The sequence below is a fragment of the Poeciliopsis prolifica genome, unplaced genomic scaffold (assembly GCF_027474105.1).
Source record: "Poeciliopsis prolifica strain line A6 unplaced genomic scaffold, Auburn_PproV2 SCAFFOLD012, whole genome shotgun sequence".
Taxonomy (NCBI): domain Eukaryota; kingdom Metazoa; phylum Chordata; class Actinopteri; order Cyprinodontiformes; family Poeciliidae; genus Poeciliopsis; species Poeciliopsis prolifica.
This window is the reverse complement of record NW_026562387.1, coordinates 12,268,676-12,557,033: the sequence shown is the minus strand read 5'-3', so window position 1 is coordinate 12,557,033 and position 288,358 is coordinate 12,268,676. Positions and strand designations below refer to the sequence as shown.

At 37.7% G+C, this 288,358-nt stretch overlaps 11 protein-coding genes across 31 annotated transcripts in view; 6 read left to right on the top strand and 5 right to left on the bottom strand.

The window, feature by feature from the left end:
* si:ch211-285f17.1 (sickle tail protein homolog) overlaps positions 1–80,694 on the top strand; it is a 113,784-nt gene extending 33,090 nt beyond the window's left edge. For 2 of the 17 annotated variants that reach the window (XM_055037657.1, XM_055037649.1), the window contains exons 2-22: positions 27,625–27,911; positions 45,413–45,493; positions 46,168–46,363; positions 51,818–52,016; positions 53,544–53,637; positions 58,322–59,139; positions 60,871–60,975; positions 61,419–61,468; positions 63,350–63,492; positions 63,644–63,819; positions 68,027–68,157; positions 68,397–68,544; positions 68,919–69,414; positions 70,593–70,791; positions 70,885–71,153; positions 71,467–71,622; positions 71,901–72,023; positions 74,742–74,822; positions 74,928–76,580; positions 77,093–77,224; positions 79,059–80,694. In XM_055037657.1, the coding sequence (XP_054893632.1) occupies positions 27,625–27,911; positions 45,413–45,493; positions 46,168–46,363; positions 51,818–52,016; positions 53,544–53,637; positions 58,322–59,139; positions 60,871–60,975; positions 61,419–61,468; positions 63,350–63,492; positions 63,644–63,819; positions 68,027–68,157; positions 68,397–68,544; positions 68,919–69,414; positions 70,593–70,791; positions 70,885–71,153; positions 71,467–71,622; positions 71,901–72,023; positions 74,742–74,822; positions 74,928–76,580; positions 77,093–77,224; positions 79,059–79,568 (6,047 nt within the window). In that variant the 3' untranslated portion in view covers positions 79,569–80,694. Of the gene's footprint in view, positions 1–8,782; positions 8,908–26,316; positions 26,410–27,624; positions 27,912–30,235; positions 30,750–39,662; positions 40,764–45,412; positions 45,494–46,167; positions 46,364–51,817; positions 52,017–53,543; positions 53,638–58,321; positions 59,140–60,870; positions 60,976–61,418; positions 61,469–63,349; positions 63,493–63,643; positions 63,820–68,026; positions 68,158–68,396; positions 68,545–68,918; positions 69,415–70,592; positions 70,792–70,884; positions 71,154–71,466; positions 71,623–71,900; positions 72,024–74,741; positions 74,823–74,927; positions 76,581–77,092; positions 77,225–79,058 lie in introns of those variants that run through there. The other 15 variants (XM_055037655.1, XM_055037662.1, XM_055037658.1 and 12 more) reach the window with 15 other exon arrangements.
* Positions 80,695–80,786: 92 nt separating this feature from the next.
* si:dkey-96n2.3 (uracil nucleotide/cysteinyl leukotriene receptor) lies at positions 80,787–84,318 on the top strand. Its single transcript, XM_055037675.1, has 2 exons — positions 80,787–80,935; positions 82,157–84,318. Exon 2 carries the CDS (start codon positions 82,170–82,172, stop codon positions 83,079–83,081), a length of 912 nt encoding a protein of 303 aa, XP_054893650.1. The 5' UTR covers positions 80,787–80,935; positions 82,157–82,169; the 3' UTR covers positions 83,082–84,318.
* A 7,700-nt stretch (positions 84,319–92,018) lies between these two features.
* LOC129364501 (nephrocystin-3-like) lies at positions 92,019–133,374 on the top strand. 2 transcript variants are annotated; one of them, XM_055037148.1, is made up of 46 exons: positions 92,019–92,781; positions 93,216–93,341; positions 93,426–93,576; positions 93,670–93,822; positions 94,153–94,286; positions 94,909–95,069; positions 95,350–95,506; positions 95,742–95,816; positions 95,946–96,116; positions 96,227–96,330; positions 96,717–96,831; positions 96,916–97,059; positions 97,152–97,249; positions 97,563–97,665; positions 97,742–97,824; positions 98,217–98,355; positions 98,484–98,648; positions 99,696–99,790; positions 99,885–100,007; positions 100,095–100,284; positions 100,378–100,619; positions 100,753–100,828; positions 101,755–101,882; positions 102,029–102,269; positions 102,376–102,501; positions 102,889–103,004; positions 103,099–103,263; positions 108,976–109,075; positions 109,833–109,958; positions 110,240–110,401; positions 110,496–110,660; positions 110,742–110,883; positions 111,078–111,202; positions 112,200–112,306; positions 112,701–112,812; positions 113,187–113,264; positions 113,401–113,539; positions 114,971–115,078; positions 117,209–117,307; positions 131,032–131,101; positions 131,707–131,792; positions 131,874–131,945; positions 132,099–132,253; positions 132,334–132,450; positions 132,677–132,786; positions 132,991–133,374. In XM_055037148.1, exons 1-46 carry the CDS (start codon positions 92,458–92,460, stop codon positions 133,103–133,105), a joined length of 6,093 nt encoding a protein of 2,030 aa, XP_054893123.1. In that variant the 5' UTR covers positions 92,019–92,457; the 3' UTR covers positions 133,106–133,374. The 2 variants fall into 2 exon arrangements, with proteins under 2 accessions (XP_054893123.1, XP_054893122.1); XM_055037147.1 differs by lacking the exons at positions 92,019–92,781; positions 93,216–93,341; positions 93,426–93,576; ... (22 more) ...; positions 102,889–103,004; positions 103,099–103,263 and adding an exon at positions 108,558–108,889.
* Positions 104,673–108,104, bottom strand: uba5 (ubiquitin-like modifier activating enzyme 5). Its single transcript, XM_055037149.1, has 12 exons — positions 107,664–108,104; positions 107,458–107,503; positions 107,078–107,167; positions 106,869–106,978; positions 106,697–106,783; positions 106,538–106,622; positions 106,353–106,457; positions 106,138–106,265; positions 105,897–106,032; positions 105,421–105,499; positions 105,227–105,333; positions 104,673–105,088 (listed from the first exon to the last, which is right to left on the bottom strand). Exons 1-12 carry the CDS (start codon positions 107,813–107,815, stop codon positions 105,011–105,013), a joined length of 1,203 nt encoding a protein of 400 aa, XP_054893124.1. The 5' UTR covers positions 107,816–108,104; the 3' UTR covers positions 104,673–105,010.
* ackr4b (atypical chemokine receptor 4b) lies at positions 122,971–127,931 on the bottom strand. Its single transcript, XM_055037150.1, has 2 exons — positions 127,806–127,931; positions 122,971–125,189 (listed from the first exon to the last, which is right to left on the bottom strand). The coding sequence occupies exon 2, from the start codon at positions 125,182–125,184 to the stop codon at positions 124,069–124,071; it is 1,116 nt and encodes a 371-aa protein (XP_054893125.1). The 5' UTR covers positions 125,185–125,189; positions 127,806–127,931; the 3' UTR covers positions 122,971–124,068.
* A 32-nt stretch (positions 133,375–133,406) lies between the features above and the next one.
* On the bottom strand, positions 133,407–145,065 carry u2surp (U2 snRNP-associated SURP domain containing). Of its 3 annotated transcripts, XM_055037143.1 has the most exons (26): positions 144,994–145,065; positions 144,193–144,295; positions 143,965–144,075; positions 143,238–143,362; positions 143,080–143,150; positions 142,887–142,975; positions 142,705–142,740; positions 142,514–142,596; positions 142,135–142,300; positions 141,829–142,040; positions 141,444–141,487; positions 138,807–138,911; positions 138,638–138,704; positions 138,371–138,534; positions 137,261–137,423; positions 137,105–137,184; positions 136,937–137,024; positions 136,702–136,836; positions 136,431–136,620; positions 136,232–136,306; positions 136,102–136,153; positions 135,864–136,011; positions 134,635–134,745; positions 134,423–134,550; positions 134,147–134,332; positions 133,407–133,927 (listed from the first exon to the last, which is right to left on the bottom strand). In XM_055037143.1, the coding sequence occupies exons 1-26, from the start codon at positions 145,033–145,035 to the stop codon at positions 133,789–133,791; spliced, it is 2,913 nt and encodes a 970-aa protein (XP_054893118.1). In that variant the 5' UTR covers positions 145,036–145,065; the 3' UTR covers positions 133,407–133,788. The 3 variants fall into 3 exon arrangements, with proteins under 3 accessions (XP_054893118.1, XP_054893119.1, XP_054893120.1); XM_055037144.1 differs by lacking the exon at positions 142,705–142,740; XM_055037145.1 differs by lacking the exons at positions 141,444–141,487; positions 142,135–142,300; positions 142,514–142,596; ... (5 more) ...; positions 144,193–144,295; positions 144,994–145,065 and having other exon boundaries at positions 141,829–141,930.
* Positions 145,066–146,201: 1,136 nt separating this feature from the next.
* pcolce2b (procollagen C-endopeptidase enhancer 2b) lies at positions 146,202–154,425 on the top strand. Of its 2 annotated transcripts, none has more exons than XM_055037528.1 (9): positions 146,202–146,378; positions 146,613–146,733; positions 147,809–148,064; positions 149,262–149,386; positions 149,507–149,643; positions 149,751–149,914; positions 150,891–150,974; positions 152,829–152,996; positions 154,342–154,425. In XM_055037528.1, exons 1-9 carry the CDS (start codon positions 146,254–146,256, stop codon positions 154,383–154,385), a joined length of 1,224 nt encoding a protein of 407 aa, XP_054893503.1. In that variant the 5' UTR covers positions 146,202–146,253; the 3' UTR covers positions 154,386–154,425. The 2 variants fall into 2 exon arrangements, with proteins under 2 accessions (XP_054893503.1, XP_054893502.1); XM_055037527.1 differs by lacking the exon at positions 154,342–154,425 and adding an exon at positions 153,344–154,320.
* A 138-nt stretch (positions 154,426–154,563) lies between these two features.
* On the bottom strand, positions 154,564–169,697 carry trpc1 (transient receptor potential cation channel, subfamily C, member 1). Its single transcript, XM_055037526.1, has 13 exons — positions 169,145–169,697; positions 168,521–168,675; positions 167,972–168,073; positions 167,650–167,852; positions 165,970–166,101; positions 165,474–165,669; positions 164,304–164,640; positions 162,142–162,281; positions 160,246–160,395; positions 156,765–156,958; positions 156,149–156,350; positions 155,677–155,871; positions 154,564–155,058 (listed from the first exon to the last, which is right to left on the bottom strand). The coding sequence occupies exons 1-13, from the start codon at positions 169,308–169,310 to the stop codon at positions 154,831–154,833; spliced, it is 2,400 nt and encodes a 799-aa protein (XP_054893501.1). The 5' UTR covers positions 169,311–169,697; the 3' UTR covers positions 154,564–154,830.
* Positions 169,698–173,615: 3,918 nt separating this feature from the next.
* chst2b (carbohydrate (N-acetylglucosamine-6-O) sulfotransferase 2b) lies at positions 173,616–176,401 on the top strand. The gene has a single exon (XM_055037897.1). It carries the CDS (start codon positions 174,131–174,133, stop codon positions 175,526–175,528), a length of 1,398 nt encoding a protein of 465 aa, XP_054893872.1. The 5' UTR covers positions 173,616–174,130; the 3' UTR covers positions 175,529–176,401.
* Positions 176,402–178,192: 1,791 nt separating this feature from the next.
* On the bottom strand, positions 178,193–248,257 carry LOC129364523 (sodium/hydrogen exchanger 9-like). Its single transcript, XM_055037191.1, has 16 exons — positions 248,107–248,257; positions 247,036–247,235; positions 242,990–243,067; positions 242,767–242,843; positions 237,497–237,612; positions 230,622–230,727; positions 226,404–226,542; positions 224,853–224,958; positions 221,358–221,446; positions 219,191–219,304; positions 215,701–215,812; positions 214,667–214,820; positions 194,161–194,206; positions 193,022–193,077; positions 181,625–181,730; positions 178,193–181,532 (listed from the first exon to the last, which is right to left on the bottom strand). Exons 1-16 carry the CDS (start codon positions 248,255–248,257, stop codon positions 181,353–181,355), a joined length of 1,830 nt encoding a protein of 609 aa, XP_054893166.1. The 3' UTR covers positions 178,193–181,352.
* Positions 248,258–249,943: 1,686 nt separating this feature from the next.
* Positions 249,944–286,839, top strand: dipk2ab (divergent protein kinase domain 2Ab). The gene is made up of 4 exons (XM_055037698.1): positions 249,944–250,454; positions 260,759–261,622; positions 277,314–277,617; positions 283,590–286,839. Exons 2-4 carry the CDS (start codon positions 260,969–260,971, stop codon positions 283,934–283,936), a joined length of 1,305 nt encoding a protein of 434 aa, XP_054893673.1. The 5' UTR covers positions 249,944–250,454; positions 260,759–260,968; the 3' UTR covers positions 283,937–286,839.
* Positions 286,840–288,358: the final 1,519 nt, after the last annotated feature.

Sequence of the window (288,358 nt, the reverse complement as noted above, 5' to 3'; positions counted from 1 at the left end):
GTATGTGGGTAATAAATAATAACTAATGAGCTACGGGCTGTTTTAGCAAATGTCTGTTTTAGGTTTGCAAGAAGAGACATAATTTGTATTCCCTATAAATTCCTGTTTCTGTAAAGTAATGCTAACATTCTTCTCCTGTTTCTGTCTCATGTAAATTGATTTTTAATTCAGATGTTCCTCAGTATATTTCAATTTTTTTTTTTTTTACTAATGTAGTGCTTTTCTGAAAGTACCAGATTCCCATTTACTTTTAGAGGGGGAGTCTCGCATCTCAGTTTAAATGTTTATCAACTATGCTGCTTTTGGGCTTTGATCATATTCCTAATTAAGACTTTATTCAAATATTATGGGACAAAAATATGTAATGAGATGTTTGAATTGCTAGAACGTAAAGTTCCGGCTAAAAATAACATTGATCACATATTAATTGGAGAGATAAAGAGTTGTCCTGCTTTTCTCAGAGCTTCACTTCAGTCAGAGTATGTTTGGTTGTTTCCCATCTGTGCTGTAGTACTAATAAGACACAAATAATTTCAGAGGCAAGCATTTGGTTCTGCGGTCAGAGCCTGACCTTGCGTTTAGAGTTAATTGACTCTTTTTTAAATTGAACACATTTGGCTGCAAAGCAACAGACACTTTGCTGTAACTAACATGCCTTATGTAAAGTTTTAACTTCCGCGCCTTGCTTTGAAACCATAACAATTGCTATGCCGAAATTTCTAAGTTATGCACCCTTTATTGGGTTGCAATTTAGAAAAAACTATCAAGCTAATTCACATGACTCTCTTAGTTGTTCTCACATATGTGTCTTATTTATCTTATTTTTTATTTTTCCCTAAGTCAGAATTATATTCCCCTGATCCCTTTGACAAGAGCCATTGGTTGGTTTTTGATTTAAAAGTGAATTCCTTCAAACATTATTTCTGTGATTTAAGCACTTTTTTATGAACCATGGCCGTATGTTTTTTTTTTTCATCACATTTTATGTAGTGTAGGGCAGTGCCCCTCTTTCTCCCTGTCGTTACTTCAAACTGTCAGTCAGCTGTTGATGATATCCTTTTGAAGAAAAACACTCTGAAATTTTAATCTCCTTGAAACTACAAAACTTTTGCAGTAGCAAATGACACCAAAAACACAAATTATTGTCTGAATACAAGAGTAATGTCATCCATCACTCTTTTCAGACAAATTTTGTGTTTGTAGGATGTCATCTGGTCTGCTGGTAAAATAAAAAGTACAATCCAAGTTATTTACCGGAGCAGAAAAGATGGCTAACTAGCAAGCTAACATCAATGTGCCAGGCTTCTCATGTCACATTCAACCTTATGGGGGACCCAATAATAAACTCACAATGATCTTGTCAATTTTTAATGTAAACAGATACAAATGCATATGAAGTGACTCTTTATGTGGTGTTGTTGCTTAAGAAAGACATGCGAGTTACCTTGAATATTGTTTTGATTCATTATTATTTCATGTTAATACTTATTATGCTTTCAAGTAGGAATAACATGTCTGTTAACAAACAGTTGTAAAAAATTTTACATTAAAAAAAAGATAGATTTCTCTCCAAACCAGATCGATGAGTACAAAATCTCCTGGCATGTGCAGTAGCGCCCCCAGGTGTACGGCTTCTTAGATTTCAAGTTTGGGCTGCAGTTCCCCTCTCGCTCTCGTTTTGATAGAGTTTAATATGACCCTATTCGCTTTATCCCCGCTAGCACAGCTCGTTCAGTTAGGATGTGACTAAAACTTCACTTTTGCCAAGTTTCTCTCTCTCTCCTTTTCACCCCATTAACAGTGAAGCTGAGCCGACAGCTGCCCTGTGCCTCTGAGCGTCCCTGATACATTCTTACAGTATCAAATACTAAGAAACATGGAAGCAGGGATCAAACATATTCTGCCCCCACACTCACTCTGAAATCTGGGGATTTTTCTTCTCTCAAAAGGGGGCATAAAAGGGTTTGGCTGTGAGATGACGTCACTGGTGAGACTCACATGCTTTTCAGCTCCTCGGCGAAAGCTTGTGATGAGACTGACACAGCACTTTTGTGCAAGATTATGAAGACTGAAGAAGGGGATTTCTGCTTAACTGTAATCACCAGCTGGAAATTTGTATACTTTTTCAGAAAATGTGACGCAGAAGAAAAGTTTCCACCTTTTTTTTTGTTTCATTTCTTTTTCCCACCCCTCTCACTTTAAATCATTCAAAATCATATATAAAAAAAAGAATATATAATCGGATTTTGTGCTTTTGGTGAATACTTAACAGACAAAGCAGCAGCAAAACAATAATTCAAATAATTATACTTTGACAGTTGTTCTGCAAGAAATGAATGTTTACTATTATAATTAAATTTTTTGGATTAATATGCGACCAATATCTGAGTTTTTTACGGCATTCCAATTCCGATCTTCACATACAAAAGCAAAATCCGAATTATGTCACTTCCATATGTGGTACTAAATCAAATACAGATCCAATTGTTTCTGCTTTGTGAACGTGCCATTACATTTCTTGTTATATAGTCAATTAATTGAATGACAACAGTGTAGGGTGAAAAGCAAAGCTTCACCAATAGTACATATATTAGAATAAAAAACAACAAAGTACATGAGAATTAACTTTGTCATTTCATTTAAAAAAATAAAACTTTCTTTTTCTCTTTGAATGCAAAATGTGGTAAATTTCCCACCTTGCTATCACAAGTCTATAAAAAGAGTAAGAAGGTAATAGTGCAGCTGTTTTGAGGTGCTGTTGCATGTTAAGTTCATCGGGTGATGGTAGTAACACTGTGTGGATGGTTCCACATGTGGCCTGTCCCTCGAGGCTTGTTGTTTTCACAGAACAGATGCTGAGTTTTGACACTATGGTGACAGCCCTGACCTGCAAAGCTTCCTCCAGACCGTGAACCTCTCTCAAAAATCACCCAACTTAACAACAAGAAAAATCTCAAAGGAGATTTGGCGTTTCCAACACTTGATAAATCTACATGTATGTCTCAAGAAATTGAGGACACAAAAACTGCATGCTAAGAAAAAAAAAATACATAAACCTGTCTCTTCAGTTTTCTAAAAAGTTACCAAACAAGCCCATTGTCGCCCCCTATCTGAGGCTTTAGTTAAAAAAAATATCTGACTCAAAGACTAAGCTTCAACTCCCCTCAGTGCAATCCAAGCTGCATGCATTCCTGAACACTTATAAATATGTGGAGACCTTTAAGTGTTTGCTATAGATCAATGTTATGACATTGTTCTGACATTTTACTGTTCTTTCAGCTGGACACAAACCACTGTAGAGTTTCCTTAAAGTCCTCTTTCTAACCCTTTCATCCGCCACAAAGATCAGCCTGAAAAATGCCACAAATGCAACCAGACGGCAGTCAAAGCGATGTTCCCTTTAATTCTCCCTTCTTTAGTAGATTGAATGTTAACTGTTTTCGGGACCAAATGCTTCTCTGTGCTGCAAATATCACAATGCATTTGTTTGTTGTATGATCCCCTGAAATTAGGTTTTACAGGCATACTATGCAAGTTCTCACAGCGATGAGACGTCGACAGATGTATGCCAAGTTGCTGACTTAGGCCAACAGCTCACAAGGCGACATCTATCACTTAATGTGAAGCTCCAAATTATCAATTATTCACAGCTAAAACACTTTTAAAAGTAACAATAAATTGAGCATTTATAGATAAGCAAATCACTTTATATCCAATGTCCTTGCAGACATGTTTCACATAACAAAACTTTCTTCAGCTTGCTGTAAATCCCATGCTCATTGTGAAAGCAATGTTTCTGTTGACATCATAGGGCACAACTGATAAATATTTCATACTTGTTACTGTTTTCCATGCTAAATGGATTTTATTAAGCCCAATCATGCTTGTCTTGCACCAGAAGGCACAAAAGTGCACTCATGGGCCAAACACAATTAGACTAAATGCCTTTTATTACTCTATAAACATTATTAGATCTACATTTCTATGACAACAAAATACATATTTACAACTATGGTTTACTGCACTTGCAATGATTTACATGTGTGCCTTGAATTTTGGTTTCCTTATTTGTTCATTTAAGCATTTCTACTGCTTTCTCCTATCCATTATTACTTTAGGGTGATAATGCCTTGCGAAAATATTCCCACCTGCAGAACTTCTCTACATCTAATTATGTAGCAGAAGCTATGCAATTTTGATGTATTTTGTATTTCTTGGGCGATAAGCAACACAAAATAGGTTCGTAATTGGTGAACCATTCATGTCAACCATTCCATTTTTGCCAGTGACTTAGTTTGATTGAGCAGAAAATGCCCTGCTCTTTGGACCTTACAGCTTGGACAAGATCCCTGTTGAGTTCTCTCCTACGAGAACCTGCCCAGTGTGATCGCCATATAAATATGGCAAGGAGTTTTAACATTTAGTTTAAAACGTATTTGTCTTCTTTCCATTTTAAATATACATATCTAAAAAGGAGTTTCTTCTATTAATGAATTCAATTTCAGCCAGTATGTTAACTTAAAAAAAGCAGGCATATACATTTATTTAGGCATAAAATTTTGACTGTAGATGTAGCGTTGTCCATCATTTTGACGTCTGCTTCATCCTGCACATGGACTGTGGAACTAACAGAAGTTAAAACATTTGGAATGACGGCGAAACTAAGTCACTACACTGGCTAAAATTCAAAGTTGCATGCAGCTGCCTAACTTCTGCAAATAGAATTATCCCTCTGTTTGGAAAAAGCCCACAGTAAAAGGATAGCTGTTTAAAAATACCACAGGGTTTTTTTTGCCTGTTAGCTGGCCAACAAAGGAGTATAGTCTTCAAACATGGGGGCATCACAGAGGGCATATCTGTATTAATATCAAATTAATGATGCAAAGGTTTGAAAAACCACAAAATGCCAACAAACTAGAAACCAGGAAGATGTAAATGTATTAAAATTTGTCAATTCCCCTTTTGCTCCCAAAAGAGTTTTAATACATAGAAATCCCCTTGTGTTGAATGTATAATGTTTTTGCAAATTACAAGTATAAAATGATGGGTATAAACTTTCAAACCTAATATTCTTTTGCTTGTGTTTTAGGATGAGATGTTTTAGTGCTTGGAGATGTTAAATCACTGTAACCCTCTGCTGGTGGTCTGGGATACACTTAGCGCTCATACACAAAAGTTTGGAGAGGTGACGTTTAGATTTGATCAAAGTATTATCAAGTCCTTCCTTTCTTCCTTCTTCCATCTTGGAATCTGAGATAACAAAATGATTTTGTATTGCCTGCTTTATAAAAGGGTGTCAGTTTAACAATTTTGATGTTACTTGGAAATAAACAGGTGTGAAAAAACAAGTTACAAAAGTGTGTAATTGTTTGTTTTTTTTTTTTCTCCAATTGCTTTGGATGATTTTTTAAATAAAAAAAATCATCATATCAATGTCACTGCAATCAGTTGACGTTTTATTTTTACATTTTACAACAGTGTTTGTAATTTCTTGTTCTTCTATAGGGCTAAGAACTATTGAGCTAGGATTATTGAATTGATTTACCCTTTGATCAGATTTTGAAGCACCAATATTTTCAGACAACTCCAACTTTAACTCCAGTCTCTGCCAATTTTTTCACCTTTATTTGTTTATGTTTACATAACTAAAAAAAAGGAGACGGAAACAAAGTCATAAGGCTCATCTGACCTCCTGTGTGGTGTTTACTGGGCGAGCTCTGTCTCATTGTTCTTTTGTGTCACTGTAGCAGCAGGCTACGGGACTGTCAGATGGCCTCATAGTGCCACATTCATTTCTACAGATTGGCTCTGATGTCACACCTCTCACTTCACATTCTCATTACTTCAATGTGTTATTAATTTATTTAATCAAAGTCTGTTTAGGTCCTGCTCCCAAGAAACTCAAAATGGCAGCAGATTTAACAGTCTGCTTTATATGCGTGTTTCCAGCATTCGAGGATGGATTGCACTCAAAGCACAAGTGTCCACTTCCTCAAAACCTCAGTGTTTAATGACATTATAGAAAAAGACTACTCAGTGGGCCTGTATATTTGTATCGAGGACATTTGGTCCACACATCTGACTTGTTGTTGGCGGTAGTGCTCCATTAAGTTGTTTGCCAACCGCCATTAAAACAGAAGTAGAAGAAGAAGAGGAACCAATTGCAGTACAGACAGCATCACATCTAGCAACAGGGTCTACCTCACCTGCTCACTAAGATGGGAATTTCTTTCATCTCTTCGCTCAGTAGAGAATGAATCACTCTGAAGCGACGACTCCTTGACAGAGTTTTAGGGCTAATGCTTAGTAAATAGTTTTGGCTTTAACACAAGCCCATATTTTATGCCACACGAAATGTTTGAACATTCAGAATTAAACACAGACATCAACACAAGTGGTTGCCTGTTAGTTATTTCTTTGCATGTTAGCTGATAACATAAAAAATATATTCTGTCATATTTTCTCTCAGCCTTATCTAGGCTCATGTTTTCTTCCATCTTTGAAATGTTGAGATCAGTTTTACTATTTATTCATAGTAGAGATCATAAAGCTCTTCGGTCTCGTTTTCTGCATCCTGTTTGTATCACCAGAAGGCAAACCGCACACCATTTTACCCTCTTTACTCAAGTTCAATAATACAAGCGCCGTCTAGTTCTTCCAAGACTCACAGGTGGCTCATTCACTGTGGTGCCTGACTGAAGGATCGACTTCTCAGAAGCAGATTGGCAAAGGCTGAGACACTGAGCTGAAAAGCCTGAGGTAAAATCCTCACCTGCTCTTTTAACTGTTCAATCCCCGACTGTTTTGATTTATTTTGTCTCCTTTTGGCATTTGTTTGGGTCTCCTTACAGCAATGGAAGGATTTAACGCTCAGGGATTAGTCAAAGTGAGATCCATTTGCAGTTTTGATGAAAAAAAAAAAAAAAAAATCAGGATTGGAACTTTAGTGTCGCACCGGCACAAAACCAATGTGAACAAAGTCACACACCTACAAAACACACATTTGCTACTCCATAAATATTTCTCACTCAGAGTCAACATGTCTTTCTCACCCATTATTACATGATTAAATAAATGCTGATGCATAAGGCCATCATGCCTCCATCTCTGAACCACAGGTAGAGTGACTGCACATTTCATCTTTGCACATTCTGCTTTTCGTTCATTATTAGCCGCTGCTTGAAAGTGTTTTTGTTTTGTGTGACTGTTCATATCACCTCTGTCACTGTGTGTTTTTTTTTAATTCTGTGCCAAAGGAAAAAAAAGGGGGTTTGGTGAAGGAGGGAGGTCTCGCTGCTCCAACACATGGTGCCCAGACTAAACAACAAGACGAACGTTTCCTGAATCCAACTTGGCACAGAAGCACCCAAATCTGCCCATGTGTCTTGGCTGAATGGCTGAAAGGCTTGAATTCAAAATAGGATGAAAGGAGAGGTTAGAGGAGGAATGGGGTAAAATTAGTACAGTTTAACTGAAGGAAAGAAGATACAGGGGCTCAGTTTGGTCATTTTAATCTCCCATGTAAAAGTATTCAGATCTCTTGAATATTTTTACATTTTGTCACAACTGCAAATCTCAATGCATTTATTAGGATTTTATTTGCTGGACCAACAATTTTTTTTTACATAATTATGAAGTGGATAAAAATTACAAAAATAAATGAAATCTGAAATGAGATGTTCAGCTTCTTTGAAGTTAATATTTTTGTTGTATTGGGATACAACTTACCAACATTTGCAGATCTAGACCCAGAATATTTTCGCCCATTCTTCTTTGCAAAGTTGATCAAGCTAAAATGGATGAAACAAGTTTCTGTGAACTGAAATGTAAAAGTTTTGTCTATACTTTTAAATTAGATTTTGGTTTTGACCATTCTCACAATTAATTTTCTGCAATCTAATTCACTCTATTTGTAGCTTTGGCCACAATAGAGATCACTGCTTCAGGTTGAAGTAAATTTTCTTCCAGGAATGAAAGAACGTGAAAGAATTTGAGGCTTGTGGAAAAAAAAAAGTTTTTTTTCTTGATAGCTTCTTGCATTTTTGTGCAACCTCCAGCTTAATTTTAAACAAGTCACTGATCCTTGTTCATTCAGTAATATCCACCACACCAAGGAGAGTTGGTATTAGCTTGACCTTGTTGCTGTTTGTGTTGTCCACTCCTCTGCCCTTACTGATCTGTACTTGCATTTAACACCTTCGCTCTCCTTTTGCCTAAAATGGACATTGGCTAGCTTGCTGGGGAAATAATAATTGAAAGTTTTTAAAGAAGGGGTTGGGGCAGTATGGAGAAAATTCTTGGCAGACTGTGCAAGAGGCTGAGGCTCTGTAGGGGCTATGAAGGGTTGAGTCGGTTGTGGTTTTTAACAACAAGCTGTTGGATTTGGAGAGAAAGTTCCAGACACACCCCCAGCCCTAACTGAACACTGCACCTCCTTTTCCCATATGCCTTAAAAATGTATCTGTCTCACTAAGACAATTTAGCAGCAAACCCGTCCTCCACCTTCACCCTTTCTCTCTTGGTCTTGTGACGGAGGAGAATCAGATTCCCAAATTCTGGCAAGAGGTTAAAACACCTTTAAAAGTTCGGAGGGAACACACAAACGAATGAACGCCTGCATGTGACAAGCCTCTGACAAACAACTTTTTAGAGAGAGAGAGAGAGAAGGGAAGGGGCGAGCAGTAGTTTCTTGGATGGCCTGATTGGAGCATAAACAACAACCCAGGAAGTGCTGAAGTAAGAGTGAGAGAGAGGTTGGGAGGGGAAATCAGGAGATCTGCCGGCAGAGAGCAAAAAGTTTTAGGGCTGTGGGGAGCAGAGTGTTCGTTTGTGTCGCTGTGGTTGTTTCCAGTGGGAAAAGAAAAAGAAATCTTATCAGGACATACTGTGTTACAGAAAGAGTTCAGGGTGAGTAGCTGCATCTCATACAATAACATACTCTCTCACAGAGAGCTGATAGAAGCACCGATGTTTCATCTTCAAACATAACTCCTTTTTTTTCTATTTGTCTTTTCCTGCTGTGGATTCCTGCAGATGGAAATAAAGTTGTTTTACTAACTATCTCTACTCTTGCATTCGCTTGCATACTGCCAAACCTGGGGACTTGGAGGATTTTCACTCAGCTCACTGTTCTTAAAAGGTTGCTACTTTTTGATGCTGACCCTGGCTCTGAAAGCTGCTTGTTTTGCATCGTTGTTTTTATTTTTTGGGAGGTGAGGGGGCCTGAAATTCAGCCAACCATTCAGTACAGGGCTGAAAAAAAAAACCCCAGAAAGAAAGCAGAGAAAAAAGGGAGCCACTAATGTGTGTGTGGCTTTGTCTAATTAAGCTGATGGGGAGAGAGGAGAGTGTTGAGGGTCAGATCATGAGAGGGTGAACTGGAAAAAAAAAACGCTTTTACAAGACACAGTACTCACACTATCTGTCATTTTAATTGTCTGGGATCTGTAAAGTCCAAGCAACCTGAACTTTCTCAACCTTTGAACCTTTTTCGTCTTTTTAGATTACAGAGAGATGATATCTGTAGCATCAAAGTAGCTTCTTGTGCTTCAATTTACCGCAGATTTTGTCTGGTTCGGATCTAATGGATTGCAGTGTTTTCCTACTAGAAAGACTGCATTCCTCCACTCAAATTAAACGTTAGTGTCAGAGGAATCTTGGACTTAGCTGCTGTAAACTATGTAAGGGAGTCCTAATTAGTGACTATCTCTATCTTATCTTCACAATTTACTCTGGATCTTTTCTGTTACTCTGAAGACCATTTGCTTTTTTCCTTGCCTCTAGAAACTTTAAACATAGTGTCAAACTTGGCATATGTTTAATTTATCAAGTCATAACCAAAATTTTACATATTTATTTTTACTACAGTTGATTTCAAAGAGTGAGAATATAAAAGACAAATTTCTGTTATTTATTTAAGAAAGTGAATGCCATTGTGGCCTACAGAAAAAGAAAAATCAAGATACAGTTCCACTGAAAAATAATAATATATTAGATAAGACCAATAATGTTTTTGTCAAGTTAAAATTGCTGGCACAAAAATTGTCCAATTTTGGACACCCGGCACAAATTGCTTAAGCCACAGAAGTTTACAGGTGTAGATGTTTTACACAAGACCATATTCAAACCTGTTCTTTGAAAGTTTAGTGGAAGAAAAAAATATCACAAAATTGCACAAGCAACATCAACAAGGTAAAAAAGGATCTTTCCTATGCTGGGTGAATCTTGATTGTCCTTTTTAGTTGTAAGAACATTTTATATTTCATTTGTAAAACAAGATACCAGTGTAAAGAAGAAGCACAAAGTCAAAGTTGATTAAGGTGTACTCTGAAGTTTCCATAGTGAGTCATGTCATTTGTAGGTGTTGGTTTTAGAACTCTTCACGCTTCTTTCTTCAAGCATAAAGAGGATGTGGATTTTCATTTTCCTGCAAGACTTGGCATCTACTCACGCTGCCGTATGTGTCAACACATGCTTAAAAGGTCCTTGGCCAGAAAACTGAGCTGATCGTTCATTCATTATATATTTAGAATCGTTTATTTTTAAGAGGAAAAATCAGAGACACCAGATACATCAATACAATGTGATTTGTTGTGTCTGTTTGAGCTGCGAGTACATCAACCTCCGTCTTCCTGCTGGGAAACATGATGAAAAGACAGAAGATGAGTTTTCCTCTCAAAAAGACAAACGAGCTTTCACTCTTACACCCATTTGAGAGCCCCGAAAATTCATCATTCATCACCAGTTTTGGCATGTTGGCTGAGCGTAACTGTCTCGCAGGTTTTATGTGTGCTTTGCTGATATAGCAAGTTGTCTTTTTTTTTTTTACAAGACCACAGGAAACTCTTATTAAGTGTAAGGCAATGCTTTGGCTGCCAGTGTAATATAACCGTGCTGTTTTTCTAAGTGCTAGCATATGAGGCGCAGCGATTTTGGCAGTGCTTTTATAAGCAGAGGTACTCTGTAGCTTTGGATCATATGCTTCAAGTTGTCTAACATTATCAGACAATTAAGTATTGAATTTGAATGCTTTAATACCACTCTGAACTAATACATCATATCAGTCAAAGCATTTTCCATTTGTGACATAGATCAAGCACCAGAGCCAGCTATCTTAGTTGATCTACAATAGTGTGTGATGGCTGTCACTGAACATAAAGATTTGTGATTACTTACTTGGACCAATGGCATCGGGTGAGTGAAGCAGAAGACTTCGTTGGGATACAAATTTGGATTTATTATGGAATTGTGTGAGAGATCTGACCAGAAGTTTCTCCTTTAAGCTGGCTGACTGTCATCTTTCTGTGTGGCCCGAGTCAGCTGTTCACACATGGACTTCTTGAACTTGATCAAGCCTTCTGCAATAACATGCATTATCAGTCCTAGGCATGGTTAGAGATGGATGCGACTAAACATCCCCACATAATGGAAATCTCAAAGGCTTTGGTAGGCTTCTGTTCACATAAACAGAGTCTAATAATAAGGCAGACACACCCTTTTTTAAAACAGACTGTTAATGTAAGTCAATATTACTCTAAAGTTTTCCCAATATTTATGTTTGGCCAGCAGTTAGCTCCCATATTTTACTAAATACGGTTTAGCTAATGAGTGGTTTACTGTGTTTGCTATTTGCACTTATTCAGAAAACTATTTACTGATAAACTCAATATTAAACCACACAAGATGGGAAACAAGTACTGACAGTTGTTAGAAAAGAAATACACATAAATAATGTGTATTTGTATAAATAAATACATAAGATATATACTCAGTAGAAAGATACTCAACAGAATCTTTTCTGTTGAGTATTGTTAGAGTCAGGGATGTGGGATTTGTTCAAATGAGGATTATACAATGAAAATAGTGTATATTTTCATTGTATTATGAAAATATACACTAATAATGAATAATGAAGAATTTGACTGGATAAAATAAAAATTGTCTCTTTGCTTTTTGTGTCAGAGGAGAATTATAATCAGTTCAGATAAGTTTCCCTATATCTCCCGATTAGCAGTAACTGCACAGCATGGTGCCGTCACCACCAGGTTCCACTATGGTGATGGTATGTTCTTGTTGACGTGAAGATGATCGATTTTATGAAATGTTCGAATTTTGAACTATTCCTTATTTGTTGCTGCTTAAAACTTCTTCACAACTTTGTCCCTCGCCTGTCAGCTGTGTTCCTTGTTCTTCATGATGTGGTGTTTTTATTAGTGTTCTCAAACAAAACTCTGATGCAAGATTTATATCTTCATAAAATTATACAGGGGTTGTTGGTTGCACTAGATTTAATTTAGGTGTGTCATAGTAAAAAGGGGCTGAATACAAATACACATCTCATATTACTGGTAACTCTTTGCAAAGAGAAATTAAAATCCATGTATTAATTTTCTTCCACTTTACAGTAATGTAGTACTGCAGTAATTCAGTACTGTAAAGTTCTGCATTACTATGCTGCTCTGCCACATAAAATCTGAATAAAATGCAATATAGTTTATTACTGCACAGTTGCAAAATTTGGATGAGGTTAAAGTAACATGATGTTAATCTTTTGTGGGGTTTTTTATTTCAAGATAAATACCCCTGTGTCTCCCATTTATCAAGTCTCTGAGGCTTTTGACCAGACATGTTTTACATAGAGGCTACCAGGATCTGCTTGTGCCAATGATGGACAACAAATGAACAGAAGCTTTATGACTGAGCGAGTGCTATAATGAACCGTTAGGAAAATAAAAGAGAATTATGTTTGAGAGGGTTAAAATGTGATAAAGATTTGATTTAGCCTCTATCAACAACTTACAAATATGCCCACATTCCACAGTGTTTCTGAAAGTATACATCACCGAAGGTTTTTTATCCTCATAGGGCATTAATTATGAAATGGCTGAATTTGAGAATTAAGGCCGACTAATCCCAATAAATATGGATGAGACTTGCAGCCTTGTTAAAAACCTGCAGTCGCTTGCCCTTGTCCTTCAGATTTACACTTTTTAAAATGCTTTCTATGGATTGAATTGACTTTCCACTAATAAGTAATTATTAACACATGATTGTATAATTACTCCTCAAGGCTCCTAAACTCTTACTTAAGCATGACTGAGATTACAAAACTTCAATCTCTGAAATAGGCCCAGTAAGTCTGTGACAAATGCAGGATGTGTTTTTTTTTTAAAGCCGGGATATTCTAGGAACGGTGGCTAATCGGGTTCTGGAGTTTGGACATTTTGAGGAAACCTGTCCTCTGTCTGTTTGTGGTCTGTTTGGAAAACTGCTTCCTGCCTTGGCTGATAAATAGACATGACCATGTAAATACTGGAAGGATGCCCGGCAGAGCAGTTTAATACTTGGTATCTAATAAAACCGTTATATGCTAAACGTAATGACAGGTATGTATTCAGAGAGTTGCTACTTTTGCACAGAATGAACTCCATAATCTTTGAGGACTTTATTTGAATTGGATTATACAAGTGTGACAGCTTTAAGTCCAACTGCAGTTGAGGATAGTTTTGGTGAAACATGTTGAATCCAGTGCATTGTGAATAAACATGTTTCCTAGGAATGTTTAGCCAAGCATAAGTTTAGCTCGCTCCCCTGACAATAGCTTTCTCATAAAGTTAGCCATGACTGACATTTTTTAATAAACCACAATGCAGAGATTCTTCCTGTTCAGAGTCTGACATGGAGACTTCTAGTTTCTAATGTTTTCTTAAAGCAAAGCTATAAAATGTGTGTTTCTGAAACTAAATATCTACATTTAGCACTGAATTCAGTTGGTAGTCCTAACAAATATCTATTTGTTTTCCCTAGTTTTATCCTTTAGGAAACATTAATGTTTTACAAGAAGATTTAAATAAAATTTCTGGGTAACATGAACCTGGCACACACATGTATTTGTATTTGACACTGATTTTCTGAATCATTCACTTTAATCACTCCTCTAACAGTACGGCTACCTGTATATTTCTATTTATGTCAAGGTTTTCATTTTGCTCATAGTTTCTTTAATATGAGGTAGTTATTTATTTTACCTTTAAATCTGCAGAACACTTTAAAAGGAATTGTGTTTACCTGTTTTTAGAAACAGAAATTGTGAAAACATCCACTTCACACACCATTTTATGCACTCACATTGTTGCCTCCGCAACGCTCCTCGCCACTTTTTCTTAGCGCTTTATTTCAACATTTCCTTCCTGTAAGGTTTTCCTTTCACAGGAGAGTGTATCCTTCCCAGCAGTGCGACAACAATGCCCCACTTCATTCAACTTTCCAAGATGTCAGACCCCTGGAGCCAATGGTCTGGTGGGCACATGCTAAAACCATCAACTCGTCAATAACTGTGGTTAGCCACACAGACATCACAAAACTATCTCACTGGGTGCAAAACGAAGCAGAAAAAGGAGTAGGGTGTTGTTTCAACTTTCTCCTAGTGGATCTGCATCTGTGTTTAAATGTGGCGTGCATGCTGTCCAACCAGCGCATTGCCAGCTTTTTAAACTTTCCTGTGAGTTGGCAGAAAGAGGAAAATACCACCGTATGACTTGCTTGCATACTATAATATCAGTTTGACTTTGAAAATTACCCGATGTTCTCTTGTTTTCCACTGTCTTTCATAGAAGCAAGCCGCGTTGAGGGTTTTTATTATTAGCCACAACTCATTTGGCCTCTAAAAGCTCAGCTCAGACATTTTGATGGAGGACTTTCTGTACAACTGGAGAATTACTTAATTACAGTCACTATCTTCAACTGAATTAACAGAGTGGGCATCTATTATGCATGACTTGATGTTGATGCAGTTCTCCTTAGAGCTGAGTAATACCCATGATGTAGTTACAAAGTTAAGGTTCTTTAAATTACTTTTATCTGCATAGGGAAGAAGAATTGCAGCAGGCATAATTTATTTATTTTGCCACTTGTTTTTAGCTTTAATTAGGTGAACGATCATAAAAGATTTAATGTGGTGGGATTTTTTCCCGCCATTCTGGCAAAGTACAACAGTAAAATTGTGTACTTGTTTTTGATGTTTGTCCAAAAACTATCTGTTTGAATAGGGAACATTTGTATTTTGACTACAAGCCTGTAAATTATGTGAAACATGTTTTTATTGTACTTAGAAGAGTAACCATTGAGAGGTCAATACTCATTACTAAATTGAAAATCTCTCTTTAGGCTCCTTGGTGTTGCTATCTGCTTCAGTCAGTGGTTGTAGTTTATAGTGGCAGCCATTTGGGAGTGCCTGGTTTCTCATACAAAGTGCTGCCTAGTTAACCAAAGCTTATCCTAAGATACCAACAGTTTTCAATGGTAAAAAAAAAATAAAAACGTGAAGACATGAGGGTATAAATGCGATGTGCTATAATTAGCTGTCACACTGCATAAAGTGTGTATCCAAGCAGTTCAACTCAACTCATCAACTCATTTGATGATGCTAAAAGATGGTTTAAAACAACCAACAATAGTTTATAAGAGTTTAGCAGTTGTTCTTATAGCTGGTCTAGTTTGGGGGTTCAGTATGCTTCTAAAGAGGGCGATAATTCTGTTAACATGTTGTCTTTTGACCAAACACATTACTGATATTATGTTGCTGAGAGGCTGATGTTGACTTGTGAGAAAGAGGGTCTGATACGTCTCCATTAACAGTTTGAGTTTCTATGGAGCAGCTGACAGCTGCACGCTTTGCACTTGATGGCAGCACTTTGAATGTCTCTGCCCCAACTTCTATCTTTCTCTATGTCCCTCTCTGACTGGGGTTCCTTAAATTGTAAGAAAAACCCACTAATGCTTCCAACTGTTGCTGCTCAAGAGTGATTCTTCATTAAAGTTGGCGAACTCTCTGCCTTTGGCCTGCATGCTTTTGCCTCTGCGTGGGTTATTTGTTGCACAGTTTGTCCCAGTAAGCTGGATTCTGCGGCGCTTTGATCAGGGCAGAGTACCCTCTCTAATCCGCTTGAGCTCTGGATGTTTGCCGAGGACACATATACACACACACATCAACAAACTGTGATGAAAAAAACATATGCATAGGTCTTGCCAAAAAAGGGATGAAATAGTCTGAATAAATTATAAAGGAACATGCTGACATAAATCTCAGATTACATTTTTACATCTGCTTCAAGTGTCACTTTTGATAACTTTGAGGTTGAATTTGTAATAAAAGTTGGGGTATTACACCAAGAAATCAAAATAGTTTGATTTCTCGCTTAACACTTACAAAATATATGTAAGTGTTAAGACTAATATTTAGCACTTTATCCGGAGCAGTTTAGATAGATAGATAGCATTTATTGTCATTGAACAGGATTCAACAAAATTTCTATTGCAACTCCCATTCAAAAAGTCAAATATATACAAAAAATAAAATAAACACACAATAATAATAAGAATATACACAATAATAATAATAACAATATGTACAACTAAAATTAACTAAAGCAACCACACCAAGGACGAAGCAGTAGGTCCAATTATGGCAAAGTGCAGATGATATGACAGCGCAAAGTGCAGAGCAATATGCACTGCAAACTGAGGTGGGCAAACTCAAGTGCCCACCTCAGTTTGCACCTCAGTGGAGAAAGAAGGCACAATGTCAAATGTATATTTTAATGAGAGCCAAAGGACATTGACATTCATTAAAAACTGCAAATTGTCATGTCTTGATGATTGTTTCAGAAGCTTCTCACTTGCTCTTGGCCTATTGCATTTGAGTGCTATTAAACAGACAGTGAAATATTTGATCTGAATCCAGCTGATAAGATGAGAGGGTACAGCAAAAAGATAGAGGAATTATGTGAAGAAATGAGAGTTAGGTTGTGGAAAAGAAAAAGAAGAGGAGGGTGCAACTTGAGCGCTTATGACGACCCTCCTGCATTACATCACTGAGATGTTTCGGCACTGATTACATCGTCGGGCTGGAAAGGAGGCTTGGATCTGGAGGATGATGTCATCAATAGCCAATCAGAAAACCTGAAGGTTGTCACAGTCTGGGCAGCTGCGGAGATGAAACATTTGCTTTTCTTTGAAAGTGAGTTTTCTTCCTGCAGCCTTTTTCCCGTTTACTTGTTTTTACATTCACATGATTAAACCGATTTTATCACATTCTGCTACTGCCACTATCATTAGGCAAAATGCATCAGCAGCTGACTTGAAAGTTTGAGCAGGATATCTAAATATAACTACAAAGGAAAATGTGTTTAACTAATTCACTCACTCATAAAGAAACAGCTTTCCACCTGTCCCTGTTAAAAGAACACAAACTATTCTAAAAACGCCAGTAATGCCTTTTAGAACTGTACAAAGTTAACATATCATACTAAATGGGAAGCAGGTGTGGGCCTTTACTGGAACATAATGGTCATTTTAGAAAAGTCTCAGCATTCATCTCTGTGGCTTTGTTGTGGGCAAAATGTTTAGTAAAGCAGCCATCTTGGCCAGTGCCTCTCTACTTCTTCGTCCTGAAGGGAAAAAGGGCTTACCTTTGATCAGCTGAAGGAACTCTGTCGTTGCTCAATATATATTTATCTATGCAGTTTCCACAAAATATTAGCCAAAAAGATGAGCTTAATTTGGTGCTGTGCTCCGAGATTAACTAATATGCATCCCAGGGTTGTCGGAGGGATACAGGAACTCATCCAGCACTTCTAAGAAGTTGGGCAAGCATTACACAGCATTTTCAAAGATCATTCCTGTGAGGAACAGTGTTCCAGGTCATGTTTGTATTTCAGTGTGACATAAGCCACAGTTAGAATGTGGTCAGTTTCCCTCTTTAAGAAATGTCTCTTCTTTGCCATCTTTAATTCATCCATACATCAATTTTGTGGGAAAGACCACAGATGAGCTATTAATAAAATAGGGGTGTGCTATTTAAATATTTTTTCCAGTGGCTAGACACTTAGCTCAGCAAGTTCATACACTTGTTTCATAAATCACAAGTGGAACAGGTCCTACAATGACTTCTGTGTCCATTTTTGATGAAGAGATAAGGAGATCTAACACATATTGTCTAATGTATAATTTTTTTCATTCCATTTTTTATCTGAATTTTACAGCTATTTTCTTATTAAAGCAGCTTAAAAAAGAAATAATTAGATTTATCGCTGTAATAATTAACTTAGTCTGTTGCTACTAAGACCTACATTGTACCCTGCGATTGAGTTAGCTGTGTAATTTAATTTGGCGTCAAATTAGGTTAAAAGTACAAGTTTCTGATCAGAGCTCAAAACTTTCTATTGAGTTTTGGTCAAAAAAAATAACAACAATCTGTCATATTGTGCATTTCTCCCCTGATTCATTTTCCCATGACCCGATTATAGCTTTTTTATTGTGGCCCCAACATGGTATAACTATTAACATTTGCAGAAAGTCACTCCTTGTCAGCCTCTGTCATGGGAAAGCTGTAACATTTTTTGCTTTTCACATCTGCACAACAGTAAAGCTTCTGTTTCTTTCCTAATATCCCCTTAGAAATAATCACCTGCATTCTTATGATCTCATTAGAAAGGCCATGCTTCCAGCTCCTTTATGGGAAACATAAACCCTGCTACATTGCAGTTCATCCAAATTTCCACTGTTCTTCAGAGCAGATCCAACCAAATTGGTCCACATTCAAAAACCTCCCAGTCGAACCCCCTATCTACTCCTTGGACTTATACGCTTGGACAAAATCCATCCAGCTCATTGAATGGCACGCATATACATTGATGTGGGAATACACAGTCAGAAGCACACAGAGGATTTCATAGATAAAGACTGGGACAGAGGCACCAGTGTTCTCAGGAGTGGGTCCCCCCTTCACGGGGGCCCTATTTCATCTCCCACCACCTGCAAAACTTATCAGCTCAGGCAGCACTCGCCTCCCTCAAGCAGGGTCTCGTGCAGCCACTCAGCTTCATCTGCTACCCTCGAACGCACAGAACTGGACTTGATTTATCTCGTCATTGAATATAAAGAAGCTCAGACCTGACGGGGACAGTACAGTTTAAAACAAAATGCCACAATGTGAATCTTCTGGTTGAACAAATGCTGAATTGTGGTTTTGCATACTTGAATTGTCAGTTGGTAATAACCGCTACAGCTGATTACTCCTGGCTTGCATGCAGGGTAGAACGAAGCGGGCGAGATATGAGGTGCAGCAAGAAATGTGAGCGACACATGATTGACTGGCTGCAAAGTCTGGGTCTTAAGCTGCTTATCAGTAGGAGGGAGAGAGTCAATTGCAACGCCATCACTTTTTAACAAACTTGTGAGAACACCAGCATATTAAAAGAGATATTTAAATGGAGGGGTTGTGCAGGATGAATACGTAGTTAACTTCCTGCAAATGAAAACATTTTAGTCATTTACATAGGAACACATCTTTTGTCCTAAAGTCTCCCCGGCTGCATCTAGATTTCAAATGAGTGATTTATTCCAAAACCTTAAATCACTTCAGTTCTAAGCAAGAAGCGTCATGTATTTTTTGTGGTTGTGTTGGCTACGTTGACTAAGCCAACTGACTTCTAAAAAAAACTTATCTTTAAGCTTCATATCACCTGAAAACCATCTGTATCTGGGCACCATCCAAATCTTTTCTGTATGCTTTGTGTTTTCTTGTGTTTGCATGTCCATCGTGTCAGTTGACATAGAAACTTGCAAAAACAGATCTTAGATATGTAATCAACTCATACACATTCACACAAGCTGAAATCCTAGAATTTTACCTTTTTGTCATCTCAGTTCATACAATTGCATTTCTTAGTAAGAAAGAGGCAGACCGTTACTCCATAGGCACATATAGTGTCATACTATCAGTCGAGAGTTTCAAATATCTGGTTGTTCTCAAAATAAACAAACCTCAATGTTCTCGTTTTGTTAGAAATGTCAGTATCTGTGAAACAATCTTTCATAGTCATAGGGTTTATACTGATAAAAATGAGTGCCATCTGATAAAAAATATGCTATATGCAATGTTGTATTTACTTTAACCATATAGTATAATGCAAAAGTTTTCATGCCCCTAATCATTGTACACATTATGTAAAGGTAACATCAAACTTCAGTGCATATTACTGGGGTTTTGTGTGAATTACTAACACAAAGCAGTGCTTATTGCGTAGCGGTTTTCCACATTTGTTTCACAAATGAAAATCAGAAAACCATGCATTTGTATTCTTCTGCCATTTTTCAGTACTTACCTTTTAAAAGAATTACACTTTTTTAGGTTATGTTTCTGTTACATCTGGACATTTGTGTGCATTTATTTTTCCAAAATTGCTCAGGAAATGTCTTGTTGTCGATTCTCAGTTCGATTTTGCAATTTTGATCTAAACTTTTCCAGCTCTGAGTAGGGTTGATTTATCAAACCTGATATTGTCTTCATAATATTAAACAATAAAAAGTCATTGGATGTTAACCAAAAAGATAAATTATTTTCTCATTTGTTCAGATGTAAACTATTTATTAAAATGTGAAACAGCTTAAGACAGCTCTACAGTGTTTGTTTTCATACCATTTGTTTACTTTTTTTTTTTTCCAAATGACCAAAGAACCACTAGTTGATATGCAGCCTTGCTCCACACTTGGTTGAATGTTAAACTGATTATCCACACTGGGTATATGTTATGATTAAATTAGCTGTACCCAGAGCACTTCCTATCTTTTATCCAGCAAGAGGCCAAATTCCCTTTGGTGATTAAAGCGGTCAAGCCAGAATGAGTCTGATTCTGCAGTTAGTTTTTAGAGACACAGAAGGAGAGGGAGAAAATTCCTCCCCCCCCGGCTCCTCGGTTGATGTCCTCTCAGTCACAGCTGTCCGTAGCGTCGCTTTACCCCTCCCTCAGAACTCCTCTGTTGCCCCAGCAAATGTTGTCAAGGGAAACTAGCCGACATCTGAGCCGACGGCTGGATTGGCTTACACCTACTCTGGCCTATGAGTTAATGAAGTGCACACACTGCTGGAGATTACTGGCTAACGCAAAAAGCACAGCAACAGACATACCAGTCCGGTAAGAAGCACTTGGTGTTTTAATTAATAAATATTAACAAATTGTTTATGGCCTGATGTTTGCAACAGTTGCTTTGTTTAATACACGCACATATTTTGAGAACAAAACATTGTTGATTTCAACAGCACCCCCTGGTGGGGAGGGAAGAGGCAGATCTTTCTAAACAGCTACTTTTTTGGTAGAGATAGCTCAACAGATAAAACAATATTGTGGATTTATTAGATTACAAATAGCTTTTATTGATCATTTTTTGCTGATGGATGGAGATCTGGTTGCCCTCTGAATGTCTAAAGCAAAAGTTGCACAGCTCATCTCTTTCCTCCTCTCTGCTTTTTTACTTTGCTGGCTGAACAATGCGGGAGGAAGACTGAGTGGGAGGACAGTAAATGATTTCCAAAAGCACAACTTGCGACGTTACACTTGTCTAATGTATTATTGACTTCTACAAGGAATATGGAACATCTCTTGATGACAGACTGCACATATAGAGTTTTAATAACATTGTCTGTTCAGTAAGGACGTAAACTTTGCACTACATTGAAAGATTTACACCTGTCAACTTCTCAGGTGGAGCTTCACTAGGAGGCAGTAATCAGAAAAAAAAATCAATTACTGCTGCCAATAGCCTCATTTAACACTTGGTATTTCTTCTGCACCCATTTTTTTTTTTTTTTGTCTTTAAGTAGCCCACATCCTCCTTTGGAGCTGCTTTGGTATACTAGTCACTCATTACTCCCATATGCTGATGCTCAAGTAAACACACACCATGTGTCTGTGGCTCATCTTTTGGCCCTGTGCCTTCCTGTTAATGCGGGTATGTCAGGGCAGAAAGTCTGGAAAGTCTTGTGTATGTGATTACACACTCACACTGATAAAGCACACACAGTATCTTAACTTGAATAATAGCTGCACTGACAGTATGTCCCACAGAGATTTGTTTGTAAGTTTTAGATTTGGATGTTTTTGTGATCTTAGTTGAAGGGATGGTTCAGAATTTCTGAAGTGAAATTACAATAAATGGTTATAACAGGTAGTAGTCTATTTGCAGTAGGTCATTCTATCTGTGCTTTCATGTTGTATGAATCCAGATTACTTGGGTTTGAAGACTCAAGTCTAAAGCAGACTTCCACCATCTTTAACAACCCCAACCTCAAAAAGTTCATAGTATCTCTAAACCATTGCAATATTTGCATTCGGTGCTTATTTACAGAGAAGCCAATGATCATTTACACATCAGATTGACATTGAAGGCAGTATGCCACAGGATCATCCTGTGTCAAATATGTTTTGAAGTGGTGAGTAAATAAAGCAATTCTGGTCAAAGAAACGTAACACAGTATATTAAAAAAACAAAAACAAAGTTATAATAGAAGTTTGAAAGAGTGCTAATTTACCAACATGTTTTTCCTGCAGACAATGACGTAATGACATTATAATCTTAGTGTGTGTTTCACAAAAGAAGGTTATCAATAGCACAACGTCATCCTAGAAATAATCATCTACTTCTCTGTAAATAACCACCCAGTGCAAAAAGCACAATGGCAGAAGTCTGCTTTGATCTTGGCCTCTCTCTGTCCAGCGAGCGCTTCAACCCCAGGCTCGACCACACATCAGATTTTACCTGCTTATAACTTTTTTACATAATCTCATTTCAAAAATTCTAATCTATCCTTTTAAAATAGTTTTGAACAGGGAGATATTTATGGCAGCATATAGATGTTTAACTAATTTGTGACTCAGCAGATCACCTAAGCATAGACAAAATAAATTAAGACATAATCATAAAACAATATTTCCGAATTATGTGAGTTCCATAAAGAAAAATTACCTGAAAGATATCACTAAACACAAAAAGGCCATTTCCAGACTTGTTGACTTAAAACTGATGTCATATATATGAATCTGGGCATCATTTATTTATTTGAAAGATGATTTCTAATCAAAAACTTGTTGGATTGTTTTGTTGCTATAGGGATTTAAGGAGTGTAATAGTAGGAAAAATCTTCTTAATTGTTATATAAAATATGTATTTTCCCCTTTAAACAAGCAGATGTATACAAAGGTCAAAACTCAATGTGTGAAATGTGTATATGTCTGAGAATATTTGTTTCATACCTTGTGCTTTAAAAAGGAAAGCCGATATCTTGATCAGAAGAAAGATACTTCCATCAGTAGATTTTTAAGGTATGAAGGTGTTGAGTGACTTTGAAATATGCGACAGAGCAGCATTGCCTTATGAAGCTGCATCTTTGGAAATATGTTGGTCATGTATGTAATGCAAGCTCATTTATTCTCACAGGCTACTTCTACCATTAAGTGCTCTTTCTGGTAGCTTCAATGTGCAGACAGTTTGGTCAGAGGAAAGTGCATGTAAACAAATGAAGATCATAGAATAAGATCTCATAAGAAGAGGACTAAAAGAGAATATTCATAAAAGTTGGAAAATCTATTCAAAGTTGTATACAACTATACATTGAGGATTAAATTATTAATCTAACTTAACGTTGTTTTTACATTTGTTTTGCAACTCTTTCCATGTAAAATTTTATGTGAAATTTCTTGAAACTCTATAATTGTAAGTAGAGTTCCACAAAACACTGGCTTGACTGAATGATCAAATAATTCAATAGTTCACATTAAATCTAACAACCCAACTAACTCAGCATGTCAAAATGTGACTGATAACACCCAATACATGTATCAGCATTAGCAATGAATTCATTCAGGTCTTGAAGGAACCTGAATCTTGCTTCGTGTTCCCTCATTTTGGGATTCATATGGCCAAAATGAATGGTCAGGCAATGCCAAAATGTGGAGACATTTCTCTCTTTTATGCTTTTTTAAAATCTTGGTTCCATCCAACTGCTGTGGAAGAATAAACAAGATCTGGACCACAGTAAAGTGGTGTGCTTTTTCTCCAAATCTAGTTTTCTGGTGCTTGGAAATCGATGTGTTTTGTGTGTTTGGAAACTATAAATCCCTCCATACCTTAGTGATTTACACAAGAAAAAAAATATAAGGCAGAAAAAAAACAATAAGTGAAGCAAACCAAAAAGAATATAATAATGATAAGATTCATTATTTTTATATGTTAATATTGATTATTGCAATTCCTTACTTTGTGTTTGTGATACAGCTCCTTGTGAGGTTATCCCATCTCTGATTACTTACACATAATAAATGCTGTAATTATAGCAGAGAACCATTATTGGTTTCATGGCTTCAGGATATTGCCATGTGAGCCCTGCTTTTTTTGCACACAACAGATCTTTGTATCCAACTGCATAGTTATGGGACAGTAATAGCAGGGGAGAGTGGGTGTGTGCACACTGAAGCATTCCTCCATAAATAAGTGACAGACAGAAAGTCACTGCAAACAGAAGGACTGCCCTGCTGTTCATTGAGCAAGTACCCCATGTTGTATTTCAATTGAGAGGGCCATCATTTACTCAAGGGTGGCAGCTGGGCAGAAGAGAATCACATTCTTGAGCCACTACAGTTTGACATAATTCACTTTCAGGACTCTTGTGACACCCTAAAAGGAGGATGTCTTTTCATCCCTTTGTGGTCTGGAATGCTGACAGCGAAAAGTGCAGCCACGCAGGTAGCCGGGACATAAGGTTATAATTGTTGGTTTGGGGGAACTGCTTTGATTATAGGTTTGGTTTTGGAAAGACTGACCTGTTGGTTTGGGATGAAGTATTTGTCATTGTCATGTCTGAGGAATTTTGACACATAGACATGAGCACTGCTTTCAAATCATAGAATTTTTTCGAGAATAACTTAACTGTAAGATGTAACTCCAAAATAACTCTTTCATTGTAATAACATTCATTTTTCAAATCCTCGGATCACAAATGAGACCATACACAATTCTGAAATACATTTCTGTCAGTGCTGTCATTAGAAATACCTCATGTACTTATTTGAAAACATGCTAATTTAATTCAGCCATTGTCAATCATAACATTTTTAGGAAAACTGCCTGTCAGCAAAAATTAACAACATATACACTGGTTATTTAGACGCTAAAAGCAACCAATTTTTTTCAGACAAACCCTGTATTGGGAGGGAGTCTACATTGTGAAGTCTGGATGTTGCATTTATTTTCGCAACACCCAGATGACCAGATATTGCATTTTTATACAATTAGTTTGCCGGGGCTCCATTTATCTGATTTACAGACTGTGAAATGTATTTTAGGTCAGTTTTATGCAAATCACGAAGGCCATAATATACTCCCTACAACCAGAGCAAGATTTAGATGAATAAGGTTTTGTAAGCACTGTGTTAAAGCTTATAGCCGGGAACATAGTTTCATATTATCCCATCTCCAAGAGTCATAGTGGGGGAGAAATTTGTCATAAGTTTTTCTACAGATAATGAATGCTAGAGAGTACATTGAACCTCATCAGCATTGCATCTGCTCTGCAGTACGACCAAATGACACTACCCCCCTGTGGCCTGCTAATTCTCAGCCAGTTGTGAGCAAGTGCCCAAGCATGTGGGTGGATGAAAGAGGCAAGCTCGTCCTCATGTGGTTGACATTACAGGTCAGCTGCTGCATTGAGTTCTTTTCACTCATTCACCCCAGAAGTTTTTATTACACAAGCCACAAACAGGCTCATTGATCCTGTCACGTTTTGTTGATAAAACTACATTACTTTGTTCCTTCTACTGGTACATTCAGAGTGGGTCACCTTACATCAGCAGCTGCAGGGAAACCAATTTGCAAACAGATGCAGACCTTTTCTGTTAAGACAAATAAAATGTAGATAACAGTTTATTTCAAATGAAGACAGTATTGCTTACTGAACTGGCATGTGTCTTTTTCTGCCCCATACATCAAATGAGTTGATTAAATAATAACCGATTGCATATGCTGAGGGCAGTTTGCGATGTGTTCAAAAGTAGGTTGTGACACTTTCAGATGTGTTCTAGCATCTGGTGGGCCCCCCACAATATAGACAGAAAACTTAATGAGATACAGCTTGAAGACAGAATCCTGATCAAGAACAGATTGCAAGCAAACACGTGAGAGTTTATGTGTGTCAGTCAATCTGACACCTGTTAGGCTCTCGTACATGATAGTTTCTGCTCTGTATCTATTGTTTCTTTTTTTTCCATTTTGCATTCAGTCTATGATCAGCAGTAAGCAGCAGTAGAGCCTTTAGCCGGAGGGGTGAGGGTCTGGTCGCTCTGTGTCCTGGAATGCAGTTGACTTTCTAAATCCCCACTAGTCTATCCTGGGGCAGAGGGGCAGGGCCTATCTCAGGCCCCCTGTTTCCACGTGAGTTGCATTTGGAATCTGTATGCCTGCCGAGAGTTGGTCCTCCCAGCGTGGACTACTTCTTTTTTTTTTTCAAAGGTTGATTTTGTAGAGCAATGGAGAAAGGAATTGCTGATGAACCTAAAGATTGCTCACTTAGGGAAGGTAATGAACTTTTTGATATGCCTCCCACAAACTATTTCACATCTTTCACAGTATTAGAGTGTTTTCTTTCTACTGAGTGTAATTTTGTTAGCAGTGGGGAAACTGTTTTGGGAGTTAAAAATAGTATTGGCGTACATAAGACATGCTGTGACATGAGTAGGGTGGAGGTTTGGGTGGATGACGCAAGACTGCTTACTTTTTTTCCTTTTTTTTTTCTTTCAAAATTATACCTGCTTTTGTGAAAAAAATAAATAAATATTAGAGGTGAAAACAAAGCAAAGAGTACAAACAAAAATATGAAAGCTGCGGTCCTCTGGATAGAGTCTGAGTCTGCCAGTGCTTAGATAAGTCCTCTGGATTTTATTTGTGTGTCGTGAGAATATGTCACATCTCATCTCAAAGGCTTCTTCAGTTCTAGCGTACTTCAGTTATTAGTAGGTGTGTAGATCCTGCAGCTGTTAAACCAATAGCAAGGTTATCTCAGTCTCAGTCTCAAAGTTTCTGAGAGGGTAAGATTAGAAAAGAATAAAGTCTTTCCCAGAGTTGTGGTACACTGTGTGCTTTTAAGCTTTTACAGGAAAAAAGTGTGGCAACTCTCTGGAAATTATTCATTCAACTGTTCATGGGCTGAACTCTGCAAGAGGTGCTTTATTTTACCCTCTAAAAGGTACAGATTGTGCCTGCCTATAAAACAAGAACGCAGATAATTTCAAAGTACTGCATTTCTACCTTCTCAAACATTTTCCAAGGCACTGTGACATCTTTCCAGTTCCATATCGATTCTAATATGTGAAAATAAACTTACATTTTTTGACAAATTAGTCTGGTAGTTTGAAGACTTGATTTTATTCCAGCTTCCTTTACACAACTTGTTAAAGTATCCTCAAGCAAGATACCAAACTCCTGATCTGCAATTAAGTGCATCTCTCTGTGAACGTGTCTTTTTTGTGGAGGAGCAATTGAACAAGTCTACATAAACACAGTTCACTAACTATTTCAGCCAGAACCAGATCCTATGAAATATTACCTTGGCTACAGCGATGTGCACTACCTGTTTTAAAATTCTACAAAACCGTTGTTTATCCTGGATTTCTGGGTTCAAACTTTGACAGGAGACATTACAAATTAGGATTCTACCTGCAGGTGGGATTGATTAAAATCGTAATTGTTCAGAGTTTTGAGTCCTTGTCCCTCTGTCTCCCTTTGCTGTCTCAGAACAAACCAAAAGCAACCTGAAGGTGACCTCCCCAGAGGACAGTGAACATGTAAGCCGCAGGCAAGCATCTCCAAATGGGACAGCTTCTACAAGGGGGGATGCCAAAGGCAACCGCACTGTCCCTCGAAGGCACACATTAGGTGGGGCCCGCAGCTCCAAAGAGATCCTGGCCATGCAGCCATCAGATATGGACAAGAAGAGGGAGGCCTTCCTCGAGCACCTGAAGCAGAAATACCCCCATCATGCCTCAGCAATCATGGGTCACCAGGAGAGGCTGAGAGAGCAGGTCAGTGGGTTTAAAAAGGTTTATATTAACTCCAGCAGAAACAGGAGTTAATTTATGTAACGTATATAATTTAAGTAAACAATGCTTTGGAATTTTCTTTAAGCAGAAACAGGTATTTGCACTGACTGGCAAAAGTAGGCACACTTCCTGAACATTTTCATATTTTGTCATGTGACAACAGTCCATTTTAATCTACTTTATTCAGATTCTATGCATAATTAAGAAGAAGGAAAATGATACACTAGCTTTGGACAAATAAATGCTAAAACTTTTGCTAGTTCTTCAATGTTAAAAGCCTTGAATTCTTTAAAGATCACTTGACTCTGGCTATATGTTTGTCTCCTATCCTCCTCTAAGGTTAAATATAAATATAGCTTGGAGTTTGAAGATAAGACCATATGAATGCATTTATGAGACACAGTAAGATTTAACAATGGGGTAACTGTGTCTCTTTGAAAATACAAAGTAACTCAGAAGTTGTTTGCAATATGTGGAAGATTGTAACTGTTTCTTAGTTATTTTTTGCATGTATTAGTCAGTGCACAGCTGTTTAAGACAATGGTGAAGTCGACATCTGAAGTTGCTAAATTGTGTGATACATTAAGCTTTGAGTAGGGTTAGTGGCCATTAGAGCCTCTTACAGGTTTGGTGCCCATATGTGCCTTAGCTGTGGTTACGTTAAGCCCTATCTTTTGTTGGCAAATAGATCTGGAACAGCTGCAGTGAAACCAGACATTAGCCATAATGCCTGATGTGACCTAAGCTAAAGAAAACCCCACTTGATCGTTTTGTTCCCACCAACCTTTAAAAATAGGGGAAGCATGGAAGAAATTATTTACATCCTGAAATGCAAAACATACAATAACCTAATATTTGCAATAAAAATGAAAAACAAGCAAACAAAAAAAAAAACATTCAGATGGAGAAATGGACCACAGGTTTAGCTGAATCTTTTAGATAAAACTGTATTTTATTTTTAATACAGTTATGTCTGAGGGAGAAGATGAATTTTGAATCCACAATCCACCATACATGTTGTTAAAATGCCATTATATTTTAAAGACTTTCATGGACTCTATCAAGTTTCCTCTTTGGAAGAGAAATTCTTCCAGTCCCTCACTGGACATTTGCTATGACATGTTTTCTCATCATGCTTCATGGTTAACCTATCTGTGATGTTTGTTGTCAAAAAAGTTCGTATTTAGCCTGCTCTGATCACAGGAGATGCTATTCTACATTTTTGTGATGGTAGGACTCATGGGGTTCTATTTTGGCATGTCTACTAAGCAAAGGATTGACATATTAATGGCATCTAATGGTCTTTATGGAGACTTGTAGCCTTAAGATGCCACTGTATGCTGTTGCTCTCCCAGTGGAGTTTGAAGATTTTTATACCTTCTTCTTGGTCTTCACGCAGACTGATGACAAGCTGAGTTCCTCATTTCTTTTCAGTGTCGTCACATTTATGCATCAGGGAAACTGAGAGAAGTAAATGTTTCCAAATGTTCTAAATGCTTAATTTGTGTTTAGTTTTAAATGGTTTGTTATGAATGCTATTTTGCTTCTGGTGATTTTATTAAAAATAAAGAAACATATATGTTTTTTTTGTTGTTGTTTTGTTTTGTTTTTCCTACTACTAAATAAATGCATTGAAATTTTTGTGGCATTATTATGTTACAGCCAAGAAAGTTGCATTTATTTTAAAGGTGTTTACTCATCTTTTCTGGGACATTTAAGAAACATGTCCATGTCTGAATTTGTGAAAATAACAGCTGTGTTCAAGGCTTTTGTTTAGTTTTAAATCATGCTGATTTATTTTCTTTGTAGACTGGAATGAATCTCAAAACTATTTCCTTCCTCCTTTTTGCTGCAGGTAATATTCGAGGTGCATCCAATAAATCTGCCTGTCATGGTTCCCTCCCACATCTGTAGTGAAAGAGTGTTATGAAGTATAGCAGAAAACATGCAAATGACAACAGTTCAAAATGGCCTTACATGCCCCTTCTTTAATCACCATATTTGACTTCTCTTCAGCTTCAGGCACAGTGATAGAGAATATATATTTCTCAGTGTTGTTTCTGAGTTTTTAGAGGTTATAAAGTTGTGCAGTGTCTTTCAACACTCTAATGCGTCTGGGCTATAATCAAGGTGAACATTTCACCTCACCTGGTTATTCTCTGTTTGCTTTTGGTCAGGGGACACCAAAAGGATGAGCAAACAGAAGGTTTGTAGCCAAAACAATTCAGGTAATGGTAAGATAGGCACTGAGTCATGGAGTAGCTCCAGGCAAGGGTGCAAAGCATTGTAAAAGAGGGGTTTTGTCAGGCAGCCTTCACATGCACAGTGAAACTTTCTTCCACATCAACATCATAGACTCAGGCATATGCAAATCTACAGCCAGTGAAGATAATAGGACATCAACAGCCCATTTGTCTACATCTATCTGAATCTAGTCAGAGTTTTTCCCTCATCCAAATATAGATAAATATACAAATCGTGTGGTTTAGTGAATTAAAAATAAAGGGAGGAAAACACTCCGAGTCGGAAGGAGTCAGACAGGTAGGATCAGCTCCGGACCGGGGTGGAGTCAGGGTTGCCATAGGGACTCGTGATGTCACAGCTGAAGGGCTCAGTTTTCGTGTAGGTGCTTGTAGGAGAGAACTGGCTCAGTGCGAGAGGAGCAGGAGAGCTCTGCTTGAACGGGCTATGGACCTAAAGGTGGTTTGGAGGGATATGGTTCTCTGCACGTGAAGTCCGGCTCGGATTAAACTGGAAAGGAACTTTCGGAAATCATTTGAGCCAGCAGGAGTACATGCGCGCGGATCAGACGCAGTAAAGGTAGAGTACATCGAGATTTGCGATGTCTTTCCAGTCAGCAAGTGCAGCTGAAGTCGTTTAAGTTGCTACTGTGTTGAAACTTTGAGCTGGAAGAGATCACACCGACTCGTGTTTTTGTCGGGGTTTTCTAACACACTTGTTTGTTTTTTCCTCCAAGCGCACCATGCTGTCACAGTTTGCGCATAAGTTTTACTTGCGGAAAAAAAAAATTCCAACTGCTGTTTGACTTAATTAATAATTTGTTTGACAGACCCATTGAGGTCGAAAATGATCAGAACGATGCTTCCACCTGGAACTTTGTGGTATAATTGCAAAATAAGTCACATTATGATTGCGCGTTTTGGGGGCTACAATGAGGCTACGTGTTGCATCTTGCATGAAAATAATTGGGATGACATAGTAATGACGGGTAGTTGCTTGAAATATTGACTGATGTGTACTTGTTTGTTTATATACATATAGCCTACACACACATCAGGGGCGCTCCCAGAAAGTTTTCAAATGGGTTACCTGTTGAGGGCCCCAAACAGTCTTTGAATGGCAAAACAAATAAACCCCAATGCCATGCATTATTAAAAATGGGATATTCTATAAAAATAAATAAATGGGAAATGACCTGTACTTGTGTAGCCCTTTATCAAGTCCAGAGCAACCCCAAAGCGCTTCACAGTACATTCAAGCAAATGGTGGCAAGTTGCACAGTGAAACAGTTTGGTTCAGACCCAAACTGCAGATGTATCACCAATCTGCACCAATTCCATGGTCCTGTTCACAAATGAGGGAAAAATAAAGCAGGAGATTGATAGGCTGGTGGTTTTGTGTATGGTAATAATTAACACCCCCAAAATTTTCTTTTTTGTTGTGTATTAGCTGTTGCTGCTCAACTTGTTTGCCTTTGTAATTTTGGCATTTTTAGACATTGCATTGAATCAAGTGTGAGACATTTTTATAGATGAAGACTGATGCTAGATGGGTTGTCTGTAACATGTTCAGAATTGTTTAATTTGTTGTGGCTCTCATGGTCTATCATTATCTCAATTTTACAAGACCAGATGCTTGCTGCCTGCTTACAGGAAGCCCCAAGCTCCTTTCTTTTATTTTGTATCTAAATATTCTTCGGGTCATTCCAAGTACATGGATCATTGAGGATGTAGCCCAGTATCTTCAGAAGTGGTCATTTCTGTAATATTACTTTAAGTTAAAATAGTGTAGAAAATATATATATTTTTTTTGTTGCTTTTAAAGTTCATCAACACAGAGATTAGAGGCACAGCTAAAACTGATTGCAAGTTTGTTATTCAGATTGGTGAGATGGAGCTTGCTGGTGATTACTTTGAATTTATTACAGGATATTGCCATAAGGCAGACAAATACAAGTATTAATATTTGACAAGTGAATTCAGGGTTCATGAATAGAGGAAACCATGATTGTAAATTGTGCTTGGCATAATCTTATTGGCACTTTCAAGAGGAACGCAATCAGTAACTGCTAACAGATGCAGGAGAAAATGAAAACAAAGTACTAACAAAGAGTTTATTACAGCATTTGTCATCTTGCATCCTGGGGAGGTGTTATTCAGCTTCAAGACAAAACAAGCAGAAAACAAGCCTCACAGTAGCACTGCTGTGTGAGCAATAGAGTGGAGGATTTGTTGCCTTTCCCACACAAGTGCAAAGATGCCGGCCATACAGGAAAAGCTGCATTGGTGGCAGTGCACGCTTCAGAGGTGAGAATGAAATGTCTGCTTGGTTTTGAGTTACATAGGTGGAAGTTTTATCAAGGTCAGCCGGAGGTTGGAAAGATAATATCATGGGAGCCAGAAAAGTTGATGACCCTTGTATTTTCTGAATGGCTGCCCTAACACTGACTCAAATGAAGAGACTGATGAGATACTATTTTTCTACTTCTGTGATCCTTAAAGCCACAACAAAAGCAAATAGTTTAATCTCTTCCACTCCTCATATCCCCCCTCCTCCTCCAAACACCTGGAAACCTCCCAATGGGAGATGAGATAACTTACCACTGGCCCAGACTGCCTCACATCCTCTTCAGCTTTCTGCCTCTGCCCAGGGGCAATGACTGCGACCAAATGAGCTGCTTGACCGATCACAAATACACACACAGACACAAAATCCAAATTCCTTCCTGTGGCTGTGTCAGTTTCTGTGTGTGTGATGAGCTGTGAACAGGTTTTTGAACAGAATGGAGCAGATATTTTGGAGCATCTAAGTGCCTTTGTGTTCAACAGGCAGAAACTGACCAAAGGTAAATTAAATTCACCTTTAAGCATAATTAGCAGTCTCCTTTAATCATTCTGAAGAATGCAGACCATTACTCATACCAATTTTGAATTTTGGAACTTCACTAAAATGTCCACAGGATAGGTGTGATTTGAAGTCCTATGGCAGATGACTGAAAGATACCTGAAAAGGCACCATGAAAATCAGTCAATTTTGTCCAGCGGTTGGATTTTCTGTGCATCTTTGATACAAAAAGCCACAAACAATATTGTTTTTGTAGATACCGCTATTCCACCAGTTGCTGCATTTCTCTTCACAGTGAATTTTAAAGGAATTGTTTTTTGTTTATCTTTGCATGATGGCGAGATAAAAAAAATTTTGAATCAATTTTCCAGGTTTTTCATAATTGCACAAACTATGTAAGCTTAAGTAAGAAAATATTTTTCTGACTTATAAAACCCTCATTTGCCTGACTTGATAGTTATGTCTCTGTATCTTTCCAATTTTTTGTTTCACATTGTATTAATGCCCCAGAAAAACAGGAAGTTAAACTTACTCAAAAATCCTTGACACTCTTAACATATCAAAAGTGAAGTTTACTTAAAGCATACTCTTTAATTAAACTGGTTTTATAGAAATTGTTGGGGGCACAAATTACAATAGTAGGCCTTTTGATAATTTCAGTTACTGTAGTCATTTATTTTTAAGGTGAAAATCACTCCAATTAAAGTGATTTTCCAAATTGCTGCATTAAGATTTTTTATTTCTTGTGCAAAGAGAGGTTGACTGATTTAAGGTCTTTTCACATATTTGCTAGTGGTACCAAGAGTGCGGAAGGCTTTCTTCAATATTTCTTGTTTTCGAGTTCACAAAGCTTCATGGTTCTATCCAAACATTTGCTAGATTGTTTATGTTAGAAGATGAAAGCATTAAATCTGAATTATGTCACTTTAGAGATCAATAAATCAATGTCACTGGAATATCACTTGAAATATATTTTTTTTATTTTTCTGTTGTTCATTTGAATTAAGATGAACATAAAAACTGCATTCAGTGTTATAAATTAAAATTTTTATTTTTGCTGACAAGGGCATTTCCACAGTTTTTTTATGTTAACTTTTCCTCCAATGTTAGATCTGCAGTGTTACATAATATTTTTTCAGTCTGCTTTGCTGAATGAACACTTTGAAACTGATAAAGATCTGACTGATGGTCAAAAGCAGCTGCCTTTTCTTATAATGTTGCTTTATATAACATATTGTAATAATTTTGCTGTTGTTTTATTGAGATCAGAGCTGTTGTATTTCAAGGAAACTTTTGCTTACTTACCACCTTGTGTGCTTTGTCTTCTGCATGTGCATTTTTCTGAAGATGTTTAATGTGTCATAATCTGTGGTTCAAGTGGATTTCTTCCACATAGTTTGCCTAAGACTGGGTTGAAGCAATACTCCAGACCATTTTGGGGTAGCTTTCCTTTTTCTATACCTTCAGATTAAACGTTTAATAAATGTCCAGGCCCATTTGGAACATGGTGTCAAGTTCTTTTAAATGCCGCAGTTATGCTTTGGTTTAGGTTTAGAAGGTGAAACTTAGACACCTTTATAGGTAAGTTGAGTACATTTTATGTGGAATAACAGCTAGATTTAGTGTAGTAGCCAGTAAAAAAATACTTGCTGGTCTTTTTGTCATTTTATTGTCTTGAACCACTGTAGTCTTGGACATGTGCTGTGGGAAAATAGATTACAACAAAGCAACATTTCTTGACCTTTTTTCACCTAAAAATTTGTAGTGATTTTCCTTAAAATAATCTATTAATAGTTAAATAATGTAGAACAGATTTTGATTCATTAGCTATTAATCTATGAAGCAGGAAAATATAAAGCCTTTAATGGGTACGTAAATGGTAAACAGTTCCCTTAAAGTGCCTATGCTTGTAGAGACTATAGACAATCTGCATCTCCTGAGATGCAGATAGAGTATATCTCCATCTGAAAAGAGGATCATAAATTCAATGCACCACTGAAAAAAAGACCTCACCTTACCACATTTTTTTAGCAGCTTAATCCATGTTTAAATATAATAAAAACGTTGAAAATGGGAGTTTTGAAAGTAAAGACAGTGTTTAAAGCCTCCACCTGAGTCTTTTTTAAGCAACATTTGGCCAGCCTCCCGCATTCTTTTCTCTGTGGGTTCCTGGCTCTGCTACACTCTTGCCTCACAGATTCAAGGTCAACAAGATAATGCTGACTCAAAGTGCAGCGTCCTGCAAGAGATTGGAACATGATTAAAGAAAAGTTGAACTGAACTGGGATTAGTCTTAGGATGGAATCACTTCTGGTTTTAAATGAATACTAAACCCAAGATAACTGGATAATACTAATATCCAGTGCTGCTTCAGTATCCCTGAAGCAGCAGAATAGCTCATTTTTAATATAAAAAGCGGAACTTTTAAAATCCTAGAAATGGTTTTATGTTATTCTGTTGCTTGTTACATTGTGCCTTGAATGCAGTAAGTTGATTAAAGATAACTTTAAATAGATTTTATTTTTAGTTTATTTATTTATTATTTTTACAATACATTCCTAAAATGTTTGGATTGCATTTTGATGTCAAACCTCTGAGTCCTAAATCTTTTTTAGGGTGTGCTGCTTGGTTTACAAATGTCATGTAAAGTACAATGACACATGTTTGGAACCAAACATCACATTTCAAATCAGCAGGGGCTTTTCTTGCTGCTGCTTTTACGTAAAATGACAATCCGACAGAAACAGGACGCAGAAAAATGGAGATGTCCATTTGATGACTGGATCATTAACCAGGCTGTTTTGTTGGGGAATAGGGTTTGTTTTTAGGGGTGCGGCACCCCAACTGAGAGGACAAGTGGCGCCGAAACTGGGTTTAATCCCAGTGCCGTTGGAGGGGTGGGGAGTTTTAAGCTGCTCTGACAGAAGGCCCTGATGGACCTGCCACTGACCAATGCTGATAATGAAGCAAGCCAGACAGAATTTTACACGCTGTCTCAAATGCAACGCCAGTGCACTAATCAGACCAGCTAATCAGGTCTGAGCTCTTCTCTGTGCCCAGTTCTGCAGCAAAAACAGAGTTGTATTTCCACTGGCTTAAGTTAACAACAGCAGTCTGACTTAGTGCTGCTCTACCCCTAAAAGGCATGCAAAGGTGATGAGGATCCTAACAAGTCTGGATCATCTTGACAGGCAAAGGCAGTGACATTTTTAACCTTGTGCCCTTATGCTCTTTTGGAGCACCATGATTGCCATTTGTCAACATAGGAGCCTTACTGGCTGGTTATTTAACATATTTCTTCAGCTTGATTGCCCCCTTTTACAAAACCTACTGTTTAAACTACGCCAACGCAAAGAAGGCAAAGAGGCAATTACATTACTTAGCAAAATGTTGTTTTAATTTATGATGATTCTCACTAATGCTTTTTGAATTGAAGAGTATTAATGGAATCACTCTGGAGTAAAGATGGCTTGCATTAATTATTTTTGAATTATGGTTATGGTTCTGGCCATGTTATTAAATAAATTTTCCTCATTCTGTTCAGGTTAATCTTTTACATCTACTCTGTGATATATCCCAAAGATCTTTCCTCCCCTGAACATCCCAATTTCCCATACAGTTCAATTATCATCTGTGTGTTATATGCATTTTGGCTAGCTGCTTAAGTAATGTTCATCTGTAGATGTTATAAAGCACTAAAGCAAAAATAAACTTGCCAAAAATGTTTTAGTATGTTTAAGAAGCGCAAAAACAATAAAATAAATGACTCTTTCAGTGCTGTGACATAATCTCTCATAAACATTTTAGAAAAACAATCATTAATCTCAGTATATTAAATCCAATGTGAAGACATAAAGTAACTGTTTTGAAGTCACAATTCTTGCTACTCCAACCAATTTATACAACACTTTTTAAGGAAACCATTTTTGTGATTTATTTTTAACACTAAGTTAAAAGCAAAATGTAGGGATTTTTAAGAATGTACCAAAAACTCATGCTTCCCTAGAGTATAAACACAATGTGACATGAGACCTACTTCTATTGGTCTTATGTCTCAATCGAAACACAAAATGTTTCCCATTTTATGTTTCCCTTCAGAATGGAAAACACAAAAGAATATGCCATTCACACAAGGCAGATATTCATAGGCCAGAAATTAGGTACTCCCCTGAAGCTTCCCATATCTGTTGATGGAGCAATAATTAACAACCTCTAAAACAACTGGAACTGTGACAAACAAGGCTGGATGACAACCAAGCAGTAAAAATTAGAGAAAATCTCCTAAGTTCAAGACAACTGCAGCAACAGACTAGCTTCTAGTAAGCTTTACCAACTTACTTTTAAAGCGTAAAAGTAAGTTGGTAACTCTTCTTGCCAACTCTTCTTGGTGGCAAGAAGAGTTGTGGGCACTGTATTTGAATATATAGGTTGGATTTTCCCCCTTTACCTCTAATCTATACCTTTGGCATGCAAGTCTATTCTACATCTGGACCCATTCCTTTGTGTCAAAGGAATGAGCCTCACTTCAAAAGACGATTCGGAGATGAAGGAGTACCGGGATGATTTCACAGCTCTGAGCATCTGGCTCAAACCTATTTTGATCCTCTGTATTTTATATCCCGCTGGCTCACTCTTGGTGAAGATAAAGGGATGGGTTGGCAGCACAGCAGCTGAATTATTTAAAGTCAAATAAGCTGCATTCATGAGATATTTGAAATACATTTTCCAACTAATACAATGAGTGCACAGATTTGTCTTGCACTAAGCAAGATGACATGGATAATAGGAAGCACCTGTAATTTGTAGCAGCAAAGTTTTTCTTGGCATTTGGAGCTAATTGGTTTGATAGATGTGGAGTGTGTGGCACAGTTCTCTTAAGGTTTTTGCCTCAACTGGGGTTTCATGCTTTACATAAGCAAGCTTGTCACATTTTCTACTAATTGATCATGTATTTTGTTTAGACTGCAATTTAAAAAGTGCAATGTTGCTAACACATTAAAGCATAAGTCCAGAGTTTTAATGGCTTCTACTGTTAATTGACTGGAACAAAGGTGGATGATTGGGAATACATTTTTGGACGAGTCAGCAAAAATATGAGAAAAATGCAGTAATATTGAGTGCTAGGTGCTTGTCTGTGATTCTTTTTAAAACCCTTGGCTAATTATTAAGTATCTGCTCATGCAAGCAGAAAGGAGACATAATAAATATGTGGCACAAAGACAGTCTTCAGGAAGTTGCTAATTGCTTTCAAGAATTCCTGACATGTAGATAACAGGTTTCCCATAGAAAATAATAAAAAAAAAAACGAAAACATTGTTTGTATCAGTTATTTAAAAACACCCATGTGTCACTTTATCAGGTGCACATTGTTAGTACTAAGATGGACACCTATTTGGTGGCATAGATTCAACAATGTTTCTGAAACATTCCTTAGTAATTTTGGTCCAAATCAACCTTGATAATATCACACAGTTCCTGTAGATTTGTCTGCTTAATGTCCAGGAGGTGAATTCACCTTTCCACCACCTCTCAAAGGGTGCTCTTAAGAGATTGAGATCCAATGACCGTGGAGGACGTTGAAATACAGCAAACTCATCCTTTTCTTCCTGGATAAAACCCATCAGAGGATGGGTACACTGCTGACATTAAGAGATAGACAGGATCAGAAGTAATACTAAAATAAATTGGAGCTCATTGATCCAATGTGCAGAAAGAAAATATTCCCCGCATTGTTACACTACCGGCACCAGTCTGACGCGCCTGAATCCCTGAATGTTGTTGACACCAAATTCTCATGCAACACTACAGTTTTTGTATTGAACTCACCCAGTGTCGGCTTCTGCTGGCATAGCCACTTACAACTGTAAAACAGTGGAAACCCTGACTTCTTTTAAATCGCAATTAAAAACACACCTGTTTAGAACTGTTTTTGAAATGTAATATGTAACAATGTATTGTCTATTATATGTTGCATGATTTTGTGTTCTTGTGTTTATGATGTAAAGCACTTTGAAATCCCTTGCTGAAATGTGCTATACAAATAAAATTTGATTGATTGATTGATTGATTACTTCAAGGTTCAATTTGATGTACAGTCTGATGTGGCGCTCCTCATAACATGGCAGTAACAAAGGATTATTTCATCAATGTTTCCGTCCCTGCTGTCTTGAACCAGTCTTCATTAGATAGTTCACTGCACTGAATTGGCATTTGCATTAACAAGCATTTAAAAAGTTGTACCTAAAGTAGCTAGCATATGTTTCACTTCTTTTACGAACTTTAAGTTTTCTTTACAGCATGAATAATTTTCATTTTACAGGAGAAAAATAAGCTCTGTTTCTCTTTGTAAAAACAGCCATAACTCGTGCAAAGACCGGTTTTCTGACTAGTGGTGGCAAATGTGTCCACTTTTTTTTTTTTTTTATCCATGAAGGATTTATTTCCACATGTGAGCAAATTGAGGATATATTGCGCAGTTCTGGGCTGTCCTCAGTGTTCAGTCTCACGGTCGACATCAAGGAGCAAGTTGGGACAAATCAAGCCGTAAGCAAATAGTTTGCATGTGTTTGTTTGGCAAGAAGGATAGTAGGTAGGTGAGAAGAGGACTGAATATGTGCAAATTACTACATGCAGTAAGGGATCTTTCAGTCTTGGTGTAAGTCTGGACCTGTTATCTTTTATAACTGCCTGTCTTTAGTGCAAGGCTTAAGAAACTTTTTGAAAAGCAAATAATTTTGATAATGACTTAGTAGAATTTACTCAAAAACAAGATGAGCCTTTCAAGAAAAGAATATAGCTTACTCAATTTTTTGTTGCCTGGTTAGTTATCAAACATTGGCCACAAAAACTTAAAAACTTTTCTGGAAAAAGTAGAAATACCATTTGTTACATGGGGGGAAAAAACTAAGGTCAGAGAGATAAAAGTTTCCTGCTAAACAATCTCAACGTGATCATGTGACTATGTCTGCCATCAAAATCCTGGTTTATGACTATTTAGTTGAAATGCTGGCAACGTATGATTTCCAGCTGTGCCAGGAATGGCACAACTGGCAGAAGTCTAACTGCACCTGAAGCTGCTGTTCCACCATTAAGTTGCTTCCCCAACTGCAGGACTTGTGTTAGATAGTCACCCCTGTCGTTTTGTCAACCATGTCAACCCACTCGTTTACCAAATATCAAACAGACCATCTGTTTGTCATTTTAGCCCCATGAGTTTGAAGCCAAGATTAGCTTCAGATTTACATCAACACTAAAACCCATGTTGTAGCGTTAGAGCAGTTTGGTTTTTATTAAATACAAGTGTCTGTTTCAAAGTGTCTTATTCGTGAAGTTTAGGTTTGCTTCAGGTGTCCAGAATTTAACCCCTGAACCTTCTAGAAAGCAAGAAATATTCAAACATATTCAATAAGTCCCTACCGCTCCATAACTTGGGCTGAATAGTCATAGTGGAATTTTAAAGGCTCACATAAAAACAATGGCTTTTCCCCTGCTGTCTTCCTACTGTGGATTGTGTGTTTGCTTGCAATGTGCTTCTGGATTGTTAGGGACGTGGTAGATGGTTGTAGCCGTGGGGGGCGGTGTCTGCATCCGTTATGGAGTGGAGTAGAGAGGAAAGGGAGCAGGACAGGGGCCAGTTGTGGAGAGCAAATGCTGCGACGATAACACAGGAAGAGACTGTTTCTCTCTCAGAGCGGGGAGTTTAATCTCACATGGAACTCACTGGTGGACTGTTGAAACTTGGCAAAAATGGTAAATAGTACATTTTTTAGCTCTGTACTGGGTTTTGTGCTTCATTTATTATTCAAGATTGAATATTATGTTGACTATTTATTAATAGGCACAGATCAAATAATAACAGAACTAGTGTGCAATGCATTTGTTGCTTTACATGTTTTTTTTCTCACTGCTCATTTTACAAGGTGTCTAAAAATATTTGTCATGCTTCCTTTATCTTATCATCTCATGTAATGTCCTGTGCTGTAGCTACGATCCTAATTTGCATGAGATTATTTTGCTATCCTACTACTCAATTTGATATTTAATTAATGCATAGTTGTTATTACTGTTTTGCATATTTAATTTTGAGAGGGTCTCTTAATATTTACTGGGTTTTCAGCCACTGTTCTTCCTCTCCATTGTAAACTTTGATTGTTACTACTATAACACACCAATTAACAAACAAGCCCATCTGTGAAAGGTCATGAGAGGTTTGTAGCAAAAGGATTAGAGGAGGAATGCATCAGTGGAGGGAGCGGATAGAGGCTGGTGTTTGCAGTGAATGGGAATGGATGACTGAGGCAGTTTGATATAATGTCTTTTAGAGTATAGAAAACAAAGGCTGATCATCAGCCCACAGACAGAGTACAGACCAGTTGTGTAGAGCTTTCTGTAGACTTATGCGCTTGATTTTCAATTAACTCCCGCTTTGCTAAACACTGTCTCTGCGGCACACATAAACACATTTATCCTAAGGACATGAGGGCAGATTGGCTTGAACTTTTTCTCTTTTCACATCAATTTTCCAGGCTTTGCTCTTTCATTGAAATAATGTGTTGTAATAAAAAAAAAAAGTAAAGGTACAGTATTTCTAAAGCCACATTGTTCTGTCTGTGAGTTTGCTGTTGAGCTCACACATCTTCTCCCCAGAGCTCCAGCCAAATTAGCATCTTAAGTGAAAAGTCGTGCTCCCAACATCAGTGTTTGCATTTTTAAAGCCATAACAACCTCCTTGTCTATCCTCTGTTGGCTTTCTTTCCCCCATGTAGAATGAGTGAATAAAACATGTTTCTCTGGTTACCTTGTGTGTATTTGCTCTGGTTGTGCACATAGTAGATGTTGTGTGAATACATTCTATTGTATTCAGATAAACACCTCCACGGGTGACCTTTGTTTGGCTGATTTAGTAGTACCATAAAAAAGTATTTGTACCCCTTGAAACTTCTTTTTGTTTTGTCACATGCCAACATCACTTTTCTGTTTGAAGTAGTATGTAATAAACGAGTAAAAACAAGACTTAGAATTTTAAGGTGAGCAGAAAATTGTGCATTGTTTATAAAACTTTTGCAAGCAAAACCTTAAAATTGCTGTATGCATTTTCTATTGACACCTTTTAACTATGATAATCTTTGGCAAGTTCCTAAATGTCTAATTTATTCTTAGCATAAAAACTCTAAGGAGTTTCCTGGAAAGGACATGAGACGTTTACCTGAGAACATTTGTTAAGTTATGAAACAATATCCCAAGCTTTGAACATTTTTAGGGTATTTTACTAGGCATTAAATCTAGTAGGAGGCCCTACTAGGGCCCTACTAGGTTTACTCTGGAGGAGTGTCAGAGATCAGAGATTCACAGCTCAGGTGTTGTGAAAATGCCAGTTTCTAGAAGCTTGGACATTCCCTTCAAATATTCTACTTATAAAAAACTCATTTACAATGTCCTTCCATTTGACAATAATGTAGAAATCTTATTTGTCTAAAACAAAGTCTATAAAAAATGCTTTGTTTTTGTCGTTAAATGTGACAACAACAAAAAAAACCTGTGGTGTTACATTTACTAGAGATATGTTGCAGCTAACAGGTCAAAAAGGGTTTATGCAAAAATGTTAGGCAAATGTCCACTCCTTACAGTATGTCCACGCCATACATAAACCCCATAAAAAAGGGGTTTATGTAAGAGAAAGTCATTTTAACTTGAGATATATACTGTAGATTATATAAGAACGTAGGGACCAATCAGCTGGCATTATGTGGACTGGCTGCAGGAGGTGTGCATAACGGCAACCTTTGAGGCCATGTCTATACTTAAATCTCCATGAGTGACACAGCAGGCTCCTGCTGGGATCCGCTATTATTCTCAACAATCATAATTTACTTTAATCTTTCCAGCTCTGCTCTGCGTGGCAGCCTGTCCATTAGGAGCCAAGACGACGCTGGGATGACATAATTTAATCTACATCGCTTTAAGAAATCATAAAACATAGCCACTTTGCTTTTAAAGAGCTCTTTAAAGACTCACAACAGGTGATAAGTTGCAGTAAAAAAAAGCTTTTATAGATGAGTTGAAAATCTGGAAATGACAGCTCCGACCTGCTCTGTTTGAACAGTACCTCAACACACAGACCCGAGCTTTCTTCATGATGACAGCAGACTGTTGCATAAATCTCTGCAGGATGTCCCGGGTTCAGGTCAGATTTTCTGGAACAATGGCCCGAGTCACTCATGCACGCACCCAGTCCTTCTTTACATCCCTCTTACTCTTTCATGGGCGTACAAGCAGACTCACACAAAGAGACAGTCCAACCAAACTACTTCCAGCCTTCTCTGCTTTTTACCCACAACCATGGCTGTTTGCCTAATCACTGCTTGCCCACACTGCATTAGTCTTGACATCCATGTCATATAAAGCTCCCTTCATGCATGGCATTCAGGCAAATTTAGGAGCATAGGCTTGATAACTTGAGGAAAAGGTTGGCTGCAACTGCAGCCACACGACTGAGACTTCTGATTAAGCACTGAGTTATTTCTAGACCTTCTCTAACATTTTCTAATCACAGTGACTTGGACATGGGCCTTTTATAACAGCCTACTGACACTGGCTACAGCTCACCACATAACATGCCATTTTCAGATTTATTTATTTTTTTTTGACATATTCAGGTGTTAATTTTCAGACATTGCCTCCTAGCAGCCTTGTTTCATGACTTTGTACTTTTCACATTTCAGTATTGAAGCTATTGCCAATGTCTCTGTTTCACATTCATCATAGCTGTCAAAGCCAATGCGGTGTAAAACAGGGACTTGCAGGCTGCACAATTTTGACTGGAGTGTAGGATGGAATGCAGTGTAGGTCCAAAAAGGCTGTAAGGTTTTGCAGTCGTGGCTTTCACATCTGAAAGCTGTTGGCTGGGACAGCTGTGTTTTTATTACATTCGAACTGATAATATTCTGGTAAGCTCAAAATTATTCATATTCCTGGTATATTTAAACTTGAAGAGCCATGAAGTTTACTGACAGATTTTAGCGTTATTTAAAAATAAAATCCACTTTTATATCATCAATTTGCTTTGATAGTGGTAATGCCCAAAACTTTTAAACACATTAAACTGTGATGGCACCATGAAATGAACAATTTCAGTTGCATTACCTAACGCATCAAAGCAACATTAGCAAATGTTGCTTAATAATGTTGTATTAGTGTAATGATGCCTGTCTGTGGATGTGTTCACACTTTTTGTGAAAAAGATGTAGTATAGAATAATAGAATAAAAATAATTGTTTTTATTTTGTTAATTTAAAGCCTAAATGTCTAACCAATATAAACATTTGAAAACCTGAAACTAAAAGGTATTTTTCATATTGCTCTCTCCGTTCTTCTGAATCCAGGCCTGGTTTGCAGCCTTTACAAACCAAATACCAATTTCTGCCTTCGGTTGAGTAAAATAAAACGTGTTTAGTCACAAATACGTTACCTCTTAAAAAGGATAACGTATAATATTTACAATAGAAAACTTGCAACTGTTTTCAAATTACTGTAGTGTTATTTTTATTTTAAAGGTATAGTGTTTTTTGTTTGTTTTTTTTAAATAAAGAAAAACACTAAACTTTTACACGTAGAGGATACATTTTCTTTTGTGGAATGTTTCCATTTGTGGACAACAATGTGAAAAAAATGGATTGTTACAATAGTTGCTAATATATCTAAAAATATATTAATGATACTTTCAGTGCCATTTGTTTAATTATTCCATTAAAAAAGAGGGAAAAACATCCAAAACCTGTCCGATATCTGTCTTAAAAAAACATAAGTTGGTTACATTTTTAAACTTCTTAAAGATTTTTTTAGTTTGTATTGTTCTTCTCCACCTTTGGAGTTTCAGATTATATAAGTTTGCACAGACATACCGCGCTGACAAAATTAGTACCTCAAGTTAGTGCAGACCACTACTTCTCCCAGTGGAGCATGTGAGAAGCTTGAGCAGCGATGTAGGAGGGCTGTTTGCATCCACCATCACTGAATGAGCTTTTAAATCATTCAGTGCTCAGATTAAATTCCCAACACTTGTCTGGTTTCAGGTTACATGTTAACTCCATGTGACCTCATTCTTTTGAAAGGTCACCATAACACAATACATTGCAAACACATGAGCGCACTTTCGTGCTGTTACATAGAGCATCATTTTAATCTCTGATTTATAAAACATATTGGTGTGAACGGTTCACATGTGTTGCATCTAGGATTCTCATGCTGCTTTTTTCTTCTTTTCTTTAGCCTGTTAAAGAGATTGATATGTTACCAGGGCTCTTTTCTTTGATGAACATCTCCTTTTCCATTTCAAGTTCCCACTGGCAGTTTTTAGCCATGTTGTTTTTGTTTTTCCTCCTTTTCTTTCCTGCCATCAGTCTTTACAGGCCATGATTGCTTCTCTTCACTCTGAGCTTGACATTCAGAGGTATTTGATGAAAATCCAATCACCCTACCAAGTTAGTTTGCCTTTCATCTTATCTGCATTATGCTGGGTTTGTGTGTCGTTAGGTGTGTGTGGCTGTGTTCTCACCCCTACTGGCATCCGCTGTGTGACCGTGTTCCCAACCTTTGTGCTTCTCGCCTTCGCTGCCAGGATGAACTAGTCTAGCCAATGAAGCTTCTAAAATATCAACTAATAAACAAAACTTGGGTTGTGAACATTTTCAACAAATGACTACAAATGTTCAGCAGCATGTTCATGAAGTGTATTAGGTAATCCAAAAGGCCTGGTCTGTAATATTTCAGCTCTGTGCATTTTGTCAGAGATGAATGTTCTGACAAAACATTTGTTGTTTGAGGAAGCCACATCATATAGATTAGATTGAGGTCTATCATAAATGGAGCCCCAAAGTCCTCTAAATTGGTTTCAAGAAACGTTTTGAGATTAATGCTTCCCTGCACATTTGCATGGCTGCTGTTTTAGCTTGTTTTGTTACTGTGCATGAATCAAGTAGGGCAATCTGTTGGACTTAAAAAAAAAAGACCAAAATCCAAATTCCGAGCAGCTCAAATCGAACAATTTCAAATTTGAATTTTTATCTTTCATACCAGGATTGCAAACTTTAAGTGCAGTTTCATCATAAGAATTCATGGTTTCACTCCTGTTTCCATTTGTTTCTTCCCACTCCAGAGCAGAAGTCCAAAGCACGGCCCCAGCCCACAACCCGGCATTGGGGATCAGGTTGACCACCTATCCTTGGCCTCACTAGAGTCGTTGGACGCCATGTCTGAAACAGACGCACCCACAGCCTTCACCCGCGGCAGCCGAGTCCGCGCCAGCCTGCCAGTGGTGCGATCGACCAACCAGACAAAGGACCGCTCATTAGGTATGCATTTTGTCACGTTATAGCTGCTGCTATCAGACACACTTTCCCTTGACATACTGTAATGTCATTTAGTGTCAGAACATATGTATTATTTACAGTGCTATGTTGTGGAAACCTGAAAACACCATTTGCACAAATGGTGGTGGCAGCATCATGAGGCGGGTTTACTCGAAACTTGATTAAAGGGGATGGGAGATGGAGCTAAAGGGGTTTAAAGGGACATGAATACTTTTACAAGGGATTGATTCTGCATTGATATCTGCATTGAATAATGCATCAGGACTGAAGTGGTGTTGCATCCTGACTGTTAGATCAGAAAGATACAGTTGCAAAACTTGTGTGTTGTGTTTTATTTTGCTTGAAGCAAATACAGGAGTCTTTAAAGAAGGCTGATGGCTGTGTAGGAGAAGCATTTATAAAGCTTATGTTATTATCGGAAAGGACAACTATATAAAGTGTTCTCAGGAAGTACTTTATCACAAAGTTCATGAGCCTTCAGTACATGGTGATATCTTTCTGCAACGTGGCACTGAAACCAGGCCTGTACCTAAAGAAATTCTAATAAATTAATAAATTTGTTTTTGCCAAATAAAACTTTTAAAGTCAAGTACAAAATAAGATAAAAGACTTTGCAATTTCACATCCTTTGTTGCCAACAGTGCCTCTAATTCTCAGTTTACTTTGCAAAACTATGTTTTCCACTAGTCCTAAGAACTCAACATAAACAAAGTAATGATCAGGGATGTCCTCCCCCTAACTGCATTGCATTCCTATTTTTCATCAGAGAGCGTGAAAACCTTCCCTGTCAAACTGAACAGTGCAGTGCAGAGCAGAGTAGAGTAGAGTAGAGTAGTCTTAGCCCAGGGCAGGAAGTTAGTGGGACTAGGGAGTCAGTGAATCAGGATGGGTCTCTGGAGCAAATGACCCTAACGGCTGCAAACTCAGCCTTGTGGTGGGCCCACCATCACCTCACTATGCCATAGGCCTACATCACAAAATGAAAGAGAAAATACATCAGAAGAATACATTTCCTAGTTGAACTACTTTTATTTTGTTTTTCATGTCTCCCCCAGATGGCTGAACAGCCTCAGTCTACAAATTTACACTGAAAATGTTTTCTCTTTAAATTGATAAACTTCTATATTCATTCTTTCAATAAGAGTAAAAACACGCATCGCTATCCATATGTTGCAATAAAGGTTTGTAGACAGATACAAAAAAAAAAAAACAGATACAAAAAAAAAAAAACAGTTGATGTTGGTTCTATCATCTTCTGAAGATCAAAGTGCGAAAAAAAAAAAGTTTGTTCCTTTTTTTTCTATGAGAAAGCTTCTTCATACTTCTCATTTTATTATTTGCTGTCGTGCCCTAAAAACTGTCAGGATTGACATCTCTAAGGTGTTACAAAGAACTTACAAGTAGATGATTTTGTTTATTTAGGGCTAAATTGGCTGTTGCACAGTGTTGAAATCCCAATGTTTGGCTAAGGGAATTAGGTTTTAAAACCTGAACTGACACCAGGAGCAAGATGAACATTCATCATAAAAACAGCCAAATATCAACTTCACCGCTGAGAAAATTTAATAAATCAACATATTTGACCTTTTTGAAATAGTGACAAAAAGAAAACCATTTTTGAAAGAAAGTTAATAAATTCTATTTGCAGTTTACCATAAGCTGTGTAGGGGACACAGTAATAAATGTAGCCTCATCTGGTCAGATTATACTAAACCTGGGTGTCAGACGACTGAACAACAAATGTCTCTACAAACCAGCTCGACATTGAAATAAGGTGGTGGCAAGATCATGCTGCAGATTTTTTTTTTCTTCAGCATGGACATGGAAGCTGTTAAAGGATAGCTGTTAATGGGTGGTTGTGAAATTGGAATTAGCCCAAAACCTGTTTGTAGGCTGAAAATGACTTGAAATTGCAGTAGAGATTACTTTCCAGCAGAACAACCTTAAACATACATCCAAAGTTCAATTCAAAGAATACACACTGGTCAAGTCAAGTTGCAAGTGTATTTGCCGTGGAAAGTAGTTTTACATTTTGAAAAAGGGTGGGATTGAACTGAAATGCACAACAGTATTATCAGATTTTCTTTTTTCTTCACCTAAACTGTTTTGAACTCATTTATGTTGGTTTGTCACATGATACCGCAATAACAGCATGCTGTTAAGAAAATCTCATGGAGAATTTGAGACACTCTTGTTAAACCCGTTGGTGTTTCTGACTGGTTGTAAGTTAATCTTTGTTTTAAAAAGTTTTCCACTGTTTCTTAAAAAGGTGTTCAACTGTCCCTTATGGGTAATAATGGATTTTAATCACTTATTCAGTTAGTTCTGACATCAGCAAACTGTTATGCAATTGAACGCAAAAATCATTATGTTTGTATTCTGCAAGAATTCACTGACAAAAAAATGAAAATCTGATAAATGATAAAAAAAACCTCTTAATGTTCAACAAATCAACACCTAATTGGTTTGCCTTAAGATGTAAGTTTCCTATTGCTTTAATATCCATTTTTGTACGTATGTATGTTTTTGCTTTCATCATTACATCACACAATTGCAAACCATTTTTGCCTTCGATCTAATAAATTGGAAACATTTCTTTAATTCACTTTACCAATCAGTACAAAAATAGTTGTCTAATTTATTTTTTACATCATGTTCTATCTATCTCTTATATTTCTCCTTTCACCTTATTTCCTCCACCCCTCTTAGTTTTGTCTTAGTTAGTATCCATTTTTTCTTGTGTTGAAATCTTAGCGAATCCTCCTGTGGAATTTCTAACTGAATCAAAAAAACGGTTTTGTATAACTTGTGTGCAGATGCAGAAAATGTAAAAATTTAGCAAAATGGTGGCTGTATTATTTCAAGGACCTTTCACACTTTTCAAACAATAATGTTTGAAGTTTTTTAGATGATTTTTTCAGTTCACTTCTTAGCAATCCCCATAGTTATGTATAAAGAGAGAGTTGCGTATTTTGTTGGAAAGAATCAAGCTGTGGGATGTCGTTTTTCACAGATTTTGATTTGTTCAGTGCAATGACTCTACTGAGGAAAGGCAAACCCCATCAGAAACACACACATATGTACATGCATGAACAAACTCACACATACGTGTACTCCATTACGCTCCTTCTCCCCATCGAAAACATCGGGACAAAGCGAGGGGACGGTGGGGGGTTATGGTGTGATGAAGGGGTGGAGAGAAAACAGGGGGCACCACTTTACAACTGTGTCCCTCCCACAGATTCTCAGGCACAAACGTGTGTACACACAGAGGCAGCAGCACACGCTCCACTTTGTCCCAACGGACATTTGGGGATTTCGTTTACCCTTGTCTCGCTGCACGAGCTGCTGCATGGTCTTTTTCTTTACAACATAAGGCTGAGCAAGGAAACTGGAAATCCTCCAGACCTCTTCAGTGAGTATCACATTCAACAGTGTAGCATCAGTTGGACTCTATTTAATGGCTTTAACTTGTGGCTGAAATGTAGTATTTTGCTGCTGTTTAGTTGTGGTTCAAGTGAAATGGGGGGTTTCACTGCTGTGCTTAGTTTGTACATCTGTTTCTCAGTGAAGATGTGTTAAACTCAAAAAGTTTCCAGTCTATGCCCATTTGGTTACAAAACCAGCTAGCCATTTGTTGCAAGCTTTCTGCAAGGTCAGGCACCCTGGATTGTAACTTGATTCTTTTTTCTGACCTACTTATAATACTTTAAATGCAGAAGAAATCCTCATAATAGTTGTGTTTCTTTCCAAGTGGTCAACATCTGCATAAAAAATATCACATTATTCTAACCTATCTCACAGAAAAAGATGCAAATTTTCAGTGGGAAGTTGTGACTACACAGAAACACAGACAAACCAAGGAGTGCAGTGCAGAGACTCAGCAGTTTTATTTCCTGGATTTGCCTTCCCCCTGTCTCATGGAGCATGCAGTGTCTTGTATAATATTTCACTAACATCTGGTAGCTTTTACAGATCTGGTTTTTATTGGGTTTACCAAGTAAAATCATGCCTCCTTTCTGTTTTCATTGGAAAAATCATAAACATACTATTAAACTTCCTTTACATGTAAGGATATTTGACTTTTGGGCTAATTTTTGCGACAAAATGGTTGAACTTTTGCAATACAGTGTCAACCATTGAATCAGACAGAAAATAGAATTTGTTTTCTTCCCCCTGGCACTGTTTATACAAGTGCAGTGTGGGCGTGTTCATAAATGTTGTGGGAGAGCCATCTGTTTTTTTTTAAAACACAGCACAGAAGCCACACCCAGAGTTCAGAGGTTCAGACTTTGGTCTTTTTCATACATAACATTTACTGTTCCTCCCAGAGCGCACAGCTTTGCCTCTGCCCCAACTAACATGTTATTATCAAGTAATTTTCTTGACTAAAAATACTTTCTAATTTCCAGCACAGATAGAAAATGGGTGAAAGATTTATATAAATATTCTGCCTATAGAACACTTGGCAGTATTTAGGGATTCACTTTGATTTCTTTTGTTCCACAGCCCTGGGTACAAATCATTCAGCATAGAAAGAAAGGATTTTCAGTTCAGCTAGGACTTTTACTAAGGTCACTATGCATCATCAACTTAATGGGAAATCTCTAGAGGTACAACAACTTGGGCTGATATCAATATCCAATATTAATTAATACCAGTGTTTAGACTGATATTTACTGATATTATGTGTAACTTTTATGTGTTTCCCTGCACTTATGAGTCTGTGAAAGCAACCACACAACCTGCATTGCTTCTCTGCTTCAAGCATCCTAACAATCCTGCACCGCGTCAATATCTCTGTCATATGGCCAAACTAATACCACATGTTGAACCCATTCCATTCCACCTTCTGAAACACTCACAAACAGCCCGGTTTTACTTTTTAGATTGATACCAATATGTTAGAAAAATTACTAACATACACCAATGACATTGTTGGTTCCAATATATTGTGCATCTCCAGAAGTTTCTTTGTTTTTTTTTCTGCCTATGTTTTTGTACTGTAGTCCAAAACATGTCATATCAACTCTCACATTTGGCAGGTCTTGTAGAGCGGATATATTAAACTTATATCGTTGTTAATCTCGTGCAAACATACTCTACCGATCTCTCTATTCCGTCCCTTAGCTTTTACTGGATTACACGTTAAGCTTCACATTAGAACTTAAGTTAAAGACAGAGCTATTGTATCACAGCTCTTCAGTCTTGGTGTGCAGTCATTAAGTTATCACCATCAGAAAAGACATTCTACTGCTTTCTAACTGGACATTTTTTTATAGTTTTGTAGCTTCATAAACGTATCACTTCCACAAACCAAACCAAATTAAAAGTTGTGGGTTTCCAGTTATAAGAATAAATCCAATCATTCTTGGAAACCACATCTGCTTTTGAGATCTTAATTTCATTCTAATTTCATTGCTCTTCTGTCCCTAGGTGTACTCTACCTGCAGTACGGCGATGAGACCAAACAGATCCGCATGCCGAATGAGATCACCAGCATCGATACAATCAGAGCTCTGTTTGTCAGTGCCTTCCCGCAGCAGCTGAACATGAAAATGTTGGAGTCACCCAGTGTTGCTGTCTACGTCAAAGATGACATGAGGAACATGTACTACGAACTCGCTGATGTCAGGTAAGGAGTTATGTTTGCATGTGAAATCAAGGAAAAAATACTAATGTGTTAAATGAAAATATCCATTTTCAATTAGTGATATGCTGTCAGTTTTTGCAAGATGTGTCACATAAAAAGCTAGTGTTAGCATTTCAGCACAGCTAGCTGCTGCAGGAGGTTAGAACATTAGTAATTTAAAACTCAGAAGCTACACTGTTTCAAAATTTGTGACTTTTTGCCCTCTGGAAATCATTTAATGGGATTATTTCTGTTGCTATTCTGTTAATAAATCAATAGTTTGCTATTTTACTCATTGCTGTGGAATCAGTGACAAATAATAAAATCAGAGTCTCTAGTAGTATGCTCAGTCAAGCTGTCAAATGGCAAACATATATATCAGAGTATTTTTTATATCCGCTCGAAAACTATTTAAGCCATACTAATGTTCTAGCTCGTGATTTGTGAGTTAGAACATTACAGTTGAATTTACTGACAGCTACATTTGGAAAAGTTAGGTTCTCACTTGTTGCATTAAACATCTGCAAATATCCAATCTCTGATATTCGAATACAGTAATTTTTTGACAAGTCAGAGATAAAAAATACATAAATAAATTTAAAAAAAAAACAAGAAGGATCAGCATAAATTAACATTTTTATTGGTCCATTGAAAGCTCTGTCTCATTAGGAAATTCACTCAGAACCACCTTAAGGAAATCTATCGCTCCAGTGACAAATCTTCCAGCCAAACTAGTCTGATATTTGGCCCTTTTGTTCCTGGCTTCCTTTGAACAGGAAATGTCTCAGGGCAGGAAAGCTTGCATCCTTTTCCCAGCCATGTTAAAAAGAAAGTTATTTTGAAAGGGGAGCTGTGTGGCAACATGTCTTGAACAAACAGAGGAAGACTTTTTGGAAATGTTTTTGTCTTTGTCCTCTCTTATGCAAAAGTTTTGCAAAACTTTCAGTTTGTTTATGCTTGGGGAAAAAACTTCAAAAGTATGATGTCGTGTGGTATTCCATTTATGTGCACAGCAATACAGATAGTATCAAAGAACATGTATTTCTTCTTGTGGATCCTTGGTATTAACTAGAAAAGTACATTGAAATGCTGGAGCTGGAGATTCTCTGTGCAGAGATAAAAAGCAGAAACCAAATGCTCTGAGACATAATAAACTTTGCCCTCTTCCTCTGCAGAGATCTCGCTCAAGTGAAATGTGTACTTTGTGACTAATCCTTTATCAAGGTTGTAAAAAATTGTCTTGTGGTGCCTTAAGGTTGGTACAAGGTGCAACATACTTCGAATGAGATCAGCACAAAGGAAATAACAGCTCTGCTTGACGTTTATGTAGATCAGCCGCGTTTCAGAAAAGTATTAGTGGATATTTTTGTTAGAGAAAATGTCAGTTGACGAAGGACTGTCAGACCCTCTGTCGGGGTATGTGCCTCTGGCTGAGCAGATAAAGAGATCTAGTTTGAGGCAAGACCGCCCGCGCTCTGATGGGGATATCTGGGCCACCTTCCTACCAACCAACACCTCGTTCCCTTACAGGAACATCACAGATCACTCTTGCCTCAAAGTGTACCACAAGGATCCAGCTCAGGCTTTCAGCCATGGACCTCGGCCTGCCAACGGTGATGCCAGGGTGAGTACGTCTCTTTTGTCCCTGCAGCTGAGGGGAGATGAATAGATCTGGTGCAATAAAAAACCAGGCTTTCCTTCTAGTTCTTAAACTCACATCCTGTTTGCAGTTGAGGAAAGGAATGTCCCCCTGGCTCTTGTTAATCTATCTACAGGGGGGGGTTCTTTTTGTTCTCCCAGAGACCTTGCCTTATTTGCTCCACTCTAGTGAAACTTTTTAGGGGACAATCCAACTCCATTCCTCTGACTATTTCCCTTACTCATTTCTTATCCCAATGTAAGCCTTAATCTCTTTCTCGGTTTCTAATTCTACTGTTTATTTCCTGCTGGTTTACCAAAACCTAAGCCCAAAAAGCTATTTCCTCAAATGTTCCTCCTCATTTTGTCTCTCTGTAATCCGCATGGCGCTTTATCTGACAGTCTTGTTATTTCCTGCCTTCAACAGATTTACTGTTGTTTCACTGGCAATATTTCTTTAACATTATCCATAGATTTGTTGCTACAAACCAGGCCTTATGTATCACACTGTTTTACAGAAATCTGTGGGGGAAAAAAAAAAAAAGATTGCTAGCAAACTATGTATGGCACAATGTTGGTTTTGTAGGCCTGAGCTCAGTTGGTAGTATAAGTTTTAAGTGAAAATATAAAAAATATTAAATGTATAAGTTAATAAATACAAGTTGACAATTTTTTTCATCAGTACCTATAAGATAGTAAAACACACCACAGAAAATACTTACTAAATGCAGAAATTAAAAATAAGAAAAATAAATCCTAAATTTGCTAATGAATTCAATTCTGTCAAACCATTGTGCAGTTTCGAGCACGGAGTTAGCAATGCAGAAGAGTGTTGTCCTCAATAGTTCTGTCATTGTTTAACAAACTATGACAGAACATAAACTTTGAGGGTTGCGTCAGGCTGTGGGATACTATAGATTAAGTATAACCAAAGGAATTACTTTGTTGACATTTTATCCATTAATCCAAACCAATGTTGCTCTTTCTCAATAACGTTGTTGCAAGTTTGAAAACTAAAACAAAACCACAGAAAAAATGTATTATGGGACCTATAAAGGTTTCTGTTAAGATTTGAAATGACAATTTATGTGAAAATGCTACAGAAAATGATGAAATCATCAGTCCTTGGATTGGCACCATTCATAATATTACAGGCACAAATCCAATTCTTATGAAGATTATGAGTAGATCAAGTCTTTGTAAATATACTGTTGCACTGCCCTGTGCAGCTCTGCTTATTGACCATTGAAAGATTATTGAAAGATCATGGTTGGGGCTTTAGTACAAACCTAATACCATCAGATCTGTCTACCAAATTACTTCTGCAACCACAACAACTTGTGTTGTTACTTAATGTCAATTTAACTTTAGCCTGTGAAGCACTTACAGAGCAATTTTTGGGCATCAACTTTATTTTGTTGCTGGTGAAATAGCAATATAATGCTTCATAATCACTGATGCAAATTGCCTAGCAATAGGGAAAATATAGTAATTATATTTGAAGACAAATAACCAAATATTTTAAAATGGTAATATTTATTTAGATCACCTTCCACAAAGAAGTTTGCAAAACAAACAGGATTCTGTTGTCACCAGTAGTCTATGTCAGAGAGTTTTGTTTTGTACACTGAAAAAATATGTTTTGTAAACAGAACATTAATTATTGCCCAACTTTTGTTCTGCTTTTCCATTTTCAATAATACTATTTTAATAATAAATGTCTCACTTTACGCAACATCATTATTTCCAAACTCTAATAACTTTCTAACATCATTACAGTTATTTACACATTTCCACACAGTGCATCCATCCAGTGAAGCTTCTCTAAATGTTTACACTCTACTGCTTCACCACCACAGATCAGCTCTTTATCTGTTTAGCTTGGCGTCCTGTGACTCTCTGCAGTTTGTGAATCAGTGTAGAAACCTTATCCAATGCTGACACGGCAAGAGACTGAAGCAGCTCTGTGTACACAAACCAAAGAGGCAACCCGCGCTACCGGAGGCTTAAGACCACAGTGGAAAAATAAGCCTGGGTGTTGGAGTTAACTGTTTTCAACAAGTCCCCTCGCATCAGTCTAATCTGGTTGCCTGTCTGCTTATTTTTCAAGCCGCTGCCTTGTCTTTTTTTTTTTTTATCTCAAAGCAGAAACTCATCTTTATTTTACAACGAAATATGTGTATTTTAGGGCTATTTTGAGATGTTTTGTTTGGTTGTTTAGGGCTCTAGCATCTATTTGAGATTGACTGAGAATGGCTTAATCCTTTCTGAATATGGCTCTGTTAGAATAGGAATTAATTTTTGCATCTATGCACCAAATTTTTGAGAAAGTCAAGATTTTTTTTTTTGTCGATGTGTAAACTTTTAGTTTAAAAGATCATTTATGCTCTGCAAATCACCCTCATGATACTTTATGCAGGCTGTGTGAACTTTCTCTGTAAATATGTTTCTCTTTTCATTTGTTGTCACAGCCAAGCATGAACTCTTTGTCACAGTACACTTTCAGGAGTTGTTTTCCTCCAGTTCACGAAGCACACTCACGTGTGCACACACAAGAGTCACACCCATGTCATTGTTTTCTTCCCTACGATGATCTGTCTCCGTGTGCTTGAATAAAACAGACAAAAACAACACTGCACAAAAAAGTGCTCAAAGAAAAAATGTCCCTGAAGTGCTTAAGAAGTTCAACCAGGGCTTTTGACACGTCTTGGCTTCTAGGTGTAACCTCTGAGTCATACCATGATGAAACAATAACTTGTTTGTTTGACAGGAAGGGAAAATGGAGTGAATCCAGATCTGCATGTGACTACTTCCTTCACAGTGTTATCACACAAAGCATATCACAAATCTTGAGGTTTTATTACTGTTTGTGCACTTGATATTAGTCTTGCTAGTTAATTTGTTCCTGTCAAAACAAATTGTCGTGAGCTTGTAATACAGAGAGGGTTGTTTGGGATGTATCTAAACTATGGTATGTACAGTATTTGTAGCTACAGGTTTGGATGTGAGCTAACGCTTTAACTTTTCAACTTTTCCTGATAGAAACAAAATTTGCACACCAGACCTCACGTAAACAAATTCTCATAGTAGAGAATATATTTATTCATATTAGTGGAAGTAATCCACAAATTGTGCCCAGCTAAACAAAGGGATATTGTGTTCAGTCTGTTCTTTAGATTGTTGATTAAATCACATCATGTGGTTCACTACAATACCTAGAATCTTGATTCCAATTCTTAGTTTTGCGAACCAAATCTCAAAGGTAATTTTCTCAAACGTCATTATAGGAAGCTGGTGTCATTTTTCCTACATAAGCCATTAATGTTTCTTTAAGGTAGTTGGCCTAATGATAAATGACAATGATTAGCTGACTGGTTAAACAGACATTGTTTGACAGATCTTGTTGCAAATTAACCAACTGCAGACTAGCCCGGGGGGAACATTTTTAAGAAAACCACAATTTTATCTCTAGTAAAGTGAGTTTTCTTAAAGCTGAAAAAATAATTTGACAAGCCATCTAAAACTTTAAACCAAAAGTGGAATCTTGTATTTATGAGTGATGATGATGTTTTGGAATTTCCTGTGAGCTTAATATTGAGGAAATACAATGCTTTTAGCCTTGTAAATAGATCGGAAAAGGTGTGTTTTGAAAATAGCTTAATATGCCTTGAAATGAGCACATGCTTGGTCCTCATTTTTAGGATCAAGCATGTCCTAACGAAACACTATAGTTTAGGATATAGTGCATAATTAACGGTTTCTGAAGACTTCTTTGGTAGCTATGTTCACAGACACAACAAACAAAAAACACATTGAAATACTCAGAATCTTTGTATTTACACACAAATTAAATTTAAATACCAGTACCTATATGCATAAAAAGTAATGAACACATAAACTTTAGCTGTAAAAATGTCAGAAGACACTCAGAAAATGCTCGAACGGCTGAGAGACTAACATCTACACTTGGGTAGTAGTCAAGGACAAAGGCCCACACTTGGCTAGGCTAAGCGAGCAGCCAAAGATGAAAAGATGAAGACAAAAGTCTAGGCTAAGATAGACATAATTGCCTTTTCAAATATTCAAATAAGGAAATACAAAAAAAAGCAACTCTGTATAGACCTTTAGCAGCTTGGCTTAATGTTTACTAAACCATAGATTTTGCACCTTTCCAGCAGGTAGACATTAAGTGTTTTCCATGAAATTATGTGCATTTTTACAACTGCAATTATCACACAAAGCTTAATCTTTTCTTTTCCTGGTTCAATTTCTTCACCTCTAGGCTTTCAGAAAAAGTGCATAGAAAAAATTGTAAACAAGGCAATTCCATTAAGTGTGTCTAATTAGAGCGCTGTTAAAGCAGCAAGGTACACAAGAAATAATTTTTTTTAAATAAAAAAAGACTTTTTCTACATTAATTAAGTGCACAATTAAAAACTAATATTTGCATTTAAGAGAAAAGCCTGGAATGAGCCTCTAGCTGAAGGCAAATGCAAAATCCTATGCTAGACTAGGAGAGGCTTATGACTTATGACTTTGGCAACAATGTGTTTCACTTAATTGGTAGCCAAAAGACAAACAATCTAGATTTGTGTCATAATTTCCATTCTACAAATACAAGGATAAAAATTTATTTTTTTTTAAATCTTAATGTTTTGGGATTTTTCCAGATGCACAGCGAGATGGCACATGTCACCCGTGATGGTCAGCACCCTCTAAGACATCCACCTATGGGTCCTCCATCACACCATCCTCTGCAGGGAGCACTCCCACCTACTCCCCACTCCATGCCACCATCCCCCTCCCGAATCCCATTTGGCCCACGTCAGAACTCTGTCCCTGGAAGCGCCACTATCCCAAGGGACCGGCTGTCTAATGTCAATCCTTCAACCCGGTCCATCTCTCCTTGTCCCAGCGCTATACTGGAAAGACGGGACGTGAAGCCAGATCAAGACTTGGGTGGGAAAAGTCACACTCTAACGAGAGGGAATGAGGGGTTGTATGCAGATCCATATCTGCCCCAAGAGGGACGAATCACCATGGCTGCAGGTCATGTGCAGCATGGCAGCCCTGGACTTGATGGTCCAGAACACTGCATGGGGGGATTTCACCGTGCCTCCATCCGCTCTACAAGCTCTTATGGTGGGCCCAGTCCTACAGACTCTGTGGATCACTCTCCTTTGTATAGGCAGAAGTCTCGAAACAGTCAGTTGCCTACTTTGGGTTCCAAGACACCTCCTCCGTCCCCTCACAGAATGACTGAGGTACGGATGATTGATATCCATGGCATGCCCCCTCATGGTGTTCCACCTCATGCTGTCCCACCTCATGGTGTTTCCCTGGAGAGAGGCTCACCAGTGCGTCAGTCCTTCAGGAAGGAAGAAGTTGCAGGGGCCAAGCCCAGGAACACCATGGGATCTCCTGTGGTCCCAGACCATCAGGGTCACTCTCAAGGGCCTACGGCAACTCCAAATGACCAGGAGACAAGGTAAGCAACTGAATCCTGGATATTGCAGTCATTTGGCATGGGATTGTTTGTATTAGGATTAAAGCATAGCATGAGAGCATGTACTAATTCTGCATCACAGTTTTACTTTCTCCATAAGTTGCTGAGCTCCTGTGACTGGCCATGTCTCTAATTCATCATCCACAACTAAAGCCAAATATAACCTGCGTTCTCACTGTTCTTTAAGGTTTTAAAATTACGTTATGCAGACTAATTCATTTGTGCATACAAAAATCAGTTCAAAACTTTACAATTTTTTTACTATCAACCCCAATTCTGGAGTTAATATGCCCAATGCGAACACTGAAACAAGATAGTTCCTCAAATTACAAATATATCCCTTGTGAACATACTCTCATCAACAATCATTCAGCTAGGTCTACAAAGTTATCTTAGTACCTGGGTTGGATTTTTATTGCTGTATGTGAGAGTAAATAAACACAGATGAAAGTTCTAGAGGCTTCTCTTTCATGCTGTCTGCAAGAACTTTATGCATATGGAAAATCCAGAAAATATTGACCTGGCTTTACTCACTGTCAGTCAAACAAGATAAGAGATAGCCACCTGCGAGACTTAAAAGCTTTCATGAGGAATGCTCTTGCATATTTAAAATGAGCAGAGGAATTCGGTTGGAAAGAACTAAAGTTAGCCTTTAAAACAAACTTTATTGAGCTGCCTTCGTATTTATTCCTGTGCGATATTCTGTGTGAGACTCTAATTAGGACTTGACTGTGTGTCCATCTATTGTCCAAAGTAGCCACAACCACAGTCCACTCTGTGTCCTTAACTTGCCTCACATTCTTCTTAAGATAAACATTCTGAGCAGAAGACAAAAGTTGCTCACTTTCCCAAGCACAATCTCATTGTATACTTTTGTATTCCTTCTTCTGGTGTTATTTTCAGTTTTCATTTTTATTGTACTCTACAGTAACTGAAAAGTAATGTTCTTACTTATTGAGTTGATTTTTATTTATTATACTTATTAAAAGCAAAATGTTTGTGTATAAATATTGCATATTTAGTTTTTATAGAAAAATATACACCATCAGTGAAAGCAAGATTGTAAAACAAAATCAGGAATATTTAATCAAATCATATCAGCTACAAGCTACAATTAGATGTTTTAATCAAATATCTGTGATTTAGCAAGTGATTTTTTTTAAGTGTATTAAGAATTAAAGATTGCTTTCCCATATTAAATTATTGTAAGTCTATTATTATTTAATACCTAATGGTGATGTATTTGCCACCAAATAAAAAAAACTATAATTGTGTATATTCATACAAAATCCATCCATTTATCTTTTATTTACCTGTTAAGGGTCATAAGTGAGTTTTGGAGCCTATCCCAGCAGTTGCTTTGTGAGAGGTGTGAGTTCACCCTGGGGAGTGTGCCAGCAAGTCATAGGGCAACACAAAGACACAAAGTCTACTTGAGTCTAAAATAATAAAGAAAAAATTTCCACTGTGTTGCTAGTTTTTCCCTTTTTTAATTTTTTTTTTTAATTTTACTGAGTCACCAGAAACAGAAGACATAAGCAGTAATATTTACTCTGAGATATTCGCAAGTAAATTTTTAAAACAATCAATGTGAGAGAACATATTCAGTAAGCAATAAAGCAAAACAAACTATTGTGTTTAGAGCGTTCGTAATTAGCTGCTATATGTTAGTGCAAGATTTAACATCCGTAGCATTTTTTAATGTTTCTGCAGAGTGCGAATGAAGGTTATGGAGCAACAGATTACCAGCTTGACTGGTCTTGTTCATCATGTACTTTTAAAGGCTCCAAACTCTAGTGGCAACAAGGAGCCTCAAAGGTAAGCAAGTCCATTATAGAAGAGAGTGAGATCCCAGAGAAAGTAAAAAAAAAAAAAAAAAAGATTAGTGATTCAATAAAGGAAAGGAAGGATCAATGATCTGAAGAAATAACCAAAAGTCAACTGACTTTAAAGTTGGTCTCAATGTATTGACTTTGTTTATGGTTTTGGTTGCATTTAGACTCTTTGCATTATGACTCTGTTTTAATTTGTACTGGAAAATTACAGTACAGTCTATGTGAATGCAGTGATTTTATATGTTTCTATGAATGTCATTAAGCTTAACAACATTAACACCACCTTAACTCTCTGGTTTAACTTCTCATACTTTGTTAATGTATTCATCATTACTAATATTACCCTGTAAACTTTTTTTCTATATTTTTTTTTATGTGTCAAAGTCCTGCTCTAATTGTTTTTCTTTTTTTTTTCTCTGCCTGTAGCGAGAGAACACCAAGTACTTCATCTCCAGCTCACAGCACACCTAGTTCAGGTTAGTATTACTGTAATTCCCCTTAACCTTCTTTTTTTTCCGAATAATGCCAAAATATCTTGTGCAGACATGACCACACGCTGTCATCTGTCAACAGGCTGCATTGAGCAGACTGTGGGGGAAGTGAAAAAACACAAAGTCGGGCTTCTTTTGCTTGTCATCAGCTTATATTTCCTCACAATACATCCAGTTTAATTTGAAGTAAGAGGCAGGAGACAACAGGGTTCACTCCAACCCCTCAAAGCACTTCTTAAAACAAAATGCTGTTAGTTTCTAAGCCTGCCAAGATGATTTAGTGATCCAATCTATGCTCTCCAGTCCCCTGCCACCTGATCTGTGTTGAAGGAAAGATTCACAAATGCCACCGCCAGTGGCAGAGCAATACATAGCACTGTTTGTGTGCTTGAAAAGTTTATCAGAAAACAAAAACTTTCCTGTAACTGTTTGTTATTTTTTAAATATCTAAATCAGTTTCAGTTTGTTTTTTGAATAAACATAACATGCTAAGAATAAAACACAGTAATGTCTGTGTCCTTTTTAGATGCAAGTTACTTCTTGAAGCCAAACAAAAGCAGCAGTTTGAATTGTAACTCGTATTTCAGGTCAGGGCATCTATCAGGTGGACACGTGAAAAATTTTAAGGATTACGCAGATTACTGTTTCTTTTTTTACAGCCTCACGGTTTGATTATCCTGTTGACAGACTTCTGAAGTTAATGGATTGCATATGCAAAGAAGCTTTTCTTTTACTTTGATATAAAGGTTTTCAAGTGATGATTATTCTGTTTTCTATTAAATGACTAATTTCCATTCGCAATGCAAGCAAATTTGGAAGGATGATTCAACACATACATGGTTGTTCAGTCTTGAGTCACTTGAGTCTTAATAGGTCATTTGCATTTCTTCTAAGCACCTTACCCCTAATAAAATGATAGACAAAAGAATAATAAAGTGACATGCATAGCACATTTGTGCATTTTGATGCAATTCCATATTTAGATTAACAATCTGATTTATTCAGGAGACACTTGACAGCAAATAGCACAACATATTAAATTGTTTTATATATACTTATCACTAAATGCAGTTTGCAAATATTCTAAATTACCATCTAAAATTTCCTGTTCAACAAAAGTAACAGAAGAATTTTACCAAACCCTGCTGGGACATAAATTGGAACCATGTGCTTGGGGCAGATAAGACAAAGCTTTTCAGCAACAAATACTCCAGGAGTGACTAGTGTGAAACAAAGAATGAGATGTAGAAAACTCCTTAAGCAGGGGAGAATCTATCATGTTGCAGGCCTGCTTCTCTTCCAAAAGCCTTACAAATATTCTTTGAATGAATATTCGAGAGTCTTCTAGTAAATTGAAAGTTGGTCCTCACTGGGTCTTTCAACAAGATGATGGTCCATGAAAATTGTCCAAATTACCCAGAAATGGTTCACCACCAGACATTTAATAACTGTTCTTCAACAACTATTAAAGTCTTCATGCATACATCTAATGGAAAACCTGTAGAGTTGAGCTAAGAAAAAAAAAGCATAAGAAAGTATACAGGATTCTATGTGATCTTTATGGTCCAAGCTGTGTGTAATGCCCAGGTTTCCTTTCTGGGTAATGGGGGTTGCACAAAATGTCCACAGCAAGGGTGCTAGTACCTGCAGTACATATGGTTTCACATCAAACAATATATATACAATCTTCATACAAGCTAAACGATTTAAATGGTTTCAGCTTTCCCTTTTATTTCGGAGAAAATATTAAGGAAAAGTTCATATATTGTCGACTGTGGTTTATTGGTGCATTTGTGCTCATTTTATAGGCCAAAAGCTTTCCTGGAAACTATGAGAATGATTATAACATATTTGTTTTTGCCCCAGCAGGTGGATCTACTATCTTGGCTCCTAAAACCAATTCAGCCCCACCAGACAAGAACTTATCTCCACTCAAAGTGAATCTCATGCAGTTCAGGAAGAATGTTTCTGACCTCAGGATACAACTTCATCAGATGAGACAGCTGCAGGCAAGAAGGCCATCTCTTTTTACCTGATCTGTTCTGTTCTAGTTGAATTTCAGACTTGAACATGTTTGCACACATCTGAGCATGCACACATCTTAAAGGCTCCATGCTGGAGTCCTCTGATATCTTGTTTTACTGTGTACATCCCCTCCAGGTCCAGAACCAGGAGGTTTTATGGGTGCAGCTGAAGCGGGCAGAGCAGGAAATTAGTATTAAACTCACAGAGGCAATGCGGCGGGTGGAAGACCCTGTACAGAGGCAGAGAGCTCTGGTCGAGGAGGACAGGCACAAGTACTTGGGTCTGGAGGAGCGTGTTCTTGTACAGCTCAGGTGAGATAATAAAATGAAATTAAAGACAATTCACATTTTAATTTCTGATAAGGTTTACATATTATTTATGCTGTATTAGGTTAATCAAATAAAATATTTGCAATTTTTTTGTTTACTTATTTTTTTGACTATATAAGAATGTGTTAAGCTTTGAAAAGACTACTTTATGTCATGAAAATATTACGTGTTTAATATTGCAATATTTTGCTCCTATAAGTAAGAAAAGGGACCTAAGTACTTTTAACTTGTCGCTTTTGACCCACTGTGAAAAACATTGGAACACAACTACTTTATGTGTCAGAATGACCCAAATCTAAATCTACTTAAGAATCTGTGGCAAGAATATAGATGTTTTACTTTCTATATTTGCAGCAAGAGATGGTTACAAAGTGTACAATGCTTTTCAGATTTTATTTTTTAATTTGAATCTTGTGTATCATTTTCCTTTCTCTTCATAGTTCTTCCTGCTTTATGTTGGTCATCATAAAATCCCATTTAAATTCATTGAAGTTTTTAGTTGTAATGTGGTAAAATGTGCCCAGTAGGTTTGCATCACACTATCTTACTGACATGCTGCACTTCCATAAACCAGTCAGGATGCTTCGCTCAGCAAATCAGCTACTTCTAGAAATCCCACAGAGTAGGTTAAAAACCAGAGGTGACTGAGCCTTTGGGAAAACACCCTCAAGGTATTAGAACAACCTGCCATGGCACATTAGATCTGCTGTATTTTGCTATTTTTTAAATCTTCTCTAGAAATCTTTGAGTCATTGAGCTTTAAACATGATTAAAAGCTCAACTATGGACAATGCCATTTTCAAATTGAGAAAATGTTCTCATTTTGTGATGCATACTATCACTTTTAAACCTGTTTTGCACAATAATGTTGTCATTTTTCAATAAAACATTAGTTGTGTACTTCCTCATTATCTATTAAGTCATTTGGTCAGCCTTTTGTTTAAATGTGCTTGTAAAGCTGAGTTTAGTCCAGTTCAAAAGACACTTTAACTTGCAACCTGCATGTTCAACTGGCCATGAACTGATTTCAGTAAATTAGGAACCATAAACTGGGAATGTTTGAGAAATGTTATCAACATTCTAATTTAGTGAAATGAAAATAAAATCACACTCGAGAAAAATCACCATGATTTAAGGTATAAAGATAAAATCATGTGCTACACCATCAAAACATGAACAAGATCTAGAGATACTTCTGCCTTTTTATTTTTTTTCTTTTGCAAAACTTATCTAATTTAAATTCCTTTATGGAAATCTTTTAAGAGCACATCCTCAGAGCTAAAGCTGAATCATTCTTGGATGGTACAGAAGTGCTTTAGCTTACTAGGCAAGGTAATACTACCTTCCAGACAGTATCTTTTTCAAGGAACACATGGATATTTCAGCAAGATAATCTCAAACCAATCCCTGAAAATCTGAAAAAGCACAACGCTATGATAGAATGTCAAGGTGTCGAAGTAGCTGAGCTGCTGTCCTGCCAGCCGTTCAAATGTATTAACCAAATTTTGCCTTCAGCTCCTAAAACATGTTTATAAAAAAAAATAAAAATAAAAAAAAGACTGATGGAACACAATGAGATCCCTACCACATTTAAAACTTTTAGAAGTGCCTTGGTAAATAGCAGTTCAAAATAAGCCCAAATTAAATACACACAAGTTCCATTATGTCTGCATCAAAGGCTTTTACAAGTCTTCAAGCAGAGAGCAGACACACCCATGCAGCTCCAATCAGTGCTGCTCCATTTGTAGGAAATCCCCCAGAAGGTTTCATCTTCCTCAGCTCACCTGAGCCATTCAGACGTGTACTCTTAAACAATCCACACCCTCAAAACCCTCTTCAGCTCAGGTTTTTACAGGCAAGCTGTGCCTGCGCTTCTGATGCTGCAAAGAACAATAAGATAATTACTGACTACCCTGCTCTTATTTTAATTCACTTGCCTCGTCATGCCAACAGGGATCCCTAATTAAATCCTTTTTATTTGGATGTGTTTGCAATGCAAGGACAAAAAGTTCTGTATTTAATCAGCACAGAGCCTTTAAAACTTATACATAGCTCTTGAGCGTTTTCACATTTTACCATGTTACATCTACAAATCATAATGCAATGTATTGGAAATGCAATGTATTGGAAATTTTTTTGTCACATAATCTTAATGCAGCAGAAAATTTGTGTTTTGATTTTTTTAAATAAATATTCAATGCAACCAACTACCTTGTAGTAAGAAGTCTACTTGTGACATGGTGATCCACCTAAATTGACAGATGAGGCAAGCAGAGCAATAATCAGAATAGCAGCCAAAAGGCCTGTGGGAACCCTTGAGGGGCTTTTTAAATTGGGGCAAAACCAGTAAGCAGTGGAGAATTCAGCCCTTATTTATAGAAATATAATTTAAAAATGACACTTCATTGTTTGGAAAAACAGTTGATAAGATAACATATATAAAAAAATCTATTATTTTGACTGCCATAGTCTGGTCAATTTAAACCAAAATTAGACTTTTTTCCTACATGCAAAAAAGTGTGACGCAAAAAATTAAAACTGCAAACCAACCTGAACACAAAACATCTATTGTGGCACTAGCTGTAAGGAGGCTATTCTTCAGCAGGGACAGGGTAGCTGGTTAAATGGGAAGTTGGATGGAATTAAATACACAAAAAAACCTGTTAGAGGCTGTTAAAGCCTTGTGATAAGGGTTTTCCTTTGACCAGGACAAAGACCCTAAATAAACAATGAAACAGTTCAAATCAAAGCCCAACCATGAGTTGGAATTGCCCAGTAAATCCAATTGAGAAACAGTGGCAGGGCTAAAATATGCTGTTTATATATTCTCTCCATCCAGTATGAGTGGGCTTAAGCTATTATTGCAAAAAAAATGGACATAGATTTTGTCTTTTTGTAGAAGATGGTTTTACAAAGTGTTGACTTAGAGTTTTAAACACATTTGCACATTGTACTTTTCTGATTTCCGTGTACAATTTAACTTTAACTTCAAATTATGCAGTACTTTATTTTGATGTGTCAGAAAAATAAATAAATAAAATCCTTCAAGTGTTTGATTGCCAGTTGAAAAATTGGGAAAAAGTTGTGTAGGTATATATTTATCTCATATATTTTGTTTATTTCCTACACTTTCTGTCAATGGACTTACAGTGCCTTGAGAAAGTATTTTGAAAGGCAATGTAAGTCCAATGATTGCAGTTTATAGCTTCTTAAAAAAGAACCTGGCAGAAAGACCGGATGGGGTGTCACGCCAATTGTAGGTTAGCAAAACATGACAACTGTCACTCTAAATAAGGTGTGGTAATTAGGACTATTTTACTTCAGGGTGAGTCGGAAACTGCAGTTTGAAATGCTTACAATCTCACTTTTTACTTATTCCTCTCTTAAAAGGTTTTAAAAATAAAAAATGGGTCCTGTAAAAAATAACTCAAAATGTTGCCAGTGTAATAATTACAGTTTATGTGAGAAGGGTTAAAGCAAGAAGAAAGAGAAACCTTTTAGGCATGTTATGGCAAAACCTTGATGCAAAAGAGAAATCTGTTTTCCCAGCTACAATTTTCATGACTTCTCTCACCATCTGGCCTAGTCCATTGGGGAGCTCCATAAAAGGGTGTATCTCAAGGGTACCTGACCACAATGAAACACCATTCTAGCAGTTCTCATGCAAAGCAACTTGTCACACAATGTTATCATTCAGCACATTTCCCCTTGGATTTAGTGCCTTTCTTTAAGAGTTTTCTGAAATGGCTTGGTGAAACATTTTCAATGTGAGGAGTTGCCGTCTCACAAATAAGCCTTAGTCAGTGAGTAAACATTTGCGGTATTGGAATTGGACTTGGTTAAGTCGGGTCTAAACAATAATTATAGTGTGGAAGTTGCTTTTAATGGTGATGATTATTGTCAATATTCTAAACATGTTATAGACTCAATTTACTATTTCCTTTTCTAAGAACCATGTAATTACACTGTCCTCTATTCCCCTACTCTAGTGTGAGATAAAGCACTGCTCTGTGCCCCCTGGTGTTAAGTGTATATACTACACAACTATTTTTTTTTTTTTCTGAATTGTACAGCAGAAACCCACAGCGCAAAAAGTGAATATATTCATGAACTATTTGGTTGAAAGAAAAAATAATATTTTAGCTTTTATCATTTAATGAATTATTTATCTTTCTTGCTGTTTCTGCAGTGAGCTGGAGCAATATGTAGCATCTCTGCAACAGGATTCAGCAGCAACCACCAGGGTGGTAACCTTAAAGGATGTAGAAGAGGGAGCAGTAACTCTGAGGAAGGTGGGAGAGTCTCTAGCCGGCCTTAAAGGTAAGATGATAAAAAAACAAAAAAACAAAAAGCAGTTCCTTTTAGTCACATTCTAGCCAAATTATTAATCAACAGATGAGTTTACCAGCAATTGTAGGACTAAAACATTCAAGGCAGTAGCCTTGAATGATGACTGCTAACTTGTAACATTGATACTTTTCTGTGTGTATATAGTAATATTCCTCCATTTAAAAAAATAAACAAAAATCTTTAAATTTTTCTCATATGTGTTTCGTCAGGAGAGTTCCCAGCCCTGCAAACCAGAATGCGAGCTGTGCTCAGAGTGGAAGTGGAGGCTGTTAAATTTCTGAAGGAAGAGCCTCACAAACTCGACAGCATGCTAAAACGGGTCAAGAGCCTGACCGATACTCTCAGCAGCCTGAGAAGGTAGGAGGGAAACGCAGTTGAAGTAGGAATGAGGTGAACAGGTACTCCTGGAGTATACCGTGAGTGTGTGAGGGGGCTATTCAAGATTAAATCAAATAGACCACCACAGAGCTCCTAGCAGAAGTCTGATGCGTGGAGATTGTGCTGTTTGATTATACTGCCTCCGTGCCATCAAAGAGGTCACTCTGTGTGAATCCAGGATTCAGCTAGATTTTCTTTCATCGCCTTCACTGAACCGATAAGCGAATTAACTTGGTGGACATTGTAGCACCTCATTTCCATTTTAATACGTCACATATACCGAGCTCAGCCTTGGCTTCTTCACAATTTATTTTTTCATAGTGTTTTTAACATACTATTTCCTTCCTCTGCAGACATGCAACCGAAGGGTCTCAGAAAGGAGTAGATATTTCCACCAATGCCTCAGTTGGTGTCAACCACACAACAGTTGTAGAAACTGCTGTAGAAACTCCACCAACATCAGTCCAGCTCACCTCTTCCTCAGCTCCACCAGAGGCACAGAGTTCCACCGTAAGATCGGAGGTGATGCCCTCCTCCCCAGTGGTCATCCATCATGTCCAGAGTTCTCCAGTTCACATACAGCAGTCCCAGCAATCTGCAGCCCTCATAGCTCAGCCCAGTCCTCCCCTCACCCCTAGCCCTACTCAGATTCCCAGTCCTATCCTGAGTAAGCCTCAAGACCGAGAATCTCCAAAAGGGTCAGTCTCAGATCCACCAAGTCCTGCCTGCCTCAAGAAGATTCATGGGAATCTGGTGAATAATGGCAACAGCACTCCTCAGCAGAATCTTGTAATAGAGGAGCTCCAGAACACCAAGAAGAAAAACAAAAACAGAGTTATGTCCATTGAGGTATTTTTAGCTGTTTTTCATATTTTACAGTTTTCAACCCTTGAACCTTTTCGCATTTTGCCACATAATAGTCCCAGACTCAATAGTATTTTATAGTGATTTTATTTGTCTGACCAATATCAAGTAGTGCATACTTGTAAAACAGAAGAAAAAGAGTATATGATTTTCAATTTTGACTTGTTTTGTCTTGATTTCTATCACTCAAAAACTCCTAGATTTAGTGCAACCAAATGTCCATCTGTGTGCATCTATTTTCATCACGAATACAGCTGTTCTTTGAACACCTTAAATGTTTCTGAGAGAACATTGATAAGTAAACAGCATCAGGAAAACCAAGGAACACAACAGACAAGTCAGTAATAATGTTGTGGATATTTTAAATTAGGGTAAGCAGGGCCTCTGGTATATAAGCCTGGTAGGCAACTAAGCTTTACTTGTGCCCCCACTAGGCTTGATAAAAAGTATTTGGACACGTTAGTTAGGATGAAACCACTAACATTTAATTTGATTGTATTTTTTTTATGTTTGATCTTTTTTATATGTGTCCATCTTCATAGATGGTGTTTAGGTAATGTTTAGTCATATTTTTTAATTTCCTCTGAACTTTCCACACGTTTTACTCCACTTTGAACACCTCACGAAAAACAGCCAAGAATGGTAACTGTCAGCTGAAGAACTACAAATCTGTCATTTTGTCTTTAAGGAAGAGTGATAAAATGAAAATCAGTGTTGAAGAAAAGCCAGAGGAACTCCAATTTCTATTGAGCAACAGCAAATTTGTGGGAGAAGCAGCTCTAGTGATATGGTATTACAACTGATAATGGTTCAGTAGGAAAATAAATGCTGAAACAAAGTCTATGCCTTGTCCATTTATCACTTTTTTCCCACTTTACAATTATGCACTAATTTGTCTCGGTCAGTTGCATTAAAAAATTGTACATTGAAGTTTGTCCTTGTAAAATGACAAAAGGTACATAAATGCTTAAGAGGTTGTAATACCTTTGCAGATCGCTTTATATATCTGGCTATTGACTAGCTGTCTTATTTTCTATGTCTAGCCATCTACATGTAGATGGCTAGACACCTAGCCAGCTAACCAGTTAGATAACTAGAAGTCTGCACTTTATGCAGTCTCTAAAAGGTTTAGAGACCTTTTATCTTCTATATTTTTCTTTTAGGCAGCTGAGAAGGAATGGGAAGAAAAAAGGCAGAATATGGGTCATTATGATGGCAAAGAGTTTGAGAAGATCCTTCAAGAGGCTCAGGCCAATATGATGAAGGGAATACCAAGCTTAGAGGTGGAGGAAAGCCAAATACTGCCCTCTGCTGGCATAGTAGAACATAGAGACATTCCCAGCCCTTTTGAGTCACCATCAGGTACAAATAAAACATACATTTAACTTCATTGAGTCATTTTATGCATGGTAACACTTTACTTAGCACGCTGTGTTTGAATAATGTGTTTTGCAGAGGAGTCTCGAGCAGACAAAACTTCCAAAAAGGGGTCTGATAAACTACCGAAGCCTTTATTGGAGAAATCTATCAAGCCAGCATCTTCAAAAACTGCCATTAAGTCAGCTGTCACTGACAATTTGACCAGACAGGGGTCTGACAAATCAAACAAGTCCCCACCACCGCCACCTCCTAGAAAAACCTTCTCCAGCTCAAACTCAGGCATGACTACGACACGTTCTGGAGAGGTGGTCCATACAACTCGGAAGGAAAGCATCTCAGCACAGGTCAGTCACATTAGTGTCATATCATTTTTCTTTTTTACATTTTGAAATTACTTAGCGATAGATTTGTAGGTTTCCTGTCTATACAAATTGCTCATATATCCACTTTAAGTGATAAACTTTAAACTCTGTAATTGATTCATTTAAAAGTACATAACCTGCCATCTTCAATTTTTCATCATTGTAATACATCATGTTTCTTTGTATGATTAGCATATTGACACTTAGCGAAAACTTGCTGCATGACAATCCATCCATTGTCTATATCAATTATGCTGGATATTAATAAGTAGTTTAATTCATTGATTTTTCACAGGAGTTTGAGGAAGATGCTCCTCCTCCATCCCCTCAGTTCAAGCCCACAAAGGTTGCTCCGGAGACCAAGCCGAAGCCCATCACCCCCCCTCCTGTCACTGCTTCTGTTAACAGAGAAGAGGAGGATGAAGGGGACAAGATTATGGCGGAGCTTCAGGTTAGATGCATGTGAATACTCATATACGTCCTGGCAAACTTATGGGCAGGGTTAATTGATTTCTGCTTACTGGGGGCCTTTTGCTTATCGCTTCTTCCTGTGGTCGTTGATTTTATTGGAAGAGGCAACGGCTGGGTGCTAACGGATGCCAAAACAAAGGCTCCTTCTTGTCACCTGACAACAGTTGGTACAGCTGTGGCTGTGGTGCCTTAAGTCTGTATCCCACCCTAAAAATCATTATCACCCCCATATCCCTTTGACTTGTCTCCAACCTTCAGGTTTTCCAGAAGTGCACAGTTAAGGATCTAGGGATAAAAAATTTGGTTGAGCCCACCAATCGAATTGAACCCCAAATCAAAGAACTAAGACCAGGGAATTTGTTGCCCCACAAAGAGAAAAAGGTAACACATGTACCGCCGTGCAGCTGCCCAACTAACCGCCTGCCTCCACCAGCTGTGTGATGCACTAATTGCCTGTTGTTTCCGAACACTTCTTCAACCCTTGTGCTCCTGCTTTGGCTCGAGAGAAACCCATAGCAACTGTCTCCACCAAACTCCTTTCCTTGCTGGCTTGGTTCCTTCCCTTGTTTGATTCTGCTGGATTCCACAGCTTTGGTTTCTTTCAGGATTAAGTCTGCATAAAATTGAGCTGGTGTGTCTTTTGTATGACCTGTTTCAAGACTGATTTAACTATCACTTGTCTTTTCTTCCAAATGAATAAAGACCTGTAATGTACTTTGTATGTTATGGGCAATTCAATTGTCTTGTGTCTTTCTTTTACTGGCATTTTTTTTCCACATAAAAATTAAGTAAAAAAAGGAACTTAAAGTTTGACGCTTAAGAAAACTTATATGTATAGACACAATAATGTTTTTGCAGACTTGGTTCACCAGAGGTCAATCTGGCCACTTTGCATGCTCCTGTCCCCCACTTATTTTCTGAGATATTCCTTCCCAATCTCTCTGTCTTTGCACTTCACCTCAATTTGCCTTTTCAAGTTTCACACATTTATCCAATTCAACTATAACTATATTGTTTATTATTCTGACAAAACTTGTTCTGAAGAATATGGATATGTTCAAACATATATTTAAAGCGTTAAATGTGTGAAGTTATTTGTTTATCTTTAGCAGAAAAACATCATATCACCATTAGCTTTTTGCAAATGAAATAAGTCCTAAGAGTGCTGGAACGCTAACAAGCAAGTCAGACAGAGAACAAATAATCAGTGAAACCAGGGCAACATATACAGGAGTATAGAAAAAACAAGTTGTACGTCATCATTAAAGGCAGACAAAGTGGATTTAAAATTAGAAATTTAATTGATAGAGTAGACCCACACCAGATGCAAAATATGATTACTTGATTACTTCTGCTACCTAACATTGCATTTATTAATGTAAAGAATTTGGTGTTGTCAGTGAAGCCCTCAACCAGTTTGGCAAGAATTGTGTGAGTGGCCAATGCAAAGGAAAACACAGCCATTAAGACCAGCAAGGTATTTTGCCCCTATTTTATAGTAACTATTGATAAGCACAACAAGCTACAAACTTTCTGAGCAATAGCATTTGAAAATCTGTAATTTGTCCAAAAGCGACACTAAGCCTAAATTCAACATGTCTACATTTAACAGATGTCTCTAAAAGTACTATAGATAGATTTGGGCCTAGATATAGCCCAACACTGGCCTGATGAGGCCTGAAAATATTGTAAACCTCTGTTCTTTTGTTAAATGTTACAAAAAGAGTCGAAGATTAGACCAATATACAATGAGCACGCGCAGGCATGTTGTAGTTTTAAATTACACAAGTCCTCCCATGTCATTCAATGACAAACAGACCATCTTCATCTTGATAGTTCATCTGTTTGCTCTTCCAGATTGGTGATAAGGACTGATAAATGATCGGATCATCATCTGATGAGGCAGATTGACATACTGCTCTTTGGATTAGTTTATTGGCTTCCTACTCATAGGATGAATTTACTTTTCCAAATAGCTACTGGTAATATGTTATCTTTGCATCACAAGAAAGGTAACTGTGACCAATAATAACTTTATAGAATTATACTTTAAACAAATCTGATTTTACTCTTTAAGTGATTTTTGTAAAACACTAATGTTAATAGGATAAGTGTAAGCATGTGTTTGTGAAATTTGAACAACCTTTGGTAATGTTTCTGAAATTACATCAAAACATTTGATAAAACATTAGTTACAATCTTTAACTAAGTGCCATTGGTACATTTGGACAGTAAAATAATTTTTGTTTATGTCACAAAGTAAAAACATTCCTAAAATAAAAAAATTTATTATTTATCTATCACATTACAAGACGTTACATACCCAACCAGTTTTCAAATGAACAGTCTCTATTTTTAGTTGTTTTATTTCAATTTGGAGAATATTGTTAACAACTAAATCTTAGGAGCAACAGACTACACAAAAGTTAAAAATTGGTTTGTATTACATTGAGCACAGCTCACAGAATCACAATTATTTTGCTTTGACATTGGCAAAATGATTGCAAAGAATTAGAAAGAAAGAAAAAAACATTACTGACTGATAATCAACTTACATTTATTTGAAACAGACAAAAAACAAATAAATAAATTACCAATTGTAACCATCCCCCCCAAGAGTGGAATTTACTAAACGGCCAGACTTGCTGTGTTATCCCTGATATTTGTTGACTTCTCTGTAGTGTTCTCTAAGTCAGAAAAAATGTTGGAATGATAGACCTCCACTTATATTTGAGGACCAAAACTTACTGACTTGGTAATTGGGGAAAGATAGTTCTTCAGTCAATTAAGTAAAAATCAAATTTTTATATAATTCTTCTAGAGTTAGGAATAACATTATTTCTTTCTTCTTTACAATAAAACTGTAATAAAAAAAGAGACTGTTCATCATGTAGATGATTTGGTTGTCATGTACATGATGACAACAAAATCAAATTAACACTTCTCCCTCTGTATAAAAGAAGCAAATTCAGAAAGACAATGTAATTTCTTGTCACTGACCCATGGAAGATAAATAATGTTGTTTTTATATAGAGGTGATCTGTTGCAACCTGGTACACCAGTTGCACAGTAATATTATTCCCTCACACATTGTCCTAGCAGAGCTCAGAACCAAGTCGAGAGGATAAAGATCCAGACACAGATGAAAATGGAAACACAACTACAAGACAAAGTCCTGGGGTACGTACAACTTGTTGTACCTTACACTCTGTCAATTCATTCAATATTCATTCTAGAGTTTAAGGATTTGAGAGTAATGCCACATTCTTAATATCCCATTGGCAGGTCATATATTATGTGACTGGCCAGATTCCCAAAGATCAACCATCCCCATCAGGACTGGAAGACACCCCAGAACACAAGGAGTCCTCACAGCCTCTAACACAGGTGTCAAATGTCAATGCTAATGACAATTCTCCAAGCCAGCAACAGCAGATGCTGCAGATGCAGATGTCTCCACAACCAAAATCACCTCCACCAATTACACCCCCACCGATATCACCTAAACCCATTGGACTCAATGGATTCAAACTGCCACAAAAGCAAGTTAAGCGTGCTGAATCCTTGAAGACTAGTGCAGAAGTACAGAAGGAGAAGAAGCTCAACAAAACAAACACTGAAAAGAAAACCAAACAGGCCTCAGAGAATATTTCCTCATTTAAAAATATAAAGCCTCAACAAATATTACCCACAACCAGCAATCCTGCGAAAGAGGTACTTAAAGTTCAACGACTCGGAAAGTCTTCAAGTAATAAACGTGATTTGACTGCAGTTAATTTTGATGTTAGTGATGATGGAGCTGGTCTTAGCCCTGACTTACCTGGAGAGGAAGCTCCGCCCCCACCAGACATTGCATTTATGATCACTAACAAAAAGGTTCAGCCACTTTCTTGTGGCGAGTACCAAGAACTGGTCAGTGCCAAGAAGGGTAGTGTCCAGACAGTTACAGTTGGCAGTGCATCAAGCAAAGCCAACACCACAGTCGATCCCAATATGCCACCAGATAATGGGTTCAACAAGAAGCCTGTCATCATCATTTTTGATGAGCCAATGGATATCCGCTCAGCTTACAAGCGACTGTCCACCATATTTGAATGTGAAGAAGAACTGGAGAGAATGCTTACAGAAGAGCGAATAGATGAAGAAAGTGAGGAGTCAGACACTGAAAGAAGCACTGGGTACCAAGTAAGAGCTGGCGGTGCTGAAATGGTTGATGGTGAAAAGATCATCTCCACACAGAATACTGCAGAGCACACAGGGTCATCATCCTCATCTTCATCTTCAATATCTGAACTCATGAACAGTGGAATGTACACAGAGACAAATGGAGATGCTAAACAAGATGGAAAAAAGAAGTTTAAATTTAAGTTCCCAAAGAAACAGCTAGCAGCACTGACACAAGCAATTCGCACAGGCACCAAGTCTGGAAAGAAGACCTTACAAGTGGTGGTGTATGAAGACGAGGAAGAATCTGATGGTACAGTTCGGCAGCACAGGGAAGCAAAGAGATTTGAAATCACCCGCTCAAAATCCTTTGCAGAGGGCACCAAGGGATCAGTGTCTAACACACAAACAGACCAGAACTCAGACGCCCTTTGCAGAACCAATGAGATTCGGAAGAATGCCTACAAGACTCTGGACAGTCTTGAACAAACCATCAAACAGCTGGAAACAACTATTAATGAAATGGGACCATGCTCCCCAGAGGAGCCAGTCAGCACTGAAGACACCAAGGCAAGAACTGGGAAAGAATCTGATGTGGTTGGGTTGAAGAGGTCTTCCTCTCTCCCTACCTCTAGAGCGCATGGATCTAAAGTATCCAGTAAAGGTTTGCTGCAGAAGAAGACAAAACCTCAGCTCCTTCCTCGCCCTGTTGTGGCCCCTTCTTCCACCAGCACCTCCACCACTGTCCTCAGTGTACCCACCAGCATACAACAGGTCTCTCTTTAGCTATTGTTGCTCCAGGAGAGTTTGGGTCCTTCTATTTCACTTTTCAACCTACCTTCACTCCAACCCTAACCACTGAAATTACAAAGTCATTAATCCACTCCACAGGGGCTCAGAAATGTTGAAAGCAACCCTGGTGGCTCTCTGCCACTGTGAAATCATGGTGACATGATGGGGGTGACATTTTGTTGGGTGCCTGACTAGCATCTTTCTCCTGCAGTTAATTGCTAAAACTCTGAGGTTTTCAGCAAGTGGTGCACTGATCATCAGAGACTTTGTCGCGATGGTCGTTACTTCCTTATTCTCAACTGCATGCACTATGCATACTGCCTTTGAGGTTTATGGTCCTTCTGGATGCATGGTCTTTTACTGGTGTTGATTTTTTTGAGTTGTTGAACTTTTTTCCGTGTTTTGACTTCTCATACTTCCTGTTTTGGTCTATGTTTTTTTTTCTACCTTTTGTTTTATTTCTTGTTTTGTTTTTCGTTTGGATCCCATTGCAGAACACCAGTGCCGCTTCCCCTACTAGTCGGATGCCGGTCCCTTTGTCTGCGAAGTCCAGACAGTCGCCGGCTACATCTGACAAAGCTGGAAAACAGCAAAAACTGCAGGACGCTCAGAGGCAGTTTCGACAGGTAGTTTTACTGTAGAGTTTTACAGGAGGCTAGCAGAATTAAGGTCATGCCTTACTGAAAGCATGGAGCATATATAAGAGGACTACCAAAGTCGTGAGATCTCACAAGTGAAAAAAAAAAAAATGAAAGCCACAATGGTGGCAACTGTTCTTGTTTCTCTCGAATCTGCAAACACGCAAAGGCATGTTTGACTGTTGACTGTTACCCCATAACATCACTGTACTGTATGCTTCTGCATGTCCACACTGCTCATGGTTTTCACTGTGTTGGTGGCTATACAAAAAACAAAATGGAGAAAGGCAAAGAAAAGTGGATTCCTGTATTATCATCATCTGAGTTGTCATCACATCTCCAGTTTTCCATCACAGCTGAGTTCCTTAACAGTGTCGCCAAGTCCTAATATCCTTCTGGCAATGTTCAACCACAGGTTTAACTTTTTTTGTTGTTGTTTGGCTCCTCCCTTCTTTTATTCCAACTCTGCTCAAACCCTACATCACTGCTCAGCTTTCTTAACCCCATGGTGATGCATTTTCTTGCCGTCAGGACCTTGGCATAACCTACTGACATTGCACCATCGGTTTAGTGGAGTACGAAATCACATTTGTCCTCTCTGCTGCCACCCCTTTAACTTCTAACACCTTTTCCCTATTCATTCCAGCTCCTTGAGTGCATTTTTGCCTTCTCAATTTTATTCAGCCTCTCACAATACCTAACAATCCCTCTAACACAGAGACACTGCTGTCTGCCATCATGCTGTCTAACTTTTGCAGTGTTTTCTTTTTCGGTAAAGTATCTCTCACTTTTATAATAATAAAAAGATCAACTGTACAGCATGCAAAATAAGTATTAAGCACTTCATAAATTTTTCTCAGTTAAGTTATTTCTTAAACACTGTTGACATTAAAACTAAAACAGATGTCTGTCGTAACCCAAATAACCCACACATACAGGAAATTGAAGCAAGTTACTGTATAGTTAACCCATTGTTAGGATTTCAATCTCAATTTAAAAATGCTTTTTAATCCCGACAGGAAATTCAATATTTTATTGACTGTGTCCAAACTACCAAAGTTTCTTTAAAGGAACAATTGTGTGTGATTATTGTTGTAAACAGGAGGGATCTCTCTCCTATTGTCATCTGTATTACAGTGAATGTGAAGAAGCCTCAAAGGCTTTTTACTAGTATCGCACCTCATCAAGTCCAGAGGCCCCCAAAGCAATTCCACTGCAGTCATTCATCCATTCACGCAGGCACACAACTGAAGACACTAAGTTGTGTCCTGTCTTGTAAAGTCATTTGAAAATCTATTAAAAGAATTTGTAATCAAAATGCAGACAAGAACTTGTAACCTCGTCCATCTTATTTCTCGGTGCAAAAGACACCTTGAAGTTCTCAGTATCAGCAGTCCTTTATAAGTATTTAATTAATTTAAGTTAGTATGTTTAATAGTTCTATATTGTGTAATTCTCTTTTATATATATAAAAAAAAACATTATTTATGGATTTGCTTTTTTTTATTTTTTTGCATATGTTGATTGTCTGGTTTGTTCCTGACAACTGGTATACATTTCAAGTCGACAGGCTCAACAGACATATATTGACTGAGAAAAAGGTTGTGTGTTCAATTCTTACTTTCTTTGCTGTATGTTTTCGGTATCTTTTAGTTTGCCTTATTGATGTTATTGTTTGTGCAGCCATATTGTTTGTCCATGTGAATAACTTTTAGTTTGTTTTTTTTTTTGTTTTTTTTAACGTCGCCGTGCCTTTTACATGTGTTGTGTGACCAGTCTTCTTTTTTTGACAACCAGTATCTGTTTTGGCATCTGTTTGCAGGCTAATGGAAGTGCTAAAAGAGTGGGAGGGGATCATAAAACTGCTTCCCCTACTATACCCGTCTCTAAAATCCCTGCTTTTTATCCTAGCTCTGCTAAAGGCAGCTGCCAGTCTGCGCTAAACTCAGATGCTACTAATCCCATTAACCCGTCTTCTGCTCCTCCTTCTGCGACAAAGTCCCCTCACACCCCCCGTTCCGGTTCCCTACCCTCATCCCATATCCCCTCACTGTCTAACGGATCCCTCAAACTCCCTGCTCCTTCACAATACACAGGTAAAGCTCTCTCATTCTCCTCACAGACTCAGAATGGTCGAGTGCACTCCTCCTCCTCTTCATTCTCCTCCTCCTCCTCCTTCTCCCCCTCCCCTCTGTCTCCCACACCATTGGGGCCAGGTGGAAAGAGCATCCGCACCATACACACCCCCAGCTTCACCAGCTACAGATCGCACAACGGCAGCAGCAGCAAATCCTCCATCCCAACAACTACAGCAGCTAAGGACACAACTTAGCCACATTATCATCAAGCGTGCTTTACAGCACAGCAGGTAGACCTGAATATGTTCCATGTAATACCTTTTGTTGCTTTTTCTGTTATTTGAACATTTTTTTTTTTTTTTTATCATTTGAAAGTATTATTAAAATAATGCACTCACCCTGTTTATATTTTGACACTGGCATTTGCGCACTGTTTATTTCTTTTCTGTTCCTTTCCTTTTCTTTCAGTTCCCTTTTAGATTTAAACAACACTTGTATGGATTCATATTCTGCATCAGAGGCAATCTCTGTGACCTATGTTGTAAATTTTATTTTAATGGTTCTTTCACATAATTGTAGATTGATTTTGTAGTTGAATTGAAAGTTTTTAATTGTGGTGAAAATCTATTTTTTGCAGTAGTTATGAATAGGGAATATATAGTTAATTTGCAAACAACATATCTTATAAATTCTTTCAATTTTGGGAAAAAGAGAAATGTATTAATTAGTATATTTAATCCTCTATATTTCTTACGTTCAAGACAAAATGTAAAAGCCTTTAATGAATTTATACAGAATTTATGATGAAATTCATAATTAACTTAGTTTTCCAAGAGTATTTTCTTATTTTTCACTGTCATAAACTGCCAACTTCTTTAACAGATAGCAGCTGTTCTCATCATTAATGCAAGTTTTTGTTTTATTGTGCCTATTTGCCAAAGTGGTTGTATACTGACATACTTCATGCCTAACTATAATCATCTACTTTTGGAAAATTTCCTTGGCTCTTCTTGGTGTGACGGCTGACATCAGTGGACAAAAGTTGTGCTAACATGTATTGTTGCTGTTCATGTGATCTGTACTGAAAACAAAGTCAACAAAATGTACATACCAGTAAATGCTTCTACTAAGAAATTAAGTAGGTTTTTTTTAACATACCAAAGTTTATTTGCATGCATGCCTTTGAAATATTTTAGAAGAGTAATGTAAAAGAGACAAAAATATGTTTGCACAAATAGATTTTGTAAATATGTTGGTTTTCTTTCACTTTTTTGTAAAGCTTTAAGACATTACATAAATGAACAATGTGTTTAAAGGCAAAAGTTTGGTGGAGTAGCAAACGCAAATAAAGACCTGCATGCTTCTAGTGCACTGAATTAGTTTTTGTTTGTTTGTTTGTTTTTTTTTTTTATAAATCTTCTGTCTTGCTTCCTGCATATCATGGAAATGTGTGCACATGTGGGTAAACCTGCGTGCGTGTATGTTAACATAAAGTTCAACACACCACAAACTATTTCCATAAATTTCTCACTTCTGCTTGACTATCAGTTATTCAGTCACACACTGAAGTCTTCCGCTCTTAGTGAGCATAGTTTAGAACGGGGTCCAACGACAACAACAGGTAAGATTATTAGAGGCTTTAAATGTAATCTAAAGAATATTTGCTACTTTTTCTGTACTTATGAAGAGGAAACCACTAAGTTCCTTCTTTCTCGACAAGTAACCTTTCGATAGTTGTCATTATCTTCATACGTTTCATTGCCAAAATGTTTAGATGCTTGATTTTATACATATGTAAACCTTAAAGTTGCAGTCTGTAACTTTTGTAAAATATATACAGTATGCTATGAGGTAGATAATCTGTAAAAATACAGAGTTCATCTGCTTTCTCCCAATGCTCCCAGTGCTATCTAGAAACAACCAATCAGAGCCATAAGAAGGGTCTTACTGTGGATTATGTCTCAATTTTATTAAACCATAATCCTCCCTCCACCAAATTTACACGTAGCATACATAGCGCAATCCAGTAAACCTCACTGTCCTGGCAACCAGACTCTGTTTTTCTCATTGCTTGCAACACAGAGAAGTGACTCCTCATTTCAGAGAACCAGTCTCCGCTTCTTGCTAGTCCATTGATGCTGTGTTATAAACCAAGCTTTTCAGTCAACATTTGTGTAGCACTCGCTGATGTAAGATTTGGAAGCAGCTGTTCTACACTGTTCCTGAGCTGAGATGAAGGTTGCATGAAGTATGGAGGTTTGTGACTTGAATCTGCAGACAGCTTATGACTTCCCAGCAATGCTCAGTGGTTAATGTGACCAAGTTCCGTTAATAACTGCTTCCTGTTTGCTAACAGTTGTCAATGGATTAACTGTGTAGATGGCATGTCAAGTACCATGATGGAGTTTATTAAGCTCCCGAAAGTGACCTTTTTTTTTCACAAATACTTGTAGAGATAACCATAGAAATAACACCAGGACTCAATAACTTTGAGGGGCATCTCAATACTTTTGTCAACTTTTGTCTTCTCACTTTTAAAGTGCAGAAAATCCAGCATCCAGCAAGTATGGATGGAGTAAGAACCTAATACCCAGGCTGTTGAGCATATTAAAATCGCAAAGCAGGTGTTATTGTCGTAAAAGTTTTTTTTGTTTGTTTGTTTGTTTTTTGTCTGATTCAGTGTTCTAATTTTCTCAGAAACTGTTTTTTTTTTTCATTATTTGTAGCAATGATCACAAAAAACAACAAAAATAAACACCTAATATGCTTCAATTTTAAGACAAACCTTTTTGTACTATGAGTGAAAATCACTGAATACACATTATGCTTTACCCTGCATTAGACGGGTCCTTGCCATGACACATGCAAATACTTCCACGGAGAATGAGACCAACAGATTACCTCCGTGGGATATTGTCCTCGCCGTGTTTTACATGTTGATCTTCATCATTGCTGTTCCTGGGAACTCCTTGGCGTTGTGGGCATTCTGTCATCAGAAGAGCACTTCACCCTCCAAGGTCTTCCTGAGAAATCTTGCTGTTGCAGACATCTGCTATGTCCTTATTTTACCTATGCGCATAGTTTACCACCTGTCTGGCAGCCACTGGCCCTTTGGAGACATCTTATGTCAGCTGTCAGGCTTTTTATTTTACCTGAACATGTATTGTAGCCTCTACCTCATGAGTTTCATCAGCCTGGACAGATTGATAGCTGTGACTTTACCTCTAATGTCCCAGGTGGTAAGGAAGCCTTTGTATGCACATATAGGTGTGACCATACTGTGGGTGATAGTCATTGTCTCTATGATTCCAACACTTTTCTCACAAAAAACCCAAAACAACTCACCTAACAACTGCAGCATGCTGTACCTTGAAAAAACATCACCCAAAGCTTTGATCTCCACCATCGTTGCTTTTTCTATTCCCTTCACCACCATAGTTATCACCTCCCTGGTGATTCTCTTAAAACTGAGGAACCTGAAACAACACGAAGAGCGTCCAGTGAAAGACAAAGCTATGAAAATGATCGTACTCGTAGTGCTAAACTTCATGTTTGCATTTGTTCCCTATCACATTTGCAGGGTGATATACACTCAAAGACCAGCTGGAAGGTTGGAGTCATTGTCATTAAAAAGAGCCAATCAGATCACATCTGCACTGAGCTGCATCAGTGGTGTACTGGACCCTGTTATGTATTTCTTCTTGAACCGAGTTTACAGGAATACGTTTCTTCGTCTGTTCTTTAAAACTCAGAATACTTCTCTGTAAGCATCAAAGTAAAATTCTTGCTAAACGACTGCCTTATTGTTGGACATTTTAACGATTCGAAGGTCTTGTAACTATGATTTAACACATCAAAGACAACTTTGGAGAAATATTTTTATCTTTCAAATCTGTAAAGCATTTACTAGAATGTAAAGAGTTTGATCTGCTTTTTTCTGGTACTTTTGACTGATGTTAAATGAAATAGATAAATCTCATTACATGTTCTTTTACATTTTTGACTAATCTCAGAGTCAAAAATGTAAAAGAACATGAAACTGACATAGTATAACACATTTTCGAGGAACTGAAAGCTCTGCCTTCTCTGTTAGCTTTAGATTGCATCCAAAAGGTTTTATCCCTTTCAAATGTTCTGTATTCTGTCTTATAACAACCACCAATTTATTTATTTTTTTATTAAGTTGGGGGATATATATTTTCTAGAAAAAGGTACTTTCTGTTCTTCTTTATTATGAACAAAGATTGGATTAAAATGCTTTTTTTTTGTGCAAATACGCTCTCTTGTGGGTTTCTGACAGGTTTGACCAGTACTTCTTTTAGAAAATCAATATTTCCAAATAAAATAGTAAGTTTCTATGTATATGTTGTTCAATATGTTTGTACTGCTATCAAGACCTTTTGTTATGAGATTAGGCATAAAACCATTCTGTTAAAATACCATAATGAATGTCCTTAATATCACTTAAACTATGAACATGTCACAATTTCCAAGCAGGGCTTTGTCCATCAGAGAAAAATGAAAATTAAACCACATACTAGGTCGATTTTGAAGAGAAATATCAAGTTTTCTGCAACAAGTAAAGGGGTATACAGTCACACCCAATAAATTATTTTGGAAATCTAAGACCCAAACAGATTTGACAGTTGTGGCTGAACTTACAGGCTCTTATCAAGTTCTGAGACTAAAAAAATATAGAACATGACCTATGTACTTTTTTTTTGTTTTGTTTTATTTTTTTAACATTTGACTTGAATCTGTTTCATAATTTCTGGATTGACATCTGTAAATACAGTATTCAGTTTAAGTTTAAATTGATCAATGTTCCAATTTGTATGCAACCAATGGAGCAAACAGCTGCATTATGAAGTTGTGCCAGAGTCTTAAAAAAGGTAATGTGTCCAGATTTAAAAACAAACCTTTTGAAATTCTTCTCAAGCCCAATCAGAGACACTCCATGTTCTTCTTGTATGATACCTTTGGAATCCATTATTTTGTAACAAAATAAATCTTTACATCCGATGATTTCCAAATCTATTGTCTCTTGAAAATATGGCTTAAGCCCAGTTCACACTACATGATTTTAGAAAAGTCGGCCGATTCTGAAAACGTGAGAGACCACACACAAGCCTTTTTAAAATCGTAGGTGTAACGGGTTCGATCGTAGAGTGAGGTTTCACTCGAAGACATTCCAATTCCAGATACGAAATCCCTTCAAATTAAAATTCTGCGCTGCCACACCTGAATTTAGAGTAAACAAACAAACATTTTTTTTTTTTTATTATGCGAACAGTATACAAAGACTTGTTGAGGTACAAAGAACATTACAACATAGGTAAATAAGAAACAAAGAAACAAGGGGCTGAAAATACAGACAGAAAAAACAAACAGTAAGGCAAATGACTAAAAAAACTAAGCAAGATTCAAAACAAAAGAAAAGTAGAGATACTGTCAGTCACTTTTTTTGCATACCTAGTTTTCAAAAGTTTCAGGGAAGCATAAAACAGCTTAAACTGATTAATAAAAAAATCAAAACAAGGAGTAGAACCTCTCCATTTACAGCAATGTATATGATATTTAACAAGTAAGAAAACAATATTTACCATATCAGATATTTGATAATCAAGGTTATCAACATAATACAAAATGTGGGTGATATTTATCTCAGGGATGTCTTTAAGTTTGAGACATAAGTTTTTAACATCTTTCCAAAGTTGAAAAGAAAAAGGACAGAAAAAAAGAGATGACTTATGGATTCCTCTGCACATTCGCAAAAGGCACAACATGTTAAATCAAATTTAAATCGTTTGTGCAAAAATTCAGCCACGGGATAAATATTGTGAGAGATTTTGAAATGAGTCTCTTTCACCTTAGGTGAAACCGGCCATTTAACATACAGAAAACGCTTTCTCAATAAAAGACAAATTAGTTGTTACCAAAAAATTATTATTGTAATCATTAAATAATTTAGATTTGAAAGCAGTCACAAGCATACCATTATTACACTTTTGTCAGTCACAATATATTCTCCAATTTTCAATGTAGGTAAGGATGAAGTAACACTTGAAAATCTTAAGGTGTTTTGGATGAGATGGAGCAGAGCTACAGGAATAGCTTTGCATACTTTTACATATTCATTATAAGAACAATTCAGATTAAATTTGTGGGTAAAATCTTTATGATTTAACAAAACACCATTACTATCCATCAAGTCAGTTACAAATAGAATACCTTTCTCATACCAGTCAGTTTTAAAAATAGATTTTCTATTCAGTAATATTGATCTGTTATTCCACACTAGGGATCCATGTGGGGTAAAATTGTGGGTAAATATCATTTTCCAAAAGTGTAAAACTTGTTTATGAAAGTTAGACAATGAAATAGGAATCTTGGTTAATTCAAAATCACATTTAAGCAAGAAATCTAAACCACCTAATTTTTTAAATATTGATTTGGGGATATGAAACCACATCGAGTAGGTCTTTAGCCAATTTATTCTAAAGGAACCAATCAGAGCCTCAAAATCTAAAGCTCTAATTCCTCCTTTATCATAATCTTTAATAAGATGAGAACGTTGTAATTTCACAACTTGAGATATTATGAATTAAATTATGTGGGATTAACCAGTAATCTAGCCTAGAGCATTGGCCATTTCCAGAAGGATTGAACCAGGAGTATTGTCTGATATCAGGATTTCTAAATCTCCAGCAGTCTAACACATTTGTATTAGAGATCAAATTTACAAAAATATCACTATAAATGTGGTGCTGTCCCGAGAGGGGAGACGATCAATCGATCCATCAGGAGGTATATTAAAATCTCCTCCTAAGATAACTTGATCCGTGGAATATTTTATTTTCCAAGATTTTATCATTTCTTCAAGGTCAGCAAAAAAATTACTATTCATCACTTTATTATTATATCCATAAACGCACACCAAAATGATCTTGGTTCCACCAATCTCTACTATTACAGTTACCCAGTGGCCATGTGTATCACTGATATGATCCAACAACAAACCAGGGAATTTATGAAACATTATCATAACCCCAGCTGAATGTGACGAACCTTGACTAAAAAAAATTTGATCACCCCATTGAAGTTTCCAGAATTTAGCCTCCTCACTTGAGGAATGAGTTTCCTGCAGAAAAAAACAATTTGCCTTTTGCTCCTTGCAATAAAGAAAAGTAGCCTTACGTTTAACAATATTTTTTAAATCCCTAGAATTAAGTGAAAGTAAAGACAACATGAAATAAACACAGTAGTTATACAAAAACTGCCAGGAACGATGAGCAGGAATGAGATAACAGCCAATAACAGCTCTAAGGAATAGTGCAATAGCCCTTTAAACAAATACAAACATAACACACCATACCAGTGGCGTAAGGAACATGGCGGTGGAATTAGTCAGGGTCCACTCTTCGATTATCGATCAGGGCGAAGCCTTCCTTCAGGTATGCGCGTTTGCCCCTGCTCCTAGCTTCCTGAACCAGGGGCCACAGTTTAGCCCGGGCGATCCTGTCCTCCTTAGAAAAGTCCTCCTTGAAGCTGATCTGCATTTCTTTACAAACTTTAGCATCTTTGGATTTCCTCCAGACCTCATCCCGCATGGTTCGCATCCCGAACTGAATGATAACAGCTCCGGGACGGTTGTTGGCCGAAGCGGGACCGGCTTTTTTCCCCAATCTGTGAAAGGTGTCGACAGTATCCCGCAGCCGATCCACGGAAACAGGAATGACCCGAGTGAGGATCCCGATGATGGATTCCCGGAGGTTCTCCTCGTCTTTCTCGGGCAGGCCGGTGTTATGCCGAGAAATGCATGCCTGCCGAGAATTGCATCCCCTGTCGCGGGAGCGCGCATCGCTCTAAACTCTCGCATATTGATGAGTAAACGGGCTGAAATCCGACCGAAGAGGAAACTTTTAAAGATATTCGTAACATTATCACGTTTATTAATCATGTAAGCGCTAAAATTGTGGGTTTTATTTCGCAAATTAATTGAAATAAACACTGATTTTTTTCACGTTTACTGAGCCATATTTGTCGAACGTTCTTCAGTGTCTGATGAACAAGTTCTCCGCAGCTGCTTTGAAATTCCAAGATTTTTCTTTTAACACCATAATAGCTTAAAACTTTACAAAACCGAGGCCCAATCCCAATTACGTAGAACATTTTATATTACGCTTAGCTGTCTAGTGTATTAATGTAGGGGAGATGCATTTTAATTTCTGAGCCTGCTAATATTTGCATCCCCTGTCTATTGTCCTGTTCATATGAAACTTATAGTGGTAACTCAGGGAACAAGTGTCATTATGTAGAAAAAATGTAATTTCCAAGTTAGCAGGGGATGCAATTTTTGGCAATATGGATTTCTAGCTTGCCAAAATTTGCATCCCCCCTGTTTTCATCAATATGATCCAATTGAGGTGAAACTCATACCAGCAGTTCTTACAACTACTCTGGTCATGTAGGACAAGTTATTTCACTCTTAACTCTTTATTTCTCAGAGTTAGCAGGGGGTGCAACTTTTGGCAATATGGATTTCTAGCTTGCCAAAATTTGCATCCCCCCCCTGTTTTCATGAAATATTTTCGAAATGATATTAAATTAATTCCAGTAGTTCATAGAACTACTCTGGTCATGTAGAAAAGGTTATTTCACTCTTAACTCGTTATTTATCCAAGTTAGCAGGGGATGCAATTTTTGGCAATATGGATTTCAGCTTGCCAAAATTGCATCCCCCCTGTTTTCATCAAATATTTTCGAAATGATATTAAACTAATACCAGTAGTTCAAAGAACTACATTGGTCATGTAGAAAAACGTATTTCACTCTTAACTCTTTATTTCTCCAAATTAGCAGGGGATGCAATTTTTGGCAATATGGATTTTCAGCTTGCCAAAAATTGCATCCCCCCTGTTTTCATCAAATATGATCCAATTGAGATGAAACTCATACCAGCAGTTCTTAGAGCTACTCTGGTGATGTAGAAAAAGTTATTTCACTCTCAACTTTGTGTTTCTCCAAGTTAGCAGGGGGATGCATTTTCCGGCAATATGGATTTTGCTCCTGCCAAAATTTGCATGTCCTCTCTATTTTTCTCAAATGTTATGCTAATAACATGGAACTCATAGCAGAAGCTCATACAACTATTCTTCTTATGCAGAAGATGTTATTCCACTCTTAATTTTTATTTGTACACGTTAGCAGGGGGATGCGTTTTATGGCACAGCCTATTATCAACCTGCCAAAATATGCTTTCCCTCTCTTTTTTCCTCAAATGTTATCCTATTGATATGAAACTCATACCAGCAATTGAGGGAACAAATGTGATTATATAGAAAAAGCTATTTCACTCATAACTGTTTGTTTTTTAAGCTTGGGGGGATGCATTTTTTGGCATAGCAAATTATGAGCTGCCGATATTTGCATGCCCTTTTTTTCAGCTCAAAAGTGTCGTACAGATTTGAAAGTCACTCTAGTAGCTCAGAGCATACGTGTCATTGTCTAGAACATTTCATATAACACATTACTATCCTAATTCTCCAAATTGCAGGACATGCATTTTCTGACAATTTTCATTTTGAGCACATTCTCAGATGCATTCAATAATATTTGATGACAATAGCGGGGATGCAGATTTTGGCAACCTGAAATTCCACATTGCCGGAAAATGCATCCCCCTGTTAACTTGGAGAAACATAGAGTTGAGAGTGAAATAACTTTTTCTACATCACCAGAGTAGCTCTAAGAACTGCTGGTATGAGTTTCATCTCAATTGGATCATATTTGATGAAAACAGGGGGGGGATGCAAATTTTGGCAAGCTAGAAATCCATATTGCCAAAAATTGCATCCCCTGCTAACTCTGAGAAATAAAGAGTTAAGAGTGAAACAACTTTTCTACATAACCAGAGTAGTTCTATGAACTACTGGTATCAGTTTCACCTCAATTGGATCATTTTGATAAAAATAGAGGGGATGCAATTTTTGGCAAGCTAAAAATCCATATTGCCAAAAATTGCATCCCCTGCTAATTTGGAGAAATAAAGAGTTAAGAGTGAAATACGTTTTTCTACATGACCAGAGTAGTTCCATGAACTACTGGTATTAGTTTAATATCATTTCAAAAATATTTGATGAAAACAGGGGGATGCAATTTTTGGCAAGCTGAAAATCCATATTGCCAAAAATTGCATCCCCTGCTAATTTGGAGAAATAAAGAGTTAAGAGTGAAATACGTTTTTCTACATGACCAGAGTAGTTCTTTGAACTACAGGTATTAGTTTAAATATTCAAAAATATTTGATGAAAACAGGGGGGATGCAATTTTTGGCAAGCTGAAAATCCATATTGCCAAAAATTGCATCCCCTGCTAATTTGGAGAAATAAAGAGTTAAGAGTGAAATACGTTTTTCTACATGACCAATGTAGTTCTTTGAACTACTGGTATTAGTTTAATATCATTTCGAAAATATTTCATGAAAACAGGGGGGATGCAAATTTTGGCAAGCTGAAAATCCATATTGCCAAAAATTGCATCCCTGCTAATTTGGAGAAATAAAGAGTTAAGAGTGAAAATACGTTTTTCTACATGACCAGAGTAGTTCTTTGAACTACAGGTATTAGTTTAATATCATTTCAAAAATATTTGATGAAAACAGGGGGGATGCAATTTTTGGCAAGCTGAAAATCCATATTGCCAAAAATTGCATCCCCTGCTAACTTGGAAATAACGAGTTAAGAGTGAAATAACCTTTTCTACATGACCAGAGTAGTTCTATGAACTACTGGAATTAATTTAATATCATTTCGAAAATATTTCATGAAAACAGGGGGGATGCAAATTTTACCAAGCTACTGCGGACCATGATTATATTGTACATCCACCCGCAGGTAAAAGATAGTACATTGTATATATTTTCCATGTAAGATAATTTAAGTAAAATATAACTGTTGCTATATTATTATTATTATTATTATTATTATTATTATTATTATTATTATTATTATTATCACATAATAATGAAATTATGTGGTTATGCATTTTGTGGAGAGATTGAGTCAATTGCTGTATACATACATGCTCCGACTCAACATGTATTTTGAAAACAATTATTTGAATGAGGCAAATACGTTTGCAAATTCTGCATGAAACACAAGGAAGCCCAGCAGAAAACCAACACATTGGTGCTTTCTCTCATGAATCTTGCATCTTTTTAGAACATCTGGAAAATAACTTGTCCTGACAAGGAAAGGTGAGTACAGTGAATTACCAATAGATACAAATTGTTAAGTGATGCATGTGTGCCGTTGCTTCATATGCATGGAAATAATGTTCATTCACTATTTCTAATCCCATAAAACACTCAAATGAATACAGAAATGTGCAAATACAATTTTTTTCTCCTAAAAGAGGAAATCCTGAAACTCAGGGGATTCCAGCTCTTAATGCAAAAGCCTGTGGTTATTTAAAAAGTCGGAAAGAATGAGGCACTTGACATCCGTCAGACAAGAATGGGTCACTAGACTAGAAGGTTATGCAGTGACTGGCAAGTTATGCAGAAGAGAGTTCACTGTGTAAACAGTGACAATGCATATTGCTGGGCAAAATCATTACTTTACTGCAAAGGCTAGAAAATAGTTATCTTTTTTATTCGTCAGTCTGCTGTACAAATATGTTTTTCAAATGAAATTCTCCAAAATAAAAAAGTAACCTTAACAAATTTTAATGACCACTTCCACAGTGAGGAATGAGATATAGACTTGAAAAAACTTTACATATAATTTATGTGCAGAACATGTATATTTTAGAGCAACTATAAAAGAAAGGGGAAATTGTGAAAGTGTAACACCAATAACATCCTTTTTTGGGGGCAGGTGTTAAATATCTAAACTATTTTTAATCACGAGAGCTCAAATGGAAAAAGGCAGAGTTCTACTTCAGATAAATTTCTTGGAACAAATTAAATATAAACCACAGAGGAACTGAATGTTTTCTAAAACTTCCTGTTTCTTATTGATAAATATGTGAGCATGCATGAGCTTTACAAACATACAAATGTAGTTCTGGCCTGTTTAAAAATAATACTGTGTAATTATGCTCCTAAAACTTTTCACGTTTTATGTTATAGCCACAAACTTTGATCTGTTCTAATTAGGGCCTTTTGTGTTGGTCATTTATGACCAAATAAATAAACAAATAAACAAAGCAGTGCATAGTTTAATGATACATTATCAATACTTTTTTAGAAATAAAAATGTGAAAGGTTTGGGGGGTGTATTTTTTTCAACAACTTTTACTTTGATAGACCAAAGTATAATTCAGTCCAACTCTCTTAGCCCACCAAGTATGGGATAAGAGAGTGAAATGTAGTATAAATATTGCTAGTCCCAAAGGTTGTTTTGAATACCAGAATAATTAGAAAAGTGGAAAAACAGTATATTTTTCCTTCCATTTCACATGTAGGCTAAGCACTACATTTAAGCTTGTAACATCACAAAATGCAAAAACCTTTCAATGTTTTTATACGATGTTTCCAAAGCACTGTAATGCATGATAATTAAGTCGTTGGGTTGATTGGAATAAATTAAACAACCTAGCAGTGGAGTAAACTCCTTCAAAACAACGAAAAGTAAAATTTGACCTTATTTGACTTTCCACGGCTTCCGTACTCTGCGTTTGTTACCAAGGCAGCCAGGAGGAAGCTGCGAAAAAGGGAGCGGACCGTTTTGTGCCTGATTTTTTTTTTATCCTAGCTTCACAAGTTTTCTTTTCGACCCGAACTAGCAATGTCTAATGTTTCGAGACAAAAATGTTTACCGAAATGGGTTTATTGCAGTTTTTGCATTTTTAGCGTGTGACAACATCAAATAGTTTGTTAAACGGCTACGTTGCGTTATTTAAGTGTTTTTTTTTTCGTATTTTAGTCGTATAGAACTACTTTAATATAGTTCTGGTTGGTGGTGTTTTGTCACTTTTTGCTGCTTGTCTCTACTATGTACACACGTTTAGTTTTGTAACTGTAGTGTTGTGGCAATGTAGTGGAGATAACCTCATTCTTGTTTCAGTCTCGGTGTTTTTCACGGCTCCGAAGCAGCTATGTTGATCAGAAAAAAGCTAATATCTTAGATCGTCGACATTATGGGCACCGCATCCTCTTTGGTCAGTCCAGGAGAGGTGATCGAGGATGGATATGGCGGTGAGGGAGGGGAAGCCTGTGAGATACCCGTTGAAGTTAAGCCCAAAGCCCGACTCCTTCGCAGCTCCTTCCGCCGTGGACCTCGAGTCATCGGGGCCAGTTTCAAATCCACGGGCTCCGTGGACCTGGAGTATGCTGCAGAGTACGAGAGACTTCGGAAGGAGTATGAAATCTTTCGCGTCAGCAAAAATAACGAGATCACGTCCATGCAGAAGAAGGAGGCCAAATTGGACGAGGAGAACAAGAGGTTAAGAGCCGAGCTGCAGGTTAGTAAAGAGCTGCATATTGAACTCACTCAGTAACATGCAGTTCTGTCAAAATGTATCTCCCTCCTTACGTATTTGTTTTCTTTGTGCTTCTTAATGTTTTAAGTCATCAGACACAACTTGCGTAAATTATATATAAAAATATATATATTAAGTATTAAACACTTAATATATGTAGAAGTATTTACCCCCTTCACATAGGTCCAGGGTGAATTAAAAACAACAAAAGAAATGATTTATTTTATTAAATAAAAAGTGCATTGTGTGTTTAGGCAAGTCTTTGTTCCATATCAACTTAGTTTTTTTATGCTTTGTGATATTTTATAGTGACAAAAAGCAAAAGAAGAGGAAATCTCTGTTGTAGCAAATAAATGTTCATATAACTGTATTTATAAGAGGGTGGGTGTTTAAACTGTTCTGCTGGGGTTTGACAGGCTCTTCAGAAAACCTACCAGAAGATTCTCAGAGAGAAAGAGGCTGCTCTTGAGACAAAGTACCAAGCTATGGAGAGGGCTGCCACATTTGAGCATGACAGGGACAAAGTAAAACGGCAGTTTAAGGTAAGTATTATTTTTGTACATTTTGTGGCAGCAGTTTTCAAAATTGGTACCAGTAATTTAAACTGGGTATTTACTTAAATTTAGATTTTCCGAGAGACAAAAGAGAAAGAGATACAAGATTTGTTGCGTGCAAAAAGGGATCTGGAGGCCAAATTGCAACAGTTGCTGCCTCAGGGTATCCACATTTTTAACCTGAATGACTCTGACTCAGATGATAATCAAACCACTGTGACTGGTAAGATGCATATATCTACACACACCAGGTCCAGTTTTCTTCTTTTTCTTTCTAGTTGTGTTTAAGTCCACATACTCTTCTTGTATTCTACAGCTGTAGGAACTCAGTGTGAATACTGGTCTGGTGGGGTGCTGGGAAGTGAACCTTCTATGGGTAGCATGATGCAGCTTCAACAGACATTCAGAGGACCGGAGTTTGCACACAGTTTAATAGATGTGGAAGGACCCTTTGCAAATGTCAGCAGAGGTAAGAAAATTATTCCAAAGGCATCATGTAGCAATAGTTAAATTAGTCACTATGGATGGGTGGACTTCCTGTGTAAAGGCTCACCTCTTAGTTTTAAAACTAGACTGGTTCTTTATCTCAATGCGTCATCTGTTTCTAACCTGTTTTCCCAAAACTATCAAATAAAAACAGAATAAATAATAATGTTAGTATATTCCACAATAGTTGCAACTAAATTATGAGTTTGCTATTTCTTTTAACACCATTGATATATCACAGAGAGTTTGTTTAAAAATTGATTAGTTTCTAACATGTAGACTGCATTATTGCCTCGTGTTTCTCTTCCTTCAGATGACTGGGATGCTGCAGTAGCCAGTCTACTTCAAGTGTCACCTCATGTACCCCAGGCCTTGTGGAGTAACACTGTGCGCTGCTACCTAATCTCCACACAAGATACCAAAGCAGAGATGGACATTTTTGTCAAGGTCAGTTTAATTGAAATTTAAAGTCAGTAACTATAATTGTTGTTTTTAGGGGATAGTTTGAGATTTATATCACTTGTATAAAGCACCTTCATAGACATAGCTGTTTGAAAGACATGCATCTGACTTGGTATTTAATGACTGGAGCAGATTTAAAGTACATTTAACTATACTAATGTTCATAACCTGATCACTCTCGTGTCTATCTGAATGAATGAATAGCTTGCTTTCTAAACTAATATCTAATCAAGTTAGTCACAAATCAAACAATATTGCTTCAATGCTGATTAACTAAATCATAACAATAAGTATAAAATGAAAATGATGCTGGCAAACAGAACCCACATACATAATTAAACAGAACGATTGATCACTCCAACCCTCTGGTCTGGATAGGCACATCTTACTGGTTTGGACAATCTATAAAAATGAATTAATTTTGGATTTTCAAATGATAATTTATTTATTTATTTTTTACATAAGAAGAAATGTTAGTAACACATTTTAAACATAACCAAAAAAGGTTATGCACGCCTGATGTTTTGGAGATATTGATCTTGTTATTTGAACTGGTAAGTGCTTTCAATAATAATTTTCTTTTAAATGTCATTTGTTTTATTGACAGAAACACTCTGCAGTGTTACGGAGAATGTGCGAGGGTCTGGGCCATTTCTACCTAAACGTTTACTTTCCAGAGGAGAATGCTGCTTCATACGCTGTGGTGCGGAGGCAGGAGATTGAGCGGAGTTCAATATGTGTGCTTCTTCTCAAATCCACCGTTACAAGGTATTGACTGCACATCCTGTGTGATTAAAAACTTTTCTGTCGTGTGAAAAACATATTTTTTTTAAGGAGAACAGCTGAGTTTGAGTTTTGTGACAGACAATATCTTCAAAATAAAGACATGGAAACGCTCTCAGTACGTTGACATTTATCAAACAGAAATAATTTTTGTATTAATAACTTGCCTAAACAGGAAGTGCTTTGTCTGATTTAAGGTCAGACATGCAGAAAGGGTAAGCTTTTGTTTTCAGAAATAATGGATCTTTATAATTCATTTTTGCAGCTCTGTGGTAGAAGATTGTGAGGAGGCTTTTGTTAAAAACCCAGATGGACATCCACTGGTGCTGTACCTCAGGACTGAAGAGGACAGGGGTTTGAGCGGACCCATTAGGCAGCTGTTGGAAAGGATTAATGCTGCAGACAAGGCTGCCAAAGTCAAGGTGTGGAGATTATACATTAAGAGAATAGAAGGAAAAAAATTATTAATACTATGTCAGATCTGTAGTATCTGATATAGTATTACATAATAAAATTTTTTGCTTTGACCTTACTGTTGTTCGCCAAGAGTTGTTGATAATATTACAACATGTTTATCATTCAGTGTTTATCATCTATCTATTACTAAATATAAAACAAAATTAAGATTCATAGTCTTTCATTTTAAATATTCCCCAGGTGGTGGATCAAAGCAGCTCTGCAGAAGAAGGGGCTAGCTTGATTTATGCTCAGCTAGAGAAAGTCATCAAACAGGTGTACTATTATTCATATGCATTGGTTTGTTTTGTGTCATCACCTTAAGGGTGGTGTATACAGACATAATTTTTGACTGGCTGTCCTCTCTATTATTTTTAAGCACTATATTATATCTTCCTCGTATAGGAATTGTTGGGTTTTGAAGGAGGAGATGATGACTCTAAGGATGTTGCCATAGAGGAGGGCCGTGAGGAAGACCTGGGAGATGTGCTTTGGGATCTGCATGACGAACAGGAGCAGATCGAGTCTTACCAACAGGCTTGCAGCAGCACCACCTCTCAATTAGGTTTCCAAAAGGTACAACATGCATGCATATTCTGTTCTAATCTCTATCATTACCTTCAAAATGCCTTACTTTCTATTCATTAATATCTGTCGCTCTGTGCTGCATGCGCTGCCCTTCTCAGTATATAGATCGTTTAAACGACATGATAGCTGCCCCACCCCCCACCCCTCCTCTGCTGGTATCTGGGGGTCCAGGCTCAGGAAAGTCTCTCTTGCTTTCCAAATGGTGAGATCATTTTTACACAAAAAATACATTTATCAGTTATATTGGCTAAGATCTTTTTAAACCAACTTAAAGATCCATTCTTTCAGTTTGGCTCATTTTTGGTAATTATTTGTGTTCTATTACTTAAGAATTTTAACAAACATTGTCTTTTTTATTATTGTATTGTGTCTTAGTTAGTTTAATTGTCAGTGTGTTTCTGTCTATCTTTTTTAATGCTACCGTTAACACTGCTTTATATAAAAAGTGCTCTTCAAATAAAGTTTGATTGACTGTTTGATTAAGAATTTGATGCAGGATATAATCAATGTGATGGATTATTATGAAGGACATTCTTTTTAGCTTTGTGTGGTTTTCCTGTTAGTCGTGAATTGCTTTTTTTTCTGCAGGATTGAGCTGCAGCAGAAGCAATCCCCCAACACTTTGTTCCTTTATCATTTTGTCGGCCGCCCACTTTCCATAAGCTCTGAGCCAGTTCTCATTATCAAACGCCTCACAGTGAAGGTAAAGAGTGACATGCTTCAACCAAAAACATGTTTTACTTGACAAATCGGAGAATTTGTTTACTGTTAATATCTTGTCACTTAGTTGCTGCAGCACTTTTGGTCCATTTCTGGTTTATCCATGGATCCCAGTAAGATTTTGGAAGAGTTTCCTCGCTGGCTGGAGAGACTATCTGCACGGCACCAAGGAAACATCATCATTATCATTGACTCAGTCGACCAAATAAAGGTATAGCCCTTCTCTAATTTAAACCCAACATATTTTATCTCAGCCTGTATGGTTTAATTCCACATTTCAGGAATCTTTTTTGTCCATTTCAGCAAGCAGAAAGACACATGAAGTGGCTGATCGACCCTCTTCCTGTAAATGTCAGAGTGGTTGTGTCTGTCAATGTAGAGACGTGTCCTCAGGCATGGAGGTAATGACTCTGACTGCAACACTTTGAATTTATTAGTGTGATCCATATAGGTTTAAAACTGAACTCACAGGCCCAGATGTATACGTACACTCTCAAAATATATTTGGGTAAATATCCCTGATTGAGTTGCAGAGAAACTGCATGTTTCTTCTGTAGCCATCAGCAAGGTTCTAGCATCATTCAGGCTGGATAATTGACCACTCTTCTTTTAAGAAATAAGAAATAATGTTTAAATTGGTGAGCATTTGCTAGCATTTCTAAATCTGCACTTTTTGGTTGCATCTGTAAAAGAAAAACTACTTTTTCTCTTTAGATTGTGGCCCACACTTCACTTGGACCCACTTAGTGCCAGAGAAGTTAAGAGTGTAGTCAGTGCAGAGTGTCAAACCACGGATTTCAGGCTCACCAAGGATCAGGTCAGACTGCTTGTTTGAAGTATTTGAGATAGAAAACAAATGCTTGTTTTTGTAAAACCTAGACATTTTGTTGTAGGAGAAAAAGCTGGAAAGGCACTGCCGCTCTGCATCGACATGCAACGCATTATATGTCACACTGTTGGCAAGGATCATCACCAGGTCTGTTGTGTCTTTTTGGTTCGTTATGTGCAGAAAAAAAGGAAAATGAAGAAACTTGTAGATGTTTGATTTTAGATTGATTAGATCTGGATTGACCTTAGGTTCTTTGATCCTATTGGGGTTATATTTTGACAGTTACAGACAATTTCCTTCAAATTCTACTTAATTTTTTTAAAACCGATTGAGAACCGGACAGTAATTCTTAAAACATATCACAATTTTAAATTACCTACTCTTAGTATTTGCGTATAAGTGTATTTCGATGCATTTAGTGTATTTTGTAATGTTTTCTGGGAAACATTTTTAACATTTTCGTATACTATGTTTTTGTCTGACAATTTGTTGTTACATAAAATTTTCTAAGGATAATTCTGTATATTTTGGATTCATAGTTTTCAATCTGGCTGGTCCTTGGAGAAGAGCTTGGAGCAGTGTCTGCAGTGTCAGGACACCTTGTCTCTGTACCGCCTGGCACTTAAATTGATGTTAAAGTTCCTCAACACAGACAGAGAGAGACACATAATGAAAGAGGTGAAATAAAGTCATTTCTGGACTTTGCTGTTATTGCATCAGTAGATAAACAAATACTCACATTAGACTGCATACTTTTTGACGCACTGCAGAAAGATTTGCATATTGTATTTTTTTTTCTCTCCTAGATGCTGTGCCTTGTATTTTCCAGCCACAACGGAGTAAGCGAGTCAGAGGCTTTAGATCTTTTCCCAGAGCTGGAGTGGGCTGCTCTGTCTTCTCTGCTCTACCACCTGAACAGACTCTGCATTGTGACCCTTCGCTGTGGACTCATCAGGTTTCAGCACCTGCAGGTAGGCTCACTGTTAAGAACACACAGAGAAAGAAAATGCAAAATATATACAAGTGCAATATTTTCAAGTGCTGTGATTAAAGAGCAGCTAAATGATAATGTTCTTCTTTGCCAGCCATTTTCTGTCTGGAACCTCAGCATAATTTGGATTCATCCAGTTTACGGCCAGTTCCTTCTCTTTGTAGTGACACCATCTATTTCTGCTTAAAATAATTATTACACTCGCATAGAGGCCAGATTTCTCTATAAGCATTACCTCTGAAACCAAATATTTCCATGCAGAGGGAGGTGGATCATATTTGATTCACTTCATCATCATGTTAGCGCAGAATCGCAGTGAAATAGACATGCTGACACCTGCTGACTCATTGTGGTACTGATTTTTTTAGATAAACTTTTAGATAATCCCAGGATTCCAGGATTTGTTTGTACATTTCCACAAACAATTAACAAATACATCCCAATGAAATAGAATGCCATGAAAAAGTTAATTTATTGTAGAGGTATAGTTTAAAAACTCAAATGCCACACTGTAGCATATTTCCAGAGCTTATTTCTGTCAATTTAATTAAAAATCGAATATTCTGTTTTTCAGGTAGTTTGAATAGTATACAACACCAGACGGAAATGTTATATTATGAACATGTTATCAGAGGACAATTTACAAAGGACAGTATTTAAGCATATTAATGGAAAGTTAAATGGAAGAAAACTCACGATCCCAGTCGGGACAAGGGTGAACAGATAATGGATGGATGGATAAATGGAAGAACAAAAACTGTCCAAACTAATTTTTATTAACTGTATATCAACAGTTTAATGGCAGTCTAATTTCTAATGTGCTTTTATACCTTGTTGTCCAAAACCACTCTGTGATGTTGACTGTTTAACTTTTAAAATTTCAGTCAATCTATATATGTAAGGTCCAGCATTACTATGTTAAAAGACTTAATGTCATTTGTATATTTCTAAAATAGATGTCATTCTAATATTTGTGAGTGAAAGAGTTGTGTTTTTTTATTATTATGATTATCTGTCTGCCTTTCAGGCTTGTGAGGCTGTGAAGCTGGAGTTCCTAGGTGGAGGAAGTGGTTGTGCTTCTTACAGAGAGAAACTAATCCATTACTTCAACCAGCAGCTCAGGTTGTGCAGAATATCCGTCCATCCCTCCAACATTTGCGTCACGTATTGTATGCTTCATTTGGTGAAACTCAAATCACTGTTTGTAAATTTGTAGCCAGGACTGCGTCACATGGCGAGTTGCAGATGAGCTTCCCTGGCTGTTCCAACAGCAGGAGGACAAAACCAAACTTCAGCTCAGTCTTTTGAACCTCTTTGTCTCCCAAAACCTTTACAAGAGGTAAATATTTGTGTTGACTGAAAATGTGTCTAGTTAGGAGACAGTATTCCTCATTCTAAGGTATTGCCTCTTGCTTTTCTTCCCCAGGGGTCATTTCTCTGAGTTGCTGGCTTATTGGCAGTATGTGGGCAAAGACAAAAGCTCCATGGCAACTGAGTACTTTGACTCCCTAAAACGTTACGAGAAGAGCTGTGAAAGCGAGGACAGTATGACAAAGCTTGCAAACCTTTACGAAACTTTAGGTCGGTTTCTCAAAGACCTGGGCCTGCCAAGTCAGGTAGATCTTGTTTGTTTGTTTTGGTCATACTTAGAAATCTATTAACACTTCTGCCTGGCTGATGATGTTTTCTTTTGTTGTTGTTTTTTGTAGGCTGTTGCTCCTTTGCAAAGGTCTCTTGAGATCAGAGAGACAGCCCTGGACCCCGACCATCCCAGTGTTGCACGCTCTCTGCACCAGCTGGCTGGAGTTTATGTCCAGTGGAAGAAGTATGGGAATGCTGAACAGCTGTACAAGCAAGCACTTGAGATAAGCGAGAATGCCTACGGCACTGAGCATGTTGCTGTTGCACAGGAGCTGGAGTCACTCGCCATGCTCTACCAGAAGCAAAACAAGTAAATGTGACTTTTGTGTACTCTCAAACTAAGATGATCATTTAGGATTATTTTTATGAAGACCATTCAGCTTTTCATTACATAATGTAAATTTACATTCAAGACTGGTTATTTCTTGCACTTTAACCATCAGGTATGAACAAGCTGAGAAACTCAGGAAGAGGTCAGTAAGGATTCGGCAAAAGACAGCGCGACAAAAAGGTCAGATGGTGAGGGAATTCTACAGATACTAACATTTGAGAAATTGCAAAAGCACTCGTGTTCCCTCAACTTTAAAATATTTTATTGGGCTTTTGTGTGACAGACCTACAAGTAATGAAGAATTGTGAAGTGGAAGAAAACTGATAACCTGTTTTTAAAAATGTTTTCCACATAGGTCAAAAAGTCTGACTTGTATTTAAATATAGATCCGTTTACTCTAATACACTGAAATAAAATCCACAATAGTCATTAAAACTAATTTAATTAGCAAGTTATTCATAATTGTTAAGTGGAAGAAAAAACTTCAATTGGTTTTCTAAGTGTGGCACAAATAAAAATGATTCTGATGTGGAATGGTATTCAACCCTTCACTGTAATCCCCCTAAATGAGCCTAGTTGTGCTTATTACTTTCAGAAGTCACATAATTAGTTAACAGAGACCACCTGGGTGTATTTTAATATCAGTAAATCTATGTGTTGTGTTAATGCGTCAGAGGTTTATTCGAAAACATTAGAAAGAGAACAGAATCATGAAGGAGTGCAGCAAAGAGGTCTGGGGTAAAGTTGTATTGGTTTCAGAAAATATTCCAACTTTGAACATCTCCCAGTGCATTGATTTTAAAAGCTTGTGTTGCCTCTATCTAACAGTAACTTGATAGGAAAGAAGGAAGACATACAACAGATGTTCCAAGATGGGTGAACTCAATGCAGCCTCAGGGACGACTGTAGCCCTACCAAATCACTTTCCTTAAACGTCACAATTTTACACTACTTTAAGTAGGGCTATCGCACACAATTCCAATGTAACACTTTGATATCTATTGTTATTAAAAAATTATCACTTATGTAGTCCACTACTCAAGTAAATAAGTATCTTACTGACTTAACTGAACGTCTTAAGCCTACTGTATTCATTTTATTAATCCTGTGTCAGTATGGATTCACTTTGTTGAGACGCAGAGCCCTCCAGCTGGAAGAGCTGACCCTGGGGAAAGACTCTGCAGACTGTGCCAAGACGCTCAATGAGCTGGGTGTCCTCTACTACCTCCAAAACAACCTGGAGTAAGACCCACATCAGTTCACCTTCAGCACTGCATAATAAATATCTAGCATGAAGTTCTAACTTGAAGCAGCAACATTTGCCAGTATTCTTTTTTTTTTTTGTTTACCTTTATCCATAAAATTCTTCTTCATTTACCTCTCACCAGTGCTGCCAAGGTGTTCCTGACTCGCTCTCTGGAGATGCGCCAACGTGTGCTCGGTCCAGATCACCCAGACTGCGCGCAGTCTCTCAACAACCTGGCCGCGCTGCACACAGAACGGAGGGAGTACGAAACGGCCGAGGACATGTACGAGAGGGCGCTGGAGATCCGCAGGAAGGCCCTGTCACCGGACCACCCCTCTCTGGCGTACACCGTCAAGCACCTTGCCATGCTCTATAAACGCAGAGTGAGACATAATCAAAACCAAATGTCTAGATACTTTTCTTGTGAACCTCACAATGTTTTATTTCGGTTTTTGGTATTTAATACTTGGATTGATGTTTCCTACAAAGGGCAAGCTGGAGAAGGCTGTTCCACTCTATGAGCTTTCTCTGGAAATCAGGGAAAAAAGTTTTGGTCCCAAACACCCAAGTGTGGCCACAGCACTGGTGAACCTCGCCGTCCTCTACTGCCAACTGGTGAGACTCATCATCAAATACTCTTCCTTGATTTACTGGGCATTTAATGAAAATGTTCATACACAATACAATACAATACACAAACATCAGTGTAGTTTAACTTTTGATTAAACAGACTATTTCAGTTTAATTGCTGTTTGCAATAAAATGCTAATTTTTTTTAAGTCTCACTTCCATTTCTTTTTGCACTTTAAAGTTGTTTTTAGAACCTTCTTAAGATTCAACAGTGCAAAACAGAAATTCTTGTAATTTTTCAACTAAGCTTAAAATTTTGATCAGGAGTATGTGTTGACAGTTGTGTGCATTTGTTATTTTTGTAGTTTCAATTGTTATTATTTTTAGGTTTTATGGCACAGAGCAACCTGCAGGTTTCATTTATTTACACAGAAGAAGCACAATGAAGCCTTGCCACTTTATGAGCGAGCGCTGAAAGTCTATGAAGATAGTTTGGGCCGCTCACATCCACGGGTCGGAGAAACCCTGAAGAACCTGGCTGTTCTAAGGTACCAAAAATACGATTGTTTATCCTTTTTCTTTCCTTTGCATTACTTACATTCTTTCTTACTTCTCTTGTTTTTAACTTGTCTTCTAATGTAGTTATGAGGAAGGTGACTTTGAGAAGGCTGCAGAACTTTACAAGCGTGCGATGGAGATTAAAGAAGCAGAGCCGTCGTTGGTGTGTGGCAACGCTCCGTCACATCATTCCTCCAGCGGAGACACTTTCAGTCTGAAGACGCCTGCTCCTCAACCACATGCTGCGAGGTGACTCTGTTCACTGCTATCACTGCAGGATGGTTTGCTATAGAACAGCTACAACTGAAAATCCCAGTCTTTATCAAAAAGGGAATCATTCATTGTGATATATACTTTATGAAGGCACAAGCAGAAAGCTTTGTGGAGGAAGAAGCATAGCACAGAACAATATGTTCAAAAACGGTACGCTGAAGAATCTTTTTTCCAAATGAACTTCTGAAAAATTCAGGATAAAGGAAAAGGCAGTTTACTGTTTGGCTTTTTCACATTTGCTTTGTGCACATTTAATCCAAAGCAGAATGAGCAACTATGAACAGCTGTGAATGGCCTAAATGTCCAGTATTCCAGGAGACTGTTGGTGTATTTCAGATAATCTTTCTCTGCTCTAACTGTACACCTTTATTCACTTTTAATCTGGGCAAGTTTTCTCTGAATATTTTGTGTCACAACAACACTAAAATAAAGAAAAACTGTTCTCATTTGTGTCGTAATGTCTGTGAAACCCTCAGAAACTTTAAGTATTTTCAAAAATGTTGTATTTAAAGCTAACCTCAGCAGACTTCACTATTTTTGCCTTTAAGTACCCTGAAAATGTGCCAGTTAATACTCTTCTGGATTTCCATTGATAATTTTCATGCACTTGCAGTTTTTACTATAGTAAGGCATGAATAACACCAACATCCAAGTAAAACAGGATTTTATTCTCATGTTTAAACTCACCTCCCTCTAATAAACTGAATCATGAGATCTCAAGCTCTTACATTGTAATGTTTACATATTTCAAAGCTGTCAATTTTTTTTAACCAAACTAAATTTTTTAGTGACAATTGTTTAAATATTGTAATTTATGTTACAGCACTTGTAATGTCTACCTAACCCTGGAACAAGCAAGCACAGTTCAAAACAAGATTTTAGTATGTGTAAGAAATGTTCTCATGCCAACATCATGATTTTTATGCAAAAATAAAACAGATAAACTGTTAGCTTTAATGACAATAAAAAGACATACTTAAAAAAAAAACGTTTGTGCCTCTTACATTTCTCTCTCAAAATGATGTGCAGTCAAAGGTTTGTCTTATATAAAATGTACAATGTTATTTTTTATTTCATATTTTCATGTTAAGTGGATCTCAAAAGTGTTCATACCCAAGTTTGGCATATGTGACAAAAAAGGGGGACCATCATCATTTTAATGCTTCTACATTCAAGAAGATAATTTTATGATCACACGAGTTGTTTTGGACATGTTACACTAAACATGGAAGTTTTCAAATCATTTATCAAGTTTTTGTTCTTTACATCAAAAATGTCTGACAATTTAACTTGGGTCTGTGCAGCTTCTATATCCACTCTAGTCATGTCATAATATAGAAATCTACTGAAAAATAAATGAATCAACCAACATTTTAGAGATTAAATTGAATTTAATAAATACTTTATTGAGACAGTGTTCAGTAAGTAGCAGAAAGACATGATTGAAACGTTTTAAGGATTCAGAGTAAAATTGTAATGAACAGATTAAAGAGCAACTGCTTTTTAATTTGGGGTGTTAGTCATTTTTGTGAGAATCTGATGTCATTCCAAGTGATACTATGTGTGCATGCAACCAGTATCATGCACTATATATCTTTCACTTTCAGTTTATTTTTTTACATTTGGACTTTGGGATGAGAATGTTAAAAAAAAGAGTACAGACTAAAAAAAAAAAGAAAGAAAAACTTAAATGTTCTGCAGAAAAGAGTCTTCAGATCACTGTCTACAACTTTCTCATCTGAGCCATTAAATCTTCTAAGCTCACTTCAGTCTCCTCCACGGTGTCTCCACTGACCTTTTCCTGGTACAAACACAACAGGACATGATTGTCAAAATTATTTACAGGTAAATGCAAAGACGTACAGAAATTGTCTTTATTTTCCACCATTATTGAATTTAACCAGCTCCTACAGTTGTTGGAAAGTTAAAGGTAACTCACCCCAGCTGGAATGGTGTATGCCACAGTAATGCCATCTGGCAGGTCAGGCACAGCCCCTGAAGCAGCCTGTAACTCAGCATCGGTCACTTCAGACACCAGTTCGATACCTGCACAACCAAGATGGGTGTGTTTATTGTAGCTTAGAAAGAGCAAGCACAGCAATTAGAACGAGAAGAACCAGAGCTTCTGCTGACCCCATTCGTTGTCTTCATGTATGATCTCTTCCTCTTCCTGCTCCACAGCTTCCACCTTGGGCCGCTCTGCTTCTTTCTTCTGAAGACAAAACACCACACAGGTAGAAAACTGTAAACTTTCTGATTGGTAAAGCAACTAGCAGAAGAATTCATATCCTCACATTTTCTTCAGATGCAATCGTAGAATTTAAAGTAGTTTATCAGGATTTTAGACGATAGGACAACACAATATAGTGTATAAGTGTGAGGAAGAAGAGTTGATGCTTTTCAAACAAAAAATCATCACCACAGCACAATGCAACAACTATGTACCATTTTATGTTGGTTTAGAACATCTCCCCCCCCAAATTTTTTTTATTTAATTTGCTGCAAAATGAGAAAATGCAGAAATGTTTAGGCAGTGTGAATATCATTATAAGGCATCAGTAAAAGCGCGAAGCAGAAGTTCTTGAGAATCTTGAGTCAAGTGTGCTAACCTTGAATTCCTCTTGTTGCCGTCTGCAGTGACGGTCATTGCACTGTGGGTTGGCTTTCATGGCCATGGTCGGAAAAAAGTCCTGCATGGCGTTGTATCCGAGGTAATAGCTGACCGTACCAAACTTTAGGAGATATCTGAAGAACAAAACATCAAATTTCCGTTAATCCTTAAAGTCTGCAAGGTTCTGTATTTGTAAAACCACTATGTGTTTCATGCCAGGCAGAAAGTTGACCACGTACTTGAGGACATTTTGCACCAGGAGGCCTGCAACCACACCCATAGTCGTTGGCAAGCTGGCGGCACACACACCCTCCCGCTTTAGGGTTTTCTCATCGATGTTAGCAGCTACTACCAATGGAGGGGCACACTAAGCGGATAAAATCCACATAGTCTTGATGAAAAGAACAATATTAATGACATACAGAAGCATTTGCTCCTGCCCCTGCCTACGTACAGCAAAGCAAGCCGTCTCTCCAGGAATTATGAGCTGGATGTGTCCTGACACAGCGTTTTCACTCACGCCGGACTCCATCCAGATCTGACCCAGTTCGTTACAGGCCTGAAATAAAAACACAGAGATATTACAATGTGAAAGGATCACCCTGTTGACCCTCTTTCTTCTCACAATGAGGTGCTTACTGTATTGATGGCCATCCTGGCCTCAAAATTATCCACACAGCTCAGAACCAAATCCACTGGTTTTCCTTCTTCTAACCCTCCCTGACTAAAAAAGACAAAAAGATTTATATTTACAAACAAGCCTTCATACGTACTAATCTGTCAAGTAGGGAAACCAACCTGATGCGATCCATGAAATGTGTGAAATTGTCCAGTGTTGTGATGTTGTAATTATGGGTTTCAAATCCCACATCTGGATTAATATTTCTGTTGCGGGAGAAATAATGAAGGCTGATAAAGGTAGGAGAAACAGGGAATGGGGGACGGTGTCCCTCTGCTGACAAGATGTTACCTGAGTGTGTGTTCTGCTGCCTCCACCTTACTCAGCCCTGCTTGGTGAGGCTGGAAGAATAGTCTGTTCATGTTGGCCAGCTCTACTTTGTCATAGTCAAAGAGCAGCAGCTGCAAGGCCAATAATGAAACAGCATGAAGGCTTTGAACACGTGGCAAGAAAATGGAGAGGTATCCAACACAAAGGTAAAAATGAGAAGGTTTTATTACCTTACCGATGCCACATCTAGTGAGCATTTCAGCTGTCACGCTGCCGACGCCTCCGACACCAACTACAGCTACTGAAAATGTCCGGATTTTCTGTCAACAGAATCCCAAACAGCTGTTCAACAACCCAACTGGCAGAATGTAAAGTAAACAAAATCCAGTCCAGTTCAGTCACAATAAGCAAGCATATTACATATTGTGATTGTAGTATGCTTGATGTATCATTAATGATAATCCTACAGATATGTAAAGCTAAGCATGTGAGGACATATGAACATCAGTTCTGTTCCTTTGTTTTCTTCATGTTTATCTTCAGCAAAAACACATATGAAAGGGAAGAGGAGCAGCCAACTATAGAGAACGTTTTCTATGAAATGTCCTACCTCATAATCATCCACGATGCCCATTCTTTTTAGAGCCATAAGGCGGCTGAAGCAGAAACACAGCAGAGATTAGTTTGTGGTCCATGGGAATCCATTCAAGGAGGCGGTGAGTCACAAGGCGTCGCCTCTTGTTACTTTTTACTCTTTCACAAATATAAATAAAACTATGAAGAAAAAAAACGGTCAAACTTAAATGGAGAAGTCACCTGTACGGGTTGGAGTCCACTACCTCGGCGCTCATCTTGTCAATTTTGGGTCTATTGTGAGCATCCTCCGCGGCACACTGCCTTTGCTTACACTTTATCAGTTCATTTTCCAGCTCTCTCACCCGCAGCTTCAGCTCCTCCACCGTCGCCATTGATCCTGCTCAAGAACGGCGCTACGCTGTGGGTTTATGAGCCAAAGCAGAGGGAACGAAAACACGCTTAAAACCAAACCAGAGCAGAGAGAAGTCCACGTCTTCTTTTCTTGAATCAGCTGTCAGGATGTGTGCGTCCTTGAACAGCGTCCGTGTGGAAAGTGACGACACGGACCTTCAACTGTTCCGGCATCCGTGGAGATTTTCGACGAATTGTCCTAAGTATTATCAAAATATTGCTTGCACAAGTCAGTATATTAGTTACATTATTATAAGCCATTTTGTGAAAATTAGGTCGAGTAGATTTTTTCTCAGGTAAAAAAAAAAAAATGCCATCACTGAAGTTGGCGTGTGATTGATAGCTTCCGCCCTCCCCCTCTCTATTTTTTTTTTTTTTTTTTTTTTTTTTTTTGTATTTTGAACATGCAGTCCAAGTTTTACATTCGTAAAACTTGGACTGCAGTTTTCTGTAATGAAAACATCTATGATGAAGGAAAACAAGACATATTGCTCTGAAACCATTTTCAAGAGGGTCCCTGCTCTATAATATTACTGAACGACTTTCTGCAATACAGGAATATAAAAAGAATGTAAACATATAATTTGTAAAAAAAAAAATCTAATTGAAAACACTAAAGAAATGTTCAGTGCTATGGTTGCAGCTACTTTAGATAGGTTTGAACATAAAAAAATTGCCACAATAAGAAGAAAAACTTGAAAGAAATATTCTTCACTACTTAGATCTTCATGTAAGACTTGAAGGCGCTAAAATTGCCTTCATTTTTCATAAACAAAGTTAATTCTTCACAAATCCCAAACAATGTGGCGCACAACCTTTGCAGTAGACTCAACGCCGAAAAAGAAACCAACTTCAGCCCTGTGAAAGGTATGTGCAGTCCGCTCGGCTCAACAGTGTCAGGCAATAATTAACTCGGAAGACCTGACCTGAGACATGGAAGACCAACCGACATCTGTGCGAGAACAACATAAGTTCAATGTTGGCCACCTTCAAAGATACCTGTATGAGAAGTCACTGGTGTCTAAGAACGACACTCTGACCGTGAGGCAGTACAGGTAAAAAAAACTCAATCTCAGCGGTCTGCTTTCTCTTTCCCATTCACTAATGATAAGAATGCTAACGCAATGGCTTATCTTTGCAGCGCTGGCCAGTCTAACCCAACCTTCTTGATTGAGACACCTTCAGCTAATTATGTTCTCAGGAAGAAGCCCCCCGGCGCGCTGCTGCCGGGGGCGCACAAGGTCAGCTTTACTTATGGGCTGTCAATCACTTGCGCAACAATGTTCCAAGACTTTTAATCATAATATTGCACGTTAATTTGCTAACTTTCTAGATGCAGTTGTGTCTCTTTACAGCAGAGGGCAGCAATACATCCCTAATTCAATTTGTAGATTATTACTGGAACAATGAGGAAAATCTTTTATTGCTTCGATTTAACGTTATAATGTTATATAATATGCGTTAATGACAATGCCTCATGCAATATGTGTACAGTTGGTTAATTTTTTTAACGTGAAATAATAGTTTTTCTACTTTTGTGCACAGATGTATTCTCTCTCTCTCTATCTATATATCTCTATCTATATATATATATATATATATATATATATATATATATATATATATATATATATATATATATATATATATATATATATATATATATTTTTTATATAGAAATGTGTATTTTCACAATATTTAGAAGTGACAGTGCTTACATAGAACAGCATTGCAAAAATTACATTTAATTGTTTTTGTCTTGGTATATCTCATGGAGTTAGCAATGATGATATATAATGGATGATATTCAGCTGTTTGATAGCCATCAGCTTATTGGTGAAGAGTGTAATAATAATTACACTTGTTAAAATCTTTATCTGGTGCGTCAACACCCAAAATTCACCTTTATTGTTTGAACAACCCAAATTTGGCCTTGGCGCTCAGAGAGTATCCCATGTTGCATTCAGTGGTGCTCACCTGTGTCTGGACATCCTACAGGTGGACAGAGAGTACCGGGTGCAGGCGGCTCTCTACTCTGCTGGTTTTCCCGTTCCTCAGCCGCTTTTGTTCTGCAATGATGCTGAAGTAATGGGAACAGAGTTCTATTTGATGGAACATGTAAAGGTAAGCATTGTACAACAACATATGCATTTATTTGATCTGTTTTACACCCTTTCATACGTTTTTTTCTTCTATTTTATAACTATGCACAGTTTTGTGTTGGAGACTTTAATTCACTAAAATACATGAAAATTTATGGTTGTAACATGATGGAAAGGTTCACAAAGTTCAAGGAGTGTGAATACTTTTGCTGCAATGTACGCTACATATTACACAATAACATACCCATTCAATTTGTGTTTAATCTGTTGTTGTTGTTTTTTTGTATGTTTTATCATGAGCAGGGCCGCATTTTCAGGGATTTTCAGCTCCCTGGAATGAGCCCAGCTCAAAGAACGTCCATATATACAGCTGCAATGGAAAACCTGGCAAAGCTGCATTCACTGGATTTACCATCACTAAAGCTTGAAGGGTTCGGGAGAGGCCCGGGATACTGCAAGAGACAAGTTAGCTAAACACTTTGCACTTAGTAAGCTTCCTTAAATCTGTATATATGTAATCAGATTTGTAATGTAAAAAATTGTTGCTTAATTTTTCAAGGTGTCTACATGGACGAAGCAGTACACTGCATCCGCCCATAGAGACATTCCTGCTATGAATGAGCTCTGTGACTGGTTGATGAGAAACGTACCAGATAAAGATGATGAGGTCACACTCGTCCATGGAGACTACCGACTTGACAACTTGATATTCCACCCAACTGAGGCAAGACTTTCTAGAAGGTCGTTATGACCACGGAATGCATTTTTCACCAATTACCTCATGGGTTGTCCTTTTTATGATCAGACTAAGGTGATGGCTTTGTTAGACTGGGAGCTGTCCACTACTGGGAACCCTATAGCTGACCTGGCCTTTTTTATCGTGCCTCTCTACTGCCCCACTGATCTGAACATTAAACGCTTTATATTCAACTACGAAGAAGTAGAAGGTAATGCAAAATTAAATGTTGGTCGTGATTATAATAATTTGCACATTGTTAAAAAAAAAAGTGTGTGTGTGATTATATATATATATATATATATATATATATATATATATATATATATATATATATATATATATATATATATATATATATATATATATATATATATATATATATATACACTTTTCTCTGTGCAGGTATCCCATCGGCTAGTGACCTGATCTCCATTTACTGCCGGTGTCGGGGAATCCCATCTTCTTCCTTGCCTACGCTGAACTTCTACTTGGCTCTGTCTCTGTTTAAAGCGGCTGCAATTTCTCAGGTTTTCCATCACATCCAGCTGTGCAAACACACTTGCCCTTGTGATATGACTAAACCATATCAGTGTATGTTATATGGCCACAAATTTCAATGTGTGTTATTAGTGTAAGAAAAATAAAGAATGAGAAAGGATGAATGACTTTTCAAATTCTCAGAAAACAAAATCTTAAAAGCATGTTTTTCTTTTTTATTCTGCTTTGCTGAATCAATACTACGTGGTACCACTTCACTCTAGATAAAGTTGCAAGGTCTTTTGGGATCTTAGTAGAAACTGAAACTTGTTGCCCATTCTTCTTTGCAAAATAGCTTATTGCCAAACATGAGTGAAACGTTGCCTATGCTCTTGATATGGTGTCTGGTGACACGTATTCAGTTACTTTTCAACAAACTCCCAGAAAATTGTCGACTTTGACATGGAAGTCTGCTGGCACAGAGGTAGATGTGTTGTATTAAGCGTTAAAATAACACCATAAAAGCCCACATGCGAAATAATTTATATTTATGTCCTTGGCAACTACCAGGGCATGGAGAAGTAAATGCACGGTTTACAAGCCTCAACAGGTGTAGCAGTTTCAAAAGGTAGAACGTTTTAAGACGGTTGTCCAGACACATAATGGTAGGAAAATCTGATGAGGTAGCACAGATCGTCACTACACTGTCGATCTTTATCATTTATCCCCCTTTTTGCAGCTTTGCAACGCATTGCATTTGTTTATCATATGGCTATAAACTGCAATGGCAGTATAGGTTAATATTAACCTACTTTTTTTCTTTTCTTTCATCAATCTTACATAATATTCTCTCGACAACAAGCATTAGCTTCTACCCAAATGGCCAAATATATTACACATATGCATCACCTGGTTATGTGACACTTGAAATATAAAATCATACCACATATTGCATCCACGCCAGTCCTTGAGTTACACCCACTTAAATTGTAATGACAGTTGTGAGTCTTTCACTTCAAATGATTATTTTTTTCTGTTTTATTGCAGGGGGTCTATGCTCGTTACCTGCTGGGTAACGCCAGCGCACCCGATGCAGTTCAATTCGGCCAGCATGTCGAGCCTTTGGCTAAAGTCGCATTGCAGTTAGCCAAAAGGTTAGTTCCACCAATGAAATGAAAAATGCACAGAAATCCACTTATTTTAAAAGTTATAATTTAATGTGAGCCCTGCGACGGACTGGCGACATGTTCAAGGTGACCCCACCTCTCGCTCGTTGTCTGCTGGAGATAAACACCAGCACCGCTTGCAATCCAACTTGCAATAAGCGTCCAAGATAATGAATGCATGGATGACTTTAATGTGAACACACCAGTATAATTACAGCCCACCATGGCTGACATCAAAAGGCACATTACCAGAATTTGTTGTTTTTGTAGGTAAGAATACTAATTGAATCCACGAGCTGACTGATCTTAAGCAAGCAGGAATTGGAGCTTGCCAAGTGCATCCTGCCAACCTTTCACATATTTCCGATGTGTTTCCTGCCAGTCCACTTGCAGGTCCAACAAAAGACAGGCTGTTCCCTCAGACTGCCAGAGGCCAGGCTGTTCTCCAGCAGGTTAAAGACTTCATGCAGCAGTATGTGCTTCCTGCTCAGCAGGTCAGTGCCAAGCGCTTCAACTAGGACAGGGGGCATTTTATTTGTTCAGACAGACGCTTAATTTGACGTGGGAAGATTTGACAGACGAATTCATCCATGCCACATGGATTAGTTAATTAAATGGAGAAAACCATAAGTCTGTTGATAGTTTGCTTTTTAATTGCACACAGAGCCCTTGTTGTTCACTGAACATCAAAGAATTTCTACTTACTTGGCTTTCTCGTAAAAGAACTGGGAACCCCAAAACCAACAAATTACAGTTTAAGACTTGAGCAAGTTAACCTTTTGTATTGCATGAGAAGGCTTTTCACTGATGAGGAAAAAATCAGGATGGGATTATTTTTTTCTCATAATGCAATTGTTTATTTCCTCAGGAAGTTGCAGAATACTACACAAAACATTCCCAGTCTCCTCTGAGGTGGCAAGCTCCAAAAATAATAGAGGATCTAAAGGTAGGCTGGAATAATGTACCAACTTTGATTAATTTTGAATTTCAGTCCTTTTTCACCAGGACTTTGTCATGGACTCAGCCTTGGGTCATTCTTTCCATTTAACAGATTTGTAATAAATGTTGTTCTGTGAGTTCAGGAGAAAGCCAAGCAGGCCGGGCTGTGGAACCTGTTCCTGCCGGCGGTCAGTGGACTCACTCAGTTGGATTATGCCTACATTGCAGAAGAAACGGGCCGCTGCCTCTTCGCTCCCGAAGTGTTCAACTGCCAAGCTCCCGGTAAAAAAAAAACAAAGCAGCTAAATAATGTCATAGCATGAGGTGTTTTTGAGATATGGGGCTCATAAATATCACAATCAATTCGCAATTAATTAATTAATTTTTTTCTGAGGTAATGAGTAGTGAGTAGTACAAGAATAAGAGACTTCATAAAATTCACATACACTTTGTATGTGAACATGAACAAATAGTAAAAAGTGCTGTGCATTTATGGTGACTATGTGCTGTGTGAAGTATTTGTGTAGTCTAAGTGCAGCAGTGGTGCAAGAATTCATAGTTGGGCTGTGAGCTACATTCCTGAATTGACAGGAATGTGGGTTGTGAAAGAGGGGGGAGACATGTGGCAAAGGTCAACCGGCCTGGACTCGAACCATGACCATGACGGCCGTGTCCAGGACAGCAGCCTCCACAAACAGGAGGCAAACAGGAGTGCCTATGCACTATGCATAGGCATAGTGCCTATACACTATGCATGTGCCACTGCCACAGGCGTAGGCCAACAGACATGTGGCAAAGATCAACAGGCCTGGACTCGAACCATGACCATGACGGCCGTGTCCAGGACAGCAGCCTCCACAAACGGCTCTCACACTCTATGCACTGTGCCCACAGACATGTTATTCACTTACACCCTTTGTGGCCTCTTTGTCAGAAAGTCCATAATCCACAGAACTAAGCTGTTTTTTAGATTAATTGAAGGGAGCTTTTCTGCCAAGATGTGAGGCTGCCTAGTATTGAATCGAGGGAAACAAAATCAGCAAGACGAAACCTGGCTGTTGTGTTGGGAGTTCTCAAATATTTTTGTGTCATCAACTCCTCTTTAAGCCTGATATGTGAGCTGGGAACTGGGAGTTTTTCTCATCCTCTCCAGAGCAAAGATGGAAGTTTTTCTCATCCTCTCCAGAGCCTGTATATTAACACAACCACAGCACCTGTCTTTGGCATCCCATTACTTCTCCCACAACAGGGATAAAATCCACCATAATTTGCATAACATAGATCATTTTGTTTTGTAGGGCAAAACATCCATTTTGGTCTTACCTAATCCTGAGCACCTGCTTCCATGTGTTTCCTCTCCATGGCTTATAGTAAACTACAAATGGAACTTTCTTCTTCCTGCCACAAGGCCAGATTTGTGAACTGCAACACTAATATTTACAGAATCCCCCACCAGACCTGTGGATCTCCTCCAGACTCCATGGGTCTCTTGGCTGCTTCTCTCATGAATGTTACTCTTTGACTGACTTGTTTTTGTGGAGAGCCATGTTTTGGTAGGTTTCCAGTTATGCTAACCTACCAAGACATAGGAATAATTTTATTTCAGTCTCTTGGCTTAGTTTATTAAGAAATATTCCTGATTAAAGAACTCCAACAGAATGGGTGTGTAGAACAAGCTTGTATAGAAATTCCACTAATGATGTTTTTCCACAGACACAGGAAACATGGAGGTGCTCCATATGTTTGGCACCGAGGAGCAGAAGAAGAAATGGCTGGAGCCTCTACTGAGCGGAGAAATCCGCTCCTGCTTCTGTATGACAGGTATCGACATGATCAAGTATTTATCGACAACCATGCTGAAACAAAAAAGAAATAGCCTTGAAATATATATTTTTTTCTTTTATTGCAAAATTTAACCTAATAAAAATGTAGAAAACTTTTAAATTTAGTTCATTTATGCAGTGGGGAAAAATCTGAGGTTAAGAAATAATTTATTCTAATTTGAACTCACTTTATTAACACTTTATTAATGATATGCTTTTAAAGTGAAGTAAAATGAAAAGCTACAATTTAAACATACAGTCTAAGTTATTCAGTATTGAGTTAAATTTGATTAGGTTTCTAAATATTTTTTTGCAAATGCAGTCAATCTGAGGGATGGAGAAACATGAAGAGTACATTTTCCATTAGAGTGTCTTGATCTTTTTGTTTTTTGTGGCTTTGACCATCTGTTAACAGTAAAAGTCGAACCTTCTGGGATTAATCATCAACACTAAAGCTTCTCCTCGGTTTATGTGGTTTTTTGCAGCAACAGTTTCCACTGCCTGAATATTTAGACTCAGCCACCGTTTATTTCCATCAATGGAAACTGGGAGGTTTATTTTAGTGCTCCCTGTTTTACTGGCTAATTGTTGAAATCAAAATTCTCCAAATTTGATCTAGAGGTACATAAAATAGATTCACAATTCATGGTAGATATTTAGAACAGAGGGACTGACAGTAAAAATGTAAGTATTTAGAAATTGGTTTGCATTTTAAACTCGTGGACATAATATTCCCAGAAGACTTTATCTCTTTGTCTTTGGACCCAACCTCTCTCCTGACATCTTTAAACACAGTTCCAGATCTGTCCCAGCAATCGTCTTCTCCTTGTTCCTGGCCTTTCCCCAAACGTTAGAGGTTAAGTCACACACTTTTGATCTTGGTCGTGAAGATTTCAAATGTAACATAACAGTAGAGAATCAAGTGTTTGGGTAGGTCACTGTGTGTGCAGTGACCTATTCAAACTTTCCTCTAAATGGAAACCAAAGAGTTTATGAACTGCTCTTTGTGTTTTGATTCAGGAATTTTTCCTTTTCATCCTGAAGGATCACACTTCAGTTATTTTCCCCTTCTTTTCATTTCTCTCTTGCAAACTCATTCACTCACTGTTCTTCACTTTTTGTCACTTTGCAGCCATAAATGTAAATGTATATTAAGATTTTATGTGATACATCATCAGAAGAATAAATTATGCAAATAAAAATCTAAAAAGTTAAATTTTTATTTAGTTTGCTAATAAGAATCTATGAGTCCAAGCAAACCCTTCTTTGTTTGGATGCTTTGAAGTAAAATCCACCTGAATATAATCTAATCTCGACGTAAATCCAGGTGTTTTGTGAAAACCTTCAAGGTTTGTTAGAGAACAAACAACATTGTGAAAACTGACGCACGCAGTGTTGTTTCCAGTCTTTGAACATCTTATAGAGCACCGTTCCTGTTAGGATTATAGCTGCAGTTACCATGAATAACACATAATGGAGTTTATGGCTCAAACATGAAAAATCTGAAAGGCTTTGAGGGATCTGAATAACCCGTTCTTTGTAAAGCAAGGCATGAACACGAATGTTCACAGCTCAACTCATAAAGAGAGTGAAAGTTGAAACTTCTGATCTACTCCTAGAAAATCCTTCCGCTTCTTTCCACTGGATTCGTGTGAACGGTTGTGGTCTGCAGTGAGGTTAGACTACTCTTGGCTACTACAAGCACTGTAAATCTCCCGTTTCAAAACATCACCTGCCAGTAGCAACAAATACTGAATGATTTCTATCCATGTACTTCCCACGCTGCCTGGAAATGACGACATGCCACTGCGAGAGGTGATTAGAGAGAATGTGAACATCCCTGTGGTTTTTCTAAACACAATTGTTTTTTTTTTGTTTGTTTTTTTGTTGTTGTTTGTTTATTTATTTTCTTATGGGGGGAAGTTAACAGTTATTTCTTTTACCAGATGATGTGGGAACATGAATCCCTCTTTTGCTGGACAATCGTTTACATTTTGGAGTTGAGCATTCTGTTTTATTTATATTAATTACTGACTGTGGCCTGTGCTGGAATCTGAGCTTAAAACAAAGACACGGGAAAATTCTGGAAGTCTCATTGACTCATTTTCTCCTAAACTCTTACCACCAGAGCCTGACGTTGCTTCCAGCGACGCAGCAAACATGGAGTGCAGACTTCACAGAGACAAAAACACCTACATCATAAACGGCAAAAAGTGGTGGAGCAGTGGTGAGTACGTCAAATGTTATTTGATCCTCTATAAAAGGTTTCTATCCCGTTAGGGAATCAAAATGCACTCAGAGCAGATTTAAACTTAATAAACACAGAACAAGTAGTTTTATTTGGAATAACAGAGCTCGTTTAAGAGCGTTTTATAAATGGAACAGACTCATAAAACAAGAGAACGATTTTGGAAGTATAAACCTGAAAATTTTATTGTCCACCCGAAGGTTTGTCTCTCAGAGAGAACAAGCTGTTGATGTAAACAAGATGCTATCCATGCTTTTTAAGCAGAGCCTTAAAGAGATGCATATGAGCTCAAAGTGCTTTCATATGAACAATAAAACTGTACAGATGACTCATGCAATGCCTATTATATAACATAACTACTTTTTTTAATGAGCTCAGAAGTGTCGAATGTGTGTTTTTGGGGTTTTTTTTTTGTGAAAAATAGGCTTTTAGTTTGCTAGAAGATAAACATGGTAAAAGGTCAGCTTTGTGAAGAATCTCTCCATGTGAATCCAGGAAAATAAGTGTTACCTCTTATGTGAGTCATCCAAAAGCTGTGACGTTGGTTAAAAGAAAACAGAAGGCAACACGTTTAATCAGTAAATGTTGAAAGGCTCAAAAGCACTGCCTCCATTAAATTTGTCATTTCATTTTTATTCGTATGATTATTTTTTCACCAGTTGGTTTTTAATTGGCTTTAAAAAACAAAATTGTAAATATTTCCTGAATTAAAAAAGTCCTCAACAGGATGATGTCACACAAGGCAAAACCCAACTATTCATTTGAGAACATTTTCTTAAGGGGGGAATTGTTTTCGTAAAACAAAGTAAAATACATTTAGCAGCACCTGTAACATTTAAACCTAAAGTATTTTTATAATACCGACCTTAACACACTCCAGCAGGCTTTAATCTTCTTCCCAACCTAAGCCAGGTGCAGCAACTTTCACATATTGTGACAGCTGTGGTAAATAAAGGCCTGATGATGCAATAAAAACTTGTTTTTATTGCATCAGCAGAAACCCAGCACAAAACAAGAGAAAAATATAACCCTTAAATTAATAATGTGTTTATCACAGAGGGAAAGAAATCCCATGTTAAATAACACATTTTTAATCCACAGTTATTGGTGAGATTAATATGTTTTACTTTATTTAGTATTCAGGAACTTTTAATTAAACATCCATGACCGTCTGTTTCCCTGAAACGTGAATATGATGTGACACTTTTCAAAATGGGAAAGAGACTAGAACATACCTTTCCAGTGCTGCAGAATGTGATAAGTTTAATGAAAGATACAATAAATCTAATCTGACCATTTTTAATTTTCTTTGTTGTTTGGTTGCACTATTAAGGCTGATGATGTATGTCCATTTCCGGCAAGAATGTTAGCAGTCTTTAGAAATGTTTTGGCTTTTCTAAAGCTCAGTACCACCTGGACAGACTTATTGCCGGTAGCATAGAATTTCTTTGATTTTTTTGATTTTTTCCTTAAGCAATCTTGAGATTTGCATTTGGTCCAAATACAAACAAGTTCTTATACTGTCACAATTCAGCATGTAAATTTAAACAAAAAAAGTTAGAAGTTCAGTAAAATTGCAGCATCTCTTCTGGGTGGGTTGTGTGTTTGTGACACAGACTGTCAGCAACTCCTGAAGAAATATTTCTTCATAAAAAATGTAGTGACACATTGGTAACTGAAATAGTGACATTTGTAAACGTTGCTAGCACCAAACAGCCTCATGGGTGCTTCAGAAGGCAGACATATGGGAGCTTGGGTTTAATATTCAGTAGTGTTACAACTCCTTGTCATGTTATTTCCCCAATTGTAAAATCATCACCTGTGCAGATGTATCTGTGTTTCTTTTTCTACAATGAAACTGTAGCTACTGTCTCACAAAAATTGACAAGCTCAACTTTTCTAACTGCTTTCTTATTTCTGTAAAACACTTCACCTTGTTTTTGGTATGAAAAGTTATTTTATTTTATTTTATTTTACATTATTAGCACATTTTTACTTCATAGTGCTAGTATAAATAATTTTACTTTTGGAAAAGAAGCTGCAGCTAACTGAGAAAGTCAGACACAGTAGAATTACTCCTGGAAGTGTTTTCCTGGCTCCTTGCATTCCAGTAAAGCCGATGTGTGTTTTAATCCATATGTCAGGAAATTGCTGCCAGAAAACAACAACTGGCTCAAACTTGCCGGCAATTAAAGTTTTAAAACAACTGGAAGTTTGGCTAATAAGGCCGGATGAGAATCCAGGTTGATGTTGCCACCACACACGACGAGGAGGACGGTATAAATAATTTTAAAAAAAATCTACAAAGCTCACTGTTTCACAGCAAAGACTGGCATTTCTTTGTTTGTTGTGTAAACAACCATACCTGGGTGTGTCCCTTGTTATGGGAAGCTTGCCAGAAAAATTCTTCTCTGTCCTTCCTTCACCTTCACTAATGCAAATGTGGAGTTTGCAAAAAATATTTTGGCTTTTAAAACCCAAATACTACAGATATTATACAATTAATATTATTTTGAATCATATTCCCCTATTTATTTATTTTTTCTGATATGTCTGACCTGAACGTTTGCCTCTGACTGTCATGGAAAAGCTGGCTGTTGAATTGCACGTGAATTCTTCTCTCCCCCAAACTTCTTTCTTCTTGCCATCAATCCACAGTTTATAGTTCAAGCCTGTTACATATCTGCATTGACATTCTTCCTGCTCAACCTTTCTCCTTTTCTTGGATGTAAAATGTCCTGCAATGGAAAGAATTTTGTGATGTGACAAAGATCCTCTGCCAGCATTAATATATCTTCCTGTTAGCAGAAAGAATGTGGGTGTGCTGATGGACGGGTTGTTGCACTGAAGCATGTGATTAAAAAACAAACAAAAAAAAAACAAAACGTTTTTTTTGTTTATATCCCTATGAGTCATAATATCCCAACTCGATCTGTTTGACTTCACTGAGTAGGAAACAAGACAAGTGAAACTTGACATGGCTGTTATAATTCCAAGGTAGTGTAGCTGTGGTCGACTCATTGTTTCCAGTAATCGATGCTGGTTCCTCAGCGACGTGGTCCGGGTGTGTCCCAGAGAATCTACTAGTGGGGGATTCTTTGGTTTGGTTTTGCAGTCTATTTTTTCATTATGAAACAAAAAGTAACTTCCTTTACCAAAGTTTCATGGTCAGAAAAAACTATTTAGTTTCTGTTTTAAAAGCACAGCTACTTGCCATAGCTATACACTCCCAGACTTAAACCTATTAGAGTTCCTCCAAACCTTAAGCATCACATAAAGGTGCAGTTTTCACCTTCATCATTTCCCCCTGAAGCTGTTAGACGTGGTTTCTAAATGAAAGGGTGAACAGAGGTTGGTGGTGAACTCTGTGGTGTGGAAGCTGTATAATTCTGTCCCATGAGCATGATAATGCACTCAAATTACTCCCAGGCTTGCTATCTGTTATTTTCATGCTCTAGGGGTGGGAGAGCACCGTTACACAAGCAAAACATCAAAAAACTTTGCAAACCGCATATTTTTCTAGATATGTTTTTTTTTTTTTTTTTATCTCTTTCAAACTTTCATTTTTTGGAGGACTGAGGTAAAACACTCGCCAGAAGAGAAGGGCCATGCATTCCATATGTGGTGCGATTCTTAAAGTTAATCTAAATTTTCCCTCAAAGTCCTTTATTTTATCTTTACTGTCACTTTAATTTAAATCTTAAACCTCTAAAGTGAGGGAAAAAAATCTCAGTTTTAGTTTGTATTTTATGAGGATTTTATGTTGTAGATCAGTACACAATAGTGAACAAAAATACAGAGTAGTTTTCTACCTTTTTATAATAAACAAAAATATCTGAAAAATGTGGCATGCTTTTGGTTTTGCCCCCCCTGTTTGAATACTTTGTTTGCTTAAATTAAGTCTTTGTAAAATTGCTATAGCATAGTGAGAGTGGATGGAGAGCACCTGTGAACATCAGTTTCAAATCTTGTGGCACATTTTCGTTTAGATTTGAGTGTAGGCCTTGTGAACACTTCTGTTTAAACAGCAGGATTGTGGTTCTGACTGGATGTGTCAGGCGGTTCTGCGGTGTGCAAATAGAGTCTCACTTCTTTTTGCAGTTTCTAGCAGGTCTTTTTCCAGTATCGTCCACAGTTCATCCTGCTACATACTCTTCCCAGCTTTGTGACCCTGCTGAGGAATAACACCAGAACAGCGTAACAGTTTGGACCTTGCATGCAGAACAGTGTTCCGCATGCTATCTGATGTTCCTCCACATGTTTTGCTAGGTTTCCTACATAATTCAGATGAACTCCAAAACAGAACGTTTTGTGGCTTTCCATGACCAGAGGCTTTTTTCTGCCTGAGCTGTTGATGCCTGTTGCCAAGAGTTACCTGAGGCTTCTTGTCATCTTCTCTGAATAATGCTCTGCTTTGTCCCAGACAGTCCCTTTCTAGATAGGTTTGCAGTTGTGCTGCAGTTGCTTTTCATTTTTGAAATGATGGACTGAACTTTTTTACCTGTTTAAAATTAGGGATACAAACCAGCTTCCTTTCTGACCGGTCTGCTGTATGCTCCTCATGATACTATTTGTTGTTTAATGTTCGCTAAGAAACCTTTGAGGCTTACTCTGAGATTGAGCCGCATACAGGTTGACTGTATTTATTAATTAGGTGACGCCTGAAAGCGGCACAGGATTTTGGAGAGAGGTTGCTATGTTTTTCTGATTTTCATTTGTAAAAAAAAAAAATTATATATTTTTTTAAATTAATGTTTTTCTCCCCTTGCACTAATCTGCATCACTTTGTGGTTGCAGTGGACAATTTGTGGAGGTGATAATACTTTTGCAAGGTCCCATACCTTGTCTTCACATGGTTTTCTACTACAGATTTTGTTTTATAAATTTGTACACTGCTGAGGTTTGGCAAAAACACATTTAGAGGCTAGACATGTGTCTTTGATACAAGAACCAATGTTCTTTAATGGTTTAGAGAGGCTGACTCAGGTGGGCTGATGGCTACTAAACACGCCAAAGTAAACAGATTATTTCGTGTCTGTCTGAGGTATCTGAGGTGGATTTCAAGACCAGGCTTTGCCAAGATAAACTCAACCTTCTTTGTTGTCGAGCAAAGAGGCTTAAACAAACTATTAAACATTGGACTCTGGCCACCCAGTATTCTGAGCCAAGATTTGACGTTTATCAGGGTCGGTCTGGCATTATCGTGCATAGTGGCATCGTAAAAAAAAATAAAAGAAAAAAGCGAGATCTAGTGGGAGGTTCTTCTCCACTGCAAATCATTTGCTCTTTAAACTTTATTTTATTGAAATAAACAAATATAAGTGGATGAAAAACAGCGGTTAGGCTTTAAGCTCCTCTAAGGAACATGCGACTTTGCTGTTTACTACTCTAATGGCATGGAAGGATCCTTCCTGCTGCGAGCTCTCCTGTCTTTGCTTGCCAAATGTTTTTCGACTCAATGGGTCACCCACTGTGCAACCGAGCCATCCGTCATCCCAACCCAAAGCCGCAGGATGTGATGAAATGCGATGCAGATGAGATTTTGGAAGACAAGGCTGATTGTAAAGTTGGATTGGAGTTGCTCTGAATTGTTCCCCTGAGCAACTTGTGATTCAGCTGCATTTAATTGAAACAGATGCATGTCGCTGAAGGCTTTGTTCTTTTATTTAAGAAAATACATATTTTTTACAAAACACTTAGCTTAATGCATATAACGTTATATTACATATCTTTTTAGCCGTTAAGTTATGTGCGGCTACTCCTGTCTAGCTTGTATGACGACTAATGCATGTAAATATATATATCAAGTAAATAGGCATATAGTATCAGAGAATTTTAGGTGTGCCTGTGGTAAATATCTGCAAAAAGCCTTCTACAAATTCCACTTTTATTACAGTAGGAAAATCACATACTGTAAAATTAAGAAGAGGGTTTCTGCAAGACTTTGAAAACACTTTAATATGATAATATTAGTCTTGAAGAAGTCATTAGCAATGTCTTGAGAGTGACTCAGTAGTTAATGTACTGCCTTACAATCAGAAAATTGTGGGTTAGATTCCAGTTTCCTCCTGCCTCTTATTGATGTGCCCCAGGGCGACACACATTATTCTAAGTGATTTGCTTATCTGTAAATAAATACGTCAGTGTTTGTGACTGAAGGTTATTGAATAAAAAGTATGTTAATTCAGGTTGTTTAACTTTTTATATTTAAATAATTTGGATAAAAAATAATTGTTATAAAAATGTAAAACCAATTAATTTTTGAAATTAGAGTATTTCATTCCCAACCCTCACATTATGTGCGAGAGCACTTGTTGCATGCCAAAAAATAAAAAAATAAAACTAAAATTAAGTCCTAATGATCTTAAACATGTTAAGTTTTATAAGAAAAATTGATCTTTTAGTTCAATTAAATTACAGTCATCCATTAAGTCTCAATAACCTACCATTAAAATGGTAAATGTGTAGTTTGGACAACTTTGCTTTAATTAGAATTGTGTACTACCTCTGTGAAAATGTCATAGTATGAGTCCTGTTTTTGGGCTATGATAGTTAGTGCAAATAGTTTACGGGTTATCAATTATTGTTCCATAAATATTTCTTAGCAAGAGATTTTTTTACTCAACTTCTTTTAGTTTGAAAATATGCTACTGCAATAAAAATGAATTTAATTTTAGGCTTTTAACACATATTTACCAAGAATACCAGTAAAGATGTCTAACACTGTACATGCTAAAGTCTCAGATAGTGAATGTGCTGGTGTCCTGGTCCTCCGAACCAGACTGAGACTGGTTCTGGCTCGCTGAGTGGAGTGCGATCTCCACCGCTGGCTCCTCATTGACTTGCCTTGAGTGTCTTCCAAGTCTCTGTCCAAGGTGCTTGGCAGCCTTCAGGACATGACCTCTGAAGGAAGAGCCGATGAAGGCATAGAGGACGGGATTGATGCAGGCGTGGGTGAGCGCCAGGCTCTCTGTCACCTGCCGAGCGTGGTCCAAGCGCTTGCTCATTTCGCAGTCCGTGATCAGATGGTAGATGATGTCCATCGCTCGACATAGCTTTACTACGTTGTAGGGCAGCTGGGTGAGCAGGAACACGGCCACGACAGCAAGGAGGACCCGAAGTGTGCGCCATTTCCGTTCTCTGCGCACCCCAGCAGCTTTAGTTAGCGCCCGGCCTATGCATGAGTAGCATGCCACCATGACCAGGAAGGGAACAAGAAAGCGGAGGATGACCTCCAGCAGCTCCAGGGCAGCTTTCGCAGGTTGGGCCATATTGGTTGGGTAGACGGCTGTGCAGCTGGTCCTGTGATGGGAAGTCTTCACCGTGGAGAAGATGAGTTCAGGAAGGCCAAAAAAGCTGGCTAAAGCCCACAGTGCCGCACACACCAGAATCCACTGCCTCCTGACTCGGGTACCCGTCCCAGTTCTGCCTGCTGAGTTTTGGGCCACCGCCCGATAGCGATCCACACTGATGCATGCCAGCAGTAGCATGCCACAACTGAAGTTGGTGCTATAGAGGAAGGAGTTGAGTTTGCAGCCAGCCACGCCCAGCTTCCAGCCATGGACGGCGTCGGCGGCCCAGAACGGCAGGGTGAAGAGCAGCAGCAGGTCTGAGATGGCCAAGTTGAGGATGCACATGTCGGTCAAGGTCCGGAGTCTCAACTTGGACGTGTAGACCACCACCACCAAGGCATTCCCAGCCAGGCCTACCACCAGAGCCAGGGCGTAGATGATTGGGAGGAAGACGCTGCCAAAAGAACGCACCGATTCTTTCTCACAGACGCTGTGTTCATAGTCGTATTCATAAGAATCGTTGAAACTGATGTCTGTATCATCACTGGTGTAGAAGTCTTCCATGTTTCCTGCACATGAAAAGAGCAGAATATAAAGATGTTCCTTAAACTTTCTCTCATTTTGTCACAGTTGATGGAAAAGCCTATAGACTTAAATACACGGCAATGCTAGATAAAACAAAATGTATGACAATAACCCTAAGCACACAACAAGAGCTACTATAAAATGGTTTAGATTAAAGCATATTAATCTGTGAAAGGCTCTGTCAAAATTTTTATTATTAATTAGGCTGCTGTACTGGATTTTATTTACAAGTATCGGGGGGGAAAGAAATGCTCACAACACTTCTCAGAAATCTAATTACCAAAAAGGGAATTGAAGAAACCTTGCATCATTTTCCTTCCACTTCAAAATTAGGCGCTATTTAGTGTTGGTGTGTTACATAAAAGTCTGAATAAAATACAAGGAAGTTGATGGGGGGGAAAAAACTTGAATACGTTATAGGAAGATGAATACTTTTGCAAGGCATTCTAAGCGGTGAAACAGGAAATAGGAATTTTGTTCGGGTTCAAAGGAATCTTCCCTGCTTTTTCCTAAACTAGCCTGTCAGGAATGTGTGTGGGCTTCAAGAACAACAGTGAATGGATCTCTGCAAAGGCGATGAAAGAAAACAACCGAAGAGCTTTGGAGTTTACTTAATTTGCATGCAGCAAGCGATGCCAGATGATCCGCAAACTTCAGGAATCGGCGGCTTCTGATTTATTGAAGAAAGTATAATCTGTCTATTGACTTTTCCTTGTACAACCTGTTGTGCAAGCTGATAACATCTACTGTAGGGTATTTAAGATGGCATGTTTATATCAGTTAACCGTGTCGCTTTTTTTCCCACATCAGTGTAATAATGGTTGCAGGGGCAATCCAAAACTGACAGGAAATGAGTGCAATAAGGGATTAACTTTTTTCAAACCCAGGATCCTGGTTCTGTTGCACAGCTTCAACAGGACATCCCATTATGTGAGACTTTTTGGATATATTGGTTATGATGTCAATGCTCATTTCCTGACACCTCACTGCACATGTAGAGGACAATGCATCCGGACAGTCTTACTGCCTCATACAGCAAAGTTTTTGTTAACCTTATGAGATTGTCATCATTTTTAATAAGCTGAGTTCTGAGATCATTTTTAAATAAGCTGTTGATTTCCTAAAAAAAAAACCCAAATCATTTAAGTCTCTTCTCCTTCTACTACTTGCTGATCAAAGATCTAAATCAAAGATGGCTATATGAAGTTTTTATGGAGAACATAGTCTTTCTTTTAAAACATTGACTGCACATAATTAATTCATCAATTTTAGAACAGTGTCCTGCAGCCACAAATGACTGATGCTAAATTTATTTTTAACAAAAAAAAAAAAAACTGTGAGGCAAATATGTATCAGTTATGACACCCAGTATATATGTTGTTTTAAGTGTATGTCTGCTTGTTTTGAAGCCGTCATACAATCCACATCCTTTTGTTGGGAAATATGAACTATATAGGACCATAGATACCGTATGTGTCAATTATAATACAGAAATTTGAGAAATCCATGATATTTATGAACAACATATTTTTATTACTGACAATCATTTCTTGAATGAGGATTTAGGTGCAAAAGAGAATCATTTATATGGCGGATTGTGTTCATCTAATTTGATTCAGGCAAAGTGGAGTTTGATTACCTGTCCACCCCAAAGGCAAAGCCTGTTAAGAGACTGATGACATAATTCCTGAGGGAAAATGGGCATTTTGCAGGAACTTCATTTTGGCTGAGTGCATTTGTCGCTGAGATAACGGGAGTCTTGTTCCTTTCGAGTGTCCAGTTCTGTTACATAATGAAGTTCGATGTTCCGAATGGGAGGAGTAGCAGTGAATGTAGCAGATGTTCTTGGAAAAACAGAAAAAAATGCCATGCATACACCACTGTCAACAGCTGCGTGTCACTTAATAACAAGTTCAAACTTGCTGCCATTCTTTCAAAGTGCTTGTTTTAGACTTTACAAGCCAATTACAGAACAATTGTGAAATGTTTCAAAGGTGTCAAAAAAGGAACTGTCAGAAAGGTTTACGCTTTTAATTTCACATTAAAATTATGTTTTACTTTACCTATAATACATAGATACTCCTGGTATTGGTTAGTTTATTAAGTAATGCAATACCTTTTTTTTCCTTTTTTTTTTTTCTTTACCTTTGTTAAACCTTTTTCTTATTTTATTCTAGCTGTCTTAATTAAATCGTACTTTATATGTCCTGTTGCTGATGCTTTGGTGTGAAGTTGTGGCATCAACATTCTGATTTGATTTTGCCCTGAACATGTTTCTTGCAAATGCAAAAACACTGGGACTTCTCACTATGGCTGCATTTGTGAGGTAATGATACCAACGCAAACGTATCATGACTTCATTCTAAGTTTAATAATGTCATAAAATCTTCGAAGCCGGACTTTGACTTTAAGCCCAATTGTAAATCAAAGTCTTTCCTCTTTGAATGAAAACAAGATTAATTTCTGTACTAAACAGTGTCTCAGGAACATAAGAATGGATTTAGAATTCAGAACTAACAAAATAAACTTGCATAACCGAGCTTTTATACTATTACTCTACCAGCTTAGCGTTAAATGGGTCGAATCAGAAAATGTCTTACCTGTTGTCAGCAGTTTTTTTTTTTTTCTTAGAGCGGTAAGGATTAGAAAAACCTCTTGTGAGCCCTGCTCAAACTGTGACAGAGTCCAGAGGAGGTGCGTTATTGTATTCTCCAGGACTGAAATGACTAATCTCTGCTGCTCAGCCTGCCCTCCTCCCTGCCTGACAGCACGAGGAGCGTGTCCCTTCTCCACGTAGCTCTGAATACATTGTGTGTGTGTGTGTGTGTGTGTGTGTGTGCGCGCGTGAGTGTCTGAGTTTGGGTCATTTCCTGAATGCATAGTTTGGATGACTCAGAATCCCTTAGTTTTTGTTTGTTGGGCCAGGCAAAGCACTATGCACGGATATTAATAGAGTTTATATAAAAAGAATGGAAAATCTCTTGTTTTTCATTCTTTTTAGATGAACTCTGTTTTTTGTCATTTAGAGCAGCGAGTGCCAGTAGGAGTTTTGCTGTGTTTGGGAAGGTTTGAAGTAATGTGTGATAAATCCTTTCCTATTCTAAAAAACCTATTTATATTAGTTACATTTTTTGTCTTATTCATTATCATTTGTTTTGTGGGTTATGTATTAGCGGTTGACAGTAGGATGGGTGTGGTTGCTGTGCAATGTCACCAGTAGATTTGTTCTATGTAGGGTTAAATTACTTGTGTTGCACAGTTTTCTTTATTGATTTAAGGCATGATGGATCATATCTGGTTCAGGCAGACAACACACAATGAACAATTGCTAGATAGGAATTTTTATGACTAGGAATGAATGTATTATTAAATGTGACTAAAACGTATTTTAGAGAGTTGTTGATTTGTCAGGAGTCTAAAGGAGGTTTTTTGTTGAAAGTTTCAGAAAAATAAGAGGCATGCAAGAGAGGAAGAGTAATTTCAACATAGTATACATCATTGTAATGTCAATAGCTGCTTTGCAAACAAAAGAACTGCTTGGATGCTATGTTTCATTGAATGTCAGTTGTCTTGTATTCACACTTTTTTTGTCAAAATATATTTAGCCAGTTAAACAGACTCAATATACCACATATATCTGTTTTTGTGGCCGAGGTGCTAAATCTCCAAGAAAATGGCCGGATGAATGTAGGAAAATGTTGGTTTGTCATAGCTGATATTGCCATCAACATATTCTGCAATATTATCAGAAATGATTGCCTTCCTGATATTGTCCAGCCTTGATTCAAGTGGCTGTCTCATCCTTGTGGGTTTAAGGGTTGTTACAGCCCAGCAATTAAGTTATGAATGACCAGGATGAAAGCAGTTACATATGTGAAAGATCCGATCTTATGTATTTATATGCATTACACTATTACTGGCAAATCTGTTTCAGACCCAACACTGTGCCAATGTTGTTTTTTTCCAACTGCGTTCTCAGAAATTCCAGATAGTTTTTTTAATATCCTTCAGTGCCACATTCCTCGTCTTTCCCTGGACTCATGTTTGTACACTTATACACAGTGCAGACAAACCCAACTTGTGTGGGATCAGAAATGAAATAAATTATATAAATATGAGGAAAAAAAAAACAAAAAAGAAAAACAAAAAAATTTCATTTTGAAGGATGATTTAGTGACTTAAATAAAAAAAGAGTAATATGACATGTTTGGGTGTCAATGCGGGAGTCTGGAATGTCTGTTTTCATTCCAGTGTGGATGCGACTTGTTTGGGCATGATCACCTTAGATCATGGTCCATGTGACTTATGCAAGAGTTCAATGACAAAGTTGAACCTGCCCTCGGGCCAAACAGGCTTTCCAAGATCAGTTTTGTATTTTTTAGTTGTTTTGTTTTTACTGGGTGGAGCTGCTTGCATCTTTTGCGTTTGTGGTTACAAGGCTGGTATGATCAGTTATTTTGACTTCTCTACAGTTTGTTTAGTAATTAACTACACATCTGTCACACCGAATTGGTTGAAAGACTTCACATGCAGTCATGCTGAGATTACCATGCTATGATTTCCATAAAACACTCACGTCTTCTTGTCTGTTCCAGTCTGGAGACCATATGTCTTGTCCTTAGGGGACAGTTTTTCCAGCTGGGCAACGTTTAAACAGGAAGTCAGGCCACCAATCCTCACCATGTGTACATTGGGCCTCATAGGCGTGACCTGAAATGGACCAAGGAAATTCCAAAGTAATCTGTATTTTTTACCAATCAGCAGTTTGGAGTCACGCCTCTGAAGCTGTAAAATGCTACAAAAGGCAAAATGTTTTTGGTAAACATGGCAACGAGACAGAAAAACCAAAAGGAGGGCAGTTTTTCAAAGCTTACAGTGAACAAAGTAAAGAAATCCTTCCACATTTTGGAGACAGTAACAATAACAGCGCGGGGATCAAACATCAAAACAGGAAATGCCTAAAAATCAAAAGTGCCTCAGATAAAATACTGTCTTTTTATTTTTGAAGTATAAATTTCTCACCCTTTCTGGAATACTGCATTTTTTTTGATCATATCACTTTTTGTCAAATTACAACTCCAAACTTCAATGTACTTTATGGTATGATTTATGAACAGAATCTGAAAAGTGTAGTGCACTTCTGTATTCATGGATCAATGAATTAGTGAACTTTTCACTGCATTTGAAGTGAAAGGTTTTTTTTTGTAGCTCATTTAGAGGTTAATATTTCTATTTTTCAGAATGAAGATATCTAAAGGCAATTGTTTGGGGTGGGTTTTATTTTAGGGGTATCAGGGGTTAAATACATAGGCATGCCGCACTTTTCATATCAAGAAATCTTTCAAATGTCCACTGAGGTCATTCATGTCTCTATGCTCACTGTTTTCAGTTTGTGACATGCTGAAGATTCCTTTACAGAATCTTAAAATTCAGCGTAGAATAGTGCCCTCTAGTGGCAGTATTGAAATGCAATTTAAGGGGGGAATTTGTGTGTCAAGAAAAGAACATTTTTTGTTTACGTTCAAACAAAAGTGGTCTGTTTCCAATGACAAGCTGAAACCCTAAAAGAATCCAACTGCGGAAATGTAAATCAACCTGTGGCTTTTCCCGCTTTGGGGCCGTTAATCTCTCTCGAGGCTCCATCCAGCACTTCCCAGGGAACAACAGCAACTGTTTTCCGGGCATATTCAGGTCATGAATTGGTCAAGGTCATGGAGCGTGGATGGTTCAACTCGTCTTTTTTTTTTTTTTTATAGTCCACCGCAATGACGCAACTAGACATGCATCCATATCTAAAGTCAGTGTTTTTGTGTTCTGTGTTTTCAGGTGCGGGCAGTGCCAGATGTAAAGTGGCCATTGTTATGTGCAGGAGCAGCTCTGAGCTGGGCCAGAGCAGGTCAGCTGGGTTTTCAGATGTTTTTAGTGATTTGTTTGCTTCTGCTACATATTTTATAAATTTTTTATTTTTGCACAAATTATCAGATTTTATTTAATTCATATTTTTCTATTTGTTTTCAAATGGTTTTAGCTTATTGTGTTTATTTTTTGTTTATTGTGTGTATTTTTTCGCTATAGAGCCCAAAACCTCACATTTTCAGCCCACCATGTGAGGTTTTAGGTTACAATTAAAATGAGTTTTCCCTGATTGAAGTTTACTTAAGTGCATTTACTTTTAAACATTAATATTCAGTGTTTATCAGCATATTTATATTGCATAAAGACATAATCTAAAAAAAAAAAACACACTCAGATCTTGTCTCTACAAGTATTAATGGTAACAAAATCTACTAACAGTCACACCCTCGATATGAAACATGTTGTCCTTGTTTCCAACTTCAAGCGTAAAATTCCAACACACTCAACATGTTTTGGCAGAGAATATATGACACATTGCCACAAACAGAAACAGCTGTAAAATTGATTAAATGTTAGTAAAAAAAAATTTGATTAGTTTTGGATAAGTTTCACTATTTAAGGGCGTTGTTTGAACTTCTTTCTCAGGCATGGCCAGCACAGCATGATCCTCGTACCTATGAACACGCCGGGCGTAAAGCTCATCCGACCACTCACTGTGTTCGGACATGACGGTTGGATCGTCTCTCAGTTTCCCCTATTTGAAAGTTGAACCGATGTGGTGTGGTTTACAGATTCTCCGTGTTTCTTTTCAGATGCCATCCATGGTGGCCACTTTGAGGTCCACTTTGAGAACGTGCAGGTTCCAGCTTCCAACATGATCCTGGGTAAAAAGCTCTCCTGGTCTTAAATAGGAGGGACACCTTTTGAAGCCTGAGAAACTGATTTGTTTTATGGAAGAGAGGAACACTTTTCATAGTAAGTGAATTTATTATCATCTTGGCCTAATAACCTTCCCCCACTCATATATTTTCCTCAAGGCGAAGGCCGAGGGTTTGAGATCGCTCAGAGGCGTCTGGGTCCAGGCAGGCTTCACCACTGCATGAGAGCTGTTGGCTGCGCCGAGCTGGCGCTGGAGCTGCTGTGTCAGCGGGCCGCTTCCAGGCGAACGTTTGGGAAAAACCTTTACCAGCATGTGAGCGAGTCACACAGGCATTTCCTTCTGCTGTCAAATGAAGGACAGCTTATATAATCTTGTTTTTGTGATGTTTGAAGGAAGTCATCGCTCACTGGATTGCAGAGTGCCGCCTGATGATCGAGCAGACCCGCCTACTGACTCTCTCTGCTGCTCATGCCTTGGATACTCTGGGCAGCAGGGCCGCTCGCAAACAGGTAACGCTGTCGGTAGTTTGTGGTTCTGGTTTACACATGAGCAGAAATGTTAAATCCCAGTCTCAAATCCACCTGTTAACACAAACATGAAGCGTGTTTTTCTAACTAGAAGGGATTCACTCTTTGACAGCTGTTCAGAATGCTCATTACATTTCTGATTTGCAAAATTAAGCATTTAAATCCTGATTAGTAGCATAGCCTGCTAATGTCACAACCTGTCCTCTAGATTGCCATGATCAAGGTGGCAGCAGCCAGGATGGTGTGTAAAGTGGTGGACTATGCCATCCAGGTTCATGGAGGTGCAGGGGTTTCGGGGGACTTCCCTCTTGCACAGATGTAAGTTTGTCTTTCTTCGCATACAAGTGCGTATGAATGAATCATCATGCAGTGTGTTGTAATTTAAGTGGTGATTTGGATGATTCTGTCTTCCTGCAAATGAGAACCCAAAATGTATTTTCTTGGATTATGTAATGAGTCTTATTATGTACAAATTCATTAGAAGATGCACTTTTTAATTATACTCTTCCTCTCATTTCCCAGGTACTCTAACGTACGAACTCTGCGAATCGCTGATGGACCTGATGAGGTTCACCTTTCTTCTATTGCAGTACTGGAACTAAGGGATCAGCTAAAGCAGGCGCGGGCCAGGCTGTAAAATTGAATCAATAACGCTTCAAACTAAACAGTCCATTAACTTAATATTTCTAAAAATGCAGGAAAAAATTGGTGCTCTGCAAACCCGCATCCAGGTTTAGCACTATGTTGGGGATAAATGAATACTTACTTACCTGTGGAGTTTGTGTGATTAAATAAATTGCAGCCTCTGAGGCAGCTTTTAAGTGATTGGGTGAGAAAGTAATGCAGTATTTTTGTATTCAGATCTTACAAGGTGGGTGAAAATGAAATAAATTGCAACTAAATTAACACTGCTTTTGTCAGTCATTGCTCCAGACATCTTAAAAATGACACTTGTTTATTAGGAATTATTTTTAATGTGAACTACAAAAACATAAGTCGACAGCATGAATGTAAGACTTTTCCTCTCACACTACATGGGTGTGGTCTACCACATGGATGATTTCCATTGTAAAGTGGAGAAATTAGGACACACAAACACATTTTTTTTTTAAATCTTTACAATATAAAACAGCAGTGGCCCCATCTAACTGATACACCAGATGGCAACCCATGCAACACCCTCCACTCTCTGTTGTTCGTTCGTTAACCTACAGCCATTTCAGATCTTCAGCTGCCAATTCAGTCCACCTTTAAATCAAACGCGGCGCAGAGATGGGGGTGGATGAGAGGGGCTGGTTTACGAGTGAAAAACAAAAGATGTCAGTGTTTGCTCTTCTTAGATTTCTTGTGAGATCGGTGGGGGGATCTAGATCTGGAGCGGGACTTCTTGGTTGATTTCTTGGGTGTCCTGGAGCGCGACCGCCTCGATCGCTTCGGTGTACGAGGTGAAGATGGAGATCTAGCAGGATTAAAGGGACATTACACATTTAGAGTTCCTAAAAACAGCGCAAGTTTTAAAATTCTCCCTTAGCAATGCGATTTAAACTCGGTGTTTATATGCACTTTAAAAAGAAAAGCTTTATTCATTCCCAAGCTCTATCTTTCTGATTGGCATCTCCAGATGCTGCTTTGATGGTTCCAGCTACAGTAAATGTTTCAATGCAGTGTATGCATTTACCTCTTGGACGATTTTTTGTTGCTAGACCGAGGAGAGTCCTTATGGGATGCGCGTGACGATGTGTCTTTAGAGTACGATCGATCGGAGCGTTCCGATCTCTCTGAGCGCTCTGAACGCGGCGAGGATGACCGGCCTCGTCTGCTGCCGCTCCTCGACGGACTGGGAGAGCCGCTGTGATGCCGCTTCCTGAGAGGAGGGGGAGACGTGTCAGATGGCGCATTAGTCGAGTTAAAGCTTTACTTTTAGAAATCTGAGTATTAAAAATGTCTGCATCACCTTTCTTTCCTGGTTGGCGTGTCATCCTTCTCCTTCTCTTTCTTCAGTTCTTTTAACCGCGCCTCTGCTTTCTCCTTTTCTTTTTTCTCCCTTTCTTTCTCACGCTCAAGTTTCTCTTTTTCTTTCTCCTTTTGAAAAGCATGACAAAAGGAGCTCGGTTGTTGTTTTGTCCTGTATCATATATTACAGGTATCAGTAACCTAGGTTCTTACCTTCTGCAGCAGTTTGTCCCTGTAGTGCTCCACCTGCTCCTGGATACTCTGCCCAGGCTTCTTGGGCCTTTTCCCAGACTCCAGCTCATCCTGGAACTTCATGACTTTAACCTGTTGTCAAAAATGTGTTGCACCATGATATCCTGCTACTATAATATAATAGTATCTCCTCATTGGCATAATCTCCTTGACTCAACCTTTTAATCATTTTTGGTCGACAAATAACCAGACCAAACAAAATTACCTGAAGTAAACAACTTAAAAAAAACTAAAGACCAACTACATACAAGCATTTGATGCAGCCTGATGGAGCATGTAGGAGCCAAGCAACGAAACATCAGAGTAATGTTCACTGGCAAGTAGTCAGAAGAGCAGCAAATGCATAAATACTGTATCTTACTGGGAACTATGGAAAATTATCAGTATTTATAACATCGTGCGTCATACAGTGACTGTTTAAATAAACCCTGACACACTAGAAAACAACAGTGCCAAGGGAATAAAAATCCTGCCATAAACTAGCAAAAATCTAACATTAAATTGCACTTTTTAGGTTTATCAGAAACATTGTAAAAATATGAACAGGGAATTGTTCTAAAAAGATTTTAAAAGACAGGTAACATAAATGTGATAAAGACTACTTCAAATGAATGCATTTAATAATAGCCACAAAACCAGCAGAAAGGTAATAAAGGCTGTTTTACAGCAGCAAAGCAAATAATTTACGACCAGATTACTGGTCTGACAAGAAAGCAGTAGGAAAATTCAACACATTTTTATCTGATTAGATCCCAAACAATAACGCAAACTTCGGCCGTTTGAATAAAATCTCTATTAAGTCAACATGCGATGCAGAAACCTTGATAGCTCTTGCCGCTCTGTTTTACATTTCTCCCTGTGTTGCTGATTCCTGATCACCTGATAAACTGGAATTTCCTGAATGAGCGAAACAGGTACTTAATTAGCTCTAGTGTATTTTCCATACTTTAAAGAAGACGTGTGCCAAGAAACCAACTTAGTTAAAATGAGGAATCTACAATTTCTAATATGAACTATAGTCAAATATTCAGCCAGATACTGCATGTAGAACCAGTTGCTACAAAAAGTATTTTTTTCCTAAATCTTTTTGTGCTATTTATTTAAATCAATCCATTTAAAAAAAGACAACACCTACATTATTTAGACATATATTTTAGTTTGTAAAATAGATTAAAATACACAAAAAAAACCTCAATCTCTCTGAGCTTGGTGCGTTTCTCCTCATTCATTTCAGACATCTTGGTTTTCATATCAGAGTCGTCTCTGATGGGGTTGGAGTAGCTCTGATTATCCTCTGAGCGAGGGCTCCTGTCGTCATCATCACTGTCTGCCTCACCCCTACAGAAATATATTAAGGTGGTGAAAATAGTCTGCAAACTCGTAAGTATACACCGTGATGAGCAGATGGAAAACAAAAAGGCGTCTTACTTCTTTGATTCTTCCGGTTGCTCAAATATCTCCCATTTGGAGGTTGTTACAGCTGAGGAGTGAAGACGTTCAATTACAAAGACAGAAAAATATCAAATATGATTGACAGGTAGAGGCTTCCCAACGTTACCTTGAGCCTGTAACTCTGCCTCATCCACCGCTTCCCATTTTGAGGGTGCAACCTTGAAAGTTGCTGACTGATCCACTGTCAAAAGCAGAATAAAAGTTATTATTTGAAACAATCCATAACGATCATTTATATTTGGGAGTGTCCTGATCAGGACTTTGCCCTCCTCGGGCCTCTCTGTGCCGGTCCCCGCTTCACTCACGAGGTATTCCATCGATGTCGTCATCAATGGACTTAATAGGAACCCCGTCTAAATCGTAGAGAGGAGCTCCATCGATTGGCGCCCCATCAATGGGTACTGCATCAATAGGGACCCCATCCACGTCCTCCAGAGGGGCTCCATCTACAAACTCCCCCAGAGGGGCCCCATCGAGGTCTTCTGCAGGTTCAGGCTGAAACAAGACGAGGAGGAGAAAAATCAAGCGTGATCTAAACGAAAACAAAAATCTGGGGATATATGTGTGGTTTATTACCTCTACAACAACAGGGACCTCCTTTTCCGAGGAGAGATTGACAAGTCCAAGGAAGATATTCTGCAGCTTAATGAGAAAGGGATCAGGGTACACAGCCCAATCCTCCCACGCCCGGAAACATGACATCACTCGTTGCTATTATGACAAATTAAAAAGAAAACAAACACGTAAGCTGAGTGATATGAATCACCGGTGAAACAAACCATTGTGAAGTTTGATAAACTAACGCGGCTACCTTGAAGTTCTCACTCTGCAGGTGTCCTTGTATTGTCTTGTATGTGGCGTTGAGATCAGCGAAAATCTGGCTAAGCTTCGTCTCAAAACTATGTAGAACAAAAACAAATTTACTCACCGAGATTCATTTATTTAAAACAACCAAACTATCAATTCTATTTAAACTTACTATTTTCTGTAGTAAGACGCATTGGATACTTTGGCAGAAGAGTTGTACAGCACATCAGAAACAAGATATAACCGTGCAATCTGAAAGATTAACAAGCAGCGTCACGGTTAGAGATCGTTGATGAATGGTTGGAAGGAGGCGGCATTGAACTCTTGCCTTCTTTGGTAGAGGGGTCTTCAGAATGGAGAGGGACTCTGTGATACACTCCACAATCTCCTCAGCAGCTTCAGCATGGTTCAGACAAAACAGCATGGCCTCTGCCACGTCTCCTCTCCTCGGAGACAGACCGCGGAGCATCTCCTCCAGCTTGTCCCGCTCCCTGAACACAGCATCACTTCATAACTAATCATCCCTCATCCTGAAGGTGGCTAACTCCACACCAAAACAGAAGGTATTCTGTTGAACTGCATTTAAAACAGCCTTGAACACAATTCTGTTGCACACAAAGTGAGGAGATAATTCAGCTGAACATCGCCCCCTAAGGGCTGGACTTGGCCACCCATGGCTCATACTCACTTATCGAATCCAGAAGCTCTCTATCTAAGCATCCATTTATCTTGTCCTCTACTTATTTGATGGTTCAGAAGTGAAATTCAGACTTCCTTCTCTATATGGAGGGTCAGAAGGGGTCTTGATGCAACCAAACATTCTGAACTTGGGGGGCTCCAGATGCCTGACCCACCTACACTGACTGCTTTCAGTGCAGAGGAGCAGATGCTCAACTCCAAGCTCTCCTACATCATGCAGCGACAAATTTGTATGAAAGCATATTTTCCCAATTTTTTGGGTCTTATCCTTGTTTTGGAAACATTGATTTATAAAATATGTGGCAGACTATGACCCTGATCAAACTGAAATTACTCAGATTTTCTGCAGGTATAAATATATTAGTTTCAAATTCACATGTCTTGAAGAGTGGTGTACCATATAAGCTGAATATGAAAACTTTAAATCAAAATTCAAAGACTCAAAAGCTCCTCCTAGTGGGTGTCATTTATGGACTCAGTGCATAATCTTATGGGGTGAGTTTGAGCCAAATCCATAACTGAGGGTATAAATTAGAAATTTATGTCTAATATTTATGTTTTACTTTGAAAAATGTTTGTGGCTTTACTGTTTAATATAAATGACTATGATAAGCCTTGTTTTTAAATTGGTTTTAGACATAAAAGCAACATGAACATCAATAATCACAAGTTAAACAGCAAGGTGAAGTCTAATCATATTGTGAATGAAATGTGCAACCATTTTAGGTCATAATCCTACTCTTCTTTCAAGGAGCCTTTCTTGTTTCCCTCCTCCTCTTCCTCCTCCTCATCACCATCATCATAAGGACCGTGTAGGTACGGATTAAGAGGAGGCGGACGCCATAAAGAGCCATTTTTAAACATTCTGAAGTCCTCTGTTCGCCATTTGGCCGGGGATTCACCCTGAAAAATTAAGCATTTCCATTTAATATAAAGATGTAGAAACAATTGGAGGAAATCCGACCACAAGTTAAAGTTTTTCTTCCTTTCAATTTTAACGACAAACCTGTAGTATAGTGTAGAGCTTCCAACGATAGTATACGTGTGCCGGGCTCTGGTTGTCAAACAGAAACCTGGAAGAAAACAATAACAACCATCAGTCTTATTTGTGTGAGCAGTCAGCTAATAGTAGAAACTATAAGCTTCTAACACATTTGTTGGGTAATTTAACTAACCTGTACATTGGATTGTTGATTTCTCTGTTCATGATCATGGCTTCAAACATTGGGCCTTCACGCACCACAAATTCGATCATGCGGTGGATGAGAGAGAGCAAATTCCTACAAGAAAGACACAGTTAAAGCAAACTGATTCAGACTGGACTGGAGTCTTGAGCACTACTTCCTGCCTCCCTCATTAAAGCACCAATTATGCTTGGCGGTTTGACACCCACAACAGTCCTCTGAAAATTATATTATTCTTCATTTGTAATTATGCCATTTATCACTGAAAACGCTGAAGCTATGACCACAAACATCCACTTTTTGGATACGACAAAAACGATCTGGAAAAGTGACACAAGCAGATGGTGCCTAAATGCTCTGGAAATGTACAATGATATGTTTTGTTGGAAGAAAATCTGATGGGAAAAACTGTTAAAGGGGTGTCAAATCACCAGTAACAAGTTAAATATAACTGTAGCTACATATTTCGGTCAACATTGACATAAATACCAAAAAATTATTTTAACATGAAAACAATAATGAATCTAAAATAAATTAATGTTTTCTGTAACTTAAATTTACTCGTTGTTTGAAGGGTCTGCCACATATTTTAAACATCTCTAGACCTTTTTTTTTTTTATTTAAGACCTTAATGCCTTCCAAATAAATAAGTTAACTTAAAGGCTTTTTAAATTATTCTCAATTTACTTCAAAAATTATTGTAAGATTAATTTATGTGATTGATGAAATTTCAGTCCTATGAATAGACTTAAGGCTTTTTAAAGACCCTGCAGAAACCCTGTGATGTTAAATACCAGTGTTCCATAAAGAAAAAGTGCAACTGATTTTAATTCCATTGCACTGACAGAATTATATCAAATAAATGATCCTACTTAAAAATGATGCAGAAAAGACACAGGGAGCAGAACAAGTGGGGAGCACTGGAATGACATTGTTTTGACAAAAATATTTTGCCAACACAATGGCTTTTACATCCGACTCAACTCCAGACTAGTTTGAAGTTAAAAAAGAAAGAAAATGACAGGATTCTTTGCCTGACTTGGACAATGAACTGGTGGACTTTGTGCTAACTGAATATGGTGCAGAAGAGATTATTTAAATACTTGTGACGATTTTAAGGGAAATGTGTCCTGCAGTTTGAAAACAATCAGCCAGTAAGACAAGGGATGTCTTTCATTTGACAACACAGATAACATTTATGTGTATTGGAGCCGATCGTACCGATGGCGGGGTAAAATTCTGTATACTTTCCCAATCCATCCCATGTTGCTTTTCAGGTCCCTCGCTGCTGCAGACAGTTCAACTTGAGCTGCTCACCAAGGCCAATGTCAAAGGTCATTCGGAAGCTAATTCTAAGGTGGGTTTCTTGGCTGGGGGCCAGATTTACTGAGCTCACCCACAGAGTGACAGAGGCCAAGGGGGGAGACGGTCTGAGTGAGCAATGGCCTAAGAGGTGGCTTCAGATCTAGAACCAGCAGGTCGTGAATGTGGTAGAGCTCAATGTCACTAATCTAGATCAACACAATCAGCTGTTTGTGACGTGGAAGTATGAAGGTAGTGATGCTTTGCTACAGATTTAAAAGGAGGGATTTTTTGGAGTGAGGTTTTGTGATGCAAACCCTGGTTATCCACTCATCCACAGTAGAGATTGAATTTCATAAACAGCTTTATTATAAAAATATATATAGGTGATGCAGGAAGCCATTGAAGGAAAACTATGTTCCACAAAATGCTGAATGATACATTAACCTACAAAGGTTAATGAAACCTATAGGTTAATGAAGCATTTTATATTTAGAAACTTTTCGAAAAATCTCGGTGTTAAGGTAAATGCCCACATTCAACAGAATAGACACAGAGATTGCCATTTTAATCATGCTAACCACAAAAAGCGCTAATATAAGACACAGTAAAGGCACCTGCTCTCCTCATCAAAGCTTGTATTCACAGCAGGAACAATATTTTCAATTCTGTCCTTATATCTTCCTCTTCGTAAAAGATAAATCTTATTGGCTAAATTCAGAATCTAAGCTTTACAAATAAAAATCAGTCATAAACTATTTTTCAGAAGTCCCTCTCTACACACAAGACCATATTGGGGGATGTTTAACAGGTTTAAGACCTCCGAAAGAGACCACTGCATTTGCTAGCTTTTAAGGCGGTGTATTACATCTGTTAGATCGCATAAAATCATATCAGTGAACAGATGACAAGACAATCGGTTAATGACACTGTAATTACCTCATCTGTTAGCTTCCACTACTCTCAAGATTTATTCACTTTTCAAAAAAAACATTTCTCTAAATGAGATTTCTCTAAAAGCCAATTAAATTTCACTAAAAGCAAGGGAACAATACTAAAAACCTCTCTTCAAAAAATCTCAACTCAATCATTTTAAAGGAAAACATGAACAATGAAGATAAATGAAGGCGCAAGATAAAATGTGTGGGTGCTACATTGTGTGCAAGCATAAAAACAGAATCCATTTGCCTCAACCATTGCTCATCCACACTGAGCTGCCCCCCTGTAGCATGCAGTGATCAATTGATCAAACTTTTAGCTTCACAATGGGATGTTAGGTTTTTTTCTAAGTTTGTACACCAATTTGAAAAAAGAAAAAACATGTACCTTTCTGTTGGGATAACCACTTTGACTATGGCTTGCGACAGAGTCTGTATATGAAGTCACATCAGATAATAAACAATAGAATGTGAGTATTGTTAAATAGGCAACAGGAGAAAAATATAAAAAATGCATTTCAAACTTCACAGAGAGAACACATTTCCTTTTACTAAACGCCAAAACCCATAAACACTTACGAATAAGACAAGCTAACTGAATATATCCAAACTTTTCCTATCAAAATCTTGTAAATTAAATTTAACAAGGAAAAAAAATCTAATAAACTATAAATAAAACCTGTGCTGACTACTAACTACAATAGCTAATACAATACCAGCACAATTAAATACTACCATATACCATGAAAGCTCAGGCTGACATTCTGAGTTACCTTCTCAAACTCCTCCTTGTTTTTGGGTGGAGGAATCATTGGAGCATTGGGGTTCTTTAGCCTCTCTCTGGGCTGCGCGTTGAAGGGTAGGCCGGAGGGAGGGGGCGGGAGTGTATGCTCCATCATGGAGGGAGGGATATATATGGGGTGAGGGGGGATGGGCACACCTTTGCCCCATCCTAATTTCATTTCAAAGTTCATGATCATTTTGCCTGTAATTAAAGGAAAGCAGGAAAAAATAAGTGTTTACATCATCAGGGTGGCGTAAGATACGAGTTCTGCGGTCTTTATGAAAGAAAAACAAACCATTTAGGTTCTTGAGGGCTCGCTCAGCATCCCTCCTGTTCATAAAGGCCACAAATCCACAGTTCCTCTCCCGAGCTCGCTCCTCATCAGTCCTCGGCCACATGATTTTTACGCTGGCCAGAGGGCCATACCGCCCGAATTCTTGACACAACATCTCCTCATTCATCTATAATGATTCAAATTGGAAATATTTATGAAAATATGCAGAAAACAAAAATAATTCTTTGCAAAACTCATAATTCTCTGCAGGATTCTATCTCTAGAATAAGCAGTATTTGAAACTACAGCATTCAATTCAATTCAAAGCTGTTTCACTAAGCTTCCTTGTCTTACTTTGCTTTTTAATATGAGTCTGGGAAAAGAAAAAAAAAAAAGATACCTGCGGATTGATGTTTCCAAGATACAAGTTAGTAGTGGATGGATCGCCGACATCATGGGATCCTGGCGCACAGTCGTCCAAAACTGCAGACACAGAAACGAGAAAAGAATTTCCCGTTGCTGCCTGAAACCTTGACTCAATTTCTCAGCAAGTTGGAGATATTCACGGTCACTGTATTAAGTCAAAATTACCACTGGACGGACGGTTTCTTCTTGAAGAACCATCCGCTAAAAGAAGCAGAAAAGCAGTATAAATTTTGTTTCAGGGTGAAAGGAGCACAAAGGGGGCGGGGAGCTGAGTGAGGCGTGCTGGACGGGGCCGCATCGGCCATGTTAGTACACAGAAGACAGTGAAGCAGCTTAAATTCACTCACAGGAGCGTCTTCCCTCCGATCCAGGCAGAGGCTCGAAGCGACTGACGCGTCCTTTCATCCGGTGTCTTTCATCCCTTTCTTCTTGGATTCTGAAACAAGTGGCACATATTGAAATTCAAAATATATATATTTTGAAATTTTATAAAAAAAAAAAAAGAAATAGAAAGTAATATTGTCATATGATAAATCATACTGTTTAAGTTCTTCTTTAAAAAGTTCCAAGTTACTCTTCTTCTTCTCCTTTTCACTGCCCTTCTTTAAAGTCTAAAAAACAGAAACATATTATTACGAAGAAAACAAATTGTAAAGCACAAACAAGGGACACAATTAGTTGGCATTGAAAGCACTTACATTTCTTTTGTCTGGTGGTAAAAACTGAGATGGAGTCTCCAAAGGCAGGATGCTTTTTGGCTGGGCCTCAAAACGGGACTTGGGCTTGTATAACTTTCCCCTTTTGTCATCAGAAACTGATTCGTCTGAAAAGACAAACCCTATTCTTATTTCAAAAGTTGAGAAGAGCCCAGAAATATCAGAATGACTAGTATTTTACCCTCATCAGAGATCAACTCAGAAACTAGCCATTTTTTTTACTGTACAAAACTAATGCAACTGAATTCTAAAATGTTACCTGGACAAATTTAAACCCAAAATGCTAAATTTTAGGAGAAAACTTCCTAAAAAATTAAATACTGCATTCTAAAATTAGAAAACAGTTAATAAGAGGGCCTTAGAAATCTGTCAAGATGTCTGATCAGTGTATGTCCAGCTTATATAAAAAGCTTTTGCATTTTTTCTCAGCATTTAATGCAATACTACTTCCTATTAAAATAAATAAGACAATTTCTAATTTCCAAAGCAATTTAACACAATTATCTCCCACAGTTGGTCTTTTATCCTTCTTGGGAAAACATGTTCTTTCTTAAATTAATACCTTGCCCCTGCAATGATTATTCTCACATACATTTTATGTTAAAAAACATAAGTGGTATAAAACATAGTAATGCCAACTTTTGCAGCATGACATGCAAGTTTATCACAATTTGTAGCTATGTAACTGACAACAGTCGAAATACTGTACCTTTGGATGCATTTGCAAGACCCCCTCGGACAAATGCTTTGACCTTGCCCTCTCCTCCTCCTTCAAAAGCAGCAAGAAACTCTTCATAAATCTCTGCCGCTGCTCGCTCATCTTCCTGAAAACGAGAAAAATCAGCAAAAAATAAGCAGATATACACCATAGCACACTTAATGAAACCTTTTAGAAACTGATTACATGAGTAGTCTTAATTAAAAAAGAAGTGCAAACTTGCCTTTTTCTTTATTTCATCTTGTTCCTTCTTGCTTAAAGTTCTTTTTGCCACAGCCATCTTACCAATGCTGAAAGACTTGAGTTTGCTCTCAAGCAGCGCCTGTCGATGTAAACAAAGAGTGACGTTTCAAGGGCATGTTCAACAGTACTCAGAATGACAATTTCTATAAACAGCGCATTCAAGTACCCAGAAGCAGAGCTGGGTGTGCTCAGTGTTATTCTGACAAAATGACAGACACTCTGACACCTAATTTGTGCATGTCTGTAACTTATAACGACATGTACACAATAAAAACTGTAAAAGCCAGACAAAATATCTGTTTTGGACTGTATGCGTTTCGTTTTCTGTAAACTTTCTTCTAAGTTACAGTCTGACGTCTAAAAATTAACCAGAGGCCTAGCAGCGGTATTAGCTGCAGCGGGACTGCTTGAATCCAGCACGCTGAGCTACTAACGTTACCATGACATCTGCCCCTTAGTAAGAATATACATTAAATTTTATATTTTAAAAGGTATCATTTGTGTGCTGACTACTCTAAGTTATCAGCTTTGTCTTGATGCGGTTTGTAAATAGCTACATCGACTTAGTCCCGGGGTGCATTAGCTATATGGTTAGCCTAGCTAGCCTAGCATGGATATGTTTGGTTAGAGCGGGGTGTCACTTTTCAGTAAACGCGCGTAGCTCTTGCGATAGCTACCATGTTAACACCAAACGTTTTCCGTGAATCTAAAAAAATCCACAGCTTTCACTACGATAGGAACAGCCTAGCTAACAGGAGAACAAACGGTAAATTTCACCTTAGCGCTAGCTTTTTGAGAGCCAGGGGTTCGATCCGCCATCTTTCTGTGCAACTGAAAAGAAAATCGATCACCGATAGCAGCTCAGTTGAATGCACAGGACCGACAATCGAACGTCGAGTCAGTGAGAATGTTTTTTGCTGAATTAGAAAAAACTATGAAAAATTCGCATTTTTTTTAAAAGGCCTTCTATAATTTCTCTTGATATCGAAATCAGAAAGCAAAGTATAACTTTTTTGGATTGCATTTGATACCTCAGAATGTTTTGTTTTTGTTTGTTTTTATTAGGAAGAGATGGCTTTGGAAAGCATCACAGACAAATAAATCAATAAACAAACCGTCTGACAGGCAAAACACTACGTGGCAGTCAAATAACGATAACCTGAATGCCCCTTTCCTATTGAAAATATTTAGGTGGTGGCAACACAATGTTGAATACATTAAAATTTAAAATAAATAAATAAATAAAAGTATATTGTTCATTCATTTGGGTCTGTTTGGGCTTTCAACACTGCATCTATCTGTGTTTCTTGGATAACCTACCTTTTTTCCAAGACTTTTTCCTTTCACTGAACTTTCCATTGATGTACTTGGAGTCTGCACTTTGTGTAAACCTTTTGTCTCAAGAAGGTATCAGTCAACTGTCTCTCTCTTTTTTAAAAATCTTAGGTTATATCCAATTTTGGCGGGGAGAAAATGTAAATTCATCCTTTCCTTCGGAATTAAACCGACTCACCTTTAGTGTCATAAAACTCCAGCAGGTGGCGCTTTTCCTTCCACCCACTTGAGATTGGCATCTAATCGTTTTTCGACGTTCGTGACTATTCTTTTTTATTATTATTAAAATTAATATTGCTTTCCTCCCACCCTCCCCCCGCTTTTCTTTTCTTTTTTCTGTCTTAGCCGGACTAAATTAAATTAAATTGGACTGCAATTCCCTAAAAAGTGGAATAGAGAGTTCTTTCATTCAAGCCCTGCCACAAGGAGGAATTTGGCTACAGGGATGTCAAACCATGCATGAAAGCTCAGTCAAGTTTAATCATGCCATCTTCTTAGTGCTTTCCAGGCCAGGTGAAGTAAGAAGTCATTATACACCCTCCACACTCCCTTTTTTTATTACTCCGCGCTCCGTCCCCTCCTACAGCTCAGGACTAACTCTATATTCATGTGCTCAATCTTGCAGTTGCTCAAACTCCCCACAGCAGCTCCTGGGCACAGCAGCCCCCTCCATCGCCTCCACAGCTTCAGTCGCTGAGCGCAATGCCACGGAGTGAAAACAGGCGCAGCGCCTGCTCCGTTCACGACACCATGTGGAGGACATGCAGTATCTTTTGCGCATGGACTCTGCTCTTCCTCACAGAAGTCTGTGCGCAGTCTCAGGGGAGGTAGATATCTTTATGTTCTTATTATTTCGAATGCATGTAACAGGAAGGGTGGCGAGGACGACAGGAGAGGTTTCGAGAGGAATATTCTGCAATCTGGACCGCCTCTGGTCATATATTTAAGCATCCAATGTGTTTTTATTTGCTAAGAACTTATTAAAATTCAGATCACATTATTTATTGTTATTGTTTTTTTTTAAATCCTGTTTTGTTATAATGTCATCACTGTGTGTAAAGTGTCCCCTACAGAACAATCTTTCCATGTGGCGGAAACATCACAGGGGAGTCTGGAGTCATCGGAAGCCAAGGTTACCCAGGAGTTTACCCTCCAAACACCAAATGTGTGTGGAGAATCACAGTGAGTCCAGTTAGCTGCATATTTACTTGTTTGTCAACCACGACTTAGGACCATGATGGAGGAAAAAAAGTTAGATAGTTCCAAAAATTCTAAAGAGTTGAACTAGTCAAATATGACAGATCTAACTACTAGTTTCATTCTAAAAATACTTCTGAGCAGCCACATCAGACTGAGTCTGTTCCTTCTTTGGCTGCTCGGCCCTCTTAGATAACTCTACTTTAAAGCAGCAGCTGATTAAGATGGTTCTCTGTACAGTGTGTTCCTACCAGCTCTGCCTATGGAATATGCAGAATTGGTAGAGAAATGTATCTTTAAAAAAAAAAAAAGTTTCCAGACTGTGACTGGGCCATTTTAACACTTAACATGCTTTGACCTGAACCATTCCCTGGGATGTATGTTAAGAGTCGTGCCATGTTATGCGGTGAGAGATGGTGAGGTTGACGCTGTGGACCCATGTTAGTTAAATGAAATGACAATTTAATGAAGTTAGAAATCCAAAAATCCAAAATCCAGGCAGCACAGAATGAGCAGGAAGCTAAAAGCTCAAAGCTAGCAAGTGGTATAACAAAACCAACAACAGACCTGATGGTAGACAAGAGGAGGAACTAGGAATACGGTGGGATTAAATATAAAGTGGGTAATCAGGAAAAGGAGACACAGTTGGGAACTATGAAGGGGTATACCGGACAACACAGAGACTCAATAGACACAGAAACCTAAAATAAACACAAGGAAAACTCAAATCCGCACAAGTTGTCCTGGAAGGTGAACCTCTGTGCCAGTCTGAACTCATTCACAAAATGAGGGATGAAAAAAGTAGGATGAAAGACTGAGCTGCACTCTTTCATTTATTGTGTCTTGACGCATATCATATTTGATGTGGAAGATACTAGTTTATTATTCTTAATGAATTATTTGCATTAATAATAATAAAACTTATACTAATAATAGTAATAAGTTGTTTTGTACTTTTGACTAACGTCATGCACTGGAGTGCATGGAGCAAGTGAAACTGTGTCATCATTGAAAAATTAACTTCTATTGTGTTCTATGCTGTGTGAAATTTTCAACCTAGGTTCCTGAAGGCAAGGTGGTCGTACTGTCATTTCGCTTCATTGATCTGGAGAACGACAACCTTTGTCGCTACGACTACGTGGATGTACACAGTGGTCATGTCAATGGGCAGAGACTTGGTCGTTTCTGTGGGACCTTCAAGCCCGGATCCCTCGTGTCCGCAGGCAACAAGATGCTCCTGCAGATGGTGTCTGATGCCAACACCGCTGGCAGTGGCTTCCTTGCGGATTTCTTTGCTGGCTATCCTCATGAGAGAGGTAGGCAAGAAGATAGGAATATGGTTACGGAAAATATATTCTGACAGTATGGAGAACTGTGATGGTGTTGCAAAATAGATTGTTCTCTAACTGTGTAAGATAAAGGGATTCTACACCATGTCATATCAGGACAGAATTTTCTTTCATTCATTTCCAGATTGTAATAAAAAAGAAAACAAAGTTGGCACTGTATCTTCACATTGCTAAACTGTGCAAAAGCTAAAAATGACAAGGTCTAAAAAAGGAAATTGTTTTTTACAGAGTTACATTAAATTTTTTTTTTAAGTCTTATTTTTTCAAACCCATGAAACCCATGAGTTGCTGGCTGAGAAATCACTGATAAGAGTCAATAAAAAAGAAGAAAAGAAAAAGAAAGTAGTGTAATGCAAGTCCTCTTTGAATTAATTGATTTGTTTTTTTTTTACTCTTTGAAATAAAATTTATTTAGCTCTGATGTCAAAGAAAGCATCAAAGTAGCTTTTTAGCAGAATAGTAGCTTAAATTAAAAGCCATCTTAAGAATCGAGTTGTTTCACGATTTGTGGAACATAATAAAAAAGCTGAAACTTCCAGAATGTTTGAAAAGTATTGAATTTTGAAATGTGAACTAGTTTGGTCAATGGAGATGACCTTAATTGTTTAGAAAGTGCTGTTTGCATTTTAGCTTTTGGTGTTTAAATTGTCCAGTACAGGACTTAAAAACAAAAGTTCCTGCAAAGTAACCTAGAGGTGCATGTCAGTTTTTACTCTCAACATGATGTACATATTTATTTTATTTATTTTTATTTTTATTTTTTTGTAATTCTTCTGGGGAGGAATTCAGTTAAAAGCCACGGTCTAAATATCACTTAGAGATAAATGAGTATTTTTCAGTTTGATGTCTCATCTACCGTCTTTTCTGTGGAATTTTAATGGATGGTTCCTTGTACCTAGCTATGTTCATGCTTGTAATGGATACCGTGTCGGTATCCAGTTTGCCGAACTATGTCTTTATCGTAGCAACAAAAATAAGTTCATGTCTGAGAAAACGACATGCTCTATTTTTGGAACAGCAGTCAAATTCTTTTCACATGCAGAAAAATAAGTTCAAAAGTTCACACTGACTGAACACATTTTAGAGGAGCTCTTAAGAAATAAATAACATTTGAAAAATCATCCACTGAAAAGCAGTTTGACATTTCCCCCTCTGTCTTCATAGGTGACCAGTACTGTGGAGGCAGACTTGATAAGCCTTCTGGGACTTTTAAAACACCTAACTGGCCTGAAAAGGACTATCCAGCTGGTGTCACCTGCTTCTGGCATATAGAGGCTCCAAAAAACCAGGTCAGTCAACTGAAACTGCAGAGGCACCTCAATAAATACAAAGAACATATATTCGAATACTTTGTGCAGTATCCATTACTTAGAAAAGACAATTCATCTGTGAATTATTTACTACTGCAGATTATCGAAGTAAAGTTTGAGAAGTTCGACGTGGAGCGGGACAACTACTGCCGCTATGACCACGTCTCCATTTTCAATGGGGCAGAAATAAATGACGCCAAAAGAATCGGCAAATACTGCGGAGACAGCCCCCCAGCGTAGGTGATTTCTGTCATGCAGAAGGTACTATTTCCTAGTAAAAATCTCCATCTTGTGACTTCATCTCAGTTCATCATCGATCCTTCTTCTCTGCACTGCTCTTTAGACCAGTGTTCTCGGAGGGGAATCACCTCCTGATCCAGTTCCTGTCCGATCTCAGCTTGACTGCGGATGGCTTCATTGGACACTACAAGTTCAGACCGAAGAAGCTGCCCATCACCACCACACCACCAACCACCACCACACAGCCGGTCACTACTAGGCCCATACGTATGTAGTAACTTGATTCCTACAAAAAAAAAAAGAAAATATATATATATCAACTAAAAGAATAGTTGGATATCCATTTGTTGATCTAATTATTGCACATCTCACACTTATTGGGAACACCTAATTTTAGATGCATGATCTCACACTAAAAATATAGAAAAATACAGCCATTAATTGGAGTCCATTGATTAAGTAGATTAAAATAATTTAAAAATATTTATTTTCAAGCCCTGCGACAGACTGGCGACCTGTCCAGGGTGTACCCCGCCTTTCACTTGGAACGCTAGTTGGAGATAGGCACCAGCACCTACTATTTGAGTAGTGTTTGGAAAATCCCACATGTTTGATGAAAGGACAAAAAAAGTGGTTCTTGTGTTACAGCATTGCACACTAAAAGTAATTTTAGATAGAAAAGTGAAGTGAAAAGGCACAAGGTACAATCCCGGACATGGAAAGTCCCCATTAGCAGCACATATTCCTACAGAGTTGATCCTAAAAGTGTGTGTTTGCTACCATTTCCCCTGAGTAAACTGTGCATTAAACAAGTTCACTTGCAGTGTGGACATGGGTTTGTGCCCACAATAATGGCTTCTTTTCATATTCACTCATGTTCCCACACACTATTGCTTTTTCCCTTAGTCAGGCCAGGTTATTTTGGCAGACCCCCCATGTGATGACGTCATTCTGCGATACTGCTTTCTGTTTGTTTCCTCCCTGCTGTTCCTCTTTCCAGTAAAAACATATTTAGTCAGTCACCTTGTATTTTCTTGAAGCCGTATTTCTTCCCTTTATAGATTCGAACTTGAAAAACAGATGTTTTTCCATTCCATTATTTAATTATTGGTCTTCAAAGTTGACAGCGAAGAGAGTATTGTGCAACTGAAAGTATCCAGTGAGGAAACCACAAGACTGCAGATGTATCCATAACTTATATGCTTGCATAAATTTACATGTGCATTTGTGTGCCCCCCTCCAGCTCTGAAGTATTCCGCTGCCTTGTGTCAGCAGACATGCAAAAGACGAGGAACCCTTGAGAGCAATTACTGCTCCAGCAATTTTGGTGAGAACATCAATGCAAGTTGTGGTTCATATAACCCTCATAAATGACCCTAATTAATAGATCACAGCTGATATTGACTTGCCAGGGTGTGTATTGGGTTGTGGAACTATTGCAAATATGCTAATCCCAACCAGCCCTTCAGCTGAGGATCAGTATATCAGCTGAAGGTCTTGACAGCCAACTCCCGCCCTGTAAGTAGCTGTTTACAGTCCTGATCATGTCCTCTCTCTTTTTTTTAAGTTTTTTTTTTCTGGTCTTGCAACTGAAAGACTGCCTTGATAGGCAGTCAGAAACTGAAGTACTGTACACATTCAGTGCACAGTAACCTCCAGTATGAACATGAACACACACACACTCCTAGAGCCCGTAAGGTAACTAGGTGTAAAACAAACAGACTGCGGGATGTTAGCTGCCTACGTGTTAGATCTGCACTTGGATTTGAGCCAGAAACCGATGAGCAAACGATGTGGAAAATATCCCCTGCATGTTGTGGTTAGGGGGAATTTAGCTCATGTTAGAAGTGGTGAGACAGTAGACTGAAAACATTCTTGTCTAATCAATGTTTTACGTCTTAAAACAGCTGGTGTTTAATCTAGTTCAGTTCTCTGAGATCCGTCCAAAGCGGTTCTCTGGTTTGTGTAACAGCAGCAACTGACTGAGAAAGCCACTCTGGATATTCTCAGGTCTGTCAGTGTAGACATAGTGGTGCCATCAGTGTAGAGTGTCCAGTTTTTTCCTTTAGGTTCTCTTCATCTATGATTCCTCTAGGGTCACTTGCCAGCCGCTACTGTGTTTCCATGAGTCGGAACAAGAACACTGAGTCCTTCTTCTGGAGGCTCCGGTCAGACTAAACAGGAAGTTATTTTAACCCCCACTTCATTGCATTGTTTTAACATTGGGGGAAGTGGAAGCTTTGCTTTATATTAGAAGATAATTGGTTTCTTATGGACTGTTTCTGGAGCTGAGATCTGATCTTTTAATTTTACTCCATTGCTATGCTTTAAATTTCACATTATGCACGCAATTATGATCACTGCCAAGACATAAATGTTCAATAATAATTATCAAGTTACAAACAATTACTTGAACATAAATATTTGCGTCTACATGTGTAATTCTGAGCCCTGTATGGATAAGAGTGGATCTAAATTAAGATCAAACTTATGCTGCTGATTCTTGTTCTCGAAATAATTTTGTAATGTTTTATGTTTAATCGTTAAATCTTCAAAGAAGATAGGAGGAAGGTTCAAATACACAGTTAAAAGCTCAACATCAATATGACAATTTATGCACATGTTGGGTTTATGTAAACTTCTCAGTAAAACTGTATTTGACATTCTGTGTCAATGATACCTCTGGTGTTGCATTGTTTGACTTTATAAAGGAGCTTTATAGCTCATGGCTGACGAAGAGATTTGAGAAAGGTCAGGCAGGAGGCGTTGTGACTCAACATCAAATTTTCAGAGACGATCTTGTTAACTCACAACGACACTTTTACAGCTTCACTGCACTTCAAAGACAAGATAATAAAAGAGCAAAAAAAAAAAAAGATTGGACAAATACTGTCCTCATCTCGTTTACAGTAAAGATGAAACTGAAATTTTCTGCACTGCAGCTGTTAAATTCTTAGCTTACATTCCTTTTTTTCCCCTAGCCCTCCTCCCCCCACTGACAAGAAACTTGCTGTAGACTTGTTTATAAAAACCTGCAGTATTTAACTTGGAAATCTTCTCATTGAGATCTAAAAGAAGTAAAATTGTTTCAGAAAGTACACATACAGAACTGCATAATTACTACAATTTAAGCACCTTTGCTTGCCATCCCTTATTCTCCTTTCTTTTGTGTCTGTGACAGTGATAACTGGAACGGTCATTACTGCAGCGATGAGAGGAGGAAGCATGTACGCCACCATCTCCATCATCAATGTGTATAAAGAAGGCAGCCTGGCAATCCAGCAGGCGGGGAAGACAATGAGCACCAAGATCATTATCCTGTGCAAAAAGTGTCCATTAATCAGACGAGGTATGTGCTATAATAGTGCTGGAATTAAATAGCCTTTTCTCAAATGTTTTAAAAAAAATGATGTTATGAAAATGCTCATAGTTACAATGCAGCTCCAGGTTGACTGTTTTAAATAAGAAATGGCTTTGAGTTTGCCTCCTCTGCTCCTTTGCCGATCTATCTGAGGTGTTAGGTAAGCGGCAGAACTCACTGTCCAAACAGTCAACAACAAGTAAATATGTTTATATGTGTTCATATAAACATATGGCATACAGACCTGCCACATGCAGACTCTCATGTCGGGCCTCCCTGAATGTCTCTGCCGTTCCCGCCACTGCATTCAGGTGTTTTTTGTGTGACCTCACCAGGCTTGAACTACATCTTCATGGGTCAGGTGGACGAGGAGGGCCGGGGGAAGATCGCCCCACACCACTTTGTCATGGCCTTTAAGAAGAAGAACCGAAAAGGACTAAATGTTCTGAAAAACAGGCAGTGCTGATCTTTCCCTGTCGCGCTGAGGATCTCTGCTGCGCTGCTCCTGCTTGAAGAGGCTCAGCCGTGGATGGAAACAATTAGGCAGGAAACAAAGCTCCTTTTCAATGACACCAAACCAAATCCGGGTGTAGAGCTGGCACAGCAAGACAATGAATGTGTCTGTTTCAATAAATTAAGGGTGACACACATCGGTTTATTTATTAGGACGATTTTTTTTTTTGCCAACTCATGCAGCATTGAGTAATTGCAGGTTGTCTGCTGTTTAGTTGTTAAAACTAAGATTAATGAGCAAACAATGAGTTCAGATTTCTTCTTCTATCCACAGATTGTTCCCTGCATTCCTGTTACGATTACAGAGATTAAATTGTAGCCAGTTAGAAAAACATTCCTCCATTTATTTATTTCTTTCTTTGAGCTGCACATCTGTTCTGGTATCCCATAGTGGCACTTTCATTTTAAAACGAATCCAAGCTATCCAAACGAATCCAAAATTTAAGCTGTTGACTATAATGTGAAAATAAGGCTTCTTGAATTTGACATTCTTTTCTAATATCTGATGTGATTTTTTTTTTTTTTACAATCAGGTACAAATATTCTTTGTTTAGTTATTAGGAACAGTTTAGATGTTGTAAATGTGGTGACCAAAGTGCAATAATTCATTCTTTTCAAAGTGGTTTTCCAATTTTATGTTAAAATACTGACATTTATTGACACAGATCTTCAGTATCAGCTCATGTCATTTCTATACTGTCACCTTCTTGTTAAGGCAATTATTTTCATATAAGTAAGATTATAAATATTATTTATAAAGCATTGTTGTTATCCTACCTAATAAAACTCTGACATTTTTCTTTTGTCTGTTTGTTTGAAGCTATGCCCTGTTTAGCTTGGAGGTGGGTCAGGCACGCGATGTGACATATGCATGGACTACTAGTAGACTGTTGCTACAATTGATGAAAAGAATAAAAAAAGGGAGAGGTGGGAGCCCCAGCACTCCCTCTGGATCAACACCCACTGCCTTTAAGTAAAATTATGAAGGAAAAACTAGCTTTGTCTCAGATTTTTAAGCAAGTCATCACCAAGAAAGTCCAAATCTTCCACAAATCTTTTATTATTTTCCTGTCGAAAAGAATGGCTTTCTTTATTTACAAAGTAAAGGTTACATAGCTGAATAAAGAGGAGGCCTGAGTCTTGAGGCTTTGGTGAATACATATTTCTTTAATAAAGGTCCAGGTTTTAAAACTACCCCAGAGACTTCAAAGAGCAGAGTTATTGCACATGCTTGGGGGACATGAAGCAAAGATTTCATCAAGAAGGAAGGAAGAGGAACGAGTCTGTTTTTGTTTGTTTGTTTTTTGCCTTAACTCCTTGGGTAGAACATGGCGTATTTGGATGTGCGGAAGCCCAGCAGGTCCCTCATCTCGTTGCGAAACTTGGACAGGTCTTGGCGTAGGTCGTTCAGATTTTCCACTGTGGCTTGATCCATGCTCTGCATCTTCTGCCTCGTGGAGGTCAGGTAGCGGTGTACTAGACAGCACATAATCTTCTGGTAGTTCTCATCACGTTTCTGTTTCAGATTCTTCCACTCCTGCAAGGTAACCACACCGATGGGCTTCAGACTCAAGGTTAGACATTCTGGAAACCATAGAGATCTAGTTACAGTTTTCAATACCTTCAGAGGTCATAATGAAAATAATGTGGACACTCTGTTAGCTTTAGTGTTTTAAATATTGGGAAATATCAGACATCTGCTATAAATATAATATCTGAATAAAAACTAAGAGCATGACAAAATGTAAGGTCTGTGGAAAACTACAAGAAGAAAACCACATCTAGTTTTAAGATGGAGTCAATTTTAACACTTTTTAAGCCCTACAATTTAATTGGCTTCTTTCTTAAGACTTTTTATGACTAAAACCTCCATAAACTCTGCATAGGCCTGTTTCCAAAATAATTGAGGTCTATCATCATTTTACAACAAAAAGGATAAGTTGCAAAAAGTGAAAGGTGAAAAACTTCATATTCAGCACATCAAATGTCAAAATTCATGATGGTACAATTAGAAAATGACTGAACAACTGCCTTATTTGAAAGGGTTGCCAAAAGTTATTTGTACGTAGTATCTAAATAAGCTTCAAGATGAGATGTTTGCTGAAAACGTAGGATGCCAAGTTTTATGATGATTAGCTGTGATTATCTTTCTCACCTTGAGACTGTTCTGTCTCTTCACTTTGCCCTTGGAAGTGTGAGAACAGATCCACTTCCTCAGGCTGGTCACCAGGTAGCAGACGGTTTTTGGCGAGGTCAGGATATTGAGAGGTGGGGGCAGGGTACACTTGTCGTCAAAGTAGCTGAGCCACAGTTTGGCCCGTGCAAATTTCCACTCCTTATCCTCATGATTCTATAGAAAGCATAAAAAATGATTACCTGTCGTTATCTGAAGTTTAAACTGTTCAAGTGAAAGTACCTTGTAAATGCAAAATCACCAGTTTAATCTAATAAGAATCAAACAATTATTCAAACACACAAAGAAATAATTTGCCATCTGTGAAGCATTTCAGGGTGACTCGAAGCAACATCTATTCTTAACAGTAAGTGAAAGCAGATGCTGCTTTCTGCTCTGAGATTAACTCAAATTGCTTGAGACAACTGATGAGCCAAATGGTGTTTAAACTTACAGCAATTTGTCTGAAACTTTTATGGAGCATGGCCACGAGCAGCTTGGTCAGCACGATAACCACCACAATGTTGTAGGTGCCTATGATCAGGGCACCGACAAAGGAGCGCAGCTCCTCTGTGTAGCTGATGCGGGTGACGAAGAGCGCAACATGCGCCAAGGAGAAAATGTACCAGAACAGAGCATAGCAGGTCCCCATAAACCTGGAAAACAGAAAACAATATCTTGAATACAAGCATGGCTGCCGGCCAAACATCTGGCACCTATAACCACTTTTAACCTAGCTATAAATTCCAACCCTGTAGCCATCACTCAAAGCTGCAAGGAGGATGTGCTTGCTGAACTAGTGTGTTGGAATCACTTTTGGATATCTGATTTTTTACATTTAACAACTGGAAATAATTTTAGAAATTTTGATACATATCCCCTTTCTTCCATGTTAAGTTCTCTGGATAATTTCAACTATAAATATGAATATATGCAAAATACTAGATAATCTAATACTTGTGCAATAACTCTTGCTTTGCATTTGTTCTTCAGTATAATTTCAGCATCTCTTAATGAGTATTCTAAATAGTAATCATTGTCTTAAAAAATAGCTTTAAGTTTGCACATACGTGTGAAATGCATCGTTGCTCTGTTGCTGGCAGAAGATACCCTCACAGTCCTTGGTTTGTTTAATCTGGTCCTTTGTGTCTTTAGCGTGGTCTTTTCCATAGAGCTGGGTCAGCCCAATGGTGAAGGAGAATAACACAAGCAGGAAGAGGCCCAGAAACTTTCCAAACTCCTGCAACATCTGACCCATGGAGATCTGTGGGACATCAATATGTCTGTTATTCTAGTGCTGGTAACATGCACACCCACACACTCACACACACACACACAAACAAGGCAGAAGTCGCTGCGGTTTTGTTTACAGAAGAAGTTTTAAATCCAACAGAAAATAATTTGTTTGTGAAAGCATATGCCCCCAATCTTTAGCTGATTTTTCTTTGTGAAAATGAATGCATCAAAGCACATTGTGTGGGTTGATGTTTCTTATTTTGATGCTTTTAATTAGAAGACGACAACTAAATAAATATTTTACAAGATAATCACAAATCAAAGCTAATTAAACAAAAAATATTATTTTGGTCTCTATAAGTACTAATAAACAATATAAACCATTGTATATACAACAAGTACATATTTACAATCCATGTAGTGCAAGAAGGATTACTCAGGCATATATAGCATAAAAACAAATAAAAACACAGCTCCACAGCAAACTAAGCAGGATGTTCTGGTCCATCTTTACTTCTTTATGTACCCTGGTTGCCTATTTTTACATCTTTGTTTTTGAAAAGCACCAGTGTTCACACAGGGAAGTGGAAAAGCAGCTGGGAAGCTCTGGGTCCTGTGTACATGAGGGAAAACAAAGGAGACAAAAAAATATCCTCAAAGGTTACTATTTCTAAATCTATGTGGCCCTATCTGTTAGAAAAGATGCTCAAATAAACAAGCTTGTCAACGTAACAACACAAGCCTTCAGTGTTTCCAGAGTAACCGCTCTGCCTGCACCGCGGAGTGAGTGACGACCAGCGTGTTTGAGCAGAAGGGTAGGTCTGTTAGCAGGATTTGTTCTCTTGTCATATATAAATTCCCCAGCCACTATGTGCATGGGTGATTTAAGAGCTGAGTTGAGGTTGTACCCTTTCTTGGCAAGCATGACATAAAGCCCAGTTTAGTAACCATACAAACAGAGCCTGGATGTAATTGCTCCTAACATTGACTGAAAAGGCTTAATGTGTAGCGCAAGCACTGCCAAATACTGTTTTCTTGATTAAATATTATGGTTTTATGGCAATCGTGGTAGAAAAAGTAAAAAAAGAAAATAAAAAATGAAGGCATCAGTACAAGGTGATGGGTGAATAGTTGAAAATGCAAATATCATAAAACTTGTCAAGACAATTTTTTTTTGGAAAGGTCATGAAGGTTTTGTGGTTCAAGACAAAATTAATTTAGTAGGAGGCAAAAAGAAATCTCTTTGGGTGCTATGGGTTGCAGACCCCTGTCTTAGATGCTATCTCCAAGCCCCAGGGTGTGCAGAAGGTATGCCAGAAAAACAGAGGTTGCCATCAAAACCATGAAGGTGTGAAGTTTGCTAAACTCTATTGGACTTTGACTGGAACTGTGTGCTTTGAGTGAGACAAAGACAACCTTTTAATAACAAACATTGCACATGGGCTTGCTGTAAAACAAACAAATATATGTATTAAAGCTTTCCACTGTTAAGTAAAACGGAGGATCAGTGACTATGTGGGTGTGTTTATTTTATAGAGGCCCTGAGAATCTTGTTATTGTGCTTACATTTTTCTGACTTTTTCAGTCTGCAATAAAACAGCCTTTTATTTAGGCTTTTTACACACCGGTGTTACTTATAAGTTTGAATGAGTATCTCCATACAACACCATAACATACGTACAAAGAAGAACAGGATGTTTCGGTGTAAATATTGGCAATTTTTACAGTACATTTTCTTTTACGACTTATAATGTAATCTCCCCACAGCAATTACTCAGAACCCTATTAAAATAAGATATATTGCACAGCTGGGCTATAGCTTGTGTTTGTACTCTCAAGTGCATTCCTGTATGGAGTTAACCATCAGGTATGATGGATTAATACTGTCAGTGAGGTTAAGTCTGAGCTGCGAGCAAACTTCACACACGTCCAATCATCCTTTCCAAACTCAGCACGGGGGGAAGTATGCCTGCAACCCCCATAATCATGAGTCACAGTCTGCATGGAAAAGGGGGATGTCTGGGTGTGGCTGGATGGAAGACTGTCTCGGTCAGATATCATGAGAGTGCTAAAATGTGTGGGTGCGTGCACATTTGTTGGGAGAGGTGTGTCTGCCATGTGAGTACAGCGTCTGTTTCCAGAGCTAATCATTTTTCCATTCTGCCAGGCCACGTGCTGATGCATGAGTGAGGCAGAAAGTCGGGGAAGAGATGAAGCAGAAAGGCGAAAGAGATTTAAGCTGGAACCTACGTGTTTACTGCTGGCAGTGGGGAATTAGTGTTATTATCCAACCACAAACTGTAACCAAGACTTAATGACAGGAAGCTGTTCCTAGAAATATGTCAGTGCATACCTGAGGACTGCTTTACGTAACAGAACACACACATAGTGGAGAGAAAATAAAACTCTAGACACCCAGAAGAAATCTGGACACTGGATGTTTTTTTATAAATCTTCCAAGAAGGCGATGTCATGATTTAAGATCAGGGAGCACAGATGGTTCTGAAATAACAGGAGAGAATGAGTGGAAAATGTAAAATCCAGATTTCACAAGCTGATGCTTAGATTTTAATCATTTTAATCAGAGCAATTGTACTGCTAAAAAATTAACAGATTTCCATTGAACACTAGCAAGACTAACAAAACTTATTAAAGTTTTAATGGACGGAAAAATGTGTTGAATGCTTTTTGCTTGACTCTAACTTACAGTGCCTTGAGAAAATACAAATTGTCTTCACTCTGGTAACCCTAAATAAAACCAGGTTGACTTCAGAGATTACAACATAGAACTCAGTTTAATATAATATCAGTGTGTGTTGAACTGATCTGTGAATGCCTTGTTTTGTCAGAAAACATTCAGTGAACAATCTGCATCGTGAAGGTCAAGGAACACAGCAGGAACACAACAGGCAGATCCTCACAAACTTTCTTTGTGAGAAAGTTTAAAGCAGGGTGAACTATTAGTTTTAAACTACCTCAAAAAATAATAGGAGCAGAATGGTAAATGTAAGTTACAACAATTTGAGACGGTTTAGAACAGTTTAGTACACTGAGTCATTTTCGTTAACAAACAGGAAAAAAATCATCCTCTACAAGAATTCTATGTGCTTCTACTGAATGCCTATGATGATGTTATCAGACAGAATAGCACAGCTGGTGTGATATTTAGAGTGGGCTTGCCCTTGAGTTATCACATTAACAGAGAGGGGAAGAGAGTGGGCGGTGTGATCGTCTGTCTGTGCAAGTGTGACAAAAATATAATAAAAAATAGGGAAAAAAAGTAGCTTCATAACTCTTACATAAGTGCTTGCTAACCTGCAGTGGCCCAAGAATGGAGCTGGTGGTGTACATGAAGAAGAGTCTCAGGTAACTCAGAACGTTGGCGAAGGCGAAGAGGCCCTCAGCAACCAGGATAGGATGGAAGGCGTCCCAGTTCTTCCTCTCTGTCTCTTGATCATTTTTGAACTGCAGATCAAGGGAAAACTGTCTTAAAGGCGGACACTTGTGTTAGGAACATTTCAGTGCTTTGAAATCCTAGACCACAGACAGTTTTAGCACAAATAATAAAACTGTCTTGGGGTAACATTCATTTTTATAAACAGGACAACGTGGATCTTTTGCATCCCTTGAAAATTTACAACGAGCCTGTGAAGAAAAATCCAATCTTTTATTTGAGTATACTTACTCAGTTGGGGAAAAAATGTTTTCACCAAAATGACCAGAAAAAAAATTTAACACTTTGCTTTTACAACATATAGATTTTTTTTTTTTCAACAATCCAATATTTTTTGTTCACACAGAGACATGTTCCTGTTAGCCACTGGCTTGGACAAAGACCCATAATTTGCTCCCACACAGTGAGGAGAATAATAAGGGAGAGAAAAAAGATCACTGTTTGTTAACTCTTTTCTCAGGAATACTATAACTATTCATGAGATCCTTGTAAAGCTGTCATCTGATTAGAGCTCTTTATCTGGTTGGCTACATCCACCCCTCCACTCTCCTCCCTTCCTGGTCCATTAAGAAAACATAAATAATCTACTGTGACAATGAGTGCTGTTGCTTTGCACAGCTCTGTTCATGATGCATGGTACTGCTGTTTGGTTCCACTTGGTGGCACTTTCAAAAATAAACAGAGCCAATTAACCCTGATGCAGGCAATTCTTGTTAATGTGAGGGATGTTGGTGGTGACCCTTTTACTTAACCTAATTGCCAGAAATTTGCTTTGACTGTTCGAGTCTTAGTTTCAACGTGCTAATGTGTGTCATCCAACTGTCGAAATGTTAACCATGGTCTGTCATCAGATTCAATAACTTGAACTAGATGCTCCTTATTTATTATTACTTGTGAAATCTGTAAATGCCACAGGCAGCACAGCTGACCTTCTGTCAAGACTGGTGAAGGTGGAGATAGGATAGAGCCAAAATGCAAATTGTGACGTAGCCTAATGAAGATTTATTTTAACATAATGCATGGACCAGAGTGCTCAACAAACTTGAAAGACGTAAAATACACAAGGGTCTCACATCAGACAAAGGCATGATTAGAAATTAAATACTGTGAGAGACAGGTGCGAGAGATAACTGATCTGGTGAAAAACATGAGCTAAATTAACAGGGGGAAGGTTGAGCTAAGGAACTAAAGACTACAGGAATAAATGCAAACAAGAAATAAAACCTGAAATCTAGAGGATAACAGACACTGCTCAATACAGACAGAAAACCAAAAAGCAATCTCTGGAGTTTATGGGCTGGTCTGGAACATCCTAAATAATGAAGGACACATTTTGGGCCAGACAACTGAAACTTTGGACACAGTTCAATGTTCCTACAGAACAACAATACCAAGAATGCATTTAAACTTGTTATAAAATGGTCATAGCTGTGTAAAATTAAGGTTCTGGAATAGCTACAACATTAATCCCATTCAAAATGTGTGGACTTAAAAAACAGATCCCTGACAGAAAGGTTACTTATCTAAAAGTTCTGGCATTTGACAGTGGTCAAATATCTATCCAAAATTTAACAACTTTTGCATTCAAATCTTCTTGTTGAAATTTGTTGCAATTGTTCATAATACAGTCTCATTCATCTGTAAACCCAAAAATTATCACAATTGATTTCATTATGACTGGAAAATTACAACCAGAACTATTTCTATTGATCTTAGCTATGTTGTCAATTTAAAAAATAATGCAATGTGCTGTTTACCTTGCTATGAGCAACTATTTTAAGAGTGAAGGTTGCCAGATAGAGAGAATTCATCACAAAACTTAGCTGGTTCCTGGACTCTTCCAGAAAGTCTTCCAGCCCTTCGTACCACAAACGTTTCACGTCCGACCACACCATTCCTACAAGGGTGCAGAAATTGATCATCAGATACACTCACATAACAGACACACTGATTTTTGCAGCTATGTGGAACATTCTTTCAGATTAACCCATAAGTCACCTCTCAGATTGAGCCGTAGGGGACAGAAGGGATATGAGATGCAAAAATTGGTATTTAAAGTGAAGAAAAATTTGTGTCTAGTGAGATTTAGGAAACTGTGTGGCATTTAACAAAAATGGGAAGTAGCTTTCTTCAGAAAAAAATATCCATTAGTTCTGCATGTAAACAGGATATAAAAACAGCCAATGTGTAGTTATTCTGTACTGTGATTCAGAGATAACTTATCTGTCAGGAGTTTTAAAAGGAAGCCAGCAAAGAAGTGACAGCCCTGGGCACAGAAAACCCTAATAGCTGTTTCTTCACCCACTCATCGCGTTTGAGAAATGAGACACACAAACACAACATAAGAAACACTAAGACACGTTCATGCAGCCGAGTGCAAAGACACACACACTCTTACAGCATCTGATTTCTCCATTAATGGGAGATAACTGGCTCAAGGAAAAAGGAGAAATACGAGAAGATGGGTGCAGCAGGAGACAAACAGCGAACAACAGAGAGCAGGAAAAAAAAAAGATTGCTGGGTGTAAAGATAAACTCATGCAGGGAGTTTGATAGCTGCTCACATCCTGCTAACAAAATATTTTGGAGAAGGGCAATCACGGACACCTCTTGTCTACTTGCCTAACAGAGAATGTTGTATTAATGCAAGAGGATTCCGGGTGTGCAGATCACATCTTTTGAAAGAGAGCTTGACAAATACTCAACCTGATCTCTGATGTTCTTTTGCAATAGATAAAGAATTATTTCACTTCTGTGGAACACATGCAGAACCCCATTTCACTTTTTTGTCATGAGTCCACTGATATCAAATTGAAAACTTCCCAACATCCATTTATATAAGTTTAACGAATTTTAATCTCACTGCTTCTTCTACAGAATTCTATTACCTGTCAGGTGCTGTTAATAAAATGATTTATTAACCAAACGGTGAGCCGAATGAGACCTATAGCACAATGAGCTAGGGGGAAAACAGCAGGATTTTACAGCCACTTACAAACATCCCAGTAAGAAGCCAGAGCCATTAACGAGACCCAAAGTGCATGATGATAATGGCTTCTTGGCAGACGGGGAAGGTAGGGAGGGAGGTTGCTCTCCAGAGATGGTCCATTTATAATTGTGACTTTTCAGCTGCCTCTGATAAGCAAGTAGGGGGATATAATTTTGGTGTCTTGATTAAATATTCATGCTGCAAGAGCTAGAAATCTTTTACTTTTCTAAATGTGTATAATGCATTTTATTAGGACATTATGTGATAGACCAAAATACAAGTTGAGGGAAAATAATAACTTGTTTTGCAACTGTGGCGTGCAGTTGAATTCAGAGGCCTGTTAGTCAGTAATTTACTAACTGCTGGTTTGTAGCTCCAGCTGCCCTGAGGCAGACTGACTGTCGTGACTCGGTGGTGTTGGTCAGCCCTTCTGACCAACACCGACTGGCAAGTTGGGGGAAGTATTTTGCCCAGGGACACAAATTACGAGGGTCCTCCCTCGTTCCTATTTGTCTATTAGCTTTGCAAAAATTTAAATAGTTAGATGTTGTCAAATTTTCTTTGCAAAATAATAACTACTCTGTCAAACTAGTGTTTGTGAACATCAGTTTCAGTGACTCGATTTGTGTTTAGACTTTGAATAGACCATTCAAGCCCATGATTATTTTTCCTGCGGTAAGCTGAATCTTTCTCAAAATCTAAGATCTGTTGCATCCTCTAACAGATCTTCTTCCATCTTTTCATCAACAGCTCTGACCAACCTATTAGTTCTTGGCAAGAGAAGAATCCCCACAGCATGATGTTGCCACCACCACTTTTTACCATGTAGATTACCATTACTTTTTCTCTACACATTTTAGACCTCTTTTGTTTGTTATGTATTCATGCCAAACCATACCTAACGCATCCTTCATCAGATAGATACCTTACCTATGATCCAGAGGATCAGCAGGTAATCAATCATCTCGAGTGCAGGGCCCATTGTGTTCTTCTTGCCCTCATTGTAAACCAGAGAATACAGGTTGAGCAGCAGCAGAAAGGTGAAATAGGAGGCGCTGTGGATGATGAACTTCACGAATGGCGTGTGGATTATCTGGCCGACTCGGGAGCGGGGCACCAGCAGGTAGCACACAGAGAGGAGCGGCCAGAGCAGCGCCAGGCTCAGGACCGTGCCCATCTTCAAACATGTGTGCTTCCGTCGGTAGCTGGCCATCTCTCCGAACCAGACGGTGTTGAGGAACTGCTGACAGTTGGACTGAGCCACAAACTGTGAAGATGGACAACACAGGAATCGACAGAAATAAGAAAAAAAAAACTTATTTACAACTATGCTTAACTTTGTGTCAATCAATCACGTTAAACCCCAATGAAATATTGTCCTATTCAATTTATTACATGTGTTCTCTGATTTAAAGCTCCTTTTGAAAATAACAAGCCAGTATTAAACATATTCAGTTCTGTATTTAAATGTTTATTTTATTATTGGTCTGATTAAATATTGTAATTTTAATGTCATGTTCTCATTAGCCATAAGAGGAAAATTGTCATAATTAAGAGCAAATCAAGGCTTGAAAACACCAGCCTGTGTGTAATTAATCTACATAATGTGTTTCACTTAGTGAATTAAGTCACTGAGATTGATGAAGTTTTCAATAATATTCACATTTCTTGAGAGTGTAGGAAAATATAAAAACAGTTAAGAAGTGTAAATATTCTACATTGCAGTATGTAGCTATTAAAATATATATTTTTTGCACTGATTCGTATGTACTTATTTCTCATGGGTAGCTTTATATATAACTGTATTAATGTTTCATTCTAAAGTAGGAAGCACTGGGCTGCTAGCTGTACAATAAAAGGCACATTTTTCACACAGAACCTTGCAGGTTATAAATCATTTAAAACTTAGACTTTAAGTTTATCTTTGACTGCTGTTGCCTTAAGGAAGCACTTTAAACTGCCAAACTTTTGTTCCCTAAAGTCAGGTTCACAACATGCTGCTGTAGCACATACATATGCCAGCGAGTACAGTACAGGAGATAGATAAAAAAAAGTAATGAAACCTGTAAGCTTTGGAGTTGCAGACTTTCTCTAGCCTACCTCTTTTTGGTTGTACTTGATGGCAAGTTTAAGCCGGCTGAGGTTCATGCGCTCCTCCAGCAGGCCCCTCTTGTCAACATGATCATCGCTGGAGGTGTGATTGAGAATCACTTCCAGCTCTCGAGAGTTTCGAGCCTGAGCCAGAAGATCCTTGGCAAACATTTTGCACTGTTTCGCCAGTTCTTCGTAGTCATTCCTACAGTGGAGATAGGTCTTTAAACATATCCTGTTCGATTCTATAGCTTATTATATAGCATTGTTGTTTGTGCTGTAGGGAGAGACCTGCACAGTTTTTACTTTAATATTCCATAGTTTTTTAGATTGATGTAACAGACAGGCCCTAGAGAACATTACTCACAGAAGTAACAGCATTATTTAACTATTTCTTAAAGGATAAATCCAAAAGTGAAAGATGAATTTATGGTTGGACAAATTACCTGAGACTTGAATAGATTAACAAAAAGATGGCTAATGACTGAGTAAGTAATATTTTAACCTGAATTCAACCTCGACAAGGCTGAGCTCCTTCAGGTCTGCACTGAGCTCAAATGCTCGTAGTATGGGGTCCTCCTCAGTCAGCATGATAAGAGAGGGGCTCGCTAGGCAGCGGTAGATGTCGAGTCGGAACCTGAAGGACAAAGTTTTATTTTAAATAAATTTTAAAAGAGAGGATTGAAGTTGCCCAAAAATGAGAATTCAACTGACACAGCACATAACCAATACTCGGGCACATGTTGTATAAATTAATTAAAGTTAATTAACGCTGTGTAACTGCTTTGGTGTGCAATCACATATCATAGTTGCTTATTTAGAAAAATAGAAACAAAGGTAATATAAAATAAAGGGAAACAAAAAAAAAACTTCAGTAATTACTGTGACATAATTTAGTATGGCTTAATTTTCCAGTCAGCCTAACTGCATGAATATGGTATAAAAAAAAAAAAAAGAAAAAAAGATGAACATTAAAAACTATTTGCGGTTTTGGATAAACTTGCTGTTGAATGTCACATCTGGTAAAAAAAACAAATATATATATATATATTTAGAAACTTTACAACAAATAGTTGTTTGGTCAATCCCTTTCTTTACTGCAGTTCTCAAATAGAAAATTTTAGAGGTTTTGTTTATTGCCCCCCTCAAAGTGCATAGTGGGGAAATAAATATGGGTTGTTGTAAAAAGTTAATCAGTGTTCCAGTTATTTCACTTTCCAGAATACTGCTTTGGCTGGAAATAGGAAGGAAAGTTTAGGGAAGTGTCTGTTTTCTGTTAGCCAGTTACTGACTTTTGAAGGTCAAATTGCAAACTAAAGAGCAGCCGGAATCCTTTTAATAAAAACAATATAAATATAAATTCTATGGGATTTTTCTTATTCAAAGGGAGATTATACTACTGCAATAAAAGATAGATTGTTTTTTACACATCTTTACCAGATGTTCCAATAAATGTAGATGGTGTAATATTTGTATTTTTAAATCATTACATGTGCAAAAAAGGGCTTTTGGAAGAAGTTAAAGGTCTTAATAGTAGACTTTATGACAAAGACAGGATGCAGCATGAAATCTGCTGAGCTACACATGCATCAGTAGTTGTAATGTTACAGCACCAACCATTTGTAGCACAGTCCTGCTACAAATGCTTCAAAAGTAAATGTTAACGCTCAACTTTCCCGACAAGCAGAAGTATGCATTGAATAAAATAAACATTGAGTTTTCTAGCCGCTGGAACCTGCTTAAAGCTCTGTGTTACTTGGCAGAGAAGTCACACATTGTTTCAGTCAGACCGCTGCGTGGGACAGAAAATAAAATTGCCCAGCAAAATAACTTAACAAAATCACATCTTTCAATCCAAGATGGAATCCGAAAGCAAAACATATCAATTCTCCTGGGTAAAACACAGTGGTTTTCATTCCTTTTTGGTTAAGTTAGACATGCAATCTCTTTTACAAGTCAGAGTAAAACAGCTACATAATACAAATACTAAATGCTGTTTCTTGCTAAGCATTTAGCAAGAAATAACAACACATTGCACATTGCATCTATGTCGACATTCAAAAGTCCATCTAAATGCATTCCTGCTGCACATTTTCAATAAATGATTGCTTTGCGTCCACAAGCTATCATAAAAACCACTTTGTGACATTTTGTAATAGCTATAAATCACTGCATTAGCATGTACCTGGAGTGCCTTAAGCTGTCCTTCTTGTTTTTAGCATTGCACAGCATGCACTCGCAACCTACAGCGTGAGGCCGAGGGAGGGAGATATCCTGTTTCAGCAGCATGGTGAGGATCTCATAATTATTTCTGTGTGCTGCCAGGATTACAGGAGCCACATCCATGGTGGTGGAGTACTCTGGGTTCTGGATCCGCTGCATCAGTTTCTGAAAAGCACAGCAAGCAAGTATTAAAAACAAAACAAATAAACAAAAGAGACACGCTGTGGTACTTGGTTATTTGAGTCTGAAATGATGTTTTAATCTCCTGCAATAAAGGGACTTACAGCGATAGAGGGCTTGGAGGAGCGTCTTGGTCTGTGGTTGAGGAGGATGTCCACAGCACCCACAACCTCCGAGTCTATAGCAACAAGCAAGGCATCTGTGGCCTTCCAGAAAAACATAATTTTAGAAGAAAGAAGGGGGAAAAAAAGCAGGCAGAGTGAAAGAAAAAGATAAAGTGCTTTGCTAAAGTACCAGTTTTTCACATGTAGCCTACCTATTTGAAAAATACCTCATTTAAACTGGTTGCAGAAAATTTCCAAGCATTGCCAAAGGATTTCAATAGGATCGAGGTCTGGATTCAGATTGGACATGAAATTGACCTGACAGAGCGTTATTCCAAAGAAGGTTTGATATCAGCCATTTGCAAGTTAAATATAAAGGATGAATAACTACCAAAAAAGAATAATTATTCAAGCACATTGATGTTTGTGTGAATTAGGGTCTATTAAAAATGTGAACTGCAATGTAGACGATACAAAGATCTCCCAGTGTAAATTCGGTGACCTGCAAAACAACATTTGGAGGTCACTGTATCCTCATTTCTGACATACCTGGCAGCCGTGCTCGAGCAGAAGCTGCAGGATGTCCAGGTTTTCGTTCTCGATCGTGATGGTCACCGCATCCCGGCCCAGCACATCCGCACAGTTGACATTGAGCTCCCCGTGGCAGTTCTCCTCCAGCAGCTTCTTCACCATGTAATAGTCGCCTAAGATGACAAAATTGTTCATAAAACTCACGAGTAGCTTTCAAGTGATTCTTTCGAAGATGTTTCAGGAGTCGCCGCCAGACCTCAACAGTAGTTACAAGGAGAGTGGTGAGACAGAACAGGAAGCAGCCTCCTAAATCTTTTGCTTAACAATAACATCTCCCTCAAAGCAGAGCAACAGCTTCTCCGCTGTGTTTGCAGAGGCTTTATATGGTGAATTTGTGAACTTATCAATGGCTCGATGAGAATGCCCATGCCTCTGTGCTATTTGACCTGCGCTTAACTCATCAGCTTCATGTCCTTGTTAGGAGCTGTGGAGATTCAGCAGATGAATCCTGTAACATGCAGACAGTCACACATCCAGGCCCGGATTATGTTCTACTGGCTGCATCACTGCAGGTTAACACGAGCTTCTAGGACATGAAAAGCCTAATATAGCTCAAATGGGGGAATAAAAGATTGGGCGAACCTTTCTCACATGCCAGCAGGAAGAGCTTCTCGTCCAGCGTCGTCTCCTCTTTCACTTCTCTCACGTCTTTCAAGGCCAGGAATTTGTCGGGGGAGGAGGTGTCCGTGCCCTGGTACAGAGCTGCCATTACGACGGAGAGCGAGTACGGCCAAGCACTGATGTGCATCCCACTAGAAAGCTGCGACCATCACACAAGAAAGCCCGTCATCACCATTGTCACTATGTGTGGCCGGACCAGTGGAGGAATCCTTCCCGAAGCGAGTCGCAGCAGAACGGGGGCAGGTTTACAGCGTCGTCACCGGGAGAAATCTTCATGTGTGGTCAACACGCTCCGAGGGGGTTGCGTTTTCTAAATACAACCGTCTGCTGCCGAGTGTCCGACCTCGATTCCACTGGATTAACAGAGTCAAACGTCTGCTTCCGCCAAGAAGAACAAAACCGTCATCCCTTCCGCCGTGTTTTCACGCACCATCTTCTGTCTCACACCGCAGGTTTGCTGCTGGGATCTTTTTGGTCCTGATGCTGCCGACGAGGACGCTACTGCGCATGCTTCCTCCTCCGAGTCGCACGCTCGTCCTTCGTGCACGCGCAGCGCCGTGTGTGACTCAGAATTACGTAACGGTGCTGCTTTGTGTACTGTTTGTCCTGGCCGTAAAGGCTGTGCAGAGGCAGAGGCTTTATCTGTTATGCAGCAAAACGCGCACAATGCTGAAAGTTATTGGCAGAGCTTTGCTACAGAATTTATGCATTTATTGCATTCATTTGCACTTTGTACTGTTAAACATCAAACCATCCTTTTAGTGTACCATTCGGAGTACCTGCTATTATGTCACCATGCTGTGCATATAGCATGCACAACATAGATTGCAACATTTGATTTATTAGGTTTGTTAATTTAATTAATTAACGAATTCTTTAATAATGGACAGTTTTCTGGAGTGCATGGCAAATATGTCAACAGATTCTGGCACTTTATGAATGTTATGGATGTTTTTAGCTGCTCTTATTTGTTGCTTCTGTGAATAATGTTCTCCTAGCAGGGTTTGTCGATCTTGATGGTCAGAAATGATTTGTTAGATTTGCAGTTGATATTCTTTTCATGATGAATTACAAATTAGCTATTCTGCAAAAGGTGTAGGCTATTGCAGGCATCGGATTGCCTTGATCTACATATCTTGCATCTGTATCTATAAGCTAAGCGATAAAATAATTTAAAAACTGGATAAAGCAATGCTTCTTGCAGTGTCCTCAGTTGAGGAAACTGTTTTATTTACATTCCTGTCTAACTTCATTCCATACCTGCCCGGTGAGTTTCTTGATCTAACAGATCTTTGCATGAAACCTGCATTTATATTTTGATTAATATACATCCATTACATACATGCATTATTTTTACTTTACAGATGACTTTGTATGTTTAATTCATTTCATGGTATCAGAGTAAAAGAGACTAAACACTTGTCACATTTTTATTTGTAAAAAAGACAAAAGACAAACAAAAACATACCATTTAATCTCAATCTTTTGAAAATACATTGAACTCTGGTTGTAGCTTGAAAGGAGGTCAAAACATTGATAGAATATAAATACTTTTGCTAGAATTAGTATTTCAGCACATTGGGATAGAAATCTTATCAAAGTTTATGTCTGACTTTTTCTCTGTGTTATATTAAATGGCGGGTAATGGAGGCTTGACCATGCAACAGATATGTTTGGACAACTATTTGTAAAATTAATTATAGACTGATGGAGTCCATTCCAGGCCATAATGGAGCCGATGTGGAGTTTTCCACCAGCATGTCAGAACACTCACAAACATCTTTAGATATTTTACCAGAGAGGACTGAGGAAGTCGAGATTATTTTACAGTTTGACAAAATAGTGCTAGCAGCTACAAACATAAATAAAAAATTCTGTCAAAATGAAAGCCTGGCAGGCAGTTGCATAAAAAATATTTTATGTGAAATTCAGACTTAAAGTGATTTGATAAGAAGCAGTTCCTTGACAGACCCATGTGTACTGTTGGATAAAAAAGTAAGTCTTTATCCTGCACATTTTATTTGTTCTATATGCAAAGTAAACTCTGAATTTATCAAATGGTTGATGTATTGATTCAACATATCCTTTTTTCTAATTTGGCATTATTTATTCATTTCTCCTTTTATTTGCTACTACTTATTCTGAAAGAAAAACATTAATTGAATGAAACGGTTATTTAAATAGGCCTGTGTCTTAAATTTCTGGGGGTTTTATATAAATTAAATGCTTTGCATCGATTGTGTTATTGTGAGGGGTGAGTACGTCGTTATCCACCAGAGGGCAGTCTGTGCAAAGTTTCTAGAACATCTGCAATTATTTTAAACTATAACTATTGAACTGCACAGCCGATGAAGCATGTGTCATATTCTTTACAAAGCAAGGACGTTTTAATTCTGTCTTTTTAAGATCATCAGGCTTAAATTAAGATTTTGTCTCAAAAAGCTTCAGATGGATGTTGTGGTCTAAACAATGTCCTGTGATTGCTATTCCATTGTGTTGACTATATTTTCTGTGACCAAAAAGTTTTTAAATGTAGTAGATCAGAAGAATTTTTTGAATTTGATAAAATATGAAAAAAACATATGGCTATTACAGATGGGCAAACTTATGGTTGGGGTTAAAGGACCCGCTCCCTTACCCCCTCTGGTTGAGCAGGCTTGTTAATGCCAGTGAAGCTAAGCTTCTTAGGAAAGAAGAATTTTCAGCCAGCACAGGGTGAAGCTTTAAATTTCAATAAGATGTTTGCCCCTTTCTCGGAAAAACTGACAGATTTATTTACATAAAACTAAACAAAGTTAAAAACAAACAAACAAAAACAAAGAAAAAGTCCCACAACTATTTCATTTAGAAACCTGTGCATTTACGCAATTACAGGACGAGGCTACATATTCTCTCTGATGTCTGTCTGTTTGTTTTATTAATTCATACAATATATGATCCCTTTTCGATTACACATGTGTATGTACATTGTCTTCATATTAAAAATACTAACTGTAAGCTTTAAATTGAATTTCATTTTATTCTGGTCATCATGTGTGTTTTTGTGTTCCATTTCTCCTGATACACTGAGATTCTCCCACAGGATAGAGGATCACGACCACACTAACGTCTCCAGTCATTAAGTCACGCCTCAACAGATGGAAAAAAAAAATCCCAAGACTGAAGTGGTGAAAACATGCACTTAATCTGGGACGCTAAACTCTCCCAACAGACAAGTTTCCTACCTAATCTACAGAGCAGTAGATGAAATAGAACAGCTATTGCAGTAGAGTGTGGATTCCAGTACACGATGTGATGTGGACCACAATGGGGCCGTGAAATAGCGAAGAGCTTCACAGCGCTTTCTCTTGAACTTATTGTGTCTGTAAAGGCAGGATGGGTGGAGACCTCTCTGGCTTATAATAAAAAGCTTTCACCAGGAGCCGTCTCTGCACAACATAGACGTACAACAGTGAGATCAACATCATGCGTGAACATGGCGCCATGTTTTGAGTGGCGTCGTTGTTGAAACACAAAAGCGGTAAAAGACGATCTTGCACATTTTAGGCCAAGCTCGTGACCGTGCGATGTGTTGTGATACTGTAGAGAACTAATAAATAAGTAAATAAAAGAAAGAAAGAAAGAAAGAAAGAAAGAAAGAAAGAAAGAAAGAAAGAAAGAAAGAAAGAAGAAAATAGGAATAGGAAAAAAGGACTCTAACTGTACAGTTACAATAGTTGTATTTAAGTTGATCATAATTGTAAAACAATCTATATGCAGGTTAAAGTTACAGTCATATGAACTGTATGTAATAAGTACATTATTTTATTTTACCACCACTACAACTAATAATAATTATGTTTATTGTTATTGTTAATGTTCTTACATTGCTATTTTATGTTCATTCAAATTTAAGTGAACATTTGTGACACTTTCCTTTCATAATTTTATTATTATTATTATTATTATTATTATTATTATTATTACAACTTCAAATATTGTGGACAGTTTAAACAAACCTACATTAAGTATCACAACCAAAATATATCACTAATTTCAGTGGCTTGGTGTATTTTTAAAGTTAAGGTACATTTGACTTATTTTGACTCAAAGGTATAGGTCACTTTTGTGTCAGAGGTGGCTTCTATTAATTATAAAAAGGAAGCATATCCTATTTTGTATCAAATGATTCATTAAAAGTGAGCAGAAAATAAAATTCGGTGAAAGTTTCACTCGGAAACTCCTTCATTCTCCTCGACGAATTTGTCACTCACACTATGGCGCAGAAGCTCGCGCCTTCTACTCTTGTAAGTCTATATCTGAGAGGCTCTGGAGACAAACGGGCAAAACAAACCAATGAAGGGGCAACGTAATCCATGACGTCAATAATTGGACCAATGCAGCGCGTCGGGGGGCGGGACTCCGCGTCTGCATTTGGACGGAGCCCGTTCAGTGTGTGGCAGTTAGACTAGCAGAGGCGGTTGCTATGTGTTAGGTTCTGAAATCCGAGACAACTGATGCAGGCTGAGCTCTGCTTTGTTGCATCCAGATGGTTCAAGCCGTCCGCGGAGGACTCGTTTTGATTTTGTTGCACCGTGTCTACGTGCCGCCGCGTTTGCGACGATGCATCAGACAGAATCTGCGCAGGGATGCTGAACACGAGCAAACAGGGCGTCTGTTACAATGAAGAAGACGGCAGCGGTTCCTTCCTGTGTTGTTGCGGATCGTTGCAGCGCTCGGTATGGACAACCTGAACGCCTCCATCAGCATCACCAACCACCGCCGCTCCTATGAGGAACATTGCGCAGTGCAGTGAGCGCCGTGAATCGGGTTTTTGGAATATATATTACCTAATCATCTGGAAAATAAATTCCCAGCACACACATTACAGAGCGCGCCTTGGTGCATTACTGTCAATGTAAAGAGCTCTGTCCAGTGGTGGGAGCCACTCTTCTCCAGGGGTTACAGATGAGAGGCAAACAATACCATCAACCACTGAAGTTGACAGCGCCTTGGGAGAAGGATGCTGGCTTTGGGAGAAAGCTTAAAACCTACAGGAATCATACCAAGATAATAGCACAGCCCGGGATCGTGATGAAAGTGCTGCGCAGGAAGAGGATTGTGTTATTCATGGCCTATCTCCTGCTGCTGGTGCTCACCATGCTCAATTTGGCCAATTATAAATGGACCAAGGAGCCTCAGCAGTGCAACCATCAGATGAGGAGCACCACCTATCAGAGCAGATCGGACATTCGTTTTCTCTACAGGCCCTCCCTGGCCAAGAAGAGACAGCTCATCTACGTCCTGACCACCTGGAGGTCGGGCTCCTCCTTCTTTGGTGAGCTTTTCAACCAAAACCCACAAGTGTTCTTCTTGTATGAGCCGATGTGGCACATCTGGCAGAAGCTGTACCCTGGTGATGCAGTGTCTCTGCAGGGGGCGGCCAGAGACATGTTGAGCTCCTTGTATCGCTGCGACCTGTCCGTTTTCCAACTTTATAACAGCCCTGGAGGCAAAAACTTTACCTCCTTAGGGCTGTTTGGGGCCACGCTGAACAAGGTTGTGTGCTCCTACCCCCTGTGCTCAGCCTACAGGAAGGAGGTGGTGGGGATGGTGGATGATAAGGTGTGCAAAAAATGTCCCCCTCAGAGCCTTAGACTGTTAGAGGAGGAGTGCCTAAAGTACAACACTATAGTCATTAAAGGGGTGCGTATTTTGGATGTAAACGTTCTCGCCCCTCTGATGGAGGACCCATCCTTGGATCTGAAAGTGATCCATTTGGTTAGAGACCCTCGGGCAGTGGCGAACTCAAGGATCAAATCCAGACATGGCCTGATTAGGGAGAACTTACAGGTGGTCCGCAGCAGGGACCCTAAACTGCGCCGGATACCTTTCGTAGATCCCGGCCACAAGGCCAACAAGAAGGACGGTTCCGACTACCACTCCATCGGAGCCATGGAGGTGATCTGCGACCGCACCTCCAGGACTCTGAGGACTGCCTTAAACCCACCGGGTTGGCTGAAGGGGAAGTACATGGCCGTGCGGTATGAGGATCTGGTGGAGAACCCCGTCAAGAGCCTGAGGAGCGTTTACCGCTTCGTCAACCTCACCACCAACCATGACATTGAGTCGTTTGCGCTGAACATGACCAGCGGCTCCAGCTCCTCCTCCAAGCCCTTCATCGTCTCCTCCCGGAACGCCACGCAGGCAGCCAGCGCTTGGAGAATGGTGCTCAGCATCCAGCAGATCAAGCAGGTGGAAGACTACTGCCACCACTCCATGTCCGTGCTGGGGTACGAGAGGGTGAGAACAGCCGGGGAGGCCAAGGATTTGAGCAAATCGCTGCTGACACGCTCCAAACTGTGAAGAAAATTGTAAACGCATCCTCCTCACCACCAAAGACCTTTTTAATTTAATGCTCATTTTTCCATGCAGTGCCGTTTCCTCTTATTGTGGAATTAAAGCTTTACGTTCAAGTGTTTAAAGGAGGATTCGGCTGGTTACATTTGGAATGTACATCTTGTTTTCGAGCTGCGGTTTGTATCTGGGGGGGGTCACTTCTTTTATACAAGAACACCGGCTGTGGGACAATGACTTAAGAGAGGAAACAAAAGGATAATTTATGTATCTTGGTATTATTATAACACTTCAAAGTTGATGTTTTTGAGGTTATTTTTGAATGTTTGAAATCTTTAAAAATATATTATTTTTCACTCCACACTGTCTGTACAAGTGAAAAGAAAAACTAGTAGATGAAAGGAAAAAAAAAAATCACTTTTATTTTTAATACCCTGTTAAAGTCAGAGACAATCAGTGATTTGGTTTGATGATGTGCCATAGTTAGAAGTCTCTTCAGAACAGCAGTAGTACTTTATATAGTTTTTTTTAATTTAATTTAATTTTTTAACTGTCATTTCATTTTGTCACAACGTCCTTGTAGGACGATGACGTGCACTGTGGACTTTTGGTCATAACTGGAGCAGGACGACCTCTCTTTGTGTCAGTGTGAGCATTCTGTTGTTCTGCCATCTTCAAATGTTTACAATTGCTTGCTCTTATGAAAACACCTGATCTAAAAAAAAAAAAATATTGCATTGAGTAAAGTTCACAGTATACGAATTTATGCATCGTTTCTGAGTGGAACATTTTCAAACTGAAGAAATAATTCAGTCTTATTTTGCTTGTGTCTCGAATTTGAAATGAGTTGGTGCTTCGAAAAATAATTTGCCTCCAACAGAGTTTCTGGTTTTCACTTTTTTTTGACACTTATATGTTACAAGGTAAAATGAGCAAATACAACATGCGCTGTTTTAAATGATGATTTATTTGGGGGAAAAGCAGTTAGAACCAACCAAACCATACATGTATATATACTGTATATCTATATATCTATCTAATCTATCTATATATATAGATATATCTATATATTTGTATATGTACGATGTATTTATTTATAACAATTTGGCCAAGTCCTGACTCAACAGGCTCTCACATTACTCGGACCCTGTTTGACTGTTGGTATTGTTCTCTGAAATGCTATTTTAGTTTCACAGGAGGCTAAACTGGATACACAAAAGTTAGGATATTTATTTTCATAAGTGCATAAAACCTGATCTCTGAAGTATCATAGAGTAGTCAAGATGTTGGTCATGAACAATGATCTTAACTGAGGCAAGCTGTCCCTGCGGTGCAGTATTTACTCAGGTTATCTTTGTTTGATATTGAAATTACTTTCATGATCCGAAAAAACAGAAGTGAAATAAATTTGTAAGGAAGGACAGTTTTTTCAACACACTGCGTTTCTGCAAGCGATAGCGATTCATGACATCACAATGTCATGAATTTGTTGCCAATGGCTACAAATCCTTGGGGTGCCCTGTGACGTTTGGTAAATATACTCTTTATTTACGCTCAACATTAATTAAAATGGAGTGTATACAACTCTTAGGCCTAAACAAGTTTGAAAAGTGATGTTTTAAAAATATTTCCCCTTGAAAAATTCCTATGATCCTTATTTATACATCCAGAGTTTTATTTTGGGGAGTTAAGTAGTGCAGGCGCTTTAATATTTAACAAACCCATATATTTTTTATCTGCAGAACCCTTTTGACTTATTCTGAATCCCTTTTTACCTTCTTCAACACACACAAATAGCTGCTGGATTATGACCTAGCAACCCAGTTTTATTAATTTGGTTCTGCATGAAACATATGGATGGATTAAAAGATCTACATGCCTTGTCAAAATGCTAAATTACTTTTCCAGATTATGTCACAGTTATCCAGTACAATTCAAACTAAACCCTTAGCGGAGAACAATCTAGAGAATAAAAGTATGTTGGTTGTGTAATTATGCACAAACTAATACTTAATTGAAACTCATTTTGATTCATTTCAAGAATTCAGCCATCTTTGTTGAGTCTCTTAACATCCTGCATCTTTCACTTCCATAATATTTCAAAGGGGAAACATAAATGCTGTTTTGTGCCCTTCTCGAATTGTGTCCAAATGAATAAATTATGGTTTCATGTCAGCATAACGCATTCTTTCACAAGATGTTGAGCAGTTTTAACAGTTCATCAATTGTTTTAAACTTCTATCTTTAGACCTGACATTTCAGTCCAGTGTAGTCGTTAGTTGGCGTTATTTAAAAGTCGTTGTAGGGTATTGCTTTCCAAGATTAGACAAAATGCGTTTTTGTCTCAGGAAAAACACATTTTTGGGTCTGGTTACTTTGCACCTACTCAGGAACCCCCGATGGAGCTTATTCCTTAGTGTAAATGAGTAAAATGTAGAGTTGGATCCAGTGTAGAGTTGGATTTGGCTTTTGTCTGTCTTTGTAAGCACACTCCTGCGAAAATGCAGATGTGGCTTGATAAGATACATGACTGAGTTCATATAAATAGCCAAAGCAGAGCGGATGAAATGTTTTTCTACATCGGAAGTGTTTGCCTGATAAGTTCATATCTGCATGAAGAAGTAGAAGTAAAGTAACGGTTGCAAAGAAAAGGCTCTCAGGAAAGTTTATGAATATCGTTTTGACAGACATATCAACTTTCTTTATCAGACGATAAAGAAAAAAAGGGGAAAAATCTAAACAGGGCAGTAAGTTTTTATTATTTACTTCTCATTCGCATCTTTCACACTGTTGGACATGATCAGTGCTTGTAGCTCAGCTTCAGGCTGTCTGCAGAACCAAGTGTGACATTTAACCCATGCATGCCTGGGCATCACGTCAAAAGCAAAAACACAGGGCAAAGACACCTAAAAACACCCCTCCTTTACTTTAAAAACACAATTAAAAAAAAAAGTTAAGTAAAAAAAACAGCCTATTAAAACTTTATTTACAGATTTATAAATCAGATCACCTAGAGCTTGGTTTTGAAGTTAAATTAAAAAGGGAAAAGTCAAATTGTAAAAATTCTGTATGCAAAAGGTTATATGCTCCAAGCATTTATAAAATAATCTTTTTTGTTACTTTAAAAGTTCATATTTTTCTAGCAACAGCCCAGTCAGAAGTATTCCCCACAATGTTTTAAACATTTCTGTTTTATTGGTCATCTTCTCCTATTGGTTTGAAATTAGATTTCTCACAAATATGGTGTTACAGAAAATACACATTTTTAAACAACTATATGTAAAGGCTTGCAATATATCACTATTTGTGGACGAAAGCTATATGAGTTTCACCTTTTAAAAATCCTATTCTAATTTATTCAATCAATAAATTGACTGAAGTCAACCAGTCAGATTTTCCATACATTTTTTTAAACACATAGTGGTCTATTGTGAATTACAAAAGAAGAAGTATGCAAACTATCATTACAACAATAAATGGAAAAAAAAAACAAGTAAATAAAATAAAAAAGTAACTGCTCGAATACAAACAAAATGTGCAATTGAGGGAACCTAAGATACAAACATAAACAAATGATCTAAGAAAAATAGAAGCCAAATAAAAACATTGCATTCATAAAACGTACTTCAAGCACAAGACAAATTTGAGATAAACCTGTTTTGCTCATTTTAAATCCACTTTTAGGAAAATGATGACATGATTGCTCTTACAGAAAACTACAGAAAATGGTATAACCTACAACCTACAGAGAAAAATGGTGGCATTCATAAAATAAAGGAATTGTTGTTTCTTAGGTTTTGGGATTTAGCTCTAAAATCAGGTCCTTGTGTTTGATCAACTTCCTCTTCCTGTAAATAAATTGATTGGTAACTACTAGATCAGTGAGGAGAAGAAAACCCATCGGTAAAACCTTTGTAGTTCATAAGATTGAATGACAAAATTAGGAAGTTACAAAACTGACATGACTTTGTTTAAATTACTGTTTAAACAAAGACTTTGTTTAAACTACTGTGGCATTATTTTATGAATGCCACCATGTTTCTCTGTCGTTTATGCCGTTTTCTGTATTTTTCTGTACAATCTTGTTATTGTTATTGTCCTAAAAGTGGATTTAAAATGAGCAAAACTACTGTTTAAACAAAGCACTGTGAAGGCATTGTGTCAGCAAATCAAACTATATTTAGTTAGTTTTAGAAAACAGCTCTTAAGGATTTTAGTCTGGAGACTTGTGATCAAAGGCTGTTGTTCTCAGCTCTTTAATCGGAGTGTAACTCTTATCAAGTTTGCCATCAGGCTTACATGGTAAACATTTTCAGCAAGCAACAGCTGAAAGACCCCCATTCCACAGATGTGCCCATGCATTTGTTGCATAAATAGAAGAGAGATCATTTCAAGGGCAGTGGGTGTATTACTCAAAGCCTAACCTACAGCAAACTGCACCCTGATTCACTCCAGGGGAATTAAAGTGGGACAACCCAGAGATTTATGAGTCAAAAAGGAAACAATGTGCATTCTATAATAAGAACCAGAACTGTTATGTTAACAGAATGCTCTTGGATGATAAGGAGGACATGGAGGAAAATGAGTAGGGGAATTTGAAATAGCTAAAAGGGCAAAATGTAATGAAAGCTTAATCAGGAGATGGGCAGAAAAGAGGAGCAGAACTGAAATAACATCCTGGGTCTGGTGATTTGAAGAAAAACAGTGGCATTCAATCACTGTGTATGCTGGTGAGGAAGTTCCCACTTTATGAAACTTCATCTTTTTTTATTTTCAAAATTTTTTACAGGTGCACCTTAATAATTTACACTATCTCTGTCCAGTTAATGTAACCAATTTCATTCACCAGTGGTAACAACATATATCTCAAGCATTTGTCGCTGTTAATTTAAATGAAAATGGTGCATAGCGAAAGCGAATCTAAACTCAGTTTCTTGAAATGGGTATTATTACACAGATCAATGAACGAGACCTTTATTTGTCCAATAGTCACTGGGACTCTTCACAAGGAGCTTAAGCCAAAAACTGTGCTTAAGCACCTCTCCATTCACAGTGTTATGTCCAAGGCAGTCATATTTAATAGATTTTTATAATACTGAAAATTTCATTTATTTCAGTAACTTAGTTCATTAGATAAAAAGATTAAAGAAGTTCCTACCTTTAAGATTAGAAGACTAGAATATTAGTTTGAATACAGAAATTTTCAATAAAAACTACATTTAATACCTGCACAAAGGTTGTTACTTTCAAAAATTACTTTGAAACAAGCTTCACTTGTTTGTCAGACATATTCTAATGCACTGAACATGACTGCATACTAACGGAAAACTTAGTGCAAAACTCATACTGGAGCTCAACCAATTTGGATTCTGCTCCTCCTCGCTCTTCATCCAGACTCAGAGAATCGACAGTATCCCCCACGAGCATGGCCTCTCAGTTAAAACAATATATACCTCTTTTAATTTCTTGTGATATTCCTCTGTGTAATAAATCTATGTCTGAGGTTCACTTTTTGAGATGAAATAAATTGACTTTTTGATGACATTCTAATTTACACACATGCTCCTGCAGATGAAAATAAATTTGAAACAAAACAGGACAATATGTCTCCAGGAGAGAAACAGGAAGAATGCCAGCATTCACTAATTGTCTCTTCCTTCCAGCGTGAGTGTGTTTTTGCACACGACTCAGCACATGAGGGTTGTGTGACCTTATGCGAGTCACAGGAACAAACTCCCTCTCGGTGGCTTTGAAATACACAGACCTTGGTCCCTGCGCTCTGTGGGAGGTGGAGGTTAGCATTAAAGCAACAGAGGGGAATAATAAAGCAAAGTTACTCTTCAATTCTCTCTTCAATGACGTGAGCTGCTCCGGTGCCAAGGCCCAAATCTCCCTCCAGCAGGTCCTCTTGCTGCTCTGACCCAGAGTCGCAGCTTCGTGTGGACGGAAGATCAGAGTTTTCCAAATTGACGTCAAAGTTCTCTGGTTCAGTCTCAAAGGCCTGCTCCTCATCCTGAAAGGTAAATAATAATAATAATAACAACAAGAAAAAAAATCTCTTTTGTTTCAATCCATTCTAAAAAGAATAATTCTAGTTTTGATCACCTCCTGCTTTTGGTGGCCACAGAAGACTCCAGCAAACCTACCACACCACTGTGGCAGCGAGTCAGTTAGCGGGGGGCCACAGTGGGTCAGCAGGGGCTTTAGATATCTGTATCCTCATTAAGTCAAAACCATTGTCAGTATAACCAATACAAATCCTTTTATATACTAAAACTGGGAGTAAAAGGAGCATCTTTACAGGTTGCAATGAAAGAATGTTGGACAATTTGCACAGAAGACTGTCAGCCATCTTGCTTTTATTTCTTATACAATAACTGGCTTTCTGTTTTAGCTGTTGATCGCAAATACCAAATTATGTCACTTCACCATGTTCAAAATAGCTGTAAAATAATCTTTGAGCAATACTTTAGAGATATAAATCACAACTTAAAGCCACTTTCCACATAAATATAGTATATATATATATATATATATATATATATATATATATATATATATATATAAACTTTAGCAATTATTGGACATACACGACTTATATACACTCACATATTGCTTGTAACTTGATTGAAATACCACAAAACACTATCATAAAATCTTAAGTCTCCTCCCTAAATTTTACATAGTTCAGATAGTCTTTGAACAGAAGAACCATTATTGAGGCAGCCACAGAACTGGCCGTTATAGAAGAGAGGCAAACACAAAGCCACTGCTGAAACTAAGCCAGAAGGAGTCCTGTTTAGGGTTTTCCACAAACATGATGAACCCAGCAAACATGTGGAACAGAGTTCACAGGTCAGGTAGGAACAAAACTGAATTGGCCTACATGCAAAACGCTGCACATCCCACTGAACACACCATCAACAGCATGAAGCATGGAGGTGCCAGAGTCATGCTCTGGGGATGCTAAAATGTGGAAGTTTGTCAGACTTTATGGGAAGATGGATGGTGTTACAGTATATACCAAGCATTCCCAGAAGACAACTTGTTACAAGCTGCAAAATAAAAAAAAGTAGGACAGAAGATCACCTTCCACCAGCAGAGGACACTGACTGGATTGTCTAGAATCAGTGGTTCTCAACCAACTGACTGAAAAACAGGCATAGATGCACATTCTTGTTTGGGCATGATTACAGAATGTGCATTTATAAAATCAAGTATAACAGTATAGATATTTTATTTTTCTTTAAAACTGACAGGCACCTTAATATTTTATCCATTTGTCTAGAGCTGCAGGCTGCAGGCTTGTTTAATTTTAACAAGGTTAATTCTCTGAACGGCATGAGACAATAACCTAAAATCAGTCAATGTGAGGTCATCAGTTGGTCCTATGACTATATTTGACATTGACCTCATTTCTTTTTCACTTTGAATCAGCCTGAAAGCTGGTGAGTTCAGCACAGCTGATGCTTTGCATGTTCCCTGTGCCAGACACTTGTCAATACTGAGATTCTTTGTGAACATCAGTGAAATAAGCAAGAATTGTCTAATCCATTAAATAATTTTCCAAATCAGGGTATGAACTGTGATTTATATCTGTGTGGCCAATGCCGTTTAAGCATAAATGTGCCTAAAACATGAAGGTTGATACAATCTAGTTGTATGTATTACTTTATGCTACTTTAACTCCAAAAGCACACTTGTAAAAATGTAGATAACTACACATTGAATAATATAAGCACACTCCAAAAATGTCTGGTCAACATATTTGTACATTTGAATATTTATTCATTTTAATTGATGTCAAAATATCTATTCATCCCTCTATCAAACTGAGTTGTAGCACAAATGAACACTCTTGCCAGGCACTGTGTTTACCCCGTCTTTGAATCACTACTTATTTGCTGTCTCATGGCTCAAACCAGCACATTTCAACAACTTCAAAAAATCCGCATGATGTAATGCTAAAATGATGGACCTCTTTCCAGATACGCTCAGCAGGCCTTTTCTTTTATGAGGTCATTAAGAGCCAATAGCCTCTTTTGCTACAAGACAGAGAGCTCCATATTAGTCATTACCAGCTCTAGGTACTTGTGCTATTTTTAATTTGGATATCTAAAGGGTTCAAATATATTTCATTTCACACAGATGTGCATGCTCTTATCAGCTTCATGGATCTCTGAAATTTAGACAGAGATAAAAAATAAATGGTGTTGGCTTATTTCAGGAAATCAGGTTGATGTGGCTCTTGATTAAAATCAGAAACAAGGCCACAATTATTCTCCAAATGTGTTTTAAGAGCTGCTGCAAAGTAATGCAAAGAGTCATGTATCAGATGGGCACAGGGAATGACTGCAGACAGAAATGATGTGTTAATGTTTCGGAAGGACATCAACATGCGTCTGGTTAATGCGTAATAAAAATTACACCCTGTGATAAGATTCCAAAACCTCCCTAATCAAGGCAGTTAGTGACAGCATATTCCATTAAACACTTGATCCTGGATCCCCTTTATTACAGCTCCTTAAGTGTGACGACACACTCATTAGCTTTCAGCTGTAAAAGTTCTGAGAGTTCTAATTATGAGCCACTTTCCTAGTTCTGCATGTTCCTTGTAAAAAAAAAAAAGAGACAAAGCCCTGCTTCACCTTTGTCATCCTAATGGGATAAAAGCAACAAGTTATACCTCTGTGCAATGAATAAAATAATGTGGGACGTAAAAGTGCACAATTTCCTGACGTAAAAAAAGAAAAAAAAATAATTAAATGAAAGAAGACAATTGTCTTATTTGTCAGCAATGAGTAAAGAGTTAGGATTATAGGCTTCTTTGTGTTCACCAACAGGATTCTTTTATGAGTCTCAAAATTAGGAAAGGAGAGAACAAAAGAGAGTACATGGATTTTGAGGTGGAGCAGTCAGCATGGTGTCCTCCTGTTCCGCGCTACAATATAGCTCAGTGAAGTGTTGTTATTGCTAGAGCTCCTCTCTGGTTCAAGGAGGTGTCGAATTAGATTTGCGTAAAAATGTGCTGAGTGCTTCTGAGCTGGAAGAAGCCGAGCTGCTGTTTCAGCCACTCTTGTCCACGTCTTTCCTCACTGACCTCTCATTAGTCTCGGAAAACGTTTTTCACAAAAATCTGGCCATTTTATAGAGAAATCAAATCAATTTTAGGCAACAATCAGAAGCAAAGAATAAATATCAGATACACAAAGTTTTTTGTGTTCCATTTGCAGCAAGAAGCGAATCAGATTTTTTCAGTCCTGGACTGAAACATATCCTGTTGTTATTTTGTATGTTTGCCATTTTGTTTAAAACTTATAATATACAATAAAACAGGATTTTGTCAGTACTGGAAGAGGCAATCTCAAAAAATACTTCAAACTATGGAAACCTAGCAAGAAAGTATAAAGGACTTGCTCTACAAAAAAAAAAGGAACAAAAACAATAAACAGAACACAAGATTCAAAAATTAGACTCACAAGTGGTCATACTTCCCATTGACCAGAATATAGCACAGTTGGATTTAGTGTCAGCCAAAAAGAGTTTGGGTTGTGTCCAAACTGTCTTGAAAGGGTAATCGATTCCATTGCTTTTCTATAAAGTCTGAAAATGAATCCCCCCTTTTTGTTTATAACCTATATTTTGGACATGCAAGGAACATCTAGTCTGACAAGTTAACTGATCCAAAACAATTTGTTGTTGATTATATCTTTGTTGCATCAGTGCATCTTGGCAATAACACTTACCATTATTCTGTTGGAGAGTGTTGATTTTACCTCAAAAGTACCAGATTTACAAGGAAATCACATTTGAGGGTTAAGCTGCAGAATTGAGTGTGTGGGTTGAGTCTATGAAAACTTGCCCTTGCCATATTCTCTCTGGAAGTACAACATGTCTTGTTTTATTATTGACTAGTTATGGATGCCATTTGTTAGATTGGATTTTTGGAATTGTGAGATAAAATGATATATTGGTGATTTAACAGTTTGCTAAGAAGCCTATGGCATTGCCACTGGTCGTATAATCTCATCTCAGCATCTCTCTCCACTAAGATTGGCTCCAATTGAAGACAAACTTTGTATTTACAGTGAGGGACAAGGTATCCCACACTGTCACACTGCCTTCCACTGTTTGCGATTAGGAAAGATTTTCAGCAGCACAACCTCAAATAATCAACTCTGCTGCTCAACCAACAAATTCATTTTCCTTACAAAGGAAAATAAACAGGCTTTTCGACAGTATCAGACAGTATGAGATTTATTGCCAAGAAGTGCTGTAATAACAAGAAACATATTGAAAAAATACAAGTTCCATTCCTTTACTGCTTCACTGCTATGTAAAAGTGAAAGATGACATAAATCATTACTGATGGTAAGAATGGAAAATGGCTAACATTTAGTTCCATTCAGTCATTGCCAAAGCTTTTACAAATGACACAAAGTTGTGCTATATGTTTGTTTTCTTTTATTCACTCTGACAGGCTTGATTTCAGATGACTGGCCAAATCCTGACTGAGTGACTGTGATCCATTCTTGTCTCAAGTGCTTGGAATTGAGCATAATTTCTGTTTTTGTTTTTATCAAGAGGCTTCTTATGAAAATTTGCACTTATTCTCAATGAATTTAAGATTTAGGGAGTTTCTTTGACACAGGTTCAAACTCTCAGTTCTTTAAAGATTTTTTTTTTATTATCAATTCTGTGTTCTGCCATGGTGCCTAATGGTACTGGAAACTATTTCACTCATCAGTGCCTGCCTAGATGGTTAGAAGGAGACACACTTCCTACATAAAAAGTGTTATTTTACAAAACAGTAAAATACATGGGTTGCATTATTCTGCAGACATTTTTTTTTCTGATTTTTCACTCTTTCCATGTACTTCCTGCAGATCCTATATGCTATCATTGTTGTGCTTCTTGGAAAGGAGTGACCGCTTTGCTGCCTTTTCTTCACAAGTCTGCTGTCCAAAAGAAAAGTGTTCCCACAGTATGGTGTTGCCCCCAACCATGTTTCAATGGGAGAAAGGGTGAAATGCAGTGTTAGTTTTCTACTAAAGATGCAGAAGTGCAGATGCAGCCTTCTGCATGGACAGTGAAGTTCTTAATATTAAACTGTTCCAAGCAGTTTTCTTTCAATGCTAATAGATGTCAACTTTACAAAGAAGGTGACCACTGGTGACAGATAAAATAATTTCAATGACATCTAACCCCCTATTACTAAGTGTTTACTATGTCACAGCTTGGTCTCCGCTTTCAGTTACTGTATACTGATTATTTTGTGCGATAGGAAATGAATGCTGATAAACTGAATGTGTCAAAGCTCCTAAAATGTTGTTTTTGTATGGAAAAGGGATGAGCTGGTTATGAATATCAAGGTTGTGAGAATTGTCTTTTTTTTTTTTTTTTGACTTTCTTGAACCTATATGTATAGCGGGTTTCCATATATAGGTCGGGAAACTTGTTTGATCAGTCTGGAATTTTACGTTGTGGAACAGATTAACATAGCCTAATGTACACAGTACTTTTTGCTGTTAAAGTTTCCTATGTTGGAGTTTTTTAGTTTGGCATGTTAAAAATAGCATTTTTTTTAGCTTGACGTCAGAGAGCAGACCACAAGTTAACAAGAAGTAGACTTGGTGAGGATAAAGCCGTGATTGAGAAGACTAGTTGAACCCATAAAGAAGACCATAGGATGGCAATTAACTAACATTAAAGCAATAATGTAAAATGATTGTAAATTAAGTTTTGCCTGCATGAGTGTAAATATCTAAAAACATCTCCACTGAACTACATTGAAACTCTGATCCTCTTGGTTTTTTTTTTCCAAACAAGTTGTCTCAAAGCTTTAATAAGTTACAGCTTCAAAATTGCTCAAATTTTCCATCACATCATTTATTTTCCTAAGTCATTTAGACATGATGCCAGAGCTTAAACATGGAATTTACATTTTTCTTTGTTCTCAAAGCAGAGAAGTTCCAGTCATGAAAAACAATGAGAACCAATTGTGCAAACTAAGAGTGCCACTCATCTCTCTTCACAAGGTGATGTTTCAAAACTATAGTCATTAAGCTGCAAGTGACATGTTTGTTAACATATTTTCTGCAGTCTGTATGGTAAAAGACAAAAATAAATAATTATGGAGCCAATATTAAATTGCAGAATGATTTTTCTTATCAGTTTTAATTATAAATGAGTAGAAAATGTTCTTTTTTTTCTAACAGGTGTAAGTACAGTAACATTGTTATTTAAGTCTGTAAATGCCTAATATCCAATGATTTACATTTTGCCAGTATTATTCTCTGAGAAAAAAAAAAAAAAAGATTATGAATATTTTTAACGCTGTTTCACATTAAGTCAGGGTGCATTTTCTTGCTTTAGGTCAAAATTTCGGCTTACTCTTCCGGACAGAACTGGTGCAACCGAGTGAAGTTTGTAGACCGTGTTTCTCTCACACACCATTTTTTTCTCTGCCCACAAATTTTCTATGGGACTGAGGTCTGAGCTTTGTATTCTCAACTTCAAAACATTCTGTTTGTTGTTCTTGAAACCACATTTTGACTAATTTGGTGATTTAATTAAAGTCATTTTCTTTTTGGATGTCCCATTTTTGCACAATTTTTCACTTTCTAAGTGATGATTATCATGGTACTTAAACATGTCTGCATTATATTATTTTATCATGGTGTTCATTTTGTGAAGTGGACTAGTCAGACCATAAGCAAAAACCTTACCCCAGTTTCACTGGGGCTAATGAAACTCATTAGCTTCAACCAGCATTTTCAGTTTTTGACTCTCTTACTGGGCCTGGAACACATAATTTGGAGATAACATGGTCATCTCTAAGACAAAGAACTGTATGAGCTACTGAAAATAAAGGTTACCCGCCAAAGCCACATCACATTCACAGAAAACAGCAACTTTAAATTTCTTAACCATGGGTGGCCGTCGAGATGCCCGATACTAAACAAAACCATCTGTTTCCAGCCTCTGAAGTTGCAGCATTCAAACTAGATCATCAGCAAACATCAAACAGACTTTGATCTCCATCTAAATGAACACCTAGGAGTATAAAGTTTGTCTAAATGTGCCCCACACCCAGGTCTACAGCGTGGATAGTAAAGCAGGTTGGGAGCAGATTGCCTGGAGGTTTGGACACCTGTGAGCTGGAGTTCGACTTTGTGGCAGCAGGATTTACTGCTCCACCTGAAATTACCTTCACATTGTGTGTGTGTTTTCCCACCGTCATTATGAAACACTAGACAGAAACGTCTCGTTCATCCTGATCACACTTTCTCTCATCTTTGCACCTTGCCTCTAATTTGCGTAAGAATAATACATAAAAATCAGCACTCCCACATATGTGCAAATTAACTCATTACGTGTACTTTTAAAGCACGGCCACTGGGAACAGTTTGTGTGAAACATTATAGGAATGAGCTTCAGTGATGAAAATTTATGTTTTAAACTTAATACATGCTTTTAAAATAAGGGAGCTTAATCTTGGAAAAAGTGTCTTTCAACCACAACTTTCAGAGTACTTGCTTGGGATATTAAGTAGAAGATTTTATTTGTCAAGTGGTAGAAAATTACATGATTTTTTAAAAAAAGATAAAAATAAGAAGTTTTGTGTACATATCAGTTCAGCCCCCATTACTCTGATGATCCTGAATAAAATAAGTAATTTTGTAATTTTCTGACACAGTAAACATATGAAAGTAGGTGCTAGTTATTTTTTCTCCTTCTTGCACAAATACTATTTCAAACAGGAGTAAGTACAGTAGAATTGTTATTTATGTCAGGCCAAGCCTACTATCAAATGCATGCAGGCATCAACTGCACTGAATTGTGACTCTTTGAAAGGACTCAAAAATAAATAAATGTTTGATTAATGACAGGGACAGTTTCATTTGCAAAAAAAGAGAAAATTCTGTAAAAAAAAACAAAAAACAAAACAAAAAAAAGATAGTTCCATTAAGATTTTGCTAAACTTATTTTTTGTCTCAGTCTATGCTACTTTGTTTTATTCTATCAGATGGAATCCTAATTAAAACACATTGAAGTTTGTGGTTGCAATCTGACAGTATAAAAAAGTTCAAGGTGTATTTTTGAAAGGCACTTTTGAATTGTCACATTTTGGTATTCTACTATGGTACTAATCAAGACAGCTAATACCGTGATTTACAAAAAGTAAATGTTCTTAGAGGGTGCAACTAATTAAAAAACAGAAAAAAATAAAACTCATAATCAGCTTCAATGTATTCAGCGACATTCCGCACTTCTTTATTCTGTGCTTTGGCAGCATGAACTCAAACAGTGCTTGATTAAAACCTGTCTGATCCGAAAAGAAAACATAATGCTCATCCTCATTATGTAAATAGCTGCTGTCCCGTCTTATATTATTCCCAAAAAGGACTCAATAAATGTGAATTGTATTTTACAAAGATGTCTAACATGAGCATAGATGTCTTCAGTTGTAAAGTGTTTTGTTTCTTTAAAACTTGGCAGGTGAAGTAAATCTCTTTTTCACACTATTCTGTGTGAGTGTGGGTGAGACAATATCAAACTGTGAGGAGGCATTTCAGTGGCAGGAACATGGAGATGTGCGAGAGCAAGAAGGAAAAATATAACGGCCCGTTTTTTCTGGAATATCTGTTTCATTTTATAGGGCAAAATCATTTCTCAGGATATGCTGAACACTATGCAGGTATATGACAGTTTTTGGCTCCGTCTTCAGTGGTAGCCTACAGTCGACCCCCACCTACTTCGGGTTCAGTATTCATTGATATTTCCCAAACATGTTTGGAGAAAATCTGTTTTTCACTGATTGTTTTTGTAGAGCATAGCTAAAATATTCAAAAGAAGATGCAATTTTTCTTTTGAGATATGTACGTCCAATACTATTAGAGACACTATTGGCTGGTGTTTGCAAAACAGCCAAAACAACAACCAGAGACCATCTATTACAAAATCGTCCAAGAAGCACAGAAAAAAAGTACATTCACCAGAAAACCTGCTCTTAAGAACATTAAAAGCAGTAGGTGTGAGAAGACTGGGACAGATGTAACAATGCATAGAAAACACATTAACCACAAGCAGACAATAAATAAGGAAAGCAAAGTGCAAAAAAAAAAAAAAAAAAAAAACAGAAAACATGGCCAAAAATCCTAAAGAAATTAGCAGAATGAGAAGCCCTATTTACAAAGAAACTAAAACAAAGAGAGATTACTGGGTGCGAACATACAAAGCAATAGAAAAGGACTTGGAAAAAGAAAAGCAAAATGCAAAAAAATAAAAAATAAATAAGCAAATCAGAGCTCTCTGTGAAGCAACCTGCTGCTGCATCTATTTCAGGTCTTCGTTTTCCATTTATATGTGCTCACAGTCCTATAATTAACACAGATTCATCAAGACACACAAAGCAGTCATCTGTATCTATGTATGTTCAGCTCGTCTTGTTACAGAAATGACTGACTCACAGCAAAATGATCTCCTTTTCACTAATTACGTCCAAGTCAGGAGGCCAGCTCATGAGAGAAATTTGATTATTTTAAATTGAATGCGGTTTTGTGAAATTTCCCTGAAAGGTTCAAAACTAGTTGATTACAAAGAAATAATTTGACTGTCTGCTTTGCTGTCAAGAATCTGAATCACTCTATAAAGATCCAAACATTTAGTCTTGATTTCAGATTTCTCGCTTTTTAAGAAGTTTCGATACTGTTTTTTTTAATGTTCAGTACCTTCCTCTGCTGTTGTGTGAACATTTTGCTAATGCTTTGCAAATTTGTAAAAAAATACATTTAAATCTTCCTGAATCCTGGCATTATATTTGCTAAGCGTTTTGTGAAAAAACAGTTCCTCTTGTTGTTTTATTAACTTAATTTTCCATTTTGTTGCTCCTGAACCAATAACTCTGCTTGCTTGGCAACTCAGTCAGCATTTACAGAGAGTATAATTCAGATGTAAACATTAACCCTGGAATGAGAGCCTAAGAATTCTGGTTAATAAACTACCCCTATTTTATTAACATAAGAACTGGTGGAATGCAATGATAAGAGTCTCAGACATCCAGAAAATACTTGGAATTTAAAAACTTGATGAGTTGGAACATGTTGGCTGTTGCTGTGCTTGCATCCATGCTGTGACACCATTCTGGTTCACAGATCTATGAACAATTCTTTCAGCCTCATGGTTTCTGTTTTATTATGCCATCTGCGAGCTCTAGTCAATTTGAGGAGAGATCTAAAAAATCACTTTAGTGACTTGGTGAATAATTTGATTGAACCTGATGCCTTCAACACATAGGGGTTTGTCTGTCATCAGTGAAAAAAAAAAAAGGAAAGTTTTTGTTTTGTAATTTGGAACATTTTTAATAGACCAATTATAATGAGTAAAAAAAATACATTAAAATGTAATAAATCTGTATGTCTGACCTCTATTTCATAATAACACTGCAGTTAGCGTCTCTAAACCCCATCACATTTATTGATATCCATGGTAAAGGTGCGTAAAAGGCCTAACAATACTGTTAAAGTTTAGATTAGTAGTTATGTTTTTGTAGCTGTTTCCCAACAGAACAACAGGAATGAACAACATTAAATGTTCTGTTGTACTGTATTTACCCTTTTTAAGTGACTAAGATAAATTTCTGTCATGTTTATTCCCCCAAGAAAACAGGAAGCTTTGGATCACCTGATTCAAGTGACTCCTGGATCTTCTCTTAGAAAAAAATTCAACAGGTTTAATTTGATATTTAATGTATGACATTATCATACTGAAGTAAAAGATCTATTTCCTTTCAAATGTCTTTGCCGCAAGTGAAAATCCGGTTTAGATTAGCATAAAAGAAAAATAACTGCTAGCTTTGTATGAACATGTTTGTGGTTATATATGTCACAGATGCTGGTTAACAGCTTTTTATTAAGGAGTTGTTTAAGTCACTTGTATAGGAGGAAAAGGCCACAAGTTTGTAAATTCAAATATGAGAAAGTAATTGAGCTGAGGAGAAGTGATTTCAGCAGATATGCTGCAGATTATCCGCTTGTAACTGAATAACTCGCAGGTCTTCATATACCCCAGCTAAATCCGTAGTTAAGCATGTATAAAAGATGTGGTAGCAGATTTTGACAGAAAATCACAAAGGTAATTATTTTTTTGCATATTTATCAGTGTTAATTGTATTCATATTATGTAGTACTTGGAAAACTTTTACAAATCACTTTGTTAGCTTGCGTAGTTACAAATTGAACTAAAAATTGAAAGTTTTTTCTACATTTCTGTAAAAAAAAGAAAATTCACATTTGTTACATTTGATAGAGCTTCAGTGACATTTGGATAAAATCTGTGGTACTGACTTATATCACAGGTTTTCTCTTCAGTCACCAACAGTGATCATTATTTATAATAAACTTACCGTGCAATACCATGGTAAAGACCAGTGCATTAACTATTGTGATTAAAAGCAAATCCAGGAGTTTTGCAGAAAAAGAAAAAGCAGTGAAAGGATACCGGTGGTCCAGACGGTGCCATAGGCTTTGTGATGTGTCCTGCCTCTCCGTATCAACCTGTAGACCAGATGAGAAGCAATATTACTCTTTAGTCACAAAAACCCTCTCCAAAGTGTCTACTATGTTATGGGAAGTGATGAAAGCCGGCACTCCTGGGCAGCCTGAGGGGCCATATATCCACTCATCTCCACTTACACAAGTGATACCTCTGGGCAACCATAGTGGAAACATCACAATCTCATAACCTGCACAATCAGTGAGGCCACAGCCTGAGATTCTCCTGAACGGACTCACACCCTGGGCAAGGTTACAAAAACAACAGACCATGGCCTCGTACCTCCAGCGGGATGCATCTTCAGCCTTGACAGCCCCATCTTTCTTAGGCCAAACAATGCAAAAGAGATTCACAGACTTCTTCTGACTCATACCATGCAGATAAGAGAAAGATTACGAGAAAAAAAAATGAAAGCGATATGCTAAAGAGCTGCTGAGATGCACCAGTGATGAGGTGAGAAGTGTTTGTATGCGTAGATGTGTCCATGCAAAAAAAACAAAAACAAACAAAAAAATCCCCAGCAGCTTTTACTTGTGCAGTATGGGATAAGGTACACATTTCAGACCGAAGGTAATAATTTTGGGTAGTATTTAAAAAAAAAGGAAATAGCTAGGCCTCTTATGTGTGCAGAGTCAGAAAATAAAGTTTAACAGCCTCTACACACAGCATGTATGAAAAATATCTGCTGACACCTTTCATTCTAATGTTATTAATATGCTTTTCTTTAAAGGAAATAAGTAAGGGCTCCTCCTCAATGCCTCTGTGATTAGTCGTGTCTTTTCTTTATGGGGATATTGCTACATGTCCACAATCATTTTTCCAAAGCTTATTTGGAAAAGAATGTTTTCTACTGGAAAACGTTTCTAAGATAAACTTGTGATGGGTATGTAAACCAGTCCTCTCATTTGCATTTGGATCAAGTACTTCTTTGATAATCAGTGACTGGCATATTTATTTATTTATTTTTTATCACATAGGTCATAAGTCAATGCAAAGCTGGGAGGGAAAAATTAAAAATGGAGACTTTAGTGAAAAAAATTCACAGATATGTTTAATAATGAAAAAATGAATTCTTTATCTTTTACCTCAGAGGAAACATCCTGAAGGTTGCCATCCGTCTCCTCTTCGACTCTATAGTAAGATACAAAAAGGTTCAGTAACACCCTGACTCAGTGACATAAAACATAGAAAGGGCTCCTCCCTAACGCCTCTGTGATTAGTCATGTTTTTTCTTTATGGCGATATTGCTACCATTACCTTAGTATACTTTGATTTTCTGTCCTATAGAATTTTCTTCTTGACCAGTTTTTATGTGTTCAGCTTTGTCTTGCTCCTGGATTGAGTGACTGACAGTGCTACTGCTGACATTAACGTTGTGTCCTTTTTTTGTGAGCTATGGAATGTACTTGGTTCTCACTGCTTAAGTGCTTTTAGTTCAGAAATATGACTAAAAATGTGAAAAATGATTCTGTGTTTTCTGGGCAGAGTAACTGTAGGAGGAATTGTTGCCAATAACTTTGTATAATATTTTTCTTGGATGTAGAAAGTACCCCAGGCTCTGGACTTCATCATTTAGCTATCTGTCCTTCTGGGCCACAGACACACTTTTGACTTCTATTAGTTTGTGTACTATAGTTTGACTCTGCGCTAATGTGTGTAGCTGTCTTTTCTTTTCTTTTTTCTTAGTGGGGGAGCTGACATAGACATTGTTCCCATTAACTGTGGGTACTCTTTTTACTTTTCTACTTATGGGCCAGTGAGTTTTTTTTTTTTTTTTTTTTTACGTTGCTCTCTTATCTCCCAGGGTGGCCCTGCTGGAGTTTTATTTAATGGTGCCACATGTTCATACAGAATGAGGGATTGCAGAAAATGCAGCTGACTACATGGACTGAGGTGGGTTCTGTACCAACTGGCATCATATGATCAACAAAATTTTAATATGCTACAATTTAGATTGACCTTCATATACAATTTGTCATAATTCTGATTATATGTTTCTACTGTACTTCAATAAACTGCTCTTGACATGAACTGAATTGGGATCAATTAAAATCTATCCAGTTGGATACACATCTGGCCTTTTGCATTGTAAATAGCCTTTGCAATATACTTCTCATTAATAGCTGCTTTAAAAACAAAACAAAAAAAATCGAGTGAACTGAATTTAACTGAACAACAAAAAGACAGAGACAAATCTCAAGGGTTTTCATTTCCAGATTGTTTGACGCTTTAGTTTGAAAAGCCGAACATGCACAGCAAGGAACACGAATGAAGTATGAAAGTCATTTTAGAACACCAAACCGAGATTTGAAAATGACCCGTCAGGCACCTTCACCAAAATCACCCACTTCTTCTACATCAGACCAGGAAAATGCCAGTGGGGTGAAACCTTTCATAAATGACAAAGCAGAGCAGGAATCATCAAGACATGCTACAGGCTGCTGTGATTACGTTGCATCGGCTGCTTGGCTTGCTCACTTTGACTGAAAATACAGTGATGCAGCAGACTCTGAATGCCCAGTGAGCCGCTTCCTGGGAAAACAACAGCATCATCCTGCCTTTCATTCACCCCACTAATCCATGTGAACTCATTGGGCCTTGGGAGTAAAATGTCTCACGGAGCATAAATGGCTGCTGATGTTTGCTCCTACAGGTCAGCAGTTAACTCTAGCAGCCCAGTAGTGCTGCTCAGGACACTTTGAGATATCCTACTGCTATTTATCACCATGTGTCTGTGAGGCTTTTGAATGTGCTGACACAAAAGGCCTATACCAGCAGCTCCCTGCAATAACCGCCCAGGAGGTTCTCATCAGAGCAACAAAGTGCTGCAACAACTTAATGCTGTGCACATTTGGGTCTTGGCTGCCCTCCCTCCACAGCCCAGCTCCGTCTCACTGTTTATTTAGAACAGACTTAAGATATTGCCTCTGAGATCATTATTCTTTATCATGTTGATGTAACTTAAGCATGTGGATAGGGAGTTAGGTCAAACTGAGCTTTTTGGTATGCAAGCTAAATTCTAAAACTAACACTATACATCCAATAGCTATGTTCAAATATAGTGGGGACAGCGTTATGCTTTGGGGACGTTTTTCTTCTGCAGTGACAGAGAAGCTGATCAGCGTTGGTTGGAAGACAGATGGAAATACATAGATTGAGATTGTTAAAATACCTGAGGCAGTAATAGGGAAGGTAAAGCACATTGACCTTCCAGCATAGCTCCAACTCTATCGCCAGAAATCCTTTAAAATGGTTTAGATCAAAGCATGTTCATGTGATAAAATGGTCCAGGTAAAGTTGTCACTTAAATCCAACAGAATATATGTTGTGAGATTTGCTTTTCTCAACAAATCCTAAAATATATCTTGCAAAGGAAGAATGGACAAAGCATTCAGCTTGTAAACGTACAAAGCTTTTGGAAGAATCTTTGAACAGACAGGCAGCTGTATTTGCAGCAAAATGTGATTATTTTTATATTTTTATATGGAAAACATTTTGAAAATTTCATGTCTCATTCCATACTTTTTGTTCAGGGTCTATTGCATTAAATCCAAATAAAATTTGCTGAAGTTCAGTGTTGTATTATGACAAAATGTGAATAAATTCAAGAGGTATGGACGCTTTTCCAATTCATTGTAGCGTCTTTTTTTCTGCTTTTTTTTCAGGCAGTTTTCTCTCCCGTTTTTACACCTATTTTACATCACCTGCTGTCTGCAGTAATTTGTCTCCCTTTTTATCTTCTCTACATCCACTTCTCCCTGCTTACTCTTCCTGTTTTTATAACACCTCCTTTAAATTCTCTTCCTTCACACCTTCAACTCTCAGCTCCAGTTCTAATTATTCAGCCAACACATGACCCCATTCTTCTTTTCAGAAGAAAAGCAAGAGGAAATCGAGTCGCACAAGAGTTTTGGTAAGTAGTTGCGCAAGATTTGTGGCTTACAAGCACAGTTATGTTGGCTCAGCTATGGAGTTATTGTTTTTACTGCTGCTTTACACCGTAGTGGAAATTGCTGCAGGATGTGGCAGGCCGTGACAGGCTTGAGCGATGCACATGACACAGCACCTTTGTCTGGTGGGACATATTCCATATCAACAGGCTGCGTCACCGAGCTGATGGAGAGAGGAATGGGCAGGTGAGGTGTGAGGGAAAGAGGAAAGACGGATCCTGAGACGTAAGCATGATAGAGGATGATCGGTGATGACTTGACAGTGACAAGATGGGTTGATGGGTTGCCGGAGAATGTGAGTAAAAGACTGAGCAGGAGGCGGGCCAGAGCAGTTTGAGAAAATGACGTGCAAGAAGATTCAAGGGAGCTGCGTTTTTTTTTCCAGTACCAAAATGTAAAAACAAAGAAGATACTGTTTTTGTGTGGAGAGGTTGCTTTGTGACTTGTAGAAAATATTTAGCTGTAGATCGGCCTCCTTTATCATTTCAATAAAATCTAACAATACTGGTGGATGTAACATGCCGAACAAAGTACAGGAAATTTGGCAACAATAAACAAACAATGAGAAGACGATATAAAGTGTACGAGAGATGGAACACAAGAAACTTTGCATCGATACGTATCCATTTCAGGAAATAGAGAACAATAAATATCAGCCCAGTTGCCACAGCATGATGTGAAGCCCTGATAGTCCCGCCTGGCTCCCAAAACAAGGTCGAGCTCTCCATTTTGCTGGGAAAGCACACCCCACACAAATAACACCCACTCAAAGAGAAGCGCACAATAGCTGTAAGTTGATCTCCTGCAATCTGGCTAAAACTGTGGGACTGAAATGTGCAACGAATCCAAAAGAAAAGCCTCTGCTCCTCCATCTGAGCTCTTGTGTGCTGATAAAATCTGGACAGTCTGCCTCTGAGGTCAGTCGTGATTCAAGCGCTTCTTGACTCACTGCAGCACATTACAGCACTTTGCACAAGGCCTTCGCTTCCAAGTCATCCACCTGTTTTTAATCAAGATTTCAAGGAATACCTTCATAGTTCCAGTACCTCATTTTGTTTACATCAATTTGCCAAATAAAATCAGACATGTAAAAACATCCATGCTTGCAAGTTAACACTTCCATTAGGCAGGATGAACAAGGACGGCTGTTCTAAGATGTGTATATGTGTGAATGTGTGCTTGTATCTCTGTGGCACCATCAGTCCATCTGATGTTGGCGTAGATGATAAAGCCTGGCTGTTTGTGTTTACATAATGAACAGGAAGAAGATCTCACAACTTTACTGTAAAGGATTTAACCAGCCCTTAGGAAAGTAAGGTATGACAAACATGTCCTCTAGCTTACAAACTTTCTTCTATAAAGCTCTTCAACCTGTTTCCCTCCCTCTGTTTCAGCCAGAGGGTGAGGAAAAAGAGGAATTTAAAAAGGAGTGGGAGATGTTAAAGATAAAAACAAAGGAGGCTCACAGGGAATGTGTTGAGGTCTTTTTTCAACACATCGTTTAGACCAAAGAAATCTGTAAGCCATCATTGGGGTTTTCTGTTCCCGACTCCCACTGGGTTGCTTTTTCCCTCTGGAGACACTGAAAACATACTCGATGGTGTACAATGCACGTCAACAGGAACTGGAATAAGCAACAACCACAACACATTTACAGCCCAGTGCAATATATACAAAGAGAATACAGTGTTAAAAACACAAATCAAAATGGACATTTTAGTCACTCAGCTGTTAAAGATCATATCTTCTTGGAAAGAAAGTGACAGAAACATTTCACTTTTTCTTCTTATATGACTTTAATTAATTAAAGAAAATCTGATATTACCACAGAACTCTGATAACTTTCCTGATAGACACTATGCGGATTTTGGACTTAATAAAACACGATGAACCAACACCAACAGATTCTGAACCACTCTAATCTTTATCCAAATACTTTAATGCTCAATTAAAATTTTAAATGTTCTTCTGAAAAAGAAGGCCTTAAACAACTATGCAACATATATTTTTTTTCTATTTAGCCCCATTAGGAGAGCTCTGATCCTCTCTAGTTTATCGCAAGGAATACAACAGTTTGAGCGCAAGTTCTACATACACTTCAGTCGCAGTCCACACCTTATGAATCTCTACCAAAACCTTAAATAGGCTTGGCTTCTCAGTCCTCTAACAGTTGCCATAATTCCTATTGATTTTCCACCAGAGTTCTTCCTTTCACTAAACTTTTCACTACAACTGATATTCTGTAAGCACCAAGCTTCTTTGGAATGGCCTCTCATGTCTTATCCATCTTTGGGATGGTGTCTGTGATTCACTACTGGATTGGACTAAACAGTCATATCTTTATTTGTGCTACACAATGTCTTCATTTTCTGAGAAACTTAAGTTTAGGCTCTCATTTCTTTTAAATGTAACTTTTTAGAGATAAACGCTTAAACTATTTTACTCAGAGTGAAAATAATTTATATAATACACAAATAGAACTTTTTCATTTAAATTACTAAAGTAATTTAACTTTCAAGACAGGCAGATACCGTGCAAAGATTTGTTTTTATGGTCTTCTGTCTCTGATTCTAAGAATAGATCCCATATCTCCCTCAGAAAATCGAGTGTTTTGAGAAACAAAACGTTATTATGCATGAGGATCACTTTGGCCTTTCATGTTGTGATTTTGAACAGTATACACAAAAGAAAGAACAATGTAAGACAGGTTTCCATCTTTGTTTTGTCAGCTTAAAAAAAAAAGAACTGCTGCTCATACATGACCACATCCAAGCTTGCTATATTTGGGTCAGTCTGCAGAAACGGCAGATGAGAATCCCACTGCCTCTGAAGCTTTAACCTCAATTCCACATGACTTGAGCTGGTGTAAAAATAAAATTGGCAGAGTACAGCAGTGTTTCTCTGTGTGTTCATTGGTGCAGGTTATCAGATGCATGAATGTGACTGATATTGGCAAGCTGTGGAAATTATGTACATTACAGCATGGTTCGTTATCCTCTTTATTTGCTTTTTGGCATACTGATGAACAAACACCCACTCAGCAGATGTCCAAATGTTTGGGCATTAATTCTTTTGTTAGGACTGTTTGGACCTCCCGGGTAATAATGAACAAAAATTATGTTGAATGTAATTAGGAAATCTTTCTAACCTTCTACAATAAGATGGACACAAAATGACAGTGGTTGTTTTGCTGTCTTTAAACATACTTGTGTGACAAGTGTGTGGGTTCTACGTTGCTGGATTTGAACAAATCTCGTCTTGTAAAGCAGGCAGAGATGATATTTGTTGTAAACTTGTGCTGTAGAAATAAGCAGTGAATAATACAGATACCAAGGCAGATAGGTAGCAACAAAATAGACAGAAACAGAAAAATAAATAAATATTTATAAACAGTGCCTTTCATAATAGAAATTATCTGCATTTCATTTTTGACTATTAATTAATGATACATGTGAGCTATTTATTTTGGGGGATTGTATACAGTAATTAAAACAAAAAGCTTAGATGATGTTAAGAATGGAGTCTACAGCTTTCTGTTCTACTAATAGATTTAATTTCCAAATGTTCATTACAAGCTCATATATAAACATACATTGGACCATTCTTATGATTAGAATTGGTAGAGCTCAGTTAAAATAGGATTTAGGATTAGAACTATTCCAGAAGGTTAATATTAGCCTGATTCATCCATTCCAAAACCAATTTGACATACAGTTCAGGACCAATTTATTCATGTCCTCCGAAGAGTTAGTTTTAAAATAATATTTCAACTTTACTAATGCGTTTCTCCTGATTGGATTAAGAATTTTGAATGACTTGTTTAGATGCCCAATTTAAGTCTGACACGAGATATGAAGAGGGTTATGAACCTGAAAGACTTGGAGCCCTTTGCCAAAGATAAATTACCAAAGTATCAGTGGAAACAAGTTGCTGGGCAGTTATTAGAAGAGAATGAATGCTTTTAAACCAGCTGATGCTTTTTAATTGATCATTGGAATAATTCAACATTCCCAGACACACATTAAAGTACAAACAGTACGACAAACTAATATTCAGCTACTGGAATAGGCCTGATCTGAATCATCTTAAAGTGTCCAATCTATGCCTAAATGTTAAAATCATGTTATAAAACAAAAAAAAAAGTTAAATAAGCTTTATCTTTCTAATAAGAACCATGGGTTAATACCATCATTGGTAGCGACCAAACACAGAATTATTTTCTGTGACTTGCTAAATGCAATTTAACCAAATACACAAAGGCTAAAATTAACATAGAACTCATGCCAATGTTGAGTCCATGAAAACATCTGACTGGCTCTTTAAATAGTTGCTATTTTAAGAGAGAAAAATGGCAAAATCAGTAAAAAAAAAAAACATTGTATTATCTATATATATAAGCAAAACCTAAAAGACCCTGGTTCTGCTTTGTTGCAGCAGATCAATATCACTCTTATGTTTGTAAACTAAATGTAACAAAACCAGCAGCGGCATCCAGGATCTCTATGTCAAGAGTTTAAACAAAGGGAAACAAAAAGCAATGTTCTGCTTAAGATGTTCATTTAAAGCGAACAAATTGATTTCATGTCTTATTTGAAAAAATAGAAGTAAATCAAGAGGTGTGTAAGGTTTTTAGATTTTCTACCATTATCTAAATATAATCTAAATGGCCGGGGTTAAAACATTACTACATCTATAAGGATTACGTTCAGCCATTGGACTTAAATGACAAGATTTTAATTAATTAAGTTAGAAATTCTGAGATAAAATTTACAACAATGTTTTTTCACATGCCTTTCTTCTAAATGTATGTTTTTTATTATTATTTTATGTAATACTGTGTCAAGTGAGATTAAAACTTACACCAACATTTTTTGATACTTCCTCTGTTGATTCATCAGCCACTGATTTATGCTGCTGTTCGATCAGGAACGGAAAGTGAAGCACAGCAGCTTTTGCTTCAGCTCGCTCTGCAACCCTGCTCTGTCTGACATTTCTCACATATTTTAACACTGTCTGAGATACTGAATACATAATATGTCCCTGCAATGTGGGAGCTGACAGCTATCAGTTTTTCAGATCTTGTCACTTCACTAGGAAGCAATTGTTTTTGTGATTGTGATTTCAGACAAGGACAGTTGGGGAGATGAAGTGAGGATTGCCAAATCTATTGCTATGACACAGAGTTCATTTGATGGTGTGCTGTTCACATGGATTCCTCAACATGACACAAGGAAACAGAGTAAATTTAGTGTAGTGGTGTCATCCGAGGCATGGGAGGATATAACAAGGCGACAATTGTCTACACAAAAGGAAAATACTGCCACAGTGGTAGTTGTGACGAAAAATCTAAGTCTTTTTCAATAAAAATGATGCTTTTTGTCACTAAATTCTCAGTCACAGTATTACAATTACTTCCTGTTGCATTCCTGCTTTCTGGTGTGAGTCAAGTAAAAGCCCTGCAAGCCTGAGACACTTTAATGCAGGGTGTTACCTTTCAGAAACAAGCTTCAACTTGTTACTAAATGAGTTGGCTCTTTGCAATTGTTTGCAATTAAAGTTAGCTTTATTATGAGCTTTTAACATTGTGGGACAGAATAAATTTGTAGTTTCCATAGTTTTAACTTTCAACTTCCAGTGTATTTGCTGCCAAAAACTGCCACTGCAGACACAGTTTTAGGATAGAAAGATATAAACAGCATAATTTATGTCAGTTGAGCCTCATCATTCCACAAAGAGATGTGAAGTTTTCCTTATAGCTTCACCAGAGGTGATAAGACAGTAGTTTGTCTTCTCAGAAGAGAGACCAAGCATTTTTTTTGTCCTTGTGGTCCCTGTGGAGGGAATTAAAGGACTTGATGTTTCTCTTTTTGTGGCTGGAATCTGACTAATTTTCTTTAACTAAAGCACTAGCCGTTATTTGAGAGTATTATTGTCAAAACTAAAACAAAATTAGAAACAGAAAATAGGTGGACCCTTGTTTTTAGGTCACAGTTGCTATGTTTTGAGAGACACTTAAAGTTAAGTAGTCCTGATAGGGGTGGTATTAAATAATTGGATGTCACTGATGTTTATTTAATTTAAAGAAAAAAATGAAAAGAGGTGGATGGGGCACAATTACTTTTTTTATGAAAGTAGAAGTACAAGCTGCATAGTCAATACTTTAGGGTTAGAGTAGGTACTCAGGAAAGTAGTGACAATATCACTACATATCTTACATCTCTTTACGTTCTGTCTAAAACTGAATTTCCAGCTGTATAACTGGGTAGTGCTCAGGTATGCATTCTTACTCCAAACAGTGAGAGTTGCTTCCCCTGGTAGGTACAGATTAAAAACAGTTTACATCACACAGACTTGGAGATGGAGCAGAGTATGCGGCTTGATTCTATCATTAAACTTCTTCATTACAGCCAGGCTGAAGTCTCGACTTTGACAAGTCCATTGCAACACCTCAAATGTTTTCTTTTTCAGAAGTTCTGTTGTGAATTTGCTGGTGTGCGGATGGCAATTAACCAGCTGAAGAATTGATTGTGGCTAATTCTACCTACCAGACAGATAGTATGGCTGAACATGTTGATTTTTGTCACATTTGCCCAAAGGAAATTGCTACACCTAATTCATGGTTCATTCAAATACAACGTTTTAAACCTAAGTTGTCCTGCCATATTTCTATTGAGTTGTTTTTCTGATTTCTCCCTTCCAACCATTAGTCGAGATGTACTGTCATTAGCTTTGATATTAATATAATAAAATTGTCTAATTTGCTACAATCAAGTAAAAACAATAGCTGCAGAAACGCCTGTGGTGCCCCCTGATTGCTGATTTTGAGCTTTGATAGAAGGATTATGTACCAAATATCTTCCACCTGCTCACTCCTCTGCAGCCTCATCACTCCCTCCCTCTCTTTTTTTCTGCTGCAGCTGCTGTGGGGGAGATTGTTCTCTATATGTAGGTGCTGATGAAATTTTGAGGGTGAGTACTGAATTATTAAAGGGGAGGATTATGAAAGCAGCTTTTCTAGTGCGTTGCTGGTGGATATGAATCGATATGAGTCCTCCCCAACTCCCTATGGCCAACATCAGCATCTGGCCCCCCACTCTCTCTCCTTTTCACTCTCCTTGAAAGCCCAGAACCTCTGAACAGAAGTCCAGTCACATGGCCAGGGGACACAGCAGTCTGGGTAGCCAGATGCTCGAGGCATGATGAAATGCAGGACATGTGAAAACCGACAGGAAAGCGATGGGATTGTTTATCGGTGTATGTTGAAGGGTCTGAGTTCAGACTGACCACAGAAACAGATGGGAGGACAAAAAAAAAAAAAAAAAAAGCTTGGCTGCCAAATCTGTTGTTCTTCTCCTCTGGTTCTGCCAGGCGGGGGCTGGGGGTGTCTCACAGTCCAAGTCAGACGGTTGAGAAAACAGACCATACACAAAGATGTAGAGCAAGCATGTGCTGAAAGCTACATTTCTGTGGGTCCCGCTGTCACCTTCAGCAATGGACCAGTTACATAACAGCTGCCTTCCATGAAGATTTGATTGCACAGGCTTGAGTTTTGCACCGGCAAAGCTCAGAAGGCTGAATTAATAACTGCGCCGCAGCACTCGATCTCTTGTTTTACTTGATTGTCTCAGTGAGTGAGTTCACATGTATTTCAGTTTGTTTAAGGATACTTCTTACTGCTAAACAGATTTTTCTGAACAGTGTGTCGTCTTTTGTCATCTTTGTAGTCACAACAAACATTTTCCAAGAGACTTAGTTTTATGTTTTCTTATGAGACCAGCCAGATAGAGATAAAGGATGCACTGGTATTTCAGCTTTCTGTTTATAGAATAAGGAGGACCACCATACAGAGAAATCGGTCTGTTTGGGTGTGTGCGCACAGTTGTGCAGCATTGGAATAGATTTTTCCTTCAAGAATCAAGGAACAGTTCATTACAGACGAAAAGAGTAATCAGCTGCTCACCAACATAAGCTTGCTCTGCCTGAGCAGTAACTGCCTAATCAAAATTCTTACAAAAATCCCTGTGCCAGGTCTAGCTCTAGCTTTTTTTTTTTTTTTTTTTTGGGCCTCAACCATCATCTTGTTCACTCTGGGTAATGGTCACAAATATGTTGCTATGGACTTAATATGTAATGTCAAATTAAAGCTCTGGTGAAATAGAAGTTCTACTTAGAAATTCCTTGAAATGCTGATCAACTTTCAATTAAAAATATGCTTTGGTTTTGAAGTACATATTCCCACATATGCTTAATATTTGCATTATATTGAAATAAAACAAAAAAGACAGAGACAAAAAATAATTCTTACAATTAAAAAAAATAGAACTACATCAATCTTCTATCACTAATTAGTTTAAAGGATTGGAATCTTGTGACATATATTGATATTCAACTAGTATTGTAATGTATTATTGAAGAGATTAATAAATTATCTACTAAAGTAAAAAATCTTTCATAATTTATTAAAGTGCAGACCAAAACTGTAAAAGTCTGTAGTTATGCCGCTAGAGCCTTTGGGCTGCTGAAAGTCATACTGACCACTTCTGTCTTTGCTCAATTTTCCTCCTCCTCTCCAATTTTGCATCATGAGCCACAGTTTCAGCTCTCAACTTTATGTTCTCACTCAGTTGTTTACTATTCAAAACAGCTACGTCGGGTCAAGCTTTCTGTTTATATGTGACACCTTTCTTGAGGGGGCCTGGTTCTGCCAACAACTTAATGTTCTCCTTCTATAGATGATACACTTGACCCTGTCAATCAGTGTTTAACCCCATCTCTCTCCTAAACAACAGGAATCCATTTTTATTGATGGAACTTTTGTAATTATATGTGCAGCCTTTCATTCTATGGACTTGGGATCGGACTCAGAGCTCATCAGCTTGAATGAATTTCTGCCCTAAATAAAGCCACTAAAGGAGCTATTACTGCTAACTTTTTTACTTTTCCATTTACTTTTTTTTTTTATAGGATCAATTGGGACATCCATAATTGTCTTGGAATCTTTATATATGATTAAACAATTTAGAGGACGTGATGATAACTGGTACTTTATAAGAAAAAAATTATTCAATTGAAAACAACAAGAAATCATACAACTAAAAGTTAATGTGTGCTGGCACACCTTTATGTGTACATCATCTTAAAATTTCACTCTGGCCCAACCACTTTCTGTCTTAATTCAAAGTTCAATCTGTAATTCCTCAAGAGGGTAAGAGCTGAAATTATAGAGGGCTAAAAATAATGACACTATAACTGAGAGGATCCCATTGAGAATGATTGAGAAGTGAGGTCGCTCGGCAGCTGAGGAAGTTAGATGAGCTGAATTCATTACTGGCCATCGCTTTTAAAGCAATGCATTCAAATAAACAAAACCTATTCAGCTTTCTTCTACACAACCAACACACTGATGCAGCGCTATGTTCTTGTGCAGCGATCTGCAGACCTTAAGCTCTGTCTGCCATAACAACGTTCCCTTTTCTTTGGGGCATTACACAAAAGCAATGCCTTTGTTGGTGGATGAATAAGGGCATTGTTCATCCACCAAACAACTGTAGAAATGTACATGTGTGTTAGGTTTGAGGCAGTATTTGCACTCTACACAACATGACTGTTTTATTATTCATACTTGTGTGGATCCTCTTTCAGCCAAGGGACACCTGACAGACTAAGAATCTCTCTCTTTCTGCTGCCTAAATGAGGAATCTTTAAACAATAAACAGAAAGCACCTCTCAACAAATCCAGAGCATTGCAGACATAGTTGCTTTTTATGTGTAAAATCATCCACATGATCCTCCTCCCTGAACAGCACAAATAAACTGACAGAGACACACAAGTGGTCATTTTTATTGCCCTAATACGCTTTTTAATGGCCATCCTCCACCCTCTTCATGTTGACGTCATATCCATTAGGCTGCACCTCTGGGCCTTTTTAGTGGAGGCTGGTGCACAGAACTCCAGGCTAAGAGTCCTTAGCCTACAGTCAATTTTGGACTGATAAACTCGCCTTTTTCACCGATCTGACAGATGCGGTTACTGGGGCAATCTGCTCAGCCTCTCCACATGTAGCCATGACTATGAATCCCCCTGTGAGTGAGTGAACCCAGTGAACTGTATGTCAGAAGGTAAAAGCTCTCTTTCCGTAATCCCTTACCTGTGTTTTACTTGTACACGCAAAGCTCAACTACCTACACCGTGTACATGTGTTTATAGCTCAGCTGACCAAGCAGTATATTTGGATCTGGTGCCACAGATAATAACCCTTTCAGGCTAATGTGAGGAGATAAGATTTCACATCTGATCAGCATCAGGGTCATAACTCACCAGGTTTCCTCCAGCCTTGGCATCTCTTGTAACGACAGCATCATCAATTACACCAGGAGTTGACCCCATTCTGACCTGGTATTCAACAGTAAAGTGTCATCAACACCCTGCAATTCGCACTGACTTGTCAATTCCTCTTCATGAATATAGAATGAGGAGGAACAATAGGTCAAGCATAATATAGGATTGTCTAATGTGATAATTGCCAACACCTTGCTCATACGTCTAAGTAGAAAACAAAAAATGGAGACTTGGTGTTAGGTTGAGTTGTAGTTCCTAATCCCGCAGGTCAAAATTTTGTTGAAAAAAAAAATATAATCAGAATATTCTATCAGTTTCCTTTTATATGAATGAAAAGTATATGAAAACTAAACAAGAAGTAATTTAGATTGATGGGAACAAGGAAAGACCAGGGAAAGAGAGAAAAAGAAGGGGAAATAGGGTAAAGGGACAGAGCAAGGAAAGAGAGAAGGTTGTTCTGATGAATATTTGAGACAAAGTGTTCCGGGAATAGCGCGATAGCTCCAATCCATCACCAGATCATTGGGATGCATGAAGAATGAATTTGCTCGGTGGATCAAATTTGACAGATGAATTTGGTCAAACAGGTCGAACCAGTAGCACATGACTGCATTTAATTTATACTTGAGAATAAAGATGCCATATATTAGTTACATAAATAAATTTAATCTAAAAAGATTGAATCCTCAAATAAAACAATGTTTGGAATAATCTGAGGACGGGTAAAAGAATCAGACTTTCTTTCTAAAGTTAACCCTCGCTTTCTCTTGTGTGCTGGGTGACTGAGTTGGTAGAGCGCGTGCATCGTGTAGTGGTTGTCCTGGGTTCGAGTCCCAGTCTCAGGCATTTAATGCATGTCTTCCCCTTCTCACCTCTCTGCATTTCTTGTCCATCTGCTGTTGAATGAAGGCAACTAAAGTCTAAAAAAATAAGTTAAAAAAAGTATTTGTTCCTCTAGTATCATCCTCTTGTCTTATCAGAACCTACGCAAGTATTATTCATTTCTCAAGTATCTTCCATGCAATCAGTTTTTTGCATGGAATCATACACCCATGCAATCATACACCCACATGCATGCAATGCCCATATTTTTGTTATGGGCATTGCATGCCAGAAGTGCAATGCCCATATTTTTGTTATGGTCATTGCATGCATGTGGGTGCATGAATGAGTTTCCCTTGTCCTTTAGCATACTTTGCCCTATATGTTAAAGGAAAAGAGGGCATCCATTTGTTTGCTCAGTGTTCGAGTAAATTAAAAACCCCATCACTTCAAATCTAAACTGCTGTTTGACACGAAACCTGGCTACAAGCAGATGGACGTCAAAGATACACAGAGAGTGAGATTGTGATTGACGTGAGGTCAGTGGGGCACGAAGGAAAGGAAGACACATCAGAGGAATAGTTTTTCCACCCGTCCATCTGTCCATCCAGAACACACAGACCAGCCATTAGCTAGGCTCCAGCTGTTATATATTATCCTCCAGGTTACAAGGCCTGATCATTTACATGTTCTTACCCACCAACACAAAAAAGGAAAAGAGAAACATGTTGCTGCAAGCAACTGTATTTTTTTCCTTTTTGAATGAATGCAGCCCTGGGTGAGCCCCTCTTTCTGTTCCCACCTTAGAGAAGAAAACATTGGGTTAACGAGAATGGGTCACGATGAGAAAAGACCACTTCGATTGTATTTTGGAATAAAGTAAGAATTTTGATTTATTTACTTATTTTCTTCTCAAATCCAAGCTATGCTTCAAATGTGGAATAAATAATTCAGTCCATGTTTTCCTCTTATTTATACATAAATACACCAGTCGCCAAAAATAGAGGACCAACATTCAGTTTTTATGCTTCATTAAACTGGAACAAATTTCCAGAAAACAACCATTTGAGCATGGTGAACACATTGGTATGCAGGTAAACTAGTTTGAGATGAGTTGAACTTTGTGATGGGGTGCGTTACACTGCTGGAAGTAGCCATCAGAAGATGGGTACACTGGGGGCCAAAAGGGATAAAGATGGTCTGTAACAATACTTAAGAAAAATTTGTTGTTTAAGCAATGCTGCAATTTTATGAAGAGTTCCAAAGTGTTTGGAAAAAATATCCCCCTCACCATTACACTGCAACTATCAACTTGGATTGTTGATACAACACAGGATATGGCATTTGGTTCACCTTGTTTACAGCAAATTCTGACCCTACCCACTAAATGTTGCAGCTGTAGACAAGATTCATCAGACCACGCAAAAATGTTCTAATCTGATATTGATTACGTGAGCTACTGCCATTTGGAGGGTATGCCAAGACAATTGGGCCTCTGTGTTAGATTATATTTATAAAGTCCCAGACAGATCAGATGTCTCAGATAATTAAATTAAGGTTTCTAAACAGTATGATCAATGTTAAAAGTAAAGTATGCATTACATTTATTTATGAAATTCACTGAATATCTCTGTCTCAGTATGAGTGATATGTTAAAAATATATATTTGTAGGGCTCTTCCCCACTGAAAATTAGAAGGTTACATTGATTTTACTTTTTATGACAAGATAATTCTTCAGTCATAAAATATAAATGTATTTAAGTGTTTTTAAGAAGTCTTGCCACCAGTGCCAACACATATAAAGCCGCACGCTGTTCTATTTTGTCCTGAAAGGTTAGTCAAACGAAGACTTCATCCCTTAAAATCTGCCAGAAGGTTGTTCAAGTGACTTTGTTAATCAAATCTGAGGATTCCTTTCTTAAATGCTGGCGTTCAGTCTGGAAAACTAAATCTGGTACATAATTTGGTTACACAAGAAACCAGTTTATGATTAAAAGATTAAATTTAGCCCTTAGCTTGTCATTTTGTCTTGTTAAGCTCTATTGGATCAGTAATTACAAAAAAACTTTAGGCAGATTGTGAAAAACAGCAAAGAATAATCCAAAAAATGATGTTGACTCTTCAAAGGTTTATCATTTTAAAGATGGTTTGCATCTAACAAAATTTGTAAGAATATAAGCAACTGATTTATTTCTTGGACAAGAAACTGTGGCATGCATTAGTATTCAGCTTCTGAGTCAATAGAGCATAGAACCACCTTTTGCTGTAATTACCCCAAAAGTCTGCTGTGTCTTCGAAACAGCTTTGCACATCTACTGGGTGAAATATCTGCTCACTCATGTTTGCAAAAATAGCTCCAGATTGGATGGAGAGGCAGTTATCCAGCACTGCCAAAGACTCTCAATTAGATTTAGGTTTCAACCATTATAAGAAATCAATATGCTTTCATCTAAACCAGGGGTCTGAAACCTGCAGCTCTGCAGCTGCAAATGGACCTGCCTCTTAAGAACTTCAACTGGAAATGCTAAATAAAAAATTTAATGCTATTAAATGTAAATATAATACCAAAGGAAGGATTTGCCAGCTTTACAGGTTTGTCAATAATTAAATATATTTAATTTTCACAATAAAATAACCCTAAAAGTTACAATAATGTCTTCTTTTACTCTATGTTTTTTTAAACTAATTTTCACAAATATTAACATCTCACAGAAAAGAATTATACAAATCTAAACATTCTAATAAAATAGTGGTTCTTTAGAGAAGAAATTGAACATGATTATCAAAAATTATACATTTTCCTTTTTCAAAACGTCATATGACATTTTAGTGTCTAAATGAGCAGAATTGAGGGAAATAATTTATCCTTAGATTGTAAATGTTGCAGACTGCTAATCTAAACTATTACTTTATAGCTCTGGCTATATGTTCAGAGTTGCAGTCCTGCTGGAAGGTGAATTTCTGTCCCAATTTTATGTTTCATCATCCTACAGGTTTTGTGCTCCATGGTTTTTACATTGTGTTAGTTTCTGGCAGACAAAATTTTCTATCTCGCCCAAAGAGTGTAATTGTGGTTGAATCCTATCTTTCTCCACTAATGTTTTCTAACAAACCTCTGGGGCATTGACAGACCAGCTGTATTCATTCTGAGATTACATTAAAAACAGTTGGACTCAGTTAACTAATAATGGAACCATTGCTTAATTGCAATGTTTTTTATTTAGGGGTAAAAGAGTTAAATGTGTTGTCACTTGTCTGATGTTCAGATATGCAAATCTGTTGGTAGGTGACAAAATATAAAAACATTGAAAGTATATAATAATTTACAGAAAGTGTTATTAGGTGAATGTTTGGGCAGTGAGAAACAGCTATTTTCTGGATCAGGATTGCAATGTTTCTGCTTTGAGCTTCAGAGATATTTACTAATTAAAAAAAAAACATCTTTAGGGAACAGACAAAACACTGAGCTCATAATCTCAGCGTTATAGTCCCTGACAAAAAGATTTAAACAAACACAATTTATTATATTGCATTTATCGCTACATCTTCTCAGGTGGGCTCTGGAAGGTAATTTAAAGGCCATTTCAGAAATAGTGGGTTGCTGCAGGTTCTCCGTTTTGCTTTTATGTCAGATCACAATACATACAATATATGTATTGTGTTTTTCTATTGCCTCCATAGGAAATTTCCACTCAGAAGTAATTTTTTAAATGTTAGACAGATATTAGAATGCTTCTTTGAAAAAATTTAATAAACCCATATTAAAAACTATCAAAAAATATAGTTGTGCATAACACTTTCTATGTTTTCTGTTATTTGACATAAGATCAATAAGATTCTAAGTTTGGATTACAAAAAAGTCAAAGGCAACATCATGAACAGCTACCACAGAGTCAGCAAGAGGCTGAATAATCAGCTTCCTGATTGTAAAACTGTAAGGAGATCCTTTGAAACTGCAAGGAGATCCTTAATTCATTGTTTGGATTTTACTGGGCTTGAATGGTTTGATTTATTCAGAGATTTACTCAGAGAACAGACAGAGAACAGATTGCACAGAAAGTTGGGAATTACAACATCTAATCTCAGGCTTCATACCAGCTCAGTCTCTGGTGACAAAAATATGATCAGATCTAGGAACCACAGAGAAACTGCACAAGCAGAAGAAATCTGATGTTATGGACATACATCTTGTGCCCAGCTTGATTTCATGCAGAGAAAGGTTCTTTTTTCCCTTTATAACTGTGAAATTAAGCTTGTTTGGTTGCAAAAACCTTGAACAAACAACTGAGCCAATTAAATTACCAAAGCCAGCCTGCAATTCATTAACAACAGGGGTTTTCCAGGTTTTGCTTGACTTCACAAATGACTTTTCTTTCATTGTTTATAAGAAGCTATTTCAATCCTTTGATGTAGGCATTGCAGGGCAATAAAATTTCCACATTTCCTACATGACAGAGTAAATCCTTCAATCCTCAGATAGGACTAAGCTGATTCAGGAGAAAAGGGGACTTGTCTTAAAAGTCAGAAGTCGTTCCCATGTTGAAGTTCTAACATGGACATTCCATAATATGTAAATATTTTTTAATTTTAAATCATTTCTCTGATGGTTGTGAGAAATTCTTTTTCTCATAAAGAATTTTGTGTTTCATTATATGTAACTCAAATATAAAAAACAACTGAAGTCTAATGAATCCACATAATATATGAGTTTTATTTACTAAGATCAGCAAAGAAAATCTTTAACATGATATTTACACTGTATAAATATTTTAAGATTTTCCATCAGGCATTGCTGAAAGATGTAGCAAGCTGGAATAAAGTATATTGCTATGGTTTGGGCCATGTGTTACGCTTTAATAATATAGGTCACTAATTACCACCTCACATCCCTCCCACCTTTTCTGCCCACCTTTATCATTATCGCCCACTCTCCTCAAATCATAGATTTGTGCTCAGACTTGGAGGTGGAACAGCCAACAATTTCTCATTAGATAGCAATATTTTCTTAAGACAGATTTGCAAATTTAAGCAGGCAGTGGCTTTGGAGGGAACAGATGTTTTAATGTTTGAAATGATCAACTATTTATTTAAAATAGCTAACCCGCGTAACACCAAATGCAGCGCCTGATTGGTTTTAAGCTTCTGCATGATTATTTAGTTTAGTACTTAATAATATTCATATGTTCTTGAACTAATTTTGGTTGCATTATTGGAAATCACTATTTAAAATGGCATTTACTTTTCATCTAATTTTATAATTAGCTTAATGAAAAGAAACATTTAAGTGTAATTAATAAACAAGAAAAACAGGTTATAGCTGTAAAAAGGCAAACACTTTCCACAATGCTACAGATGCCACCAACGGAAGGAAAAACTAGGACATTTAAGGTTATTACTTCTGTCCCAGAAGTGGGGCAATTGCATCTTTCGCCAAAAACAATTACTGTTTTTTTTTCACTCATTAAAATAGAGGAAATTAAGGACAATCCCAGTTTTACAGTGGTTTTAAGGAAAAAGAACAACAGTGATTCAAAAGTAAAGAGGTCTGAGGCTCATCAGCAATAACAATAAATGTAAAATATTCTTATAATAGTGTATAAAAATGTCTGTCTAGAATAAAATCAACCCAAGAATGGATCTTTGGAGAACTCCACAAATAACAGATGAATCAAGGTTGTTTTTAAGCAATTGATGCACTACTGCACATTAAACACAAACTTCCACAACACCTACGATTAGGCTCTTCTATCTGTTAAGAAAATTACTAACCTCATTTCACTCTTCTGGCCAAGATCTTTGCAGATGACATTACTTTAAGCTCAAATAATATTTTGCCACGTTGGTATTCAAGATGAACCTAATATTGTCTTCAGCTGATTTATTTTTATGTCCCTGAGGAGTTATGATCAGGAAGCTGTTTAGTAATACATGCACATTAATACATGTTCAATGGACCTTTAAAAGTGAATGACCTTAATCTAGTTAACAACTCAATAAGCTTTCAAAATGATCCATGATTAATTCATAATTAGTTGAATCACTTGAAAAGTGATTCAGTGTGTTTAATTCAGACTACCCACTTGTCTGATATTGATAGAGTAACAGATGAAACCTTGAAGGAAGCCAAAGATTTCAGGAAGAAAATTGCTTACATTTACCATAACTTTGCCAATGGCTTGTGTTTTTTAAATCCTTCAAAAAGGGTTGGTAACACAAGGCTGATGCCACGATGCAAGGTTTTCTATGAGCAGAGACTGGGAACGAAACCTCAATTAAATCAATCCAAGCATCATCACTCTGCTTCATTTGGTTGAGAAAAGCAGTTTTTTCTTCATGGGACATTTTTGCCGTTATATGCCACTTTTGTCTAGTTTTTCTCCAAACTATAGTTGTTTTTATTTTTTGAACATTTTTCAGCAAGAGGAACATTCAGATATCCAACACCAGAACCAGACTTTAAATAGCCAGAAAACACTGACCTGAGGTCCAGATGGCCCAGCAGGGGATCGGCAGCTGCACCCAGCACCCAGACGGTGAAGCCAATCAGAAGCAGTGTGGTGGTGAGGATGGTGCGCCGTGCTTCTGTTGAAGTGTCTCTTACAGCCAGGCTAAAAGAAATTGCCCCTCTTAAACCTGGGTACAGATGGAAAACAAAGCTGTTTTGAGCACACATATGGGTTAAGGGCTTTTGTAAAACTACCAGAAAACTATCAAACAATTGTTTATAAAAGGCAGCAAGCCGTCCAGATAATAAGTCGATAGAATGAAAACAGATTACACTCCAACTATCACTGTCAGCATAAACCATTTGGCCAACAAATAGTTCAGATTGTGTAATGCAGAGCGTCAAAATGTCCCCTGGGAAGTCATCGACCTCCATGGGAAGAAATGGGGGAGGTACTGGTTGCTTATGTTGGTGGATACATAAAAAAAAAGAAGCAAGATAAGGGGTTTTCATAAGGAAGCATTCTTACATAAGCAGTAAAGTAGGTCAGACCAGCAAACATACAGGATGGCGTATTACTTTCTATAAAAACATTTCTTTCCCTTTCCCTAGTCTTTTAACTGGAAAATGTTTGAAATATTACTGTCAAACACACTTATATAAAGGTAATGATTAGTACACATCACCTTAAACAAAAACTAGTGAAGTAAGAGTAAAAAATAAAAACATTTGTGATTCTGAATATATCTGTTTAAGCAGAACTGCCCCCAGGAGCAAAAGTAATGAAATATTAAAGGCTTTAAGTAGTTGCTGGCGTTTGTGACTGTCAAACTAACTTCATCAAGACATCGTGCTACACTCGTTCCACAAGAGACACCTTCTCTTATCATCCTCACGAACAAAAGTAGCTGAAAGCTCTAAATGATGGAATGAATGAAATGGAAAAGTTTTCTTTTGTCAGGGCTTGCAGAAAAAATGATTGAAAAATCCAACATGTATTATTCCCAAAATCCCAACTGTATCAATGCTGAAGGCATAGTAATGATTAGAAGTTGAGAAAAACATTACCTGCAAAGGCCATAAAGTGCTGGAAGTTGCGGGAAATCTTCTTTGTACGACCCAGGTTTATTAGGAAAGACAAAGGGTAGATGTTGCAGGCTCTTGAAATAAAAATGGATAACTACAGGAATTGAGAATGGTTAAGGACAATATATAAAACTCACTTGTGAAAAAACAAAATGTTTGATGCTCGCGTCAAGGAACAAACAAATCAAGCTGAACTCTATTTAGTGCTCTCTAAAAAAAAGATTATATAAGCACCAATCCTCACAAGGGACTTGATATAAAATGTTGTTTTTCATAGTCAGATTTGATTACAGAACCTTAAGCTGTATTTCAAAGTAACACCTCAAACGTACTGCTTGTAGAACATCATCAAAATAAGCCAAGATATTAGGAAAGGAACTGGTGTGCTGTGTCCCAGAGATGAATATTAGGTGCTGTGAAATGCCCAAGCAAAAAGCAAAACTCTTCTTTAAGGAAGAAACCATAACTCAAAAAGCAACTTAAATTTTTTTTGTTGATTGATAAATTTGAAAGATAAAAAGGGCATCTTGCAAGTCTGATTATTCTGACAGCAAATTTAAAATACTTCTGTAATCAAAATTAACTTAAAACATAAAGGGTTTAGTTTAATTTAATGTCAGATTATGAGAAAAACATGGTATATATTTTTATACAGAGTATGCAAACCTCGAGCTTCAACTGTGATATGATATGAATGTTCGAACACAAACTCCGAATGTACATTAATAAAATTATTTCTAAACAATGCATGTTTATGATGCAAACGCAGCAGTGTGGCACCTTGCAGAAGCATAAAACCAATCAGGCGCTGCCAGCTGTCTTGGATCTAAACACCCACTTTGATGGCGCACACAGGATGGGACTGAATGCTAAGTGTCCAGAGCAGTAATACAGAAGATGATAGGTGGGCAATTATGAGGGACATAGCTGCCATTTCGAAAACACTTAGTGTCTTTTGTCAAAAAAACTCCAATTGCCCTCTTTTGATGTCATCTGACCTTGATTGAACCTAAGGTTTTCTTGTTATTATGTGACAATCTGCATTTGTGACACTAAAAGAACTGGGCTAAAGAGAGCCACTCACATTTTCAAACCCTTTTTAATCTTTGATGCATGAGAGTCATTTATGCAGACAGGTAACCTCGTTTTAGACACATGGAGGGAATAGATTTTAGTCTTTCTCAAGGGAAATTCAAATATGATGCAAGAAATAAAAACAGCATCAATACCTATGACAGGGGACATTAGTATGACAGAGCTATTACTAAAACAGAGTTCTCTCGCATCCTGCAGTCAATATTAAATCTTCTGAACCCTATGGAATTTCAAAAGCAATATCCTGCTCCCAAAAGCAGTCATCGCTCTCCGACAAAGACCTCTGAGCTATTTGAATGGAGGTAATTAAGCACTTCCATCTCAGCTCCATTTCCAATAAAAGCCAATCTCCATTGTCACCGACGGAGGCTGGAGGCCACAGCGATTAAAATCTACTAAATAGCCAAAGAGCGATTAACATGGGGTGAATGTCTCGGGTTATTTCATTTTTATAGTCACGTTTACGGCCATGCAAGATGACTCTGACCTCCATTTCTTTTTGTTTATACAACCCGGTCAGCTTCCAGTAGGACATGATTGTGAGATTTTTGTGGATATTATAGAGCAGAACAGTTAAACTGAAGTCATAAGTTTTCCTGCACTACTCGCCACTCAGACTAAACAGGAGCACTGGGATAGGAATCTGTTCATGTTTCTGTAGCCCCTTTGACCCTGTGCTGGACAATGATCTGTAATAATAATTGCTGGCCGTCTGAGCAGTGGACTGTGAAAGAACAACTCCTTGGAGTGCAGCCACTTTTGTTTTTTTTTCTGGCGTACTCTACTTCTGTGCCAGCTTTAAAGAAAGGATGGTTGTACAATGAATAGCACCCAGTTCCTACAAAGAAATCTCCCTTTCATTCTTCAACAAAGAAAAGCTGATGGATACAACAGCAGCTTCGAGGATAAAACTACTCTTTTCATAGTCAAACTTTGCCAAAGCTATTTAGGCATCATTAACACTTTTGTTACCATGTATAGCAGTTTTTTAAAAGCTAAACACTTTAGAGTTTCATCAACAAAACTGGAAGCATTTGACCAAATAAGGTGGTTGCTAGAGATAGAAAAATAGAGATGATAAATGTAAGATGCAATACTTGAAAAAGTGTGAAAGGGTCCTTTATTTCACAAACAACGAGAAGGTGTGACGAAAATGCTAACAGAATAAGTTAGGTTACATAACATTCCAGTTACTGTACTATGTCAGCATCCCATGGACCTGGGATCTTATTTCAAACTAACTCTAGCTGTGCAATCTTAAAATTGATATAAGCAGACTAATCAGTATATAGCAAAGTCAGAAGTCTACAATAATTAATTCTCCCCAAATATTGCTGAAATTTCATCACATTTCTTTTCTACGCAACCACTCTGAGTCTTGTTTTCTGAACTCCATGTCTCATTTCTCCTAACGTGACGTCTTCCATGACCTAAAGCTCTGTCTGTTACTCTCAGTCTCAGCCTGCACGGTAATCAACAAAATATTTTAATTTATTTTGCATGCGAATGTTTTGTCTTCATTCCACTGTTTGCTAAGCACCTCAGTGAACAAGATGGGAATGAATTGACTGAGAAATCAATTCCCTCTGAAAAGTCAAAACTCTGCCTTGCTTAAGATTTAATGGTACACATTAAAATATTTTAATGTACGAGTACCATTTGCCCTGGTTATTAATTTTGAATGTGCAAACATCTAACAATGACTTCACCTAAACGTACATGGAATCAAATAGGGATAATAGTGCATATAAAGTTGGCACTGTCAAATAGAGTCTCCATTCCTTAACTGAGTCAATAACTATTAGACTCTTTCAATTGTTTTAAATATGCAATTATGCAAAAATCTGCCCATGATCAACTTAAATAATATATGTTACAAAATAAAAATTTTATTGAGTCGACCTTTAAGAAAGACAGAAATTATAAAAATTTTTCCTTTCTTCCTTTCTGAGTTTTATGAAATATGGCACAATTTTCAATTGTTTTTCAGCAAATGGAAAGCTCGTAACAATAATTATAATAAATAAAATATTTAAATTTATGGGAATTTTATAGTGAAGATGTACTGTTGGGTGTGAATTTGCAGAATTAAAGCACAGACAGGCAGCTGAATGCCATCTGTGCAGTCAAAAAATTCATTTCGGAGCAGCTTAAGATTTGGTTGTTGTTTTTTTCTTCTTTATTTTATTTGAACGGCTGTTGGGATGATCAGGATGCCAAATTGAAAACAAGAAAGATGTTCCAGTAACTGCACAAAAAGGGATCGGTCTCAAAGTACAGCAGACTGAGAGAAATCAAACAGAGTGAGTTCTGACTGAAATCCAGAGGCTGCACAGCAGGGGGTGAACAGAGACTGTTGCATTGCAGAAAAGGATACAAATGCTCCAGTGATGAAGAGAGCTCTGAAGGCATGGTGATGAAATGTAAACCATATATATCCCATGTAGCCAAAGATGAAAATCTCCCCAAGGAAGTTGAGGACTTCAAAGAGCTGCAAATTATAAAAAAGAATTAAAAGAATCTTGAGAGAGAGGGTCAGAAAGATGAGAGTGTATGTAGAGAGAGAGGGGATGTGTGAAGCTAGTGGAGTTACGGTACAGACTGGGTCAGAACTTTACATCTACTCCTAAAGGACATTAATAGCACTTAATTAAATTATTTTGTTTGTAGGAGTGGATTTATACATCTGCAGTATGATCTTAAATTCATACAATTTTAATTATATGATTCATAGTATTTCAAATTCCATCTAATTTATACAAAGTTAAATTACATGCAAAGTCTAGCTATATTGTAATATTCCATAACTTATGGTGAATATTGTGAAGAGGTAAATTTATTTCAGTAACTTGTTTCAGTAAGAGAAACACATTATATAGATTTATGACACATAGTCGGATGTTTTCTACCCGTTTCTATTAATATGATCATTTTTATTACATTAGATAATTCCATACATGATTCTAACATCATGTAGATTAGTAAAAGTCTACAATAAATTCAAACATGTGCACCCAAATCTTTTTTGGTACCCTGAAATCATGATATGATATTCTTCCATGGTGTAAAAATGCTTCAGATGAATCATTAAAATCATAAAGCTAATGTGACATCATGTCAATGATCGTAAAGCTCAGATGGAACTGTAGACTGTTTATATTATTATTCTTCTTTTGTCTGCTTAATGTTTTAAGATTGCCTGCCTGCATTTATTAATGTCTCTGTGTTACACAAAGCAACATTCATAACGGCTCTCTGCAGCTACTGTACGTTTATTTATATCAGCAAAAATCTTTGCATCACACCCGAGCACTTTATAAATCTATCCTAAAATAGTTCCTCTAAACTCACTTTGTTTCAATGTTCATTAACATCAAATAATAAGTCACCAAAGAATTTCAGTCCAAGAAAACAGCTTGGTGTCACTGGTGTTTGAGATGAAGCCTCAATTCATCTCCTTCCACATAATAGTATTTATGGAAGTCTGTCTGCATGCTATGTAGATGCAATGTGAGTCTGACAGTGAAGGACTTCTCACTAAATACGATGAGATTTGTAAAAACATGACAAATTCAGTTTTGACGTTATTCCCTTTGAGGAAGCAGCTGTAGAAATCTGCAGCCTGAGGGCATGATGCTTTTTACGTTCAACGGCTGAGTTGTTTTAGTCAATTCGTTTTCCGGTTTACACTCAAGAGAGTCTTATTGCAAATATGTGGGTTGTCGAAATAAGTGAAAAACAAAAAGACAGAATGTTGGACATTAAAAAGACAGAATGTTGGGTAAGCCTTTTGATACTTCCAGATAAAAACATCCAACAAATCTCATTTATCACTATTGAAAACAAATACATTTTTCAATTCATCCATTCATAAAGCCATTAATTAATGTTATTGATAAACAATAAAGTAGACATTCAGATTTTATTAATTACTTAAGAAATATGTTTTATATTACGTAAAGCTTTTTTGGTTTAAAGCTTCTATAAAAAAGCTTTGAGCAGAGATGCATCAGTGAAAGAATATATGTTCGACTCACTATTCAAATGCTCTCTTTGTACCTTTTTTTATTTCAGCTGGAGCTGCATGTATAAAACATGAAATAATGGATACAGGCATGCTGCCAAGTAAACACACTGCTCAGTTCAGGTCTACTTTGTAGGCGAGGTCTTCAACCATGCTACCTTTTAGAAAGCTTTTCTGTGATAAACAGCTGCACCGTGGCACTGATAATGCATAATAAATGCACAGATGAGTTTATGTGTACACTTTTGATTTATTTGCTCCACTGTGAAGCTTGTCAGCTCAGTATATCAGAAGTGCTGGCCCCCATCTGTGCTAGGTTTTATAAGCAGATAAGGTGGGGGGTTGTCTGCCCCACAGACATCAACAGGATGACCAGAACACTAATAGAAATTAATATCTGGTTCCACATGCAGGGATGATAAACAGACTGTCATAAAAATACCATATGAATGAACAAAACTGAAAAATGTTCCTTGAAAGTGGAAGTAAGATTCGTTGAAGTTGTTGGAAATAAATATACCTGTTTGGTTCTTGTACTCCCCTTCTGCGATAAATTGAGATTTGTGTACTTTGCCTGGCTCAGGCCACAAAACAGAACTGCCACAATGCCTGAAATACAAAACAAAACATGTGCAAATGAAGTCGATTAAACTTCTGAAAGTGCAATCAATCTACTGTGGGTCCAAATTGTGGAAAAATAATGGGGATCGGTCAGATTCAGTGGTTTCAAAAAAGAGATGTTTATGTGTTTCATTTCATTATACCAAGATTAGAAATTTGCACAGAGGTCTGGGGTCTGGCAAAGTTGCAACAATAACAAACAGTTCTCTTGGGAAATTTATAGGGTAGGGCAATCTTCCTGCTCATGTTATCATACTCAGCCAGTTATAGCTCTTGAATCTCTTATCTGGACACAGGCATTGACCTGGCTACAACCAGAAAACCAAAGGACAGATGAAAGAGAAAATAGAGACAGAAGCCTGATATAATGCTTAGAATTTGTCACAATATGAAAACATAAAAACGCCAGATATTATACTCTCTAAAAGGGTCAGATTTCTAATTCTATAAATGTCATCCTGTAGGACTGTACTGAAGAATAATAGATGGGAGGCCAAAATGACTAAATGCATGTTAAAATTTTATCTACACTCCTAAAATTAGATCTCTATCTAATTTCCATTTGGTAAAATGTAATTCAAACATTACAGTGTCATGCAACAGCATTAATCCCAAAATTGTCTATGTATTTAATTGGGTATTACGATAGAAACAGATCAACACAAAGTTGTGCAAACTCTAAAGTTAAATGAAAACAATAAATTGTTATAAATATGTTGCGAAAAAACAGACGTGTGCCACACTGGTACATCTGACCACAACATCTTATTTCCTTTGCTTTGTCCAATAAATGACTTGTGGCTCATTTAAAGTTATTGCCAGCATCCTTGATGCTTCTCTCATCAATACTTTCCTTGTGTGTAAGTTTAAATGTCTTGAAAGATTTACGTCTATACCATCCTCTCTCATTTTGAGATAATGGATTGAGCATCTTTATAAAATGTTTAAAGACTGTAATATTGTTTCACAACCTAGAATTTGCCCTTCCAACTTAATGATATACATTGAAGTTCAATACTGGTTCCTTGTTTGATAAGTTGTGAACAGATATGAACAAACAAACATCTCTTTTTTGAGGTTTGAAACGCTGGCCTGTTAGCGTAGGCTTCTGTTACCTCTGAGGCAGCTAGCTAAACTGCAGCGACCGTTTAGCAATAATTGAAAAGAAAGTCAAAAAAGAAAGAAAAAAACAAGTGCAGTACAAGTTTATAAAAATGGTGGTTTCACTCAGAAAGCCCCTCTCGGTGAACAGAAATCTGAAGCTTATCACAAAGAAAGAAGGGTGCTGCTTCACAGGACATGCTTGTTTTGTTGCAGGGATTGAATTTCATACTTTTTTCATCTCACTTCTTTGAGGGAGAATCACATAAAAAAAGGAATCACGTGAATTTACTCTGATGGGGAGCAACACTTTCACTGGCCAACATGTATGCAATAAAAGCACCAACAGAGCAAATAGCACATCACTAAAGCTGGACAAATATTCTGTATTTACCAGCCACCATAAAATCATTACACACTGACCTGCCCCTGTATGCTATTTTCAGCAATTTGTGTTCAGAATGTGTTTTCAACCACAATTCTGCTTTGTTTGTTGATCCTTTTTAGTTTACATTCTTCATTGGTTTATTTAATACTGACAGTGGTAACATTTCATCCACTATCTACAAAAACGCAAGGAGGGAATTTGGAAATAGACAGCATGTATCCAATAATGAAGAGCTGCAAGGAATGTAAGATTAATAATTGTAGAGTTAAGGGTCATTAGGTATCTCCCTCCCCCTAAACTGAAGCAATTATTGAAAACAGAAAGTGCTTCAATAACCAGACAACACCAGGGAGAACGACCAGCTCCCACTCAACTCATGCTTATTCATCCTGAGAACGAGATACAGCCTCTGCAGCCCTCTGAGATGACTATTACATTAAGCTCATTAACAAGGACAGGGTAGTTTCCAGTTTGTGGTGGTAAAAAAAAAGAGAGAGAAAAAAAACACCTAATAAAATTCACATTTTCTTCTTCAATACAGAATTTCTTCAGATCTTAAGAAGTATAACATATGCGTTTCTGCAGCGTGTGTGTGTATGTACCTCATTGGGCAGTATGCAGGATGGTGTTCGTCACAAACAGGGCCAAATAGATAAAGGTCAAGCTATTTCATTAGAAACCATCTTCTCTTCCTCCACAGGCCACAAAGACTACTGCCAAGCAAGAGCCAGCTCATCAGCTGATTCAGTGGTATCCCTCTGATAAAGCCACGGCAGGAGGAACAAGACCACAGTGTTTGTTGAATACAAATACTAAATTAATATTCTAAAGCCCCATCTTTGTGATCAGCATAGAGGAAGACAATATCAGGCAACAAAGCCAAGACTTATTCTTCTAAATGGAACAAACAAACAATTCCAAAGCAGAATATTGTTCCAATGTTCCTCGTTAAACTCAGATTTACATTGAAGTAGATTTTGAGGAAAACTTGCATTAATATTCAGAACAAAACAGATGTTAAATTATTACATTTTTATATATTGACCACAAAGAAGCTGAGTGCATTTTCATGAAGACCAGACTGTGCAATATAGTTTTCCAATAATGCATTAATTTTTACACAGTACCTTACAAAAGCATTCATCCTTCTTGAAATGTTTCACAAATAAAAATCTTAGATGTAGGGGATGCTTTTTATCTCTGCCTTAAATTAAATCAAGTGGAACCTTATAGAAGACAGCTATTTAATAAATATAGTGCAGCTGTATGTAATATCCAGATGTTCTTAAAGGCCTCAGAGGCTTTTTAGAGAACACCAGTGAGCAAAAATCATCGGCTCATCTTTTAGCAGGATAACAACACTAATCACACAACTAGAGTGATGGGATAGTTTAAGTCAAAGCATCTTCATAGTCTAGAATGATACAGTCAAAATCCACAACTAAATGCAACTGAGAACCTGCGATAACGCTTGAAACTTGCTGTTTTCAGTTGCCAAAAACACATGAAGCAAAATGTGGTTCTATTAGACTTCACTTCAGTGAGACCTAATTCAAATACCATGTATGGTTTTCCTTATACTTCGCAACTATGTACTACTATGTTTTGGTCTGTCACGTAAAATCCCAGTGAAATACATCAAAGATTTATTGAGGAGAGATATAATAGGCACAGTGCAGGCTTCTGCATTAAAAAACAACTGATGTGCGACTGATGCTGAGGGGTCGCATGCAAGTTAGTGCATGCAGCTTAGAAGTGATGCCTGGGGGTTGGGGTAGGGAGATGCGGTTAGGGGGATGGTGAAGGTTGAGACCCACTGAAAGAATTTTTATTCAGCAGTCAGCCACCAACACGGTTCCGATATGGCCACAGACACACGAGTAACAGAAGTGAAGAAATGCTCACCTGACAGTCCACAGGCTTCTGCTGAGAGGAAGCTGCTCCAGGACAGGAGGAAGAAGATTGATGTTTCCAGCAGAGGATTCTCATGGAGTCGGGTGAGTTTGGTGAGGTGGAGAGAGTGTTAAAGATTTACAAGATGATAATCATGCAGTTTTTACACCTTTTCCAATAAGCTGAAGTTTCTGGTGCATCTGCAGTGCAAATTTGTACATGTACATTCCAATGCAGCAGACAGGAGGCTGAGAATTACTGCAGTGCTGTACCTACAAATAACAAGCTAATGCAGTCGGTGCTCAATAAGCCTGGAGACCTGCCATATACAATAAGAACCGGGCCTGAATGAGAATTTTTTTCCCCCCTCTTAACATCACTTTCCCACATATTCTGCATCTCAGTTTCCTGGCCAACTATGTGTTTGGTTTTTCACAGAAGCAAACACTGGGTTTTGGGAAACCCAATGTTTCAACTGATTACATGAATATGTGAGTATTCTGAGCTCTTCATTTGCAGAGGAGATTTTATCATTAGTTCTCTAATGGAAAAATCAAAATATCCAGTTTAAAACTTCATTTCATCAAATGAAGAAGGATTTTCTTCCACAAGATCAACACTTGTCATGTCACTATAAATACAATGAAACCTTCCTGGCAAGCTGATGGAAGCTAAAACTTTGCTTTGTGGATATTGCTTCTTTTCTGTCAGATCTAAGTGTTACATGTGAAATAGAACAGCTTTTTCAGGATATAGTGAGATACAGGAAACAACACACCTGTGAGAGTGTCTCAGAGTAGGTATAGTACAGATGAGTGCGGTCTAAAAGAGAAGGTAGGAAGCTGGCAATAATGAGGGGCTTTAAGTAACTACGTCTGCAGCAACTATTATGGTAATGACGAAGCTTCCTTCAGGTCTGAAAATTAAATCTAAAAAATAATCTCAAAGATAAGCTCCTTACATTTCCTTGTTAGATGCAACCCAGACTGGGATCTCTGTTATTGAGACTACAATAAGATGCTAACTGCTTATTTCCCTCATGATGCCTCGTAGCATTAAAACAAAACATATGGATGTGCTAATGACCTTGTGTTTGCCATAAGCAGTCTATAAGGACCTTGTGTTTGAACAGAGGGCATGAAGGAAAATACTATGTTATGGCTGCTGTCACCTAAATTTTAATAAAAAGTTCAATTTGTTGGTTACCTGCACACAAACATCAGTCCCTTCACATAAGAAATGAGCTCCCCACTTGACACCTCCACATTTTTCACTCTAAAATCTAATTAACTAAAAATCAGAGAGAGAGAGAGAAAGATGCAGGACAGCCTCACGAGTCGAAATTTCATCACTTGCTTTTGGTGTGATTCACGACATCTCTGAGACCATCAAACCCACAGCAGCACTTTAGACCCCATTCTGTTACTTTTGCTGATGAAGGGGTGCAGCATTGGGTTTGTTAGGGGGGGCAGTTAAAGAGTCGAGGAAGTAGATTTACTGCAGCGGATGCCGAGGTGATAATTGAGTCTGGGGTGGAGGGAAGAGGAGGGGATGAAAGGATATGAGGGCTGTTATTACTGTGAATATGAATCCAAGGAGGAAGGAGCCAATGAGCACTCCAACGAAGAAACCAACAGAGCGGAAGAAGGCAGGTGTCTGAAAGACGTTTCCTGTTCCCATCTGGTCATAGGAGGTGATGGCACTGGAAGAAAAAAACATGCAAGGAGAAATTACAGCAATGAAAAACTTTCTATTCCACAAACTTCAATTTATTTTAATGGGATTTTATGTACATAATTGGTAAATGGAAGGAAACTTATACATAAATTTTACAAATTAAACTCTCAAAGGTGTGCTGGGAATTTGTATTCACTCCATTTCACTGCCATACCCCAAAATATAATAGAGTTCAACCACTTGCCTTGAGAAATTACCTCATTAGCAAATTGAGTACATCTACTTCTGACCTCTATTTTTAACTGAATTTGTAAATCCAGTGCTATCAAAGAAGAAAACCTGTGAGAGGCAGTAGAGGAGTTGAATCTGGGTCAAATGTTCATCTTCAAGCAGGACAATGAGCCAAAGAATTCAGCCTGAGAGCTACAATCGAAAGGCTTAGATCAGGTCAAAGCTCACAGGCCAAATCCAGGCAGTAAGATTATTTCATTGATCAAATATAGCCCACCACAAGGTTACAAATATGCAGTCACACCAATAACACTGCATATTTTATAATGCACCACAATGGCGACTTCAGCTGAAGACAGTGCAACACAAGCTTCACTTTCTGGGAGTTAGATACAACAAGAAAGCTTATGCCACTTTCCACAGTGCCAAGTAATTACAAACTACTACAAAATGTTCTTGTCTAATTTTCTGGCTTTTCAGCAAGAAGAAATAATTTTGGTAATTCTAAGCTAAAACAGGAAATGTTTGGTCTGATTTAACTTCAAACAGTGAGAAATAAATGTGTTTGTGTCTTTTTATTCTGTGTATGTAAATATCTGGTTTCAACTCTGTCTATCTATAAATAAGAGAAATAAAGATGGAGTTAAAAATTTGGGTCACCATTAACTTACCACCTAGAGGAATTTAAAGCTTTTCATTGATTAGAATGAAGCTTCTTGCTTGCATAAAATAATTTTTTAATTAAATCTCCCAGTGATATAGTCCATGTTTCATGTCTTGGCTCCTTCTGTGATTAAATTTGACACTGCTAGTTTTGATCAATCATGTGTGAGATTGGCCCAGACACTGTTCTTTTTTCCTTCAAATAAATGAGCTACAGTCATTTTGGTCTATTGCATAAAATGAGCTACAAACAGAGGAGCTTTTGGCTTTAATGTGAAAAAAACATATCAAAGTCAGAAGGTTTATCAAGGTAATGTAAAATATGGTTGTTGTAAGTGCTCTATTATATAGTTTATTGTTTGAGTCAAGTGCAGTTATTAGGAAAATTACTCAGTGTGAAGTAGTCTGCAGCAGAGAACATATATTTCCAATGTTAATATGCTGAACAAAGCCCTCCAAGTGTAGTTTCCTGCAGTCACTTGTAAACACATGGCCTTCTAAGGAAGTATAGTCTGCTTCAGAAAAACAACACATTCCAGATGATTTCCTTCACAAACACTTCAGAGCAGTGTTGGAAAGAGAAAGGGTTCACTGCTGCTGATCATAAAAATAGCAGCATAACGTTATATGTGCTGCTATCATATTTACTCTGTTGGAGTGATGTGAGACTTCAACATGCAAGTCACCAAGTGCAAAATAACCCTCGCAGGCAAGAAGGTGGGAAAGAGAAATTATCTGACTGACTGCGTGGGAGTGCGTGCGTGTGTGTGTGAGAGAGGAAAGAAGGCAATAACTGTGAAGCATGCAGAGACAAGCAGCCATGCAACTAACCGACAGAGGCGGCTGCATTTGTGGAATAACATGATTACATTAACCACAGCAGACCACATATAGCAACCCTGTTCGGACTCCTGAGTAAGGTAAAACTCATAAAAGGTCTCATATTACTGATCACAAAAATCTGTAAAGTAAATGGCCTTAAAAATAGATGAATATGTAAACAGGATTTTTTTGTGGTATATTTTTTTGAGAAATGTATGCCAACAATAAAAACAAACAAGAAAAATCAGTAATGAAGTTTGGATTTCTGCTGCAGGAATTCATAAAACTACAGTAAGAAAACTAAAAATGCTTTGTTTTTATTTGAGTTCATGAGGCCTCACAAGAGGCCTCAAAAACTTATCCTATCAACTAACATTTGCTGACATTAATGTTTGGCCAATGACTAAATTATGGGAAAAAAAACTGAGGTTGATTCTGAAGCATTTCAGTAGCAATATATTTCAAGCTTAAGCTTTAAAGTCAAAGTTTCACTCTGATGTCCCCCAAGTCATAAGTGCTGCTGCCGTGTATGGCATAGAGAACAACCTTCAAAGCTTCAACTTGTAAAAAATTTCTATTTCATTCCTTTTTGAAATTTTCTGTATGATTGTTTCATGTTCATTTTCAATGCCATATTCTACCTGTATCACATTAAGTTAGCAAACAAGATTCTGTATATTTTGACTTCTGTTCTCATATCCTTCTATTTCTTGAAGAGAAATCTGCCTGACTCATGTACAACTTGTGTTGGGTGGTCAGGGCCTTTCAAAAACATCAGAAGTTTGATGTTTTTGGAATTAGAAATCTGTCCCAGAATTATGTTCTGTAAATTGCTAGTAATCAAGTTTTTCTTAAAACATCTGTGTGGTGTTTTTGAACATGGCTCAATCATTTTGGTTGTGGTCATACATACAAGTAGACATTTGTGAATAAGGAATTTAATTAAAACCATGTAAATGGAGAGGGGAAAAAGAAAAGTCAAGTGCTTTTTAAAATATTGATCAGTTAGTTTAAGGCTTATGTAAAGTTATCAGAGGAATATGCATGTAGCTGGGTTCGGGAGGGTTGCTTTTACATTCCTTCATTATATTTACACCTTAACAGCCAAACAAACACAAAATCTTAACATGCCATGTTATTTTAAAAGAGACAAAAAGTACTTAACATGGGTTTGATTGATTTTATACATTTTACAGAAAGGTCTGACTCGTAGCTTAAAGTTGAAACGAGCCAGTAACAGCACAGCATTTTTTACTTCCATGTCAGGAGGGGAGAAATCAATCAAGTTGTCACTAATGAGCTCTGCAAATGAAAAGAGGAAAATCTATTACCCCCTCTGTGGAAATAAAGACTCCGATTGGGTTAGCACACTTAATTTGGCCGCAAGTCAATTTCTTTAGCGTACAATACTAAAGACTGTGTGTTCAAAGGTTTGGTGCTGCTCGCTTTAGGCCCCAACCTCAACATTTTTAAATGCCGGACCTGCCTGAGTGGTGGGGTAACACGCCTGGGAGAGGGCACATCAGTGAGCTGCTTCCCGAGCTTGTTAGAAATCTGGTGCCAGGAATCGACACAACTCTGTAAAAAGGTCCAGCTTTGTGTGGAGGAGCCTCAGCACAGCAGTCAAGTGACGAGAGGTGGCATGAGGGACAGTCACGCCACTTTATGAACAAATGTGGCACTATGCAGCTTTGTCTGGGAAGATGCTCAGGAATTAGCATCTTCCATTATCACATTAAGTTAGCAAGCGAACAGTGCTGTACAGCACATACCGTGACAACTCATTATATGCAATAATCTAAAAATGGATTGGATTCATTATATACTTCTCTGTAGGTGAATTATGAATTATTTCTATCTCCAATTAGCCATCTGTTTGCTCATCTTTAAGACTGGCTTTGTATAAATATACCAGACAAACCCTGCCAAGCATCTGAATGCATATTTGAAAGCAGTGCAAGAAAAAGATGGGACAGCAGATGGAAAAGAATGAGAGGATTGTACTGCATGGACAAGGAAAGGTTATCATGGATAATCCGTTGAGCTTCCACTGATTTTATGCTGAGTTTAGCCTGAATTTGACAGCACATACATAAGCCTGGTTTGTTATCCTGGGAGTGTGTTGTAACTCCAGGACCTGACTTCTTTAATGAGATGCTGACATCGACAGAGGCAACTTGCTTATGTAGCCCACTGCATACCATCAAGGCGGTCATGCTACTTTACCCAATCATACCGCTCCTGTACAGCTGGCAGCTTCCGTTCAGTTACCCTCCACCGCTACACGTCCGCCTCCATGCTGCCAGCTGGCAAATTCCTCTCACCCACACAATTAAACTGGGAAACTTACTCATTGAAAGGGAAAAGACTAACACAGAGAATACTTACTGTGTCAAGACAATGGCCACGGCATCATTAAGGACACTCTCGCCAAACAGCAGGGCGTGCAAATCCGAATCCACAGGTAGGTCCGACAACAGCCCAAGGACTGAGACTTTAAAAAACAAAAAAACAAAACAGAATCTGCCCTTAATTGTTGTTTTAGTGCAGGACACTAAAACAACACAGGTGTAAAGGGAAAAAGTAATTAACTAAATTACTCTGCAAAGATGCAGTGTAATTTGGGAACTCTACCGCAATAAGCAGAGAAAGCAATGGCAGTAACATCACAATTTCACAATAAAAACTAATGGAAAATGTGAAATCATTGTGATAAGGAAAGAGAAGTTGTCTGAAACACTAACAAAGCAAACAGTGTTCAGGCAAAGATCAAAGAAAAACACATTCCATCATAAAGTCTAGTAATTATGTTTAAGTACCGAGAAATTAAATTCTTGGATCAGTTATTCTCTTATAGTATCGGTTGATGAGTTTGGTCAGTTTATTCTTTAATGTTGACATTTACTGAGACATTAAAGTGGCAAAGTAAAACCTAGGCATAAATAGAATCTATAATTTTATATAATTAATAATATATATATTCTGCATATATAAGTTAAACTCAGCTGATTTGCAGCTCTGGGAACTTTTATAAATATACATTTTACATACATGTACTCTTGGTGAAGACTGAAAAGTATGTTATCTGGAGTATTTTTATCTTTATTTTTTATTATTATTTTTTCTTTATGCAAAGCATGTATGACCACACAAAACATAAATAAATAAATAACAGGATTTCAGCAACAAATTGGAATTGCGAATCAAGATCTGGTGTGTGAACTAAAGGCTTAGCATCGCTAATAAATGCTGTTTGTGTTTGATTTATGATAATTTGGGTATTAATGGTCCTTTGTCAATGCTTCAAATGTGTTTGGAAGTCAGAGCACATACCTAAAAAATGGAATAAAACTAAACCTATTGGCAACAAAGTGCAACTGCAAAACAACAGATGTTCTGATTGTGTTTATGTTGACCATACAGCATATTACACTTTTCTTGTTAGAGCGGCACAGGTTTCTGTTCTACAATGTGATTCTACTTGCAAAACATGAATATAAATGTGTTCTTTACAACAACTAGAAGCCTTGGAATGAGAGGATGCATCTAATGGAAGAATGAAAGAAGGCTTGAGCTTTAGAATCAGCTGATTAAAACATGCAGAAGACGTTAATTATAACCTGATGTGGATGAACTGCTGGCAAACAACTCCCTGCTTTGATATGATGCACTCGCTGCTTAACATTCATTGGTACATAGTTGAGATTCCCACATGGGTATGTCTTGAATAATGATGTTAGGTATCCATAGGATTGTAGATGTAAATTATAAACAGTGTTTAAACCAAGATGATGTTCCTCTTGGCCACTGTGCTATTAGCTTACAGGAATCTAATAGGAATTACATTATTTTTTCAGCACAGTTTGTCTAAAGAGAACATTGTTGACAAGATGCACAAATGGCTTCACATCTTAAATAACTCTCTGGACTGATTTAAGTCTTTTGCAACCTGTAACAGGTCTACTAACAGCCTTATTCCCATCTTCCCATCAATTCTGACAAGCTTCCCTGCCAGGCACCTCAACAGCATCATGCTGCCACCACTATGTTTTACAGTACGAGTGGTGTTTCCAAGCTCTTGTGCAGTGTTAAAGTTCTTTCAAGTATTTTGCAAGTAATTAAAAGAGGACCTCCTCCTTGCCTGGAATGCCAGTGGAGGTGAATAGCTAAGTGTTCAAAGGTTTGCAGTTGTGCCATTATCTTTTCATCTTCAGAGATATTTAAAATGAGTCAGAATGTCTTATAACCCAGCCATGACTTAAACTTTTTCACAATTTTATCCTTGACTTGTATTCTTTAGTCTTTTGCAGAACATCCATAATTGCACTGATATCAAGCTACACACAGTAGGATGTCATTTATGGTTATTAGGGGTAAAACAGCTAAATACAAATAGGTTTTGCTAACAAAAAATTTGAAACAATAAAAAGCTGTGTCTCATTTTAATTTAATATTCAAATTAGTCTACATGTCAATACAATACATTGATGTTTGTGATTTTTATTTGCCAAAATTGTGAAAATGAGTATGATCAAGCTGATTTTTTCCCCACTACATAATGAAGATAATTTTGCATCCTCTCAGAGGACCTAGAATATGAAAGCTAATGCTACCAGGACATTATGAAGTCTTTAAGATGCCGGATGCTACGCTCATTCTACTGGTATTTTGATGTGCAGGGGAAAATACAAATTTCTCAGATTTTATCCAAAGTGACAAACACAAGACAGATCTTAAAATATATATATGAAAAACAAGCTTTTGACACATTTCGCCAGTTGTGCTTGTGGATGTTGTAAGCTGTTTGGCACTAGAGGGTGACCTAAATGTTTCAGAAGGAATCTTGACCCTAATTAGACTTGTCTGTACACTTCACAATGAGTTGGTTAATTTTCTACAATGCATCAACTGTAAAATGTATCCTTTAATGGACGTTTTGTGATACTAATAACGTAATATTACATTTCAGACTATTATTACACTGGATGCAGATGCATGCGGCCTACTATAGTACTATGCTGGTAATATATAATGTGATTTTTAAGATGAAATAGGCTCCAAGTGGATTCAAATCCCATTTGATGGGACCATAGTGCAGAAGTAATCCACAGAATTAGCCTTAGTGAAGTTTGTGATCTGAATAAAGAGTCAGTTCTAACAGTAATGTTTGGCCCTGTGGGAAATGACAGGCCAGCAAGGGGCAAGAAAGACAGGAAATGAGCAGACTGACAATAGTGAGACAACTGCCTTCAGACATATTTTGACAGATGTGGCTCTCTGGTGTTTGATGGGCTTAGAGTTCTTTTGAGTTCAGGGTAAGATGGAATTGTTCCATCTTACCGCTCCTATAATGCCTGACTGGTGCGAGCATGTTGTGTAACACTTATGCTGATGGACAAAAACAAGAAGACGGCGACAAGACAAAAAAAAGAGAAGAAGAAAAAAACTATCGTCTCTTCTCACACAAACAGGGTGGCAGTGTAGTCAAGGCAACCAGTCCTACAGTTGTCAAGTGTTTGTCAGTTTCCACAGCAACACCATGAGGTAGACGGTATACAATTATTGCCGACATAACACAGCTGAGAGGGTGGAAAGTAGTCTCATCAGGTCAAATTATCCCAGATGTAGACGTTTAGCATCCATTGTCACAAAGATTGTGACTATGTGAAGCAAAAAAGCAGCGGATCTGCTTGTTTACTTGAGTAAATTAGGCAGACGACGCTGAAAGTGATACAAAATAAACAGTGGAGAAAAATTGCTATAATGTGTGAAGCTCTGACTGGTCAAGTCATAAATACAAGCTTTAAAGATTTCTGATGGGCAATCATTTTGCAATTTCAGAAGAGGCTACATCAAAAAAAATGTATGTATATTTGATGGAAACATTTTTGGAAAATTAACGATAACGTCAATGGTCAACAGTTCAGTGTGGGAACACAGGGATGATTTGTAAGTGATAACCCATATTAACTGATCACCTTACAAAAATGAAGTCTCTTAATCTCCATAGCAATCCAATACATGTTATATTGTGAATTTTGCTCAAAGTAACTTTTGGGTCAGAGTTTTTTAAGGCTGAATGTCCTCATGTGGTGTAGTTTATGTTTTGTGGCCCTACTGAGGTTTTAAAGAAGGATGGTATCTCTCCTTAATTAAAGCTGCGCCATGGACTTATTAACATGTTCAATGCTGTTTGATACTACAAAGTCACTAGCCCTGAATAAATTGCAATTCTGATGAAAAAAAAATAGCATTCACCAATTATTCGGAATGTTTTGATGCTTTTATTCAAACTGGAGTGACTATACGGTTTCATTCATCTACTGAACTGCTTCTTAGGAAGTTGCAGAGAAACTATACACTCTTCGATGTCATCAAAAAACTTCTGGCAGACTCCTGGCAGATTAAAAGAGCTGGCAGAAATTGGAGAGCTCATTTTAATTGGTTGGTGTCCTGGCACTGGCTTAACTTTTTGACACACTTCATAATTTTTTTTATAAAGTTTAAGGACCTAATCCTTTCCTTTTTTTGTTTTTTTGCCAGCTTTGAACTGGGTTTGGGATGATTGTCTGTTGACAACAAAACAAAAATCTATTTCAATGAGTAATAATCAAGAAGGGAAACTACATTTGTACTGCTAAAAAATGTTACAATCTGGTATTATTTTAAAGTCTGCAGTGCCCAGATAAAAATGTATGTGTGCACTATTTCATGTGAGGAGAATTATAAAAATACGAACTCTAAGATGAAAGGAAGAACTGCGGAACTTAACTCATGTTAAGTGAGAATTTCACCGACCTTTAGTTATCACCCCTGAAGCTACAAATGGAGCACAGCAGGCCTCCAAGTTTTTGATCTGAACTATTGGTCCTATATTTAAATTGGGGAATAACAGTTAGACTGAGTAGAAAGTGGTTATTTTGTAAAATAAAATGATGCATATTAAAAAGGAGCATCAAAGCTGGGTTTCTATGACATTTAAAGCAGATTTAAACGTGTATTTGTTCCTACTGCCAACAACATATTTAAGGTATTAACTCTCCCCTATGAACCTTTTTCAATAGTATGTTTATTTAAAAATATTTCACAAACTACACAGGCACTGGTTTTGAAGAAAATGCAAAAATCTATGCCAAGTATCTGAAAACTTGCTTAAGGCTGTTTACAGCTTTGTGCTTAAAAGTAAGAAATGAAACAAACTACAGCAAGGATCCTGAAAAAGATTTTATTCAGAGAGAATGGAAGCTATTTGGTCAAGGTTAATGCTTTTGCATAGCGAATTTATGACATGCAAGTGCCACACAATCAGAAAAACTGGCCTGAGAGTGCAGCTGAACAAGCAGTTGTCTTGTGAAGACCCATATTGATTTATGTTGTTATAATCCTGGTTAGTATTTAAGATGACATGAGAATTCTGTGGGTGTTTGTCAGAGATATTCCATTTTTATGGTATTTTAGTGTTTGGAGACTTCACTATTATTTTAATAAATAATTTTCACTGACATGCGATTGTAAACAAACACTGTAGAAGAGGCATTTGCAGCATGTCCTAAACACTGTTCTTTATGACTGCAACTCTAAAAGAAATATATTAATGAATACAATTGTCACACAATTAAGAAGTAGCTCAGCTGAGCTAAAGTATTCAGACACCACAGTGTAAAACCGGCTTCTTAAAGCATGGATTTCAGTTTACTCTTAAAACAAAGATGCCTCATGCATAGTAAATGTTAAAAAGCTATGAAAATATTGAAACTTTTTTAACTGCATGAATTTGAAAGAGTTTTTAATAAACGGAGATGCTTAATCCACATCTCCACAAGCTGCACAACATAAATCTGAATAACTGAGTTTCAGAGAAGCAGTGAGCTACACGTCATGGCTAGATGTTATTGAACCTTAGATTGCCTGAAACTAATTATTATGTAAAAATATAAAACCATGCAGAAGTATTCATACTATGTAAATGTAATCATTTTCAGTATGTTGCTGAACTCATCTTCCCATGAACTCCATATTCCCTCCCCTCACCATGATGCTGTCAGAACCGAGTTTCTCTGAGGATGGTGTATTAAAAATTATGTGCAGTTTGCACTTTAAGCCAAGCATTATGCCGGTGGGATGCTCTTCCATAAAAAGCAGATTTATTGAGAGCAGAAATAGCTGTCCTGTTGATCCTCCCACCTGAATATGGATCTCTGCAGCTTTTCTAGAGTTACCATTATGTGAACAGCCATGTCCTAGATTGTTTGGACTTGTGTGATTCTCTTTTTATGTTGGGAGAAGATCAGTTACGTTTTAAAATCATGATTCATCCCCATTCTACTTCTTTATTAAACAATACTTCATGATGGTCTATTGCATAAAATCCCATTACATCTATTAAAATGTAGGGAAGGTTTAAGAGGTAAGAAAGCTCTTATTCCTTGCTTTTTTTTAAATTGTGTAATATCTGATTATATGCAGCTTGCAGTATTGCTTAATTGCTAAATCTTCTTGAAGGCCACACATTTAAGCCAACATAAGCAGGATTGGACATTAAAATGCTGAATTACAAATCAGAGGGTCTGGGGTTTGATTTTATATTTTGACAGCACAATGCTGAGCCTATAGGCCTTGCAATTTTAGGCATTCAGTTTGAGTCTAATCAAAGTGACGAGTGCACTGGGGTCAAAGCGAATGAGCACAGCGTGGCATTGAAAAGTATTGCCTCTCAGCTGAACCACAATTTAAATCCTCCCTTTGATGCTCACCGAGATCACTTATTGGTATAAATAATTCATCTGCAGCAAGAACTTCATCATTGTCACAGTCACTTTATTGAATAATGCTGAACATGTCCTTGAGAACACAGAGAGAAATTCACATAGGAGAGCAATCTGTTCTATTTTTTGCAACAAATTTGCTATCTGCTTTATTTCTACACTTGATTCTCTAAGAAGATTGCACCAACACATGTAGACACATTAAGTCCAGCGGTTGGGAGCCCTTAGCATCTCTTTTTGGAGTAGGTTACAGTTTTCATTGTTTGTTTGTTGTTTATTCCTACAGCATTTGAGTCGATTTTGTTCAATGGATTATTTATAATGTATTTTTTTATAAAAGTATTTTGTTGTACATATTTAAAGAAAATCATTTCCTATTTTCATCTAAATCACTTGTTGGGTGGGATGTGTGGAGCATACCTGCATGAAGCCAGATGAGTTCTGCTGGTAGAAAGGAAAATAACTTTGATGTGAAATTTTTGTCTGTAGTTCACCTACCAGGATCAGTGGCTGACATGATTGCACCAAACAGGAGGCAGTCAGTGAGGGAGAACTCTCCATCTGCTGCTCGCCTCAGAAGCACCATGAGTCTGGTGAAGCCGTAGACAAGGGCCCTAGTATTGGGATCAAACAGACAGGAGAAAAACACACTGCGGTCATTTTTTTCTGGAAGGGCAGGAAGGTGCAAACCTATCAGTCATCCTGCTAAACGCAGCAGGGCTTCCACCCCTCAAGTAGTCAGGCTAATGGGGCTAGACACAACCAGCAGGTGCATTGACCCTTTTCCAGATAGTAACGGCAATACAAACAAAACAACCTTTTTTTTTCATTCTCAGCCTACAGGCATGATTTGCAGTTTAATTTTGAATTAAACAATAATTGGATGCAAACTGAAATCTCTGTATGTGAAGTGTTTTAACAGAAAAAATTTGAGAAGACCTTGTGAAGGGCATCACAGCAGAATAATACAGAGAAAGAATTTTCTTATCATCCCTGGAGCTTGGCTATAGAATAAATCTCAAACTCTAACTGTCCCCGGCTTTATCTCGCCTTTAAAAGTGAGGCACTCTGAAGGCAAAGAAAAAAAACAAAAAACATACATAACTGCAGGCCAGCTTCTGAATCGAAAACCGAGGTGTGTTAAGTCCTAATCCAGTAAGCAAAGACACATCCCATAATAATCAATATGCCACTGAGTCTTCTGGGGAGCACTGTGTCACTTTGTTACCATGGAGCTGGCACACAACCGTGTCCCTATGGTCAGGATTTAAAGCACTGTCCTCACGTTGAACAACATAAGCTGCCTTATTCATGAATCTTAAGGGGAGATTTGAGGTTAGGGTGATTGTGTTTCCACCGGTGGGGTGTTTGTGTGCATGCACATGTATGAGCATGCCACTTAGAGTCAGGCTCTCAGGCGCACGCACACACAGTGAGAAACAGGCAGGAGAGTGTCAGGCAGATCTGCCTGTTAGGTTCTCGAACATGACACATTACAAGCAACATCACTAATCTGTAGCCTGCATTATGACATCTAAATGTAAGGTTAAATGCAGGTTTTAAACATGGGTTTGCAGATTCCACACAGGTGTTTCAATAAAATATCAGCGGCTCTAACCTTGTGTGGAGCAGGGAGGGTTTGAGGTAAGTGGCTTATCTCCCAGTGGCACTGAATCAGTTTGAGAAGAAAAACATAACAGAGAAGAAGAGGAAACACTTACTGTTTGGAAATCATAGAAACGAAACTCAAATTTCTGGATCAGGCTGTAAAGTGACATGATTGCAGTTTAATTGTTGTTGTTTTTTAGCCAATTTCAAGACTTATAAACCCAGTGTAGAATATTTCAAAGGCTGTAGACTTAAGATAATTTTAGCTTCAGTTTCAAATTCTGCTTCAAACTAATAATAAAGTAATCGACAAATTGAGTTGGTCACACTCTGTGTCTTCCTGTGTTTTCCCTAAAGTTGGGGATGGATGTCAATGAGATCTTAAGAATGTGGGTTTCCCTAACAAACAAATCACTGGATGCAATTTTCACAAGCAAAGAAGTGACATGACAATAAACTATATTAGCTAGTTGGAACTCTAGGCCAAGAGTTCAAGTGAACAAGCTTTATTAGTTTAGCAGGAAATGCTTTTGAAGAGTATAAAAATATTCAAAATAGTACAGATAAGCTAAGCTCTTTTCCAAAGCAGTAGATAAAGCCAGAGGCAATGTTGTCAATAAAACTATGGTTTAGCTCGGAACGAAAAGCAGAAAGAAATTAACCCTGTTAGAAATTTGCTGATTTACATTAAGGAAAATGAGTATTTGAACACCTTGTGACTTTGCAAGTTCTCCCACTTATAAATCATAGAGGGGTCTGAAATGTTCATCTGAGGTGCATGTCCTCTGTGAGAGACACAATCTAAAAGAAAAAATGCCCAGAAATTACAATGTATGATTTTTTTTAAATGATTTATTTGTTTGTGGCTTTCTGACCAGCTGGGGCAGAAAGACGCACTCTTTAAATCAGACAGTGACTTGAAGAAGAGCAACAAAAGCAAATGAGGTGGATGAGCAGTGCTTGCCAACAACTGATGGCATCATCTAAGGCATGTTACTGTCATGAGACTCTGATACAGCAACATATTTCAGTCAGAAGCCTCTTCATATGACTGATACCGGAGAATCTTACTGCTCACAGTATTATCATCCACAGCAACTCTGCAAATAGGAGAGCAATTATGTTGTCTGCAGTTTTTAAAAGGCATATTCTGCTGGTTTTTTTTTGTTTGTTTTTTCTCAAAAATATTATTTTGTTATTTTAACTGCTAATGTCAAATTCTACTAAGATTCTCCAATATTGGGCTGGCTCAGTCTGTAATGTAAAGTGTAGTATGTCTGCACAGATGCTATAATTGCAATTGTCTAGCATTCCTCCTACTATGTAGTAGTACTTTAGGGATATGCAAATCTTCAGAGTGACTCATTTTCATGTTTCATTGTTTTATTTCTATATTTGCACAATCTTGAAGTCTACGTAATGCATACTGGAAGTAGTAAGCTGAGATTTGCCTTGCATGGAAATGTCTGGATTTAGTGAAGCATGTGTATAAGTTCCCCAACATGTCTAGTAGTTGTTCTGGAGAGCATAATGGCTTAATCAACAACTAGATAAAGCAGCTAGCATACAGAAATTGCCATTTTTTTGTGATTGGAATTCAGAATGACCTCTTGCAGCAGAACCTATGAAATATTTAGAGTATCATAAGAGCAACCACTGGATTTCATCCTACTGAAGTTTATTACGAAAGACCAAAGCACTAAAAAAGTTAATCCTGAAGTCAAGCCCCTTCAAAAAAAATAAAAACAAAGAAAAAACTAACTTCCAACACATTATCTGTGGTTGTAGTCATTTAGATAATAGGGGTCTAAATATCTAACAAAATCAGAGACTGCCATCTAGTGCTTTCAGGACAGAATTGCAATACTCTGCTGTTAGGGTTCAGCATCTTGATGTGGCATACCTATGAAGTGGGATGGATTATCTCAGCAAAGCAGAAGTGCTCACTATCAAACATTTAGACAGATTTGTGGACAACATTTGAAAGAAATGGCAATATTGTTATCTGGAATGAATTTTAGATCTTCGAGTCCATTTCATGAAAAATGGGAGCAAAAACAAAAGTGTTGTGTTTATATTTTTGTTGAGTGTATGTATATATATATATATATATATATATATATATATATATATATATACACACACACGCTCCACTAGCAGAGTCAGATGGTTCCAAGACCTTCATCTTTAGCACAGTTCAGCACACTAAGAGCTTTTGCAGACATTGTAATACATCACTTGATAAGCTGCATGGTGCTGCTGCCACACCAACGCTGACACACTGAAACCAGATGACTGGGGCATTTCCAGAACATAATTAATGTTATTTGCTCCACCTGTGCTATTCTTGCTTTAACAACACTTTGCACAAAAAAGCAAGGAGAGATTTTATACAGAGATGCAAAACTGATGGTCACATCACCAAAATATGATAACAGTGACTTACTTGGACTGACAAATAAATTGCAGTGTTAACTAAAAATGAATTAAATTTAGTCTATTCCTATTTCCATGTTGTATTCCTAAGCAAATATTTTTTTCCTAGTATATTAAACTTTTGTACATTGGTTTATTATTGCCTATTGTAAAGTAATGTGTGTGAATTACATTAATAAATAAATGCCCAAGTCTCTCACACAAACTGATTTCATTATTGTACACTGGAAACCGTTTTCATTCTCATGGTTCTCCATTTACAGTCAATCTGTTGACTCTCATGTAGTCACCTCAGAAAATGTACTCACATCTTCTGCTTTGTACACTCAGCAAATACAGAAATATTAAAATATTACAGTATTATTGTGGTGTTTTTGGTGTAGCAGTTGACAGCGCAATGTACTGACATGCAGTTCAAACTTTGAATTTTGGATTATGTTTTATTTTATTCTTTTCACATTTGCATTTATTGTTGTTAGACATGCTGAACAAAGAAGGAAGAACTGAGTTACATAAATAACAGTGCAGATGTTATCTGTGTAACAAGCACTCTCCAGTGCTTGTTGAGTGACACCAACAAGCACACACACACATATATAGTATGTCTTTCTTTCTTCATAAGTACTTTGTACTGACTTGCATTAATTTTGCATTCATTTTCGAGCCTAATCCAGACTCAGACTCTAAATGTAACCATTACGTGTAAATGCCTAACCCTAACCTAAACTAAACTCAGCTCACACCTTAGTTCTCAACCTAACCCATAAACAGCAACTTTTATCGGACCTGGGGTATACCCTTGGAATAAATACACAATCTAGAACTGTAGGATCTACAGTCTATCTTCAAGCAGTCCAAACTCCATTATCTAACTATAGTAAAAAAGCAGAAATCCCCTGTTCAAACTATTGGAAGCACCCAAAATCAGTATAATCTTTTGAAGCACCTTTTCACTGTACATCCAACAAATTTTCACTTCCAACAATCTGCTTACAGCCCTTAAACGTGTCATCTCTGTGTTGTTCTTTACCAGTATGGATCCAATGCAGATGAGACTGAGAGTCAATAGTACAAATGTATTTTGCAGTTGTCTATCCCTCCGAGAGGGGTAAGCTCTCCCACACTTTGAAAACCCCTAGACAGCAGTGACAAGCAAGTACCATATTTTGTTGTCCATTATGTAATGGTTGATTGGAAATTTTATATACTTGGCTGAAAGGTAACATTTGGTTTTGCTTCATGTTTTAAAAGTTTTGGTCTGGTTAGAGCCTATTGCAAACAAAATATGTCAAGTTGACCATGAGTGCAACTATTTAGGCCTGAGTTAGCTGTTTTGATAATGTGGAGTATGAATTGTAAGTTGGACAAAAGCAATCAAGAAAAACTAACTCAGATAATCTGGTCTTGATCCAGCAGTGAAATAATCTGGTTAAGAACCAGTTGCTATATTTATTAAATATTGCAGAAATAAAACTGCTCATTTCATATCATAACTAGCTGCTTTGCTGCAGCTTGCAAACATAACCTGTCCTTCAACAGCAACACAGTGGATAATGAGTACATAGAGAAACTGAGTACCTGCATATATAACATGCTTGTGTCTACAATAAAACATAAACAGATTAAAACATAAGGTACATGGAAAATCACCTATGAAGCTGAGATACACATTCTAGAACATTTGTTGCATGGAATTGATCAGTGTGAATGAACAGAACACTTACCCTATGGACAAGGAGCTGATCATGGTGCCCAGAAAAGCATAAGTCACAATAGAGCCCAGATTCTTGATGAATCGACTCTAGAACATGAGTCAAAGGGCAGATACAGTCAGAAAATCATAAAACAGACAAGATCTATGGTGAACAACACATCCATAAGTGAGGCAGCACAAAATACAATTTTATTTTAATTTTCAATGTGGTTTTAATGACGCAGCTATCTCACCTGATTCAGGGTGTAAGCCCCAAAGAAGATGATGGGGGGCAGGAAAAGGTCAAAAAGGATTTGCGGATCAAGCATACCCTGAAAAGACAGTCACTTCATTTATTGTATGATTGATTCAGTTGAATATTTCACATATTTAAAAACACACACTTAACTGAAATGTTGTTCATTTTGCATTGATTTTGAATAAAATTTGAATCTTAAGGGATGTACAGAGATCTCTGTGCTTCTTTTCCTGTGCTAGTGATCACTCAAGGGTAAGAAAGATTGATTGTCAATAAAATGATAAATCAGTCTTAACAGTTTTATTTGCTTACTTCACATAAAGGCATGCAGATATATATTAGAAAATTGCTCTTTGTTGAATTACTTTTAAAGCGAAAAGAAAGCAAAGTTTTAATAAATGTAAAGTTTCCATTAAAAGTAGGTTCTCTGTATGATTTGAGGCACCAAGACATTTCTTTTGCTCGAATAAGAAGGTTGCAATAGGGTGTAATGAATTATAAAAAATAAAAACATATCAGAAATGTCTGATGTGTTGTCAGAAAAATTTAGGAACATAAGATATTTTGATTAGAGTGCCAGAATGAACATTGTTGCTGAAAGCTGGAATTGATGGTATTAGCTGCCTCAAAGCTCTCCTGCACTTAGTGATTTTATGACAGTGCACTGATGTAGCACACTGCCAATGTGTCTTGAGGTTATATGATTAATGAAAAGCACAATGCAAAATGAAAATTATAGCTGTCTGTATCCAAGAAGCTTCTAGAACATATCCAGATAAGAAAGTACCACCATTAAAGCTGAGCTGTGCCATAAATTAGCAATAAAATCCATGCTGCAAATTACCTTGAACACAAACAGTGGCCATACTGTGAGACATTTCTGTATTTATATCCTCTCTGAATGTTTCTCATCTCAGCCAATGAGATGCAATACCAGCCAATCTGTAAGGCAGAATTCCATGTACAATTTCACTCTTGGATGATTTTAATTTGCATTGTGGGTAGATTTGTAAAGAAAAAATACACTGCAGCAACCTTCTGGTTTTATTTAAAAATATATGCTTTTAAGGGGAAAAAAATGGAATCGTCATATGTCCTGTCCAAATGATGAGGTTTGGTGAGAACAACCAAAAACTGCCCTTAAACTAACTAAAAGGGCAGTTTTAGTTAGCATCAAAGAAGTGGATAGATGAAAGCCTCTATTAACGTTTTTGATCTAGGACATGGTCATACTCTAATGAATATTTACCAGAGGTGAATTTCTGGCATGTTTCATAAAATTACAGAATACATCCAATATTGGAAAGTCCATTATAGAAACCAGCGAGCCAGCATGCTTTCTGAGTAATTCTGCATTTAAAGAGGAAACTAGATCTACAAATTGCTGTGCACCCATAAGCTAGCACTCTATAAATTACTTTTGTGTGGCTGCAATTGCCAAAAAAGAACAGCATCCATGAATTTTTAAAATATAAGATAAACACAAATATGCATGACACAAACCAATATGGCCACTGCAGCGAGTAAATTATGCATATCTGGTAGCTTTATTCTAAGGGCCACCTGCACCACTACGTTGAGGATGGAGGTGTGCTGTATACACTAATTGTCTTCTCAGCTCAGCAGTGCTAAATTTAATCAGACCACAAACTTTAATGCTGTTCTCCCCAGTGGCACATAATGGACTCAGTAATGCAATGAAATCCTTATCTCTCTCTGCTCGCTCCCCATATGTATCAGGTCTAATGGCTCAAAGTCTACACACGGTCTGACTAATGTAATGGCCTCTGTGGTAGTCTTTGCTGGTTTACTAATGAGACCTTGGCTTTCATAATGGGCCAAGGAGTCAAAGCCATTAGAAAAGAGTTACACTTGGCCTGGATGATTTGTAAGGTTCACAGCTGGTCACTGGTCACAACATCCCCCCTAAGCTTCATCAACAAATTTCTAAACACACTCCACATTCATGCTTGCTGAGTGTATCTGTGAAGTGCAGAAAATAACTTACCTAATCTTTTCATATGTCAAATTTCTCCCTTCAAATCACTAAAATATAAAATCAGATGCTAGTATATTGATGTTTTTTCTAAACTGTTGTGCTAATTACTCAAGGATAAATTCTGATCATTTGCTCTGTGGTTTTACTGTTAATTATTGTAAATTCTAATTTCTTTTTTCCACGTGTCAGCTCATTTTTATTTAACATAATTTGTCATACACTTATTTTAAAGATTGTTATTTACACCAAGAAAATATTAATTACAATTAATATTTACTGGAACAACAGCTGGAACCATTCAGCTGTTGAAAAGCAAACATTTTAGAGCCACAGGATAAGCCCACTCCAAAGTAGTGACTTACTTCTGATGTTGTCTTGGTTTCAACAAGAAAAATGTTGTGTTGTTACTGCTGAAGCACTCATTCTACAATAGTTCACATCTATTCTTCCCAAAACTCTTAAACAAATTTAACTGTAAAATTTTGTCATGTCTGTTTTTGTCCCTGCTGCTTGTGCTCTCTTCTCTATCAAACTTTTTCCATTCACTTAACTTTTCATTACTACACTTTGACAGTGAAGTCTGTGAAGAGCCAGCTTCTTTAGTATTGAACATTTCTTAATTCATCTTATTCTGGAGGCTATCAGTCACAGCTTACAAAACAACTGTGAAAGCAGATGTCCACATGTTTGTGAAGGCCATAACATAATATAACATTTTTCATCTAAAATAGTTTTCATTAGCTTATGCACATCAAATGGTTACATTTATGTTTGAGTTGTTCACTGCCCCTTTTTACATAAATTAGATGCAGGCCAGAAACTTTACAGAAATCAATTCCTGAAATAATTAATTACGTGTGCAGTTAATCTATATAACACAAATATTTTCTGTGTTTTTCAATGTCATCTCAACTAAATGATAATCAAATGACTTGCATATTGCATTTGATTTGTAATCATACAATGCAGATTGAAATTAAGCTGCAATTTCAAGAAAATTGTGGCTCCATGTTTTGCCTTCCAAGTTAGGTTTGTGCAAAAAATACAGGCTTAAGATGAAGCATAAGAAAATGTGTCTATGTAGACTAAAACTTTCTGATCAGCATTTTAAACACCATTTTTCTAATGGAGTTGATAAGAAAACAATGACGGAGCATATTCCTACATAAAATCTTTCAATCTCTAAGGTATAATGATCTCACTGCAGCCTTTATAAATGAAATTAATTACCCCCATTTCCACCACTCTAAATCTTTATCAGCCATAAATCTCTTCAAGGCTACAATTACCATAAACTGTACACATCACTGTATGCTTTAGTGTCTGTGTTATAATAGAGCCTGTCATTTTAAAAAGGATGAGAGCTATCTACATCCATTACTGTGCTCTGCGCCACAGGTTGAAGTGTGAGGTGTCTATTCAAGAGGAAAAAACCAGCAGTGTCTGCTCAGACACTTTCCTCTCTTTTCTGCAGTGCAGTGCAATCTGCCACCAATATCCCCTTGCCAAAGTATCTTATTATGGGAATTCAGCATGTAAACAACAAAATGGGAAATTGTCCTGAATCGACATTTTTTTCAAGCAGGTTAAATTATGCATTCAAAGAGGTTGATGTTGCTATATATATCAACCTAAGAATGAAAATAAGCTGCTTCACTTGAATGGCCTTATACGACAAATGAAAAGAGCAATCTTCTGTATTTGTCCTCTAATAATCCCTAATATGAATTAAATAGCTGTCTTCCCTTCTTTATGTGCACTACCATGCTTTTCTAATAACAAACCGACCATGAAAACAACCCGGAAAACTAATAACCAGAAGCCATTAAAGGATCATGTTGATTCAAATTCTTGGGGTGCATCCAGAACGCTTCAAATACTCCTGCTCCGATGCTAATTAAACGTCTTTTCAAAGGCAGTGAGTTTGTAGGACATGACGCTTCAAGTTGTACTAATCACACAACATACAAAAGCTTATCCGTGTAAAAGATTTGCTTTGCCATGCATCTCTGCTGAAGGTCAAACTAAATTGCCATAGTTACCGTGTGACGACTTGGGAGCTGCGAGCATCTTTGGCCCTTCTTGTCAATAAGTCTGTAACAGTGCTCACGGGATGAGATGTTGACCATTATGACATGAGGAGTGCTGTTTAGACCGCGGAAAGAACAAACGCTGCCCATGTTCTCCAAATGATCCTCTCGGTCCATCCACAAGTACCTGACAGCTAAACCCAGAAAGACACCTGCAAAAGAGTCACAAAAAATGCTTGCAAAATGTAATCGAGGTCAATCAAATAATGAAAAAAAAAGCTATTAAATGCATAATGGCTGATTATTATCTTTCCAATTTTGCCTTATGCTTGTTGCAGCTTAGGGCTGAGTAGTAAAAGAAAATCATTAGTGAATGTAGTAATGATGATATGACTTAAATACAATAAACAAATACTCTTTCAGCTTTCTGTTTATTGTGAACACAGACCTGAATAGGGAGTAACACAATAGAACTTTTCATCTGACTAATGGAAAACTAAATTGCTCGGCAATACAGTATCTTAATCTCTTTACTGAAACATCTTAATGTCCCCATAAAATAGTCTCTGCTGCTTTAGCAGGAGCATCACAAAATGTATTACCTACCTACAGAGCACCAATTCACTGGACTTACATAATTCAATTCTATTTTTTCCTGTCAAAATGTCCTTTACAAGTTTGTGGTATATTGCACATCCCTGCTGTCAATTTGTCAAGTTATTTCTCTGAGATCAAGAGAGCAAGAATGGGCAGACCATAACATGATCCTATAGGTAAGATGAACATTTTCTGAGAAACAGGTTATTTTATTTTAATTGTTGCTTAGATGTAAGCAAGAATCGATTGGAATAAACCTCAATTATGCGACTCTGTGTGCAATAAATCTACTTGTATTTAGTTTTATTGATTTATTGAAATAAATGTACGTTTCAATGATAATCTGATTTACAAAGATGCACCTGTAATGTCCTAACTTTAGTGTAATAAACATTGTGGCACATTAATTGAACTGAGTCCAGGAAGTGTTGCTGAGCAGCAGCTTCCGCGATTTACCCTGTCATTCGTGGGTCTGGGGTTACTTACCGTAAAACATTGCACCTCCAGCTTCATTAATGAGTCTGTATTTGAATTGTTTTAGTTTCCATACGCTGATAATTGTTATTAAGGCTAACCATACTGCGGAGAGAACAAACAGTGCCGCACTATCTTGTCGGCCCTTCGCGCTGCTTGACATCTTCACGGTGTTTGGGTCAAACTTTCCTCCTCTGAGTTAACAGTGACACTTCGGAAAGACGCCGCAGCAACATCCGCATCTGTAGCGTGCGTGACGCCTTTCAGATAACTCGGAAATTCTTGTTTTCTCTTCACGGAAGAATGACAAACTTCTGAGAAGAAAGTCTTGAATGATATTGACCTTAGTGTATAATTACTTAAAGACGAGCAAGGTGAAATAGCCTATAGGTTTTTTTTTTTACCTAAGGTGGACAAACTTAGACTGAAAATGAACACAAAATCTAAAGAATATCTGACAGTGTGGACATTTTTTTAAATCGAATAATTAGCTTTTTAATTTGTCAATCATCTTTATTGTCTACCTACTTCGTTTGCCAATAACTGGCCTTACATTTGATCTTTTTTTTCTGTGCCAATTTTAATGGAAATTTTTGACTTTTTATTTGCTTCTGTGAAGTAAACCACGGGCTTCTTATTATTGCATTTTATTTGTATCGTCTTTTTAGAATTGTGATTTCCCGTATTTGCTGGTAAACGAATTAATGCTTTGAGTTTAATGTTTTTATTTGTGCATTATTTATATACATATGTATTTTTTTGGCTTGTATGATTGCTAGGGATACTTAGTGTTTGAAAATATTTCTAGTTATGAGGAAAGTTTTTCATCTTCCACCAGATGGCGCAGTAGACAAACTAATGCAGGCAGTGCCTTCAAAATCTCACAGTAAACAATTGCTGCTCATTGATGCTGTAGTAAACGTGTCAAGAGCTAAAAGTGATTTTTTGTGGGGGGAAATGTATTAGGTTATATTCACAAATTCATTCATAATGCATGGAAGTTGAGGCAATTATACTTTCCTCGTGATGAACCATTGCCTATTCGCATTTGTTATACAAAAAAAAAACCTTGAATTTTGTTCTTAGTGATTGTGGATTAGGCTTCCTGTTGTTTAGTTCAGGGTGGCCACAATAAATTCTATTATTAAGGTAAAAACAAACAGAGATAGAGAGAGTACAAGAAACGCAACCTGGAATTATTAATAGATTAAAAAAAAGAGAAGCAAAACATAGCCTACTTATATCCACCCACTATACCTGAATTTGTGCAAATGTGTGCTCCAGTAATGTCACTGCATATACACAGGGGGGTGAGTACTTTCAATTTGGCTCCAAATGCAATAACTGATACAATTTTTTTCTTCATCCTTCTCTAAATCAGTTAAGAATTTGCAGTTTAAGAGTTTAAACTCTTTAACACCACAATCATATTCGTGATGAATATGAAAGCATGTCTCATATATAAATTGTATGATGATCATACAATTTGATACCTGACTGTGAAAAAAAAATATCAATTTCTCATTTCACTTTGTATTTTATCACCATTTTAAAAATTGTATTTAATGTTTCTGATGAGACTATCCAACATCCATGCATGGATCCTTCCAGCATCTTGCACCTTGCACACATGAAGCCTTAGCACTTTGTAAAATATGCATAAATAAACCCAAAATAAGGGTTCATTTCGCTTAATCTTAGAGTTCTCAACACAATGAGAATAATAAAAAGGGAGAAATTATGCAGAAGTAGGCGGTGTTCCAGACTCGACATGTATTAAAAATGTTGCTAAGCAACCACGGCCGCAAAGCGACGTCGGACGTCGTAACGCGTAAAGGTGCTTGTGTTGAAAAGAGTCGGCACAGAACCCATTGTGGTGTGTAGAAGAGGAGTGAGCGGCTGTCTGAGAGAATGAGAAAAGAAGAAATTGTGTGAGCACAAAGAGGACTATTAAAAGGGGGACAGGAATGAACGTTTATACACGACACGTCTGCTGCCGCCCCCTGTGAAGAGGAACCTTTACGTCCACTCGGAAAAAAGATCCGGAAATTGAAGAGTTAAGAGCCCCCACAAAGCCAAGTGTTTATTTCAGTAGCTAGCAGGCTAGCTCTTCGGCTAGATGTGTGTAACTGAGCTGAAAACTGGAAGTCCGTGTGGAGTCGTCGAGCTCTGGAGAAGCGGCTTTTTCCGTGAAGAGATAAGCATTGGCTGAGATTTATTTATTTATTTATTTTTATTTTTTTTAAAGCACCGTACGCTCGACTCGAAAGTAGGCGCAACTTTAAAGAATGATACCAGCTGAGTGAGCTCTGACCATTTCACTATTACTTCACAGCCAGAAGAGTGGAGAAGTCTGTCAGGTTTGTTTCGCTGTTCCTTCTCTTTTGCTCATATCGCTGAATCACACGTGAGCTGGCTTATCTTGAATTACTGGAGTCTGCTTCTTGAAACCCAGATTCCCTCAATTTCTAAAGGCAGAAAAAACTCCTTTGTGTTTCTCAGCGGTTCAGTCATACTTTGAGCGTCACTGTTGGGACTTGAAAGATCATTAACTTCTCAGATAAAGCCCCTCGTGGTCACAAGGAGGCTTTCTGTTATCAGTGCAACAAATCTACTTAATATATCGCAAATAATCTCCCTTTTGATAATTTTCCTAATTTAGACAAAACTGTTTACAATATAGATTCGTACACACTATGTAAAGTTATCTTGTAATGAACAAAAAGCTTACAATAAAGCGTCATTAGGAATTTGATGCACAACTTATATTTTAAGTAATGCCATCAATACATAGGAGAAAGAAAAGAAACAAAAGGAGGTAGAAAAGATGCTGGTACAATGTTCAGACAACCTAAAAATCTACATCGCTGCAGATTTTATGCAAAAATAATCAATTGTATCTGCAAATTCATTCCGTTTTTTTTTAGGTACAAAATCTCTCACTGCATTAATACTGACCACACCATCTAATGCTGCTCTAAAAATTAATTTGACTGACTATTTAATACAATTCAATGTGGCCAAACATATCGCACCAACTTAATTTAATCATGTGCAATTTGTCTTGATGTTCTCAGAGTACCAACAAGTGCATAGTTAAAGTAAAACACTAAATCACGGTGTCAGTTTTTGGGATAAATCAAATTCACCGTAGCTTTTAAATGAAAATTAAAACTGCTCATCATCAACAGGGTCCTACATGAGATTATTGCCCAATAATAATATTGTATGGAGGTGCACTGATGAGGCGTTTTTTTATTGCTGATGATTTTGAATTTTCTTTAAAGTTTGACTTTCTGATTTGTGCTGCAGTTTCCTTAATGGGGTGCTTCTTATGACTCCGAAATAAAACGGAAGAGGTTACAATATAAATCCTATTGAGTTTATGCATGAGAAAATATGTTCCTAAACCCTATCAAGTGTTTTTGGGAACATTAGATTGCATGCTTTTCATTAATAATTTTTTTATAAACTGTCAATGGTGCAATTTTATGAAATTAAGAAATAGAAAATGCATTTTTTTTCTGTATTTAACTTGCAGATAAAGGCTTTCCAATCTCTTACTGATAAGTTTCTAGTTTAGATAAAAAGCATAATTTAGATTAATTTCTAAAAGACATTTACTGTGAGATTCATTCCGTAATATGGTTGCTGTGGGGATTTTTATACCTAAATTATTGCTTTCAAAAATCAAAAATTTCAGCTTTAATACATCCTAACAGGTCTTGAATGACATTTTTATTGGTGTCTTAAATTTCTGGTGCTGAAGGAGACTTGTTATAGTTTCATTCATTACAGAATTCATTACCATTTGTGCATATTTAACTGGGTTTGGCTTAAAAGTATTATTGTTTTAATTGGTTGGGTAGAACCTGCCATCAAAAACAGTACTTTTAATATATTCTGACTGAAGGGGAAAAAGTTAATGAACCTACGGACGTAAGTACTGGAGTTGCATGCCTGTGCTTGAAAAAAAAAATGGCTTGAGTTTATTTATTTATTTTAAGATCTTGATGGTTTTAAAATTGATCTTGAAAAGTTTAAAACATAGAAGTTGTTTAACTTTTTAACATCTTTGAAATTTCTTAATTTAAATTTAAAACCTACAAAAGTAAGAAAATAATTTCCTTTGCAGGGCTTTCACAGTTGTGCCCTTGATTTTATTTCACAGAAAAATATCTTCGTAGAATTGTATAAAAGATTCATTTAAGACTTTCTGCTGGTGGTTGATTTGAATATTTCTGATTGCTCTGCGGGGGGGTCGTTTTGTAATTGCTGCCTAAAAGCTCCCAAGAGAGTGATGTATTTTATTATTTTTTTTCTTGAAAGTTGACTTTAAGCTAAAATAACAACTACAGCAGGCAGACTAACGTGTCTGGAAACGTCCGGTAATCAGTCAATTGTCCAAACGTTTTCCTCTCATCTTTTGAGAGATGCTTCAAATTGCAGCATCTTTCAACAGCTTGTTTTTAATCAATAACGTTGCCAAACTTGATGTGTTTCTCTTGCGTACTGCATGGACTTAAATCAATGGATGGCTGTTCAAAATCCAGCAGAGGGATGTAGGTTGTGAAACACGCTGTTGAGTAAATCAAACAAAACAAATATCTGCTTTGGAATCCAAACCTGTCTGTGCTTCTGATTTGCTGCATCTTTTTGTTGCAGAGTGCACAATATTGATATTCTCTGAAAACCACCTGCTCAATGATTTAAGGATGAGAAGCTAATGTTAAAGTGATGCAGGTAATTTGTGCAGATATTGGAAGCACTTTAAATTTCTTTGTGTCAAAACGTCCCCTTTGACTTGCGTCTCACTGTCCCACATGTTTGCTGTTTCGAGACAATCCAGCTGTTGCTGAAAAATAAGTTTTTTTTTAATGATAAAACATTATCGATTTGCCCCATCAGTAACCTTGGCTACAGTAGTTTGTTTCCACAGCAAGAAGCGGACAGTGCATCGCAACTGGAGGCTGGAGGCTATAGAGCGGACTCTTTCCTGAGCTTTGGGGCTTTGTGATGATGCTGGCAGCCTCCAGAGCAGACATTAGTGCGTTTGTGTGTGTGACCTGTCAGACACAGAACAGCCACTCTGATTCAGTCACAAAAGCAATAACTCAAAGTTTCCCTTTTTCCTGGATTTTAATTAGACGCATATTTTGCTCCATTTGACTGAGTCTTCATAATTCCAACATGCACCCTCCTTTTGCATTTCCAGTGGAATAAATCAAGCATGTTGCTGTGTGGCTCGACTTCATTATGTTGTAATGAAGTTTACCCCCAGGTGCCACGAAAGAAACCACTTACCCCCAAATGTCGGCTTTTCCTTTGTACTCCCATTATCTGAAACCAGTTTTACACAAAGAGCTGGGGAAAATGGGTGAACATTTCCATTTTAACCTCCCTCTGCCTTATCAGTTATTCTGTCAAAATGTAAGTTTAATGCAAAACGAAATATTAGATTACCCTGTCCTCCTCCACTGTGTCGACCTTTGCCATTCTGTTTTAAGCCTACGCTGAGCCTGTTGCTTTATCTTGTGCTTTCTTCTGTCCCAGTAATGAGCCATTTTGCGGCTCTTAACATCTGCCAAACTTGGAACGTTCTGCTTGCAAGACTCATCTCCAATGCATGAGGAGTCAGGCACCCTTTTGATTTGCCCTCTTTTCTTGGAAAGTGCTCTCCAAAGTACTTTGTAGAAAAAGCATGCTGACAAACTTTTTTTTTTCTTGGTCCCCCCTGTCCCCCCCTCCAAGTACCAAATTTGGTATCATTTTTTTTTTTCTTTTAATGATGAAAGGTGAGTTGGCGCTTGCTCCAAATGTGTTTCTCTTGATCTAGGCCATCTCTCTGTATCTCTGTGTCACAGTGGGAGAGGAATAGTGTGGGGGTGACTAATTAGAAACACAAGTTTTCTGTGGGCACTGTCAGGTTTGACTAAAAACACAGCTCAGCTTTAAAGGTTAACGCTATGTAATCCAGTGTGTAACATCTGTGCTTGAATGCAAAGCATCTGGCTTTTTTAGAGATTCTGTTGACCCTTGTCAAGACTAGTTGGTAACTTTGCTGCTTCAGTGCCTCACAGTATCCCTTTAACTCACACATGGATAAATGTGTATCATTTATTGGCTGAAGGAGCTCTAAATGTTTAAAAAGCCTGAAAATAAACAAATATGTTGCAATAGTCGTCTCTAAATAATTGTCAGAAATTTTGTAAAAATTCAACTTTAAACAGAAGTGTATTTATTCCATGTGGAGAAAAAATATGTGTTAAAAACATAATATTTATAGTCCACTAAACTTTCCCGAAATGGCTAATGCTGCCATCATCTTTATGTGTAATTGCCTTGATAAGCCTTACTTCAACTCTGTGATCTACAAAACCTGCGGAGATCTCCTAATCCATGACTTTTATCACAATAATAATATTGTGATGAGACATTGACATATCAGTCAACGTCTATAACTATTGATTAGTTTTTTTGTTTGAAATATTTGATATACTGCCAAACTGGTTACTTGACCTGCCCTGTTTTTCCCAAAATTTCCTCTCAAGCTGCCGTATGCATTTTCTCCTTTCATTCCACACTATTGTTTTTTTTTATTTAAAGAAAAAAATAAATGAAATCTGACTCCACTGTTGTGCAAGTCACTCAACAGGTTGGTGTCAGCTTACCAGTGAGTTAGTAAGCTGATGTCACTAATCTTTCTTGGCTGGCCTTGAGAAAGGTCACAGCCTTTCTTCTGCCTACATCCCCCAGAATGCTGTGTGGTTTTGGATCGGAGTTCAGTGAAAGTATAGAATATTCTATCAGATGTACTTTTTGTTAAAATTGATCATACGGCTACACAAATATATTTGTATATTAATTTCCTATTTGATGACAGAGATGGAAAACTTTAAAAGATGAAACGGCTATCTTGTTGTACTTTGTTCCTGATGCAAAAACTGAATAAGTTCGACTTTTCTTCGCTCAATAACACAATCCAAACCAAACAGTGTTGTGTCAACGCATGGTAATGCTCATGCATGTGGCATTCAATGATTGGAAAAAGATTGGAGTTCTGAGTTTCTTATCCGTTGGTCACCTCATCAAGGCTGATCAAGCTGAAAATTGCCTGACTTGGCCAATTTCTCAGTGCATGTCTTATCCATTCCAGGAGTGCCAATGAAAGTTAAGGTTGCTGTATTTACGTGAAGACCCTGAGCAAATTCAATAAATGTTTTGCCGGTGTTTTAAAAAAAATCACTCAATGGGTAATTAATTGAGGGAAAAAAATATCCCAGTCTTATTTCACCACATTATCCTTTCAATTAACTGAATGATTTAATCTTGATTTGAACTTCAACACCAGCCTGCTACAGGAAATATTTTTTAATCTATTAACTTCCTGGTTGATAAATTCCCTGCCTAATATTGCCAGGAAGAAGAATCACAGATGAGCCATATGCTAGATTTATGGACATAACAGACAATATATTAAGGATGTTATCGCCTCACCTCACTTCTTTTTCATTAACAGAACGGTCTGTGTAAATTAACCCATCACTTGAACAATTAGTGCACTTAATCAAGTTTGACATATAAACTGCTTTTATTAATCTGGTGGCAACCGGACATGTTTGTGTGAAGTGCGAAGTTTTTATTTCTTGGGTGGGGGGATGGTTAGCATTCTGTGACAGAAATTTGAGGAACAATGTGTCACATCAGAAGACGTTACAGTTGCTCTGACTAATGTGTGGCACAACAATACCGTAAGTTATCAACTGCTAAGATGATTTGGTCAGATCACTATTTAACTCATTTTTTTCATTGTCAGCTAAATAAATGAGACAACATTCATGCATCTTCAGTGCAGATCTGCTGCTGCTGTCTGAAGTTATAGCTAGTCGGTACTTACAAGTCTCGCTTGTCATAATTTTAATGAAGTACTGGCTTTTTATTTGCTCGAAATCCAATTTTAATGTCAAAATGCTGTATTTTCATGAGAACTATTCTCTAAGAGAACGTTGAGCTTTTGACAGGGGAGCAGCGGCTTGGCTGTGTGCCGACAGCATCTTCCAGTGAAATGAAACATGCTTTCAGTAATCTGACAGCATTGTCACCGTAGTGCCATTAAACTCTAAGAAGAATAAAAAGTATATTAAAAAAATGTCATTTAATGTGTACCAGAAATACTTAATGAAACAAAACTAAGTCTCTCTTGTCTCTAGAGTATCCAATTAGATCCCTTGTTTAGATCTTTAAGGAGTCACAGTTTGTTTTATCACTGATGCCCAGGCAGCAGAGAGGCTTGTTTTAAAGTATCAATGCGACTCCTTTTGTTAAGCATTCTGTTAAAATATCAGCACCAGACCATCACACTGCCACCATCTTTTTTTTTCTTTTTTTTTTCCACACCAGATGCAACAAGACAAACACCTGAAAAGTTTGATGAAAAAGTTGATCCACTAAACATTTTCTTAAGTCTGTCGGGTCATTTTGTTTTTTTTGAAAATCTCGGATAGGACTTTGCGTTCTTTCTGGTCAGTAGTGGTCCTGGGGTCACCCACGGCGGCCATTTTTGCCCAGTCCTTTTTAAACGTTTGTGTCAGCAGCAGCTTTTACTCACAGTTATAAGGAATCAGCCAGAGAGAGAAAAGGGGAAGAGATGCATCAAAAGTGCTGAGCTCGGGAATAGAACCCCAGACAGCTGCCTCCAGCTATTGGGTACATGCTCAAACGCTATTTTTGTTAAACATGTTTCTTCTAACTGAGGCAAGTAAAGCCTGCAGTGCTTCAGATGTTCTGGGAAATTTATGTCCTCCTTGATGAGTCCATTCATAAATCAGTCAGTCATGTTTGGGGGTCAGGTCATGTAGGCAGCAGCATAATCTCAGAGAACCAGACTTCCCTCTCCAGTCACTTGGGCCAGCTTTTCCAAAAAGATGAAAGCGTACAAAACATGTATGTGAAAAAACTGTGTAAGAACTGGAATGTACTTTTTGCTGCCTTATTCAGCTGCATGATTTGATCTTGTTCAAATTATATGAAACCTCTTTAGTAGTAATATGCCAAATAATCACCCATATCACTTGTCACCTTTTGCACCTCATTAGTCAGTGATGTTCTGCTGTTGATGTCGCTCACCCAGGCTGTTTCTGTCTTTCTACCAAATGAAGAGGGAAGTGAAACAACTTCATGGTTTTGTGGGGTGGCATTCAAGCCTTTAGTTCATCCTACTTAAATGTCATATCTGCACCCAAGATTTTGGAGCTACATCTGCTGCGGTTGCTTGTGTCAAACACTAAACGGCACTTGAATCTGGCTTTTACAGCAGCAGGATATTCAGTTTGCCTCTCAAGCAATCAGCTTCCTCTCACGTCTCTGCAGTAGAAGGCAAGCACATCCTTGTAAATCCTTCTGAAGTTGTCGTTTTTGAGAGGGGTGGATGCACAACTCCACTATGTATTCCTTCGTAAAAGTATTCATACCCCTATCTACTATGTATCCCTTTAAGGTCACAGTCTTTTTAAAACAATTTAAAGGGATTATAGTTGAGCAAAGTTGTGCATAACTGTAGTATGGAACAAAAACAAATGTGGAGTTTGTTTAGTTTTTTTGAGTAGGCTATGTTTCAATTTAGCCTTTATGAGAAAAGGCCAATAATTTATTGATTTCTTTTTTTTTTTTTTGCTTTAAAAATAATGTACTATTAGGCACCTTTTAATATCCAGTTATTTTGTTAATAAAGAAAATCAACATCAGCTCTATTGATAAGTCAAGCAGGAAAGGCTGAGCTTTTCAGCTCAAATTATATGAAAAAGAAGTCACCTTTTAAATATGATAAAATGACCTAAAAGCTGCTGCTTACTTCTTGTTGGGGTAAAACAGAAGTTTTAAGGAACAAAAAGACTTCTTTGAAGACAAACACAATGGAATGCATTCCAGGTGAATCAGCCAATCAAATGTTAAAATGTTAAAATGTTAATATATTTTTGTTTAGCTTTATTCATTCTTTGCTTCTGTAAAGGAATACTACATTATTACATTTAAGTAATAGAATGCTTTTCCTATTTAAAAAAAATTAAAACGGAATTTATTTGTACCGTTATGAATTTTTATGAGTCTACAAAATAAGCGTGAGTGGTTAATAGAAAAATTTGCAGAATGTGCCACTGTTTTAACATTTTTATTTTTAATCCAATTACTCAATTAGTTATCAGAATAATCATTAGAATGCTTGATTACTAAAATAATTATCATTACTAAAATAATCATCGGTCACAGCCTTAGTAAGTAGGTGAACATCTTTATGTCTGGTGCACAAAATGACTCTTGATTCTCTTTATGAAAAGGTTTTTTCTTTATTTATTTTTATAAATGTCTTAATTACAACTCCGTGTAAATTTAGTTTTGGTTCTTCATGAAGATGCCAAATATGTGCTGCCAAGCTGTGATATTTTGTTGTACCATCTCATCATTAAACAAGACAATATTTTTGCTCCATAAAACTTAACTAATGTGAGTCATGAGTTGTCAGGAAGGGGGGGCTCTCGAAATCTGACCAGTTGAGATCCACTGCTCTTAACCGTTCCCTTGGAGCGGTGGTTATGTTTGGAGATTGAACTTGTTACAAGGTGCATCCCACCCCAGTTTCAACTTTTTTGTAGCCTGTAGCAGATTGTCCTCCGGATTCACCCTGCATCTTTCTTAAGTTCATCCTCCCATCAGCAATGACCGACTTCCTGTTCCTGCTGAAGAAAATCCTACCCACATCATGATGCTGATTTCTTTCAGAAATCAATCGAATAGTGCACAGTGTGATGTTTAAAGGAATATTGCTTTATGTTTTACCCTCAATTTTAATTCAGGTACAGCAGAGTAAACGGGGCTTGTATAAATCCACACCTTGTAAGATTTTATTTGTAAATCTTTAATTATCCATCAATTTCTTTCAAAATAACAATAATAAAACCACAGCAAAATAAATAGGAGTCAGTGTTTGCAAGGTGACAAAATGTGGAGAAGTCTCGAGAAAAAAAAGAAAAGAAAAAAGAAATGTGTTTTCTGAATAGCACTGGATAATTTTGTTGGGTTATTTATCACACCAGTTCTGTTTTTGTTGAAGTGAGCTTAAATATTAACTCATATTTTGTTCCTGGTAAGATATTCTTTGAATAACATTGTATGTTTGTCTCCATACAATCCCAGTTAAATTAAGGTAGTTTCATAATAGTACTTTTTGTAAATGTTTATTATGTCTAAAATAACGGTCTTTATTAAATGTCAGCTGAAGAAGCAGACCCAAATTACTTTGAGAAATTTAAAAGTTTTAAATATTTTCTCTTAGAAGACAAAAGCAACTTTTCTATTTATGGTACAGAGAAGTAAATAAAAACTGATTTTGCCTTTTAAAAAAATATGCGACGTAACTGTCTGTATCCTCCATGTTTTGGATATTTTCTATTTTTACATTAGTCATGTTAGCTTGATCTGATCAAGGTATTTCTCAGACAGAAACGAGACGCAAGAGTAAATGCTTTTTGCTCTTATCTGACACATTGCAGGCGTCTCTCAGAACCGCTGCTCCCTGGCTGCGCTCAAACCTCGCCTTTTAAAAATCTCAGCTGCTTCGATCTGAGAGGAGAATCCAAGGAGCCCGTTGACACGCACGCTAATGGTACTAGTGCGTCTCCGTGTTAGCCATGCCCTCTCAAGTCAGCAGTCCTAATAGGCGTGTCTTAATGAGTTCTAATTGAGAATAGCTAATTTGCTTGGCCTTAGTCATTGTCTTTCTTAAACGCCTTAGCAGACTCTGCTAAAAACCTGAGTGGAGAGTCTGGAATGTCTTCATCAGGGCTATACTATCAGGAGCTTTTATTCTCCCTCTTTTGACTAATCTCTTTCATTCACTGCTTTTACCAATTCACTCCTGCTGACACCAGTTTGCTTAGACCCCTTCTCCTCGATCACAAACGTTATTCCAGTGACACCCGCCGTTTTTTTTTTTTTCTTTCTTTTCAAAGAAACCACTTCAAAGTGTGATTAAAAGGAAGCAGAGCAGCTCTGATCAAAGGTTAAATTTTGCACAGCGTGACTGTCTTCACAATGCAGAGCAAGATTCCTCCTAAGATTCCTGAGCGCAGCGTAACTGTCGAGGCAACCAGACTGCGAGTTATTTAGCCGTTGTTGGTAGGACAAGTGATGGATTTTTGTGTGAGCTCCTCTGAGCAATCATCCTCAGAGTGTGTACGTTTTCATTTACACTGTAAGAGAGTTGTATATATCCTCTTAATTTGAATTCTGACGCTTTATTCCCCCCACACCCGCTTATGTCTCACAGTAGAATGTGCAAGGAGTTTAAGAAGGAGAGGGCTCTAACGGCACTGGCAGGTTTATTGCATTGGCTGTAGCCCAACTCATTTTGTCCCAAAAAGTAATGAAATCTCCTAAATGACCCAAGCAATTCAAATTTGTGAGACAATTTCCTATGCCACGGAAAGTCCTTTTTTGTCTTTTATTTGATGTTTCACACTTTGGGAATTGAGTTAGGGCGAGATGAAATAACCATTTTTCAAATTGTTATCTCTGACCAAAGGGACAATTTTAGATTTACGCAGTGCAGTTCTCTTTTATTTTACCCAAAGTTATGAGTTCTCCTTTTTCTCTCTGTGTTTAATTTCAGAACTGCTGGCTCTCAGACTCCAGGAAGAGAAAACATGCCGCACTCACCACTGCCAGAGAGCGGCAGTGGGCAGATGTGCCAACCGTGCCCCCACCTGCAGCTTTAGAAGTTTCCATTGCACCATGACAGATAATCATTAAGGTTTAATTCCTGACGTTTGACTCGATACCCTTCCTGCTTGGTACCCAACCATCCCCACCCGTTCCCAACATGCTGCGGTTCCTGCCTCTCAAACTGGGCCGACTGTACCGCTGTCTGAAGCTGCTGTTAGTGCTGGGTTTGTCGGTCATCTTGTTGATGAACACTCACAACTTGTTCGCCTCCTTTCAGAAGAATGAGCTGACTGACAGACGATTCATTAACCTCAACAAATGTCCTGCCTGCTTTGGCACCAGCTGGTGCCGCAAGTTCATGAATGGTCAGGTTTCCTTTGAGACCTGGGGTCGCCTGAGGTTCCTAGACGTCTTCAATGTCAAAAATGTTTACTTCGCGCAGTACGGAGAGCCCAGGGAGGGAACGCGACGCGTGGTGCTCAAGCGGCTTGGTTCCAACCAGGAGCTGGCTGAAATAGACCAGAAAATCTGCAAGAGGGCAACAGGCAGACCACGCTGTGACCTGATCCAGGCCATGTACAAGACTGAGTTTGCCCGGATCAACGGGGATGTTCGCTTGCTCACCCCAGGCGTGGTGGAGGGCTGGTCGGACCTGGTGCACTGTCCCTCACAGAGGCTGTTGGACCGTGTGGTCCGAAGATATGCTGAAACTAAAGACTCGGGCAGCTTCCTGCTAAAGAACTTGAAAGACACGGAGAGAATGCAGCTGTTGATGACTTTGGCATTCAACCCAGAACCACTTGTGCTGCAGGTATTGTATCTCCCTTTTTAATTTGGTATGTTTTAACCAAAGATGGTAATTCAAGTTGCTTGTAGGTCTGTAAATCAAAGGCTTTAGACTTATCCCTAAATACATGAGAATAAAATTTCTAAGTTTTAACCTCATTTGAGTCAAATCTCAAGTATTTAGAGCACAAATCTAAAAGAGATCCAATATTTAAACCATTGATCACATATATGAGGAGGGTATGCAAATCACAATAAGTTCATGATGAAGCTTCATAATTACCACACGGATTGCCTAATACACAGTTAATCATGTCATGACAATGGCACAGCCTTTCTTATTGTTCCGTTCATTCACCATATATAATTTTGTATGTTATATATGGTTTTGCAAAAGTTTTTGTTTTAGATTCACCAACAATTTTTAAAATGCAAATGCTACAAGGTTGGCTGTAAATCATTCACATTTTCTGACTAGGCATGGAAAAGAAACCCTCCCAACCTTTCTCTGTTCTCTATGTGCTAAAGTTGTAGATGATTACCACCTCATTCTTTGGACATTTCACATTCTTCAAAATAAAACCACTTCCTGTTGTATTCTTTCAGAAGTTTGACATGAATATATTTCCACCTACTTCTACTAATTTCCTTTGAGGAAAGATATTTGTAACAGTACAATATACCTGAAAATAATGAAGTCACAGTATTAAGATTTAGATATAAGCAAATACTTAACATGACGCATTTGCTTTTGTTTTTAAAAGAAAAAAACACGATCGCATCTCATGCTAAAATCTTATACATTGGTTTCTCATTAATACAACTTGTTACATATTGACTGTACTGTCATTCTAGTAACGTAATTTACACAACAGCTTTTTATAACTTTGAAAGGATAATTGTTGAATGTTTCTAAAAATAAAACGGTTCCTGAATTAATAACTTGTAGCAGTTTAGAGCTATAGGTAGACCAGATGGTATGCTTCCAGTGAAAAAAAATTATTTTAAACTTGAGTTATCTCTGGAGAGTATACGGTTTTAAATTGTTCTCAGAAGGATGTTTGCCTGTCGGACGAGAGGATAATAAATTGCATTTACATAAATAGATGTTTGTCACCTGATCTGCTGCAGCAGGTGTTATCATGCTAGTGTATAAACTACAGATCTTGGATTACGCACGGCAGGATCAGAGCATCAGAACCAGGGTGTTGGCCACTAAAAGCCCCCAGTAAATTATAGGGCGGGGATCATCTTTTTCCTTCCTCTTCTATAGATCTCAGACGAGCAATTACACCCTTTCCTAAACTCTAGACTAGATCACGACGGCAAGTCACTGTGGAGCATGAGCCTCTGCTCAGAATAGAGACGAGTTGAAGGCTGTGGCCTCTGAAAAAAATGAGGGATTTTGGCTGGCGGCAAAATTGCATATTTAACACCAAATGTAGGGCAGTTCTGAATTATTCAAGGATGCATTTGTAAACGGTCCAAGTTGTTTTTAATTTTAATATACATCCATGTCGTCTGGACTCCTGTCAGTTGTGGGCGACTGGAGCAGCGGGATCTCTTGAGAGCTGCTAAGTGGGATCAGATCCAGTATTCTTCATCCTTCATTAATCTTCCAAGAGTGTTGTTTTTTTTATTTTTTTTACTAAATATATTTTCCTTTGGAGATGAGTTTCACGTTATGGAAATGTTGCTTTTATTAGAAAACTAAATTAACTAATAAAACACAACGTAATTACTGTAATCATAATTTTCAGGGAGATTATTTCAAAAGCACAAGTGTCTTTATTTTTACATTTTCATAATCATGTTAAATATTTCTTGTATAAAAAAAATATTACTTGCATTTGAGAGGATGTTGGAGATAAAATGCGGCCCACCTTTGTTCTGTCATCCAACATGCCAAACCATGCCCCTCCATATGCCCCATAAACATGGTCCACATCTTTTCCCCTCACTGATTTATGAGCAGCCAATCAATTTCAATTTCTATTTGGCATTGACCCTGTCTCGTGAGAGGACACAACAACAATGGTCTTGAGCCCATGTAGACATTGAATAACGTGTGCTAACCCCTCCTCACCTTACACATACCACATTGCTCTGGGCATTTTGGAGGACAAAAGGAGACCTTGTTTCTTTTTGCTTGGCCAAATCTATATAATCTGATTAGCCTTGTGTAGTTGCTCACGGTCCTCTTTCCTTCCTTTCTCCAACGTTTTATCCTGTCAGCCCATGTCCCTGCCTGGCTCTCTGTTCTGTGAGTGTTCCCTCCACTGATAATGCCATCAGTGTTTTTTAATGCCATTACGCTTCAGTTCAGAGGCTCAGTGAATCACCTTGTCTTGCAAAGAGCTTCAGACATCTCACACCAACACATCATGCACACACATTGTCCACAACTCTCTTTTCTCTTCCACTCTCTATAGCCCTTGCATGTTTACAGGGACTCATGAATTGTTTATCTTGTGCAAAACTTGTGACCCATGGGGGTATCACACATATAGGGTTGTGTGAAGGGATCTGAAGAAACCTCTCAGGTATCCTCAGTTCGTCAGCATCACTGAGCTCAAAAGATGAGAAAATTTGCTGAGAGACTGTGAGACCGTATACACAAGGTTAGGCAGCAGTGAACCATAAAGAATTAATGGCGACTAGAAGTTGAAAAAGAGACGTGCTGCACTGGAACACCTCACTCTCTTGTTTGTCCAGAGGTTAGGCTACTGCCTTGTGATTGATTCTGAACAAAAGACAATGGGATGTGGACTCAGTTTCATATCAGTGTATGCAATATACACATTGGAAAACTGAGATATCAATGAGCGATAACTCATTGATATCGCAGTGTATATATATATGCAATGTATTTTGCAGCTCTAATCTACAAATGAACAAATCCAACAATATTATGTGTTATTGTGGATTCCAATTAATTGAATTTCACAATTTTGCATGTGTTTTGATGATGTGGATTTCTAGTAAATCTATGCTAATACTGTTTATTAGCTTTGCAATATGTACGTGACTGTTTTCTTAAACATCAATAACTTTATTACAAGCCATAGCTGCCAATTAATCTTTTTTACTATTGAGTGGAATTAAGACTTAGTATCATGTCACGTTACCATTTTGTTTCTTTTTGTAGCCATTTTATACAAGACTGGTATGAAATGGAGACACCGTGTGTTAATGGTTTTGATGCGGGAAGACGTTGTAACAAGAGTAGCAAAAAGTTTTTAAAGGATAACGTTTGTTTATCCATTTGAAATGTTTAACACTCATAGATCTAAATTTTATTGACCTTTTTAAGCTTCTTGAATATCAGTGCATTTAAGATGCTTTACCAATTTGTAGTGCAACTCCATTTGCTAGTTGTCACTAGGACGCAGCGCTTCCAAAAGGTTTATGGACACCCTTTCGCTCCTGTTTGTCTGCCTCATTTACAAAATGCCTCTAAGAAACACTTTTGCTTTTACTTTTTGACTAAAGATAAACTGGATGGTAGCTCAGAATATGTGATGTGCTTTTCTAAGCCTGCCCACCATTCAAAGTGCTTCTACACGTCAAGCAGTATTCATCCAGCCTTGGTCACAAATTATTGTGATGATATGAAGATTGGTGGGCAACTTGGGGTTAAACACTTTGCCTAACTGCAAATCGACATGTGTTGGGTAGAAGCTCACAACTGTCCAATTCCAAGATGTTTACTCTTCCCACTGAGTCACACTGGCTCTTCTCCAGACGTTCATGCCTTGTCCTGATAGTTTTAGATTTCTAGCACCAATGTTATGATTTCGAGCCATAACTTTGTCTGTAGCACCAGCTTGGAAAAATGAAAGTCTTTTATCATGGAATTTATATTGAAATATCCATTTTGACATACCTTCATGCTAAACATGTTCAAATCCTTATCAGTCTAATATTATGTTGCCACAAAGGTTTTCCATATTTTACTTGTGGTAAAACACCTCTAGTAATGTAAATGTCGCCACTTTAAAATATTAAATATTTTAGATGATTTCAAGTACCACATTGCATTTTGCATTATGAAACTAAAGTATTAATCTCTAGATTATCTTTTCTCCTCCTTGTCATTTTGTTTTTACAGTTAAAAAATGTGAATAACATTTCTGCTGCTTTCCCAGTGAGCTGTGTGCACTCTTAGAGGGGGCTTCTGTTTCCACTCTTTTGAAGCCACAGGCAGTAAATCGGCTCTGAATCACTATGAGAAACCAGACCTCCTTTGTCCGTGGAGAAACAATCTGCTGTGTTGTTTTCGGGTCTGGCCAACAATGGGTTTTCTGTGTGTTCTCTGTGCACACGTACACACACACTCCACCCCCTCTTCATTGTCACGTAGAGGACATTTTGGCTTTGGGGAGTAAATATTTTTGGAAGACAAAATAACAGGCAAACAAAAAAAAAAAAATCCTTGTGCAATGAGAGACATCTCTAACTTAATCATATTTTTGTTTCCTCTTACCAATTCTGTTAAATTGCTTTTGAAGTCTTTCTGTAACTTTGATTAATCAACTTTTGTCAAGGTCTTGTCTCTTTGACTATCAGAGGAATTACATGATCCTGTTTAATTTTAATCCTTATTCAAGAATAACTTGGTTTGCATGAGAAGTGAGTAATTTATTCTACTCATTTCCATGGCTCGAATCTTATTTGCCATCCTCGGATTCTCTCCTCCAAGTGAGATGACTCACTGATTCATCAGGTGATGGTTGTGTTTGATGAAGTGCATCTGGTCCAGCCTTAAATTAGTTCGATTTAGCCCAGCCCTGCCTTCCGAATCATTAAGCTCGGCGAGTTTGCCAGAAGCATGTGACTGCACTTGCACCCTTTTTCCGTCCTCAGCCGTGTCGTGCTCAGCGAAGCCGAGAATAGGATGTGACAGGCCTGTGGGGTTAACTCAGTCAGTGGTACGCTCATCTCCTCTAAAACTCAAATCTGTGCAGTCCAGCCACCCCTCTCCATATTTTCATTACCGTCTCTCATCTACTTCTTCCTCTGCCTTCATGCTCTAACTTCCTTGCATTACCTGACCAGAAGATGTACTTATGAGATGGCATGAACTCTTTGTGTAGCTTTTGCTGTTTGAAACCAGGTTGGAGGTTTTCTGTTAATATTTTTCAAACACCACTTATTTACAGCTCACTAAGAAACATGCAGAAGACAGGAAGATAAAAATGGTTCTTTTTACCAGTTCAAAAACTGGTAAAAAGAAAATGCATTTTACAATTTGCTCTATTTTAGACTAGAACCCTCATCAGTCAAACACATTGCCTCTGAAAAATATTCACACCCCTTTTTTCACATTTTTATGTATTTGATTGGGATTTTATGTAGTACATAATTGTGCAATGAAAATAATACTATTAATATTTTTGACAAGGAAGTCTGAAAAATCAGATATCTGTTTGTATTCACTCCCTTTACTCCAGGGCATCAATTTCCCTTCAGAAGTTAACCTGAGTGCAAAGTGCTGTATATCAATGCAGTATTTCTCTGCAATCCTAATCGTTTGTAATCTCATAGCATGGTTTAATGAAACATTTAAAAATAGTCTGAAACCAATGGAAACCTATCCAGGCAAGGCTGTCCACTTAAACTCAAAGGAAGAAAAAGCATTTTTTTAACTTAAGTTGTGTATTTCCTCCAGTTAATTTGTTTGAATTTGAGAACATTGTCATTTGTGCACTCCACAAATGTATTTTTTTTAAAAATAAAATTGTAAGAGAACACAAGGCATTAGTGGAAGGAATCCAATAAAAGTCCTTTTGTATTTTTGTCACCAGAAACCCAGTCAATAACATCCATGCTAGGTTGATTCTAGTCATAAAACATTGCAGCCATACTTCAGTGTATTTTTCCAGCTGATACAAAGGTTTTCTAAGGAAACCCAGTTAGTTAGATTGAGTCACTGAGTTTGTAACAATCCATCCCCCTGGACAAGCATGTAGCAACAGTGAGCAAGTCATATCAACTTTCCTGCAATAAGGACAATGCACAAATCACCCATTGTGAAATATGGGTGCAGTATCATGGTTTGGGAATTCTTTTCCTAAACAGAAGACAGAATGTGGTCAGAATTGATGAGAGGATGAGACAAACGTTCTATATCCTAGAATGTAGTTGAGACGGGGGACACAAGTTGAGCATCCAGCAGGATAACAAAGCTTACAATGCTTCTATAAAGGCATGTTTATGCAATAAAAATGGCTAATCCAATTGCATTGCTTTTTGAGTTGTTTGGTCACATAAAATTAAGATAAAGTGCATTCAATTATGTTGTAAGAACTTAATAGAACGCAGAAACATGGATTAGTTTGTAAGACAACGTTTTTCTGTGATCCCATTTTGGTTCATTTATATATTCCTATTAGTTAATTAACAAGTTACACGGTGTTCCAGTTTTAGAGTGCAATGTTCTGACTCTGTGGTTGACGTCCACCAATAAATAGTCCTTAAGTTTTAAGTTGCTAGTCTTTGATTAGTACTTTTGTTTTTAGGTCTGGGGGATTGTGGCAGCCTTGCCACAGAAAAGAGGTTGTGCATGCTGCTTAACCCTGCTTCAAGTACTCCCAAACCTCCTTTCATTATTCTTATAGGCCTTTGTGTACAGACTGAATCCTGTTAGGATAAGACGGAGAGAGTTATCTGAGCTTGACTCCCTTCTTTTTGGCTGGCCCTCGTTGGACGGAGGCCCTGATGGAAAGGAGAGGAGATGAACGGAGCATTTCTGCCACTGGTTTTGTTCTAGCCACAGTTTTGTGGTGTTTTCTCCCATTCGAATGAGCCAGACTGCTTGTGTTACCATAATCCCTTCTCTCTTTCCTGCCATATCGAAACACACACATATACACACGTCTGGCAGCTGTGTTTGGTTAGGTAAATGCCTGTGGCGACCCCCCTCCTTTCCCTTCTCCACCCCCAATCCCACCCTCCAGCTCCTTTTTTAGATTCAGCCCCCCCTGCCCTAGCTTCCTACTGTTACAGAGTGCACTGCAACCTACCAGATGCTCATCTTGAGAAGACACAGTTCTGCTGTGAAAGACATGCCCAACTCTCCCCGGGCCCCTTAAGATGGCCAATATGGATCAGTAACAAGCAGCTTTTTACTTTACTTAGTCCTCTGGGGAGATTAGGCTCTAATGTTAGAGCGAGAATATGCTTTTTAGCACATCAGCTTGCCTGCAGTAATAAAACTGCCCACTGCATTAAAGCACGAAGCACCTGGTTCCTGCTGGAAAAATTATGAGCGGTCAGCAGTATGCTGCATCGCTTCCATGTTTTAGCATTTGTACCCCACACTGGAGCAAAAATGACTTACTTTAATCAAAACTCTCTGTGGATGTTAGGGAAACCTGGTCAAACCCTGGCACCTCTTATTAGGTCTGAGGTCTCCGCTGACATTTGAGATATTTAATTGGGGTTGTATGGTGGTGGGGGGGTTTGTGCATGCTCTGTTCAAAGACAGGTTGAAGTGTGAGGTCAGTGACAGCACTCTTCCTGTTTGCCATGGCACCCCAGCTGCCCCTGAGATAATTGGCTTTGCTCTGAAACGTGCAGCCCTTCATGTAGGCCTTAAACCCAAGTCATCAGGTCTGAGGCCAAGTTTCACTCAGGCTCCTTCACTGTTGTGTGGGCAGTAATGCCACCTAGACTGAGTCAACACCACTGCCTGTGACTCAATACATTACTCATATTCCAGCAGGGTGGGTTTGAGGTGCCTCTATGTTCAATGGTTCAGCTCCAGGTCAGCAAAAGGTTTTGTCTGTCCACTAACAACGCTGTATGCACTTTCAACCTCAAGCTGCATTGTCCCCTGCACTCATTCTTCATCCTGTTCTCATTCTCTCTACAGAGCAAAGGCCTGCAAAACTCAAAGACCTATGTAACCTATTTCTGTCATTGTGACAGAACAGAGTCATGTGCGTGCCCTTTCTGTCAGTGCTGTAAAACTTTACTTTTCCTGGTTTGAGGATGTAAAATCTCAGCATGACTCTTACTACTCATTGGCATGTTTTTGTGTTGGACACAGTTATCCTTTCAAAAACATCTGGTATTAAGAACCTTTGAAAAGATTCTTCTCCTTTTCAAAGTTTCAAAACCAATGAAAGTTTGTACTTTTTCTATAGTTTACAATAGGCCTTTGACCAATATTTATCTATATTATATAGACACTATAACTTAGGAGCATCTCTACTACTGTTACATGACCAAGCAAATATCACATGGTAGACCCCCAAAAACATATTCCCAGCAGCACAAGGGAATAAAAACCATTGATTGTTATATCTTCCCAGTTTTTTCTCATCATGCCGATACAGTATGTGATGAAATGGCTACCTTTGACTGATACCGTTCTTAATGACATAACATGCATTAATGGTTCAAAACCCACCTAATGAAAGTGCTACCACTCTGAATTATTGGTCATCTACCTGAAAAAAAAAAGCTACATTTATGATCAGCTGTCATAATTCAGCAACTAAAGGACCATTTTGGTTGTATAAAGGTAATACTGTGTAAACTAATGATCTGCATGCCTGTAAAGCAGCTGAGTGTAGGCGAGCTATACCAGTGAAGAACCGTGCAAAATGATAGATTCACAGATTAGGATTCTAAGATGGTTACTAATCTAAAGTTTCTTATTGAAAACTTTAAGATGTGAGAATAGCATTGAAGTTTTTTGTTTGTTTTTTTTCTAGCACTTGTAGAAGTGCTAGAAGAAAGACTAGCAATTCTAGCCTTCCCAGGGCAGACATTGGTGTTTGTTTTACAAACCCCCCAAAAATTGGACTTGAGTTTGTTTTTTACTGTCTTTGTACTACTGATACAGCATTCTATACTGTGAATGAACACCAGAAATGTATAGTTTTTATTTGAAAACCTTTGTGCACCTCTAAGTTTTTTCCTACTTCATTTAACACTTCACGGATACTAAAAATAAGCTTGCATTTCTTTTCTGTTTCCATCATTCTCAGTCTTTTGACAGAAGAGCCAGCATGACCAGGTTGAGCTTATAATAGTGCGTTCACTAATTGAAAAAAAGATCAGATTTTTGTATTTCTGACCAAGTCAGGGCCAACAGATGGAAAAATTGTCCAATTCTAGTAAATTTCCTTTTAATAAACAGCTAACTTCGACTTGCTAAATTGGCTTCCATAGGATTACATGCTTTTCAGTTAAAACAAAAAATAACTGTATTATGTTAAACAGCTCTATTTCAAATGTATATACGAATGATTGTATGGACCTGGTATTTTTACTCAGGGTTTAGTAATTCCCCTCCTTGAAACTTTTGGTTTGAAAACTACCACTGTGACTCTACAGTATCTGATTAGAGCGCTTCTGGCTTTACGGTTACAACAGAATCATTGTTGGGTTTGTGGATAGAACAAAGATATGATGGGGTGGGTTAGCAAGAAAAGCAGCGGTAGCAGCTTGAGACGAGCCACACTATGGGGGGGAGCGGTAGTGACCATGTGTGCCTTGGCTGAGGAGTTAACGCCGGCTCCCCTGTGGGGCCTGAGCACTCGCCTTGGACTAACAGACTGTATTTTAAACTTAAATGGCCAGCAAAATGCCAGACGGGGCTCACCACACTTCCTTCCAGCCACTCAAGGTCAACAGGAGAGCTACACAGAAAAGCAATGTGTTTCTAAGTCTAACCTGGCAGCCCCGTGCTGCCAGCCTTACAGAGTAGATATCACTTCTTCTTTAGCAATAAGCCCCTATGATAAACAGACTACAAACATTTTCATCTGGCAATCTTGGGTTTAAATAGGCTTTGTTTGGTGTAATGCTGTCGCCCGATGCATTTCCTTACATTAAAAAGTTATGAATGGACTCCAGCTGAGACTTGTTCACGCTTGTTTGCTATTGAAAGCAATAGGGTTTTGTTCAGGAGAGAAAATGTTAAGAATTTACACCACACCCCACTCAGGGTTTTATTAAGCTTCTCACATGCAACTCTTTGGGGCAAACTGCTAATTTCCTTTTTTTTTTTGCTGGAAGTAGTTGTAGATGCAAAAGCAATGCTTCTGTTTCCTCATAAATATTGCATTAATAAAACACTGCTCTGTGTTCACCATATTTGTGTGTCTATGTGTTTGATGGGCCAGTGTTCTTTGCAAGGCAGCCAAAGCAATAATCTTGGGAGCCACTCGTGTTTACACGGCTCCTGAATAGAGGTTGTTATCAGCCCCGGTCACGTTGCATGTTCTCATTCACATTCACTCAGATACACTTGCGCATAGACACGCACTCACTTGCACACGGGGGGGAAAAAAACAAGGAGCCGCTTTTCGAACTCTCCACAAGCACACACACAAAAAATGCTTTTCCCTGAGTGGTCCTGTAGAAGGGCACGCCTTTGTCAGCAGATGTCAGGACGCAGGTGTGTGTTCCTATGCCTCTCGCTTCACTTGTTTCATCCTCTTCTCCAGAGGCGGCCCATTTGTCTGTGGCCCTGTTTCATTTCGGCCCGCTCCCGCCTCCCTGCCCATCCCACCCCGAGGAGAAGACTCCAGTGAGCCTGTTGTGTTACAGGGGAAAGGAGTTCAAAATCAACCCCCCTCTAACATGGACTTGATGCTGGTGCAGTGCACCAGCTGATCCTTTAAAATTAGATTTTAAAAAAGCCTTGCCTCAGTAAGTTGCTGGTAAACAATCTCAAAGACGATTGTATGTTGGTCTTGCTTTTACCTCTTGATGCACGGATCTTTTTTTTTTTTGGCCAATTTCTAATCACCGATTTTTGTAAAAATCTATCGCTCAGGTTTCAATTGTCTTTAACAGACATAATTAAGAAAACTGGCCTGTTAACTGGATCTTGCATAAATGCATTATGTAAGTTGAATCATCTCAACAAATGTTGCTATCAAAGTAAAATATCTTAACTAATAGCTTGCTAACTTTATTGATCTCAAAATCTAGAAAGACACCATATTATGTTCACTTTTTTTGTAGAAGAGACAGTTGTAGCTCATATTTACTGTTTTAAGATTGAACAATCACCAATTAATTTCTCAAAACTATACAGGAGCCCTAATGAGCTTTTCTGTCAACAGTAATTCATTATCTATAGTAGTCATTTTGCACAGAACGAGAGAGGGTGGTTATTACACCGTTAAACAGAGTTTCCCTCAATATTTCATATTAAAGTTGGTGCTTTAAGTTGTCTTGAACACTTTGTTGGTGCTTTGCTTAGATTTTTGCATGACCAGCCCTTTTTCCCTAACTGTGGAATAAACACCTTTACACTACCTGTCAGATTTTCATATGACTCCAATCATTTAGTAATTCAGCGTTGCTGTGGCTCTGTGGAAAAAATAGTCCCTTTGTAATTGGAAAATTTTTAAATTTCCAATTTCATATGCTGATATGCCCTTGGGCAAAGCACTTTAACCAAGTTGCCCATTGAGCCGTGTATCATGTATATGTGTGAACTTTGTGGGTCATTGTGTAAGAACATTTTAAATGATTGTGATGAGAAAGCTGATAAACCAGTCAACCACAATATTCTAATAGAGTTGGACTACTCATAGGGATCACACAGAGCAATATTCAGCTTGCTGTTATTTGCTTGACTTCTATTTTGTGACAAACTGAACGAGCAGCCATCGTGCCTCTTAATTTAAGTTTACTTTTTCAAGAAGTTTGAAATGTAATTCTGTTTGTTTTTTAGCAGCTCTCTGATATCAAATAGCCGACTTAAAATCTTCCCTCAGTTAACTCAGCTATGCTTACCATTCACAGAGCAGAAAGATCAGATTTGTTTTTATCATCTATGAGTAATTGTAGACTTTTAACTGATCTAAGTTTTCTAAAATTGAATTAAAGGAAAACGTACCTTTGCCACACAGCAGAATCAAAAGCCAGCTTTTGCTTGATTTGAGGGAAAACAATGAAAAAAAAAAACAAGTTAGAAAGATTTTTACTCAAAGGTCCTCAACATTGTAAAATTAACTGGAAGTTTTGAAAAAATTCAGTCTGGACGTTTTATAAGTCTTAAGGAAGACTATATGTGCTGGAAATATAATGAAAACAATTTTAAAGGGAGTGTTTTTTTTGGGGTTTTTTAACTTATGACCGGATGATCAAGCCTTTTAAAGCAATAAGTTTCTAGATGTTATTAGCAGTTTAGCACCCTCAGCATTTTTGAAAAGCTTAATGCCATCAGGAGACGACTGGTAAAATTCACAACCACACACATCTTCACATTTTACTTCCTAGGTCTACTCACAGTGCAAAAAGATGTAATACTGTATTTGGTTGAGCCTTTCTATATTGCCTCTCTCACCACCAGTACTTCCCTCAGAACGCCTCATTGCGGCCGTTAATGACTTCTGCAGTGTAACCATTTAGGAAGTGCTAAGGAAGAATGAGTGTAGTATTTATCAACCCGCGCAATAGGAGGGCTTGAATCTGGATGCTCAGGTGCGCTCTTCCATGTGCCTGCATGCACTGTTCAGTAGTTCTCTCCTTAAGGCGTTTTAACATTCAAAAGTTTAAATTTAAGAAGCTCATTAAAGCAGTACGGAAGTACAAGTTGAGGCGCAGATCACTAGGCAACTGGCCTGTCAATGTGGGTAAATGACCGACAACTATGTTGAGAGCCGAGGACGGGGCCCAGACAGACATGAAGGCCTTCTCATAACAGCCATTGACAGTGTCTGAAAGTAGCCTCAAGGCATTCATCCCGCAAACCTCCTCCACACCCCCCATCTGCCGTAGCTTTACTTTTGCTCCCATTCAGGCCTGCAATCTGACAACAAAGAGAGAGATGTGTTTAGCAGGCAGGTCTTTGCCGGTTTACTCCTCCTGTCTACTGAAGCGAAGAAGTGAAAGACACTGTTTGTCTCTTCTGTTCGTCATATCTCATTTCTCCTCCTTTGCACTCCTCCTCCCCCCACCAACCAACCACCTCTTCCATCCACCTTTCCCTCATTTATCTATCTGCCCTGCGGGGGTGAGAGAGGGACGGTGGTGTTTTACAAAGCTAGTTTAGCTGTAACAGTGGATGGGCTGCGTTTTGTCAACAGCACTGAAAGCTTCAAATATTTCCACCAACAGGAAAAAAAACATTCCAGTAGTGTTTATTATAGGTCAAAGTACAGTGTGTGGGCTTAAAAAGGATGTACCATCTGATCCGTCATCTGCTTAATCGTTATATAGGCAACTTTAGAAATTAGAAAGCCATTTTAGATTTCTAGCCTATTAAGTCTCTAATCCTAAAATCTCCTATGAGGGGAAAGCTTACATGATTGTCTCCTATCCAGCTAGTATTTGGAAAGTGCAGTCAGTCCAACTCTGTTTTATTATTTTATTTTTTTTACAACCACGGAACCTTCATCCTGTCAAGTTTTCTGTCTCTGAAAATGTAGAGGAAGGATAATAAGGCGAGATGATTTGGAGAAGTCCCGGTGAGTCATTGCCAAGTGACAGGCACAGACAGACAGGCTGCAGGGAAGCAAGCACTGCTTTGTGGACAGACTTTTTGTCTTGCCCACAATTGATTGGGCACCTCAGGGAAATGGATCCTACTAATATGGCATGTAGTTTATCATCATTCCCTGCTTTTTCTTAAATCAGACAGAGGCCATGGATTAATGCCATAAAAAAGTGATGTTCCGTAAAAGGTTGAACTAATGTGTGGAAAGTTATTGCGGCATAAACTTGTTGATTTTTAAAGTGATCATATTTTGCCACACAATTATTACATTGTTGCATGTTGCTCAATACAGTTTGAGGGTTTCTTAAGATGAAATTCCTCAGTGATTGTGTGGTTCTAAAGTGAAACTGAAAATTTTTGTTTCCAGTGTATTTCCACATGGGCTCCATGAGCTTATTCACATTTTGTCTAGTTACAATCTCAAACTTCAATCTACTTCATTAGGATTTTACTACTATTAGATTTTAGATTTTCCTACTATTAGGATTCTACTATGAAATCTAAACCTTCTGGATAGTGCGCAGCCACAGACCTTGACACAATGCACCATAGTATGTGGGATCGGTTTTGCTTTTCGCCACTGTACCATAACCACAAATAAAAATGAATGCGTATGACTGCTCAAGAGAAAGTTGTGAAAAGAAGGTCACGTGACGTCACTTTCTTGGCAGTATTTTGGATATTTTAAAAATTTTAAATTCCATAATTTTTCATCTTCAGATGTTTAATTTGCTTGTTAGGTGACTTGACAATTTCTTGCCACTCTTTTCAGATGTTTGAAAATTTTAAAACATGACATTTAAAACATTTTTCCTCCTCCCTCTTAAATGTGCTGCTATCATGTACAATACATTTAGGTTTTTTTACTGCAACATAGTAAATGTGGAAAAGTTCAGATGGTATGATTACTTTCACAAAGCACAACTTTGCCCATTTAGCTTTTGCACCTACTTAGATCTAGAATCTATATGTGGTATGGGTCCAGCTGTTATCCTGGAGATACATCCTCTACGTAGCCAGTGGAGAGCGTGGTTAACACGTACACCTGTAAATAATTTGTATTCCATTAAAGTTTAAAATAAGTCGAGGCAGCCATGCATATTTAACCCCCACACCCATACCCTCTCAGCAGAAATTGAAAGCTGGTAAAATATTGAATTACCGAGAGAGCAGACTGGGACGCAACAGTCATAATAGTTCACACCTTAGCTGCAGCATCTTGGTGTTTCCTTTCCAACATCTCTCTTTTTAGAGAGAAGCAATGAAGCGCTGCCGGTTGTATCTGCATCGGCTACGGGCCAGAAAAACGGCAGAAATTTGTTACATGGAAATTGTGAGCCGTCATTAGCCGAGCATATGGCAGGTGTTTATTATGAAAGATTGAGGCCCTTGGTGGAGAGTTTATGTTACATGATGGGAGCTTATTATCATTTGCAGCAAAAAAAAGTCTTACGTCGGCAGAAAAGTTGGAAACCGTCTGTTATTTTCCATCGATTTTGTTCGACCACTGCAACAGCCTGTGACAATGAAATGGATCTAGAAGAGAGAAACGGAGGGAAGGAAAATTGGGAAATGCCAGAGCTGTAGTCTCATAGCAGCTGGAGAGAGAAAGTTTATTTATTTATTTATTTTCATCTTTCCTTTATTGATGGCATGCAGCAGCATTTAAAATACAAACCTGCTAAGTTGTACGTTTATCCTGATGTTCTGAATCAGTTGGAACCCATAATAGGCAGTGAAATGCTGTCAGTTTCCCAAACTGCATTTAACCAGGCTAAACAGCACCACGAAGCAGTTTAAACGCCCTGCAGTCGCATCAGAAAGCATAAGGCTTTCCTGCTAACTGCTCCCTGCCACAAATCACCCCCTATCAGTTCTCTGGAAGCACACAGTATAGCAGCAAGCTTTGACTCGTAGCTGTAGGGCTTAAACACAAACGGACTCTATGCTTTTATTAAATTTAATCCGTTATACCCCAAGCTGGCGCTGCTTCACGTGATTCTCTGGCTCATTTTCAGCTATTGTGTTTAAAATTGTATATCAGCAATCACCCAAGGCTACACCAGCGTCTTGTATTTTTTTTTCCCTTTCATCTTTCAATGGATTCAGGAACTAATTTCAGAGCAAATTAAATAAACTATCTTTTGACATGGTGACTGTTGCCACAATGTGTTAGCCTTTACCTTTCAAAGTTGTTTGTGTTTTTCACCACCTGACGCTTTTTATCCACGTTTTTCCTTCCCAGAGCTTTCCATCGGATGAAGGGTGGCCATTTGCCAAGTACCTGGGAGCATGTGGGCGCATGGTAGCTGTCAACTACGTGGGCGAGGAGCTGTGGAGCTTCTACAATGCGCCGTGGGAGAAGAGGGTTGACCTGGCGCGGCAGCTGATGGACATTGCCGAGCAGCTCACCAACAATGACTTTGACTTTGCCCTGTACCTGCTGGATGTCAGTTTTGATAACTTTGCAGTCGGCCCTCGGGACGGAAAAGTCATCATAGTCGACGCCGAAAACGTCCTGGTAGCAGACAAAAGACAGATAAAGCAAGGTGAGGGTCATTGCCTAATCGTTCATCACATAGTTGCTTCCATTTCTTTCTTTTTTTCCCATCTTTGAGTAGCTATTAAAATGTACCTCGGGTAAAGATGTGTAAAAGGAAATGTTGCCAATGTCTTTTCTTTGCAGTTGTATTTCAGATTGACAGCTCTTTTTTAAAAAAAGATGGTAATTTTATCACTCTTTTTTTCATCTTTGTGATGAAAAAATAGTTTGTAAACATAATGTGAAAAAGGATTCATTTCAGGTCACATTTCAGTAAATATTTAAAGTCCCCTGATATTTCTAATAACTATTTTCTGGGGTTTTGGAGGAGAAATGCACCCACAGCATAGCTTAGATCCTCCACCATACTTATGAGTTGGAATATAAATAAATCTAGGTGATCTATTTTTCTGTATTCAATCCCAGTTTAAACGTGGCTCTGCAACATCTGCCAAATGTCACATTAATACACGAGAGATGCCAGACGGTATGGATTACTAATAAACTTCTAGAAATCTTGTCAACTTGAAAAAGTAAATCGAATTTTTAAGAAAAACTTTTAAATAACTTAATTTTAAAAGGATTATTAAACGATTTTGTGAAACAATAATTTCTTTGCATGAAAATCTATTAAACCTCCAGAGAAAATTTGAAAAGGTAAGATTTTTCTCAATGTGACATTGAGCGTTTCCAATTAGACTAATTTCTTTGAAGGCTTTCTGTACTTCTTTTGACAAGGGTGTTTTTAAATAGAGTATGTTTCCAGCTCTTCACTGAAGAAACACAGTTTGCTTTTACTTCATATAATTTGCACAAATTGAAATTTTAAAAGCGAAATTGCTGATTCCATCCATAACCTTATTCCTTGTCCATCTCTCTTGTTCATCACTCTTCCTCAGAAGCTTGAACATGACATAAAGCATTGACCATAGTTTCAATTCTGCAAAAAAGAGATTCGAATGAGCAAGCACTGAATGTTTTAGGAATGGCCTCTTGAGACTTTAGGCTAGATTTGCATATGCTGGAAGTCTTCTCTCTTCTATCCAGCCAACACCCCCACTCCCTCTAACACATGCGTCCCCATCAAAGCAAAGATTGTTCGGATAACGAGCCATCTCTGCTGCCCTAGATTTTTGCCTCGCGGATAAAAAAAAAAGCCCATAACAAGGTCCAGGAAAGCTATACATCACACCCTGAGTGCTGCTGCTCGCCCCCTTCAGTCTTCCTTCCAGGGGCCACTTCACAAAGAGCGACGGCCACCTCGTCTGACACTTAGATTTGTCCCCTTGTGCTGAAATCCTGTTAAAGTGATAAACTATTATGTTGCTAGATGTTGAGGCTTCACCATTGTACCCTGTGACGAATATAAGATATTGCTTGTAAGTAAATGGGAGTGAGCATTTCCTTTTTTTATATACACATAATAGAAGCATTGTGATAAATTTATCCTGGGATAAAGCGGCATTTTACCAAATTACAAGCTTCAACTCCAGGGAACCACAAAGTAATGCAAAACGTGTGAAGGAACTCCAACATCCCTGCCGTTTTTCGCTTGAATTTCTGCTTCATTTCTGCATGATTATGCTTATGTGTGTTCATACATTTGCCTTCCTCAGAAGTGTGTATATTTATCTTTGTTGCCAAGAGCTGCGATTTTCCAGCCTGTCACCGAAGCCCTTTGCCAGTCCTGGAGCACAATCCAGGTTGATACTCCCTTTGTCTGGCCCGACACATTTAGAGCCTGACAACTCAAGCTGCTTACCCCTGGCCTTTCAGAGCTTAAGCCTCAAGTTTATTTGCTTCCTTCATGTTTGCGTGCCCGGATCTGTTTGCATGTTTGTGTGTGCCAAAGCGTTGCAACGCAGCAGGAAGAAGAGGGGGGGATCATGGTGGTAATGAGTATTACTGGGTCACGGCCGTGTGGTGAACAGCAGTAGGAAACAGGCGTGGCAACTTCCCAAGGCTCTGGGAACAGAGAAGCCAATCCCTACAATTAGTGCCTGAGCTGGGAAAGCATGCTGAAGCGTGCGACTCCAGAGTCATCGGTCCAAACTGAAACCAATCGATTTGTAAATCAAACACGCAGAAGCAACGTGCCAATCCACCCTCTTATTAGAATCATCCATATGGATGCAGGGGGTTCTGGAGATGGGGAGCTGTGCCCTTTTTGTCTGCACAGTCCAGTGATGCAAAAGGAGCGATTTCCCCATGATTGAGCTCATGGCGTCACTGGCTGGCTTGGCAACACTCGTGTCACTCATTTTTCGCCTTTCTCCTTTACACAGTCTCCCAAAGATGCACTTGCTTTTCCTCTCACACTTGTCTCCGTTCCCAATATCCGACTTTCTCTTCTGAACCCAACAGTAAGGCTATGTTAACGAGGTCTCAGGCCATGCCTTCAAAGTTTGTTCAACCTTGTGAAGGCAGAGGTGTGAGAGGAATGCACTCAGGTCCAGTCTGAGCTCTTTAACATGGAAGATACCAGATAGGTGAGAAACACGGAGCTATATGGTTGTACCTCACCTGATTCTACTGCTGATTTGAATTGAAAATGATTTAGTTTGCTTTGTAAATTTGCCCAGACCTGCAAGCAGAAAGAAACAAAGGTAAATGTCTTACAAAAAACATTCATTGCCCTTGAATGAATGTGCTTAAGCATATTTTTATGAGCATCTAATGTAATAACCTAACACAAAAGCATACAATTGAAATACTGTTTGTTTTTTAAATGAATGCAAATTTTTAACATGCTTTCACCACCTTGTTTCATAATGGTGTGATTTGTAGTGTTGGGTTTCCACCTCAAATACTGTTTTGTATGAAGATTTAAATTATCTCTCACCTTTTCACATGTTTGCCATATATCCTGCCTCTGGAAACAGAGCTTCTTATGATCTCTGAACATTGGTTTTCTTCTTGCTATTCTTCCATACAGGACAACAATTAAAGTTGCCCTCAGGTGTGGATCTTTGTAACTCCATCTTGTTAGCATTTTGCAAAGAAGGAAGTTGCACTCATGTCTTCTTCTTGTTTTTAGTAGTCATTGGTGCTGCAGCAACACATGTGAGGGCTTTGGGAGGCAGATTTTTGAAAGGGTTTAGTTCATTTGACATAGTGCAGTGTGAAGCGAACCACACCAGCTAAAAATGGAACTAATGTTACAATTTTGGTCCCCAGTTGAACAGAATCTATCGGACTATCAGATGTGAAAACACCCTTATATAAAATACAATGCAAAACATGTAGTCATAAAAAGAAAAAAATGTAGCTGCTGCCCTGCCCCAGCTAATTACTACATAGGTGGTCGGTGAAGACACTTTTTTTGTTTGGTTTTAGATTTTATTTGGGGGCATCTGAAAAACTCCTTAACTGCCATGATGCCATCGGTGTCCTCATAGAACGATTGACTTGCATGGAAGCACTTGAGTGAGGGTTAGTCTGAATAAAAATGCATGCCACACTTTTGGGATTTGAATTTGTTTTTATTTTTCCCTCGTTTTCCTCTTCAGGTATGCATTACAGTCTGCACATGGCACAAAATCTCAATGAAGGGCATTTCAATTTGAAAATGAATCCTGACAAAATGTGAAAAGGTGATCTTGCAAGGCACTGTATGGGCCTCATAACATCCTCTTTGCTTTTTTCTGAGACTCAAAAAACTTTGCATATGTGTCCTTGAGTATGTCTTTCTCAGCTCTATTTTTTTTCTTCTGAGGTTTTTTTTAACCAGTGGGTGCATGGGGGGCAAAATTTTGTGAGAAGAGCAGGACACTCTCCTGATGCCATCTGTCAATCAGCGCTGAGTTTTGACGCATGACTGACTCTGAAGCATTAATTGCTTTTCACCTCACCTCACTGCGTTTCGTGTACATCTTTATATGTGCCGGTGCGCAGATATATCCATCTTCATCACCCACACTGATTGAGGTTGATGTGTCTTGCCTCTTTTGGGGGATAGGCCCCACATTGGGGCCCCCCTCTTCTCACTAGCAGGCCGGTTCTGGATGTTTGATTGAGTTGTTCTGATGAGCCAGAGGAGAAGTGCATTATAATGCCTGATGCACTGATTATATGTTTGCATCCTCTGGGTCCCCTCCAGTCTACCAACAGTCTTATTGATCTGCTTTTAATGCGCAAACCAATAGCTCTCTCATCATTCCAGGTTTTTTTTATTTTTTATTTTTTATTGCCTCCCTTCTTTCCTAACCCAATCCTCTAAAGAGAATGAAAAAGGAAAATAAAATGAGCAGGGGAAAGAATTTTATTTGCTCTGTAAATCAAGTAAAAGGGTTCATTTCTGTCAAATAAACTGGAGATGGTTGTTCGGCTGTGAGCCCTTAAAAAGAAAAGGGCTTCTCGCAATGGCTGGAGACTTCTTAGAGATTCTTTGGTTTCTTAATGTTTATAAAATTTTGCGGGGTTATTTAAATAAACGCAATAGTTAAATAAATATAAATGACAAAGAACAAAGTCTCCAACTATGAGAGGTGTGTGTATAACTTCTGTTCAACATTTTTAGTTTGTTGTTTACCCTTTTTTTAATCATTGAAATTTTCTAAAACATGGAGCATCCAGGAGTCAAGAAAGCCCCAATCTTAAACCTGCTGTATGCAAAAATTTTATTTTAAAAAAATGTTGATGTAACATTTTTTCTTTTGTACTTTAGCCAATTTTTAGATTTTTTTTTAGCAACCTCTGATTTGACAATGGTTACAAGCAACCTTAGATTTGCAATTTACATAGTTACAATTTGTAACTGTAAGCTGTGTATTTGTCAATGATAAAGATTTACGGTGAGATATCCAACCAGCAAATTTGAAACCTTAAAAGTGATGAAAAATTTCTCACCATTCTCTCTACTCTTATTAGTCAACAGTATAAGTCATAAGAGCCAAAGAACTCTTCTTGTTTAAAGAAAAGTCCCAATATTTTTCTGATCAGTGTGTACACCATGGCATTACCAAGTCATGCTTACGACGCCACAATTTGTTGCATTGGTTGGATGCAGTTACTGAGTGAAGACATTCAAAGTTGAAATTTTCAGTATCACCAGGGTGTTTTAAAAACTTACTACAAGAAGCAAAAGCAGAAGTTGTAGCATATTATTTAAAAGAAAATGTTTTCAATGACACATTGAGATGCGTTTTCCATTCACTGAGGCTGGAAGAGAGCAAGGCTTTCATCAGATAACAGGGTCGCTCAAGAGGGAGGAAAAGGTGCTTTGGTTTATTATTTTAAAACATGTGTCATGTTCATGCTTTGATGCATAGTGGGTTGTGAAATGCTGCCAGCTTTTTGAAAATCTTAGAGGAACGATAAGGATCCAAGAGAAAACGGCAAAGAGTACCGTTTATGAAATGCTAGTCATACTAGTAGCTAATATAAGATGCTAAGCAAATTTAAAATGTTTTTTTTTTACTTCAGTTTTACAATATTTAAACACTGTTTTACGGCAACATCTCCCTTACCTGGGGTAAGCTATAATTAATGACCACTTGCAGGGGAAAGCTTAAAAAATTTGTTTTTTATATATGTCACAAAATGGTTCTTTGAAAGAAATTAGAAACCTAAAATTGGTATTGGCAGAACTAAAGAAAAAATATTAACCCAAATCTTCCTTCTATCTCTGGGGGAAAAAATCTGGTGTCAACTTTATGCATAAAGGAGATCTAAAAAAAAAAAAAAAAAAAAGTCAATAGTGCTCAAGTTGTACCAATGAGCAAACCAACTAAATGAAATGCAAACATAGTAAATAAAATCATGCAATTAAGAATGTTTACTATTACTATTGTGAACTGCATAAGTAATCTAACGAAATCTCGTTTTTTTTGAATGAAAAACCAAAAAGAGAAAAGAGCATTAACTTAAGATTTAAGTGATTCTATATCAGTGTAGAACAGTATTAAACTAGACGTTTCACCCACTGCAAATGTGATTTTTAAAAAGTTGTATGACATTTTTATGTGTGTCCACCTGCAGACAAGCCGGAGAACCACGATGTGTGGTATGAGAGCCGCTTCGAGGAGTGCGACAGGGAGGCCTGCCTTTCTTTCTCTAAGGAGGCCCTCTGTTCCCGGGTCACTGTGGACCACAACTATTATGCCGTGTGTCAGAACTTATTGTCGCAGTACGCCACGTGGCGGGGAACCACCGGCGGCCTCCTTCACGACCCGCCCGCTCACATAGCCAAAGACGGACAACTTGAGGCTTTGTTGGACGAGTGCACCAAACCTAAAAAGCGCTATGGCCGCTTTCAGGCAGCCAAGGAACTGCGTGAATACCTCACACGGCTATCTGCCGCATCCTCCTCTGCCATGGCAAGGTAATGCATGGGGTCGGCGTTAGCCCAACGCTTTGAGACATGGATTTGTACTCTTTATCTTTGGACTCTTGAGCTATCGGTTCTTGTTCATGATGTCATTCGCTCCCTTTGCGCATTGGAGCAAGAAGAAGGTGTTCGAATCAAACTTTGTTAAAGCCTAGCTTTTACCTTGACTTTTCTGCTTTGTTTGAGGATTGTGGCACTGCAAAAAAAAAAAAAAAAAAAAAAACTACTTGAGCCAAGGGAGCGAGGTTACGGGGTTAACCTGTCGGCTCTCAGGGTGGGCTACCACCTCCGGAGCAGAAATAAGGAAGGGCTCCGGTAAGCGCATCCGTCATTGGAGCCAGGCTAACGCAAACCAACAGTAACCAAGCAACAGCAGCAGTAACATCACCCAGCCCAGATGATGATTATTTTCCTTTTTATGCTTCAGTTTCTTCTTTTTTTTTTCATACCATTAAAAACCTTAACATCTGTTTTAGTCATACTTCTCGTTTTATTTTATTTCTAGAAGGGTTGATTCTGTTTTGCAGACCTGAATTGCAGTCATTTGAGCCTTGGTTACTTTTTGCTGTGTTGTGGCTCTTTATTTTCTGTAGCAATGCTGCCTGGAAGGTGGAAGTAGCATGAATCCCCTGCTGCAGGATGGCAGGAAAGGCCAAGGGAGAAGAGGTAAAAAGAAAAAAGTGGGTTAGAAAGTTTTGGATTTCAGAGGACATATAATAAAAAAAACCTTGACAGCTACTCTTTATGTACAGGTACATCTCAATGATCATCAGAAGTAATCAAAAAGTCAATTTATTTCAGTAATACAGTTTAAAAAGATAAATATATGTATTCAGAACCCATTATAAAATCTTTCACATTTGATTATTATGGCTTGTAGCTGATTAAAATTCAAATATATATTTTTCTGATTATTAAATTAAACTGGAAATATATAACCATGTATGAGACACATCTCAATAAAGCCCTTTAATGAAAAAGTGACTTAGGATGTAGTCTGTGACAATGAATGACATTTGAATAGTCTTTCCTTCATAATTCCTTTGTTTCCCCGCAACTTTTTTTCCATCCACTAAACCTTCCATTCCATTTATGTGCCTTGTAACGGCACTCTATAAATAGCCAGTTTTTTGTTGTTGTTTTTTTTTTAGCAATGCCTTTTTGAGGCTTACCCAATGCAAAGTGTTTAAAAACAAAACAAGAACAGAAAAGACAAAAACAAATGCTGCTTATTGGTCTTACATTAGGACTGCAAGCATTTGGAAAAGCATGCAGCATTAATAGCATTTTGGTAAATATTGCAATAAGAGTCTGACTTGCAATATACAAAAACAATATGACTTGCAAGTCTGAGATATACTGTGAAGTCCTATTTCAGGTAGCACTGAAATTTAAAAAAATAGTATTCAGTTTTCTTTAGCTATAAGCCATAATGATCTAAATAAACTCAAATAAGTGGTTGAATTATAAACTGTGTGAAGAGTCTAATTGAATTACTGAAAGAAACCAACTTTTTGATAGTCAAATTTATTGAGATTCATCTTTTTTGTTGTTTTCCAATCATTCAGGATTGTGGCAATCATTTTGTTTTGTTTTGTGTGCGGATTATTATTTTCTGTTTACTAGGAATCAGAAATGGTGAGACAGCTGCTCATAGGAAAAGGAAGGTGATAATTGGACGGTGGCAGTCCGTTGATGCAGATGTGCCGATACCAAAGAGGCTACTGGTAGTAAGAGACCACACCTTTCCTAACGCTTGGTCCACATTGAAGAACTGATTGAGTATTGAAATTCTCTCTCCTAAACAATGATCAGCCATAGCTGTTTTGAACGATCCCCTTTACTTCGTCGACCCCTAGCAGAATTGATAAATGATTTGTCGAACACTTTTCCCTCCATCAGTCTCATAAAACCACTTTATTTAAAAGAAAATGAAGTGATTCTGAAAGAACCAGAACACATGATTAATCCCCATTCTATTTTCCCCTCTTTGTCTTGATTTGATGAATGAATTCTATTGTCAGAGTTCTCCAAGTGCTGCTCGATGCAATAACCTCTTATACCAGGTCAGTGGTATAAGAAAAGGAAATGAAGATATCTTCAAAATTACTTTCTTGTTCCAGAAACAGCTTCCAGACCTGCACTTTCTAAATTTTGCAGCCCAGAAATCTCAGCGTTAAATATTTAAACGATCTTCACCACTTAGAGGTGAGGGATGATTTTACACTCAGTGGACCAACAAATTAAAAGCATAATCACAAATACTGGCTCATTTTGCTCTTGGTTTATAGGATACATACTCAGCATAACTTGGTTTAAAAAGGAGAAGAAAAATCTGCCTCGGAGTTTCTTTTGTTTTTTGTTGGGTTTTTTTTTCTTCTAAGTTTTAATATATTTGAGTAGGATCCTAAAATACCCAGTGGAGGTTTGTTTCATGCAGACCATAAAAAGTTGGGATAATAATCAAATGAATGCTTCATTTGATGAAACTGATATGACTCTTGCCAGCTAGGAAAAGCAATAAAGACAAGTTTGGTTTATGGATTTGTTTTTTTTTTCTCTCTCTCGCTCTCTCTTTTGTTTCAGCTCCATCATTTGTTGTGACAGCTATGTTTGTTTACTCATGTGTCGCATATATTTAACTGTGGAGGACGTTGAACCTAGAGGGATTTGTTCATGCGTAACTAACTGTCCACTTTTGTACTGTAATTTTCTTTTAGGTATTATATCAGCATTGTCTGATTTTTCCTGTGCCTTTCATTCAAAAGTTGTATTTACAACTTTTAGTGGATTTAAATATTAAAATAAATGAAGATATATCTATCTATATATATGTATAAATATAAAAACATATATATACATATATATAGATATATATTGATATATATAGATATAAATATACTCATGCTCTGTGTGGACTCTTCTTGATTCTGTTTCTTTTGTTTGTTTGTTTGTTTTTGAGTTGGCTCCAGTTTGGATGCCTTTAAAAAAACTGATTCACTGCAGCACAGCTGGATATCGATGTTTGCCAAGTCTTTTTCAGTTATCCTTTGTTTTGATCTTTTATATCTTCATCTTCCCTCAAATTAAAAGCCCAGGCTTTCTTTTGCTGTGCTCTCCACTGAACTAAGATGTGAGTCTTTCTCTTTTATCCAGTTTTATTATTTTTATTTAATATCTTTACACAAAGATTACTTTAAATATTAATCTGGTAACCTTTCAGAGAAGCTTTCCTCTTACACACTTCAATTTGGTCACACACATAGTAAAATAGCCCTTTTTTATTGTGCAAGTGCAGTTTCCACAGAAAAATTACTCCTCACACAGTGAAACTCAGAATTATTCACACCCCCAGCAGATTTAATTAAAAAAATATATTTTAATGCAATCAAGAGGTTTGTTTCTGGTGGATATATCTCAAAAGATAACAATATAAACAGAGTCTGCAATCAACACCTGCATATAACTGAAGACCAGGAAGTTTGCGTTGGTATCTTTAAAAAAATTTTTGTGATGAACTTCTAATCTTTAAAGTTGGAAGACCTCTTTGCTATTACTTCGTTTAGCTCCCTCCATTAATTATCTGTAAGATTCAAGTTGGGACTCTGGCTTCAAAAACTTTAATACTCGAAACATGTTGGTACAATGAAAGAATTTAAAGATTATCAACAAACCTTACTCTGCCAGGATTATAAATAATTTTGGACTGGACATGCTTCATGTTTTCCAATAACAAAAATGCCACAACAAAACTGTTGTGTTCAATAGAGAAACCTGCACTTTTGAGAACTTGAAAGAACAAAGCTTCTTTTTACTTGAACATAAAGTGAGTGCAGCTCGTCCTGGTGACATTTAAGCTGCATTGTTTTTCTTGTGTTTGTTTTTTTTTATTAAGGGAGGAACTTTGAATATTTAATGCAGAAATAGGCACAGTATTTTCTCTCAAGGTGAGCTTGCTTGGGTATATCTGTCAGCGTTAAGCTGTTTTATTATTGTTATTGTAAACCAATATCATACATCATCTGCCTTTAAACTTGCCTAAGCCACCTTGTTCTTTACTTTATGCAGAAGAATTTGCTTGAAATTTCATGTACCACCTCAAAATTAATAGATTAAGCTGAGGATTTTAACAACACCAAATATTGTTTCTGGGCAGAAGATACAGAAAAGACAAGTGAATAAATGCAGCTATAGTCTTTTACATTTCTGTGTTTTCGATGGATGAACATTTCAGTCTTGTTTTTTTTTTCTGAAAGCAGAAGCTTAACATGTGAATGGGAACAGCTGTTTTGGGAATTTTAAAACAGTTTATGTCCACAAAGATAACAGGAAAGAATTGAACAAATTTCAAGCAATGGCATAAACAACTTCAGTCAGTATAATAATAAATGAACGGAATCTCATTCATGCAGGAACTGTG

Coding starts and splice junctions, on each gene's coding strand:
- si:dkey-96n2.3 (XM_055037675.1), top strand. CDS start 82,170: ATGACACATGCAAATACTTCCACGGAGAATGAGACCAACAGATTACCT.
- LOC129364501 (XM_055037148.1), top strand. CDS start 92,458: ATGGGCACCGCATCCTCTTTGGTCAGTCCAGGAGAGGTGATCGAGGAT. Junction 100,285..100,377: donor ACCTGGGCCTGCCAAGTCAG/GTAGATCTTGTT, acceptor TGTTTTTTGTAG/GCTGTTGCTCCTTTGCAAAG. Junction 131,102..131,706: donor TCTGAGCTGGGCCAGAGCAG/GTCAGCTGGGTT, acceptor CTTCTTTCTCAG/GCATGGCCAGCACAGCATGA.
- uba5 (XM_055037149.1), bottom strand. CDS start 107,815: ATGGCGACGGTGGAGGAGCTGAAGCTGCGGGTGAGAGAGCTGGAAAAT. Junction 106,266..106,352: donor GAGAGACGGCTTGCTTTGCT/GTACGTAGGCAG, acceptor TTATCCGCTTAG/TGTGCCCCTCCATTGGTAGT. Junction 105,089..105,226: donor CATACACCATTCCAGCTGGG/GTGAGTTACCTT, acceptor TGTTTGTACCAG/GAAAAGGTCAGTGGAGACAC.
- ackr4b (XM_055037150.1), bottom strand. CDS start 125,184: ATGGAAGACTTCTACACCAGTGATGATACAGACATCAGTTTCAACGAT.
- u2surp (XM_055037143.1), bottom strand. CDS start 145,035: ATGGCGGATCGAACCCCTGGCTCTCAAAAAGCTAGCGCTAAG. Junction 138,912..141,443: donor GTGGTTATCCCAACAGAAAG/GTACATGTTTTT, acceptor TCTTTCTTGTAG/GAATTTGCTCTCTCTCATCC. Junction 136,837..136,936: donor TGCAGAGTGAGAACTTCAAG/GTAGCCGCGTTA, acceptor TTGTCATAATAG/CAACGAGTGATGTCATGTTT.
- pcolce2b (XM_055037527.1), top strand. CDS start 146,254: ATGCCACGGAGTGAAAACAGGCGCAGCGCCTGCTCCGTTCACGACACC. Junction 146,734..147,808: donor AATGTGTGTGGAGAATCACA/GTGAGTCCAGTT, acceptor TTTTCAACCTAG/GTTCCTGAAGGCAAGGTGGT. Junction 148,065..149,261: donor TGGCTATCCTCATGAGAGAG/GTAGGCAAGAAG, acceptor CTGTCTTCATAG/GTGACCAGTACTGTGGAGGC.
- trpc1 (XM_055037526.1), bottom strand. CDS start 169,310: ATGCACATCAGTGCTTGGCCGTACTCGCTCTCCGTCGTAATGGCAGCT. Junction 166,102..167,649: donor GACAGCTTAAGGCACTCCAG/GTACATGCTAAT, acceptor TTTGTCCTTCAG/GTTCCGACTCGACATCTACC. Junction 162,282..164,303: donor GCTGATCCTCTGGATCATAG/GTAAGGTATCTA, acceptor GCACCCTTGTAG/GAATGGTGTGGTCGGACGTG.
- chst2b (XM_055037897.1), top strand. CDS start 174,131: ATGAGAGGCAAACAATACCATCAACCACTGAAGTTGACAGCGCCTTGG.
- LOC129364523 (XM_055037191.1), bottom strand. CDS start 248,257: ATGTCAAGCAGCGCGAAGGGCCGACAAGATAGTGCGGCACTGTTTGTT. Junction 243,068..247,035: donor AGCTCCCAAGTCGTCACACG/GTAACTATGGCA, acceptor CTGTCTTTTCAG/GGTATGCTTGATCCGCAAAT. Junction 224,959..226,403: donor TCACAGTAATAACAGCCCTC/ATATCCTTTCAT, acceptor CACTCTCTCCAC/CTCACCAAACTCACCCGACT.
- dipk2ab (XM_055037698.1), top strand. CDS start 260,969: ATGCTGCGGTTCCTGCCTCTCAAACTGGGCCGACTGTACCGCTGTCTG. Junction 261,623..277,313: donor CAGAACCACTTGTGCTGCAG/GTATTGTATCTC, acceptor TTTCCTTCCCAG/AGCTTTCCATCGGATGAAGG. Junction 277,618..283,589: donor CAAAAGACAGATAAAGCAAG/GTGAGGGTCATT, acceptor GTCCACCTGCAG/ACAAGCCGGAGAACCACGAT.